The sequence below is a fragment of the Macrosteles quadrilineatus genome, unplaced genomic scaffold (genome assembly GCF_028750875.1).
Source record: "Macrosteles quadrilineatus isolate MER2022 unplaced genomic scaffold, UCM_ALF_1.0 Scaffold_2__2_contigs__length_208266976, whole genome shotgun sequence".
NCBI classification, from domain to species: domain Eukaryota; kingdom Metazoa; phylum Arthropoda; class Insecta; order Hemiptera; family Cicadellidae; genus Macrosteles; species Macrosteles quadrilineatus.
In genome coordinates, this window is record NW_026542595.1 from 105,294,590 (window position 1) to 105,556,490 (window position 261,901).

Below are 261,901 nucleotides of genomic sequence, written 5' to 3' on the forward strand. Positions count from 1 at the left end.
AATAGCCTAATTATAACAAGTCTTAAATAATAGCTAGATTGATTCATAGCTAAAATTTACGAACATGGAAACGTTCTTAGTTTGTAAAAAATAATATTTTTTCAAGTGTTGTAAAAAATACTGCATTTTTTAAGTTAGACTAAGTTTTAAGCTTAAGTTTTAAGCTACGGCAAAACTCAGTGCGAGATATAAAGATGAGTAACGTCTACAGTAAATAGAATGAAAAAGATTACGGCCTTTGCTTTGTGTCCGGCTTAGATTTGCTGATCTAATAATAGACATCTAATAAAAGAACAGTAATCAAAGGAAGCTGAGAAGTATTGTAGAATTTAATAATTATGTTGCAAAATATTCGTTCTTAAATACCCCTTAGACACGTATTCAGGGTATTCAGGAACTCCCTGGCACTCTTATGTGTATTTTCTTCCTTCATCAAGCGAAGACATTTGAAAATATGCACCCGAAACAGAAACGAGTAGTTATTTACCATGTGGTTTTTACTTTAAAGTCTTGATAAATTAAAATCCAACTTGGTCAAAAAATGAAACACAAATTGAAGATTAATTTGCCTTTACACTTCATATATCTTAAAAACATGTTTTGCCATGAAATAAAATGGCCAAAAAGGGACACAAGAAAACACAAGATCGAATGAAAATAACATAATGCATGGAGTTTATTATCTTTAGAGAATTATTTACGAGGAAAGAAATTATGTCGAGTTTACCAAAACAAAACATAAGAACCCTTAAATCATGGAATGAGTTAATACTTATAATACATTATTTCAAAGGTTGCAACACTGCAGATATTGCAAATTATTTTCTGTTTAAGTTAATTGTTACTTGAAAAATTTAATATCCATTATGCTATTCCTAAAAAATAGACTGGTCTTACAATTAAAAGATCCTGTTGCTTTAACATTGCTGAATCTTTGGTAAAAACAACTACGAGAAGAATAACCAAAGCCAAATTACGTCTTTTTCCAATAATTCCTTTCCAACAAACTGTGAGTCAGAGATCTTCCCTAGCTACATTTTAAGAATTGAAGATGCAATGTTTGTACTAGTTTCCCAGCGAGACACAAATAGTATTCCCTTATCAAAACGCGGTCAGTAATGTCAATTGCGCGTGCGCCGTAATAGGTTAGGTTTGATTACAGCGCAGCCGCGCCGCGCCGGTGAACAGTGAGACGCGCATGCTTAGTCACTACTCAGTCCCCCTCTCCCGCCAAAACAGACAGCCGCGCCTGTTATGGGCCACAAGGACGCCGCGGTGACCTGAATCGTGTCACTATGACTTAACCAGGTTAACGACCTCCAAACAGCTGTTCATCGCTGACTCTCATCGGTTACAAATAGAATACGTCCAAAGAGAACCGGGCAGCATACACATCCGAGGATTGGATACTTGATGTTCATTCTGCATCGGATGTAATTACGGTTCAGGTACATCCAATGAATTTTGCAAATCTTTTATAACTAGTGAACCTGTGCGGCTCAATGCCCCGCAAAATAGCATATGAATTTAGAAAACAAATTCATCGTGTTATATATTGACTCGACGTCGAAAATTAAATACAGTAATAATAAAGCCTTGGAAGCGAAGCAGTCCAGCCATTTTCTAGCTGTCTGTGTATCAAAATATGTCCCCACTCACTTGTTCCAGTTAAGTGAAGACTTTACATTCTAGTTGTTAACCATTCTGATCACATGAACCTTGTGCCATTAATGAGGCCCTTTTTGATGTATTAATATCCCTCATCAATAAAACCACTGCCCCCTTTTAAAAGTCTAATCTGTGTCTTGGCAATCCACTGACCTCTATATTAAAAAAAAAAAAACTCAGTTGGATTTTCTAGATGGGTGTCTCCGCCTTCGTCTGTTTTCGAGGACCCACTCTTCTTCCCCTTGGTATACTGACAATTAATTACCTGAATTTTCAAGTTCATGTATTAATTCATTGAAACTGTTAGTTTATAAAGAAAATTAGATCAAATTTACTTGGCTTGGTGCTTTCATAACTGCAAACTTAAAATACACCCACAAGTAAAAAAGAATCACGTTATCGGTAAAAAAAAACTATGTTTGTGTAATAACATTATTCACATGAAGTAGATGTGTGATTTGTCGATCAGCTGTTTAGTTTCAAATTAATTAATAATGTCAAAGATTTGTGATTTAAATACCTACATAAATTATTATAGTAATTTTTTCCAAATCATGGTAACTTATTCTCCACTAAATTTTACTATTCCCAGCATTAAAATAAAGTAGTAAGATCAATTATGGGCAAACTTTAGGTACACAATCCTTGATTGAAATGTAGGCCTAGTAGGTATACATTAAGAGTCATAATACACAGCAATTATTATGTAGTAGACTTGGACAATTTTCAAGTAACAAACATATGTTTCTGTAAATAAAAATTATCTCCCATGTTATCCTTATGGAGAAAAACGAAACTTTAAAGGGCCCCAGGGCCTCACTCTCTAGTTATTTCCCTAAAAAGAAAGTTTCTTGCACAACTTCACGTTACGCTCTTTCCAATGACACCAAAAACATGTCAATCGGTTCAGTAGTTTCGGAGAAGTAATTGTCACAAAAAACCTGCTTGCGTATTAAATAAGTATAGATATAGATGAGATAAATCTTCTTGAAAGAGATAAATATCGATTCATCGGATGTAAAAGGTAAATATTTTAAAATACAGTACTGGTCAATCTATAACATTTTGAGAACATAAGGATTCTTATCGTGACGCCTATAGCCTAAGATATGAGGGGTACGTTTTTAAAACACAGAGTGGTTACTAGCTCAGTGATTAGAACCATAGACTAAGCAACATGATTTATCCATGTTAGAACTTAGAACACGGACTAGGGATAGTTAGAGATTTTTTGACGTTGGCCCAGGAATATTTTTTCCTTGCGGATAGAAACACTGTTTCCTTCACTTTCCTCTTATTGAGTTTTGCGAGATCCGAGTTCAACAATGCGAATGCATGCGTGCACTTTGGCCTTGGTATTAGCGTCGTCGCTTTAGTTGGAGGAGGTATTTAGTACCGGTACTACAAGAGCTCTTCTAAGTCCAAGGTGTCAGAAATTGCCCTTTGTTCTAGATTTAGGGAGATACTAATAAATAAGACCTAATTTTAACAGAATTCGATTCCCTTGCGATGTTGTTTTTCATAGATCAGTAAGAAATTATTCCAATAGATTAATTTAGCAGTTAACTTTGAGATATTAAAGTAACAATAGACCGATCCTTGAATAATAATATATTTCTGAAAAATTCCTATTATTAGATGGCCCGGCATAGTTATTTTGCTCGTTTAAGAATTTTTCCGTACCATGAGCTCAGCCTCAGAAATAAGTACACCTATAAGCTTTAATTTTCTACAGTCAGTAGCAATAATAATATGTACCTGTAATAGTTTCGTAAAGCCTTATTTTAAATTTTTATCTGCAATGTTTTAATTAAATAACTTCTTGATCAGCATTGTACGTGTTATTAAATTTACGGAAAGTAAATAAAAGAAACGTCTTATAACACTTAAAACATATATTTACGCTTATACTGTTACTCACAATACGGTAAATATACAAAACAGACCATCAATGCACTTACCATCTGTTTTGTATATTTACCGTATTGTGAGTAACAGTATAAGCGTAAATATACAGGGTGAATAAAAAGTCAAGACCCCCCAACTAATATTTTTCCAAGTAAATATACAGAGATATCCTTTTGGGGGTCGTGCAATCTTAGCAGGAAGTTTCTTTTTATGATTTTGAAATTTTTGAGTGTCCCCCCAAAAGGGGGGATTTGGGGGGTAACTCAAATATTTTAAAAGTAAACCCCCTTCAAGTGACACCTCATTTTAAAGTGTTTACAAAAACTTTAAGAATGGTGAAAACTAGAGGTCGCTATCTCTTCTCTGACCAAAATGGTAGCCCGTCAAATGGCTACCATTTTGGTCAGAGAAGAGATAGCGAACTCTGGTTTTCACAATTCTTTAAGTTTTTGTAAACACTTCAAAATGAGGTGTCACTAAATGGGGGTTTACGTTTAAAATTTTTGAGTGTCCCCCCAAAAGGGGGGATTGGGTGGGCAACTAACAACTTTTTAATGTAAAACCCCATCAAGTGACACCTCATTTTTAAGTGTTTACAAAAACTTAAAGAATGGTGAAAACCAGAGTTCGCTATCTCTTCTCTATCTAAAATGGTAGCCAATATTACAATTACGAACCAATTTTACCATTGATTTTCCACAACCTTTGACGGGCTACCATTTTGGACAGAGAAGAGATAGCGACCTCTAATTTTCACCATTCATTAAGTTTTTGTAAACACTTCAAAATGAGTTGTCACTTGAAGGGGGTTTACATTTAAAATATTTGAGTTACCCCCCAAATCCCCCCTTTTGGGGGGAGACTCAAAAATTTCAAAATCATAAAATGAAACTTCCTGCCAAGATTGCACGACCCCCAAAAGGATATCTCTGTATATTTACTTGGAAAAATATTAGATGGGGGGGTCTTGACTTTTTATTCACCCTGTATGTTTTAAGTGTTTTAAGACGTTTCTTTTATTTATGTTTTAATTGTGAGAGGACGCTACACTCAAAAATAATGTTATTTCTATACCGTCAGACGAGTACCTTAAACTATACGGATAAGATTTAATCGGTTACACTTAAAATGTAAATACAAAACTGTAAAATATGCAGTGAAAAAAATGTAAAGGAAATATATGAGAGACTCTATTATCAACTGCTCAAGTTTCAAACAAACAAAAATATTACAGCAACCATATTAATCAAACTATTTTCAATTAAATTCTTTTTCAACAATTGTAAAGGAAATATGAGTTTTGAGGTAGAACAGTAGAAATGTGACAGCAGACAAATGGGCACCGGTTTTATGCTGATCTTTATCTCAATGCACAATCTGTATGCCGCTCTGGTCTGAAGCTTGCGTCCGCTCTTTGACCTTTAGCAGGACGTTGTTTATAGCCTTAGCCAACAATCCAAGTTAATGAGATAATTGCATTTCCTACAGATATCGATCCTCAACCAAATTCCATTGGGTTACATTATTAGGGCGAGTACTTGTACAGTTTGATTCGCTATATCTTAAATTAAAAATGCTAAAGTCATAAAACAATAAATTGGTCAAATATCAAAGTATTGATTTTCTTTCCTAATTTAACTAAATTGCATTAGTGTTAATGAAAATTGTAATGTTGCACACTCGACCAGTAATTAAATTATTAAAGCCTATGTAATTGAATTGGCTGAAATACGTACGAAAGTGAAATAACTAATTGTTGAAATGCTTGTTGTAAGTGCTACCAAAAATCAATTTATTCGTAATTAAATTCGGTAGCAGCACTCCTGCCCCAGTATGATCAATTCAGACTAATATTTTATCTTGCAGATTTGAAAGAGAATCTGTCAATCTAGAACGTCTAGCTAGTAGCATAGAATAGCCAAAATAAGTAGACTTCTCATACCATTGTACATTTTGAAGCTTGTTTTTCGTGTCTAGTTCATGTCCGGTAACACTGATCATTAGTGTCGACTAAATTTTGTTTCTATCATTTTAGGGTTAATTTCATGATTAAATTCTGTTTCTATTATTTTAGGGCTAGTTTAATGATTTGTGCTTTACTGTTTGGTTATATAACATTGGGACGAAATATTGTTTACAATTAGATCATTTTATTTGGTCAAACGAGGTTTTAAATTACTGAGATAACACAAAAAAGAAACAAATTGTTAACAAATTGTTAAAATCAAACACAACATCTGCAGTGCACCGGACAGAACAATAATTTGGCTTCAGCTGTTCCATAAGGATGAGTAATCTTCTAAGGGAGTATGTTTTATATAGTTTTATCTATGCTAGTTGTTAGATTAATTAGCTAAGACAGGAAGCAGATGGAAAACTTAAAATGAAAAAAATTACATAGATTATTGTCTTATTTTTTGCCCTGGAAACATCAGGGAAGTAAGAGTTTATTCATAGTTTCAAAGAATCTTTACCTCATCTATATAGTTTCATGTCTCCACTTTAAATACCAAATATACAAAGTGTTTGGCAGTATTGGAGTGTTGATAATTAATGTACGTGTATTATGACACTTAAGTAACCTAATCCTATCATTCAAGATACCTCATGCTTAGAAACTATAGAAAATCTTTAAGTATATTCCCCATAATTTAACGCAAATAACAAAGTAGGCTTGAAGTTAGGATTTACTTCATTATACAGCGTGTAATAAAGTCCGAAAACAGTAAATTCTTTTAAAAAATAATGTAGATAGATACATACAATACTTGGTACAAAGTTACAGAGCATAAAACTGTAGCTTAACACATAATCAGTGATCCAATAACTCTTCGGGGGGACGGCCCACAAGGAGTCGGAAGAAAATCTTAAATGAAAGCATAGAAAAATATGCACATCAAATAAAAAGTATTTTTTAGTAGAACACAATGCCACAAACCGCACTTCAAAAGGTTGATCCTGTGCAAAATGGCAGCCGTTCAAAGATTTCTTGAATCTGCCATTTTGAATCTTTGAACGACTGCTATTTTTTACTCAGGCGTTCTTTTGAGCTTGAATTTACGGCATTGTAATCTACTAGTGAAGACCTCTAATTTGATGTGTATATCGACCTATGCTTACGTTAACAATTTTCTTCCGATTCCTAGGGCTGTGCCCCCTGAGGAGTAAGCGTACAATAGCAATGCAAATCAAATGAATCTTTGAACAACTGCCATTCTTGGCTCGGTTGTCCGTTTGAGTTCAAATTTGCGGCATTATATTTTGCTAGTAAAGCCCTTTAATTTGATGTACATATCAACCTATGCTTCTATTTAATATTTCCTTCTGACTCTTTGCGGGACGTCCCCATAATATGACAGAACACTTATATTAAAAAAAAAGTAGATTTTTAGGCGTGGTGTTGATGTACGAAATCTTATTGATTTAACCGTTGTCGTTTAGAAAATATTTAACTGTCTTCAGACTTTATTACCACCCTGTATAGTACAAATTTTGTTTATGTGCATCATCAGCATGCTGCATTATGACAAAAATGTATTTTTATCGGCCTAAAGTTTCAACGGAGTTCCTCAACAAAACTTAAGCTCAAAACAACATTTATTAAACAATTAGGCACGGATTCTAGTACCTGCCACTACTTTGTATGCAGGAAGATGAATCTTTGCCAAAAATAATTTACAACCCGTGTGTTAAAAAACTAGAAAGTTTTTTTACTTTCGGAAATCATGTGTGAAAGCAGAAGCAATGTTTGAAAAGGAATCAGTGGAAAACTTGGTTGCAGTTATGGGAAATTCGCTAAAAGGGAACAGATGTAATTCCTCTTTACCCAAGGATTATAATTTAGATCCGATAGCTCCGTTCAAGCTTTTATGATCTACAAAAGTCGTTCAATATCAACACAATCTGTCCGAAGCAGCCTAGCACCAAGATCAATGTCAAGGTACTGGTTGTGATAACGAGACGTCAATGCTTGGCCGATATACCAACTTTGCCGCCGGTCCCGTTCCCGCTCCATCGCCGTTTTAATAATAAATGTGATGAATTATAATTATTATAATTCATTTATTTATACGTTTATATAATTACTGTCATATCCGTAGATTTATTATGATTTGTAATGATAAAAATTATTTATATAAAAAAAGTCTATATTTATTTTTATATTTTTGTATGCATCATGTAATAATAAAAAATTAAAGTTAAAAATATTCTATTATTTTAATAACTTACATATCTTTTAGAAGATTCTCTAATGCTTTTCGCAGTTTTTTTTTTACCTTAAATGCAAAGAGAAATTAGTGCTATGTGCCAAATTAAAAAAAGCTTTTTTTATTATTAGAATTTTATTGTTTGTCAAACAAAGTTAATATTTATAGGTTGAATTATCATAAATTGCTCAACAACTCCTAAATAGTTGTATTTAGGGCATGTTTGTAAATACAAAAGTTGTTTCTTGTTGTGTAAGCAACTTTTATTGTAATATAAGTAACACACTATATACTACTATTTTCGAGATATAAGCTCCCGATGAGTTAGTAGAGGCAATATGATGGTTTAACGCCACTTTAGGCACGTTTTCCCCATAAGAATAACATGGTGAGCTTTTTTTGACCACTTTTTTAAAAATCCAGCTCTCGGCCTATACAAACCTATATAAATGTTCAATACCATTGTACAACACTATTACTATTTCAAATCCATATCCATTCACATGTATATTCTCAAAATCATCAACTTGACAGTGCGAGGTTTGTACGCGAACTCGGGCGCGCTCCTGGCTCATGGCGTGCTCCTGACCTATGGTCAGGCTTCTTGCTCCTGACTCATGGTCAGTCTTCTCGTCTCTAGTGGCAAATACTGATTAAGTCTTGAGTGGGTGACCTCCCGTTGAAGTAATTTCTAATAAAAAATTTTGAAATTTATGTAAAAACTTTTTAATTTTTAGTTAAAAAATTTGAAAATTTCACAATTCCTGGTTAAAAATTTTTGAAAATTTCACAATTTCTGGTTAAAATTTTTGAAATTTTCGGAAAATCTATAAATAGAGGTGACATCAGCCCAAGTCCTCATTCCTAAACATGAAGCCGTCATGTCAACACTGCTCCGTGTTGCTCTCCACCAAAAGTAACCTGATTCGCCACTACAAGGTAATTCATCAAATGAATGTGAAACTGTGCAAGGTTTGTGATTTAATCTGTGATAATAATGTGGCTTTAAAATCACATATATTACAAAGTCACAAGACTTGTAATTTTTGTAAGAAAAATGTTGTTGGCCATTTTAGAAGACATATCAATTCTTGCAACAATTGTCCATACACAATGATAAAATTTGTTGGTGAATCAATTAGAGCTGAACTTGAAAATGCTCTCAAGTCTTTTCCTCTGCCAATAAAATGGACTTTAGTTAGGAGAATTAAATTTATAAAATATTCAATGGATAAAAATGGAAAATTAGTTAATGAAAAAGAATGTATAGCGGATTTTAGAAGTCTTACTACCTTAATTATTGAGAAAAGAGATTTAAAGCCTCAAATTAAAAATGCACTTTTAAAGATTGATGCATCCATTCACAAATATCAAGCCCAAGGCAGTGGTTGGATATATGACCATACTAAGTATTGGCAGCTGCATGTTTACAAGTATAAACCCCTAACTCCAAAGTCATATATCCCCACACCAGAGAGTATTCAATCAAAACATGCAGTTCTAAATATAAGAAATTTTGACAATAAATGTTTCCTTTGGTCGATATTAGCAGCTTTATATCCAAGGAATTGTATCAATGAAAATGCTAATAGAGTCTCTAATTATGTACCCTATGAAAGTCAGTTAAATATGACAAATATAAAATATCCCGTAAAAATATCTGATATTGATAAATTTGAAACACAAAATAATATAAGTGTTAATGTATTTGGAGTTGAAGACCAGAAATGTGTATATCCATTAAGAACAACCAAACTGAATAGTAATACCCATGTAGATTTATTATTATTACAAGAAGGTCGTAAATCACATTATTGTTTAATTCGTGATTTTGATAAGTTAATGTTCCATTGTACAAAAGATAACAATAAGAAGCATTTTTGCAAGCTGTGTTTGCAACATTTTTACACCAATGATAAATTAGAATGTCATATAACATATTGTAAGAATTTTGATGCGCAAAGAGTGGAAATGTCTAAACAAAATATATTACAATTTAAAAATTATAAATATCAAATTAAAGCTCCATATGTAATTTATGCTGATTTTGAATGCTTTATAAACTCCAATATACATATTCCATCGGGTTTTGCATTTGTCGTAGTAAAAGATTCAAAAATTATTTCTGAAGAGTTGTACAGTGGTATAAATGTTATGGATGTGTTTTTCGAAAGGCTATTTGAGACTTATGATTATATTAAAAATCAAATGGCAATATACATTCCCCTAGTAATGACTCCTGAGCAAGAGGTATCTTTCCAAAACTCAACACACTGTCACATTTGTGAAAAGCCCCTATATTTTGATAGGGTGAGAGATCATTGCCATTCCTCTGGGCAATACCGTGGAGCTGCCCACAATGATTGTAATTTAAACTATAAAGTAACAAAGAAAATCCCAATATTCTTCCATAACTTGAAAAATTACGATGGACATTTAATAATGCAACACTTGGGAAAGTTTGATAAACATAAATTAAATTGTATAGCTAAAGATATGGAAAAATATATATCATTCTCTGTTGATGATTTGATATTTTTAGATTCCTATAACTTTCTGTCCCTTCCATTATACAAATTAGCTTCCAATTTAAATACATTTAGATTCATAGACAATCCACTACTACAACGTAAAGGCGTATTTCCATATGAATATATGACGGGACCAGATAAGTTCGCAGAGTCTCTACCTCCAATTGAAAAATTTTACAGTACTTTAACTAAAGAACATATCTCTTCCAACGAATACGAACATGCTAAAAATGTCTGGACCCATTTTAATATAAATAATTTACAAGAATATCATGATTTATATCTTAAAACAGATGTATTGCTACTGGCTGATGTGTTTGAGACATTTAGAGACCTGTGTTTAAAGGATTACAAACTGGACCCCGTACATATGTATTCACTTCCTGGATTAACATGGGAGGCCTGTCTTAGAATGACTGGTATAAAATTACAACTATTTCAAGATATTGACATGCATTTGTTCATAGAAAGTGCGATTAGAGGAGGAGTCAGTATGATTTCCACACGTTACGCTAAAGCCAATAATAGATATATGGGTGAACACTATGATCCCAATCAAGAGAGTGTCTATTTAATATATTTAAACTGTAACTCACTATACTCTACAGCAATGTGCGAGCCACTGCCTGTGGATGGATTCCGTTGGACTAATGAGATAGACTACAAATACAATCAAAATGATGAGTTTGGATACATTTTAGAAGTTGATTTAAAATATGATAAAAGCTTACATGATTTACATAATGACTATCCATTAGCACCTGAGAAAATGAATGACAAATTAATACCTAATTTAAATGACAAAACTAAATATATTTTACATTATAAAGCATTACAAAAATATGAGGAATTAGGTTTGGTTGTTACAAAATACCATAGAATTTTAAAATTTAGACAATCAAAATGGCTTGCGCCCTATATTAATTTTAATATTGAAAAACGCAAACGTGCTAAAACTGATTTTGAAAAAGACTTTTACAAATTGTTAAATAATAGTCTCTTTGGTCGAACAATTATGAATCAACGAAAGTTTCGTGACATATATCTCAAGGATGAGTCACTATTAACAAAATATGTCACTAATCCAAGGTTTGATTGTAGCAAAAAGTTTGATAACAATTTACATGCTATACATTTAAATAAATTAGTTGTAAAGTTTAATAAACCTATATATTTAGGAATGACAATTTTGGATATCAGTAAAGTAATAATGTATGATTTCCACTATAATTATATGTCAAAATTTAAGAACAAAAGATTTCTTATGACAGATACGGATTCTTTAATGTATTCTATAGTTACAGAGGACTTTTACAAGGAAATAGAATGTGACTTGCACTATTTTGATACCTCTGGATATAGTAAAGACCATTTCTTATACTCTGATAAAAATAAAAAAGTCACTGGCAAGTTTAAAGACGAATTAGATGGTCATATTATGTATGAATATTGTGGTTTAAGACCAAAGTTATATTCTTATATTCCTCTAAAATGGTTATATGAAGAAGACAAGCAAGCTTTAGAGGTGAAGAAAGCTAAAGGAGCTGATGGTGCTACAGTTAAACATCTCCTTAGACATCAACATTATTTGAACTGTCTTGCAACTGGGCAAGATTACTATGAGAATGTGACAAGAATTAAATCTACAAATCATCATCTTCAAACCTTGACCATGAACAAGAAAGTACTATCCTTTGACGATGACAAGAGGTTTATTCTGGAAGATGGCATCAATACTCTTGCGCTTGGTCATTATAAAATTGATCAAACATAAATTGTATGTGTAGATATAAAATAAATGTAAATGTTAAAAAACTCCAGTCTTTTATTTATTTACCCTTACCATCCTCTTGATAGAATTGGTCAAACATAAATCTATATTTGCCATTATTCTTTGACCTTTCTTTGTCTATTACGAAAAAGCCATATTTAGTTTTATCCCAACATTGATGACAGAGATTTTTAAATTGGTTAAATGAAAAGTCATTACCAACATGATTGTTATATACATGTTTTAAATTTAAATCATCTTGTTTAAATAATATAAGGAAATTTACATTATCACGTAAATGTTTGTGTACTTTGCTGTAAGATTGACACAAGTAAAAACAGTTAATATTTTTATGTCGACCCATTGAGAAAAATTGTGTAATATTTTGACTATTTATGTCATCAAATACAACAACTGACTGTGATTTTACATCATTTGGTGTGATTTCACAGTCAGTAAACGTGTGTAATTTCACTTCATCACACAAACTAAATATTTCAATTATTTTTTTATATTTTTCTTGTTCTAAAGATTTAGATATTAAATATAAGTTTGTAAATTTTAATCCTTCCTTTCTTACAATTAAATTGTAAATTACAACCGTCTTCCCACTTCCACTTGGACCACAAATAACACATCGAATATTGGTAGGAAATAGACCCAACTTCTTTGGTATATTTTCCTTAGTATGTACTATTTTAAATTTATGTTTTTGTTGAATAAAAGACATTTTTTATATAATAAAAATGGTAAAAAATGATAATAAGAAAACATGTAAAAAGGGCAAAGGGTTATTCCTAAAGCCTTACAGGGGTCGAGGGTTATTGAATACTCTTATAAATAACCTTCCATTCCCACTTCACATACCATCATATCAGTACTGTGGACCTGGAACGAATATACGTGGGAATCTAGCCAAAAATGTACCTCCAAAAAATAAACTAGACTCTTATTGTAAAGAGCATGACATATTCTACATGAATAATCCCGATACCGCTGCTCGGAACAAAGCAGACATGAGATTAGCAGACTTAGCTTGGACTAGAGTTACGGCCAAGGACGCAAGTCTTGCTGAAAAAGCTGCTGCTTATGCCGTGACAAATTTGATGAAGGCAAAAGCAAAAATGGGAATGGGATTAAAATTTAATAAAAAAGATGGACAACTACCAGCTGTTAGAGGCCGCAAAAGACGTGCCTCACTTCAGGGGGGTGTACCTAAAAAACGAGCTAAAAAATCTAAAACCAAGAGTAAAAGAGTGCGGAATAGTTAATTTAGACAGTTCATCTGGCACACATTGGACAGCATATCGTAAAAATAAAGATATTGTAATTTATTTTGACCCATTTGGAATCCAACCTCCAAAAGAAGTAATTAAATATTTTGAGGGATATAAAATCTTCTATACAACCGATCAAATACAAGATTTAAATAGTTCTATTTGTGGAATTTTATGTTTATCATTCATAAAAAATATTTCTTTATAAAAATGGATTCATTTACCATAACATTTTCGGGTACAGAGCCAGAGCTTAAGTCAGTGTTCTTTCCTCCCATAGAATTAAATGATGATTATGTAATTGGATTAGTAGATTTTCAAAGTTATAATTCTATATTTAATTTTAAAAAACCTCTAAATACTTTAACATATTATAAAGTAGAGAAAAAAACATTACCAAAAGGAGATATCTCAGTTGATGATTTAAACCAGTTATTAGATGGTAAACTTAAAGTTATAATAGATAAAAATAGAGACGCATTAATTAATACTAAATCCAAACTTTTGTTTAAAGGGCTTATTCCAAAATTAAATCAACTTAAGGGCAACAAATTAACCATTAGAGAAGGTGATGATGTTTTCTATTATGACCACAATGCTCCAGTTACAATAGAAATTTCTGAAGGAACATATGAGGTGGTTGAGCTTGCAAAGGAAATTCAAAAGCAAATCCCAGACTTTTTCCTTACAGCTAATAATAAAACTATGAAAGTGACACTACTTTCTAGCCACGTGTTTGATTTTACAAAAACATGTTTAGGGTCTGTTTTATTGGGATTTAAAGGTGTATCTACTCCTGGTGTTCAGTTTGAATCTACAAATAAAATAAACATTAATAATGTAAATGTGATTAGAGTAAAATGTAATATTGCAAACGGGTCCTATTTAAACGGAAACAAATCACACACCATACATAGCTTTTATCCAGAAGCTCCTCCTGGCTACAAAATTATCGAAGTTCCAAGAAATATTATATATTTTCCTGTAAATAAGAGAAGTTTAGATGTTGTCAGTATTACATTTGCCGATCAACACGACAAGGCAATTGACTTTAACGGAGAAGAAACTACAATTACTTGTCATATAAAAAAGATATGAGAATTTATAAGAATTTATCTATAAGTGTACAAAATGCTAGGTTCCTAAAATCAATAGGACTAAAGTTAAAATTTTCTATTAATAAAAATGGAAGATTTTCTAGACGTTACAGGGAAATCCCAATTCGACGATAGTGTGGTTAAAATTACAAATCACTCCTATGTTCCCCACAATACTTTAGCAATAAATAATTCTGATGAAATTCGAATATGTATTAATAATCAAGATTTGCTAACTCTACCATGTAGGAGTTATCTGTATATTAAGGGAGAAATTGAAAATCATGATAAAGGTCATTTTATAAATAATGCATTTGCGTTCTTATTTGATGAAATTAGATACGAAGTTGCAGGTAAAGAAATAGACATTGTAAGAAACCCAGGAATTTCTAGTCTTATGAAAATATTGAGCTCTTACAATAAAACTACTAAATTGTCAAATGTAGCATTTGATTCTGACACGAATTTAAAAGAGTTCCATAAAGGTGGCAAGTTTAGTACTTGTTTGCCATTAGAGATGTTAATGGGTGTATTTGAGGATTTTAATAAGGTATTAGTAAATGTCAAACAAGAATTGGTGTTGAAAAGATCCAAAAATGATTTGAATTGTATATTAACAACCACTAGTGCTCCAGCCAGTGGCACTGCTGATACGATTCCCAAAATTACACTTAACTCAATTCAATGGGTAATGCCACACGTGATACCATCAGATGGAGAGAAGTTACAATTACAAAAGATGTTATTGCAAAATAAAAATTTGCAAATTGCATTTAGAAGTTTAGAGCTGCATGAACTTCCATCATATCCCAATACCACAAGACATACATGGTCAGTAAAGACATCTTCAAGTTTAGAGAAGCATAGGTATATTATATTTGGTTTCCAAACAGCTAGGGATAATAGTGCACGAAAAAGAACTGATGAATTTGATCACTGTAAATTAAAAAATCTCAAAGTATTTCTAAACTCTGAATATTATCCTTATAGTGATTTAAATCTCGACTTTGAAAATGGAGATGTCTCTAAAGCTTATGAGATGTTTATGAGGTTTAGAGAGACTTACTATAATACTATCCCAGATCCTATGATTAGTAGGGCTGAGTTTATGAAGAAATATCCACTAATTGTAATAGACTGTTCTAGACAGAACGAAACAGTGAAGGAAGGAATTGTTGATATTAAATTAGAGATTGAAACTGCAGAAAATGTGCCAGCAAATACATCTGCATATTGTTTGATAATACATGATAAAGTGTTTGAGTACAATCCTTTGTCAAATGAGATAAATAAAATGTAAATAAAAGATGAAAAACATTCAACAAGAATTAGTTGACTCTGCAAATCAAATACGAGAGAAATATAGAGCTTTAAAACGTGGCAAGTTTCTAGAGGCTGAAGAGAGGTTCCAAACATTCCAACCTTTAATAGAGCCATTACAAGAATTAAAGAAAATCACATCTATTGGCAAAACAGAGAGTCCTCGAATGGAGATACTCCCAATGACTCCATCTAGAATATCAATGATACCAAGATTACAACCATTACAACCATTACAGCAATCCACCCCACAGAAATTAGATTTTGGTCTTTTAGCATCAGACTATTTAGGAAATTACCTCAGTAAAAGTAGTATGACAGACACTACATATGGTATTAGACGAGAAGAAAATAAATTTTTTATTGGAAATAAGGAAGTTGATATTGCTAATGATGATGTTACAGTTGCAAATAAAACCTACAAGGGAACAAAAGGTTTGTGGGAATTGTTAACTTTAAAAGAACCTGAGAACTATACTCAGGCTGATTTACAAAATTATAAAGAGATTTTGGAAGCTACAAATGGACATTTAAAGAGTTACAAAGATGGTGCACCAATTTCAAGTAATAGACATACTAAATATCTTAATATAATTAAACCTCTATTTAAATCTGTTGGTGAAGGTTTGAGACAAGTGACTGGTAATAAAATAGACTATATTTATTGGGGTGATCCTAATGAGCTTGTAGATAGGTTAAGACTTCTTTGGCTAAGTCGCCAAGCCGGTAACTCAGGAGTGGATAATGAAATAGATTCCATTATTGAGGAATTGAGAGAAAGTGGAATTATTTATTAAATAAAAATATGTTTATAGATAAATTTTATCGTTTATATAATCCATATAATAAGCCTGCAGAACCCAGGGCTAGTAATGAACCTACTTTAAATTTACAAGACGATAGTTGGAATTGTTTAAACCGTAAAATTGGTAATGTTAAAGATGGGGAGTTTGTAGATGATGTATCAACTTTGGGTCAGAGATTAACTAGAAAAGGTGATGTATTTTTACAAGGTAAAACTAAATATGAGTTTTTAGAATCTAAGAATAAAAATTGGAATGCTAAAAAACAGAAAATTACTAATGTGGAAAAGGGTGAAAGTTTAGATGATGTGCCCACTTTACAACAGACTTTAATACGTAAAGAAGATGGTAAATTTGTACAAGACGATAATAATTATGAATTTTTAGAATCAGAAAATGGTGTTTGGAATGCTAAGAAACGGAAAATTACTAATGTGGAAAAGGGTGAAAGTTTAGATGATGTGCCCACTTTACAACAGACTTTAATACGAAAAGAAGATGGTAAATTTGTACAAGACGATAATAATTATGAATTTTTAGAATCAGAGAATGGTGTTTGGAATGCTAAGAAACAGAAACTTAGCAATTTGATAGAAGGTACAGATAGTAAGGATAATGTGAATGTTTCACAAGTTCCAAAAATGGAAGCAGGCTATTGGGATTTTAATAATAAAAGGTTAGTACGTGTTAAACCTGCCGTTGATGACACTGACTGTGTTACAAAAGAACAGACTATAACTTTTGATAAAAAAGAAAAATGTTGGGATGCCAAAAAACAATATATAAGAAATCTGCCAATGGGAGAATATTTAGATGATATTTGTTTAATGTCACAAGCTATGTATTATGATGGATCAAAATTTGTATATGGAGGAAGAAAATTTAATTTGATGGAATACAATCCTGATTTATTAGTTGCCGACCCCACATCTTTGAGTGGATTTAAGTATATAGATAATAGACCATATATACCAGAAAACTATGTATTTAAAAGAATGGAAGATAATCTATTGATTGGGGCTAATGGTAATATATTTACAGTACAAGGAAAGAGTGATGTTATAAAAAATGAATGAAATTGCATACGAACTTCATAAGCCTGCAAGAAAGAATTTCATTAGAAGGTCTTTTAAAGTATTAGGTATAAACGAAACTGTACAAATAGATTTAATTGATATGCAAAACTATGCTAGAGAGAATTCTGGCAATAAATATATTTTAACTTTAATAGATACATTTTCTAAAAAAGCTTATGCTGCTCCACTAAAGAATAAGACAGGGCTAGTGGTTACAGAAGCCATTAAAACCATTCTACCAAAGGGGGTTAAAAACATTCAATCTGACAATGGAAAAGAATTTTTTAATCAATATTTTAGCAAACTAATGAAACAATTAAATATTAATCACTATCACACATTTTCTACAACTAAGGCTGCAATTGTAGAGAGGTTTCAGAGAACTTTAAAGAATTGGTTATATAGGGAATTTAGTGCTCAGGGGAATTATAAATGGTTGGATTTACTTCCAAAGTTAATTCAAAAATATAATAATAAGGTGCATAGATCTATAGGAATGAAGCCTAACCAAGTGAATATTAAGAACAATAAATATGTGCATGAGAGGTTGACTTCTAAAGTAGTGCAAGTTAAAAAGCCAAGATATAAGGTAGGTGATAGTGTGAGAATTTCCAAGTATAAACATGTTTTTAGTAAAGGATATACCCCGAATTGGACAGGGGAGCTATTTACAATAGCAGAAGTAAAGAATACAAAGCCTGTGACTTATATCTTGAAAGATGAAAATGGTAATATAATCAGGGGAGGCTTCTATACAGAGGAATTGTTAAAGACCAAATATAAAGACATGTATTTGATAGAAAAGGTTATTAGGAGAAAAGGTGATTTATTATATGTCAAATGGCTTGGGTTCCCAAGTAGCCAGAATTCATGGATTTCCACTAAGGATGTCCAAGGGAGCGCGCCATGAGCCGGGAGCGCGCCCGAGTTCGCGTACAAACCTCGCACTGTCAAGTTGATGATTTTGAGAATATACATGTGAATGGATATGGATTTGAAATAGTAATAGTGTTGTACAATGGTATTGAACATTTATATAGGTTTGTATAGGCCGAGAGCTGGATTTTTAAAAAAGTGGTCAAAAAAAGCTCACCATGTTATTCTTATGGGGAAAACGTGCCTAAAGTGGCGTTAAACCATCATATTGCCTCTACTTGAGTTTCATGTAATAAATGCCACCGCCATTTTTAAAATGGCGGATTCTGAGGTTATGCCCACGTGAAAAATGATAACACGCTTAGAACCTACATGATATGGTGTTTTTCTATACATAGAATGCAACGGGAACCCCCCTAGCAAGTGGATAATAACACATATATCTATTCCGGAACCTTAAATTTATGTTTTTCAATGATGCGAACTTTTAGAATATTTATGCTGTTTATATTAATACTTAATGGTATTAACGGATATATCCAATTTTTCCAGTCCATTGCATGTAAATCAAAAACAATCATACTTGGCGGGAATGACACAAGTGTTGTGTTAATTAAGGTTATGGCTGTAATGTAATTTCTCCCGATCGGATAGTGAGTTTTATTTGGAAGAATGGATGTTAACAGTTCCATTTCATGTTTTTCAGATGCGAAATAGGAGTATTCATCTTCCACTTGTGAATCTTTCGAAGCTACTCTTGAGAGCAGTTCTATTTTATTAAATAAAAGTGGCAACATAGATTGTATGGCTAGTTCAAATGGTAGGCCTATATCTCGATCTGAAAACAAAAGAGGGAGACCTAAGGCAGCTGTAATAACAAATATAATGCTTCAAGGCTCAAATTCTATAAGTGATATAAAATGCAAATTTTGTTGCCGCGTATTTCCTAGAGAAAAATCTCTCCAATCACATCTTCGTACCCATACAGGTGGCCAAAATTCTTTTACATATCTTACAGCATTTTACCTTCTCTTTTTTTGTAGAAACGGAGTGTAATCTACACGGAATAAGTAGTTTATTTAGGCTAGTTTAAATCCCTTTAAAAGTGTCTTCAAGAATTTTAGGCTATAGGCTGAGTGCTGAGTACCCTAGGCTAGTTTAGTTTAGGTTGTAAATGTTAGACAGCCTAGGCTACTTATCTTAATATATATCAGTCAATTTGATAATGACAAAGTTCTATAGGCTGCTCAATACAAAACACAGTTGGCTTAAGTTACATAAGGCTATTTTATAAGATTTTCGTCTTCGTAGGCTAGTGGATGACCCAAGTTTAGGCTTCTGTTTTACCATATATAGTAATACATTTCAGGGTTAAAAATTGTCCATCTTCCAATTTCGTCAAAAAATTAACTTAAGTGAGTTAAGTACTTTAACTTATCAAATAAAAAGCTCAAAACAATGTGTAAAACGTAAAACACATAATGACACCATCACGAGCTTCATTATTTATTGTTATTGCACGATTTCTGTTACCATTGACATTAACTTATTATTTACTAAGCCTACTTATTTATTTAGTTATAGTTCATAGTTTGAATTAGCATGAATTGCTTACATTTTAGAACTTTCAGCCTCTGCCATCTTGAAATCTAGTTTTAGAAAAAATTGTATTCATGGAGAAACCGTTGGAATACTTAAATAAATGACAACACACTAGGCCTAGATTTAATACGCCTACTGAAAAACTGTCAATTTAAATGTCCCGTGATAGTTGGTTGTGCAATCTGAAGGATGGTACGAAGTTATGGCTTAACAGAAGGCAAAACCCGGGTCATTCACTACATTGGATGAGTCAGAGCTGGGATGGAAATCTGGTAGCTACGTAAGATAATAAGCCCGATCACGAACAACTATTTTTTTACAAATATATTGGGCTCTTAACGGACTGATAATAGGCTACACCTCAGCATAGAGATCCCGGATGTCCTCATTTCCCCAGACCCGTCCTCTATTTGGGTACTTAAAAAACATTAGTATATCCATAATAGTATCCATACATAAAAAACGTCTATCCAAAATAGCAACCTACAAATATAATAGTAAAAATAGTTCTAAAAATTTGCTATGCACACAGGAAGATACATTATATATTGCTTTAATCCAAAGAAACAAAATACAAATCTCACACCGAAACATTTTTTAAATATTTAACACTTAATCGTAGTTGTGGTAAATCTAATATATAAAATTCTCGTGTCACAGTGTTTGTCTGCAAACTCCTCCGGAACGACTTCACCGATCGTAATGAAATTTGGTGTGTAAATTCTGTAGGTATGCGAATCGGACGTAAACTATTTCCCGTTTCGAAATTCTTAAAAGGGCTCCGCCCCAGTGGCTCTGGAGTTTCCCATGTTAACCTTATGAGAAATGGAATTAATGAATCTTAACAGCTGTTTCAATTAAACAAGTTGGTTCTGTTCTATGATGTTCAATAGCATTAAAGTTACAAGGATTACCAACAGGGTGCAGCACTATTATTTCATTTACATTTATGACAACAGCTAATTTGCAACCAAAAGGTGAGTGAGCGTAGCGAACGAACTTCAACCTGGAGGCGAGTGAGCATAGCGAACGAGCTAACCTGGAGGCGAGTTAGCGTAGCGAACGAGCTCCAACCTAAAGGCAAGTGAGCGCAGCGAACGAGCTCCAACCCAAAGGTGAGTGAGCGTAGCGAACGAACTTCAACCAGGAACGAGATCATCTTGAAAATTAAACGTAACGGTACTTTCTTTCCATCGGTCTGTCTTAGGGGAAACCTATAACTTAGGCGATACGAAGTTCGCCGGGTCAGCTAGTTACATTATAAAATTTGCGGTCTAGAAAAAGGAAAATATTTGAATGAAGACAAATTAGACATCGCAGTAGAAACAAAAGTAAATCTATATAAATACAAACAATTATATTATTATTGGTGATATTATAAATACAACAAATATCTTAAATCATAATTAACATCTTTTATTCTAGTTTTGGACATTTACAAATATTCAGGATTTAATATATATTTTTTCATGCCTTCAAATAGTAAACCTAAATCCATTTCCTTATTTTTTTTCCATTTGGACCTTATTTTTACAAATTTAACTAACAAGTGTACCTGTTGCTCGAATTCGAGCAATTGCGAAGCATTACAGGCGACTCACGAAGATTATGGAAATACTCACGATCTACACAACAGTTAGATATAATCAAAATCTTTTGTAGGCCTAAATATCTTATCTTTTCTCAAAAAGCTGATCTTGTTTTTTAGTGTTTCTAAAAATTTTTCCTTCTCATAGCCGCATTAGGTTGTCTATAATAACGATTATAAATGAAAAAAAAAATATTTCTTTTCTACTACTTGGTTTTGTTCTATGACTTTTTCTATGTTTCCATTGTTTGCAAATCGGTTATTTCAATGATTGCTCAAGAAATGTAGCCTATTGTTAATTCAGTTTTATTTTTAGCCTATATCAAATTGTCCAGAATTTCTCGCTTTTTTCCATTGTCATAATAATTTCACCAACCCAAGTTTCGTCTACAGATGCAATACGCCAAAGAATATCACCTACGTACAATCTCCAACAAGTGGTAAAAAAGGCAGAAACCAAGTCATACAATAGATATAAGTTAACTCCTTAAGAAATAATTTTAAGAGTTACTGTGATATTAGGATTTTCCACTGATTTGGTAATAGAACATTATATTGCAAAACATGACACGATGCAGAATAAAATCGATTTTAAAATCAGAAAAACCCATTGCAAATACTGTACTTCATTTTGAAAAATGCAATAAATCACAATTTAAATATTAACAGCTGTTTCATTAAAAAGTAGTGAAGAATTATGCATATGGTAAACAAATTTGAAGAGGCAACTTTAAAGGCTTCTGGGGCAGAGCCCCAAGAGAATTTACCTCGTTCCTCTTCTGATGGCTCATCTATAGACCAAGACCTTTCTTTAGAGACCCCTACCAAGTTTCTACGAACAGCCGTTCTCTCAAATTAGCTGCGACAAAAACCCAGTTTTTCCTCCATAAGAATAACATGGGATGGGAATTCAAAGGCCACTGGGGCAGAGCCCCAAGGAAATTTACCACATTTCTCTTTTGATTGCTCATCTACAGACCAAGACCTTTCTTTAGACACCTCTACCGAGTTTCTACGCCCAGCCGTTCTCTCAATTTAGCTATGACAAAGAAAAACAGTTTCAAATTAATATATAGATACTATCGACAAATTGTATAGGTTCACAAGAAAGTGTTGGTTACATGAACGAGTGATCCTTGTATCACTAATTGTATGCTTAGTTAGGTCGGTTGTAGGTTGTAGTGATAAGACCATTTAAACTCAATTAGGTGGCGATAAGCAAACATGTCTAGGTAACAGAAGCTATTCCATGTCCTGAATAGGTCGTACTAATAATGTGCTACCATTCGTAAACTGTAAATTTCTCAGAAATAATATATAGGGGCCTACTTCACGAAAATTAATGCCCAATCTAATTGGATTAGATAACACAGTCAATTAACATTTTTTTTAAACATCCTATTCTTAAATATTCTGCATCTATATAACACTAACAGTCTGAATATACCAAATAATATAAAAATTTAGCAACAGCTGTTTGTTAAAAATGGTGTAATAAGATGGAAACAATTAGGAGCTAGATTTTATGGTCAAGAACATGTCTTTCGTATGGTGAAAGTTTCACATTTTCTTCTTAATAACTTCAAAATGTGATGCTTCCAATTTTGTACTTAATCGTACAATAGTGTTTGTCGATTTAAAAAATGAAAAACTTTAACTATTTCTTCTGCATTAGTTTTCAAAGTAGCCGGACTTAATTGTCTCTTGCTTGTTGTGTCGCAGTATGTCAAGCAATATAGAGCGTCTAAATACCATACAAAATCTACTGCTTAGGGCCTTTGCAACCTAAACTTCTTTACTTTTAATCACTAGCCCGAAAGTAAACATGTGTTCTATTATTTAAATGGAGCAGTTAACAAACCTTTATAAACATATGTTAAGGTTGTTGCAAGGTTGTAATAGTGACGTCATCTGATATAATCCATACAACTCTGTTATAACGTTCATGGATTTAGCAAAAACGGTACTTTGTTAGTAGACAAGTAGACACAGCTTATCAGGCTTTTTGATAACATGCTTATCTCTGTGATAAAAGCTCAGATATTTTATCTTACATGACCACCTGAATTTATACCCCTAGTAATTTAACACAATAATTCCTTCGAGTCTAGTTTAAGGGGTAAGGAAAGTACATGGTCAAATTGATTTACACGGTCATATGGCAGGAGTAATGAGTTTTATTAATTTTAAATTATTCACAACTTTACAGACAAAAAATTATTATTATAACAAAATATAATGCCACAAGCATATCTTAATGTTTACGAATGTATTCCATTGTTCCAACGAGTTATCTCCAACTCTTTAATCTCATGTTGAAACTGTTATCGTGGGAAAGAAATTATTGAGAAATTAACTTTTAAACTCTAAATCATTTACTTTCCTTCTTGGAGAGCGCTAAGGCACCCCCTTTTGCTTGGCATCTCACGCGACCGCGTACTTTCCTTACCCCTTACCAGACTTGAAGGAATCCTATTGTGTTTAGATAGCTAGGGTTATAAATTCAGTTCATGTAAAATAAAAACACGAAGGTACCGAAAATCATCTATACATCATAGCTTCACGGGTTAAACTCCCAGGTTGTAGTCGAACTTGATTTTATTGCCCCGAACCGGGACACATGATTCGGGATTTGCATATAATAAGGGATACTAGGAACGTCCAAAAGGGACAACACCAATGTGTCTAGGGATTCAAGTCGGGAAAAGAGTGCCTTCCCAAAAACAGAGGATTTCAATTATAAGATGTATAAGTGTAAATACGCCTATCAAAACGGATAGATAAGAAATAGATTATAGTAAAAAAAAACAATCTATAATTCACCTGTTGTAAATATACATTTTGGCAATGAAAAAAAATATTGTACTTTATTGGACTCTGAATCTATACTATCTCCTATCCATATGATTATATTAATAATCGCATTAAAGAAAATAACTGCTCCTGTTGACACTGTTGTGGATCACTTCATACAGGATCCTTAGTGATGTCTAGCTGAATATATTCTAAAAAAGCCATATGGGAATCTCTTATATAGAAAAGAGGTGGGGGCAACATTATCATCAGTAATTTGTGTGGACGAGATGGTGTATCCTGCTCAGGATGGAAGAGCAAACAGCAACCTGCTAAAAGACGTGTGTGCCATTTGGGCCGAAAATGGCCCCCATCAAGTGATCCCTTGGGTTAAAATTATCGGGTGGATTGCCCGACGGGTCTATTCTGCTCAATATTGGTCGACTCACGAGGCCTACTTCTACTTCGGTCAGGCGGCTGTTCTGCTGTTAAAGCATTAAAAACTGTATCACGAATACTCTACTATCCTGATAATAATAGTAAGTCAGAAAACAATAACTGTTGGGACAAAAGTTTAAGTTTAAGCAATGCCGGTGTCCTCTCCACACAAGAAGCTATGCGAACAAATAACGATGACGTGGGAATTTCATGGGATGTGTTCCTTTTATTCTCATCCGGGATATTACAGTCAACTCCCAAAGCGCACTCATGAGCGTACAGACACTAGCTGAAGAGTCCCTCTGACCTTAATAAATGCTTGAAGAAAACACCAAACGGATGGCCGATTTTTTCCCCCTACACTGCAATAAACCTCCTGCTGCTTGTACTGGGAGCAACGAACCATATCATCTCCCACGTAACACAAATCCCCACATAACGTACTTCAAATTGGTACAGCTGTTAAACTGTAACCATAACTCAATTCAAGGAATGAATAACAGTTTGTGAGAAGCGAATACTTCCGGCTAATACACATACACATCAAATGTAACAATTACTTTGGAATGTGATTCAAGAAGAACATTCAACGCATGAGCAAATTGAGATGTCCATGGGTAAAGCACTATCTTATCTTATCACTATCTTATTTTATCACTATTACTATCTTTGCCATGTAGTTATTCATCTTGGAATACCCATTAACCCTCCCCTAAAAAAATGAAATTAGGTTATTTGAAAGTTGTATATATTATGTTGTATTGAATTTATTACCTATTGGTCTGTTTGGCTATATACAGGGTTATTACAAATGATGTTCCTGATTTTGATTATAAATATTACTGGGTTAATTTGTTTCAAGACTATTTTATATGGTACCATTGGAATGAAAAACTCATAAAGTTTCATTTACATTGGTTTGGGTGCATATCAGCTGTTTGTCAAGTCAATTGTTGTAAGTGTTGTGTAATGGCTGAATTTGAAGGCAGGAAAGCTTTTTGCCAGTTGGAATATTACATTAACCAATCTGTTATTAGTGTGCAACGACACTTTAGAACCAGGTTTAACGATCATCCTCCTAGTAACCACTATTGGCAAGTGACACTTGAAATTTAAGAGAAATGGCTGCATTTGAATGTTACTTGTAGTAGGGCTGAACTTCACAATGTGCTGCCTTGAACGAGCTCGGCGGTCCGAATAATGACACACCCCTGAACTGGCATACAAGATCTCCGGACATCACCCCCTGATTTTTTTCTTGTGGGGATACATCAAAGATAAGGCGTACACACCACCATTATCAGATAACATACTTGAGATCCAGCAACGGATTACCAATGCTATCGAAACAATAGACCTAATAGAACTATATTTTATGTATGTATGAAATCATGAACATCATTTGTAATAACCCTGTATTTTACAAGGTTTGATGAGGGGAGATGGATTGACATATTGATAAAAATAAAACATATGGTAAAAAATTAAATTATTCTATTGAAACAGTGTTAGTTTTCTTAGTAACCAAACCACAGTCTAATACCAAACATTCAGTTTTAAAACGTAGGCCTAATCACATAACAAAAGATGAGCTTTTTAAAATTCAAATTATGTTTTAATCGTACTATTAATGAAATTCGAAATACTTTATTAAAATTAATAATCGATTTAAAATCAGGAAAAGCTTCTGATCCAATGCATATAACCCACTTGGTTCAAAAGCCCAGGAGGAGTCCATTCATAAACTTCGTGCAGGCTTTCCAAAACAGGCACCCGGGAGAGTTTATTCAGCAGCAACAGATGATAAAGGAAGCTGCCATAGCATGGAGATCTTTAAGGTTGAATTTCCTAATATTCACCGACAAAATAATTATACCCTGAGTAATAAGTAGGCTTACCATGTAAGTAGTTACATAGTAGTGAAAAGATAGTGAGTGGACTTCAAACTTTAATACTAATAAGGTGAATGTATAGTAAATGTATAGCTGTGTGGACAAAACGTAAAGAAATACAAGAGCCAAAAAAAATAAATAACGTGGGGCGGATCTCATCGGTACAGAACAAAATAGAAAGTTCAATGATAGAAATAGATGTATAGCTGTGTGGACAAAACGTAAAGAAATACAAGAGCCAATAAGGTATGCCATTATACATGAACTTGAAAAACCGGCTATAACAAAAAATTATACCCAATACAAAATCCATTATCAAATCAATGCTACAACAACTCTTACAAAATAATTCAATGATCACAAAAGCTTATAAAATGAACTTTGTAGTTGAAATGAAAAAGAAGATTATGACAAAAAGTAACATATTTCATCAATCAAACACATTTTATTAAATTCAAGAAATTAACAATTTAAATAATTGGTTTAACAATTCAAAACTCTAGTGTTTCGAAGACAAGATAATTTTAGTTAAAATCAAATCAATATGGTTGTACATATTTTATTTGTTTGCATATTATTTAGATTCGATTATAAATTATAGCTTTGATCAGGACCAAAGAGTCAAAATGTATATTAGTTACTTGCATAAATGGAGCTTAAAATTGGCGTAGTTATCATTAAAATCTAACAATTCGGTTTTTACGTATGCAATATATTAATGTATATGAATGTATGGAATAAAGTTAAATTTAACCCGTTATTTTCTAGTTTGTAGAGCATTGTAGAGAAGTTCTAAAACCTTGGTGAAAAACATCTCATACCAAGGATTTTCCGTAGAAGCGATTGTGTTTTCACTATGCAAGAAGTGGGCACAGAGACCACCAGCATCTCAGAACTGCTGGATGCTTAGATTTCATTTGATTTATCCCTTTCAAAACCCATTAATTTTTAATTCCAAGTTCAGCCTTCACATTACAATCTACTGAGTTGTGGTGCCACTAACCTGTCACAGACAGTTATTTACAATCATATGTTTTTGTCTTGAATATTATTTTAGTTATTTGTTTATTATATGAGTAGCCCTAGCAACCTAGGCAACTCAGTACTGTTTTAACAATCTAGTGGACGTATTTTTCTTTCTATGTACGGTAATTAAATCGATATGTTTACGCGATTTAGTGTACCCATCCTCTAGACAGTGTTAGACTTAAAGTGAACTTGTGCTTGGATTAACTGGGTGAACATTTTATAGACCAGTGTATTTAGCCTAATGGTAAGTAAAATTATTTGTATATTTCATTAAGACAAGACTTTAAGAAAAATAGTGTAGTATTGGTAATTATGTCGACCTCATATAAGTAGTATCATCAAAAATTGAATTTTTCACTGTAAATCTAAGCTAGAACGTAAATATATAAGGGACCACAGGGCTGCACTTTACTTTAGGTCCTACACTCATTCGAATGAAAATATCGATTATTTCATTCGATATATCGTTTGGTTAGTTAGGTTAGGTTAACCTTACCTAACTAACCAAACGATATAACTTATCGATATATCGATCGATATTTTCATTCGAATGAGTGTAGGACCTAATTTAAAGTGCAGCCAACCCCGTTGTTCAACCCGTAGCCTATAATTTTACGTTCTTCCTTTTACAGTTACTCGTACATTTAACTTGGTTATGAGGGATTAAAACTGTTAACAGTTACACAAACACTAAGCTGCGGGATAAAACACAAAAATAAATCTTATATGGAAAAAACTTTTTTATCTTTTTGTCGGAGTTTTAGTGATACGTGACCGCTTTCAGCATGCGCTGCAACTAATATCCGGCGGTAATATAATAATATACTGCCATATCTCAGTTAATACTCGTCCGATCTTAAAGATTAAGGTGTCGATCGATTTGTAATAAAATTGCCTTAAAAAAGTTATTCTTGTAAAATTTTTGTAAAATCAACGGTTTTCGAGTAATTTAAGAAACAGAATTTTAAACAGCCGCCATTTTGTTTTATGAATTTGAAAAATCGTCATAATTTTTTTATAGCTTTGTCTAGTTGTCATAAATGTTTGTGCAAAGTTTCAACTTCGTATGTTTAACCAATCTTCAGAAAAAAATTAATAAGTGAAAAAAACAAAATGGCGGCTATCTGAGTAAGTAAGGACTTCCGGACAATTTAAATATGATATTTAGATATGTTTCTTACCCAGGAACAATGCCCTAAAATATTGATGAAGAGTTCCGGGACACCATGTATATTGTAAAATAATTATTACTTCAATATCGATTTTCGCTATTACAATGCCAATTGTATTATCACTTCTTTTGACCAAATACTCAGTTGTAAATATACTTTACTAACGTACTCTCTTACCGCAACTTTAAAATTAATGTTTTATAATGGATTCTTAAGTTAAAGCTGAAAATTAACTTGCCAGCCTCCTCAAATATATTCGTGAAATTGTTTTGCTATAACGCAATATAGACTATTTTAATGACTGCTTTGTTACCCGTTTTGTTACAACTTAACTACTATCTACTGATGACGACTAACAGCTAGGGGGCCTGCGAGCCAAAGGCGAGTATTAGTTTATAGCTTGCATAAAGGTTTAGTAGGTAAAGGATAACTTTTAGAATGGAAACATAGACGTGAATATTGTACTGAAGTAATGTTAACCAGCCCTTATGCAAACCCATTCTGGTTGTTCATGACGAGAACCAACTCATTGTATACGCCGTTTTTTTAATACACAATTTTGTTCAGGAAAATTGCCTTTTTATCAGCAATTTCAAATTATAATTCAAAATAGGAAAACACGTAACGGATTAGTTATTAAATTTAACTAGGCCTACTCAAGCATACCCACATCTATAACGTTACAAAAAGGTGTCTTTATTTTGTAAAAGAAATAAGATAACATTTCCTTAAATGTTGTTTAATCAAACACTACATTTTCAGTGCTCCGCACAGAACTGGCAATAATTTTGCTTCAGCTGTTCCATAAGGATGAGAAATCTTCTAAGGGAGTATGTTTAATATGGTTTTATCTGTGCTAGTAGTTAGATTAATAAGCTAAGACAGAAAGCAGGTGGAAAATTCAAAATGAAAAAAGAATACTGATTATTGTTTATTTTTTTGCCCTGAAAACATCAGGGAAGTAGGAGTTTGTTCAGTTTCAAAGAATCTTTTACTCACCTCTACAGCTTCATGTCTCCACTTCAAATACCAAAGTGTTATACAAAGTGTTAAGCTTCTTGGCAGTATTAGAGTGTTGATATTTAATGTACTCAGTGTGTATTATGACACTTAAGTAACCTAACCCCTATCGTTCAAAATACCTCATGCTTAGAAACTATACCGAGATTTAAAGTATACTTCCCATAATTTAATAAAAAAATAATAAAACAATTCGCAAATAACAAAATAGGCTTGAACTTAGGATATATTTTATTATTTATTGCAAATTTTGTTTATGTGCATTATCAGTATGCTGCATTAGGACAAAAATGTATTTTTATCGGCTAAAAGTGTCAACGGAGACCCTCTACAAAACTTAAGCTCAAAACAGCATTTATTAGAAAATCAGGTTCGGATACTGGTACATGGCACGACTTTGTATCAGTACAGTTCACCTATGGAGTTTAGGAAAGATAGGAACAAGGAGAGTTAGGGACACGGAAAGTTAGGGATGTACGGCTCACTCTTTTTTTAATAGTTCGAAGTTTTCAATAAGTCGAAACCCACCATGTATACTGTATATTGTAACACTAACTTACTCTATAATATATTTTAAATGATTCCAGAGGACATTGAATGGACACCAGACCTTGAAGGTGCGATGATCCACCAACTGGTCAAAATACCAAGGGTAGACTCGATAAGATATCTTTGTAATGATCCAACTTGTGGGTGTGTGAGACTATGAATCATGTTAATAACCTATATTTTTAGTTTCTTTGATCTAGCTAGCTTAGGCTTGCAAATCTTAAATCATCTTAAGGGGAATACTTTAGTATAGAATAAATCATGTTAGGATACCGAAGGGTAAACTAGTAGGTCACCGTGTATTAAGTGAAGGGTCTAAAATGCACATTTTTAGAGAAAAGGGGAGGAGGAGGCAGTTGCCATCAACAATTCAAATTTGTCTAACACTGGAGGTACAGGAAGATGATTCTTCGATTTCTAATAGGAGGTCGCGAATAGTGGATATTTTTATGCATGCACTGTGGATGCCATACTCCCTGGTGCGGATTAACGTCCGCACTAGTGAGTACTACGACTATCCGCAGTACTATCTTGATACTTTGACCAATTTGTTAATACCACGGCAAAAATGTGGTTCGGATTCTACTATAAACTGTAGGTAACTTTGTTGCCATTAGCTGTATGGGCTATTGATTAACAGCTGTGTCTAAGGAATATGTCGACCTTAAACACTAACGAGACTACAAAATCGCACCACTCATCCTACACTCATCTCCATTCGTACTTGAAAAGTATCAAACAAGTATTTGTAAAAAGTAATTTGCAACTACGGTACCAACAGACCAAGATGTCAAGCCTAATAACGATAGCGAAAGGAATCAGGGAAACATGACTATAGTTAGTTACTTAAAACTTCTTTTACAGAACAAACTTCAAAATAAATTATTTCTTTTATTGTAGAGTTATTACTATAATTCTATTCACTACTAAAGAGGTTGAACATTTTTATTACTGCAAAATTACGTATCAAAAATGATTTGAATAAGGCCCCGGCCACACGAGGCGGTTTAACCGCGCGAAGTAAAGCCGTGCGAAGTTAAGAGGTTCGACAACACATTGAATCAAATGAGAGTGGCCACACGAGGCGAAGTTTAGCCGCATGTGCGGTTGAGCCGCAACATGTCGTCCCCCGACCGCGCGAAGTTAAGCCGCGTTGGAAGGGATGACACACGTAGTCTTATGAGAGTGGCCACACGATACGGTTCGACCGCGCGGCAGCCACGCTTATTGGAGATATTCTTTGGACATTTCCAGTACTTTTTGAGTTTGTTTTATGTGTTTGTTAGCGGTTGTGTGGTGTTCAAACAATGTTTGATGTTATTGTCGGACGTTCCCCAACACTAATTGCACTTCTCATGAGTGTATCTTCTTTAGTTATATGTGGTTGGAGCAATTCAAGTAACTTGTCAAATGATGCTACAGACATACGATAATAAAAAAAAAACTCCGAACCATGGTTTCGCATGTGCTCGTAAAAGGTTTGGAACACAAATGGTCTTTCCGTTATGAAGGTATGGACCCAATGATTTCAATGAAATGATTCAAACATTTGGTTCCAGATTACCACAAGCTTCTAATGCACAAACTAACATATGTGTTTCGTCCATGACTAAAAAGAGTGAACTTAACTATGTTTTAATAGAGTACTGATACTGGAAACACCCAACAGGAAGCGGTTCATCAGCCCCGTGTGGCCAAGCACTTCGCGCGGCTTAACTTCGCGCAAAGATATGGCCGGGGCCTATCTATAAAAAAAAATTTTAATAGCATCTGTAGTTGAAGAACATTTCTATATTTGCAAATTGGCAAGGAATGAAAAATTAAATTATCACACCATTTGCAAAAATCCATTTAAGCTCATTGAGTACTCTTCAAGAGGAAATACTCCTCCAAACAAAAATTTTCTGATTTGATTATAGTATATCCATAAAACAAGTAAACTACAACTTTATTCTCCTTAAGAATAATATTGGAATTTTTTATTTACATTTTTTTTATTACCTCTGTAGCCGTTAGGAATACAGTAACAATTCATTATAAAAAATTCTTTCTTGTTTTTAAGCTCTACAAAATGGTTTGGAAAGAAATTACTTAATTTTATCTTTTTGGGTCAAAAATTGCAAAACTCAAATGTTACCTCATAAAAGCCCCCATACACACCTGTTCCCACAGTCCGGTCTGAAAAACGTAGGTTTACATGTGTAATCTAAATTTCATTAAAATTGGATCATTTTTGCTCGAGTTATCTAGTTAAGTTGTAGTTCAGTCTTCGGATACAGATGTCGTAGTGTTGGCTTTACACCTAATGGATTCTCTTTGGAAGGTTTATATGAATTGTAGATGCGACTTGGTTCAGCAATAACTTCACGATATGAGTTCACATTATAGAAAACAGGCTTGAAAGTAATCTTTGCTCAGTTCTCCCAGCACTCCATATTTTAACTGGCTATGACTATACCAGCAAATTTGGAACAAAGCCTGCTACCAAAAAATGTAATCCAAGTACTTTGCTAATGGACATTGGAAAAGATGGGGAGGAAGAGATAGAAGAAAGTGTAAAAATCGCAGAGAAGTATCTACTTCACATTTTTATAAAGGATACTCAATGTGAAACTATGAATTATCTAAGACACTGGATGTACACTGTTACTGTAAAACTCTTGAAGAACTGCCTCCGTTGCTCGTGAAAAAATTCTGTCTAGTGGAGGTACTGGACAGCATATCTTACGTGTTTTTTATTGCACATACGTCCAAATCCATTGCTTGGAAGAACACGTTTTTCAACTCGATCCTTTGAGTTTTGGATAGAGCGATAGTGGTTACTCTTTGGTGGTTTTTGGTCAAAACTCGATTTCCAGCTTTGCCCAAGTGATCTATTAGAAGGCTGCAATTGTAAAACCTGTCCCGATCAAAGCTGCACATGTGTAAAAAAAACTGGCATACTGTGTTGCTCTTTTTGTAAATGTAGAAGTGTTCCTGTAGTTGACTGCCATAATGCACACGAGTATATTGTGAACAGTTTCATATTTCTGATGACTATAAAATAAAAGGGGATGTAATTCCTCTTTACCCAAGGACTATAATTTAGATCCAATAACTCCGTTCAAGCTTTTATGATCTACAAAAGTAGTTCAATATCAACACAATCTGTCCGAAGCAGCCTAGCACCAAGATCAAATACCGACAGTCGGTAAACTAGACACCACAGACCCATGTTCCTATGGTGAAATGTGTTTGTCTTGACCTAAGGAATAACGCTATATACAAGTGTCCAGAGAGTTACGGGACACCCTGTATATCAGTCAATTTGATAATGACAAAGTTCTATAGGCTGCTCAATACAAAACACAGTTGGCTTTATTTACATAAGGCTATTTTATAATGTTTTCGTCTTCGTAGGCTAGTGGATGACCCAAGTTTAGGCTTCTGTTTTACCGTAAATAGTAATAAAGGGTGAGCCAAAAAAACAGGGACAATTTTAAAATGTTATTACTCAGTTGATATAACAGCTGGAGGGTTCGTTTGTGTGGTAAATGAATGTTTATTTGATGCCGTTTGGTGAATCGTTACTATGGATCATCAATGGTTACCTCAACATCGTGCCTGTGATGGAGACTTTTTTCAAACGATGTATGTATCATTCCTACTCAATGTCAGTTTTGTGTTCACTTTGATGTTGGCCGTAATGGTGAAAATAACCCCAAACTGAAAAAAAAAAACTACCCAAAGATGGGTAAGCAATGTCCTGAAAACGGCCGTTGTACTCAAAATTAAACCTACGCAAATTTAAATTTAAATGCAATGTTCAGCAAATGGATGACTTAAGACGCTCGACGCTTAGGACACGAAGCACACTCGCGCGAACCATTACAATGCTTTCCGACGTTCGAACAGTACGAGGTCTCCCACTAGGTTTGATTTTGAGTGAAGAAGCCGTGTTCTGGAAATTACTTACCCAACTTTGAACAGTTTTTCGGTTTGGGCACCTTACAGCCAACGTTGGAATAAACACGAAATTGACGTTGAGTAGAAATTATAGACAAATTATTCTTCAAAAAATGTCTCTAGAACAAAGGCACGATGTTGCGGTAATCATTGATGATTCATAGTAACTATACACTAAATGGCATAATTAACATCTTTTATTCTAGTTTTGAACATTTACAAATATTCAGGATTGAATATATATATTTTTTTTATATAAGACTTTAGCAACAGCTGTTTGTTAAAAACGGCGTAATAAGATGGAAGCAATTAAGAGCTAGATTTTATGGTAAAGAACATGTATTTTCTACGGAGAAAGTTTCTCATTTTCTTCTTAATAACTTCAAATGCAATGCTTCTAATGTTTTACTTAATCGTCCAATAAAGGGTGTTGATTGTAAAATTGAAAAACGTTAACTATTTATTCTGCATTAGTTTTCAAAGTAGGCGGACTTAATTGTCACTTGCTTGTTGCGTCGCAGTTATTCAAGCAATATAGAGCGTCTAATACCTTACAAAATCTACTGCTTATGGCCTTTGCAACCTAAGCTTCTTTACTTTTAATCACTAGCCCGAAAGTAAACATGTGTTATATTATTTAAATGGAACAGTTAACAAACCTTGATAAACATATGTTAAGGTTATTGCAAGGTTGTAATAGTGATGTCATCTGATATAATCTATACAACTCTGTTATAACGTTCATGGATTTAGCAAACCCGGTACTTTGTTAGTTAAGTAGACCAAGTAGACACAGCTTATCAGGCTTTTTGATAACATACTTATCTCTGTGATAAAAGCTCAGATATTTTATCTTACGTGACCACCTGAATTTATACCCCTAGTTATCCAAACACAATGATTCCTTCGAGTCTGGTTTAAGGGGTAAGGAAAGTACATGGTCAAATTGATTTACACGGTCAAATGGCAGGAGTAATGAGTTTTATTAATTTTAAATTATTCACAACTTTACAGACAAAAAATTATTATTATAACAAAATATAATGCCACAAGCATATCTTAATGTTTACGAATGTATTCCATTGTTCTAACGAGTTATCTCCAACTATTTAATCTCATGTTGAAACTGTTATCGTGGGAAAGAAATTATTAGGATTGAGAGAGAAGAAGTAAAATCGTAATGATTCGAACTTCAACTAGAGGGTTTTTAGGCATGAGCCTTATTTTCTACTCGTGTCGTTAACCCTATCTTTACGCAACCGTTGCGTAGTCCAGTCGATATAATGAAAAATAGTGTGGGTAGCTGGAAAGTATTCCGAACTTGATGGAATTTTTACGTTGTCTGGGGGTACTCTGGGATGTATATCCTGAGTTTTCAACCTCTAGCACCCTGTGCTAACTTTAGGAGGGGCCAAAAACTTCAAAATTTTCTGTATTTTTAGCTTTTTTGTTTAAATGTTGTAAATTAAGCATATTTTTTGTACCGTTGTGCATTACAAAGTTGCAGAGCATAAAATTTGCTAAATTTTGGTTGGTAAAACAATTTTGTAAACTCAATATAGCGGAAATACGGCCGAACAAATTTTGATTATTTTTTTTATGTAAGCAAATTGTTGAAAACGGGTGGCCCTATAACTATTTATTACTATCTTTGCCATGTAGTTATTCATCTTGGAATACCCATTAACCCTCCCCTAAAAAAATGAAATTAGATTATTTGAAAGTTGTATATATATTGTATTGAATTGATTACCTATTGGTCTGTTTGGCTATATATTTTACAAGGTTTGATGATGAGGGGAGATGGATTGACATATTGATAAAAATAAAACATATGGTAAAAATATTGTATTGAATTGATTACCTATTGGTCTGTTTGGCTATACAGGGTGAGTTTTAATTGTCCCCCCCCCCAACTTTTTTCTACATTTTTTCAAATATCAATCCCAGACCACTTCCAAACATTGTTGGTTAGTAAGTACTTCATTTTGACAAGGTGGCCATTTCCGGCCGCCATCTTGGATCCGCCATATTGGATGCAAAATTTTTTTTTCAAATGTAAAGGTGGGGTTGTGACCCATTATTTCGAACTAAATTTTTACCCTGATTACAATGCCGCAAACCGTTTAAAAAAATCTTGATTCATTCTAAAGTTATGAGGGCTTTTTAAAACTTTATTTTTAGCCCATTTTAACATTGTGCATTTACAAACTAAGACCATAATCTCAAAATAGTGCTAGATAAAGATAAGTATACACTACCAGTAATTGTCGACCTATTTTCACTTGGTTATGACTGATGTATTTTTTTCGGCCGCCATCTTGGATCCGCCATTTTGAAATGTGATAAATTATTTTAAATATGAAGGGGTTGTTGTGACCCATCATTTCGAACTACTTTTTTAAGCTGAAGACAATGCCGCAATCCATTTTTTGTTATCAAGTTTTATTTATGAAATATTGAAATTTTTTTGTTAAAAATGTCAATATTTCAAAATCAAAAAATGAAAATGAAAAACGGATCATGGAATTAAGTTCAGCTTAAAAAAGTAGTTCGAAATGATGGGTCACAACCCCCCCTTCATATTTAAAATAATTTATCACATTTCAAAATGGCGGATCCAAGATGGCGGCCGAAAAAAATACATCAGTCATAACCAAGTGAAAATAGGTCGACAATTACTGGTAGTGTATACTTATCTTTATCTAGCACTATTTTGAGATTATGGTCTTAGTTTGTAAATGCACAATGTTAAAATGGGCTAAAAATAAAGTTTTAAAAAGCCCTCATAACTTTAGAATGAATCAAGATTTTTTTAAACGGTTTGCGGCATTGTAATCAGGGTAAAAATTTAGTTTGAAATAATGGGTCACAACCCCACCTTTACATTTGAAAAAAAAATTTTGCATCCAATATGGCGGATCCAAGATGGCGGCCGGAAATGGCCACCTTGTCAAAATGAAGTACTTACTACCCAACAATGTTTGGAAGTGGTCTGGGATTGATATTTGAAAAAATGTAGAAAAAAGTTGGGGGGGGGGGACAATTAAAACTCACCCTGTATATTTTACAAGGTTTGATGAGGGGAGATGGATTGACATATTGATAAAAATAAAACATATGGTAAAAAATTAAATTATTCTATTGAAACAGTGTTAGTTTCCTCAGTAACCAAACCACAGTCTAATACCAAACATTCAGTTTTAAAACTTAGGCCTAACTCAAAATGAACTTTTTAAAATTATGTTTCAATCGTACAATTAATGAAATTCGAAATACTTTTTTAAAATTAATAATCGATTTAAAATCAGGAAAAGCTTCTGATCCAATGAATATAACCCACTTGGTACCAAAGCCCAGGAAGAGTCCATTCATAAACTAAGGATGGGCGATTTTTCCCCCCTACACTGCAATAAACCACCTGCTGCTTGTACTGGGAGCAACGAACCATATCATCTCCAACGTAACACAAATCCCCACATAACGTACTTCAAATTGGTACAGCTGTTAAACTGTAACCATAATAGAGATGTGTCGTTCGGTCATGACCCGTTCAATTTGAACGGGTCAGTCAGGTGAACGAGTGATCCGGGTCACACTTATTCAAAAGACCCGTTCAATTCTGATTTCGTTCACTCCAATCAACTGACTGCTTAAATTTTATAACGAAACTCTATTATAAGAAAAATTGTGTATCTTAATATATTTACTCATAAAAAAAATAAAAACATTATTTATTGAGTTTAAAATATCAATATTGACTTAATTTAACCTAGAAAATAATACAGGATAGAAAATATGTTCTGTGTTGACTCACGTAGTTTACTTTGGTTTCGTTCGGTCTCGGTCTTTTCGTTCATTTCGTTCGCCGTTCGCCAAGATCCGATGACCGAAGAAGTCCGATTGCGTTCGGATGGTTCGGAATGGCAAGGAACCTGGCTGACTGACAGTCGACAGACCGGTTCAATTGAACGGGTCTTTTGAACGGGTCGCGGCAGTGAACGAGACCGGTTGACCCGGATCAGTAAAGTGATCCGAACGTCCCATCTCTAAACCATAACTCAATTCAAGGAATGAATAACAGTTTGTGAGAAGCGAATACTTCCGGCTAATACACATACACATCAAGAATGTGATTCAAGAAGAGCATTTAACGCATGAGCAATTTGTGATGTCAGTGGGTAAAGCACGTTGAGTAAAATAAGTAGGCAAAGGAATAACATGTGGAAATCATGGACGCGTATTATACTGAACTAATGGTTAACCAGCACTTATGCAAACCAATTCTTGTTGTTCATGACGAGAACCAACTCATTGTGTACACTGTTTTTTAATACAAATTTTTTCAGGAAAATTGACTTTTTATCAGCAATTTCGAATTATATTTCAAAGTAGGAAAACACGTAACGGATTAGTTATTCAATTTAACTACTCAAGCATACCCAAATCTATAACGTTACAAAGTGGTGTATTTTTATTATTTAAAAGAAATAAGATAACATTTCGTAAAATGTTGTAAATAGATATATCATTTTTTAAATGTATGTTTCAGGCATACTGTTGTTTAAGTGTCTGAATATGGGGTTATGCGAGTTTTCATAGTTTAGACTGAGATTAAGGAGAGAATATTGATTGGTCTCCATAGCAACACAATAAAATGTGATATTTTAAACTAATTACATTTATCTGCCTATATTGAAATATATTTATATATAATATATCAAAGATATTCTAATAAACAATTATGACAAACAATCGAGGCAAATAACAATATTTATTATAACTAAAACTTAAGTTGTATAGCTCAACAGTTCTATGTTGGTATTATGAGGGTACCACCATGATCAATACCCTTGTATTCTATCAAAACCGTCACCAACAGACGTAAATCGTCTGAAATGATAACGGAAATGTTATTTTTTAGAAGGGAATAAATAAGACGATAGAATTGTAACGGTTTGCACATTTTGTATAACAAAAATGCATTTTTCAGTGCCACCACGTGCGTTTGTTTTTCTAGCCTTAGTGTAGGCCTAATCAAAATAATGGCCTCAATACTTTTCGGTACGTAAAACTTTTACATTCGCAATTTTTTATTTATTATTGTTGCCAAAGTTTTATCACGGATTAAAAAAGTATAGATATATCTATGAATCAGCAGCAGCTGGATATTAAATGAGCCTCTTATAAGAAAGAAATATACCAATGAATTTTTTTTTTTTTATTGTAATCGGACAAATGTATTTTTATGATAATGATCAGTACCGGGAGACCAAGCCTTGGTCGAGTTAAATTCATTATCACATTATAGTAAACAGTCATCTATATATCTAATTCCGTAAGCCCAAAATTTTACAATGAAATTGTGAGCGAACGGGAGGCCGTAGAAAGCTGGGAGTGGTCTCATTTTAAAGGTCTGGGCATGAAGTTTTGGGGAAAATTATTCATTTTTCTTAATTATGCACCAAAAGGTTGTTAGGTAATAAAATAATTCACATTTAAATAGCATGGGAATCTAATTGTATGTCTCTTTATTTAGTGTAAACACAGCTGTAATTATATCAATTAAAAAGTATATAACCACACCTGAATGGGCATTATTTTGTTATTCTAAAATTTTTAGTGAAGTAGTAAACAACACAAAGTGAAAATAAGATAAGATCTTTTGAACAAACAATTTGATACTTTTAATTTTAATACTTTACAATGGATTGTTCTTTTGCACTGTAATAATGTATAATGTCGGAAGACCACCATGCAGAGGTATTGTTAATCGAAATTAGAAAAACAGGCTCCAGATTTGACACGATATTAATGGAAGAAGAATAAATGAGCATTAGTTGAACATGAAGTTATTCCTATGTATAGATTACCACTTTTAAATGACATTGCATTACACAGCATAGGACCAATGAACGATGGGTGCATTCATTGTGGTGCATTGCGAATTTTATTTGGTGAAATTGTGGCGCAAGCCCGAACCTTCATAAAAGTTGGCATTTATTTGAAAAACCCAGTGTTTACTCATTGTCAACTTTATGTTGTGTTCAGCCGGTTAAAGCGGTCAGACGATGTTAAAATAATACTAGAACCAAATAAAGACCAAGGAATGGACCAAAAAGGATACGATACAACAAATGTTGTTTTCAAAGAGATTTTGTTATAGATTTAGCATTTCACAATTGGGATGATGGCATTATCTCTATGTGTTTTTCTAAGTGAATTTGTCTATATTCAAAGAAATCTATATAGATTTTATTAATAGTAATGAAGATTAGAAAATATTCTTTAGTTGTATTATGATTAAAAAGTTTATATTACAAACACACCGCATGTCCAAACAGAGCAGACATCAAAATGCATTTATGCATGTATTCGCATGTAATAACTATTACACATATTATAACATACAAAAATGTTAAATGATAATTCAAGGAAGGGTAACCCACGAGGCTAATAATTTTTACAAAATAATTACTATGTAGGCCTATATAGGGGCTATTGCCCCTACAAGCCACTAGTTTTATATAATTTACTATAACGAAAAACATTTTTATAACAAACCAAAGCCATTTGATTACTGAAATATTAACCGATCTGTAATGTAACAGTGTTTTTTCCTTGATATTATTCAACCAACATTGTTACTTGGCAACACATAAGGCCAATGTTAAATTTCCAAATGAGTTGTGTAGCGAAGTACAATATCCTGAGGAAGTGGCTTCAATCACTTTTTTAGGACTATAAGTCCCTTTCCCAAAAACTTTTTCAAAACCATTTAGCTGGATTTCGAGATTATATTACAGGCATATTACCCAATCAGCAGAAAATTGCTTCTAATGATATTCTTATGGTGAACATTTTAGGTTACATCTATGTTTATGTTAAAACTTTGGGAATTTCACTATTTTCCCGCCGTCACGGGATCGAGACCTTTAATTTGAGCCTCTCCCCTTGTTCTACGACTTCCCAGTCGCCCACAATTTTGACGCAAATAATCAGCTTACGTAATTAATATATGGATTAGCGGTTACCAACGGGCTTGACTCCTAACAAGTTACTACATCTGAGGTATTTTTAACACTAGGTGTATCGAATGTTTCCGTTGGAAAGGAATTACGATCTTAAAGGGCAACTTATGAAATAATGGAGTTTTGCGCAAGGTTTCTCGTCATGACGAACATTTTGTATATAGTTTAAGGGGGTGTGACTTCCAGTATTCTCAAAAGTTCATGGGTACTTTGGGATTCATAAATGGATGTTTGAATGTCTAACTAATTAGAATTATATTAATAACTCTTTGTATACAAATATGTCTGGCCCAAAGGTAAAGATGTTGTTTTTTACAAGGATTATTTTTATGTGCATTTTTACAAATTTGAGATAATGTTTACAAAACAAACACAAAAAAGCAAAGTAAGCTATTTAATTTTAATTTTTAAATATAAATCGAAGTGTGCAAAGAGTAAATGCAAATAAAAATACTATCAACCTCTAAGTAATGCTTTCAGGAAAGTGAATACAGGATGTTAATTTTCAAAGGCATATACATTTTGAAGGTTTAAATGCAGGTAGGTGTTGTATGAAAGTGAAATCAAATTAATTATGCTACTATGAACTGCGCGATACCAGACAATTTTATAAAAATGAGTTTTTATAGCCATTATTGTGCATTGCATTTTGATCCGGGCAACGCCGGGTTTCGCTGCTAGTACCTAATAATTTCTTAGTTACAATTTTCCCAAATGAGGAAATGTTACTAGTGCCGTATCTTAAAATTAGTATAAATTAGTGTGTTACAAATCTGTAAATGCCTAGCAAGATAATTATTATGTATTCTTTCAATGTAATAATATGTATTCTTTCATTGTATTCTTTCATTGTAATATTCTTTCACCCCTTTATTTTGTTTACTAAGTTAAACTACGACAAAATACAATCTGTATCCACAGAAACCTGATTACTTGGCATTTCAAGGAATTTTTGAATTGCTTGGACGTGTATTAATTAATTGAGCTACAGTACCGCTAATTTCGTCAAAGAAAACCAAAAGGAATATCTTCGGTGATTTAAAACACAACAAAAGAAAACAGAGTCAAGACACTTCAAGAATATCCATAGAAGTAACAAAGGGAACCTTTTTGAGTTTTGAAGAACAGACACATAGGAAAACTTCCTGATTGAAAGATGGTTCTAAATATGGTTTTGCTATGGGCAAGGTAAGAGCTAAACAAATGTATTTACCTTATAATAAATGTATACAGTATTGAAATGTAATAGTTATTAGGAGAAACAAGTAATGCTTTTAAGCTTTTGGTTAAAGGGATTTTTAGTATTGTAGGGACAACCTTTTGATTGTTTATGTTTTGTTGCAGCGAGCACGTGGTCGGCATTGCCATTGGCCTGGCCACGGCTGTCATTGGGGGTGGGGTTTTCTACCTATGGTTTTCTACACACTTTTTACTAACCCTGTATAGTTCGTATTAGAGTATAGGAAAGATATAGTTCTTCGGAATAATTTAATTCTTAGAATAAAAGTTTATATCACGTTTCTACAGTTCCTTCATAAACCTAAGTATTCTTTATTATAAAATGTGAATTTACAGTATAAAACGTTTTTAAATATTATATCAATAACTTTTAGAATGTGTGCAAAAGAAATAGGAATAAGGTAAAGGAAACAACCGGCACATAAACCATATAAATAGGTTGTACGTGAACGCAATACAAGATTAGGATTTATTGGTTGACACACTTTGAACCTGACTTTAACCAATACAACCTAAATGTTCCTAAACCATCTTTTATGAGGTACTTAGTATGAGTACTAGGTACTTGGTATGAGTACTAGGATATAAATACTGATTTATCTTTTGACAAAAATAAATAAAATGTACAATGTTTACATATGCACACGACGTTAGCTAAGTTTATATTTCAAAACACTTTTCATGTAATAACAGCTTACTTAATTAAACGAAAAAAAAATATATTAAAACTTAAAGGCGCACACTTAAGAATCGAAATACGATCACATAATTAAAGCTTTAAATAACACATGATTTTGAGTTTTATAAGTTTTATTTTATGAAATGCCAATATTTATAATATTCATATTGTCGTTCGTATCCATTATCTAAATAAGATAACTGTATATTTCCTAAACTATTTACTTTTAACTCCCTGAATGTATATATTATATTCAAATAACTGTATAATTTATTTATACATTTTTAAATCTTGTACTGTTTATGACAAAGCTGTTAAAAAATGTATATGCATTATGTTATTGTAATGTGACAGTGATAAATCGCTAATTTGATAAAAGTTTTTTTTACAAGGTTTATTGTAATTTAAAGATCAATAAAGTAATCGAATGTTTAACTTAATTACTTTTCCGAAATTAAATAAACTGTGAGCATGTAGCTAAATACCTTTAAAATATCTAAACAACTACATTATTTTTTTAGAATCCGTACCCTTAAGCTTATTGCGAAGTTCAGATAAAGCAAATAGTCGCCCACATTAGATTTATGGCAACAGTAGTTTGGGAATGCAATATTGTTTCAGAAAAATGTTGTCCTCATTATTTCGTGATTTATTGATAAGAGCGCGAATATTGAAACTGATTTTCCACTACATGTTTTGTTAACTTAAAAGTGGAAAGCATTTGAACAATTAAGTTTACAAAACATGTATAGTGTAAATCTAGTTCCAATAAAATTATAAGCCAAATTTATTTTATTTTGCTTCAAAACAATGTAAACTGTTTTTTCACCACACTCTGATGTTATTAGCTATTTTACACAAACGTTAATTGGTAGTGGAAGTGGCTACAAGAGAATACTAAAGACATTATTATATCTCAAATCCGACAAACTCCATCTTCGGTAGGGAATACTAGTCTTGCAGGATTTGTAGAAATCCCAAGTCAAGAACTAGTGCAATTAAAAGATAGGGTAATCAAGAGAGCACGCAGATTTAACTTGCTGCACCTCGTTCTATCACCTCAACTACACAAAATATTCCTGGTATCTCCTCAGTATCTCTTTGTAGTCAAGATAGAGGCCGACCTAATATTCCAAAGAAGGCTCGCGCAAGAGCTGCGATACTTTGGGGTACCTTACTCTGGTAAGGGAGCCAACAAAATGCCATATTGAATTTTGCAGGATAACACCCCCAGCATACCCAGAGATGTCAGGAGAAGAAGGAGGAGCCTCGAACGAAAAAACAAGTCTTGAGCCAAAGTGTAATGAGAGTAAAGCCAAAGACAAATCAAAAGAGGCAGATGAGGTACCTCAAAAAGAGCTCCAGAAGAAGAAGTCAGAGCGTAGGTCAAGGTCCAAAGAGAGGTCCTTGAATAGCCTAAAAATAACTAAAACAGAGATACATCTCCTCTTGACTCAAACAAAAAGTCCAAAGAGCACACACACCATGCAGAACGGTAAACAGGTGATCTTGGAGAGGTCCAAGATCACCCCTTGCAAAAGCAGACATAGGAGAAGATCACAGAGTGGGTCAAACAAGAAGGACGAGCCTTGAAACAATTACACGAATCTTGGCTTTTGCACTCGAGGAATTACCAGCACGACTATAATCGGCCGATGAACTCTCAGCAACTAAGAATCATGCTTGATGGATTAGCAGGTAGCATACAACAAACGAGATACGCCCAGAGGGCAATATCAGACAGAATTTCTCGTCTCGATGAAAAAGTTGGCCACATCCTGGAAACTCAAGATCGGATTATCAAAGACATGAAAAAGCTAAGTCTCTCCCCAAGGGATGCCAACCAGGTTCTATATGGAACAGATAGCAGAGACAGCTTGAAATGACGAGCTAGAAACTTCGCTTCTTCATTAAATAAGAGACATTAATGATATTTATTATATTGACACACCAGACAAATTCAAAAAGAATACTCAATATTTATATAAAAAAGGGACAAAGTCTCATCCTCGGGCCTAGGTACGAGATATACTATTTTAAACACACGGTATTATCTCTTTTATATTGTATTGACGATGCTCTTAGCATGCACACATGTTTGGGGGATAGCCTAGCTAAAAACGCACGTTTATAGAAAACATTTTGCTGTGAATACACTTTTTGACCTAGGATTTTGAATTTTTCAGGGCATTTTAAGCACAAATCTGGGCATATAATCATGTAAAATATTTTTAAAAATGTTGATGAGTTCGGGAGTTATGATAAAAAAATTAAATTTTATATTTGTAAAAACCTAGGTAACCATTTTACACATTGTGCTTTTTTGTATTTAATTTACACAAATAAATTTGGTATGGTTCTTTTCCTTATGCCTAGGGCTATAGCCTGAACTAAAAATATGTTAATATAATTGAAATTGGTTAGTTGGCTTAACATTTTAGATTTAAAAAAAAATATTTTATTTTATTTTTTGATAAATTTATATATTTTATTACTTAAACCATACCTACTGCTATAGTTCTAGTTCAGGTCATAGGTACTGATGGTATAAACATCCTGTAAAAATTTGGTAATGATATCTCAACTGGCTTAGAAGATATCATGTAAATAGTAAGAAAAAAACACTAGTTTCGGAAAATCGACGGACACTTGCCACAAGTCGCGGACAAGTATTGGACTAACAATGAAAAGGCATGTGCACTGATAAATGTTTTTGGTCATATCTCAACTAAAAAAATAGATATCTTTATAATTCTGGTACCAAACTGTTCAGAAAGAACTCACAAAATAAAAAAATATATTTTAAAAAAATTTAAAAATTTGAAATTTTTTGCTAGGCTAGCCCCCTTAACGAAAATAAAAGATTTTCATTTATACATTTAAAGTTTCATAATGTGTCTTAGCTGAATGAATGTTTTAGTTTTGGTTACAGGATAACAAGTTTTTGGATATTCATTACTCTGCATTCAGCAGATAATCTTCTAGTTAAGTAATATAACTGAATAATTAATTTTAATTAATTATTTTTAGATATTCAACTACAAAAACAATACAAACCAAGTCGTATTTTAACCTCAAATCCTAAAACATAATGAAAACTTAAGTAATCATATATTACCAAGCGTATTTTACGAAGTGGCACTGACAATAACACTATATCACACTGTAACACAAATACACTTTTACGAACACAAATACACGCGAGTAACAAACTAGAAGACGCGTACAAGTTCAGACAGAACCGTCCGCGACCACGACCGGTGTGCAACTGAGTCAGCCCAGCTGTTGTAACGATGACGTCACTAACATCTGATCTTTGCATTGTTGAACAGCTGACTCCGTTCACTCTCTTCACTGGGACCCCTCTTCTTCATGTCGTTGTGCCTTCTCATTTTAAGATTTAATGTTAATTAATCGTAGTTTTAAATTAATTTGTTTTAATAAATGACTGACCATCCCTTTTATTGTAAAATCAATGTTTCGTATTTATTAATTGAGGTTTTTTAGTTAAACATTTTACTTTATTACCTCTGTTTATAAAAATATATATTATTGGATCCGTAGTAAATTAATTTAAGGGAAATGTTAAAAATATACTTGCGTTTAAAATTTATGTATCGTAATGAAATCTGCGATTTATTGAAAGATGACAACACGATTAAAAGGGACGATATAAGAATCTGTACAAACAAGTGACTTAATAGCAACTACCTGAAATCTATACAGAATAATTTAAGTTTTCAATGTTCATGCACGGAATTTCTGTTTAAATGTTTATCAATCATGCCATTAAATCAGAAACCTTATATCTAAAATAAAAAAAATAAACTTACTTCTATGTTCTTTATTAATCTGTTTTTTACTCATTGGAAACAATTAAATTTGTTAGTGAACAACCGCCTAAAATTTTGCAGGTGTTCATAATGTAATCGTTATGAATTTTTGTGGTTTTTTAGAGGGGGAAAATGACTTATTCTGCATGGTGTGTGTGCTCTTTGGACTTTTTGTTTGAGTCAAGAGGAGATGTATCTCTGTTTTAGTTATTTTTAGTTTAGTTTTAGTGGCTTGGCCAATTGTAAAACAACCGAACGGCTTAATAAATCTAGAAGAAGAAGTTAACCCCAATGGACAGCAAAGTTTCAATGTAAACGGGCTGTAGTTATTCTTTTGAATTAATTTCAAATTAGAGAATATGTATACATAATTAATACGATAAGGGGTTTTCAAGCTTTTTCAACAATCATGTCATATAAAACAGATTTTTACAACTGACGTGTCATTTGAGAGCTTAAGATCCAGCGAAGGAACGAATATTAACTAGACAGGTAATTTCCTTTGGGTCTTCCCCATAGTATTTTATTTGGTTCTCAAGATCCAGCGCTGCTGACTAACTTGCTTCATAACAGGTTTTGATTGTAATTGTATTTTAACAGCTGATCTTTCAGTTGATTATTTATCTACAGGCAGATCGCAAACAAGATACGAAACAGTTTATGAAAATGGATTATTTTCATATAAAAATAATTATTAAATCTCGAGATTTAATTAAATAGGCTACTTTCAAGAAACATTTTCACCTGATCGAGGTAGGTAAACACTCTTTATGGCGTAGATGTAAAATAAACAAATTTAAATTATAGTAAATAAGTAGTTGTATTCGCCTAAATACTGTCTTGGTGAAACATATTTTTTTTTTAGTATTCCATTATACGTTTTGGTTCAGAAACATCTTTGAGCTCTGTTTAAGTGCACAATTTTCTCACGGTCCCCTAGTTTTGTTCACAAAGCTACATAATTGTCTGTGATTAAGCTTATATTAGGCTTACGTTTGGGAAATATTTTGAATAGTAATTTTGTATCCTAATTTGTTTAACGCTTTACAAATCATTTCGGAGATTAACGTATTGTGGAAAAATGCAGCTTTTCGAATAACTGGGGGCATTGAGAAAACATTAGTTCTAATTTACGTTTGACGTAGAAATAATAGCCAAATATTGACTGTAATATCTAAGACCCACTGCATATTTGTATTTGTTACAATAGTTTGGACACTATTTACAATCCTCAAAGGTAACGTAATGTGACCTTCAGTAATGAGTTGATAGGTATCACGACAAACTGTGGAACCTATGCAGCGATCGGGGTTCGAGTCCCGGTGAAACCGCATAAATGTATCAGTAAAGTTCATTCATGTACTGTGCCAAATTAACCTTTGTTTAATGTATAAGCTTAATATACAGACAATTTATGTGGACGGCCAAACACAATATGAAGGCTTATTAGGAAATAATAATATACTTGAACTCAAATAAATGTATAGTAGATAAAATCTTTATCATAAAAGGAAACCAAATATAAAGTTGAAAAACGTTGTGCAAAAACACTGAAAAATTAATTAAAACAAACATTACTTCTTGATTTGGTCCTTGGGTCCTCGAATGTCATCTATCTTCAGCACTACAGCAGCCAACTGAGTGGCCATGACTATCTGATGTTTCTTGGACTGCAGACCTTCCACAACTCCCTGGGTGAGCATGTCGTTGTCTCCGGTAGACATGCAGTCAACGCCTAGAGTCGGCTTGTGACAAACCTTCAACTCAGAGATGACTTCTAGAGGGTAGAGACCCGCATTCTCAGCGAGAGCGTACGGAATAGAGTCCAGAGCCTCTGCGAAGGCTTGGAAGATCAACTGTTCTAGAGTCGAGAAGGAGAGACTTTGCTGTTGAAGAGCGACGGAGCAGGATATTTCAGCGGCACCGCCACCACAGACTACAGCGGAATCTTTGATGAGGTTTCGCACGACGCAAATCGCATCTTGAAGACTCCTTTTGACCTCCTCCACAATCGGTTGGTTTGTCCCACAAACTTCAATAGTGACGATTTTTGACCTCCCGTTTTGCTCGAGAGCAAAAGACTTTACATTGTCTCTTGACTCCAAAACTCTGACTTGGTCAATTTTACCCAGCTTTTCACAACTTAATTCTTCAGCTTTCGAGACCACGTGGGCACCAACCAACGCAGCGACCATTTCAATATCTGCCACATTTTCAACGACGTGGATTCCGTTTTGCAACAGCAAACTATACAGGGTTTCCTCCATTTTGTTAGAGCACAAAAGGAACTGGGTCCCAGATTTATTCACAACCTCCACAACCTGTTTAGCCCACCAGTCTTTGACAAAGTCTTTCAAATCGTTGTAACTCGTCATGTCATCAACACTTACGTGATGTCTCGTGTGCACTTTAGGAAGCTGCAAGGCCGAACCCGGAAAAACTGCAACCTTTAAATCCATCAAAGTTTCTTTTATATCTGATCTTCCTTTAATGACAACCCCCCTTATCAGTCCACTGTCTTCAACGACTCCTCCAGCATTCCCTGTTAATACGATGGAGTTTACGTTCAAAACGGGATTCAAAACCCATAGGTCACAGGTTGATTTAAAGGCGGCAACGACTATTTCGGCAAGGTGGTCTCGAGATCTGCTGGCTATTTTGGAACTCAAGGCTGTTTTGGCGGCCCTCAACAGCCAAACAGTGTCCTCTCCACTGACAGAGACTCTGAAGGAAATTTGGTCTAAGTGAGCCAACGCAGCACGCGCTGCTATCTGGTAGCCTTCAGATATCCTCGTGGGATGAACACCTTTGTCCAGAAGGTACGCCGCCTCCTGAAGTAGAGCCCCAGCAAGAACGACGACCCCCGTGGTGCCGTCCCCTACCTCACGGTCCTGAGCTTTGGCTAGAGACACCATCAACTTGGCCACCTCATTCTCTGGGTCCATAAGTTCCAGAATTGTAGCTCCGTCGTTGGTGACAACACTCTCTCCTTCCGGGGTTACCTAGAAAGGTAAGAAGAAGGCTTACGAAAAGGTAAGAAGGCTTAAGAAAAAGATAGGAAGTCTTAGAAAGAAGTTAGAAGCAAGCAGAGGGGTCAGTGGAGGTTCGTACAAGGAGAAAATAAAAACACAAATTACCTAAGGTAGCATTTCCTTAGGTAAGAAAATAAGAATATACCACTAGCTGAACTATAGAGCTAATAAGGGTCTGAAATGGAGATGTCTGCACACACTGTCCAGTTGTCAAAATAATTTCTTTTCGGGGTACGCCATGTATGACATGTACTGTGCTCCATTTCAGACCCGTATGAACGAGTTTTAAGGTCCTTCTAATGACTTTCCCTGTAGCAGCAAATTAAGTACTCAGTAAACATGATTGGGTTGGGAATAAATGTGAAATCTTTTAGGAAATATTTTGGTGGAAACCAAATCAGGAAAATAAAACTTCATTTAGTCTACAGGTTTGCTTTCGTGGTAGTTCCTTTTATCTGACCATTTGGGAAATACTAGCTGAGAAAATCTAAAATTTGTCTCCTATTGCATGTGGAAAACGTGAGGAAAGCTTAAGAGATAAATTTTCGTGTAGCAAATATTCCCCTTAAATATTTCATGGACATTACTCATAATAAAGGACTACCGGGTATATAAATCACCTCAAAATAAATTATAAAATAGAATATAATAAAAAGTTTGCTCAAACTATTCTTTGAAAAAGAGAAAAGAATAAAACGTAGGCTACATCAGATTTCAGAAAAAAAACTACTCTTGTTCGTGCTTTCAAAAGCCGTGAGCAAGTTATCCAAACCGAGTTTCACTTAGTGGCTCTATTTTAGAAAATAACTCTACAATTTGATCTATGATATTTGTCATAGTTGTGAACGGGTGATAAACAGTAAATGACCAATCCATCCAGCCTTCTCAATAGTAATATAAGCTGGAATGCGAAACTCGTTGTGGGAAGTCCCAAGTCGTTAATTTTCGATGCACGAATTCCGCTGAGTTTGGAAAACTGCCCGCTTCAGCCCGGTGGGCCAAATCCAAACAGTTAATTTAGAAATGCCTAGTTCTCCAAATTATTACAACTGCAATGTTTCATTTACAAAAAAAAATTTGTTAAATTTATTGTACAAAGAGTTTTAATAAAGAAATGCATTCTCCATATCGGCTATTATTTATAAATCATTATTTGCCTAAGAGAGTTGGAAATCAAATTAAGCAAAATAATAAGTTATGAAGGGTAGTCTATGGCTTAGTCGATAGCACAAAGGACTGCGAAAACAAGGCAGCGATTCCTTGGGTTCGTGTCCAGGTCCTACTACTTAGACCCTGGGTCATATATTTAGAGACCCAGTCACAAATTAAAGCTAGTTTAAAAAAATATTTTTTTACCTCACCAGTATTTTCGTTATTGATATAGCTGACGTGACAAAAGATGCTGTCGTCCTATCGCTTTGAAATGGTTAAAAACTCAAATTGACAACTCTACTTTGCATGTTAGACAGAAATCATAAATTTTCATCAGCACAATCTGTTGGTGACTCACTTCAACTAAGTCCGGCGGCAACTTAAACATAGAGATGACTAGTTTTATCAATAGCCAAAGATTCCAAAGACTGTCCTTTGATGCTGATGTGTGACCAGTACAGTTCCTAGATAAAAAGGACTCCCAACACTTTACTTCATTTTAAACTTCTTAATATACCTTAAAACAAGTTTAAAATGATACATTTTACGTAAATGAACTGTTAAACCCACCAAAATCTTGTCCATTCCTTTAGGTCCTAGAGAGGTCCTGAGTTTGTCAGCTACACTCCTCGCTGCCAGGATATGGGACTTAATCGCCTCCATTCCTGTAAGTCTATCCTGCTTATCCTCATCCTGCAGGATGAGAAACGGCCTCCCATACTCGTCAAAACAGAAACATCCTGGAAAATAAGCCATGAGGGTCTTCTACGTTGGATACAGAAGACAAGAACTGAATACGAGTCTAGGGCTAACATCTACTAAACGTCAACGAGGAACCTGGCTGGAGCTCTTTTTGGACGAATTTATGTCTAGAATGGTGAGTCTTGCTACCTACCGGATCAAAAACTTCGGAAAATCTAAGAGTCGTATTGTCACCCATCCTTTCTCTATGCGGAGAAAGCCCTGGATGGACATGAAAGACGACAAATCTTTACTCATCCTCAAAGCTTTGCCTATTTATTGTCCACAAAGTAGGTCCTTCATATGTGTAAGTAAAAAGGGTGTCATCTGGCTTGAAGAAAAACCATTTGCCTATAACTAATGGATCTTTTAGCATTGCAACAGTTTTTTTGTAGTGACTAGTCTATGCGGAGAAAGCCCTGGATGGACATGAAAGACGACAAATCTTTACTCATCCTCAAAGCTTTGCCTATTTATTGTCCACAAAGTAGGTCCTTCATATGTGTAAGTAAAAAGGGTGTCATCTGGCTTGAAGAAAAACCATTTGCCTATAACTAATGGATCTTTTAGCATTGCAACAGTTTTTTTGTAGTGACTAGTCCAAGGGCTAACAAAGATACGGTTGTCTCACTCGTAATTTATTGTTCACAAAAGATATACTGTAAGATTTTCGTTAATTAAAGACAAATAATCATTGTATAGTTTTGAGGGTAACAAAATGCCACGTGTTGGGTCTACATAATTCTGTAGAACGAATTTAGGCAGAACATTTTGTTTGTAAATTGTTCTAAAATTAGTTTCCATCTCCAAACCAAGGGTTGAAAAGGGCTCCAACAATTTGATACAATTTTAACAGAAGATGAAATTTAACGAAGATATTGGCTTTAGTGCCCATAATTTGCTACAAAAATTTCAAAATTCGCGTGCAAACCCTAAAATGCATATTTACCAATATTGTTCAAGGTTATATAACGAGCTTAATATACATTTAAGGTGAACTTACCAGTTTTGGCTTCCATCGTAAGCAAACACGTATAGTTTAGAACACAATGTAACAATTCCAATGTTTACTAATGGATAAATGTAAACAAAACGTTCATATCTGTAAAATGATGAATATAAAATCATCTGTTGTATAGTAGAAAATATCATCAGAAAGAAATCAAGTTCATTGATTATGAAACCATTTTCTTATTCTTCTCTCTAAAGTCTTGATACACGTTAGAGTAGTTTAACTTTCGTTAAAACTGTTCAAGTTATGTTTTGTATAATATACACGTCGGAAGAAAGCTTGGTCGTCCAACAAATAAAGTTGAAAATTACTGTTTTTTATTCCTGAGATTAAATTGATCAAATTAATCATTAATAAATGTTGATGATTGGATGTTATGATGAGGAAACGGATAAAATAAATCGTTAAATTTTCGGATATTTTAATGTTTAAGTTAAATATTAAGATTCAATATTTATTTATTAGTAGTTTTATAATTTTTTATAAAACAGTAAAAATTACGCACAAGTTATATATTCTCTAGAAAGGCTCATTATGGTTAATCCTAACCTAGTTTTTCTATTGCTTAACCTAATACCGAAACCCTACCCAGGCTGACGCTAACCGAAACCCCCGGTCTGTGAGACCCCATTTGAAAATAATGGGACCCCGCTTTCCGCTTAGAAACATACCAACCAAAACGCTGGGATTCTGAGACGGGCATTTTATGAATAGGCCTATGTAGACAACTTTCAAGGTATGGGCACCCATGTACACAAAATGAACAAACAATATATATCAACAGGAAGGGGATGAAAATGGGGGAAGGTATTGGGGCAATGAAATCCCCCAAGTAAACAGTGCTGCCAACATGCGTTTGTGAAAATTCCCGTGGGTCTGTCAGACCGGGGTTTCGGTATTAGTGTTAAGGTACCTTAGGTTTTTAAGGTTTATCTGTTTTATGAAATTGTAAGGTTAGTGTTGAATGTACGAGTAAAACAAAATTCACTCATTTGAAAAAAAAACAGTACGAACCCTTCTATTCTTCTTTGCAGGGCGAATTTCGTAAGGTACCAAGAATTGATTTTAGACATACTGTTGATCTTACAATGATGAACTCAAACCTATTTCCTGTCAAAACAATCCCAAGGAATAATGTAATCACATTTTTTTCAATAAAGGATGTACTAAAACTAAAGTTTCACTAGTTCGAATCTCACAGTTGTCAAACACAAACACATGTCATAATATGCATAATTTCAAAACTTTTCCTAATACAAACATTTTGGTGGAATATATTTTTGACCCTTTTTATTCGTTTAAAAATGGTGACTCTTTATGTGAAACTTTGGCACTATTTTAAAACTCTGTATTTTTGACAAAACCATTTTCTATCTCTATTCTGATTTTTTTTTATATTCCTTATGAGCTCAGCTTTTTATATGCGACATGACAATAATACGACAAAAACGTCAATAAAAATATATTTTTGAAAGATATTACATAGCCAAAACTTATAAACTTCAAATAGCCAAACGTATGTAAAATTTCATATCATTTTAAACATATTGGGATTCCAAGCAACTTTTAAATATAAAAAATTATTCGTATTTCTTTTAACTTCTGAGTTATCAACTGAACACAAGTTGTCCTGGTAGAAAATGCATGTTAAGTCTTAAAACTATGTCACCAGGCCCAATAAGATACGATTCTTATAATCGGCCCAATAACCTACAATTTTTAAGGTGACTACCATAACTTATACACGCAGAGGCGATAGATGATACCAGAATAGCAAACGACCAATTTCCAAAATCAATTAGCCAAAAGGCTAATTAGTATAAAAGTTAAGATAGGGTCAAAGCGTTAGCATCAGTTTTACGAGCAAGGTGGGTCGGGGCGAGATCCTAATTGTTTTGTATAATTAACTACCCAATTAACTCTAGATTACTTTAGGGAACTCTTGAGTCTTGGAATTATTAAATTTATAAAACCAAACTGAATTGTTAATTGGTACAAAAGTTTTATACATTTAAATAATACTGTAAAATCTTTAAAATTTGTTAGGTTGGTATTGATGAAAGAAAAATTATATGTTGCATAGATTAGAAAATAATGCTTGATACTAAAGCTATATTTTGTTAGTAAAATGTATGATAAGTATATTTTAAGAAACACACTTTGCTTCAAGACCTGTCCCTAAAAAAACCCACACATTGCTCGTAGTAAAAGATGAATATGTAAAACACAATACAGTATATTGAACAACCACATCGATCATAAACAAATATAAGAAGGGGGAAATGCGTTGCAACCATATTGAGGAATGTTCCTTAGCCTTTCAATGATAAATGAAATGTTACTATTATTCTTTCCATCTTTTGCTTGCTTGACAAGGACGGGACTATTATACATCGATGCAAGGATGTTTAGGCCTTCTTTCAACAAGAAGATAAGATCAGCGTTATTTCAACATGTTCTAACAGTTCAGAACATGTTCCAAAAATAATAGGGTATTCTCAGTAATCTAGCACCAGGGTACCAAATGTACCAAGTGCCAACACATCAGAAATAGTATAATATTATGTTAGGGTGTCCCAGAACTCTCTACCAATATTTTAGGGCATTGCTCCTGGGTAAGAAACATATCTAAATATCATATTTAAATTGTCCGGAAGTCCTTAGTTACTCACACAGCCGCCATTTTGTTTTTTTAAGTTATTAATTTTTTTCTAAAGAATGGTTAAACATACGAAATTGAAACTTTGCACAAACATTTATAACAACTATACAAAGCTACCGAACAATTATGACGAATTTTCTAATTCATAAATCAAAACGGCGGCCATTTTAAGTTTTGTTTCTTAAATAACTCGAAAACCGTCGATTTTACAAAAAACTTTATAGATAACTTTATTAAGGAAATTTTATAACAAATCGATTGACAACTTAATTATAAAGATTGGATGAGTATTAACTGAGATATGGTAGCTTTAGTGATACTTGACCGCTGGAGGTTAGTTGCAGCGCATGCTGAAAGCGGTCACGTATCACTAACTTAATACCGTTGTTGCTCAGAAATTCTCTGAATTCCCCACTAGCAAAATTGGGACCATTATCACTGACCAATTCTTCCGGTAGGCCAAAAGACGCAAACAGCGTACGCAGTTTTTCAATGGTTTTAAACGATGTAGTAGATTTCATGATAAACACTTCTAGCCATTTGCTAAAACTATCAACAACTATGAGCATTTGTTGTCTTGTTAGTGGGTCTTCCGCATAATCCACGTGGATGCGCTGCCACCTACTTGAAGCTCTAGGCCACTGACATAATGGCACCTTAGCCACAGCATTCCTTGTACACTGACACACATGACATGAGAGAACAGTCTCTTCAATGGTTTTATCAATCCCCGGCCACCAAACAAAGCTTCGGGCTAACATTTTCATCCTATTTATTCCGGGATGCTGATCATGCAGCAATTGGATAACGGCACTCCTCAGATTCTCTGGCACCACTACTCGACTACCCCATAAAACACACTGGTTCTCTACGGACAACTCATCCCTTCTTCGAAAATAAGCAACCAGCTCAGAATCTTGACTATCACGCCATCCATGCCAAATGAAATCTCTGACCTTTGTCAAAACAGGATCAGTATCAGTAAGTCGAGCGATATCCTTAGCAGTAATAGGATTGAGATCACTCACCAATTTGAAACAGTCGTAGGCCTCTACCAGGGAAGAAACATGAGAGATGTAGTTGGTTTTATGCACCGCGACAGTCGCGTGTCGCGTGTCGCGGCGCGACTCAAGTTCTATTGAGTTAAATGGGAGCATTTATGCACCGCGACAGCGACAAACTGCCGCGGAGCGACTCTAAATACCCGCGACAGGTTTTAGAATCGCAGCTTCAAAAAATGTGTCGCGCGCGGTTCAAGTTCTATTGGATCAAATGGACACGTTTATGCACCGCGACAGTCGCGGCGCGACAGTAGTATTTTTCATACTCCACGTGGTATATTCTCCATATACTTATATTGATTAATGTAATAACTGTATTACTGATACTTAGTAAGATTAAAAGAACCCGATACTAGGGACAACTTACTAATTAGCATGTTAACTCCGACTGCCGTTCCACTCCGCTTCGTGCCATCGTTCCTAGTCGGTGACGTCACTCAGCAGTGCAGCCAACCACACACACGAACTCAATAATCTTCTGGCAATGTAATATAGCCTTATATATTACACTCGCCCAAACTTAAAATAAAACTCTTCTCTAACGGCCTAACCTTTTTCTTCTAGGCTAAGCCAAATCAACATTTTTTTTTCTTCTTTTACAATTTTTTTTGTTTGTTTATAAGCTTCACAAAATACTTCAGTAATACTAAATAAACTTTTCTTCTTCAAATAAAATAAACATAAAATCTTCTCTCTCTAACTCGGCCTTTTAACTTAAAGGTCGCGCCGCTTCGGCTTTTGCACAGTCCTTTGAGATCTCCGAAGTGATGGCGGGCTGCACTGCTGGCTGGGCTGCACTTCGGGATGCTCGTCTGTAGTGTGCGTAGCTGGAGATTTTGGTAGGCCTACACTCCGTTGTTGTCTTGGTGATGTATTCCGAGTTTCCATGACACGAGGTGATCGCTCTGGCGGAGTTTGTATTCCCACAGTAGACTTGTGCTCAGGGGATTTGATCGGAGATTGCACTACCGGCCTATTGACTGTAACTTCCTCTTCCTCAGTCAACTTACTAGATCTCAAATGATCAGCGTGGCAGAAACGTATTTTACCTCCCAGGACGCTCACCACATAAGTAGACGGACTTTTCCGCTGCAAAATTCTCCCAGGAATCCAAGAAATGATCTCCTGCCGTACTGACTTCACAAGCACCCTTTCTCCCTCCACAAAGGATCTGAAACTTCCCCGATGGTTATCGGCTGCTTCCTTCTGCGCCTCCCTCTTCTTATCAATGGCTGACAATAAACAGGGTTTAAGCATTGTCAACTTAGTTCTCTGTTTCCATTGAAGGAACAATTCCGCAGGGGTAACACCAGTGACAGTACTGGGTGTGTTGCGAAATGCAAAGAGGAAATTATCCAATTTATGTTGTAAAGAAATGGTCTCAGAACCACTAGCCATAACCTGTCTTTTAAGGTTCTTCTTGACTTCCTGTACAAATCTTTCTGCAGCCCCATTCGAGACAGGATGGTAAGGAGGTGAGAGCGTAAACTTAATAGAATAGAATAGAATAGAAAAGTGCTTTATTAATACATATTATGTACAGTAGGCTACATGAAATGGGTACGATAAATTGATTCATGCACATACAACAATGGTCATACGACCGTCTGCTGGGTTGGCATAATGTCCTCATAATGTCCATTCAATATTAATGAAATAAAATTGTTCCACATAATCAACATACTAAGCACTCAAACAAAATAAAATAACACTTCTTAATGCAACACATATACATACATATATACACATACACATGTATGCATACATACACATATATGTATACTCTAAACATATTGTATACAAAATTTTAAAAATTAAATTCCCTAACTAACTCCCATCTACGTTTCCATGCAATTTTTAAAAAAACTTCCAAGGCCCCGCCAATCCTTCCCATTCAAATAATCCACAAACTCCTCATATTGTATTTTTTGTTTACCAAAATACAAGAGTCGCAAGTCATTGAACACCGGGCAACTAGCCACAAAGTGTAAAGCAGATTCATTCTCGTTTAAATTACACAAGGAACATGTGTGGTTTTTGTCGACAATCCACGGTTTATAGTTGAGATCTATAAGTTCTCCTCTACATTTTATTATCCAAGAAATGGTTCGGTTGTCTAAACCAGTTTCCAAGAAGCTATTGTTGCCAAGGTCAAAGTCAACGACGAGGTATTGAGAATGATAAGCTGAAGTACGCGCTCTGCCTAGACACTCAGCTCTCCAGCTATCTCTTGCTGCATTTACGACACTAACTAATTGAGACTTTAACCTACCACTCCCCGCCACCTCCATCGTATGTATATTCAGGTCTATTTGCACGCCATATTTGATTCCTAATGCTCTACACGCTCGACACCAATCTACATTTTTTCTTAACACTTCAGCTGCTAATAATCTTGGTAAACGTTCAGGTGGTAGCCCCAATATATTTATTATATAATTAAGATTCATTGAGAGAGAATAAATGTGTAATTTATCTAGACCCGTTTCCAAGTACAGTGAGTAATTTGGCGTGTTATTAGGCAACTGAAACAGTTTCCTAATAAATAACTTTTGTACAGATTCTATCTTTTCGCTCTCTAAGTATCCCCATACCTGGCCTCCATAACATAATATTGATCTTACCACAGCGTTAAAACACACAAATTTTGAGGACAGATGCACCCTGTCATTGTTTATTAATTTGTTCCAGGCGGCGTTAATGGCTAATTTTGCAGCTGAGGACTTCATCTTAAAATGTTGTTCCCAACTTAGCATTGGCGTGAACAATACCCCTAGATATTTGTAAGAGTTAACAATCTCGACCTTTTTGCCTTTATAGAACCATTTATTACTTTTTGCCAATCTACCTCCTTTGCGAAAAACCATAATTTTGGATTTATTAGTATTAACTTGAAGGTTCCATAAATTGCAATAAATTTCAAGTTTTCCAATCATTTGTTGCAGTACAACAGCCGTGGGAGCTATTAAAACTATGTCATCCGCATACATTAGGATATTTATTTTCTGACCTCCAAATAAACATCCGCCCTCTAAAAATTCTGGCAAATCATTTATAAATATTGAGAATAAAGTAGGGCTAAGATTACAACCCTGTTTTAAACCCATCTTGGACTCAAAACTACTTGTAATGCCGTTTTTACACCATACAGAAACATTGGTTTTATCGTAAAGATTTTCAAGAAGCTTGACAAATTTGGTTGAGACTCCTATACTAAATAATTTATAAATTAAGGCCTTTCTGTCTATAGTGTCGAAGGCTGCTGAAAAATCTACAAAAAAACAAAATAACTTGCCTTTTTTAATCGCACAACTTAAATTAATCATACATGATAAACTAAATATATTATCAATGGTAGAATATCCACGTCTGAACCCCCCTTGAAACTCTGTCAATATATTATTCTGAGTTAACCACACATTTAGTCTAGAATTCAGCAAACTCGTAAATATTTTACCACCACAGTCAATAAAGGAAAGTCCTCTATAATTCTCAACAGAATTTACATCTCCCTTTTTGTGCAGCGGGAATATAATTGATTTTTTAAAACTTTCCACTACCCTGCACTTATTTATTTATTTATTTATTTATTTCAACGGACATCTCCATTATACAGCATACAAACAAAACAATAGACTCAGGATGACTTAAATTGATAATAACAATTTTTGTGCTTAATATTAGAAATAAAATGAACAATATATAATGATCTAATAACAAACAACAGTAACAATGCCAAACCTAGCCAAACAAAACAAAAACTGACAAAATAACAAAGGTATACAAATAAATAATAATTTCAAACAACAACAATAAATAAAAAATATGAAACAATAACAACAAACCTACCATCAACAATAACAAATGATAAAGATAAATATATAGATTGACTAATAGAAATGTTTAAGTGAAATTTTTAACAGACAAGAGTAACAGTTTGAACAACAAAAAACAATTTTTAATTAGGACTGACTGAGACTGATGATCTTCTTTTTCAGTATATTTACGCTGTCTTGAAAAAAGTCGACATGCCTTGTCACTTTGTTGCCAGCTCCCTGGACTCGAACCATCGTGCTGTTTGCTGAGTAGCTAGTGCGGTGCTGTTGCTTGATAAACAGATCAGTCGACCTTGTGTTGGAAGGAGTCTTGAAATTGATTTGGCGGAGCATGTCAGGACAGTTGACTCTTCCGTTGATAATCTTGTGCAGCAGGACCGTGTCAGCAATGAGTCTACGTTCCTCCAGCGACTGAAGACCAAGTGCCAGGGATATAGTGTCAATGGGCACCTGAAGGTATGGGAATCCCATCTTGAAGCCCACCATTCGAACAAATCTTCGTTGAATTTTCTCCAGCTCATTTATTAATAACTTTTGATGAGGACTCCATATTGGTGAACCATATTCGAGAGTTTGCCTCACCAAGGCACAGTAAAGGGACTTTAGAGCTTCTGAACCGCTGAGCTGCTTTGAGAAACGGAAGATGAAACCGAGCGTTCTGTTTGCTCTACAGCATAAATCCAATACATGAGCTTGATAGTTCAATGAGGGCGTCAAGATGATGCCGAGGTCCTTAACTTGCTGCACTCGGTCAATATTTATGTTGCGAACTGAATAATTGTAGTTCATAGGGACTTTACAGCGATGAAAAGTAATGACCTGGCACTTCTTGATATTCAAATTCATCCTGTTGTCCTCACACCAACGATCAAGACTAGTCAGATCTCTCTGAATCCGGAGGCAGTCATCTAAAGAAGATATAGTTGAGAAAACTTGTTAAACATGTTATTATAAATACCCAATAATCTAGTGAGCAGTGAATCTGGAGCATTTTTATAAAACTCGTAGGGCACCCTATCGTGGCCCGGCGCTTTATTATCTTTTAATCTCGCGAGAACTGATTTTAACTCTAACATACTAAAATCTCTGTCCAAAACATCGTTTGTTATCATTGGTTCCGCATAACAGATCCCAGCTGATAATCGTGGCGGGTTTAATAATTTACTAAAATGGTTGATCCAATCCTGTGGTGCAATGTTACCCACGAACCTATCACTCCCGTATTTAAAACTGTTTAAAGCCGACCAAAATGTTTTCGCGTCAGTCCTGTGATTTAAACTGGCAATCGTGTTATCCAAGTGCATTTTTTGTTTATTTTTACATACAAATTTAAACATCTTACATGCTTGAATGTACTCAGATTTGTCAGCTGTCGAGTTTGTCCTACGAAATGTGTTTAACCTCTTAAATTTCCGCTTTCTCAACGCTAAACATTCGTAATCAAACCATTTTTGTTTGTGTTGTTGTTTTAAAGAACAGCTACTACTAGTCGCACTTTGCTTTGAATGGGCTGACTCCTTTATAATATGTACAATTTGATCTACATTATTTTGGTCGTCCAACGATATATGAAACCTAGCAATATTCTGAATAACCTTTTCCTGATATAAAATATTATCACGTCGAGTCCATTTTAATTTTGGGAGTAAAGGTAAAATGTTTTCATCTCTTCTCCTCACACAAATGTCGTTATCTATCGATAAGGATACTTCAATTGGCAGGTGGTCAGAGCCCGTGTGTTCAACAACTTTAAACCCCTGTATGATATCTAGACAAGATAATGAGACCGCGGCTATATCAATAACAGAGCATCCCATTACACCTATAAAAGTATATTCCCCGCCATAATCACCCTCTGACCTACCGTTCAGTATAACTAACCCTAAATTTTCACACAGATCTAAAATTCTCTTTCCTTTATTGTTAACAATTAAATCTTTGGAGTTTCGGGTTCGTCTAAATAACAATGATTCCACTTGGTTAAAACAATATTCTGGTAAAGTTTGTTCTATACCTACACGGCCATTAACATCACCGATCAAAATAAAATCTTGAAAATTATTGTTTGTCAAAAAGTTTGATAAAGCCTGAAAGTTATCATCCCATGAATTATAATTAATATATACTGGCATTAACACTATTGATCTATTACTAACTGTATTCCTTATTTGCACTAACACATAGTTATCGTATTCAATAAAATTAATTTTGTCACAAAACGGAGAACTTAAATTAATCAAAATTATTAATCCTCCCATGTATCTTCCATGGCTTGAGCTACGTTTAGCAAAACTAAAATTCTTTTTGAAATTTTTTAACTTTTGGTCTATATATGGAGCATCAACCTCAGAAATAAATGATTCTAAAATAAAAACAATATCATACAAATTAATGAACTCTATAAAACTTAAATCATTCACCTTGGACTTTAACCCGCATACATTGTAGGCCACTAATTTTAAACTACCTATCTTACTTAAAGTACTTGTTGAGTCCGTTCGACGTACTTCTGTGGCTGGATTGGCGTAGACCCCTCAACCTCGCACTGCCTGAGAGTAGCTCGCTGTCCCTGGTCCCTGATGGCTGCCGTCGCTGGTCGCTGTCGCAGCATCCCTTGGAGTCTCGCGCCAGCTCGTGGTCGACCCCTGGTCCTCGGCTGCACCCTCCATGTCCAAAGGGGGATTTGCTAGGCGATTTATGAACTCCGAGAAGTCGTGGCGAAACATGGAATTCAGCTTTGCGACTCCGTCCTGCCTCCCTGCCATTAGCCTACCCTCCTCCCACGTGAACCTACACTTGTCTATGGTTAGGTGATCATATACCAAGGGCATCCGCCGGGTCCCCGCTACCCTCTCGACCTCATTTCGCACTGACACTAAAGCTTTACGCTTTACTCGCACCTCCTTTGGGAAATCGCGGAAAACTGAATAACCCGTGTTTTTCAATTGTTTCACCCGAGTCATAATATAGTCAATGTCAGAGTCATAAGGCAAGTGAGCGATTATTGTATCTTTTAGGTTTCCTAGTGGGTGGGCCCTGTTAATACATACTTGACTGTGACCGAACGTATCACCACAGAATTTGCCTACTATATACTTAAAGTCCGTTGTTCTTTCACCCCACTTCAGTCCCTTGAATATCAGATTGTTCCTTCTTGATCGACTTTCTAAATCTAAAAGTTTATCCATAATGACTTTATTTTGTCGCTTAAGGTCCCTTATCTGTTCATTTTGTGAAACGTTTTCTTCTTCCAAATGTGACACTTTTTGTGAGAGGTTAACCAAGTCAGATTTTGTGGCCAAATTAGACAATTTAGAGTCCAGGAGATCGGACATAACATCTCTGAGAGAAGATCTTAACTGTCCATTAGTTAACTCACCAACTTTCTCGTCGTCGTTCTCCATTATTCCCATCATCAAACCTGTAGAAGATTCCTCCGGTGATGCTGGCGAGGAACGCGATCTCGGACGTTTGACAGGTCTTCCCGAAGGCGAGAAATAATTGATTATCTTATTGTCTGTCATTAACACAACACTATGTTCGCTTAAATATCACTTTTGATGCCGCAAACACGAACAAAGGACGAAAATCACCGTAATATCCACGACACGAACCCACGACAACTTGTCTGCCACTGACCACGTTGCAACTGACCACGTCGGCGATTTACCGATAACTGATTGTTTTCTTAGTTCCCAACCTAAATTATCAGTTCAAACGATACTTAACCGTTTCTTATCACATTGAAACACAACTCCAATACTAAACTCTGTTTATTACTGCAGAATTTTACAATAAATCGGGAGCTACACTGTAGGACTACTGACTCAAACGGCACCAGTAGTGCCAACCCGTAAACTTAATACCGTTGTTGCTCAGAAATTCTCTGAATTCCCCACTAGCAAAATTGGGACCATTATCACTGACCAATTCTTCCGGTAGGCCAAAAGACGCAAACAGCGTACGCAGTTTTTCAATGGTTTTAAACGATGTAGTAGATTTCATGATAAACACTTCTAGCCATTTGCTAAAACTATCAACAACTATGAGCATTTGTTGTCTTGTTAGTGGGTCTTCCGCATAATCCACGTGGATGCGCTGCCACCTACTTGAAGCTCTAGGCCACTGACATAATGGCACCTTAGCCACAGCATTCCTTGTACACTGACACACATGACATGGGAGAACAGTCTCTTCAATGGTTTTATCAATCCCCGGCCACCAAACAAAGCTTCGGGCTAACATTTTCATCCTATTTATTCCGGGATGCTGATCATGCAGCAATTGGATAACGGCACTCCTCAGTTTCTCTGGCACCACTACTCGACTACCCCATAAAACACACTGGTTCTCTACGGACAACTCATCCCTTCTTCGAAAATAAGCAACCAGCTCAGAATCTTGACTATCACGCCATCCATGCCAAATGAAATCTCTGACCTTTGTCAAAACAGGATCAGTATCAGTAAGTAGAGCGATATCCTTAGCAGTAATAGGATTGAGATCACTCACCAATTTGAAACAGTCGTAGGCCTCTACCAGGGAAGAAACATGAGAGATGTAGTTGGAATCCAGCTCCAATTGGTCGTCATCAGGTAACGGTAATCTCGAAAGAGCGTCCGCATGTGGCAAGTCCAAGCCACGGCGGTACTTTACTTCAAAACTGTAGGCGGAGAGGATCAGGGCCCATCGTTGAAGACGCGCAGCGGCGACACAGGGAACTCCCCGCTTATTTCCAAAGATTGTCACTAAAGGAGCATGGTCAGTCTGTAACACGACATTTTTCCTACCGTAAATATATTTATGGAATTTTTTTACTCCAAAAACAAGAGCCAAAGCTTCTCTATGCAACTGTGAATAATTTCTTTCACTAGCACTCAAGGATTTCGATGCGAAGGCAATAGGCCTCTCTACTCCATCAATAAGGTGCGAAAGCACGGCACCAACACCTCGTGGACTTGCGTCACAAGTCAAAACTAATGGTCTATTTACATCGTAATGAACTAAGACATCTGAAGACAATACCCATGTCTTACTTTCTTGAAAAACAGAAGAACATTGGGATGACCATACCCACGGTGCATCCTTACGAAGTAGATCGTAAAAACAGCTAAGTTTGTCTGAAAGATTGCAAATAAACTTCCCATAATAATTTATAAGGCCTACATAGGCTCTTAACTCTTCCTTTGAAGTTGGCTCGGGTGCATTCCGAATCGCCTCCAAAATACCCTCCTGCGGGCTGATCCCTTTTGACGACAAACAGTAGCCTAGGTACTGTACTGACGGCTGTAAGAATTTACATTTAGAATCATTTACCTTGACTCCATAATTCTGAAGACGTTGAAGAACACTCTCCAAGCGTGACAACGCTTCCTCTTGCGAAGATCCACCCACCAGTACGTCATCCAAATATGCCACTGACCCAGGTAGGCCACCAATAATTTTGTCCATGGCCGCTTGAAAGAGAGCCGGAGCCGAAGACAAACCATACGGCAGACGTCGCAAACGCACTAAGCCTTTGTGCGTGGTTAGAGTCAAGAGTGGTTGGGACTCCTCCGCCACAGGAAGTTGGAGATACGCTGCCTCCAAGTCCAAAACTGAAAACCAGCTACAACCTGCTAGAGTAGCAAAAATGTCCTCCGGTTGAGGCAAGGGATAGTGTTCCGACTGGATCACTTGATTAAGGGTTACTTTAAAGTCCCCGCAGAGTCGCACCCCACTTTTCTTCTGAATCACCACAATAGGAGTAGCCCACTGAGAGCTGGTAACGGGATAAGCAATACCTTCAGCGATCATCCTATCAATCTCATCTTCTACTGATTTACGCAACGCGTAAGGAACAGGGCGATATTTACAAAATTTTGGCACAGCATCCTCTTTTAACACAATACGTGCCTCAACATCCTTAATTTCACCAGGACCTCCTTTGAACACAGAGGCATACTTTTGTTTCAAACCAGAAACGACTTTAGGCTCAACGGCCTTACCTAGGGTTAGGTTAGGTTCACCACCCTTAGATTTAACACTGCCTGATAGGCTATTAACATTACACGTAAAAATAGATTTCCAGTCAAAAGCGATATGTTGTAGCCAACTACGGCCTAGAAGCATAGGCTGGTTCGTACGATCAATCTTAACGACTATCATAGGTAACTGATAAGTCTGGTCCATGTAGGTTACTTTGACTAAAGCTTGTCCAATAACATTGACTTCATTGCCTGAATATGTAAGCAACTTGATATCTACAGTACTCAATTGTACATGAGGGAAATATTTGTTAAACAATTCTTGAGGGCACACAGTTAGTGCCGAGCCAGTATCAATTTCCATTAATACGGATACATTCTCTATTTCTAGGCTTACCTTAAAGGCAGAAACATTATCACCAGAATTCATACTGTACAAAGACAAACTTTCAAACTCCACTTCATCTGAACCATCACTAGGCCTAGGCCTATTTTCCTCTTCCATCTGATGGATTTTAAATTTACCACTTTTTATGGAATTTTTCACTGGATTTTCATTTTTGAACCTGCAAACCTTACTGATATGACCCAGCTTTTTACACCCATGGCACTTGTAATTACTATACGGGCAATTATTAGCCCTATGCTTTGGATTGCCACAACGAAAACACTTATTTATCTGAGACATATCTCCCTTCACATCACTTGAATTTGATTTAGATCCCGCACTGTGAAAATTTGAACCTCGGTTGGAAACACGTGCATTCTTCTTGACCTGAAACCTGGAAATTTCCTGAACACTTGTATTCGAGAATAGACCTGTCTGTTTCTTGGCCTGTTCAAGCCTGAGTGCAAGAGCCAACGTTTTCTTCAAATCCATTTCTTCGGAAAGTAATTTTTGACGAATTGCTTCATTTTTAATTCCCGAAACTAACTTGTCTCTCAGTGCGTCCGATAAGAATGTTCCAAAATCACTAGTCGAAGCCAAATGCTTCACTGCCACTACGAACTCTGCAATACTTTCAGATTGTTTCTGGCATCGACTATAAAAAGTATAACGCTCAGCGACCACAAGGCGTTTAGGAGAATAATGATCTTCCAAGATTTTGCTCAAATTATCGTAAGATTCTTCATCAATCTTCTTAGGAGAAATAAGATCGGTGAGGACGGCTAATATTTTAGGGCCTATTACCGTAATCAAGATGGAGACCTGCTTCACGTCCTTGACCTCGTTGGCCTTGAAAAAGTGTTTCAAACGTAACAAATACGAACTAATATCTTCTTCGTACGGATTAAACTCCGATATCCGACCGATACTAGACATTTCACGCACACGCGGATTTAATTTCGTCGCCAAATGTAATAACTGTATTACTGATACTTAGTAAGATTAAAAGAACCCGATACTAGGGACAACTTACTAATTAGCATGTTAACTCCGACTGCCGTTCCACTCCGCTTCGTGCCATCGTTCCTAGTCGGTGACGTCACTCAGCAGTGCAGCCAACCACACACACGAACTCAATAATCTTCTGGCAATGTAATATAGCCTTATATATTACAATTAATGTTAATAATTAGTAGGCCCTATATAAATGAGTTCTTTACTCTTTATTTGTAATATAAATTACATCATTATATTGTGTAATGACATTTTTAAGAGGGTTGACCCAATTCCAACTGTAAATTGTATGTGTTGTTTAAATAACTGGGGTTTTGTCATTAACGTGTACAACACTACAGGGTCTATATTTAAACAACTTAATAATCACTTCTACATCAAAACACAACACACAACATTGGATTGAGAACAGACTGATTTCTTTAATTCCCCCACCACCGGATGTGAGTTTACGCGACAAAAAAGTGTCGCTGTCGCGTGACATTTTTGTCAGCCGCAAGACGTGGCGCGACTCGCGACTCGCGACTGTCGCGGTGCATAAAACCAGCCTAAAACTACCATATCTCTGTTAATACTCAAATCTTAATAATTAAGGTGTCAATCGATTTGCAATAAAGTTGCCTTAAAAAAGTTATCCTTGTAAAATGTTAGTTAAATCAACGGTTTTTGAGTTATTTAAGAAACAAAACTTAAAATGGACGCCATTTTGTTTTTAGAATTTGAAAACTCGTCATAATTTTTCGGTAGCTTTGTCTAGTTTTCATAAATGTTTGTGCAAAGTTTCAATTTCGAATGCTTAACCATTCTTTAGAAAAAATGTATAACTAAAAAAAAACAAAATGGCGGCTGTGTGAGTAACTAAGGACATCCGGACAATTTAAATATAATATTTAGGTATGTTATATTTAGGTATGTTAATTACCCAGGAACAATGCCCTAAAATATTGTTAGAGAGTTCCGGGATCCCCTGTATAATTGTCTTTTGTTCAATTGTTCATACAAAGCGCTATAGTGGTAGTTTACTTTCACAATCCGCTTAAAAATTTAATAAAGAAAAGGTTTCTCGTCGTAAGGAACACGCCTAAAAAACTTTAATTTACAAGGCAGTTAATCCAAAATAAATTAAGATTCATCCTGCATAATATTAAAGTCTTAAATTGAATCACATAAGCCGATAATTTTGTCTAAGTCAAGAAACATGCTCGTCCTAATTTAAATGGTAAATATGTTATTTAAATTAGTCGTTAATACTTTATAACTATTTGATATTCAAAAATACCCGTTATTTTATACCTATACACAAAATTTTCTAAAAAAAAACTGTTAATTCACTAGCGGTTTTAAGAAGGATATGTGGCTTTTATAGCACTTTTGGAGTTGCATAACGTTCGTTAGCGCAACTCATCTTCAGTATCAAACAAAATGCCAAAAGAATTATGTAAATTGAAAGCAGAGCCTCGATTTTTATTACATTACATTGATTGAAAGAAACTGTGCTGGGGCTACATGTGAACCAAACGAGACGCCAGATCCACGCTACACGCTGCTACCAAGGAACCCCGCTCGTCTTGAAAACATCTGTACAAGGTAGCACCACACCACACCCATTTTACCAAATAAGTTTAATTCCGCCACCAACAGAAATAATCAGAAGGTTGAATAGGGGGAAAAGTACAATCAACTATAAACAAAACAAATATAACAGCTGTCGCATCTTAAGTATTTGTAAATGTTATTTAATTCAATACTTTATTTAACGAACGCCCCCGTTAGGAGAGGAGTTTTCGAAAATAAACTTTCTGGGGAAGTTTCTCATCACGAACTGTCATCCAAGTATAATATTGGTAATGTAAGATTGTAACCTTTTTGAGGTAGGTAAATCACTCAGGTATAAGACAAAAAAAAATCTCTAACTCTAACTAAAACACGAGTTTTGTGAGTTTTGTGTTTTAATAACTCTGTTAAAAAACCTATTCCTTAAAAGTAAAGAGTTACGATTGGATTTTTTATGCTTTGGAAAGTTTTAAACCCTGTAAAAAGGCCCCCTCGTTTCATACTATTATTATAAGTAGTTTGAGTAATCATAAAAAATGTTGCATTTAAAATTTTATTTGAGGTTTTTAAATAATTATTAAATTTTAATTTTTTTAAATATTACATTTTAAATTTAAATTTTAGTTTGTATTTTAAAAGTCTAAGAAAATTCTAGATAGGGTAAACATACTACGTAAAATGCCAGATTATTTGTTTTCTAAGTGACACATTTCTAATACAAGTCTAAACTCTGTCAGATAAATGAATGAGACAGTTGAAGTTCCTCTTCTATTTGTCACTGAACAGTTAAGTGAAAATGCTAATTAATTGCCGAGACAGATTTCAAGCAATGCTTTGATTGGAGAGAAGAACAAGACTCAGTTATTTATGTGAAACAAATTTAATAATCTTAACAATACGAGATTGTTTGTTAGAAAATATAAATATGCAGCAAACAGTTATGTCCTCAAAAGATTGTACTTGTTTATCTGTATTAAATTAAAATACATATTTTTTCTAACTGTCAAGGTTATTGGATCAGCTAGAATGTGTTTAAGTACAATGCATCCATAGCAAAAATGAAAAGTGGACGGTAATAATTCATTGCGAAAACGTATATCTCACTCGACAACAAAAATAATAAGGTAAAAAGTAAGACGCAGCATCAAAACAAATCAATTTCTGTCTCATGGTTGTTTGTTGTAGGGATAGTTTTTTTCATTGAAAACACTTCTGCAAGGATTAACTAATCCTAACTACTCTAGAACCAATAATTTGTAACTCAATGCTTTGTAGATGCAGATGGTCATAGTGGTAACACATTTTTGTGTTTTTGTCAGCCAAATTTTAGGTTATGTCTACTTTGCCTCACTTTCTTGTACCGTAGTCATGGATTGCATCTCTTGAAAAATATGCATTGATAGTTTCGAGCAGCGTAGCTTAAACGGACTAAACCACATGAAAATGTCCAACCTTGGACAAAAATTAGATTATAATCTTATTAAAGTAACACTTATTTACCAATACAGTAACAGTTTTGCGATTAAAGAAAACTACTAAGACTCATCACAACGACGTAAGAGAAAACCATTCAAAGGAATCGTGTGAACTTTACTCTTAAGTGGTGTCTAGCACTAGTCGCTAGTGTCAAGCGTAAAGTCAAACACCTTTGCCATCATGTAATACAGCTCTTACGGTAGAGGAAAGTGAAAGGAATGCCCTGTGCGATTAGAATTCCACACAGTGCTCGCAACTCGGGATATTCCTTACTCGCCACAAGTATATTTCCAGCAAAAAATACTAGCCTAAAGAACGCGGTCGTCCCATAACCAAATTTCCTCCGCACCTTCTCTGGCAGTATAGAAAGTTTACATCTGTTACCTGTAAGAGTCTTGGCGGTTGTATCTGCCGGGGATGCACAAAGTATCCATTGCCTCGAAGGTGCAAGCGATCGCCGCCTCCTCCACTGTTGGTGAGTCCGTGGGGGTCTCGGAGGTGACGACCAGCACTGGCACCGCCGACATCTCCGGCACATCCATCCTAAAACACACCACAAGAGTGTCAAGTAATGTGTCTACAACAGTGGGTGTCTAGAGGAGACGACCAGCACTGGCACCACCGACATCTCCGGCTCATCTATCCTACAACACACCACAAGAGTGTCAAGTAATGTGTCTACAACCGTGGGTGTCTAGAGGAGACGACCAGCACTGACACCGCCGACATCTCCGGCACATCCATCCTACAACACACCACAAGAGTGTCAAGTAATGTGTCTACAACAGTGGGTGTCTAGAGGTGACGACCAGCACTGGAACCGCCGACATCTCCGGCACATCCATCCTACAACACACCACAAGAGTGTCAAGTAATGTGTCTACAACAGTGGATGTCTAGAGGTGACGACCAACACTGGAACCACCGACATCTCCGGCTCATCCATCCTACAACACACCACAAGAGTGTCAAGTAATGTGTCTACAACAGTGGATGTCTAGAGGTGACGACCAGCACTGACACCGCCAACATCTCCGGCACATCCATCCTACAACACACTACAAGAGTGTCAAGTAATGTGTCTACAACAGTGGGTGTCTAGAGGTGACGACCAGCATTGGCACCGCCGACATCTCCGGCACATCCATCCTACAACACACCACAAGAGTGTCAAGTAATGTGTCTACAACAGTGGATGTCTAGAGGTGACGACCAGCACTGGCACCACCGACATCTCCGGCACATCCATCCTACAACACACCACAAGAGTGTCAAGTAATGTGTCTACAACAGTGGGTGTCTAGAGGTGACGACCAGCACTGGCACCGCCAACATCTCCGGCTCATCCATCCTACAACACACTACAAGAGTGTCAAGTAATGTGTCTACAACAGTGGGTGTCTAGAGGTGACGACCAGCATTGGCACCGCCGACATCTCCGGCACATCCATCCTACAACACACCACAAGAGTGTCAAGTAATGTGTCTACAACAGTGGATGTCTAGAGGTGACGACCAGCACTGGCACCACCGACATCTACGGCACATCCATCCTACAACACACCACAAGAGTGTCAAGTAATGTGTCTACAACAGTGGGTGTCTAGAGGTGACGAACAGCATTGGCACCGCTGACATCTCCGGCACATCCATCCTACAACACACCACAAGAGTGTCAAGTAATGTGTCTACAACCGTGGGTGTCTAGAGGAGACGACCAGCACTGGCACCGCCGACATCTCCGGCACATCCATCCTACAACACACCACAAGAGTGTCAAGTTATGTGTCTACAACCGTGGGTGTCTAGAGGAGACGACCAGCACTGGCACCGCCGACATCTCCGGCACATCCATCCTACAACACACCACAAGAGTGTCAAGTAATGTGTCTACAACCGTGGGTGTCTAGAGGAGACGACCAGCACTGGAACCACCGACATCTCCATCCTACAACACACCACAAGAGTGTCAAGTAATGTGTCTACAACAGTGGATGTCTAGAGGTGACGAACAGCATTGGCACCGCCGACATCTCCGGCACATCCATCCTACAACACACCACAAGAGTGTCAAGTAATGTGTCTACAACAGTGGATGTCTAGAGGTGACGAACAGCATTGGCACCGCCGACATCTCCGGCACATCCATCCTACAACACACCACAAGAGTGTCAAGTAATGTGTCTACAACAGTGGGTGTCTAGAGGTGACGACCAGCATTGGCACCGCCGACATCTCCGGCACATCCATCCTACAATACACCACAAGAGTGTCAAGTAATGTGTCTACAACAGTGGGTGTCTAGAGGTGACGAACAGCACTGACACCGCCGACATCTCCGGCACATCCATCCTAAAACACACCACAAGAGTGTCAAGTAATGTGTCTACAACAGTGGGTGTCTAGAGGTGACGACCAGCACTGGCACCACCGACATCTCCGGCACATCCATCCTACAACACACCACAAGAGTGTCAAGTAATGTGTCTACAACAGTGGATGTCTAGAGGTGACGACCAGCATTGGCACCGCCGACATCTCCGGCACATCCATCCTACAATACACCACAAGAGTGTCAAGTAATGTGTCTACAACAGTGGGTGTCTAGAGGTGACGAACAGCACTGACACCGCCGACATCTCCGGCACATCCATCCTAAAACACACCACAAGAGTGTCAAGTAATGTGTCTACAACAGTGGGTGTCTAGAGGAGACGAACAGCACTGGAACCACCGACATCTCCGGCACGTCCATCCTACAACACACCACAAGAGTGTCAAGTGATGTGTCTACAACAGTGGGTGTCTAGAGGTGACGACCAGCACTGGCAACGCCGACATCTCCGGCACATCCATCCTACAACACACCACAAGAATGTCAAGTAATGTGTCTACAACAGTGGGAGTCTAGAGGTGACGACCAGCACTGGCACCGCCGACATCTCCGGCACATCCATCCTACAATACACCACAAGAGTGTCAAGTAATGTGTCTACAACCGTGGGTGTCTAGAGGGGACGACCAGTACTGGCACCGCCGACATCTCCGGCACATCCATCCTTTAACACACCACAAGAGTGTCAAGTAGTGTGGCTACAACAGTGGGTGTCTAGAGGTGACGACCAGCACTGGCACCGCCGACATCTCCGGCACATCCATCCTACAACACACCACAAGAGTGTCAAGTAATGTGTCTACAACAGTGGATGTCTAGAGGTGACGACCAGCACTGGCACCACCGACATCTACGGCACATCCATCCTACAACACACCACAAGAGTGTCAAGTAATGTGTCTACAACAGTGGGTGTCTAGAGGTGACGAACAGCATTGGCACCGCTGACATCTCCGGCACATCCATCCTACAACACACCACAAGAGTGTCAAGTAATGTGTCTACAACCGTGGGTGTCTAGAGGAGACGACCAGCACTGGAACCACCGACATCTCCATCCTACAACACACCACAAGAGTGTCAAGTAATGTGTCTACAACAGTGGATGTCTAGAGGTGACGAACAGCATTGGCACCGCCGACATCTCCGGCACATCCATCCTACAACACACCACAAGAGTGTCAAGTAATGTGTCTACAACAGTGGATGTCTAGAGGTGACGAACAGCATTGGCACCGCCGACATCTCCGGCACATCCATCCTACAACACACCACAAGAGTGTCAAGTAATGTGTCTACAACAGTGGGTGTCTAGAGGTGACGACCAGCATTGGCACCGCCGACATCTCCGGCACATCCATCCTACAATACACCACAAGAGTGTCAAGTAATGTGTCTACAACAGTGGGTGTCTAGAGGTGACGAACAGCACTGACACCGCCGACATCTCCGGCACATCCATCCTAAAACACACCACAAGAGTGTCAAGTAATGTGTCTACAACAGTGGGTGTCTAGAGGTGACGACCAGCACTGGCACCACCGACATCTCCGGCACATCCATCCTACAACACACCACAAGAGTGTCAAGTAATGTGTCTACAACAGTGGATGTCTAGAGGTGACGACCAGCATTGGCACCGCCGACATCTCCGGCACATCCATCCTACAATACACCACAAGAGTGTCAAGTAATGTGTCTACAACAGTGGGTGTCTAGAGGTGACGAACAGCACTGACACCGCCGACATCTCCGGCACATCCATCCTAAAACACACCACAAGAGTGTCAAGTAATGTGTCTACAACAGTGGGTGTCTAGAGGAGACGAACAGCACTGGAACCACCGACATCTCCGGCACATCCATCCTACAACACACCACAAGAGTGTCAAGTGATGTGTCTACAACAGTGGGTGTCTAGAGGTGACGACCAGCACTGGCACCGCCGACATCTCCGGCACATCCATCCTACAACACACCACAAGAATGTCAAGTAATGTGTCTACAACAGTGGGAGTCTAGAGGTGACGACCAGCACTGGCACCGCCGACATCTCCGGCACATCCATCCTACAATACACCACAAGAGTGTCAAGTAATGTGTCTACAACCGTGGGTGTCTAGAGGGGACGACCAGTACTGGCACCGCCGACATCTCCGGCACATCCATCCTTTAACACACCACAAGAGTGTCAAGTAGTGTGGCTACAACAGTGGGTGTCTAGAGGTGACGACCAGCACTGGCACCGCCGACATCTCCGGCACATCCATCCTAAAACACACCACAAGAGTGTCAAGTGATGTATCTACAACAGTGGGTGTCTAGAGGTGACGACCAGCACTGGAACCACCGACATCTCCGGCACATCCATCCTACAACACACCACAAGAGTGTCAAGTGATGTGTCTACAACAGTGGGTGTCTAGAGGTGACGACCAGCACTGGCACCGCCGACATCTCCGGCACATCCATCCTACAACACACCACAAGAATGTCAAGTAATGTGTCTACAACGGTGGGTGTCTAGAGGTGACGACCAGCACTGGCACCGCCGACATCTCCGGCACATCCATCCTACAATACACCACAAGAGTGTCAAGTAATGTGTCTACAACCGTGGGTGTCTAGAGGAGACGACCAGTACTGGCACCGCCGACATCTCCGGCACATCCATCCTTTAACACACCACAAGAGTGTCAAGTAGTGTGGCTACAACAGTGGGTGTCTAGAGGTGACGACCAGCACTGGCACCGCTGACATCTCCGGCACATCCATCCTAAAACACACCACAAGAGTGTCAAGTGATGTGTCTACAACAGTGGGTGTCTAGAGGTGACGACCAGCACTGGTACCACCGACATCTCCGGCACATCCATCCTACAACACACCACAAGAGTGTCAAGTGATGTGTCTACAACCGTGGGTGTCTAGAGGTGACGACCAGCACTGGCACCGCCGACATCTCCGGCACATCCATCCTACAACATACCACAAGAGTGTCAACAACCGTGGGTGTCTAGAGGTGACGAACAGCACTGACATCGCCGACATCTCCGGATCAACCATCCTAAAAAAAAAAAAAAAAAAAAAACTGTTAAGAGAGAAGATGATAGTGTGTTTACACCATTATGTGTCTGCCAACATCCATTCTACAAGAGATCGTGATCTCTAGTGATAATAATAAATTATCTACTTTCATATCATATGTCAGTTCTTGATCAAACTAAACAATTGACATGAAGAAGTAAAAATCGGATTGATAGGTTAGGGGGTACAAGTTACTTTTCAGTCTCCCTACGTATGTACTGTAAAAATAGGGAAGAGATTAATTGAAATTGTAAAACACACTGTACATACATACAATTACAACTATTTAGGCTTCACAATTCACTTGTCTTCCTAAGTTTTTTTTTTTTTAGTTTAAGCAGAATTATAAACTAAGAACTGTTCGCAAAGCACGATGTAGATGGTAGAGTATAAAGTAGAGCACTAAAAATAACAAGTTTACAAGTCCTTTCAACGAGCCACGTGCGAATTTGCATCTCAGTTTGGTAAATACTTTCAAACAAACTTAGCATTCTGGTCGCTCCAAACTTTACGAACTTAGACATAATGCAAACTTAAAATCATCCTGTTTGTTAAGTTACTTCAGTTCTCGTTTCGTTGGACGAGTTGATATTTGCTAAATTAGACGATGAGTTCAACACTGAATCTTAAAAATACTCTGCAAGTACACTTCAAATCTGTTTTTGTTAGATAAAACAATCTAACATAAAATCTAAGGATGTTTCATGCCCACTAGCATGTTTCAACAACTTTCATGAAACTAGAGAATGGATTGGTATATTTATATAATGGTTTTTTCTTTCCGTTCCCAAATTTATTCGGTTTAAGGGAAGGTTCCCACTTATTTTTGCTTGTATTTATAGCAGCTGATACGTTCTGACAAATCTCATCTGTTGAGCTATTGTTGATCAAGAGGAGGGTATATAATTCCCCTGAAAACGCATTAATTTTGTGAACAGAGTTTAGTATACAAATAAGCCGTTAGCAACAAACAGCAGTTGATAGTATTTTCCTGTGCGTTTATTGTTGAACGAAATAAATAGATTAGGTGGTTTCTAAGAGGATGATAATCATACAGAGTGTACCGGAACTCTCTACCAACAAATTTAGAGCATTGTTCCTGAGTAAGAAACATATCTAAATACCACATTTAAATTGTCCGGAAGTCCTTATTTACTCACACATTCGCCATTTTGTTTCTTTCACCTATTATTATTTTCTAAAGAATGCCTAAATATACGAAATTGAAAATTTGCACAGACCTTTATGATATCTAGACAAAGCTACCAAAAAACTTTTTTTTATTAATAAAAAAACAAAATGGCGGCCATTTAAAACTTTTGTTTCTTAAATAGCTCAAAAACAGTTAATTTTACCTGAATAACTTAAAGTAAATTCATTACAGACCGATTGACACCTTATTTGATAAGATGGAACGAATATAAACAAAGATATGACAGATGTAGTGATGCTTGACCGCTTCCAGCACGCGCTGCAACGAACCTCCAGCGGTGACGTATCACTAATCTGCCATATCTCAGTTAAAATTCGTTATCCCGTTTCGAAGAACTTTCAAAGTAACCATTTTTTAATCGTATTGATTCATCTTGCTTGTAAATTTAATTAGCAGTATTTATATTTCATTGCCTTCAGTATTGTATGGGAACATGCCTACAGTGATTCTAGTACAAATATTATCTTAGTGCAAAATCACTGATATTGTTCCCGATGGAACGGGGATGGCTAGCAAAAAGATTAACCTAGAAACAAAATCCTAATTTGTCAATAGCATTATTAAAACAAAAAAAACCGTAAAAATTCTACGAGTTTGCAAATATGGTCAGATTGCATGCCTTTGCCCCCTCTTAGCTCGATGCTCAAACCCAAAGCTCATAAAACTTTCAGAGTTTCTCAACTTTCCTTAAGTGGTCGTAACGTAGTAATTAATGATTTCATCAAGCTGTCTTAATGTTCTTAAATTCTTGAAACTGGTTTTAACAGTTCTACTTCTGATTTATTGCACTTCCACAGACGTTTAGTTTGTCTACTCTAAGTTAGTGAGAAGGTAAATATTTATTTGTTTTACAAAAACTACTTACATGATTATATTTTTGAATTGTTGTAATATAATAAAAAGTAAAATATGAAGAGACATAGAATCTCCATGACAAAACTAACTACGCTTTTGCTTAAGATCATGCTGAATATTAAGTGTTACCTACAAATATTTTTTTGAAGTAAAATTATTTGAACATAAGAAGATTGATAAATCTTAGAAATTAGACAATAATCACTGATATATTAAAATCGTGATGTTTAAGTTTACAAGGCCAGCTAAAATGAGACAAATCTGCTAAGGTTGGAAAAGAACTGACTTAAAAGCTCCACAAGATTGTTGAAGCCCGAATAGCGAAAATACTAAAGGACATGTTAAGGACACAAGATATTGGAAACGTGTTTCAAAAGGAAATGGAAATCGAAATCCAATTTAAGGCAAAGAGAAACACGTTCAGCCTGTCCTTATTTTAGCTGTATAAGTGTATACTTCTTTGTCTTCCGGATAAAAAATATTATATGGTATAATTGTTGTAATTTTGTAAGTGCGAAATATTTTTTCTGTTAATAACTGACTACCTCTTTACTATATTAAACTCGTGTTTACAAATACGGTATAACTACAAATGTTTTTAGGTTCATCTAAATATATAAAAGGCAAAGCCCACACTGACTGACTCACTCACTCACTCACTCATCACTAATTCTCCCACTTCCCATTTACCTAGGAGGCTGAAATTCGGTACACCGATTCTTTGGGCATTAAATAGGAAAACTAAGTAGTTTTTATTCTGATCGGGCTTTCGGGCTCCGCCCCAGTGGCTCTGGAATTTCCCATGTTAACCTTATGATTTTTTTATATTTAAAAGGAATTCTTAACAGCTGTTTCAATTAAACAAGTTGGTTCTGTTCTATGATGTTCAATAGCATTAAAGTTACAAGGATTACCAACAGGGTGCAGCACTATTATTTTTTTAAATTTATGACTACAGCCAATTTGCAACCAAAAGGTGAGTGAGCGTAGCGAACGAACTTCAACCTGGAAGCGAGTTAGCGTAGCGAACGAGCTAACCCGAAGGCAAGTGAGCGGAGCGAACGAGCTCCAACTTAAAGGTGAGTGAGCGTAGCGAACGAACTTCAACCATGACGTGATTGAGCCATGCGAACGAGCTCACTTGTGAAGTTAAACGGGGCAAAGCCCGTGGGTACAGCTAGTAAAGATATAAAACAAATGTGAGAAACACAATGTATCCGAGTTGTGTACACTACTTTACCTACGACAGTGTTTTAATTACTACTCATAACTTCTAAAAAACGTTTTATTTTCGTTTATAACCTCTCATTGCCACTAACAGTGATGCAACGAAACATTGTACCTCGCACTAATTGCACCACTATACAATAATTAAATTGGCCTGAACAGCTGATAAGTTGAAGTTCCAATAATTACAATTTTACCACTCTCTCAATCCTAGAACCTAATTGGTCCGTTAGCCGTGTTGTTATGAGTAAAACTATGCTGTTATGTGAAACTTTTCGATTCTAAGAATGCGATCAAGTTGACTAAGATCAGTGAAGCGTTGCCAAATCAAGCAAAACCTAAACGTAAAGAGGGCAACGTTATGACGTAAGTTCTAAAATTATTTGAAAAGTCTTACCAGCAAGTATATTCCTTAATGATGCTATTGTAATAGTTACTACAGTATATTATACTTATACTAGGATAAAATAAATATTATATGACACTGTTAGAGAACTATTTTTAATAAACCTGGTAGTTGGTTTACACAACAACTTAAACAAACAAATATTGCAATAATCAGAATTACATATGTATATCTGTTACATGACTGAGTAAACATATTTTGGTACTTTCCTGTTAAAGGGAACATTCATTATTATCGATGATTTTTTTCTCGATATATCGATATTAACAAATTGAAACATATCAGCTGACAACTACGATAAATATTGTTCAGTATCAACAAACAATAATGAAATTAAACTGTTCTAAAAAATAACCTAACATAACTAACCAAACTTGCTGTGTAACATTCCATGTTTAACTTGCCTTTTCTGTTATCAAAAGTAATTTTTAAATAGTACAGGAAGTTTGGTTGGTTATGTTAGGTTAGGTTAGAACAGTTTCATTTCTTAATCCATATAATAGACTATTTTAGCCTAAACAAGATCAGTTGTCAATATGTAATGGATCGGTAAACAAAAATATCGATATATCGAAAAAATCATCGGTAATAATGAATGTTCCCTTTAACAGGAAAGTACCCATATTTTTACCTCAATACTTCTCCTTAAAAAACTGACAATTTACTCAAACAAGAAAACTGCTGCTCATGTGTCCTGGTGAAATTCCATTCCAATCAGTTTCATTAAGTACTCAAATCATTGTCTAGCCAATTGATTTTTTAAAATGTCTGTTGAAACTCTGAAACTCAGAAGAAACTTATTTCTTGAAAAATATCTTTAGTTAGCCTAATTGGTAGGAAGAATGTCGTTGTTCAGTTCTATTACCGTATATTTGTCTTCACCCTGTTTACAATTAATTACAACAGCTGATGATTTTTAAATCATTCATTATATTGTACAAATAAACATTGCATCCATTCTGTTCTTTTTGTTAACACTGCTAACTAATTTATCTCTCTAAATTTTAAATTAATACACACAAACATTCCACAGTAATATCTAACTTCAATTGGCACTCACGTGGTTAGAGTCGTCCTTGTTTTAAATATTCTTAATATACAGTATATTTTCTGCATCAATTTTACAATATTTACCATCATTGACAATGTACTACATAAACAAAAGTTAGTTCAAATAAAGAAAAAATTAAGTCAATCACTTTCCAATGTCACACTGGCTATTATTAATATAATCAAGCAACCATAAAATTAATGAAAAGGAAACTGCCCATTATAACCTTACTCTTTCTGTATTGATAGGAGAGCACAAGCCTAGCGGTCAAAGTTTAGTGTTTGGTCGAGAGCTACAGATTTTTGCTTATTATATCATACAACTGCATCGACATAGTAATTATGACATAAAAAATGGCATATATTGAAAGAGCAAACTCAGATGCCAAAAGTCATCTTTTAAAATATGGTTGGAATACAATATATAGTGCATTCCTTTGAAACATGTAGTGTTAAAATTGAAAATGCTGATGGAAGATCAGAGCCCCCGATATATATTACCATTCATAAATTATAAGGTAAATTAGAAGGTTAAGAGCCTTTGAAAAAGGCACGTGATATCAAAGCAATAGAACCCTAAAAATAAGAGATTTATGGAAAACTTTTATTTTTTGTCTCAGAATTTTCTACAACTCCAATAGATATTCGAGGTGTAGTTTTCTTAAAACTTCAAATCATTCCGAGTACTCCATCTCTTCAATCTTCATCGCCTCTTCACAAGATTCTTGAGTTGTATAACACAGACCAGGGAGCCCGATCCAACTAACCAGACAACTGTATCTCAAAGTACTATTAAATGTAGTATTTCTTTTCAAAATCCACGTTACTTTGTACCATCTTCAGAATGGCAGATTGGAAAGAGAAAATGCAATGAAAAAATTGAACCTTGAAAATATAGTTTAAACTAGCTGTACCCACGGGCTTTGCCCCGTTTAACTTCACAAGTGAGCTCGTTCGCATGGCTCAATCACGTCCTGGTTGAAGTTTGTTCGCTACGCTCACTCAACTTTAGGTTGGAGCTCGTTCGCTACGCTAACTCGCTTCCAGGTTGAAGTTCGTTCGCTACGCTCACTCACCTTTTGGTTTCAAATTGGCTGTTGTCATAAATAAAAAAAAAAAAAAAAATAGTGCTGCACCCTGTTGGTAATCCTTGTAACTTTAATGCTATTGCACATCATATAACAGAACCAACTTGTTTAATTGAAACAGCTGTTAAGATTCATTAATTCCATTCAAATATGAGTACTCATAAGGTTAACATGGGAAACTCCAGAGCCACTGGGGCGGAGCCCGAGAGTCCGATCAGAATAAAAACAACTTAGTTTTCCTATTTAATGCCTAAAGAATCAGTGTACCAAATTTCAGCCTCCTAGGTAAATGGGAAGTGGGAGAATTAGTGATGAGTGAGTGAGTGAGCCAGTCAGTGAGGGCTTTTCCTTTTATATATTTAGATGCCAAAAATGTTTCATAACTTTGAAACATGTGCTAAGTTTGAAAATGGTAGTGGGATAAGAAAATGATTAGAGGGATATTGTCTCTCTACTTTGAAATTCGAATCAAATCAGAAATGGCCCTACTCGGTATTCAGGCAGTATAATGCAGGAACATTGGACGAAAAAAATTAAGCAAAAGAACCACCAAAATATCTTAGTAAAATCAGAAGCAATTATATCAATTATGTAAGATGAGGACGCCACTAGTATTTTAACCCAAATATGAGTGAAGGATGCTGCGATCTTGCAGTCTTGTTAGTGACCAAGGCACTAATGTTCCTTAGACACAGTTGGTTAATTAATAGCGCATACAGCCAATGGAAACTAAGAGACCTCTAGTGTATAGTGGAATCAAAAGAACGTGCTTAAAATTAAGTGTCTCCGAATAAGGGATAAGAAATAAATTAGGTATGTTGATTGCAGATCGCATGTTTATTTATTTCACAACTAACAATTAAAATTTTACTAAATAAATTTTAATATAATGCTATTTAAAAAGGGATACATGTATTATTTTGACACCTAAGAGATCATATGCCCAAGGTGGCAATATCGGAACTTTGAGATTGTTAGATACATAATTGATTAAACATGACACAATAACAGAAACAATCGATTTCCACAGTTGTAAAGATAATTTGTAAAACTGTAATGGATTCACGAATAAAAACTCGTTTTTTTATCTTATAAGTACAAGTTACCAAAACTTACCTAACAAACTTAACATAATTTGGTCGTTATTTACAAAATACACATTTTTATTTAACTTTGCTCGAAGGACCTTCCTCTTTGTTTATACAGAAGGATATTGATTGCTGTGTCCAAGCTATTAAGGACAGAAAGTCTGTTAGAAACGTGCTGTGATTGAGTTGATCAGGGTTGTGTCCAACAGTTATGTTTTTATAGTGCGAACCGCCTTTAACTCTAGAGTCCAATAGTTGCCGTTATACATGGTTGATGATTCTATTTTTCTTCATTAAATCTTGTTCTGAATAAAATTTATTCTTGCTGAAGGCCTGATCATTTACCTGCATTCATGAATTGTGTGGTGGCGAAGTTGGTAAAAAACTTAATTAATACAAGTTGGGAAATCTGAACTTGGGAAAACTTGTTTTCATATTTTTACTCAAACATTGTACATATAACAGCCAATAGGTTCTAGGATGTAGGAGGGACACGTCAAAAATTAATTATTTGACAAAATCCACAGAAAAGAGTATATGTATCAAAATAAAATCATAAATATATTCATCACAACACTAAATTAAGCAAAGGCAACTAAGAAAACCCTCTGAAAAACAAAAACCGAAACATGTTTTTTATCACAAGTAAAGCAAACAACCGCTGTTTTGTGTTGTTTGGTTGGAATCCTGATGTTCGCCAAAGTATAAACCGTACGACAAAGTATAAATATGCAGCAATTAGCAGTTTTCTGTACTATAAACAAAAAAAACTAATACCACAATGTATCATAATATATCATTATGTACAATAATGTGTTATAAATAATGTATAACTTACTAATATTATAAATGTGAAAGTTTGAGTATTTGTTTGTTTGAAGTCCAATCACGCATTAACTACTGATTAGATTGGGTTTAAATTTGGTATGATGATAGCTCAAATTCCCAATTAACATATGGTCGTATTCTTATCTCATAAATCCAGTCGGGCTCTGCCCCAGTGGCTCTAGACTTTCCCGTGTTAACCTTAAGAGTATTCATATTTAAAAGGAATTAAAGAATTTTGTCAGCTTTTTTAACTAGAAAATTTGGTCCTATGATATTCAATAACATTAACAAGTTATAAGGTTGACCAACTATGCACTATTTGGGGATGCGGAATACTATCCCCCGGAAAACTACCCCCCCAGGTGAAACGTGACGTCACAAAATCTGCTAACTAACCAATATGGAAGCCGTGTCCGCGACTGGAATACTACCCCCCCCCCTAGACAATTCATGCTATGTAATTTTAATTTTAATTCGAGTAATTCCGTTGGATGATAGAAAATGCGTGTGGTGAATATAAAACAGATTTTCGAAATGTTACAGCAAGTTTGGTTGGTTAGGTTAGGTTAGATTAGAACTGTTTGACAACTAAATTTGAGTGTCCGTGACTGGAAAACTACCCCCCCGGTCTCTGACGTCAATATGACGTAGGAACCTGCTTGGGGGGGTAGTTTTCCGGGGGGCAGTCTTCCGGCGACCCCACTATTTTTTACGGGTGCAGCACTATTTTTTTTTTCATTTATGACAACAGCTAATTTGGACCAAGCAGCAAAAAAAGTTATGAAAACTTGACTTCTTCTATTGTTTAGGTGCAGTGGTAGAAAATTATGGCTAAAGTAGATGTGCTATACTACAGTATACCATAAATTAAAATAACCAATTTTGTCATCATTCTGTATTCGAAAATAGCCAAATTTGGTCCTATGATATTCAATAACATTAACAAGCTATAAGGTTTACCAACTATGCACTATTTTTTACAGGTGCAGCACTATTTTTTTTTTTCATTTATGACAACAGCTAATTTGGACCAAGCAGCAAAAAAAGTTATGAAAACTTGACTTCTTCTATTGTTTAGGTGCAGTGGTAGAAAATTATGGCTATAGTAGATGTGCTATACTACAGTATACCATAAATTAAAATAACCAATTTTGTCATCATTCTGTATTCGAAAATAGCCCATTTCCATACAGCTGAGATCTTCGAAAAACTTCAATTTCCATACACCAAAAACAGATAGTGATCAGCTGACTTTTCCTCACATAAACATTTTTTGCTACACAAACAATACTTTACCTGACATCAAAAAACTTACAATCAGCTGAATTTTACACTAAATTAATTGTACAGCCGTATTGTGTTTAGATTAGAAAAAAATGAATAGATTACAAAATATCAGATAATTTGTTAACTTTGATGCAGTTTTTTTTTTAAAGTGATAAAACTAACGTTCAATACTTGTCAAGAAAGTCCCATTTCGGGGCGAGATAGTGTTTTACATGAGAGTCGAAAGTAGTGAAATATATTACTCTTAAACCATATCCTCACCCATTGCAAACGCAAAGCACGAGTATAACTGCAATAAGCATTTTATACTTGTATGCCAACTCCATTCGAAGAACACCCGTTCTTACCCTGCTAGTATTGTAAAATTTTTAAAAGAAACTGTATATTTGCATTAATCAAAAAGATTTTATATTTCCAACCCAATAAAAAAATAATAAAAAACACTAAAATAACACGAGTTGTGCTGATGAGTTTCATTCGATTTCAACCATCAGTTAAATTCATTGCTGGACTGATTATTTTACTGATAATTGTAGTAAACCAAGATGCAAGATAAATTATTTAACTACATTTCTAATCTCAAAGAAGTCACCTTAAACGCTCCGACATTCTTTCGTAAAATAATTAACCCTCAAGATTTTCACAAAATTATAACTAAAATACATAAATAATAATTAATCAGTAAATCATAGTGTGTTAAGAATAACGTAAAACATCGTTCAAAAAAGTAAAGAAAAATCTTGAAAGTAATTAGAAAATTGACTTTGATTTTAGTAAGTAAGTAGTGTTAATTGATCGATTAACATAACAACCTAGTCAATTTACCTTATAGGGTTTGGGACAAAGCTTGAAAGCCAATTTGAAACAACAACGTAACATCAGAAGTTGAGGTCCAGGCAAATGTCCTGAGGGTTCCTTGCATTGATGATATTGCAAATGAGAATCCTACCCTTTGTCCGTTTGCTACCTTTGAATTTCATCCACCGTTGGGATTACAATATCCGTGTTCAATTTAACGACCTAATAAATAATGTATAACTTTATTATTGGTTATTACATTCTTATCACATAATTTGTTTGGAAACTGTTCTGCAAATGACGCAGGAATTGTGTTAAATTGAACACATCCAAATCTTATATACACATCCAAAATTAAAAATATTATGTAATATAATTATACCTTTAAATTATTATTATTTTATTGTTTGTCTCAGGATGTATCAATAGATCTTGATGGGCCAAGAAAAAAAGAAGTTGTACCCAAAAGAAGATTGAATATACTGTACATATAACAATTACGATTGGCTCGAAGACCAGACGTCTAATAAAACACAATTCCTGCGTCATTTGCAGAACAGTTTCCAAACAAATTATGTGATAAGAATGTAATAACCAATAATAAAGTTATACATTATATATTAGGTCGTTAAATTGAACACGAATATTGTAATCCCAACGGTGGATGTAATTCAAAGGTAGCAAACGGACAAAGGGTAGGATTCTCATTTGCAATATCATCAATGCAAGGAACCCTCAGGACATTTGCCTGGACCTCAACTTCTGATGTTACGTTGTTGTTTCAAATTGGCTTTCAAGCTTTGTTCCAAACCCTATAAGGTAAATTGACTAATTTGTTAATGTAAATCGATCAATGCAAATACTTAGTTGCTAAGTTTAAAGTCAATAAATTTTCTTATTACGTATAAGATTTTTCTTTACTTTTTTGAACGATTTTTTACGTTATTCTTAACACACTCTATGATACACTGATATAATTATTATTTATGTGTTTTAGTTATAATTTTGTGAAAATCTTGAGAGTTAATTATTTTACGAAAGAATGTCGGAGCGTTTAAGGTGACTTCTTTGAGATTAGAAATTCAGTTGAATAATATATCTTGCATCTTGGTTTACTAATATTATCAGTAAAAAAAATCAGTTCAGCAATCAATTAAACTGGTGTTTAAAATCAAAAAAATTCAACAGCGCAAAACGTGTTATTTTAGTGTTTTTTTTATTGGATTAGAAAATAAAAAAAATTTGATTAATGCAAATATAAAGTATCTTTTCAAAACTATACAATACTAGCAGAATACCCGTTCTTCGAATGGAGTTGGCATATAAGTATGAAATGCTTATTGCCGTAATACTCGTGCTTTGCGTTTGCAATGGGAGAGGAAATGGTTTAAGGATTATATTTCACTACTTTCGACTCTCATGTAAAACAATATCTCGCCCCGAAATAGGACTTTCGTGACAAGTATTGAACGACAGTTTTATCAGGATGAAGAAATCAACTTCATCTTACTTAAAGAATTATCAGATATTTCGTAATCTATTCATTTTTCTAACCTAAACACAATACGGCAGTTCATTAAATTTTAGTGTAAAATTCAGCTGATTGTAACTTTGTTGATCTCAGGTAAAGTATTGTTTGTGTAGCGAAAGTTCTAATCTAAACACAATACGGCAGTTCATTAAATTTTAGTGTAAAATTCAGCTGATTGTAACTTTGTTGATGTCAGGTAAAGTATTGTTTGTCTAGCGAAAGTAGTGTTTATGTGAGGAAAAGTCACCTGATTACTATTTATTTTTTGGTATAGAAATTGAAGATGTTCGAAGATCTCATCTGTATGGAAATGGGCTATTTTCGAATACAGAACGATAAAAAAATTTGGTTATTTTAATTTACGGTATACTATAGTATAGCACATCTACCATAACCACAATGTTCTACTACTGCACCTAAACAATAGAAAAAGTAAATTTTAGTTTAACACAGCTTCTTGTTGATGCTTGGTTCAAATCAGCTGTTGTCATAAATGAAAAAAAAGGTAATAGTGCTGCACCATGTTGGTAAACCTTACCAACTTTTGTAGTTTAAACAGCTGACAAAATTCTTTAATTCCTTTTAAATATGCGTAGATTTTCCCCTCGATGCAAACGACACGAGCTGAGAAAAAAAGGTTTAAAAACATGCTTGCCTTTTAATGTATGGAGAAAAAAAATCTATATCAGAAAAAAATCTTTATTAATATATTTTTTTAAATCATACTCTTTATAAGATCTAGTAATCTAGTGTATGGTTTCACCATCAGAGTTGTCAACAGTCCCAACTCTAAGATCGATAGGGTTTGGATGCTGCTGAAACCTAGTGCCTCATAGCTGAACTAAGATAACGATGAGAATACGCAGACCTACATTGGAACAGACAACAAAGAACATTGCGTAACTTTTGATGGTTATTTTGGAAAGCGAAGAGTTTTGAGGAGAGGTAATGGTGATCATAGATTGATGAGATTGTGGTTTTATATTAAAGCTGTTCATAAAGCTGTTTGCATAGCAGCTATTGTAAAAATCAAACAATTATTAGTGCTGCAACCTGTTGGTAAACCTTGTAACCTTTAAATGCTATTGATTATCACAAAATCAAAATGTTTAGTTGAAACCGCTGTTAATATTCAATTCCATTTAAATATTGGAGTTCTCATAAGGTTAACATGGGAAACTCCAGAACTAATGGGGCGGAGCCCTTTTGTCTTTTTGCATCATACTTCACAAAAACCATCCTTGAATAATTCTTAATAATGCCTGACAGTTTTATTGCAATCTGTTGAGTGATTTCAGAGTCAATTGAGTACATAGATCCATACTTCCTCTTTTATTGATTTAGATAGTACGATTTCTAAATGAAATCTTTGACAGAAGTTATTTTATTCTGTTGTGATTTTGTCTTGGGACAAGGAACATGAGGCATTATTTCAGCCGCAGGTAATAAAATAATTTTAAAACTACAAACTTGTTCCCAAAGCAAGTCACTAACCTGACTAAATTTTAGAACTAACACATAAACGGAAATAATATAAGTGTATAATATAATTGCGCTTGTACATCCTTACATTTGTCGAGTACAACTAAAAACTAGATAAATAAAGTAGTAATCTTGTAGGAAAACTATATTATTCACAGATACATAAAACCACTTGCTAGACATGTTTTATAACTGTTAAAATTGTAAACTAAGTTAGGTGCAGATTTCTTCTTGATATAGGGTTTAGTAGCTTATGCGATGGAAAATAATATAATAATAATATATAATAATAACACGACATAAAATAAATATATAACTGAGCAAAAAATGACGATAGGGAAGTGCAATAAGCAATGAGAAGGTTAGAAAAGTATTCTCTGGGTAAAAAACAGGACAAAATATAAATAATCCCTACCCACAAATTTTTGTGGTTTAATTGACACTTGTTACTTGTTGCTCAAATTCGAGCAATTGAGAAGTTTTACAGGCATTATTTTAAAACTAATGGCAGTATAGACAACCTAATGTGTTTTTTTTAGTTCATGTACTGTTTGGAAATAATAACAATTTTATTATTTATTATTGGTTTCATTGTATACTATTGGGAATATTAATATTTATTCACGTGTAGGAAGTCAATTACTATCAATGTATGGAGAACCTCGACGAACTAATAATGATCAAAAGTCATACCATAATCAGCTCAGAGTGAGGTTCCCCAACCGCTAGAATGTTTGGATTTTTATAGGTATGATGTACTGTATACATAAATTAATATCACTTGTCTGTGAATTTCTCTACCTTCGCTGTTCTTTGTTACATAAGTCGGACTTAATTCACATTTCTGAAGTCGAAATGTTGATAGACTTTGAGAGTTTTTTTACAAACAAACTGCTGTAACACACAACACGTTTATGGTTTTTGAACCACGGATGTGTAAAAATAATATGTTTTCCACCGGGCTGTAAAAAAGGGTGTTATTGCTGAACGGTTTTTGAATACTTACAATTATTGCAAAATTTACAAAATTAATCAGCAGGTCATTGTTTGTGTGCATTGCTCATATTGTTGGTAAGTGTTTTATATCATTCCTTGTCTTTTAAGGATAATATAGAATTGTTGCAGTTATTTTCTATTAAAGCCAGTAAACTAATGGTACTGCCAGTTTTGTAATGAGTTATTATTATTGCAGACGGGCTGAAAGTCATTGAAAATTCTTACGCCCAGCAATACCCAACTTATCGCAATGGAGTGGCTATGAATGCAGTTCAAACTGCCTCGTACCTGACCAACAATAGTAGAGTACGGAATGCTACCACATTGTTGGAAACAGGCAGGTATACTGTAAGAGTATTCCTTATCAGAGCTGTCCATGCAGTTCCGACTGCCTACAACCCGACCAACAATAGAAGAGAACGAAATGCTACCACATTGTTGGAAACAGGCAGGTATACTGTAAGAGTATTCCTTATCAGAGCTGTCCATGCAGTTCCGACTGCCTACTACCCGACCAACAATAGAAGAGAACGAAATGCTACCACATTGTTGGAAACAGGCAGGTATACTGTAAGGGTATTCCGTATCAGAGCTGTCCATGCAGTTCCGACTGCCTAGTACCTGACCAACCATTGTAAAGAACGAAATGCTACCACATTGTGGGAAACAGGCAGGTATGCTGTAAGGGTATTCCTTATCAGAGCTGTCCATGCAGTTCCGACTGCCTAGTACCTGACCAACAATAGAAGAGAACGAAATGGTACCACATTGTTGGAAACAGGCAGGTATACTGTAAGGGTATTCCTTATCAGAGCTGTCCATGCAGTTCCGACTGCCTAGTACCTGACCAACAATAGTAAGGAACGAAATGCTACCACATTGTGGGAAACAGGCAGGTATGCTGTAAGGGTATTACTTATCAGAGCTGTCCATGTAGTTCCGACTGCCTCGTACCTGACCAACAATGGTAGAGAGCAAAATTCATCACTGATACCATGGTTGATACTTGTCACAAACTAGAACCTAGGAGAAGTGGAAGTATTCAATCAGTGTTAATTGTCAAGTTTGTGCGTCGGATTGATAAGGAGGAACTTTTAAGAAAAAGGCGTGTGAAAAGAACACTCTCAACCAGACACATGGGTAGGACGGATGATTTGCCGATCTATATCAATGAATCATTGTCACCAGCCCGGCGGAGGTTGCACACCTTGGCGAGAACGTACGAGGCATGTTTTTTAAGTAAGTACCGTTTTTAAACTTCTCCGTTCCAGCGCTGCGATTGGCATTTTGGACATTTGCACTGTATATGTGCATCTATTGGCAAGCCCTAGCCGGAAATTCGACAACAATCGGCCGTGTTTACATCCGGTATCGAGCATTCAAAATGGTGCCGCCAATTGAGACTCCCGCCGACTGTGAAGTGCGCGCTGTAATTAGATTTTTATGTTCTAAAGGTGTGAAAGCCATTGCAGTAGCTCTTAAAATTTTACTATAGACATTTGCATGGACTTTAAATATTAGGCCTAATCAGGATCTTCTTTGCAATTACTCTTATTCCTATAGGTGTTTCCATTTCCTTAACAGAACTCTCTCACAACTCTCGAACACCCAACTGAGATATTAAACTCGCATTTCAGATAATTCCCACTGGCAATATCTCACTCAAAAAAATAGTAACAGGAAACAGCCAACTTAATGGTATACTGAAGCAAAAACGCTATTTTGTAGCTTTGTATGAACTGTTATATGAACGAGTGAAATAATGCATGGAAAAAGCTTTGGGTACTTTGGTATTATACGGACGCCACCCAAATATTGCGCGCTGTGGCGGTTATCGTTCGATTCATAACAAAATGAGGAAAGTCCTACTGTACAAACATATTTATGATAACCCAACCTAACCTAACCGCCGCAGTGTGCTGTAAAATTAGTGGCCTCTGTATAATACGAAAGTACCTACCAAGCTTTGACACCTCAATCGTAAAAATCGATAAAGTAGGACCGCTGGAAAAGGGATGTTACAGGTAAACCCATATTGTTCCCTGTATTAAGTTTATAGATTATTCAAAACAATTGTATGATTTTTTTAGTTTGGTTTCTATACTACTTGGCAGTTAGCGGCATTAGTGAATTTCCCATAAGTTATATAGGGAATTCCAATGCTGGTCACGCTGGGTGCTTTAGAACAACGTGTCGATGACAGCAGCCACGGCAACTGAGGTGGCGTTCCATTGCCGTAGGTGGTGATCGAGCGCCTAGCTATTGGGTTACAATCTTGTAGCCCCTTCCCCCTGGAAGAGTTGTTGTAGAAGTCCTGACACCCGTTAACCCTAATGTTATTGAAATGGATTTAATTGAAAATCAAATCATGCAAATGGAAATTCGGTTAGTTTCCAAGTTTGCTGTGGCGGGGGTATTTTTAATTTCTCTGAATCAAATTCTTGTACCTTAAACTATTATTTTTCATTAATTGTTTATGTATTTTGTTAAGTTTGCATTAACTACAGATGTATATATTTTTTAGTTGGGAATATGGAGAACGTGCTGAGACTTATCGACTTGTCAAGCAAACCAAATGTTCACCTTAAGATAGATAGATATCGAATGCTTCTGATTGATTACCCGCAAATTAATGCGAGGTATCTGCTCGGCCTCTTAAGTAAGTACATTTTTTACAACAATTTAATACTACTGAATTTAGGTACTGAATCATTAGGTACCTTTATAATTAACTACATTCTGTTTAGTGTACATCCAAGTTTGCTGTGGCGGGGGTATTTTTAATTTCTCTGAATCAAATTCTTGTACCTTAAACTATTATTTGTCATTAATTGTTTATGTATTTTGTTAAGTTTGCATTAACTACAGATGTATATATTTTTTAGTTGGGAATATGGAGAACCTGATAAGGCTGCTGGACTTATCGAGCAAACAGAGTGTTCATTTAAAGATAACTCGATATAGAATGCTGCTACCGGTAGTAAATTATCCGCAGATTAATGCGAGATATCTACTCGGTTTGTTAAGTAAGTAAATCTTTTACAACAATTTAATACTACTGAATTTAGGTACTGAATCATTAGGTACCTTTATAATTAACTACATTCTGTTTAGTGTACATCCAAGTTTGCTGTGGCGGGGGTATTTTTAATTTCTCTGAATCAAATTCTTGTACCTTAAACTATTATTTGTCATTAATTGTTTATGTATTTTGTTAAGTTTGCATTAACTACAGATGTATATGTTTTTCAGTTGGGAATATGGAGAACCAAATGCTGATAAGGCTGCTTGACTTAGGATGCAAACAGCATGTTCACATGAAAATTACGAAATACCGATTGTTAGTTGAAAACTATCCAGAAATAAATGCTAGATATCTTCTGGGGTTAATAAGTAGGTGAATTTTTTACAACAATTTAATACTACTGAATTTGGGTACTGAATCATTAGGTACCTTTATAATTAACTACATTCTGTTTAGTGCCTAATTAGCCAGACATTGTTTTTGTAGATATTAACTATTTCTCTTTTTGCTTGACCTAGGTACAAAACCACTGCAGATCAGTGCTTGATACGGTATGATTTTATAGATAGGTTCAAGTGGAGGGAATACATTTATTTCCCTCTAGAGTCTAGGCCTAACCGTCTACATTTTGTGGATGTAGTAGGCCCATAATAGTAAATATAACACATATACACAAAATGTAATTATAAATAATAAATGTAATTATAAATATGTGAAAAAAATTCTTGTATTGTACCTTAAATTATTATCTATATATTTAATACACAGTTGTAACACTGTTTTCTCAGTAACTACTGGACCGATCTACAAGATTTATGTCTCAAATTAAAGGGGATAGTGTGTAGATTTGCCGAACTTCCTTAGAATTTACGTTTTTTCTAAGGGCTACGACCTACAGCCCTTTAAAGGTCGAGTCAATACAATTCTTATTGAAGAATATAATACACAGTTTATAAATTATTCGTCAGCTGTTTAATGTTTGTCAGACATTTGTTATTATTTTTATAACCTCACTTTCAGTATGCAATTATTAAACTTGGAGTTTCTGTTTATAAACACACGATTTTAATCAAGGAAAGTGTATTTTTTAACTTATTTTTGAAATGTTTTAGTTTTCCTGCAAAGTGATCTGAAGGAAAGTGGTAATTGAGTTTAAGTTTGAGTATTGAATGTGAAACCCATAGTAGGGAACAGAAACTTGTTCTCCTAGCCTTCAAAAGCTCTTAAACTCACTCTTAAGTTTGCATAAACTACTTTTTTGTCATTGACAGATGGAGGAGGAATTGAACCGGACACTCAAACTGAGAATCAGGCCAAAAGACTTTGAAAAGATTGAAATGTTAAAATTGCTCAAAGAACGATGCCCAGATATTGATGTTAAAGACCTTTTTGGAAATTTAAGTAAGTAACATTTTTCAAATGTAGAATAACCTAAACAATTTAATACTAAATTACTTAGATACTATTAGAAAGTCCTATTAAAACTCTACAACATTTTGGAACTATTTTGTGTATCACAATGTCATGAGGGTAAATTTTTTTTAAATCATTAGGTACCTTTTTAATTAACTACATTCTGTTTAGTGCCTAATTAGCCAGACATTATTTTTGTAGATATTAAATATTTCTCTTTTTGCTTGACCTAGGTACAAAACCACTGCTGATCAGTGCTTGATACGGTATGATTTTATAGATAGGTTCAAGTGGAGGGAATACATTTATTTCCCTTTAGAGTCTAGGCCTAACCGTCTACATTTTGTGGATGTAGTAGGCCCATAATAGTAAATATAACACATATACATAAAATGTAATTATAAATAATAAATGTAATTATAAATATGTGAAAAAAAATTCTTGTATTGTACCTTCAATTATTATTTGTTATTAATTGTTTATGTATTTTGTTAAGTTTGCGTTAACTACAGATGTATATATTTTTTAGATAATGGACAACAATTTATTAGCTCTTATTGACGCTACGATTACTCCTGGCGTTAAGGAGAAGATAACTAGAATAGAAATGACGCCAAGCCAAATGCAATCCAGGTAGCAGAACTGTGGGTGGAGAAAGCATTTTTGTAAAGAATGTAGGTATTTCTTACAATAACTTTATATAAGAGGAATCAAGAAAGGAGACGAGATGCAGGGGGCTTGGCTGAGATCTGCATAAAATGCCGACAATTAATAAAAGACAACAGGAATAGAGTACTTAGTGGTAACAATGCCTGTAACGCCTGCTATGTTTACTTCATGACATATAAGAGACCAAGACCTAAAAGCCTGCACTAAACTGCTGACTGTGAACTGTTTTGTAATTTAATAAGCATTATTAATAAGAACACGTGAAAATCTGTAGGACATTGTATGTCTCATGGTTGCCAAAAATTAACATTGTGTACCATGTACCATTATGTTACAGAGATGAAAAAGATTGACCAGTGGATGTCAGTGTATTTGCCTTCTAGGGATATCGCTGCTACATATCCCTAGATTTCGACAGAAGTCCTGGGAAAATAGAAATCTTGCCAGGCACTGGGGTTTTTGTAGATATGGAGGCTTGGATCAGTGCCAAGGCACACAGTCCAGGTAATTATTACTAAATGGGTTTACCTTTTGTTATACGCAACTACTTGCGAATAATTTAAGTCTTTTGGGCCTTACAGCAAAATTTTTACATAGGTACTTAGTCCAGTCAGTAGGTAGTTTTAGATGGAAAAAGGTCGGAAGTTAATGAAACTTGGGGATGTTGTTCAGGGATGACAAATCAACATTTTCCCAAGTTTTGGACCTCGAGGACCCTGCGGAAAAAAGATGGTGGGGGAAAAACCTCAAAACTTTTGACAATTTTTTGTTTTTTTTTCTCAACTTTTTCCCTTACTTCCTACCGAAAAAGCATACATTACACTTTTGTAGAGCGTTAAATTTTCTACAATTCTACAGTTCAAACATGCTTGTACGATAATTTGTTACCGAGCAATAGTATTTTTATTTTAATATATTTAAAAAAATACACCAAAATATGCAAAAAGGCAGATTTTCTACTTATTTTTTTCTGTTGCACGTAAATTATTACTAAATTTTGTAGTAATTATCCTTATCGTTCAAGGTTATAAGCGCCATATCCGGATACTCCTATACCTCACCCACCCCGCACTCAGCTGATCAAGGTGGCTTTCTACACCCTGGTTTCACACTACCACAATATTACATTATCTTCTATGTATTATAGGATATTTCACAATTAATTACAATTCATTAATATGTTGTTAAACACTATCATCAAAACATCCATCAGCCTGCAAAGTTCCTTTTCTGTCTTCACTAATCTTTGCTCACTAATTAGTAATTTTGCCTTATATACTCTGTCTTGTTGCCGCACTGTGTTGCTTACAGTTATATATTGGTTTTAGTCTCGTTTGGTTGGTATAGTCTACCATATATGCTCCTCACGCGGGCTATGAAGAGCTTTGGAGGACTCACTCGTGGACGCGGAGTAAGCGATTCTGTGCTTTCTAGATGTGCATTAGGCACGCTGTGTCTTTAAAGCATTTGTGAGCAAGTAGGATTGTTCGCTGATTTTCGCTCAGAGACATCATCTGAGCAACATTTAGACACGAGACCAACCCGTGTAGTGAGAGACAACATGGCCATTGATAGACTTCTCGCACGGTTCACTGAACATCCCCAATTCCCAGGAGATAGTTTCATTGAGCACAGGAATCATTAGTCATGTTGACGTTAACTGCCACTTCGCACGAGAGATAAGCATATCATGCATGAAGAAAATAATGAATGAAAATGTTGAAGAATTGAAACTCAAACGGAAGATGCAGGAAAGTTATAACATACGTACGTGGACGATGTATAAAAACAAAAAGAGCATGCAATGCCTGTTATGTATACAAAATGATGTATAAGGTAAGTAACCTAGAAATGTGTATTTAGTCATTTAAGGCCGGCGATCATGAGACTCATAATAGCCCAGGCAAATTAGACATATGCTCCCCAAAAAATCGTCTAAAGCTGGAAAGTGTTTTAATACCTTTTGGGGGTCCCAAATAAGACTCCTGTGAGTTTGCGACGGATTCTGACGTCTGCTTAAGTTTTGGGAGTCGAAAAACTATGAAAAATTCGCACTTTTTTCAATTTTTCGCTTATAACTCCTAAATGACGAATCCTAAGGAAAATGTTATTCAAAGGTGTCTTTTAGTGCACTAAACTCCGCGTCGATTGATGTTAAATACGTCAAAATCGGCCGAGCCGTTTAGCCGCTGAAGCTTTTCAAAGTTGGGATATTTTCATCAACATGGCCAAAAGGTTGATTATTTGACCAGTTTTCGGCTTACAACTCCTAAACGACGCTATACAAAAAAGAACCTGTAGGTAGTTTGGAAAACACAAAATTCGGCGTAGAATTATGATTATGAATGACTAGATAGTGGTTTATTTCATGGTTATCATCCAGAGGTTTATCCAAGAATGTGTGAAGGGAAGGGTAGCAAGACCCCCTAGCAATTTTAAATCTAATATTGTTATCTGGGGTTACAAAAATTCTAGGATTCGTCCTAAGCTCCCATTTATACGATCCCATCTCTAGACACTCCCAAATGATGTTAAGCGATTCTAATGTATAATAAGAAATTACAACGAGAAAGATTTTATTAAATATAGCTAACATTTTATGTTTAACCTTAATAAACGAAAGATGATAATGGGACAGATGTACATAGTTTTACTATGTATATAGCCTATAAAAAAAAGATTGGGATTTTTCGTAGATTTCTACTTCTCATCATTGGAATCTTAAGAATAAGGATTCATTCTTTGCTCTTATTGGTCTTGCCACAAATGGTGACATTCGGTACCATCTTTTTAGTCAGATATCGAATTGAGATAATCGTACCCCTTGCAAGTCTTTCAGACAGTAGTGCATTATATCCCTGCATTTCATAAGGAGTGAGATAATGTAAAACTTTTTTAACATGTACACGATAGTCGAGATAGGTAGACGGAGTTGAGAAGTTCTTGTCGAAACGATGCAGGGGCGTCAGTTTGGGGGGGGGCAGGGGGGGCATTTGCCCCCCCCCTGGATCCTGGGCTAGAGAAAAAAATATATTGTATTAGCCAATATACAAATATTTTCTCCTGTCAAATCCTAAAAAAACAAAGCAGACAAAAATCTGTATATTCTTGTACAGTAATTTGAAACAAAAAATATTATTGTTTTATTGTCTTAGATAGCACATTTTGACTTTACATAAATTAGTAGTTTTGTTCTTCATTTACTTTTTCTGTTTGGTGTTGTACGATAAACCACTTACTTCTAGTTTATATAGATACATAAAAATTCAGATTTTTTAGAAGCATTGCTTTGTCATTTACTTTTATGAATTATTTAAGCATTAAAATTATACATGTGTATACATTTTACGTAATTTATTTTGAACATTGTAGACTACCAATTTAATATAGTTAAATAGAACCTTTTGTACTTTTGTGTCAAATTATTTTATTGGTAATAAAATTTGATTTGCTTTTAAGTTCTTAAATACTTGTATTTTATTTAAAAGCCAAAATAAACTGTTATAAACTATAGGCGATGAACAACCGTATTCCTTGCTAAATGTTGTACAAGAGAAATTGGTCATGAATCTAATAACAAAAATAACATTAATACATCATGGAACTATTGATCTCGTTTCTTAGATGACTAACTTACCGACATAAAATTATTGTGTTTCTGTCTGTTGTCAATAATTCTTAGTTTCATTAACTTTCTGCCTAAATTTAAATAAATTTTACTCATAATTTTTTTTATTTGAAGTGCTTTTGGTTTCCCCCACCCCCCATACCCCCCGGTGTTTGCCCCCCCAAGGATTTGGTGAAATGACGCCACTAAAACGGTGGATTAGGTGGGAGTTAAACCATTGGCGTTAATTTTCCATACCTATCTCTCTGAATTAAAGTATACTTTTAAACGAGCTCTTAAGGGTGGATGAGCAGCCCCTTTTGTTAGAATCAAAGTCAAAACTAGTTGAGTGTCTTCTAGAAGAGGCCAACCCTCACTTGATTTGGATATTTTCTGCTCCCAACCATGTATAGGGCCAACCTGCTTCTGCGACTTCGCCAATCGTGGTAACCCGTCAGAACACAGTGAGATCCACATTGATTGGAGTAAATAGCATGAGTAATTTTAGGCTACATGAATAGTTAGATTTTCGACTCTTCTACATCACGCTTTCTTCATCAAACTGCGCTAGTGGGTACGGACCTATTTTTAATCCAAAGTATGATTCAAATTGAGGCTTGGATTTAATGTGGAATATCACGTGCTGACTGAGGGGGCAGATTCTTCTTTAATCTTTGCTGTTGCCATCACAGCTCGCAATTAAGGTCACCACTTCCTTTTATTCTGCACAGTTTACGGTCATTATAGGCTTGCCTATTTACGATTTTCTTGCATGGATAACTGCTGAGCTGATTGACAAGAGCGAACTATTTTCAGTAAATGGGCCGTGACACTGGAACCATTTGATGAATTTCTTTTTGTTCCCACCGTATCCGTGGAGTTTATATTGTCAACTTGCTGATAATATGTTGAAGAGGTGTTCCCACAATATCCCTTAATTTGATGAGTAGCATTCACTGCGATGGGCCTGCCAGGGAACCATCGGGCTAGATTCACATCATTGATTCCCCTATCTCGGAAAAGCTCTCCACAGTAAGATGTTGCTCTCATGAGCACTTACTTGTTCATAGGCCATGCTGCATGATCCATGACGCCACACTAGTGGATAGATTCACTGCCATATCCCCTATGGTTTTGGTAATTAGGCTGGTTGTTTGCCAGATTTCAATTGTAAGATTTTAAACTTCGGAAACTTGACAAGCATCTGATCTAGTGTTAACAATCAATAATGGTTAAATGGCGAAGCCGATCTTAATGGATTGGAAAAAATTCTACGCAGACGTTTATGCTCTTCAAACACCTTATTAGATAAACCTCTGGATGACAATCATGGAATAAACCACTATCTAATAATTCATAATCCATTTAAGGACAGGATCCAATGTTGTTACCAATTTTAGTAAAATTTCCCAACTTTAACTTTAATACTTTTTTCAATGAAATGGCGACCATACAAAGTAGGTAACTATCAATTGCCGTTATTGATTAATAAAAAAAAACATTATACGCAGAATTTTGTGTTTTCCAAACTACCTACAGGTGCTTTTTTGTATAGCGTCGTTTAGGAGTTGTAAGCCGAAAACTGGTCAAATAATCAACCTTTTGGCCATGTTGATGAAAATATCCCATCTTTGAAAAGCTACAGCGGCTAAACGGCTCGGCCGATTTTGACGTATTTAACATCAATCGACGCGAAATTTAGTGCACTAAAAGACACCTTTGAACAACATCTTCCTTAGGATTCGTTATTTAGGAGTTATAAGCGAAAAACTGAAAAAAGTGCGAAATTTTCATAGTTTTTCGACTCCCAAAACTTAAGCAGACGTCAGAATCCGTCGCAAACTCACAGGAGTCTTATTTGGGACCCCCAAAAGGTATTAAAACACTTTCCAGCTTTAGACGATTTTTCGGGCAGCACACCCTATTTTTGATCTAATTTGCCTGGACTATAAGTAAGGAAGGAGAATCAAATATAGCAAATCATCAAATAGTTTAAAGTAAACCTGCACAAAATTGGGACTAGCGACCAAAGATAATTTTCCTATCGACCTAGACCTAATTGACCTATAGACCTATCGATGCTAATCCCTATTCAATATGTACATCTGCCACCAAACTCCAGCTGCAGTACCAGCTACCTAGCTCCCGCCCGCCTCGTAGTGACTAGTGAGCGATAGTGTTTGTGAGTGAGAAAAAGCCGTGGTGCAATCTGTTGAGATGGATAATCAATGGAACCACTCAGCTTGAAGTCGACAACAGCAATATATCGATGATGGTCGACACACATTAACATCGACGTATAGAGTGGAAGCAGGGAAACGCTCCAGATTTGCCGACACGAAAATATCGTACCCTCTTGAACCAACTTGTTTAATTGAAACAGCTGTTAAGATTCAATAATTTCATTTCTCATAAGGTTAACATGGGAAACTCCAGAGCCACTGGGGCGGAGCCCGAAAGGATTTTTGAAATAAGAATATGCCTATATGTTAATCGGGAATGTGAGCTATCATCATGCCAAATTTCAGCCCAATCCGACCAGTATTTTTCGCGTTCACTTGTCAAAAACATACATCCATACATCCATCCATACATCCAAACTTTCTCATTTATAATATTAGTAGGATTAGGGGAAGAAAATACAGGTATTTACTCAGGGGAGGTACAGAAGAGGCTACGATGACAGCTGTGGACTTCTTATTAGCTGAAGGAACGCCATTACCGAAACAATACGGTCAGTGGCCATTGGCCTCGGTGGTCTAGTGGTCAGCGTGCCGGGCTGATATGCTGAAGGTCCCGGGTTCGAATCCCGCTGGTAGCACTAACTTTTTGTCCAAGATATTTTCATTATCAGCAAGTTTGGTTGGTTTGGTTCGGTTATGACATAATTTTATTATAAGTCATTATAAAATTTTAATTTAGCAATTTCTAGTTTTATTTAATAAACAGAATTATTTTTTCATTACTAAACATTTGTTATATTATTTAATTTTCAGCAAGTTTGGTTAGTTCGGTTAGGTTATGATAGTTTAATTTTATATTTTAAAAATTATAAAATTGAATTTGAGGCATTTATAATTTTATTTTATGAACAGAACGATTTTTGCGATTCAAAGTGCTCTCTACTACAGCGCTGTTCACGGAGGAATTTTGAACTAATGCCTCATTCGTACCTCCCCTAAGTCAGACCCGAAAATACAAAATCAAAATTTGACAGTTACGCCTTTCTGAGTGCAGAAATGTTCGCATTAAAGTGTGAAAAATATTGATATAATAAATTAAGTTAAAACAAACCATTCTACTGTATAATCCCGTTGAATAATGTGAAATGTAGGTGTGAAGCTAATCCCCAACATTATGAAGCAGTAGTAGTTAAATCGAGGTGCAAAGTTAATAGCGAGAACCAAATTCGCACACTGCGATATCAACAATACGAGCTTTGTTATCGATAGTGCATGCTGCATTACCGATGTCTGGATTTGTAGCAGTCCGATGTATACGTTTCATAATGTGGTATCAAGAAAAAATAAACCAGTAAAATAATCTGGAAATTGGATACTCATTTATTATTTTTCTATGATTATAATAACTGTGATTTCAACCCAATAAAGTAAAAAAATGATATTAAATTTACTTTGGTTTTCAGTAAATGAAGTTTTTTAGTAAGGAGAAAGCTGTTCTCACCAGATTTACCTATCCTTTCATGTTCTCTAGATAGATATAAAACAAAGCTCATGGTTGCTCGACTCACCAAGTCTCAACATCATTGACACATGGTTATAATTAATTTGTGATTGACGGGAATTGAATTACTCAGATCAAAAGTTCCTCTCTTTACCCAATATAAAAAAGAAAGTGTTTAAAGTTAAAAATGTAAGCTTTTACACGCAGCTAAATTACCATAAGTATAGTACATGGCGTATTCCCCCCCTTCCCATTATAACTGTTGTAGATTGAGAACATAGACTAAAACTGGAAAATTCAACAAAACATAACCTTTGCTAAAAAAACAACTGGTCGATGTAGACGAAAAGTCTATGATTGTATTAAGAGTTTTTCACCAAGTATAATATTGAATGGTGATAAAAGAATAAAAGACGGCTTCTTAACGAAGTTAGATAAACTTACCGATGGCGTAGGGGAAATCAACGTTTTTATCGTTCTCTTATTACAGGTTATTTGGAAAAAGAGTTAAGTAATTCAGTCATTTACATTTGATATCAGTTAAATGTATTTTTATCAAAACTGGATTCAATTAACAGCAAATATTAAACAATAACTTTTGTAACTAATTTTTTGTATCAATTTGTGGTTTCCTTTCGTTCTTCATCACTGATGATAACCTTTGGAAATTCAACTATGTATTTTGTATGAAGTAAGTATAATATTGGTACTTTATGAGAGATATTTTTAGATTGCACGTGTTATTTCAAATAAAAACAACTCGTTTTAAATAAAATTACAGAAGAGAAATAGTATTAGGTCAATTTACCATTTTACTCATTATATAGAGTGATTGGTAGTCTGTGTGACAAAATACTTTGTGTAAGTACAAAGTAAATGAAGTGTGGTGATGCATATAAGAAGTTCAAAGTCTAAAAATTATCTTCACAAAGAATTATTTCAAGTTTAAAAAAATAACCATGGTTTTAAACTTACAGCAATTTCTAAATTAGCTGTAAATCAATTTGAGTAGATTATGTAATTTTCGTGTTCTACATTGAAATTATCAAAGACCTTAATTTCTTTGGATCTTTTTACTCTTGATCCTTTAACATTTTCTATTATTCTTATTCAAAATTCAATGTAAAACACAAAAATAACATATTCTACTAAAATATATTTAAAGGTAATTAAAAATTACTGTATTAAACATTTTTTGACTTGGAACCTCTTATATGCATCATCACACTTCATTTACTTTGTACCTACACCAAAAAAAATTTTGACACCTTTACTTCCAATCACCCTGTACAATGATTAATTTGCGTTAAACAAAAGGTAATACTAATTTATATATCTTTAAACTCGAAATGAATTGTAATTTAATCTAGTAATGTTTCTTGATTTTAACAGTCACTTACGCGCGGGTCTGAACCAACAATATTGGAATATTATTTTGTTACATGAATTAATACTAAATACAACGGATTATCTACTAAATATTCACCGTAGATTGGAATAATGTACGTGTTAAACGCAAACGTTCACAATAAGCCTCGTCCCTCAGGGAATATTACTGGCAACACAGTGACTGTAATTAGGGGAAACCCATACTAATCTAGTTAACTCAACCGTAAACTATAACAATTATTAAAAAACCAACAATAATTGACTGGTGAACTCAGAATTTCAGAGGATGTACTGTTTTGAATTTAAAATATTTTTTTAATAAGAAAAAAATATTAATTATAAAGGTAATTTTGTAGCCGTTTTTCGGGGGTAAACTTACTACTACTGATTGAGTGACGGTGGTGTAAAACTAAATTAAGAGTGCTGATTCTGCTACCAAGTTAATTAATGAAAGACGTGTTGGGGACCAGAGGACGGAGATCTTTTACCCAGACCGGAAGCCTGCATAGCCAGCTTTGATTTATGCTAATACAACTAATTTACTAAAAACTATCCTTCCAAAACTTGTGACCTAGAAAACTACTGTTAATGAAGATTGGCTGGTGATTGAACTACTTAAATAAGAAATACCTAACAATTTATTGAAAAGAACTATGGACACTTCGGGGGAAGCGTGCTGCTCTAATCCTGTTACAAATGGTTCGAAGCTGAAGGCTTCGAACCGTTTGCTAACTAGCCTGACATATTGCTTAGCCGCTAACTTATCTAATTATTGTAAACATAGCCATTAGTAGGAATTCTAGACGAGCAGTTCCTTCTTAGACAGTTCTAGTTGCAGACCGGGGTCAAAGTGGGAAGAAGGTTGGGAAAGGTCGGTGGAGGAAGCCGTTCGCTTGCTCGCGGTGGGCTGACGAGTTCGCCATGCAGCCCTGCCACACGAAGCGCTGACACTATAAGAAATATAGCGTGCCGCTATGCGTCACAATTTGGGGTGGTACAATCAAGAAATCGATTGTTATAATTGGCCGTTAATTTGAATTTTAATTAAATGCTTGTAGCACACATGTGGTTTTTTGTGGGTTTTAATGTTTTCTCACATTTGACAAGTATTCAGGCATTGAACCCGATTTTCTTAAACAGTTTCGTATCTTGTCACCATTACTGAAGGTCATCATTAGGTAAATAAATGTTCAAATTTTAAACAGTTGGTTTGCTGCACTGGTCTAATGAAAGCGATCTCTAAAAATGAAAGGTTTGGGGGCGAAGCCCTAAAGAAAATAATTTTTTTCCTACAGTCACCCGACAAAGTTGGCTTCCTTGTACTGTTTATAGTACAGAAAGCTGCTAATTGCTGCATATTTATACTTTGCCGTACGGTTTATACTTTGCCGTACGGTTTATACTTTACCGCAAATCAGGATTCCAACGAAACAACACAAAACAGCGTGGTTCTATTATGCACGTAATCCGTGTACGCTTGAAAATAGGTTGGCAACACTTAAAGATAATAATACTATGAGCAGCTGATTGACTGTTATAACTACGATTTAACCTGTCATTTCGTGTTTATAGTTTCGGTATTTCTGAACTTTCTGGACTTTTCTTTTAAACGTTTTTAAAACATTCCTACGATCTTATTAAACAAGAGAATACCTTTAAAGCATTTTTTTAGTCGTGGAAACCACTTCAATTTACAAAAACATATGGAACTATATTCTTAAAACGCGGAGCACATTTCTTGCCGAGGAAAAATAGCGGAGTGATACGGACCGCGGGTACTACATTCTCTAGGGCACCAAATGTGTTGCCAGCTGAACCTAAAAACGTGTTGTATAGTGTTTGAAAGACTAATTATTTAAATGCTTTATAGTGACTGAATGGAAAAATATAATGTGTAACACGAGTGAAAAAGGCCTTTGCTGCACTCGAGATCATTCCGCACTCGCCTGCGGCTCGTGCGTAAACATTGCTCTCGTGTGCAGCAAAGTGCCACTTTCACCACTAGTTACACAAATAACTATTACCTACCGCATCCCTTCACTAGATAACAAATAAGCGTTAAAATGACACCTCAACCGAGAAAATCGGTTAAGCAGGACGGGTGAAAAAGGGATGGTCTATTATTTGAAAAATCCATAATGTATTAAGTATATAGATGAGCGATATAGTTTACTTTATCCTCTATGTAAGATCGGCATACCAATGATGGTCATGTATTTAACTAACCACATTACTCATTTCTGCACCTACCTCGTTGGAAATAATGGATAAAAGCAACTTTAGTTTAGCCTATTTGAAGTTTTACATCCCTATTGGTTTTTTTTTGTCCTCGGACGCTAGGCACGAGCCCGAAATAGTTTTTCACATTACCTCAGGCTAGACCTAGGAGTTGTGGCATTATCACATGGATAAAATCCATTAGTGATTTGGCAGGATTTGAACCCAGACCTCTGGAACCGAAGTCCAGCGCTCTAACCACTAGACCAGCTCGCTCCCCCAAAACATATTGGTAACACAATGAAATGCACTTAACAACAGGTTTTCAAAATCAACTAGAAAAAATATCGAAACAATCATATAGAATATTAATTATAAAAGACTATTCACTTCCATAAGGCGTACTTAATTTATTGCAGATAATTGTTTATTCGACAATTATTCTAAATTATAAAAAAATACAAACAATCAGAGGTCGTTAACCGAAACATGTTCGTTAAATATCTCATTTGCTGCATATTACAGCTCATAATCGCCTGTTATAATAGCTATTACAAGGGGTTAATATGTTTGAATTTAGCTTATAACCGCTGATTCAGCAGTTTAAATGAAAACAAACAATATGACGATGTTATTATTAACAATAATCTTTTTTGGAATCGTATTTTTCAGGTTATGAGTAATTTCTTTCATTAGTCAGATACCCAACTTTTTTAATTTCAAGAGATATTTCTCTGACCTAATCTCTGACCTATCAATAATATAACCAAAGTGTGCATATAACAAGTCTGCATCTGTTAATCAGGTAGGGAACAGAGATGTTGTAAATAGGTATGATAAAATGAAAAATACAAAAATGCTTTGAAACTAGAGTGAAGTTTAAAAACGAGGATCTTATTCCGCTACTCATCAAAGTCACTCTAAAATGTTAAAAGCCATGTACATCTAAAACATGTGTTTGCGGCTTTTAAAACACAATTTTTGACACCTTTTGACAAGGGTAGTCGAAAACAAACTGATAATGATTTTAATTTTGTATATACTCCAAAAATCCTCCTTGAAGATTTGTTAAAAGTAGTGGTGAACCCAGAAAGAGAAGCCACTTTAGGCACGTTTTCCCCATAAGAATAACATGGTGAGCTTTTTTTGACCACTTTTTTAAAAATCCAGCTCTCGGCCTATACAAGCCTATATAAATGTTCAATACCATTGTACAACTCCATTACTATTTCAAATCCACATCCATTCGCATGTATATTCACAAAATCATCAACTTGACAGTGCGAGGTTTGCACGCGAACTCGGGCGCGCTCCCGACTCATGGCGCGCTCCCTTGGACATCCTTAGTGGAAATCCATGAGTTCTGGCTACTTGGGAATCCAAGCCATTTGACATACAATAAATCACCCTTCCTCCTAATTACTTTTTCTATCAAATACATGTCTTTATATTTGGTCTTTAACAACTCCTCTGTATAGAAGCCTCCCCTGATTATATTGCCATTTTCATCTTTCAAGATATAGGTCACAGGCTTTGTATTTTTAACTTCTGCTATTGTAAATAGTTCCCCTGTCCAATTCGGAGTATAACCTTTACTAAAAACATGTTTATACTTGGAAATCCTCACACTATCACCTACCTTATATCTTGGCTTTTTAACTTGCACTACTTTAGAAGTCAACCTCTCATGCACGTATTTACTGTTCGAAATACTCACTTGGTTAGGCTTCATTCCTATAGATCTATGCACCTTATTATTATATTTTCGAATTAACTTTGGAAGTAAATCCAACCATTTATAACTCCCCTGAGCACTAAATTCCCTATATAACCAATTCTTTAAAGTTCTTTGAAACCTCTCCACAATTGCAGCCTTAGTTGTAGAAAACGTGTGATAGTGATTAATATTTAATTTTTTCATTAGTTTGCTAAAATATTGATTAAAAAATTCTTTTCCATTGTCAGATTGAATGTTTTTAACCCCCTTTGGTAGAATGGTTTTAATGGCTTCTGTAACCACCAAACCTGTCTTATTCTTTAGTGGAGCAGCATAAGCTTTTTTAGAAAATGTATCTATTAAAGTTAAAATATATTTATTGCCAGAATTCTCTCTAGCATAGTTTTGCATATCAATTAAATCTATTTGTACAGTTTCGTTTATACCTAATACTTTAAAAGACCTTCTAATGAAATTCTTTCTTGCAGGCTTATGAAGTTCGTATGCAATTTCATTCATTTTTTATAACATCACTCTTTCCTTGTACTGTAAATATATTACCATTAGCCCCAATCAATAGATTATCTTCCATTCTTTTAAATACATAGTTTTCTGGTATATATGGTCTATTATCTATATACTTAAATCCGCTCAAAGATGTAGGGTCGGCAACTAATAAATCAGGATTGTATTCCATCAAATTAAATTTTCTTCCTGCATATACAAATTTTGATCCATCATAATACATAGCTTGTGACATTAAACAAATATCATCTAAATATTCCCCCATTGGTAGATTTCTTATATATTGTTTTTTGGCATCCCAACATTTTTCTTTATTATCAAAAGTTATAGTCTGTTCTTTTGTAACACAGTCAGTGTCATCAATGGCAGGTTTAACACATACTAACCTTTTATTATTAAAATCCCAATAGCCTACTTCCATTTTTGGAACTTGTGAAACATTCACAGCATCTTTACTATCTGTATTTTCCATCAAATCGCTAAGTTTCTGTTTCTTAGCATTCCAAACACCATTCTCTGATTCTAAAAATTCATAATTATTATCATCTTGTACAAATTTACCATCTTCTTTTCGTATTAAAGTCTGTTGTAAAGTGGGCACATCATTTAAACTTTCACCCTTTTCCACATTAGTAATTTTCCGTTTCTTAGCATTCCAAACACCATTTTCTGATTCTAAAAATTCATAATTATTATTGTCTTGTACAAATTTACCATCTTCTTTTCGTATTAAAGTCTGTTGTAAAGTGGGCACATCATCTAAACTTTCACCCTTTTCCACATTAGTAATTTTCTGTTTTTTAGCATTCCACTTTTTATTCTTAGATTCTAAAAACTCATATTTAGTTTTACCTTGTAAAAAGACATCACCTTTTCTAGTTAATGTCTGACCCAAAGTTGATACATCATCTACAAACTCTCCATCTTTAACATTACCAATTTTACGGTTTAAACAATTCCAACTATCGTCTTGTAAATTCAAAGTAGGTTCACTACTAGCCCTGGGTTCTGCAGGCTTATTATATGGATTATATAAACGATAAAATTTATCTATAAACATATTTTTATTTAATAAATAATACCACTTTCTCTCAATTCCTCAATAATGGAATCTATTTCATTATCCACTCCTGAGTTACCGGCTTGGCGACTTAGCCAAAGAAGTCTTAACCTATCTACAAGCTCATTAGGATCATCCCAATAAATATAGTCTATTTCATTACCAGTCACTTGTCTCAAACCTTCACCAACAGATTTAAATAGAGGTTTAATTATATTAAGATATTTAGTATGTCTATTACTTGAAATTGGTGCACCATCTTTGTAACTCTTTAAATGTCCATTTGTAGCTTCCAAAATTTCTTTATAATTTTGCAAATCAGCCGGAGTATAATCCTCAGGTTCTTTTAAAGTTAACAACTGCCACAAGCCTTTTGTCCCCTTGTAAGTTTTATTTGCAACTGTAACATCATCATTGGCAATATCAACTTCCTTATTTCCAATAAAAAATTTATTTGCTTCTCGTCTAATACCATATGTAGTGTCTGTCATACTACTTTTACTGAGGTAATTTCCTAAATAGTCTGATGCTAAAAGACCAAAATCTAATTTCTGTGGAGTGGATTGCTGTATTGGTTGTAATCTTGGTATCATTGATATTCTAGATGGAGTCATTGGGAGTATCTCCATTTGAGGCTTCTCTGTTTTACCAATAGATGTGATTTTCTTTAATTCTTGTAATGGCTCTATTAAAGGTTGGAATGTTTGGAACCTCTCTTCAGCCTCTAGAAACTTGCCACGTTTTAAAGCTCTATATTTCTCTCGTATTTGATTTGCAGAGTCAACCAATTCTTGTTGAATGTTTTTCATCTTTTATTTACATTTTATTTATCTCATTTGACAAAGGATTGTACTCAAACACTTTATCATGTATTATCAAACAATATGCAGATGTATTTGCTGGTACATTTTCTGCAGTTTCAATCTCTAATTTAATATCAACAATTCCTTCCTTCACTGTTTCGTTCTGTCTAGAACAGTCTATTACAATTAGTGGATATTTCTTCATAAACTCAACCCTACTAATCATAGGATCTGGGATAGTATTATAGTAAGTCTCTCTAAACCTCATAAACATCTCATAAGCTTTAGAGACATCTCCATTTTCAAAGTCGAGATTTAAATCACTATAAGGATAATATTCAGAGTTTAGAAATACTTTGAGATTTTTTAATTTACAGTGATCAAATTCGTCAGTTCTTTTTCGTGCACTATTATCCCTAGCTGTTTGGAAACCAAATATAATATACCTAGGCTTCTCTAAACTTGATGATGTCTTTACTGACCATGTATGTCTTGTAGTATTGGGATATGATGGAAGTTCATGCAGCTCTAAACTTCTAAATGCAATTTGCAAATTTTTATTTTGCAATAACATCTTTTGTAATTGTAACTTCTCCCCATCTGATGGTATTACATGTGGCATAACCCATTGAATTGAGTTAAGTGTAATTTTGGGAATCATATCAGCAGTGCCACTGGCTGGAGCACTAGTGGTTGTTAATATACAATTCAAATCATTTTTGGATCTTTTCAATACCAATTCTTGTTTGACATTTACTAATACCTTATTAAAATCCTCAAACACACCCATTAATAACTCTAATGGTAAACATGTACTAAACTTGCCACCTTTATGGAACTCTTTTAAATTCGTGTCAGAATCAAATGCTACATTTGTCAATTTAGTTGTTTTATTGTAAGAGCTCAATATTTTCATAAGACTAGAAATTCCTGGGTTTCTTACAATGTCTATTTCTTTACCTGCAACTTCGTATCTAATTTCATCAAATAAGAATGCAAATGCATTATTTATAAAATGACCTTTATCATGATTTTCAATTTCTCCCTTAATATACAGATAACTCCTACATGGGAGAGTTAGCAAATCTTGATTATTAATACATATTCGAATTTCATCAGAATTATTTATTGCTAAAGTGTTGTGGGGAACATAGGAGTGATTTGTAATTTTAACCACACTATCGTCGAATTGGGATTTCCCTGTAACGTCTAGAAAATCTTCCATTTTTATTAATAGAAAATTTTAACTTTAGTCCTATTGATTTTAGGAACCTAGCATTTTGTACACTTATAGATAAATTCTTATAAATTCTCATATCTTTTTTATATGACAAGTAATTGTAGTTTCTTCTCCGTTAAAGTCAATTGCCTTGTCGTGTTGATCGGCAAATGTAATACTGACAACATCTAAACTTCTCTTATTTACAGGAAAATATATAATATTTCTTGGAACTTCAATAATTTTGTAGCCAGGAGGAGCTTCTGGATAAAAGCTATGTATGGTGTGTGATTTGTTGCCATTTAAATAGGACCCGTTTGCAATATTACATTTTACTCTAATCACATTTACATTATTAATGTTTATTTTATTTGTAGATTCAAACTGAACACCAGGAGTAGAAACACCTTTAAATCCTAATAAAATAGACCCTAAACATGGTTTTGTAAAATCAAACACGTGGCTAGAAAGTAATGTCGCTTTCATAGTTTTATTATTAGCTGTAAGGAAAAAGTCTGGGATTTGCTTTTGAATTTCCTTTGCAAGCTCAACCACCTCATATGTTCCTTCAGAAATTTCTATTGTAACTGGAGCATTGTGGTCATAATAGAAAACATCATCACCTTCTCTAATGGTTAATTTGTTGCCTTTAAGTTGGTTTAATTTTGGAATAAGCCCTTTGAATAAAAGTTTGGATTTAGTATTAATTAATGCTTCTCCATTTTTATCTACTATAACTTTAAGTTTTCCATTTAATAACTGGTTTAAATCATCAACTGAGATCTCTCCTTTTGGTAATGTCATTTTCTCTACTTTGTAATATGTTAAAGTATTTAGTGGTTTTTTAACATTAAATATGGAATTATAACTTTGAAAATCTACTAATCCAATTAAATAATCATCATTTAATTCTATGGGAGGAAAGAACACTGACTTTAGCTCTGGCTCTGTACCCGAAAATGTTATAGTAAATGAATCCATTTTTATAAAGAAATATTTTTTATGAATGATAAACATAAAATTCCACAAATAGAACTATTTAAATCTTGTATTTGATCGGTTGTATAGTAGATTTTATATCCCTCAAAATATTTAATTACTTCTTTTGGAGGTTGGATTCCAAATGGGTCAAAATAAATTACAATATCTTTATTTTTACGATATGCTGTCCAATGTGTGCCAGATGAGCTATCTAAATTAACTATTCCGCACTCTTTTACTCTTGGTGTTAGATTTTTTAGCTCGCTTTTTAGGTACACTCCCCTGAAGTGAGGCACGTCTTTTGCGGCCTCTAACAGCTGGTAGTTGTCCATCTTTTTTATTAAATTTTAATCCCATTCCCATTTTTGCTTTTGCCTTCATCAAATTTGTCACGGCATACGCAGCAGCTTTTTCAGCGAGATTTGCATCATTGGCCGTAACTCTAGTCCAAGCTAAGTCTGCTAATCTCATGTCTGCTTTGTTCCGAGCAGCGGTATCGGGATTATTCATGTAGAATATGTCATGCTCTTTACAATAAGAGTCTAGTTTATTTTTTGGAGGTACATTTTTAGCTAAATTCTCACGTACATTCGTTCCAGGTCCACAGTACCGATATGATGGTATGTGAAGTGGGAATGGAAGGTTATTTATAAGAGTATTCAATAACCCTTGACCCCTGTAAGGCTTTAGGAATAAACCTTTGCCCTTTTTACATGTTTTCTTATTATCATTTTTTACCATTTTTATTATATAAAAAATGTCTTTTATTCAACAAAAACATAAATTTAAAATAGTACATACTAAGGAAAATATACCAAAGAAGTTGGGTCTATTTCCTACCAATATTCGATGTGTTATTTGCGGTCCAAGTGGAAGTGGGAAGACGGTTGTAATTTATAACTTAATTGTAAGAAAGGAAGGATTAAAATTTACAAACTTATATTTAATATCTAAATCATTAGAACAAGAAAAATATAAAAAAATAATTGAAATATTTAGTTTGTGTGATGAAGTGAAATTACACACGTTTACTGACTGTGAAATCACACCAAATGATGTAAAATCACAGTCAGTTGTTGTATTTGATGACATAAATAGTCCAAATATTACACAATTTTTCTCAATGGGTCGACATAAAAATATTAACTGTTTTTACTTGTGTCAATCTTACAGCAAAGTACACAAACATTTACGTGATAATGTAAATTTCCTAATATTATTCAAACAAGATGATTTAAATTTAAAACATGTATATCACAATCATGTTGGTAATGACTTTTCATTTGACCAATTTAAAAATCTCTGTCACCAATGTTGGGATAAAACTAAATATGGCTTTTTCGTAATAGACAAAGAAAGGTCAAAGAATAATGGCAAATATAGATTTATGTTTGACCAATTCTATCAAGAGGATGGTAAGGGTAAATAAATGAAAGACTGGAGTTTTTTTAACATTTGTATTTATTTTGCAACATTAAATATATCTACATACATTTGAACATAACTATGTTTGATCAATTTTATAATGACCAAGCGCAAGAGTATTGATGCCATCTTCCAGAATAAACCTCTTGTCATCGTCAAAGGATAGTACTTTCTTGTTCATGGTCAAGGTTTGAAGATGATGATTTGTAGATTTAATTCTTGTCACATTCTCATAGTAATCTTGCCCAGTTGCAAGACAGTTCAAATAATGTTGATGTCTAAGGAGATGTTTAACTGTAGCACCATCAGCTCCTTTAGCTTTCTTCACCTCTAAAGCTTGCTTGTCTTCTTCATATAACCATTTTAGAGGAATATAAGAATATAACTTTGGTCTTAAACCACAATATTCATACATAATATGACCATCTAATTCGTCTTTAAACTTGCCAGTGACTTTTTTATTTTTATCAGAGTATAAGAAATGGTCTTTACTATATCCAGAGGTATCAAAATAGTGCAAATCACATTCTATTTCCTTGTAAAAGTCCTCTGTAACTATAGAATACATTAAAGAATCTGTATCTGTCATAAGAAATCTTTTATTCTTAAATTTTGACATATAATTATAGTGGAAATCATACATTATTACTTTACTGATATCCAAAATTGTCATTCCTAAATATATAGGTTTATTAAACTTTACAACTAATTTATTTAAATGTATAGCATGTAAATTGTTATCGAACTTTTTGCTACAGTCAAACCTTGGATTAGTGACATATTTTGTTAATAGTGACTCATCCTTGAGATATATGTCACGAAACTTTCGTTGATTCATAATTGTTCGACCAAAGAGACTATTATTTAACAATTTGTAAAAGTCTTTTTCGAAATCATTTTTAGCCCATTTTCGTTTTTCAATATTAAAATTAATATAGGGCGCAAGCCATTTAGACTGTCTAAATTTTAAAATTCTGTGGTATTTTGTAACAATCAAACCCAATTCCTCATATTTTTGTAATGCTTTGTAATGTAAAATATATTTAGTTTTGTCATTTAAATTAGGTATTAATTTGCCATTCATTTTCTCTGGTGCTAATGGATAGTCATTATGTAAATCATGTAAGCTTTTATCATATTTTAAATCAACTTCTAAAATGTATCCAAACTCATCATTTTGATTATATTTGTAGTCTATCTCATTTGTCCAACGAAATCCATCCACGGGCAGTGGCTCACACATTGCTGTAGAGTATAGCGAGTTACAGTCTAAATATATTAAATACACACTCTCTTGATTGGGGTCATAGTGTTCACCCATATATCTATTATTGGCTTTAGCGTAACGTGTGGAAATCATACTGACTCCTCCTCTAATCGCACTTTCTATGAACAAATGCATGTCAATATCTTGAAATAGTTGTAATTTTATACCAGTCATTCTAAGACAGGCCTCCCATGTTAATCCAGGAAGTGAATACATATGTACGGGGTCCAGTTTGTAATCCTTTAAACACAGGTCTCTAAATGTCTCAAACACATCAGCCAGTAGCAATACATCTGTTTTAAGATATAAATCATGATATTCTTGTAAATTATTTATATTAAAATGGGTCCAGACATTTTTAGCATGTTCGTATTCGTTGATAGAGATATGTTCTTTAGTTAGAGTGCTATAGAATGATTCAATTGGGGGTAGAGACTCTGCAAACTTATCTGGTCCCGTCATATATTCATAGGGAAATACGCCTTTACGTTGTAGTAGTGGATTGTCTATGAATCTAAATGTATTTAAATTGGAAGCTAATTTGTATAATGGAAGGGACAGAAAGTTATAGGAATCCAAAAATACTAAATCATCAACTGAGAACGAAATGTACTTTTCCATATCCTTGGCTATGCAATTTAATTTACGATTAAACTTTCCCAAGTGTTGCATTATTAAATGACCATCATAATTTTTTAAGTTATGGAAGAATACTGGGATTTTCTTTGTTACTTTATAGTTTAAATTACAATCATTGTGGGCAGCTCCACGGTAGTGACCATTTGAATGACAATGATCTCTCACCCTATCAAAATATAGGGGCTTTTCACAAATATGACAATGCGTTGAGTTTTGGAAAGATGCCTCTTGTTCAGGAGTCATTACAAGAGGAATATATATCGCCATTTGACTTTTAATGAAGTCATAAGTCTCAAACAACCTCTTGAAAAACACATCCATAACATTTTCGCCACTATATAACTCTTCAGAAATAATCTTAGAATCTCTCACTACAACAAATGCAAATCCAGATGGAGTATGGTTGTTAGAGTTTATAAAGCATTCAAAATCTGCATAAATCACAAATGGGGCTTTAAGTTGATATTTATAATTTTTAAATTGTAATGTATCTTGTTTAGACATTTCCACTCTTTGCGCATCAAAGTTCTTACAATATGTTGCGTGACGTTCTAATATATCATTAGTATAAAAATGTTGTAAACACAACTTGCAAAAATACTTCTTATTGTTATCTTTTGTAGACCGCAGCATTAACTTATTAAAATCACGAATTAAACAGTAATGTGATTTACGACCTTCTTGTAATAATAATAAATCTATATGAGTATTACTGTTTAGTTTGGTTGTTCTTAATGGATATATACATTTCTGGTCTTCAACTCCAAATACATTAACACTTATATTATTTTGTCTTTCAAATTTATCTATATCAGATATTTTCACAGGATACTTTATGTTTGTCATATTTAACTGACCTTCGTATGGTACATAATTAGAGACTCTATTTGCATGTTCATTAATACAATTCATTGGATGTAAAGCTGCTAATACCGACCAAAGAAAACATTTATTATCATCATTTTTTATATTTAAAACTGCATGTTTCGATTTAATACTCTCTGGTGTGGGAATATATGACTTTGGAGTTAAGGGCTTATATTTGTAAACGTGCAACTGCCAATACTTAGTATGGTCATATATCCATCCACTGCCTTGGGCTTGGTATTTGTGTATGGAAGCATCAATCTTTAAAAGTGCATTTTCAATTTGAGGCTTTAAATCTCTTTTCTCAATAGTTAAGGTAGTAAGGCTTCTAAAATCTGCAATACATTCTTTTTCATTAACTAATTGTCCACTTTGATCCATTGAATATTTTATAAATTTAATTCTCCTTACTAAAGTCCATTTTATTGGCAGAGGACAAGACTGAAGAGTATTTTTAAGTTCAGTTCTAATCGATTCACCAACAAATTCAATCATTGTATATGGACAATTATTGCAAGAATTGACATGTCTTTTAAAATGACCAACCACATTTTTCTTACAAAAATTACAATTCTTATGACTTTGTAATATATGCGATTTTAGAACCACATTATCATCACAGATTAAATCACATACCTTGCACAGTTTCACCTTCATTTGATGTACTAGCTTGTAGTGGCGGACCAAATTGCTCTTCTTGGACAGCGAGGCGGAGCAGTGTTGACAGGTCGGCATCACGCACGAGAATGAAATATCACCCGGATGCCACTTCTATATATAGGCTCGTCCCCGGTGACGTCACACGCCTGGGGATTCCCCAGTCGCATGACCGCTTCACTTGGCCCTTGTGACAGTGCCCATAAAACTATCTAAAAACGCTTATATCTCGAAAACGGCTTGAGATACGGCAAAACGGTTGAAATTCTGGCAAACGTAGTGGGTGTCAACTTTTGATTATAAACAATATTACAACATAAAAAAATCAAAAAGTAAGAAAAAAATTTAACATTATTTTATATGGGTAGGAATAAAATTTACCATGAAAAATCGTCTAAGTCCGTAAAAACTATCTAAAAACGCTTATATCTCGAAAACGGCTTGAGATACGGCAAAACGGTTGAAATTCTGGCAAACGTAGTGGGTGTCAACTTTTGATTATAAACAATATTACAACATAAAAAAATCAAAAAGTAAGAAAAAAATTTAACATTATTTTATATGGGTAGGAATAAAATTTACCATGAAAAATCGTCTAAGTCCGTAAAAACTATCTAAAAACGCTTATATCTCGAAAACGGCTTGAGATACGGCAAAACGGTTGAAATTCTGGCAAACGTAGTGGGTGTCAACTTTTGATTATAAACAATATTACAACATAAAAAAATCAAAAAGTAAGAAAAAAATTTAACATTATTTTATATGGGTAGGAATAAAATTTACCATGAAAAATCGTCTAAGTCCGTAAAAACTATCTAAAAACGCTTATATCTCGAAAACGGCTTGAGATACGGCAAAACGGTTGAAATTCTGGCAAACGTAGTGGGTGTCAACTTTTGATTATAAACAATATTACAACATAAAAAAATCAAAAAGTAAGAAAAAAATTTAACATTATTTTATATGGGTAGGAATAAAATTTACCATGAAAAATCGTCTAAGTCCGTAAAAACTATCTAAAAACGCTTATATCTCGAAAACGGCTTGAGATACGGCAAAACGGTTGAAATTCTGGCAAACGTAGTGGGTGTCAACTTTTGATTATAAACAATATTACAACATAAAAAAATCAAAAAGTAAGAAAAAAATTTAACATTATTTTATATGGGTAGCATGCATTTTATATGTGGGAGCGCGCCCGAGTTCGCGTGCAAACCTCGCACTGTCAAGTTGATGATTTTGTGAATATACATGCGAATGGATGTGGATTTGAAATAGTAATGGAGTTGTACAATGGTATTGAACATTTATATAGGCTTGTATAGGCCGAGAGCTGGATTTTTAAAAAAGTGGTCAAAAAAAGCTCACCATGTTATTCTTATGGGGAAAACGTGCCTAAAGTGGCTTCTCTTTCTGGGTTCACCACTACTGTTAAACTAAGTATTAGATTAAATCGTTCACTGAGCAAGACTTGACGTTTCTCATTTAAGCAGAGAAATATTTGCACAACAAGATTTGTATGTGTTATTAAATTTAATGTGGAATTAAATTTACATTCAAAAGAGAATTGTAAACTTATTTAGATGTTTATACATTCACTGGCAGATTTTAAAACATGTTAGATAAACATACAGCCATAAAATAATAAAATCGTCCTAGGATTAGTAGCAATATATATTTTAGGCAATACATAACTAGTTTGACATCCTGTCTATATGGGCCAGCGGTAGATAACTGTTTAGATAAATAACGACGGAAAATATTTTAAAAGCTGCTGGAGTTTTTAGGTAAACAATCCTGTTTTCTCTCTTAGTTTCTTACTGTAGTTCGTATGTTAGGAGAGGTTCTATAGTTGCTACAGTAACTAGAGGACACAATGGAAATTCAAAATTGTCAGTAGCACATTCTATCGATTTCTAAATTCAACTACTATTATTTCATTTGTAAAATTGGCTACAGCTTTAACATAAGAATATAATGTCAATTGCTACTCAAGGGGTTAACAAGAAACTATATCCAATAGGTTTAAAAAAAACGGATTGACATTACCTACTTCAGCTTCCTGATTTCGTTGCAATGCTCAGCCCCAAATAAAAACCACATATTTGTGTGTTTTTAGCGAATAGTGAAGTAGTACAGGTAAAACTCACCTAAGAAAGCATAAAAATTAGTCCATTCATGAAACTTGCAGGAAACGTAGTAATTACCATTAGGTTTTGAAATCTGAAGAGTCCCTAGTGATTGTGGGGGTGGAAGTACCATTTTATGGGGGTTAAAGTTTATGGGGGTAGTGATTTTGAGAAAATTTTTATTTATGGGATCCAAGCAAGTGAGGTGTCGTTTTCTTTGTTTCTTAGGATGCAGAATTGAAAAAGAACATAATAAAAGCAGTACAACCAACAGTTTATTAGAAAAAGACTATTTTTTTAATGAAAAACTATATATGACAAATTATTAAGGTAAAATAATTCAGTTAATATCAATTATTACAAAACTGATCATGAGTCTGTGTCACATGTTAAAGTTGTGAGGAAAATTAACCAAGAAACTGGTAGTTTCGCCTCTTTAACCACCACGTGTCATATTGTTCATCAGCTACTGATGCATCATCACCATCCATGGAATGGTCAGGGTCTCTAACTCGTTCTTCTCCATCGTCGTCTTGACTTGACACCGACAGCTAAGTGAGTATGGGTAGCAGAAAAATATTTCCGTTCTGGCGGTGATCCTGCGACTTAGGGTGAAGATAAGACCAAGAATGTAAAACCGCTAGGACCCCAATTTTTAAGGACCTTGGTCGCCCGTAATGACGTCATCAATATGGCGCTCGTAAGAGGGTCCCCCGCTGGGTCTCTATGAATTGGTTATACTGTAATACCAAAACGCCTAAACCGATTTTAATGAAATTTGGCTTACAAGTGCTTGAATACGATATACAATCCCAGTTTGTCAATGGTCTAGTTTGATTGGGTAATTTCAAAATGGCGGCCGTTAATCACTAAAATAATTAAAAATTGTTTAGTGTTTTGTTTTATCAACTCTCTCCAGAAATCTGCAGCAATCTTTCATTTTCCTTGCAATCATAGGTCGTGATGCCGTCTCTGTATTTCCTGGAATAGGCAAAATACCCCTACTGCAGTGAACCTGCAGATTAAATGAGTTTCCATTTGCCTGATTTGATTTTCAATTAAATATATTTTAATTGAATTTAATTAGTACCTAGGTTTGCTGCTACGGAGAGGATAATAAAGTGTGTTTTTTTATTACAATATTAATAGCCAAGACCAAAATAAATAAATTTGCCAAGTTTTATCAAAATATATCCTCAAACAAGCAAACTACAACAGTTTACTTATTCTCCATAAGAATAAAATGAGAATGATAAATTTAAAATTTTTGAATTTTCTCGGTAGGTAACCAATATTCGTACAAAAACACTTCAATAAACAAAATTATTGTTTTTTAAGGTATTAAAATCATCATGTTAACCAAAATTGTTCAGAGAGAAATTGGAAAATTTTATGTGTAGAGGGTTAATTATGACAAAACCCAATTTTGACCCCATAAATCCCCCCAATAACCCCGTTCCCATGGTCTGATCATGCTGGATTGCGAACTCGTTAAAATCAATCTAAAGATTTTTTGTACTTTTCTATATGACATAACATCAAACTTTAACAGCGTTAATGACTGTAGACGTGTACTTTTTAAAGAACGATAGCACGACAACTCATGCAAAAATGACCCAATGTTGACGAAATTTGGTAAAAACGTGTAAACCTACGTTTACTCGAACGAGTTTGTGAACCAGCATGATCGAACCATAAGAACAGGGCTTTTCTGGGGGATTTATGGGGTAAAAATTGGGGTTTCTCATGTTTGCCCCTCTAAACGTAAAATTTTCGAATTTCTCTCTAAGCCATTTTGAATAGCCTACCATGATTGGATATTTTGCTAGTTTATGGTTATATTTTGATATAATTTGGACAATTTATTTATTTAAACCTATTCATATTTTAATTAAAAACACACTTTATTAACCTCCCCGTAGCAGCAAACCTAGTTAACACTAATTAAACTTTAGGTTATTGAAATAGATTTAATTGAAAATCAAATCAGGCAAATGGAAACTCACTGAATCTGCAGGTTTGCTGTGGTGGGGGTATTTTGCCTATTCCATAAAATGCAGAAACGGCATCACAACCTGTCATTGCATTACACATCGATGGTCATTGCAAGGAAAATGAAAGATTGCTGCAGATTTCTGGAGAGAGTTGATAAAACAAATTACTAAACAATTTTTAATTATTTTAGTGATTAACGGCCGCCATTTTGAAATGGCCTAATCAAACTCGACCATTGACAAACTGGGATTAGATATTGTATTCAAGCACTTGTATGCCAAATTTCATTATAATCGGTTCAGGCATTTATTAATTCATAGCGACCCAGCATCCTCTTAGAAGCGCCATATTGATGACGTCATTACGGGCGACCAAGGTCCTAAAAAATTGGGGTCCGAGCGGTTTTACGTTCTTGATCTTATATATTATCTTCACCCTAAGTTGCAGGATCACCGCCAGAACTGAAATATTTTTGCTACCCATACTTAGCCGCCAGTGTTAAGTCAAGACAACGATGGAGAAGAACGAGTTAGATACCCTGACCATTCCATGGATGGTGATGATGCATCAGTAGCTGATGAACAATATGACACGTGGTGGTTAAAGAGGCGAAACTACCAGTTTCTTACCTAATTTTCCTTACAAATTTAACATTTGACACAGACTCATAGTCAATTTTGTAATACAGTAATTGATATTAACTGGATTATTTTACGTTAATTAATTTGTCATATTTAGTTTTTCATTAATAAATTAGTCTTTTTCTAACAAACCGTCGGTTGTATTGCTTTTATTTTCTTCTTTTTCGAGAATTTCTTCTGCATCCTAAGAAACATAGAAAACGACACCTCACTTGCTTGGATCCCATAAATAAAAATTTTCTCAAAATCACTAGCCCCATAAACTTTAACCCCCATAAAATGGTACTTGCACCCCCACAATCACTAGGGACTCTTCAGACTTCAAAACCTAATGGTAATTACTACGTTTCCTGCAAGTTTCATGAATGGACTAATTTTTATGTTTTCTACTGGTTTGTTAGTATAATTTTACCTGTACTAAAGTAGCTATTACCGTAGGACCTATTTATACCAGTTTATAATATTAGTAGAAAATCTCATTATATGTTAAGCTAATGCATCTTTTGACAACGCTCTCTGTGAGAAATTGACTACAAAGGTTAAATTAAATGCTTTTAGCTACGCTGACGCCTACGCTAAGTTCGTTTACTTTGAAACGTTTTCAAAACATTATGATATATAATTGTTTTGGTAATAGCTTTTTAAAAGCCTTTTTGATAGTTTACGCTAAAATAAAACAACTAACACCACTTTTAAGATATATTTAAACTCACACTGTACTACTTACGAGATAGCATACAGACATACAAGTTGGTTTGGTGTAAATGTTTTCTATTTTTCACTTGAAACATTTCCAAATTTAATAGGGACGTAAGAATCATTAAACTATCTTCTCTCATTAACACTACGGGATACCAGCATTTCCGAATGATAATTTCTGTAAGCGCCACTATATCCTAACTCTTATTCCTCTAATAAAAACTTCAATAGCCCATTCGTTCACTTGATAAGTTTTTTTTCAAGGTAGGTACGTGCATTGTGGATAGGTATTATCTAAACTAGCTGTTACCCACGGGCTTCACCCCGTTTGAATCCATAAGTATTAATAAAACTATTGATGAGTTAACTTAAGCTGAAATATACGAAACAGTAATACAAACAAATAAGTACAGCTGAGGTATAAATAACATAATGTATATGGAAAGTTCCCTTTAAAGAGGAATTACGACCTTAAAGAGCAATTTATGAAATAATCAATAGTTTTGCGCAAGGTTTCTCGTCATGACGAACATTTTAAGTATATAGTTTATGGGGGTTGTTTTCTCAACAGTTCATGGGTAGGTTGGGATTTATACAATGGATTTATGTATATGGATAGATGGAACTGTGAAAACGTACTATTAGTATACAAATTCGGGCCAGTGAAACCATTCGTTCGTGTCAATGATTCATACAGTTTCTGTTCTTATATTCGCGTTCTGTTATAATTTTCGTGAAAACTATTGACGTAGCGGGGCCCCCAGCGAGCCAAAGGCGAGTTATAAATTTATACTTGTAATCGTTTTAAAATACAACTGTTTGCCAGCGTAAACTTTGTCACCATTATTCCAACAAATATTGAAAATCTCGTTTTATAGTTAGTTTAAAAGGTGCCAAGTAGATCTTGTCTGTAAAAATTTTCAATTTATGATTTAAGAAACTCATTAATAATTTTATAATTTTATGTTAGTAAATGTGGTTCAATCATCTAATCTGGCTATTTATATAATTCACTAATACATTATACCTTATTTAAAAGCTTAACACTCAAATTGAAAAAAAGTATCATGGTAGAAAAGAAGATTTCCTTGTTATATCGCAAAACCGTTACGGAACATAATTAGTACGTAATATTGATATTAATCAGAAATGTAAACCATAATCCTTATTAATATTACTCCACTATTTATAATTTAATATTTCTAAAAAAGAAAGCCAATAAAGTGTTTTTACAGTGCAAACTGTAAATTAAATAATCATTCCGAAGCTAATTATTATATAACAACCTCACAGTAATTACATACTAACTGGGTTTAATGTATCTCCATTTTTTATTTATTTATTTATTTTTTATTAATTAGAATAATGAATGGAGTTTTTACAGTTATCATAATAATGATTGAGACACACTATACACATTATCACAAATATATAAAATTCCCCCACTTAAATCTAGATTATAGAAACGGAAGGCTCATCATTAAATACGATTCGTCAGATAAAACTAAGGATTATAATATCATTTTAAACCCATCGTCAATATACAGGGTGTCCCGGAACTCTCTACCAATATTTTAGGGCATTGTTCCTGGGTAAGAAACATATCTAAATATCATATTTAAATTGTCCGGAAGTCCTTATTGACTCAGATAGCCGCCATTTTGTTTTTTTTTTTCACTTATTAATTTTTTTCTGAAGATTGGTTAAACATACGAAGTTGAAACTTTGCACAAACATTTATGACAACTTGACAAAGCTACAAAAAAATTATGACGATTTTTCAAATTCATAAAACAAAATGGCGGCTGTTTAAAATTTTGTTTCTTAAATTACTCGAAAACCGTTGATGTTACAAAAAAAAAGCGGTTACGTATCACTAAAACTGCCATATCTCAGTTAATACTCGTCCGGTCTTAAAGATTAAGGTGTCGATCGATTTGCAATAAAATTTCCTTAAAAAAGTTATTCTTGTAAAATTTTTGTAACATCAACGGTTTTCGAGTAATTTAAGAAACAAAATTTTAAACAGCCGCCATTTTGTTTTATGAATTTGAAAAATCGTCATAATTTTTTTGTAGCTTTGTCTAGTTGTCATAAATGTTTGTGCAAAGTTTCAACTTCGTATGTTTAACCAATTTTCAGAAAAAAATTAATAAGTGAAAAAACAAAATGGCGGCTGTGTGAGTAACTAAGGACATCCGGACAATTTAAATATGATATTTAGATATGTTTCTTACCCAGGAACAATGCCCTAAAATATTGGTAGAGAGTTCCGGGACACCCTGTAGAAGGCAGGTTCGTGGTGAAAGATGTTTTGAAGGGATTTTCTAAGGCTCATCCTAACGCCTTTACATTTCCGATTTATCATATAAAACATAATTTTAAGGTGTGACGTAAACATGGTGTGTGTGAACATATTTCGATTCAAAAACTAGTTTTAATTTAAACTAATAATCCATAGGAATGCTCCTTTAAAAAGTTGAATTGACAAATATTTTTATTCCTTGTGACTCCGACTCCATTGAGAAGATTACATTTTTAACGTTTTATACTCTGGCCTTGTAGCTAACACATTTGAATGGATAACATGACCTTGTAGAGCGGTATCAATAGAGTAACATATATTTGTTATTTAAATAACAAAACTAAAATAAAAACCATTATGGAGTTAAATTTTGAGGGTGAGCAAACTTAAAAATTGTATGATAGTGATGTGAATGGGTTAAAGAATCGTACAATATTAGTCAAATGAACTATATGTAACATGGAAGTTTAACATTTTTATATAAAAACTACCACATGTTAATCAAACGGACCCAATTCTTTTCTTACGCTCATTATTCTATACTAACTTGTATAGAAAAGTCACTTTTGCCTATAGTGATGAAATATACTATTTTCTAACACAAGTGGTAATGATTGGCACCGAAGTCTTTCAAAACCTAAAAATACAACTTTGTACACATCAAATAAATCTTCCACCAATCAAATCAATTGACAAATGCAACACATGTAATTAAAAAAAGCTTGTACAGGTTTCATAAATTATTTTCCGGATAGTTAGTTAATAGACTCGTGGTGGCGAGTCCTAATTGAAAGGGATTTAATATTTCGTAGCTCGAGTGCAACGGAAATAGAATGGGATGAGAGGGAGGGGTAAACTAATAAAAATGCAATTCTCGCCGCGTGGACGAGGTTTAATGTTGTGCGGCAACAGCTATACAGTATAGGGAAAACACAAAGGATTTTTTGTGATGCACTGAAAAGCTGTTAAAGTACTCTTAAAACTACAATATGGTACAAAATTAATAACGGATACATAATATATTTTAAGTGTAAACATAATACATCTAACGTCTGGGTCAAGTTCTCCCATGTCAATATAATTACAGCCAAGCAAAGTCTATCAATTATATAAAATAAAGATTAAATATTGGATTTGTATTTAATTCCAACAATTAATACAGTAATATATTTCATCACTAAAGCGTAATGTGACTCCTTTCGACCCAAGTGGAAAATGAGCGAGGGTTGAAAAGACACAAAGATCGAGGGATGAAAAGACACTTTTTACGATCAACTATATTTTTCGTCGTATCATTTAAAATTATTCAACGAACTAACTTAAAAACTAAAACACTTTATATGTAAAAATAATCTTTCAAAAATACTTCCAACTATAGCGAAATGGTTGTATAAATTAATAAATTATTATAGGTATATAATAATATGGGGTTACTATATTAATAACTACATAATAGCATTAATACTACAGCTAAATAAATATATAAGGAGATAAAGTTTGTCATGTTGTATTAATCATCCTTTAAACTGCTTCTTACTTTTTCCGTTTCACAAACATGAAAATCCACTTCGTTTAAATTGGTTCTGATAGAAATGCATTAGTGGGAACTACTATAATATAGATTCTCATAAGTCTTATATACCCTCTAAATGAATTACTTGCCATTTTAATTGAAAAGGATATAAAAAGATAACTGTTTTATGATTACTAAAATGAATTATTTATTTATTTCGGTACAGAGAATTAGTACAATGGTACGAAAACAAGTTATGAAATATAATCTCCAAATGGGCTAATGCCTGTGGTTGGGGATTGAGTCCATCTTCCGCACAGTAAGAACGATAAATGTAGACTACACTTAAGAAAGAAATTAAATATATTCTACACGCAGACATTTTATATGAGAAGAAATAAAAAAGAAAAAAGTATATCTTACGAAATAAATATATACAAAACGATGTTTGACATTATTTAGCTAATCATAACAAACACCACTATCTGTTCTAATCGCTTTCCATGCATAGATAAGAATGAGGATTGAAAGGGGATTAAAAATAAATTGCATAACTAGTTTACAATAATTTGTAAGATTGTGGCTTTTATTTAAGATAGTTCTCCGATTCAGACATTATTTTCATGTGTGGTTTATCATTTTCCTTTCCTAGCTATATGAACCTAAGCCGTTAGCTTCTAAGCCAGCGGTCATACATAGGTTAGTATTGTTTTTGATTCTAATAAAGAAAAAGGCTAAAACAAAGTGATACACCCACGTCACTTTAATCACTTCACTGAATTGTTTGTAAACTATATGTTTAGATTATTTGTACATGGCATATAACATAGATAATGTGTTTTTGTACCACTCAAAGCCACAAGTCTAAATTAGATAAACTTTAACAGGACGATATTTGCAATACCAGCGAAATCAAAAGTAAAATCTTATTTTATATTTTAACATAGAGCTTTATAGTCGTTGTGAGGAACATTTTGATAGGAAAACTGATTGGTCTCAAATGTCTCAAAGTGATAACTACATATTTTACAAATTATTTTTTTACGTTGCTCGGGCATTATTAATACTACGAAACTTCACAATTAATTTCACCAGTGATCTTTATTTCCTTCCAATTTAAGGTAGAGTAAAACTAATAAGTGTTACACACATTATTTTCTTGTACTGTAATGTAAAAAGCAGGGACATACGGTGATTGATATAAGTGTGCCAGCTGTTTTATTCAAAAGTTATAAGAGACGGAAGAAAATATTAAATTGTAAGTAACTTGATTGTTTATTTAAAAAATTTTGAGCAAGTTGAAAAAATAGTTTTTGCACATTTTTTTATATGGCCGCCAACTTTGATTTTTCTAATGTAAGACCATAATTTTGTTTTATAATATAAAAGTAAATCCAATTTGAAAATAATTATTATTCTTGACATTTTCCCTCTAAACCTACCCGTTTATGAGTTACATAAAATACACAGTTTTCCTATTTTCATATGTGCTTCCATCTTGGAAAATGGTGGCCATTTTTGAAACAATGGAATCGATATTTTGTACGTATTTTATGGTCTTTTTAGAATGGAGATGCAATTTTAAGACTTTTTTATACCTAGCATTATCTTTCTAAACTTACTCGTTTATGAGCTACATGACACAGAATGTACACCGCAAGTAATTTTGTCTTACTTGTAACACGCTGTAACTCCTAAACAAGTAGCTTAGGAGGGAAAATGCCAAATATATAAACGTTTTTAAATGGCATTTACTTTCCAAAGAAATCCAAATAGAAAATTCCAAATAAAATATAGGGCCATCTATAATAAAAATCCAAGTTTATGGCCATATTGGCAAAATGGTAGCTAATATTCTTTTTCATTGACCAACATTTTTAAAATACAAATCCAAGGCAGTCAAAGATTAACATTTTTTATATCTCTTATAAAACTTTCGAATAAAAAAGCTGGTACACTTATATCATTCACCCTGAATAGTTTGTATACTATTGCCACGGAGTCCCATTAATATTTATCTCCAAACGTTTCCCTCTCCCCATGTTATGCACCTCAAGTACTGTTAACACGGAGTTAACCACCTTATTGTTTATAATAATAGATAAAGAATTGTTACTACGAGATTTTCTATTGCCAGTGGATTGACTGTATCAGTTTTCCTAAAGTAGCTTCAAAAGCAACGTTTTCAATTCTGACAAATCAAATAATGTTTTATTTAAAAGAAAATTGTAATTAGCATTCAATACTGTATATACATAGAAATACTAATCATATTGGAATCTGTATATGCATCTTAAAATAAACAGTTGGATAAGAAAAAAATATATAACTGATTATTCTAATAGTACCGGGGGACTGAGCCATGGCTCGGCATAGTTATTTTCGATCGTAAAAGCAATATAAAGGAAACTCATGAACTTCAATTTATTGTGATGGAAATTTTCCTGAATACAGTTGTCCTAACTATGTAAACTAAAAAAAAAGTGCATACGAATTGTAAAAACTACCCTTAAATAAGAGTGAAAAATTGAGTTGACGCCAGTGCACTCAAACGTCACCAACACGAAACACTCATGGACACTTGCTATATTTTCCCCTACATCGAGTAATATTCTGTGTAATATTTTCGTAATAGTTACAACTGATATTTTCCCCTTTCTAGCCTACTGTATTATGTAGTTAGCTAGTACTGTGGATGTCTTGTTATAAACACATGTTACATTATAACACAAGTCTTATGTTTACTTTTTTCTTTTTATTTTGCTCAACCACTTAGCAACCCAACATTTTTAATTTTAAAATGAGTTGTATAGTGAAATACGAATTTTCCAGAGGTCCTGCGGTTCTCGTCACCAATCACGATTTTAGAACTAGAAGTCCCTAATTCCAAAATTTAGCCAAAATGCTTCCGCTGGATTTCGAGATATACAGGGTGAGTTCCTACTGAGCGTGTTAACTTCGCCAGTAAGTTCTACCCACTAAAAGGAACAAAAAAGTTCCTATAAACCTATGTCCGATTTTTTACCGTTTGGCTGTAATAAGGAGTTTTGTGTTTTTCTTTTTTTATTAGACTTTGACCCACAATTTATGCAATAAAAACAAAACCAATTACTTTAGAGAGTTAAAGTTAAAATCATTGGAAAGACTGTTAAATTTTCTATAAATCATTGGTTTCATGCAACAATTATACCATTACATAGTCAGCTTCATATCCAAAATAAAGTAAAAATTAAATTAAATTAATTAATTACGTAAACCTTTATGATCCCGCTTTAATACATAAACCCACATCTATGCAATGTTGAAATGCATAAAAAACTTGGCCATTTAATAATCTTTCAAATGATATACTATTCAATACTATTATTGATAGAAACCAATGATAAATTACTAATAAACTGCAATAAAACAAGGTCCACAGATTTTGTTTTTGCTGAGTTTATACTGTTAATAATATTTACTGTATACTCCATATTGTATTTCATTGACCAATCTGATAAAATCTTTACTTTAAGGGATTTAAACTTATGCTGTATAATTAGTTGTTCCTTGTACTAGCTTTAAGTCAGCAGTTATTGATTTGTCATCTAATGTATAGCTAGATAGCTCAGCTGTTTGAACATACATTGTTGAGTAATTTGTTGTTTTCATTTTGTGTTTTCAAGTCAATTAAGAGTTTTTCAACATTTATTGAACTATGGAACCTTTTACCAATCAAGAGTGCTGATATACACTTTGTATATGGTTACTGTTCCGGCAATGCAGCGGAAAGCCGTCGTAAGTATAGTAGACGTTTTCCTAAAATACGATTACCTAATGCAAGTACTTTTATTCGTGTTCATCGATGTTTGACTAAAAGGGGGATCTTTCCCAGCAAATTTACATTGACTAACAGTAACAAAAACAGTAATAAAACAATATATATATAACATGCTAGTTTTTATACATTTTTAATGTAATTAAATTTTTTTATCTTTCTTTTTTACATACTTTTAATAACAACACTGTATCTAGTAAACATTTAGATTTTGAATACAGTACTGTTATTTTAGGAGTACGGTATTAAATTAGGGTATAGGGGTTTTGTTAGGGTTTTATTAACCTTACATCAATCGAGACTAGTTTTTTTATAGATAATGACCATTAATATTGAAATATTTTATGTATTGTTTTATTTATTTTCATTACAAAATGGAATTTTAAACTATTCAATTACAGCAATTAGTTTATGAATAATTAGATTAATAACAAATAAATTTAACAAAAATTAATTTCAACTACTTGTATTGTTTTTGAATTCGTATGAGCAATTTTAGAAAATTTGATATCTGTAAATGCTTTAGTAAGAACGCTGCTAAAGCTAAATCTGAAGACCATGTTTTATTTCAGTTTATTAGTAATTTCTCATTGGTTTCTATCAATAATAGTATTGAATAGCATATCATTTGAAAGATTATTAAATGGCCAAGTTTATTATGCATTTAAACATTGCATAGATGTAGGTTTATATTAAAGTGGGGCCATAAAAGTTTACGTAATTAATTAATTTAATGTAATTTTTACTTTATTTTGGATATGAAGCGGACTATTTAATGGTATAATTGTTGCATAAAACCTTTGGTTTATAGCAGAATTTAATAGTCTTTCCAATGATTTTAACTATAACTCTGTAAAGTAATTGGTTTTGTTTTTATTGTATAAATTGTGGGACAAAGTCTAATGAAAAAAGAAAAACACAAAACTCCCTATTACAGCCAAACGGTAAAAAATCGGACATAGGTTTATAGGAACTTTTGTTCCTTTTAGTGATTAGAACCTACTGGCGAAGTTAACACGCTCAGTAGAAACTCACCCTGTATATTACAGACAAACAGACATAGCTCGTATTAGAATATACTATTAGAATACTCAATTCTTATTGTTGAGTAATCAATAAAAAATAAAAACAAATAACAATAAACAAAATAAAATATTAATGAAAACTAGAATAAAATTCTGTGTTTTTTTTACAATAAAAAAAATATTTTTACTCTAGCTGCTCTATTAATGTACGTGTTTATAGTAAGAAGCATGTAATTGTAAAACATTTCCTGAGGATGAGGTATCTGCACACTTACCAGTCAGAATACTCCAGTGATCTAATTAATTAGATTAATTATTAGATCTAATTATTAATTAGATTGATCAAATTAATTACCTGTGGTCAGACCTCGTTCCGAAACACGAGATAACCAACGACAAAAAAATTAAAAATATGCAATAAAAAAGGATGTTGTACACAGGGCTCTTATGAATATTCAAATCATAAAAAGGGAGCTGATTTCAACTGCGTTGGTATGAAAACGTTTTGTGTGTGACTCGCCCGAGCATCAGCCTGAATAATGAAGCTTTTTATCACAGGCTTAAATCCATGCTTTTTAAGTTGGATTTTTTTCAAGTGCTCCATTTACCTTAATCAAACCCCCTTCCCCTCAATTTTCGTTTGGTAAAACATATTTTAACGCAGCATATGTTTGAATTACAATTTCAGGAACTCATGACTTCCTCAAATATAAGAATTCATTAAACAGACCTAATTTCAGATAAACATATAATTTTCCTATTTTAAGAAAATGAAAATGTTATCGTATATTTAAAAATATAAACGTAGAGTGGACGTTATCTACAATACAATTTCAGTAAGTTTACCCTAATTTGAAACAGTTTAAACGAAGCACATCAATCTATTACTATTACTTGTTATTAGGCACCTTTTAAAAAAAAAAATAATATTTAGTTTACTCTAGCATTTCAAAATATTATATCAACAGCTTCAGACTTTATCAAAACATATAAATTCTGCTTGTATGCCTAGTATCCAAAGTAAGTTATATTCTACACTATTTACAATATTATACATTTTTGTGTAAATAATTCATTAATATTCCCTATAGTATTTACACATTTAAAAAAACCATGCAAGTGTAGAAGGTACAAGAGATCTTTTTACATTCAGATTTTCAATACAAAAGACGGACCTAAAAGCTGAGGACAAAAGCTGAATTTTTCAGGCTGTTGAACATCTGAGCTGTTAACATGAATTTCCACATCAACACCCAGTGAAATTATCACGAGTTGTTGATATATCTATTCATGGCCAGTCCAAGTGGACACTACAATCGCAAAGTATTTCTGTTATGTTGTTAGAACTAGCACAGAAAACATACTAGGTACTAGTTAGGGTAATTTAAAACCAAGTTTGCAGTCTCGTAAACCATGTGCTTCCTGCGTAGTAAGTAAAACACTCCTTTTGTAGTAAATGTTATTGGCTTTTATTTCATGACAAAGCTAAGTCTGCACCTCAAACACTTTTCTGATAACCATGCAAATAATAATTTTTGAGTAAATAGATTTTTTTTATTTAACCAGTTGAAATAATTTTCTCTTAAAACATGAATGTTAAGTAAACCCACTATCAAGGTATGTGTAATCACCAAGCAGGAATTGGAAAAGTACATCAAATTCAAATTGGCCCTTTAACCGATGTCTTTGTATAATAAAGGTCTGATATGTTAAAGGGGCCCGATCTTCATTGCATGCCGCTTTCGCCCCACTCCCGAAAAACTTCCCTGCATCCCTATTGATGACACTACAGTTGTGGTAGTGGATGGCGGATGTCTAATTCATTAAAGTTATATGGCATGGAAATTAGTCAATCCAGTTCATTACCTATACAATCAACCATTTTGGGAGAAGCACGGCGGTGGTTTTTGATGGAGCCCTCAGGAGCAACAAAAAGGCAGAACAAAAGCGTCGATATGGTACACTGTCCTGCAATGAGGATGTGTTTGACACTTCCACGGTCATCAAATTTCCTCAGGAGAAACTTTTGGCAAATGACTCCAACAGACGTCGTCTCATTGGCCAACTGTGCTTTGCTTTCAGAAGCGAAAATAGTGCAAGACTATGCAGACTGTTACATTATTAAAACCGCTTTTGGTAAAAGCCCTTCCCACGTAAATGTGTTGATTATTGGATGGGGATGTCGATCTTCTAGTCCTCCTTTGTGGTTTGGGCAAATATTTAAAGAAAGCTTACTTTAAGAAAGCTGGTAGAGGTTAGTCTACGATGACTTTGGCCATGGAAACATGGAACAAACTGATGGAATCGATTTGTTTATCCACACATTCAGTATATGCGATACGCTCTTTTCTGACAGGGGAGAACCAATCTCCTGGATATTTTACAGAATAAAAGAGACATTTTTTAACCTTTCAAAAGTGTTCCACCTCTCAGATTCCAATCACGACACGATATAAGAAGCTGGAGAAAACTGCCCATTTGCTTTGTACGGCGGCAACACATTCCACGATAAATTAGAAAACCTTTGGTTCCGCTTGTTTGTAAAGGCAGCTGACAGAGCTAAGGTAAACATTAATTACCCTTATTAAGAAGGTAAACATTTTTATGCACTTATATTTTCATAGGAGGTACCAACTCTTGACAAAAAAAGGCCTCATAGCAAAAATAAGGAGTCGGAGAGAAAGGGTAAGGAAATCAAAAGACCCCGAGTAGAAAAACCAGGAGCAGGACAGCAAGGATAAGACTCAAACAAGAAAACCAGGAGCAGAAGGATAAGGACAAGGATAAGGAAATCGAAATACTCAGACAAGAAAACCAGGAGCTGAAGGATAGACTCGTACAAGGTACTACTTTAATTAACACATAACAATTGAGGTTTTTGCGTGTTTGTGTTTCTGTGTGAGCGTGTCTGTTTTTACAGTTCACACCCAGCCAAATGCAAACCAGGTAGCAGATCTGTGGGAGGAGAAAGCATTTTTGTTAACAATGTAGGCATTTCTTACAATAACTTTATATACTGTATAATAAGCCTAATCAAAAAGAACACGTGAAAATGTGTAGGACATTGTATGTCTCATGGTTGCCAAAAATTAAAATTGTGTATCATGTACCATTATGTTACAGAGATACCGTTCTTGATGAAAAAGATTGACCAGTGGATGTCAGTGCATTTGCCTTCTGGGAATATCACTGCCTACATATCCCTAGATTTCGACAGAAGTCCTACGAGAATCGAAATCTTGCCAGGCACTGGGGTTTTTGTAGATATGGAGACTTGGATCAGTGCCAAGGCACACAGTCCAGGTGATTACTAGGTGTACAATGCAGTTGTCTGCTTGCAATATTGAGCGGAGCCAGCATATTCAATATCAATGATTTTTTTGCATTTTAAATAGAAAGCCTATTTGCAGAGGTATCCAAAGTCAATCATAAGTCAGGATTAAGTGAATGAATCGTCTACTTGCAGGAACCGTATTCTATGTTTCATCTGGTTCTCATAAATTAAATGTCTACTTGCAGTATCCAATGCCAATGATATATTTGGTTCGCATAAATGGAATGCCTATTTACAGATTCTAAAGTCAATAGTACGTATGGTTCACGTAGACGGATTGTTTACTTGTAGTATCCAAACCCAATGGTACATGTAAATGAATAGTCTACTTGCAGTATCCTCAATAAATCAATGTAGTCCAGTCATTGAGTAGTGGAGGTTCAACAAAATTAATTCAAAAGGTTTTTCAACGGATTTCATTAGTTTTATACCTCCACACAACACAAAAAAAAGTCTACCAAAATCTGACTTGGGGAAGTAACTGAATTATGGTATTTAAATTAAAATAATAATTGCTCCGTGAAAAAAAAAACAGATAAAAATATTTTAGCTATATATAGGGTGTAGTACATCGTTTTTAATGTTTTGAAGGGTGTGGAAACTAAAAATGCAACTTAAAATGTGATTTGACGTCATTTGACACCACAAAATTGCCGCCAAAATATTTTCCAAGGAAGAAAAACTAAAATAAAACTCACATTTAGATATAGGGTGCAGTATATCGAATTTAATGTTCACAAGGGTGGCAAAACCAATTATACAACTTAATATATGATTGTATCTAATTTAAAAGCATAAGATGGAAGTCACCAAAATACGCCCCATGAAGGAAAGTTGAAAAACTTACCTTTAGAAATAAATAACTTCTTGATCAGCATTGTACGTGTTATAGTCCAAGAATTTTAGGAATAATAAAGCCATTCGACCTAACAAATTCGGACTAAGTGGAAACTTTGCACAGTTGTTTAGTAAGCCTAAATAAATAAAATTTCAAAAGTCCCCATAAATCCCTGCTGTGCTTCAGCCGCCATCTTGGAAAATGGCGGCCAGTTTTCACTTTTTTGACAATATTTCACAAACTATTGGTATTAGAGAATTTTTGTAAATACAAAAGTTAAAGAACGTCTAAAAATACATCTTTTTTATATTACAAGGTTTGCTCTATATCTAATGTTTATTGAGATAAATAATAAAAGTTAGTATTAAATAAAAAATTCCCATGTTATTCTTATGGAGGAAAATAAAATTGTTGCAGTTTGCTTATTTATGGATATAATTTTATCAAACTTGGCAAATTTATTTATTATATAATAAGCTATTAATATTTAACATAAATATACACTTTAGTACCCTCCCTATAGCAGTAAACCTAGTACTCGTTAAATTTAAAGTTATTTAAATAGGGAATCTATCTTAAATTTTTAGGATATATTTTAGTAATGATCCAGTCCGGCAAATGGAAATTTATTTTTTTTAACAATAGTTTTCCCTTATTAATATTAGTAAGTTTAAAGCTCACTCACTATATTTTCACTACTATGTAACTACTTACATGGTAGGCCTACTTATTACTCCCGGTATAATTATGTTGACGGTTAATATTAGGAAATTCAGCCTTAAAATCCGGACTTAATGTGGCTGAGGCACAGCCGGTATTTTCAACTAGTCTCACTGTACTTAACTGTGCAAAATTTCAATTTAGTCCGGATTTTAAGGTTCAATTTCCTAATATTTACCGACAAAAAATATACCGGGAGTAATAACGTAGGTACCACTTAAGTTTTTAGTAGTTACATGATAGTGACAAAAAAGTAAGTGGGCTTTAAATCGTAATACCAATAAGAAAAATGATTAACATTGTTAATATGATTGAAAAATGAATATCCATTTGCTAAAACTATATCCTAAAAATGTAAGATAGATTCCCTATTTAAATAACTTTAAATTTAACGAGTAATAGGTTTACTGCTATAGGGAGGGTACTAAAGTGTATATTTATGTTAAATATTAATAGCTTAGTATAAAATAAATAAATTTGCCAAGTTTGATAAAAATATATCCATAAATAAGCAAACTGCAACAAATTTATTTTCTTCCATAAGAATAACATGGGAATTTTTTATTTAATACTAACTTTTATTATTTATCTCAATAACCATTAGAGATAGAGCAAACCTTGTAATATAAAAAGATGCATCTTTAGACGTTCTTTAACTTTTGTGTTTACAAAAATTCTCTAATACCAATAGTTTGTGAAATAATATTGTCAAAAAAGTGAAAATTGGCCACCATTTTCCAAGATGGCGGCTGAAGCACAGCAGGGATTTATGGGGACTTTTGAAATTTTATTTATTTAGGCTTACTAAACAACTGTGCAAAGTTTCCACTTAGTCTTAATTTGTTAGGTAGATTTTCCTAATATTCTTCCACTATTATTAAATTTACGGAAAATAAATTACAGAAACGTCTCTTGAAATAGCCTATCTTTGGAACTAGGTTTTAGTTTTCAATCTTAACTTTTATAAAATACCAGTAAACTAATATGCAACTTAAAATGAGATTTTACATTATGAGACGGTAAGACGGGGTACCGGGGCACATGAATTATTTTTACATAGGATACTGTATTAAAATAATGGTATAATAGTGTAGAAATAATTCGATTTCAATGAACACACTTTTTAATATAAATACAGCCGAGAATTCATACTGCTAATAAAATACTGTTAAAACTGACTAAAGTGTTAAACAATAGTCCCACATATCTATCATTTGTCACCTTTTTAGAGATTGTTACTATGAAAGAAATTACTCTGTTACTTATTTTCATTGAAATCAAGGGTTTGCCCATTTGTGCATGTGACCCCTTTACACTGACCACATGTCAATGCAGTGAATTCCTTGAGATCATGGTATTTGTTCATAACGGATAGTTTTCCTATTCCATAGGACCTCTATTTGGTACTACATCCGCAACGAGCGTGTATGAAGAGTATGAGCGTCTAAGGTTTAGGACCAAGTACCCTTTTTCCCTTTTCAAACGTGTGTTCATTGAATTTGATTTATTAATATTTTAAAATACCATTATTATTCCCTATGTAAAAATAATCCATGTGCCCCGGTATCACATCTTACGCCACCGTCTCATGATGTAAAATCTTATTTTAAGTTGCATATTTAGTTTACTAGCATTTGTAAAAGCTAAAATCGCCTTACTACAACTTGTAAAGGCAAGTTTTTTTTAACTTTTCTCCCCATGGGGCGTATTTTTGTGATTTCTTCTTATGACCTTATATTTTATACAATCATATTTTAAGTTGCATTTTTGGTTTTGCCACCCTTGTAAACATTGAATTCAATATACTACACCCTATATCTAAAAGTAAGTTTTATTTTAGTTTTTTCCCCATGAATCTATTTTGGCGGCCATTTTGTGGTGTCAATTGACGTCAAATCACATTTTAAGTTGCATATTTAGTTTCCCCACCCTTCAAAACATTAAAAACGATATACTACAACCTATATATAGCAACAATATTTTTATCTATTTTTTTTTCATGGAGAAATTATTATTTTAATTTAAATACCATAATTCAGGTACTTCCCCAAGTCAGATTTTGGTAGACTTTTTTTTGTGTTGTGTGGAGGTATAAAACTAATGAAATCCGTTGAAAAACCTTTTGAATCAATTTTGTTGAACCTCCGCTATATATTTCTCTTTAATTACCGGACTAAATGGTCCATTTATTTTGTTCACATAAATAAAATGCCTAATTGCAGTATCCGAAGTCAATGGTAGGCTTAGGCCTACTTCTGCTTCACTTATATGGGATGTCTATGTGCAGTATTCAAAGTCAATGATACGTCGGGTTCAAGTCAACGAATTGTGTTATATTTGGTTCACATTAGTGGAATTCCTATTTGTAGACTGCAAATAGGAATTGAACATGTTCCAATCAGATAGATATTCAAAGTCTACATTAATTGCACGTCTTGCTCACATAAAATGCTGTAAGTTATTTACAGATTCCAAACGCAATATGGTGCATCAGCCTAATTCCGGCAACCCTTATTATTGGTTTAAGTCCTGTGGTCCGAATATTACCATTTCAGATTTATACCTTCCCATATGGTTGGTTACATGACTGTGCCAAATTTCCTGCAGATCGCTTAAGCCTGTCAGGTGGAGCCTGACCTGTATTTGTAAAACAAAGGCAGTGAGTGTAGTATAAGAGCTTCGCTTCACTCCGCTCAATAATTTCGATACTGCAAATGAATCATGGTAGGCCTAAGCAATACCTGTATTATTAAAAGGCAATAACGATTATTATTATATTATTATTACCCATTGTATGTAGAATTTGCTTTTCTTTATTTTTTTTTCAATGTCTTCTTTCTTCATTATTAAAAAAAGAATCATTTATTTGTACATAAGACTTATTTGCATTGAACATTCATAAAACTCACCAATTCAATTACCTCAATAACTGTTTACCAGTATTATTGTTGTGAGGGATTGGGGTTATATTAGCCTCACTTAGTATAGGCCTATAACTTAGGTCTAGTTTTATTTTAGCAGTTAAAAGTAAGAAATTGTCGTCAACCACTTTCAAAATTTCCCTATTGTGCAATACAATTTATCAATACAACTATTTTATTGTCTAAGTTACACCATTTAGTCTTAAACCTTACCTGTAAACCACGTGGTTGTGATTTCATTTCGTAAAACGATTTTGTATTTTTAGCTACAAGAACATTTTTTACAAAGTTTCTTGCAAATCAAGGGCGGTGTGATTTTTGTTGGTATAATTATGTTGTAGTGTTTTTTTAATGACCTCGTTTTATCTTCTCCTTCTCCAAGCAACATAAACTTAGGCCTAATTAGTTAACTATTCATTGTTGTTAAAAAGAACAGAACCATTTTACAATTAAATATAAACGGCATGGAGTTTAATCACTCAATATAGAACTGATTGTTAATCATTTCGTATTACATACAATATACTATAATATGCTCTTTAGTATTATCCAATTTTTTCTTTTGTACTGTATTTATCATGTGGTAGATTTGTTGACTAATGTTGAGGCTCTTGTTTACTTTTTAGTGATTACTCGCAAATAATGACATGGCGACCAATTAACCCATAAGGCCCATGTTAAATTTCCAAAAGTTTGCATTCATGTAGGGAAAAGTCCTATGGTCCGATTTGTACCGTTTCAGATTTATACCTTCCCATGGTTGGTTACTATGACTGTGTTAAATTTCATGCAGATCGCTTCAGCCGTTCAGGAGGAGTATTTGTAATAAAAAAGCAGGAGTGTAGTATAAGAATAGGTTTACCTTTTGTTATACGCAACTACTTGCGAATAATTTAAGTCTTTTGCGCCTTAAAGCACAATTTTACATAGGTATTATGGAATCTCAATAAAAAATTAGCTTCTGCAATTCAGTCATATTTTACTTATCAAATTATTTTCTTGTGTTTATTGATTATTTACATGTTAACGATGTAAACATCATAAAGCACATTGTTTAAGCGAATTTTTCATATAGGGAATAAGATATTAGGTATATAATTGTAAGTATAGATTTTATATTGAAAGAATTTTAATCACCCTAACTAGTCCTAACAACATATTAAAAATACAGAAATACATAATGCTTTGCGATTTTAGGCTCTTTTTATGTAAAATTTTACTGGCCTAATGGTACTTGCATGTTTTTGATTAAGCTTCTTATCTTTAATATTAATTTCAAATAATTTTACCAATTATCGGGAAAATTATGTTAGATAATTTTACTAGTACAGTGATAGTTTTTCCATATTGGTTGAGTGTATAAATGCAGGGCGACTTTAGAATGGAGTGAGATAAATTGTGCTGCCAAAACCTTCTGTTTCTTTAGCTTGGACGATTTATTATAAGTCCAATAATGAAACACAGCTGTGTCGAGTTTCGAACCTTTTCTAAGCCTACTGACTTCTCTCAGGATAATATTGAACCGGTGATCTTCTAGCTGGCAGGTGAGCAAGAAAATATCATACTCAGCCAGTGTACCTTAATTGAACCATAATTACCAACATACATTAATTACCATTACCTTAATTGAATTGTAGAAAATGATCGGGCATTGCGTGGAAGGGATATAATTTTAAGAGTATATGTAGTTTTGGTATTCTAAAATGGAAGATTATTGATTGATTGGATCTAAGTAGGATTATTGGTAAAACTTAGATGATTTTCATACGCGTCTCATACAATTTCCATGTTGTATAAAAAATCGTTTTCAGTTGTATTACAATATCTGTTTAAGTATCTTACTCTCATCTAAAATCATTATGGGTTTTAGTTCAGTAAAATTTGAATATGTTAGTTTGGAAGGTTTCAATATTAGCAGTTAATAGTGTAATCAAGGCTGTCTTTGTTTGCTTTCTGGTCTAGGTAAAAGTTCTCTATCCTCTAGTCTTCAGCTAGGTTTCCAATTGAATAATCACAGCCAATTTGGGTAGCAGCAAACATAGGTTAGGGCTCAGACAGATTAGGGTCCGATTATCAGGCTCTGGTCGAAGTTCATACAATTCAGTCACAGACCTAGTGTCAGCACCTAATCCCAACATACAATAGTATGCCATATATACTGTATATTCCACCACAACAAACTAACGGTAACACCCATCTCAACATAATTTAAAACATCAAATTTATTAGCAGATCAATTTTACCCTACGTATGGTAGCAGAGCGTGGTTAATATACACGTCCCTCTTGGTTATGGGCCCAGTTCGCTTCCAAAGTCCTAATAAAGAAGTTATTACACGCAGTCAGTACGTTAGGTTCACAACACATTCTTCTTAACTCGGTCTGCTCTTTCAATGAGGTTTGCAACGACAGAAATAGTGAACTTGTTGGAGAGAAGGAATATATTGTCTCATTCAGTTGTATTTTGACCATAGTCTGGTGATAGTTTCTTGTCACAGGAAGGAACAACAGCATATTGTGCTCTGACTCTTTTCCGGTATTGCTAGGTAGATACTTCATTAGGGTTTGCTTTAGCTTTGAAGGGTATAGAAGCGTGGGCAGCATCCTGAGAACTATCTTTTTCCTTTCCTTACTGACATGATCTGTGCCAGCTTTCCTTCATTTCCCCCGGATGCAATTAAGATCATTTAATTATGTTTAAAGGTCGAAAATTTCTACATTTTCCTTTCCCAAATTGGCAGAATTACAAGAACCTTCAATCTTGGTCAATTGTGAGAATATCTTCTCGATCTCCTTTGATTTTCTCTCCTGTTGTTAGGTATTACTGTCAATCAAATCAATGTTGACTATGATTCTTCCCCTTCTATGGTCTTCTATGAGTCTTTCTACTCTCCCAATCTGCAGTTTTCCCAGCAATTTATCAAACTGAAAACTTAAAACCAAATCATAAACTCACTTGCATCCGAGGGAAATGAAGGAAAACTGGCACAGATCATGTCAGTTAGGAAAGGGAAAAATAGTTCTCAGGATACTGCCCACGCTTATATACCCTTCCAAGCTAATGCAAACCCTAATGAAGTATCTACCTAGCAATACCGGAAAAGAGTCAGAGCACAATATGCTGCTATTCCTTCCTGCGATAAGAAATTATCTCCAGACTATGGTCGAAGGTACGACTGAATAGGACAATATATTCCTTCTCTCCAACAAGATTACCATCTCTGTCGTTGAAAACCTTATTGAAAGAGCAGACCAAGTTAAGAATGAGTGTTGTGAACCTAACGTACTGACAGAGTGGAACAACTTCCTTATTAGGACTTTGGAAGCGAGCTGGTCCCATAACCAAGAGGTCCGTGGATATTAACCACGCTATACGACCATATGTAGGGTAAAATTGATTTGCTAACATATGTGACGTTTTAAATTATGATGAGATGGGTGTTATCGTTAGTGTATTGTGGTGCAATATACAGTATTTATGGCTTACTGGTGTATGTTGGGATTAGGTGCTAAGACTAGCTTTGTGGTTTAATTGTATAATGTTAACCAGAGCCCTTTAAATCGGACCCTAGTCTGTCTGAGCTCTAACCTACGTTTGCTGCTACCCAAATTGATTGTGATAATTTAATTGGAAACTTAGCTGAGTTCCGCAGGACGGAGAACTTTTAACCAGGCCAGATAGAAAGCCAAGACAGCCTTGGATATACTTATTAATTAGATGCTAATACTGAAATCTTCCAAACCAAGATATACAAATCTGAATGAACTAAAATAGATAGCGATTTGAGATTGTATCCATGTATTTTCATGTCCGGTAAAAAATGCAATTGTGGATATTTTATGTAGGCTATATTTAAATTTAAGAGTACATTAATTTACTCTTTAATATACTAAAGAACCAGCCGTAATGTTAGTAGTTTTAAAAGTAAAATATTTGTCATAGCAAATATTTAACGTTCTCTTCAAATACTTAAAATAAACATACGAAGGTCTTCGTCCTGTTTATGGAAGTCTAAATGAGGCATGTTGTATAAACGAATCGTATTGTGATGAATTAAAATTTTTATTTATTAATATCATTTTCTTTGATTTTATCTATGATCCACATCTTTTTGATGTAAGATACAAATATAAAACACTAAATTAAAGATCCCAAATTACTAATTTAATAGTAAAATTGTACTTCTCTAATTATAAAGAATTTATCCTAGGCGGACAAATACCATTTATAAGTCTGTATGAGTAGAGCTAACTATCTGCATTTACAACATCGATCGATATTTGTCCCAGTTTCAACCTAAGTTTGCTATATTTTAAGTTTCAGTCCTTGTAATAAACTTACCCCTCGTTCATGAACTTAAACTACCAAACCATTAAGAGGCTTTTGATCACCTACAGAAATATATTACTACTTAAAAGATTTGTAAGTTAGCTATAAGAAACCTAGGCGAGTTTAAAACATGTGTGGACTCAAAGAAAGGTTTTGTTCAAAAACACATTTATACCAAACTAGTTAAGATCCAAAATAAGCATATTTCATGAACAGGATATGAACAATGAATGGCCATACATTGGGCTTTTGTGTTCCAATGATGAGTGTTATAAATCAATTGGCTCAACTTTTCATTGTACATCAAACAGACGGATTTTGTCGAAATACATACAAATGTATAACAAAAACAGTTTAACCATTCCCAACTCAAAATTAATAAATTTAACATGTTAAGTTAAAAACAATACAAATCAATGATGTCGATGTGTAGATTAAAAATAAATTGGTGATTTGGCACTATTTGAACCCGGGACCTCAACGACCGAAGTCCAGCAATCTACAACTAAACCAGGTTGCCTCCCCGAGGTTCTTTAACCTAGGTGCAATTAAAAACTGTCCTAAAATAACAATGGTCCGTGGCTCTATACACATCCACGGACGCACGCTCGCACACACACACATCACTTAGAAGACGGGGAGATTCAAAAGGATATTTCCACCTAAAATTCAAAAATTAAAACAAAAACAATGCTTAGTTAAATGCAAATGTATTAGCGATATCATAAACAGTGCTAGTAATGTAATAATAAAATGTGTTTGTGTAGCAATAAGGTTAAATATAATTGAGTGGAGCGAGCGAAGCTCTTATACGTCGACTCATATGCATTTCATAATTCGGAAGTAGAGGGGGAATAGGGTTTTAACAGGTGGATTGGAGGACGAGGACTGTAAAAATGTTTGAATGTAAAAAACAGATAAAAAATAAATAGTTTGTGGAATTTTTAGTTATACTATGTCATTTGTTAAGCTCGGCTATTTCCCACCAACCCTTATTTAGACATGTCCCATTTAAAGTATACAGTGTGGTAGAAAAGTCCCGGAACGGTTAAATATTTAAAAAAAATAATGCAGATAGAGCTAAAATACTTGGTACAAAGTTACAGGGCATAAAACTCTATTTTAACACATATTCAGTGATTCAATAACTCTTCAGGGGGACGGCCCACACACAAGTAGTCAGAAGAAAATCTTTAATGGAAGCATAGGTCAATATGCATCAAATTAAAGGTCTTTTAGTAGAATACAATGCCACAAACCGCCCTTCAAAAGGTTGATCCTGCGGAAAATGACAGTTGTTTAAAGATTCATTTAATTTACATTGCTATTATACGCTTTCTCCTCGGGGGGCACATCCCTAGGAATCGGAAGAAAAATGTTAACGTAAGAATAGGTCGATATGCACATCAAATTAAAGGTCTTAACTTTTAGATTACGATGCCGTAAATTCAAGCTCAAAAGAATGCCTGAGTAAAAAATGGCAGTCGTTCAAAAATTCAAAATATTGGATTCAAGAAATTTTTCAACATCTGCCACTAACCAACAACTGACACGAAAAACACGTAGAGATCGTAACTTTAAGAAAAAAGAAAGTCCAATCCAAATAGGATTTTGAGAAACTTAAATGTGTGTATTCAAATTTGGTAGCAAAAATAAGAGCGAGAACCAACTCATTATACATCATTACTGACTTATGCTTTACCTAAATTGGGCATTTTTATTTTATTTTATTTTTTGGGGGGTTGAAAGTTTTAAATGGTCACTTAAGGGAGTTTTTCTTCAAAGAAAATAGCTTTAAAAATACAAGTATATGAAAAAAAGAAAAGTTTATTTTTTTTTGTAAAGGGGTTCGATTTTGGAAAGACTCCAAAGAGGGTTTTGTAGAAAATGTAATTTCTGACCATGAAAATTCTTTCAAATCTCTTACCATTTTTTAGTTGTGACCGTTTGAATAAGCGTATTTTGTAATTTTCAGATGTCACCCATTTTGGATTTTTGAGGGGGTTAAAATCCGAAAATTGTGGTTCTACAAGTTATTGCGACAATCCAAGGCTAATGCCTATATCCTTGCCAAATTGCAAGTCTATATCACGTTTCTTAATGGTTAAGAAACGAACATCGAAGTCGACCACTTTCAAGCTTATTCCCCATAAGGATAACATGGGAAACTGTTATATCCTTGTAAAAGTGGTAAAACCTTTCAATTTTTGACATTAAACTTAAGTTTTGTGGGTCAAGGAGTAAAGTTACGAAACAAACATGCAATAAGTTAAATTTAAAGCAAACTAAGGAGAATACAAATTATTAACTATATAAAAAAATACTTAGGTATATAAAAGTAGCGAAAAAGATTAAGAATTTTAAAGAAATGTATCAATTTTTTTTAAGTAGGTAATTTTTTGAAGGCGAAGGAGTGTGATTTTTGAAAAAACGCCTAAGGGTGTTTTGTAGAAAATATAATTCCTGACTATGAAAATTCTTTCAAATCTTTTCTAGCTCTTACCATTTTCGAGCTATAGCCGTTTATAAAAAACGTGTTTGTGGTTTTTAGATGTCCTCCATTTTGGATTTTTGAGGGGGGTTTTAATATTTTAAAATGGAACTTTTTGAAATTTTCCAGATAATTGAAGGTGACGTTCCTCGTCCATTTTAAATTCCAAGTCTCTAGACGATTTCTCAATGGTTAAAACACCAATCCCAAAATCACCATTTTTCAATGTTATTTCCCATAAGAATTTTGGGTGAAAATTCTAAAATAAAGGAGGGTTAAAATTTAAAAAATGCGTCTTTTTGGAATTTTTCCGGTGGTTTGGGCCCAAGACCTACAATCGTGCAAATTTTAACTCCCTAGCACCTCTAGAAGTGCTCAATCATTTTTATCGCCCGTGAGTCAGTTATAAATGCGAGTGTATAATATTTAGAAATAGCCAGGAGTAAAAGCTGAGTGTTTGAATCATGAAGAAACAACTATTGAGAAAGATCGCAAATTGAGGAATAACGAAATAAACATCTTGATTAAGAACTTGGACGAAGTTTAAAAAAATGACCAACAACAACAACAGACGACAGACAAAAGACCACTTGTTATGACAACAATCACATGGCAAGAAAAATATGTCAGGCATGGATTGGAGGTCCTAGACCACCACCCCAGCTAATATGAAGGGACTTTAAACATTTTCGAATAAAATAAACACTGATACACCAGTAATTAAAGTTTTTTTTTATTGTGCATAGTATTTTGAAGGGCAACTAGAAATAAATAAATTTTAAACCAAACATCTGTTCATTATTGTATAGATGAAGTATGTTATAAACATTGGGAAAAAACTTGACAAAAATCGCACAAAAATTTGTTTATTTGGACGTCCGCCATTTTATTTACAAAGTAGAGAGGCCATATTTTAATGACTAAATACACCTTCGCCAATCCATTGAATAAATTCAAATGATTTGAATCTTAGTTACTCTAGTTTTTCAGGAGAAGCCCGCGTAAAATTCCTTCTTGGCCGTGACAGACAGAAATTGATATGAGACTTGTGATGGCTTTTTTTAATATAAAACATGTAAAAACAAAACCATAAAAATTTAATTCTGAGCAATGTAAAGAAAAAAAATCTACCTACTTTTATTTATATAAATGTTCACATTCGTTGGGATTAATTGTCCGATCAATAAAATCCTTAATGTATTAAAGTCTTGTTCAATCATTTAACTCAATAGTAATTAGTGAATATCTAATTGCTGGCTAGTTGAATGTGTAATAAATATCCTAATACGTTTTTTCCTAGAGGTCTTAGACATAAGAGAATGTTCTTTTGTGTTTATCGTATACTTATCATTACATAGAGTTGAACTGTTATGCAGTTCAAAGATGATCGAATCAACGAGAATACATCAAAACTATGTCAAGAGAGAACAAGAGGAGGAAAGTGTCGTTCATCTTTGGACTCCTGTAAATATTAATATCCTCAGAAGAAGAGGATGACAACAAAACCATTGTCAAGAGAAAACAAGAGGAGGAAGGTGTCGTTCATCTTTGGACTCCGCAGTGTCCACATCCACTGAGACAAGTGTGATATTAATATCCTCAGAAGAAAAGGATGACACTAAAACCATCGTCAAGAGAGAACAAGAGGAGGAAAGTGTCGTTCATCCTTGGACTCCGTAGTGCCCACATCCACTGAGACAAGAGTGATATTAATATCCTCAGAAGAAAAGGATGACACTAAAACCATCGTCAAGAGAGAACAAGAGGAAGAAAGTGTCGTTCATCTTTGGACTCCGTAGTGTCCACATCCACTGAGACAAGTGTGATATTGATATCCTCAGAAGAAGAGGATGACAACAAAGCCATTGTCAAGAGAGAACAAGAGGAGGAAGGTGTCGTTCATCTTTGGACTCCGCAGTGTCCACATCCACTGAGACAAGTGTGATATTAATATCCTCAGACGAAAAAGGATGACACTAAAACCATCGTCAAGAGAGAACAAGAGGAGGAAGGTGTCGTTCATCTTTGGACTCCGCAGTGTCCACATCCACTGAGACAAGTGTGATATTAATATCCTCAGAAGAAAAGGATGACACTAAAACCATCGTCAAGAGAGAACAAGAGGAGGAAAGTGTCGTTCATCTTGGACTCCGTAGTGTCCACATCCACTGAGACAAGTGTGATATTAATATCCTCAGATGAAGAGGATGACAACAAACCATTGTCAAGAGAGAACAAGAGGAGGAAAGTGTCGTTCATCTTTGGACTCCGCAGTGTCCACATCCACTGAGACAAGTGTGATATTAATATCCTCAGAAGAAAAGGATGACATCAAAACCATCGTCAAGAGAGAACAAGAGGAAGAAAGTCGTTCTCATATCTTCCGAAGAGGGGAGATAACACAACAATCACCGATAAATAGAACACAAAATTAACAAACCCTAAATCTGAGACAGACGTACAACAACTCCAACACCATCTCCTAAGGTGGAAGAAACACACGACGGTACTAATGAAGAGCTGCAGGCGACGATCCAATAACTTGCTGATTTACGATCACAGCTGGAGCTCTCTAAAACATAAAATCAGAAGTTGAAGGAAGAGCAAAAATGATCTCGAATCATTATGTCGGCAGACAAACCTGTTGATTCTTCTTCTTGAGAAGCACATTTCCACAATTGAATGTAAGGATCTTCAATCCACTTTTAATTGTTAGAAATTGTCAAGTATAGCTATTATTGCATTTGTTTGGTGTTTTCAGACAGAAATCAACCACTTGTAGTACCTTCTAGTACGCCCTAGTTACGCCAGTATTTCATTAAATTGAGATCAAAACAATTTATTATTTTATTAGAAATTGCAGTAGTATTAACAAGTTCATTATATTTTATTAATGAAAGAGAGTTATGTATTGATTTGAAGGGTTGGACAATATATTATTTTGGGCTATTTCGTCTTATATCACATCTAATACCAGCTTAATAGGATTTATTCAAAGATTAAAGTATACTACCCAATTGGCAATCATGGTAGGGATATACAAATGCGCCACTCAGTAAATTTCTTGTTGTGCCTCTTACCAATGATTAAATATATAATTTTGTTTTTGTCATTTCAAAACTGTCAACAATATTTTACCTCGGTACAAACGTTATGCTCAGTTCTTTTAGCTAATTATTTCCTATTAGCCTGTATAAAGATAATAGTAACAGATGATCTTTGTCGAAGAATTCATAATATTGTAAAAAATAAACATTCTTCCTTTACGCTTCTTCTTGTTAATATGTCTTATTCATTTTCTCTCTTAATTTATCATTCATTAATCATTTTTATATCATTTTTAATGATCCTTCGATCCGAGCGATTGAGCGATAAAGTGATTTGGAATTACACTCATCCACTAGAACTCTTCAAATATTAATATTTTCTTATTTTACAAATTGTTTTCTATGCCTCTGAACTCTAACCCATTTGAAGTCTTGTTTCCACATTGGAACTCTTTACCCACTCTTTAACACTTTATGACATTTGACGTTTATCTTCCTATCATTCATTGTAAAGTCACCTCCAAACAGTGAATTTAAAATATAGACGTACACACGATTAATACATTTAAATAAAACTCGCCTCAACAAATTAAGCAATACTGTAGATCAACTTGTTGAACAAGACAGTTGCATAACACAAGACCTTAGAAATAGGACTTTGATGCTTATTTTCTGCACATTGTAAGTACATCCAACGAAGAATATTGGATCAATGAAACTTTAGCTCAAGATGAAGATCAAATCAATGAACTATTCATTCACATTACCATCTACATTGAAGCACTGCTTACTGAAATTGGTTTTAACCCTGATTTGGCTAAGGTTAATTGCAGTACAGCTTAATCTAAGGTACATTCACATTAGAACTTTCTAAATTTGATGGAGACCTAACTACTTGGACATCATTAATAAATATGACTCCACTATCCATACCAATGACTTTTTATCTAGTGTCAAGAAATTTCAATACCTTTTGAATGTATTAGACAAAGAGCCACTAAATTTGATTCGAAGTCCCCAAATTACTGACTGGACTCAATTATTCAGTAGCATACAACAAATTGTTAAGAGACAGATATCACAATGACAGACGTCTACACCTTTTACATCTAAACCAACTGTTTGATCTGTTTAACATTTCTAGCTCAAACATCACTGGTGTGATTGATTTTGTCAATCGTTTTAATGAAAACATTAAAGCTATTGAACTATTATGTCCAAGACTCTAATACATCAAAGTAGATCATGGCTTTTCTTATTAATGAATGTACTTTTGATGATTCTATGCTTTCCCAAAACATGAGCTGTAGTGGAAAAAATAACATAAAAATATTTCTTTAACACTAACAAAAAGTTCGCACTTTGCTGAATAATAATAATAATATCTTAACTGTCATAAAAGTACATTCTTTAACAACTAGCAAAGCTAGAACAGAATAGATGACATTGTCAATGCATTAAAGTTATCATAATAAAGTAGCTGAACACTCTACAGTTGAAAATTAATAACAAGTGGTGCTTGTAGCATCTTTTAAAAAACAAATACAATGTGTACAGTTTTTAAGTTTAGTGTTTTAAGTTAAGTTTTAGTGCAGCAATGCAAAGACTCAAAGAAAATGCGGAAACAAATCGTGAGGGAGATGTAATGAGACCAATAACTCGTTCAATCATTGCTTTGAGTCTATCTTAGAACTGTCTTTACATTTATTATTTTGAGGTGATAAATTCTTAAACTCTACAGATTTACTTGTTAAAATCCAAAAAAATATTCCCCATTATAAGCCCGTTGAAACACAATATACTGTTATAAGGTTGCTGACGAATGAGATTTATAGTTTAAAACTCTATCAATTAATAAAACTGTAATCAAAGCATCAATATTATTGTATTTTTTACAGCACTCTTATCTGTTAATTGAATTAAGCTTTTGAAAATAGTTAAAAAAATCTTTCTTTGATCTTATTAACAATGAAAATGTTTTAAATTTATATTAGAAAATTGAAATATTTCTGTTATAACAATAATATTTTAGATAATGAAGTTTTCTCCACGTTAGTTTGATTGTTTTCAATTATTCCTTGCATATACACTTGTGTTTCAAACAGTTTCTGGTCCATATTTAAGTATTTTATTAATATTAAAAAAAGTATTTCAAAATATGATACTTTAATATTATTTTTAAATAAATATTACATCAGATTTTGGAATAAATTGTTTGGCCTTACCAAGAAAGACTAGTTTTGTAACCAACATTACATTATAATTGTTAATATTTCAAATTACTGTATTAAAAAATAAAAAAAGAGTTAAGTTCATTCAGGTTTTAATAGAAGTTAAGTAATAATAATTAATTACTAAGCCTGTCACAATAATAACTAACCAATAATTCCCACGGCTCAATAATATTCTTGATTTGCATATTTAATACAAACAAAACCAACCCGATAAACACATTTTGTGTACCGTTTGGAATTTTATTGCAAAACTGAAATTCAATTTAATCGAACAACCTGGTGGAAAAAGCCCGGTAAATAATCTCATTTGGGAAGACTGATGGAAGCTGATGTCTAAGCCTTAGCTGATTGATTTAGCCGCACTGATTTGTGTTGATTTTGTTTTGCATCTTAAAATAGGGAGTTTTCTTCAGCAAATATCAGTGTGGTAAAAATATACAACAGTATATGATTTGAAATTTATTTTCAGTTTTTCTTAACAAAGATATAAGATAATTTTGATAATTTTTGGAGGTTGTACAAACTTTAGATATTAGTTTTTGGTAGGGATATAAGTAAATGTTGTATTGTTAAGTAATACAATTTTATGTTAGAGGGAGATAGGTATAGTCTAGTATAGAGCGAGGGACTTCAGCCAAGAGTTTCCTAGTTCAAATCCTAACAATTTATGATGACTTAAGATTGTTTGCCACCTTAAATTCTAGACCTATTCATCCAAAAATGGGAATATAATTATACTTAGACAAGAGAAAATATGTCAGTATTGGATAAACAGCCTCACTAAAATCATGCTTAACTTATCACAAAGATCGGGTCGTAAAATTCTGTAAATAATGTTCCGATAGATTCAACAAAATAACCAGTTAAGCTTTCAAAAGATCTTTGTTTTAGTAATCCCATTTTTTAAATATTACCAACTGTCATTAATAACTTTGGAGGATCAAAAATGAATAATATCAAACTTTACCCCACACAACTTCGTTCTCATCGTCCGATCATGGTTTGCGAACTAGTCGAATAAATGTAGGTTTGTACCAAAAGTAATCGAAATTGGATAATTTTTTGTATTTCCTCGTGCTAACATAGTCACAAATAATATACAGTATATGTATATAAGAGAATTTCAACGGATGGTGTTATTAGCCTCCGGAGACATGGAAACTCAAAATTCAATCGGTCCCTGGTCTAGGTCTTACTGTGAGATCTACAGCAGTTGCTTATTAGAGAAATTCACTTAACTCTACAAAAACTATTAGTTACGAACCTATCATGCGTAATTATTACACAATATCCATAAAAAGGTACAACTACATACAGTTCTAAATAGAACCGCTGCTATTACATGTTATATGTTGTTTACATGTTATCGTGCAGGCACGTGGGGAAATTACAGGGCAATGTTATAACAAGGTTATATTACATGATAAGAAGGGCGGGGAGGTCTCTTGACATCAATTCGTTACAACTATCATGAGTTACATTGAGGTGGTGTGCGTTTCAAAAATAGAAAATATGTGATAGGTGATTTAACCACCGCAGCCACAGCAAACCTGCAGACTAAACGAATTTCCATTTTCCTTTTTGGGAGTTTTTAGCGAATTTCCCTATAGGGAAGTAGCTATTACCGTAGGTCTCATGGTAAGACTTAGGCCCGGGACCGATCTACTTTTTCATTTTAATGTCCCCAGAGGCCAAAAACACCATTCGTTCAAATTTTTATATATGTATATATATATATATATATAGGTATATATATATATAGATTTATATATATATGTGTCCGTGAACACGATAACTTGAGTAATTTTTATCCGATTTTGATGAAATTTGGTTTGAAGGTGTAAGGCGGGATAAACTTGAATGAGTTCGCGATCCAGCTAGATCGGACCATGGGAACAGGGTTTTATGGGGGGTTTTATTGGGTAAAAATTGGTTTTTCTCACTTTTTACCCTCAAAACACAAAATTTCCCAATTTTTCTCTAAACCTTCTTAAAGAGCTTAAAAAAACAAACAATTCAGTATATCAAAGTGTTTTTGTACGGTTATTGGTTACGGAGAAAACTAAAAAAATTGTAAATTTAAAATTCCCATGTTATTCTTATGGAGAATATTGTAAAATGTTGTAGTTTGCTTGTTTATGGATATATTTTGATCAAACTTGGCCAATTTATTTATTTTATAGTAAGCTATCAATATTTTACTAAAAACACACTACTTTATTAGTTTCCTTGTAGCAGCAAACCTAGGTACTCGTTAAACCTAATGTTATTTAAATAGATCAATTGAAAATCAATTCGGCCAAATGGAAATTCGCTTAGACGGCAGGTTTGCTGCGGCGGGGGTATTTTTTTTATATATATGCCCTTAAACATGTGTAATTTACTACCTGTTTAAATAACACTATTATTAACGAGTACTAAGGTTTGCTGTTACAACGAGGTAATGTAACGTTATTTTAGTCAAATTTGTATCGTATGAAAGGAATAGGGTTGCCATATTTGATAAAAATATATCCAGAAACGAGCAGATTATAACGGTTTACTTACACTTCAACAGCAGTTAACGGTTTAATTAACTAAATAATTTGATTTTTTAAGCTCCCAAATATGATTGGGAAGGAATTCGAGAAATTCTATGAGTTACGGGTTAAAATATGGTTTTAACAATGTGTTATCGACAGTTTACTCCTTTATTTAACCTAACCACGTTTTAAACACCTTACTCATAGTTTTTTGAACGAACGGCGGTGTGAGCTATACATTTAAGATATAAATTATAAAATAACCTATTTTTTAATTGTTTTTTTACAAGAGCGATACTTTGGTTAGATATTGGTCTTAGGTGTCACCACTAAGGTAAAGTTCACAGTCAACTGCTTAAAAGGGTTCAAAAGTTATTGTTACGTTTGTAAAAATCACATACGGACAGAAAACCAGGCATTGTAGACCCAAGTGTATTCGACGTTTTTGTTGTTGTTTTGCCTGGAACTGAAGTAGCCAACTGTACAGACACAGCATTAACGGGAGTCTTTAAATTTTAATGAAACCGTGTGGAATGAAAGTGATTAAATGGAACTGTTATCACACGCATAGAGGTTTAAATGTATAATATTGTTGCTATCCGTTACATATTAGCTGTTAAGTCATGTACGATAAAACTTTAAAAGTATATACATCGAACAAAAACACATAAGTATGCAAAATAAAATAAAATATGTCAAGTGATTTTTATATTCATAAAATTACAGGATTGCATATCTTCTATAACTTTTGAGGAAAAATATTTTACATTAAAAATAATTTTAGTTCACACAAATCTATACTAACTTACTGAAATATGAGAACAAAATACAATAATTCCCCAATTGCATGAAATGTTATGCAACATTCATATACTAAAAGAAAATCGAAATAGCTTAGCATGCAAAATCGTGATTTAAGCTAAGGCTGAATTCATCTGCAAAAAACATGAATGTGAGGTTATTAATATAAAATAAACATATATTTGCTATCCAATGGATTAAAAGGGGATGTATCTCAAAGAATTAATCCTCGAAATTTGTTACTTTCAAAAACCAAAACATTTCCGCCTTACGTAAGGAAACCCCAATCAGGATAATTAATGCAAAATTTTTAGATTGTAATATCCAACAATACCAAATTCTAAACGAAAATCTAAACACAAAGCGATAGATAAACATGTCCAAATATCATCTAAAAAAATTAAACTCAACAAGAATCAGAGGCATTAAAACTTGAGCATTAAATCCATTCAGCATTTATCCGGTAAACCTGTTGTCCATTGTGTATTGTGTTGTATTGTCTATTGTTGTATTGTGTATTGTATGGTGTATTGTGTGACCAGTAAATAATGAACCAAATCTTGAGCGATTTGTTTCCAGAACTTAGGTCATGAAAAACTAATTTTTCTAAGTTTTGAGTTGTGATTAATTTAATAAAGCTTGGTTAGACTTCGAATTGTTCAATGAAAATACTTATTGTAAAGTTTAAAATCTTTATTTAAAAGAATAGTAAAGTGACTTTTTTGTTGCTTAAAACTTAGAGAATCCTGATTAGTGTAGGGTGGTTATCCCACCCACCTTCAAATCTGAAGTTTGCTGGTTCCATCCCGTATCAAAACAACAATTTAATTGAGGATAGATTAGTTTATCGATGTTGCTATTTAACATTAGACAGTGAAATTATCATAGTTTAAGGCCTTCCGCTTATGAAGAAAAACGTTTTGAAAGTTGGACATAAATTTAATTTTACTTAAATGAATTTCTCAAGATTTAACACAAAATCTACGCTTAATCTTTTCTTCTTTTATATGCCTCCAAATATCGTAACATACTTTTAAAACACACTGGATTAATTTAACCTTAATCCAGAAGAAAGACTAATTTTGAACTGATAAAATGGGAATGTTTAAAATATGGAAATACATGTATCTAAGTACAATTGATATATGTTAGAGGTCTCTCATGTTTATAGCTTACTATATGTGTTACTGAATTTCAATTTTATATTTTCCATTTGTCTTTTTTATTGGATCCTTAAGCAATCTAGGACAAATTTGACCACAATAGTTCCAGCAACCTCTGTCTCATGGGAAAAAATCTGTGACAAAGTCGTGTAATACAACTTGCCGCTTGTGAACAAATACAATGGACTTGACGGAATCTCAACTCATTGTCTGTCATTCGCAGCCTCACTGGCTACGGAGCTACACTGTCGAAACTTAAAAGTTTGTACAAAGTTTCTGTGGACTTTTTCTGTTATATGCTCATCACTGTGTTTTTCAAAACATTATACTTATTTGAAAAATCTTTCTAAGACTATGATAGGTTAATTTGGGTTGGTTTAAGTTATGTTTGGACAAATTGTAGTACATAGGTTAGGACAATTGTGTATTTTTACCTACCTATTAATCAATTAATGATAGTTTAAAAAACAAACATTTATATTGACTCTGAAAAACTGAAATTTGACATTTTTACTCATTGAGTTTATAGTTTTGACGATGTAAGTTCCTTTTTAATTATGTTTATTACTTCTTGAATTAAATGATTTAAGAATTTGACAGAAATTTGGATTTAATAGAGATGATATAATATGTGTGTGTAATCAATAGAAGTCAAGAATCAAAATTAATTAAGTAACTTTGGAAAAGTTAAAGAACAAACAAAAAACTCATTTACACTATTCAAAACAAACCATTGGTTTTTAAATAGTTTTTCGGTGCACACAACACAGATTTTATAAATACAATTTGTCAAAGATTGAATTATGAATACATGAGTCTATAGTGTTTTCCCGTTTTGTTAGAACAATTAATTAGGATAGAGGGCGTAGTTTTAGTTGAAACCGCGGTCTGAATCCATTTTAAATCTAAAAGGGAACGGTGGTCCTTAATGAATAAAATCTGTGTTAATTAAAGAAAGCTACACTAGCATTCGTTATATTTTACGAGAGAGTAAAAGGTTTTAATAAACCTTTAAGTAAAAAAAACTGATAATCTAATTGGGTAAAGCGGTAAAGTGTGTGTGTGTTTTTTTTTTATTATAGAACTTGTTCTATTAGCGTTTGTTACTATATTTGCAGACAACCAAATAATGTATATAATAATTCTAGACTCCGGACGATTCTTATCCATAACATAATGCCAAGCACGAATCACCAAAAAAGAATTTAATACAAATAATAAGCCTAATAACTAAAAATTTCTTTTAAGAATTGTATAAGATAAAAGTACGACGTTCCCTTCTTTGGCGCGAAAAGATAACACCTAAACCTGCAATAACACTGATGTGAACCTTAATTACAATCTTGCTGTAATAAGAGCTCACGAGGCTTCTGTCTACGTCTCTAAATTGTCTTGATGATGAAACGTGTAATGGTAGGAAGTTAATTAAACAATTGCCTTTTTATTGTTATATGTTCTTTATTAGTTTGCATATGTAAAATAACGAAATATCAACCGATTTTGTAGGAAATGCCTTAAGAATAGTTTAGATGAATACTGACGACTCGAATTGTATTAAAAGTATTAAATATAGATGGAACTTTTAAATTGTAGTATAGATAAATTCAATGAAGATATAAAACACAAAACATGTAACATTTACAGACTTACATCATTATTTAAATCTTTAGTTTTACGTTTTAACTACAAATCAGAAAAAATACACAAAGTTCTCGCTTTATTTAATATTGGTGTTTTTTATTTCATTTTTGTAAGGTGGAATATAATGTAATTGGGAGGGAAAATTTATATCAAACAATTAATTTATGTATAAATATTTTATTCCTGGTATTTTTCAATAAAACACCATAGTATAACCGAGAAAGGTGAAATTAGATTTTAATGCTGTTTATTCCTACTATTTTGAAAAAAGTTACAAACAATAAAAGATTGTTACTGCAATAAAAAATTGTACAAAATAGAACACTAAAATTGCATTATCGTCTGTAACACAATTCTAGACTCAGTCTACATCATATCACTACTGTCTGCCTTAAGTCAACAACTCTGAACACATGACAGTCACACAATAATTGCATTACCGTATATAACACAATTCTAGCCTCAGTCTTCATCATATCACTACTGTCTGCCTTTAGTCCGCAACTCTGAACACATGACATTCACAAAATAATTGGTTTATTATCTGTATCACAATTCCAGCTTCAGTCTACATCATATCACTACTGTCTGTCTTTAGTCAGCAAAACTGAACACACAACAGTCACACAATAATTGTATTATCGTCATATAACATTATAAAATTATACAGTGTGTAAATTAAGTATGGAAACAAATCTGTATTTTTAAAACCGAAATAGATAGAAATATTCTATTTGTGGCAATAATATAGGGTGTCCCAATAAGAACGCCGGATTTGAAATGTTAACAAACCATATATTTTCATGCTAAATTTAAAATATGAAACATGAATCTTAAAGCATAGTATCTCCGATTGGTAATTGAGTATTATGTTTTGTAAGTGTCAACCTGCCAAATACTGACAGGCCCGACATCTCTTGACAAAGTTTTCCATCACTTTTTCATACACTTCCTGTTGAATTCCATTAATGGCACGAATCATTTCCTCCTTCAAGTCTTGGATTGGTTGAGGATTATTGGCGAAAACAAGCGACTTTAAATATCCCCAGAATAGAACTGAGCCAATTTATTCAAACTTAGAAATCAATCTTCGGACAGATGGATCATTTGGTGCATTGTCCCAGCCGTAAATAGTGCGCAGCTTCCGTGCTTGTAGTGCACTTTAACTATGACCACGCGTTGTTCCGTCGTGTAGCGATTCATGACTACAAATGGGACCTAATACTGATAACATTGCTGATAATTTGGGAATTTCTATTGAAATACAGATAAGAATAAGACGCTCCTCAAATCCGGCGTTCTTACTGGGACACCCTTTAGTTAACAAAGATTCCGCAATTTTTCACATGAAAAATATTTTTTTACCCCCCTAACAGGGTAGGTGGGGGAGGGCTGGAACTGCACTCACGGTCAGTCCCTGGTCCTAATCCAACTACGGAACTGCACTCACGGTCACTTTGAGCCTTTCTGGGGTTACCGGAACTGCACTCACGGTCAGTTTTTAAATAGCCTATATCACATTGTGCAACACCATTATTGAATTGATTAAAACTTATTAAATTAGTTGAAATATATTGAAAAATGTTGATTAAATTAATCTAAACGTCAAAAAATAAACTTACTACTGACATTGTAAACAATACACATATATGTGCACAGAAAATTCTAGCATAGTATTTACGATAACATGATAGGCTATATTCTTATTATAACGAAGCTTCTTTTGTAAAGGTTAGGTTAGGTTAGGTTATTTATTGTTATATTTATTGTTGTATTTATTGGGACAGACACTAAAACGTGTATTAAATAAAGTATTGGATAAACAGAGGACGGAATAAACAGATGACTAAGGGGCTAGCGAAGCGTTCAGCCGTGAAAGACCGATTTTTGACCATGAGTGCAGTTCCATATGGCTTAGGCGGGCTACCCTTCCAACCCTTGTAAATTCCTTTGACCGTGAGTGCAGTTCGTTGTCAGCCGTAGGTGGTAGGGGGTGACTTATTTTTTTCAAATAGCAACCCCTATTGAGTGACCCCTCATTTTGAAGAGTTTGTCAAAAGAAACACAATGACGCAAATCCGAGGTGAATATCTCACTCCTAGCCCAAATGGCGGATATTCCAAAATTTGATTTATTGTACGTGAAAAGCACCAATTTCACAAATAATGGAAAGAAATCTGTATTTTTAAAACCGAAATAGATAGAAATATTCTGTTTGTGGAATTGATTGTTGACATAGGTTCCGCAATTTTTTTAATCAACAATATTTTTTCAACCCCTTTAACAGGGTAGGGGGTGGGAGTGACTTATTTTTTTCAACAACAACCCCTATTGAGTGACCCCTCATTTTGAAGGGTTTGTTAAAAGAAAAAGAATGACGCAAACCCGAGGTACATATTTCACCCCTAGCCTAAATGGTGGGTAATGAAAAATTTAATTTTTGTAAAAAAAGCCCATTTTGGAATATCCGCCATGTTAGCTAGGAGTGAGATATTCACCTCGGATTTGCGTCATTGTGTTTCTTTTGACAAACCCTTCAAAATGAGGGGTCACTCCATAGGGGTTGCTATTTGAAAAAAATAAGTCACCCCCTACCACCTACCCTGTTAGGGGGGTAAAAAAATATTTTTCATGTGAAAAATTGCGGAATCTTTGTTAACTATTATTGCCACAAATAGAATATTTCTATCTATTTCGGTTTTAAAAATACAGATTTGTTTCCATACTTAATTTACACACTTACTAGTTACTAGCCTCAAAATAACTTATATTTCGCTCCTTAAAATTCAAGGTGTATTCTTTAAGCGGATAAATAACAAAAATAGCAAATCAGTTTCATACTTTAAACACCCTATATGATGGCTACATTGAGTCTATATGGACAGTTTATTTAGATCATGTCGACCAAATCCGCTGTCTGCGTCATATGTGTCAATAGAATATATATGAATTCGCTTTTGTTTTATTCCTGGTCAGTTGTAGAATATGTTTTCTAATAAGGTATCTAATAATTTCTAGTTATACAGGGTGACACAAAGGAACCGGACGCTTTTTAAACATCTGTTCCATTGTTGTTGCACGTGGTAGGAAGATTGAAGTTATGTCATTACCTTCAGTGAGGCTTGCCATTTTTGTTGAAATGGCTCAGTGGACCCTAGACCATCGCGTTTTCGCATACAATACTTTAGTCCGAAATGGTGAATCCGTCGTCAAATCCAGCGGGAATTTAGTCGACATTTTAATATTGAACGCCATAGAACGGTTCCAAACCGAAATACGCTATTAAGATGGGTTTCAGGGTTCCGAACAACTGGGAATATAACAATAAAGCAACCACCAGGCCTTGTTAGAACTTCGAGAACACCCGAAAACATCGCCAGAGTGAGAGCAGTATTGAATGAATGTTTCCTAACAAGGTGATTTCTCGCTTTGGTGACATGCCGTGGCCGCCAAGATCACATGGCTTGTCCACTAGTGATTATATCCTTTGGGGATTTCTTAAGGACCGTGTTCATGCTCATAAACCACGCACTCTAGAGGATTTGAAGTTTGCAATCACAGAAGATATCAATGGCATTGAACCTCCTGACCCGAGTTTCAGAGGATTTTCTGACCAGAATGAACATTTGTAGATAAGTACATGGCCGCCGTACGCATGACGTCATTTTCAAAAAATGACGGTATGTAACAAATGGCAAATGTTTTCCTCACTATGTACAGTATTAAAACCAGTTTATTCCTTTTAACTTCTGTGTACTACTTATTTAAAAAACGTCCGGTTCCTTTGTGTCACCCTGTACATGGATGTATATCGTTATATGCATTTTTTTCCTTCCTATTGCATTTCCCTAATTATAAGTTGAATACTTTTTAATGCAACTGTATAGTTGTACTTGTTATTTTAAAAATTTTCTTTTGCATAGTGAATCATATACAATATAAACACATAAAAATATCTAGTAATATTGTTTTAACTTAATTTCTTTAAATAATTCACGGATTCAAATAGAAAATCCATCTTATATTGATGAGTTTACACATTTCAAATATACGAGTATATCCACGTACATACTATAAAAGGTAGCTAATTATTACTATATTAAAACAAAATACGTTGCTTTGTTCGAAAAAATTCACTTTTAGGAATTTTGATTCATTTATTCATTGTGCCACTGTATAAAGTACAGGGTGTTTAAAAAAACTGTACAACTTGAAACAACCATAAAACCTTTATCTTTCCACTTAAACCTATGAAATAACAATCAATGGTTAGAAAATCGTTTCAAGTTGTGGTACATAATAGTTTACCTAACTTCAACGCGTTTTCCATTATTTGCACTCAAATAATAGTGTTTAAAACTAAAACACTTAATGGTGGACCATATCGAATAGCTTGAAGCTAAAACTACAAGCATTTATGGAAGATGTTATGAACCTTAAAGATATATAGCTCTCAATGTGTTAGGCCTATAATCACCATTTCGGCCTTAAATTGCGGATAATTTAATGTAGTTTTTAAGTAATTATGGTTGTTTTGATGAAAAATAATGATAATGTTATGATTTAGTGTTAACGTCAGCCAAACATTTAAAAAAGGTACAACATTTGGTAATTTTAGTTATAATTTGCTGAGTCATATCTTGAAAACTATTAGGCCTGTAATAACCATTTTGGTCTTCGATAGAAACTTTAATGTACTGTAAAAATGATTATTGTTGTTTTTTTTTTTAGTAATGCTTCATGGTCAAAATCAGACAAACGTAAAAATAGTGCGAAAGTCCACCCATGTTTAAGCTACTTGGAGTTGATCCGGAAATTCGCCGAGGTCAAAAATTTTGAATTAGCATCTCGGTACTATTATAAACAACATACAAAAATAAACCTACTACCCCATTTCATGTAAAGTAGACCGTGATTTTCATAACAAGGTTACTGGGTTAGTTAACCAAGCAACAATAAAAACCAATCAGCTGATAAAACTGCTACTGATTAGCAACTCAGCCTTTTTAGCTACTCTTTCATATTGGGGTGTTTTTATAAAGCTGTTATGCCGCTTGGAAAAAGAATGGGAGAACTTCAAATACTTTTTATAAACACCCTATTTCTTTATTAATATTTTTACGTGCTGGCGATATTATTCGACAATAATACGATTAGACGAACTCTTTTTGATGCAAGGTTTAAAAATATTGATACATTTTGAAAAGACACCGGTTACCAGCAGGTGGTATTTATAGTAGTGACTTATTTAACCAATCACTATGTATTTTTCGTATCATAAGACATATAGTAGAGGTTTGGCTTAATATGGTATTATGAACGTTATAATATCCATGTTTTATGACGATTATAACAAAACCTTTAAGGTTAATCTAATATAGCTTTCGTTGTATCGGCAAAACTCAGGTTCTACTAAATTTCTGTGAATAAACGAACTACGCCAACTGACGAACTCTGAGATAAAATAGGGACTGCTCTTCTTTCCAGTGAATATTTTGATTATATTTAACTGAGGTTCGGTTTCACTGTTTGACGTCAAAGAAAAACTGTCACTTTCAGAAATGGATTTTAAATAAACACGTTTCTTTTATCTTACGGTTGAATGAATTGTTCTGTGGAAAATATTGTTTTGTGTCTATTCATGGGTATTTTTTCAACCAAAAAACAACTCTTCCAGTAACATCCGCCCAGTCTTAAAATATTAATTCTGTATCATAAATTAGTTACACTAAATCGATTAATTTTTTAGACACACAATTACCACACCATTAATCCACAATGGACAAGGAGAGCAAACAAAGCAAACTGTTGAAAACCATAACTTCCACAATGATACAGATTTTATCGTAGGGAATTTTAAACTGGGACCTATAAGAATATTTTGAAAGTGTTCTTTTATAAAAATGTCGACGTCGAAAAAGAAAAAAAAGTATGTTGGTTGTAATTCAGCGATACAAGAAGTGAATGTAGATCCATTTATCTTTGTCATCAACTTGCTCAAAGTATCTTTCAGCTCGAGAGTTACAAATTGAACTTTACCTTTCGATCTGCCACTCTTTTATTCTGCTAGATCCAAGAACAACATTACTTTTAGAGAGCTGTCTTTTTATTTATGAGAGTTGTGCATTTCATTATGAATTCGTCTGGGAAAAATCCATGAAACTTACATATTTATTTATAGTTTGACAGCAATATGGCCTTTCCACGTTTTAAAAGCTTGCCGCCGAAGCTCAATTGATACTCATAAAATTATAAATCACCTTTTAACGTTTCTTTTGGGGAATCAATACAAACTTGAGTCAACTACTTAAAAAAAATAATTAACCTCTAAATGTAATTTTGAGGGAGCGAGAAGGTATGGGTAAAAGATGAATATTAGTTGATTCTTAGTTTAATAAATTTGTTTGGAGTTCAATGGATATGAAACAGCCGAGTTCATTTTATATAAAAAAATATCGAAAAGCTACATATTTTTCTTTACACATTCGGATTTTAAGGTGAGTTCTACAACCTTAAATTTCCCAACGACAATTTTATAAGGCTAAAAATGTCATACCAGAAATAATAAAAGTGTGCTGTTCACTACTACAAATGCACTTTGTGCGGAAAAATTATCAAGCTGAAATGTGACAGAAAATAGATACCGAATGAAAATGCAGACGGGGCAGATTATTTAGTGTGCCCCGTCTGCAACACAAACTTCAGAAAAAAATTAAAGTAAGTAACCTAGAAACATAGTTACAACTAAGTATAGGGGGAAGGCAAGTTTGAAATACCCTTGTTAGCAGCAAACCTGCAGACTAAGCGGATTTCTAGTTACCTGGTTGTACTTTCACTCAAATATTCCCTTGAAATAGAGTTAATGTATACTTAAATAACAGGAATTTCATTAATTTTACTTAGCTTTGCTGCTACAGGGAAGATAATAAAGAGTGTTTTTATTAAAATGTTGATAGCTTGTTATAAAATAAACAAATTTGCCAAATTTGATAAAAATATATCCTAAAATCAACCAACTGCAAAAGTTTATTTATTCTCTAAAAGAATATTTTTATTGTGTGCAACAGCACTTCAATATACTAAATTATGAATTTTATAAGCTTTACAAAATCGTGTTTACATAAATAGTTTAGTCTGGTTGGTAAAAAAAAAATAAAAAAATAAATAAATAAAATAAATCTTTACCCCATAATACCCCACTCTCATACTCGAAACAAAAAAAAAGTTCAGTAACAATTCACACTTTGGCTCACACTGTACAATCGTTGCAATGTCAAATGTGAACTTTTACGATCGACTAATCGTCGTTTACGACGGCTCGTAAGCCGCAACTGTCTTTTACGATGCCAAACGGAATTTTTGTGCCAGAATTAAACGTTTTACACTATCACTTTGTGTCTATTTGTATCCTTTAGCAAGGTATTTAGCCTGTTATGTGTAATTATATGGTATATGGTGAGGTAATTATATGTTGTTTCTAAGGTAAATTTGCTATTTTTTTACAAATTTACTAGACGTATCGAATATGTTACAAAGTTGAAACTAAAAAGTTATAACTAATACTATTGACTATTGGATGGCCAAAGCTAATTCGTATATAGAAACTGCTCCCAAATCTCATTTTATTCTGATTAATTCGAAAATAATCGGGAAAAATAGACGTTAAAAATAGCGTTACAGGTTTTTTAGCTTGATTAAAAATAGTGCATAGCGATTTATAGCTTAAACGTCAGTTGAAACAAAGGGTTATAAATTAAAATTAATTTAACTTATAATTCTCCACAGTCTTATTTGCTTTTACTCAATTTAATGTTATTGACTTATATAGCAAAAAAAATCCTAAATTTTATTAAAATGGTTTCGCAAATAAAATAATTTTATAAAAAACTTTCCATTTCGATGATACATTTTGTATAGGGTGATTTTTTTATTGGTGCGGTTTTTAAAACTAAATAAAAAAATGAAAAACAACCTGCATTGACATAAAAATGCATTTATTTGAACTACAGTGTCATGACATTAACGTTTAAAAATGATTTCTGGCATATGGGCTCCATTCCGTTCGCGTAGAAAGCCCAATCGAGAAGTCCAATTTTCGAATACTCTTTCCAGCAGCTGTGGTTGAATTCCGCCAATAGCTCGACGAATGTTAGCTTCCAAGTCATTTAAAGTTTGTGGCTTGTCAGCGTATACTTGAGACTTAACATAAAAATTATCCCCACAGAAAGAAGTCTGTTGGCGTGATATCACACGACCGTGGGGGCCAGTTGACACTACCTCAAAATGAGATGATAAGTTCACCAAATGTTTCTGCAAAGAGGCCAATTGTGTCGTTTGCCATGTGGCACGTCGCACCGTCTTGTTGGAACCAGACATTTTCTAAATCCACTTCAAGTTCGTTTAGCTGATGAACGAAAAAGTCCCGTAACATTGTCCGATAGCGTTGAAACTTTAAATGACTTGGAAGCTAACATTCGTCGAGTTATTGGCGGAATTCAACCACAGCTGCTGGAAAGAGTATTCGAAAATTGGACTTCTCGATTGGGCTTTCTACGCGAACGGAATGGAGCCCATATGCCAGAAATCATTTTTAAACGTTAATGTCATGACACTGTAGTTCAAATAAATTCATTTTTATGTCAATACAGGTATTTTTTAATTTTTTTTATTTAGTTTTAAAAACCGCACCAATAAAAAAATCACCCTTTACTAAGTTTAAAAGCGAAATAACAATTTATGGAATGATTTACTAATACTAAAGAGTATTAAATTATTTTCGTTATGTTTTCGTTGATGCTTACAAAAATAACTTGAGAACATTGACAAACTTCATGGACCACTAATTTAACAATAATTTTTAGATGATGTTGACTTTTCTATAATGTTATATCGTGGTTCACTTTACGAGACAATTAACTCTAGGGGCAAAGTTACAAGTTGAGGCTATAAATTAAAATTATGGGCCATCTACGTAGAATAAGTGGGCTATAAACGAGATGACAAATTGGGGTTGAGAAATTATTCACTAGGATTGTAGCTAACACACTTACTGGAATTACTAAGAAATACAACAGTGAAACATAGTGATAATCACTTGCTTTGTCTGCTTTTTAGTTATTAGACTAGATTATGCAAACTGTAGGATTGAAATAAATAAGATTATTTCCCTCTAACCCACCTATCTCGAAACTGAAGGTTAAATTTAAAGTTTTGTAATTTTCTCCGTAACATTTAGGTGCTCAAGAATGCATAATGTCCTAAATTATTTGTTTTTTTTTAGCACGAACGTACCTCTTTATGGAGCAGGCCAATAACATTCAAAGCGCTGGCCAGTGCCATGAGAAGTGGGATGGAAGCAACCAGTGAAGATGAGGATGTCATAAAAGTTCCTTACGACCTCACCCTTATCCTGGAAGTTGCCATGAGGTACGAATGTCCTGTGACCCATACTTTGTTTTCATGAGCGAGATCAACGCAGCCAATGAGTAACAAGCTTTGGGGATCAGCAAGTTCCTCAAACATTGAAATTATTCAACGTTACCAATCAAAATGATTACGTAAAATTGTCAACGCACCTTGGTTTGTTACCAACAGAACACTTCATAATGATCTTCAAATTCGAACTGTCAAAGAAGAAATTACAAAATCTAGTGAAAAATACATTATAAAATTGGAAAATAATTCCAATCATCTTGCACTTAATTTATTGGACAATCACAACACCATTTACAGACTGAAGCGACATACGATATTGGACCTCCCATTCGGATTCGGCTAAGTGTTATCGAAATTCTCTTTGTTAGCTAGTGTTGAAAGTGGTCAATCACTAGCTCATGTTCTTCAAGTTAATGTTGTATTATTATTTATATCATTTGCTTATTGTTCAATTTGAACAGATTGTAAACTAAATAAAGTTAAAAAAAGTTACAAAACTGTCAAGAAAGAAATAGTGAATCTTTATGTTTTGGGGGTAAAAAATGGGAAAACCTTATTTTTACTCCTTAAAACAGGTATTTTTGGCCTCCGAAAAAAAAAAAATTCAAAATTTTTAGAAATAAAAAAGTGTTTTTGTCTTTTATCAAAACAAAAAAGTAAATCGGTCCCAGGCTAGGTCTTACCATGATACCTACGGTAACAGTGTAATAGCTTATTCCCTATTTAGGCAATTCCCTAACATCCTAAACTACTTACTAAGTTTATATTAACGTTTGTCAATCAAAACCAGCTTCTGGTACTACAAACATGTAGCGAATCAACTAAAATTATGTGCAGTTATATTACAATAATATTTATTATATTTACAATGCTAACAATGATTCATCTGAATACTACAGCCTAATTCGGCTTTTTTTTGTTCAAGCAATTATTGTTCGGGATTACACGGTACTTTAACCAAATTTCGTTACGAACCACAATAAATAAATAGTTTCATTGAACCAAGCTGAAAGCTTAGATTAAACTAAAATTATATTAAAATATTTACTTATGACTAAGAGGACTCATTACTTCCTAGCAATGAGTGTGCCACATTTTAATTTATGTAGTTTTTTATATATTTTTAATACGAATGATTGTTGATAGTGCTTGGAGCAGTTAAAACAGCAAAACATTTATATTAGTAAATTTTTTGTACACAAAAAAACTGAACAAATAAGTATTATTAAAACTAATCTTCCGACAAATTGTCTTTTGTTTTTTTTTTATGGTGAATCTTTTTATTTTTTCATATTATTTAATTATTTTCCGTATTATTTCTATCAACCATATTTTATTTCCTGTCTCATTTACATTGGCTGTAATTGAAAGCGATTATGAAATTTATTTTATATAAGTTATCGGTTTAAAATTCAAGTAATTTTGGCTTGTACGAAGCTTTATTGGAACATAATTATTGTAAAAATGTATTTTAAACTAATAAAACAAAATTCAGAAGGGTATTTACAACTTTGTGTAAGAATGTAGCTTTCGTTAAAGCTGTTGTATTTTCTGTAACGATTGTGTGCGGCTGACACAGCTGGGAGTGAAGTTACTGAAAATGCCGTTTACGAAGAAATATTGAACATCCAACATCATTTTAAATGACAACGGAACAGATCTGTGAAAAATAATTTGATTTTGTTCAAACACGTCTTTATGCACCGCCCGTTAATTTTAACGAATTTGTAAGCCATCAATGAATAAATGAAAGATGCATTAGTTTTATCTTTAGTCCAATTCATCAAAAAATATTAATTTATTGTTGATTATTTTAATAGTTTAGATGAAGTTTTCAAATAAATTGTCTTTAAAAGTTATTATAATCAAAAAATATTTATACGAGTACAGTAAAATTGTTCAATTATATCATTATTTTACTTTATATTACAATACTTAGTATTATTGTAATCAAATCAAAATTTGTTTGAACAAACTAAAAAATAAATTTACATGAAAAAATATGTACGCAAGTATTATTTTTTACTTTTAATAGTTTTCGTTAATGGGTATTATTTTTGGCGTGCATCTTTTAAGGATCAAATGACAAATTGTTTCTTATTGCTAGAGGTAGTATATGGATCGGGAAACTGGAATTTCTTGGCAAGTATTCTTATTTTTTATTTTAACTTTTATTTCCTTATGGTATTGTGTTGTAGCTTAAAATTTAAATATTGTAGTTAAAGAAACCCAGAAAAACCTTCAAGAACTCCCATTTTGATAAAATCAGACAGTTAACAGTCAATCAAATTCCAAATCCTGTGTCTTGAAAAATCTGTCTTAAATGTATGTAAAATCAAATTATATTTACACAAGCCTATGAATATGAACAAAAGTTTTTGATAGATTCTTATAAATAGAAGTTTGAAATTGGACTTAGTTCTGAAACAAATACTTCTACAAAATATATTAATTTTAGGATGCACAGTTGTTCTTAATTTACGACCTTAATATTTCTTCAAACTATTAAAGTATCCTTAAGTTTCGCTTCTTAGCATGAACTAGTAGCAGTTGTTCTCAGACACAATTTATCACCTATCTAATAATGAAGTTCACATTTTCTTTGATCCACGGTCGAAGAACTGCTTCTTTTTCTAATCTTGATTTTCAATCTTATTTTTTACATACAGTATTAATTACTAAGCCTTGTTTCGAAAAGGCATTTACATGTGTTTTTATGCAACACTATTACATGCTGTACGTTACTCAGAAGAAGAAGAAACCAACATGACTTTAACAACAAAGGCATTCACACAACCATATAGAGTTACTATGTCGGTTGAGTCTAATTTACAGAAACTAACGTATCCTGTTTCAATTGTCACGTTAAATTGCCTTTGTTATTGCCTTTTCGTCTTGCTTTTGCGTTTTATATTCAACGGGGTAACTAGTATGGGTTTTGCAATGTTGTAAATCAATAATAGTTAAAATAACATTTACCTGAAGAAAACACGTTACATATATATTTTAATGTATCTTAACATAATTAATCATTGACAAAGTAAGATCGAAAAGCCATTTTCCTATTAAATAATATGTACCTTATATTTTTTTAATTTTAAAACTTAAGAGAAAAAATATGATTATTTTACTTACTGGATCTATTTATGATGATTGAATACAGAGTCAAAGGTAGCTACAACTTAAACGATGGCTATAATTAGATACCCTCAATCCACTATTCATTCTAATAATATATGAATACATGCATTTTCTATTTGGACCGATACAAATTGGGAGTAATGATTAAAGTCATGGCCCTTTCAATAGATGTAAAACGTTGGACAACGCATTTTTCAACGGTTTAATTATATTAATTGAGTTATTATCATTGATGTAAAAGTAAAATAACTGTCAAACTATCCAGCTTAACTAAGCCATTAAAATTTTAACTTTAAAATTTTAAAATCATTCTTGTACCATGCCAGCTCGCCCCTTAGCTAGGTATGACCATATACAATAATGAGTACTATTGAGACAGGCAAAAATATGCTTAAACAATTCCTACAACCTTTAAAAAATAAAACACATTACTGTAATCAAATTGAAAGTAAATTACATAATTTTTAGTAATATCAAAATAGCCCACCATTTAACTAAGGACAGAAGTTCCAGCGTACCCTGTATATTGAATAGTTACATAGACTGGAACTAGAAGCCCACCTAGGTACAAGGACATGTCTCTTTGTTTGAAGCAATTCCGACACGCTTTGTACCTTTGTGTTGGTCGCCGTGCTTCTCTCTAAACAAGTCCACCTTCCACCAGGTCTTATGGGAAATAACCATCGTACTAAGGGGAATGTGTAAAATGAACCAAACAATGAATTGTGTTGTTTCTCGTTAAAAGGTTTTTTTATCAAATTTAATAAATATTTACCCTTTCGATGCTAGAATATTTTTTGGAAATTTTCCGAAAAATGCTAGAGTTATTTACTTATTTTGTCCGAAAAGTTCTAGGCTTGCCAAGGGGGCGTAGTGTAGTGTGCGAAAGAAAATCGGTAAATAGTTATTTGTGCAACTAGTGAGCAATTGCACTTTGCACATTATATTTTTCCTACAATTACCAAAAACAAATAAATTGGTAAAGAGACGTAACATATTTTTACACAGAAGTGAACTTTTGATATGATATTTAATGTGAAAGTAGTATTACAGTACAACAGCTGACCAGCTGATTTACAGCCAGGGCTGCCAAGGAATTTCGCGCGCATACGACCTTGTCTGCATGTTAGTCGCTCACTATTCGTGCTTCTCAAATCAGTGAGAGAATATGTACATTGTTAGGTTACTGTAGGAAATAGTTATTTGTGTCACTAAAGTGCAAAGAGAAATGTTTAGGAGAGGTGAGTCGGTTCAAGTACAATGATGAACTCTACTAAAAAGATTGTATTGGCATCACCAAATTTGACATAGCCGCCTTAATATTTACTAACGATCGCGCTACCGACTAAGCCATCATACCATCAACGACAATTTTATAATCTATAAATTTGGGCAGTTATACTTTTACATAACTGATAATAGCTCAATTAATTTAAATGAAAACATAAAGGTTTTAACGTTCTGTATTTAGTTTACGATTTAATAATTGATAATCAATGAATTTTGATGTAAACATTGAACTTAAGAATTAATATTCTCATGCACAACGTATAGTTTGACTTTTTTCTTTATTCATGTTCAGAAAAAAAAACTCCTTTGCAAATGAGACTATGGAATCTCTTTAAATTAAGGTCAAATAATGAGATTAATTATGAGATTTATTAAGATTAAAGAGACTTGTATTATGAATGAAATGATTTAATGAACTGAATTAAATGTAAACATAAACAAATATCAAACACAGCTGATGCTAATAATGATAGGAATTAATAGCCTATAAGAAATAACAAACATATGAGAAATAACACGTTTAATTACCGTGCAAAATCACGTTGTTTAAGAAGACTGTTTATAGTTTTGTTATTGTTAGTTAAGCTAAAGCGAAATTATACTTGACATTGACAGGAATTCAAATAACTTCTGCTGCAACTAACTTTACTACTGCAGCATCAGCTAAGTTTAATTAGATTTCCAGCTGTGTGCTTTTAGAACCTGACGGAGTTTATCATTTAACAAATTGATTAGTTTTATGTTGTATCAAATAGCTACTTTGAAACCCCAGACAAGGCTGCTACAGGACCAGGCCCTCTTCAGCCTTTGAAAAATCATTTGTGTGAAGTGCCGGGGATCGAACCCGTCACTCCCGCACCGAAGTTCGGAACGCCACCATCAGGTTATTAGTCCAGCACCATCACCACCTTAGTGCTGACTTGCCATTAGGCTAGCAACACACCCTATTTTATTTTATTTTTTTTGATCATTTTAGTTCAATACAATATTCAGTACAATATTTTGTTGTGTAATTGTGCAAAACCCCTAGGAGACCAAGAGTACGATGACCAAGGCAGAAGCAACACCCCTAGGAGACCAAGAGTACGATGACGGAGCCAGAAACAACACCCCTAGGAGACTAAGAGTACGATGACCAAGCCAGAAGCAGCACCCCTAGGAGACCAAGATTAAGATGACGGATCCAGAAGCAACAACGGAGCCAGAAGCAACACCCCTAGGAGACCAAGAGTACGATGACCAAGCCAGAAGCAGCACCCCTAGGAGACCAAGAGTACGATGACCAAGCCAGAAGCAGCACCCCTAGGAGACAAAGAGTAAGATGACGGATCCAGAAGCAACACCCCTAGGAGACCAAGAGTACGATGACGGAGCCAGAAGCAACACCCCTAGGAGACCAAGAGTACGATGACCAAGCCGGAAGCAACACCCCTAGGAGACCAAGAGTACGATGACCAAGCCGGAAGCAACACCCCTAGGAGACCAAGAGTACGATGACCAAGCCGGAAGCAACACCCCTAGGAGACCAAGAGTACGATGACCAAGCCGGAAGCAACACCCCTAGGAGACCAAGAGTACGATGACCAAGCCAGAAGCAACACCCCTAGGAGACCAAGAGTACGATGACCAAGCCAGAAGCAACACCCCTAGGAGACCAAGAGTACAGTTCGGCCAAAACTTCTGTGCGCGTGAACGGGTCGCTACTAGCCGAACTAAAACATACGGGTACCGGCTATTGGCAGTGCTGGGGGTAGGGGTGAGTGAGTAGCAAGACACAAATGTTTTCACAAAAGTACCCCCGCCAACCCCCTTGCCTAGACCCAACCAGATCTGGTCGCGCGCACAGAAACTTTGGCCGAACTGTACGATGACAGAGCCAGAAGCAACACCCCTGTATTTTATTCAGCGAACGTAATGTTATTGAAGATCAAAGTTGTAAGAATTGCTCTTGATTTTGAACATATGATTACTTTAACTGTGTTTTTTTTTTTACTTATGATTCTACGTATTTTCACGCATCGCATTTATTCCTACGAGAACCAACAAAGCGGAATTATCATAAATCAAAATTTGGCTTCTCCTATCACAAGATTAGGATGATAAACACATATGGCAGTAAATCACGAAGAGAAATGAAAGAGCCGTTAAAGCTGTCGTAAACGATAGAAGCTGTGGAGAGCAACGACTCGTAAACGATCAAACGACGCTCATAAACTAGCATCAGACACCGCAACTGCTGCTGGTCGATTGCTTCCAATGGAATAATATGTCTATTGTGAAATGACTGAGTATTGGTATACAAAATGTTTTTCCAATGAGCCACATAATATCAAAAACTTCATATAATAAATAATTGTATGATGTACAAAATGTGCATTCAGTTATTAAAATAAATTTTATATCGACACTTGCCGTATCATTTATTTAGAACACTTAGAATATTTTGGATTTTATAGTCTGCAACTAGAAGTTGGAATGGTAATTTTCCTGTTAGGGAACGGGAAGGTTGATCGAAGCGAAATGACAACGATGGTTTAGTTGGCCACCAGGCTTATATAACTGTGTTAGAAATATTCCTTATTCACAAGATGGTTATGAAAGCTTACATAAAACATTTAAGGTAAGTATTTTTTTTTTACTAAGTGAAACCCCCTTTAATGCTGCTATTAAAATTATTATGTTACAATTCTAATAATATAAACCAAATTCTGCTGGAAATATTATACGTGACTGTTTTAAACATTTAAAACAACGTGTGGTTTATATTTTATAGAAGTTTCAACAATGTGTATATCATAAATTTCAATGGGGCCCCACCCCTTTTGATTAGGTAAAAAAATAAACGGCTTTTAAGTGCCGAGAAACATACAATAGTCACAATTAAGTACTTAAATATTAAAAAAATGCGATTATATAAAATTCTCTTGAATAAAAGTAATTAATAATAAATAAAACGTGTTTCTTTTTAACCAATCGTACAATCTTGTACGACCTACGTTAAATGGCTCGCTGTTCATGCCAAAAGTTTTAATTTCAGAGATTAATTGCTAAAGTTGACTGATGGCAGGATTGGTTGATCAAATGTTTGATAAAATCACTTACAGTTCCAGCTAATAATGTCGTGATATTATCACTAAATGTCCATATTTATTATTTACTTAAGTCGTATTACTGCAAACCAGCAAGTAGTGTATATTTATTTTATTTATATGTATATCCTCTAAAACGGCAAAAGGACCAACATCCAAATATGTTTTATTCACCATCAACAGTTTACTAAATTTTAAATATATACTAATATATGAACTTATATTGTAAATTTATATTGTGATGGATTTGAAAATATTAAAATCTTTAAACATATAAAAAAGCTTAAACATCCAAATCAACACTGTGGGTATAATAACCAGAACCCATAGTTTATATGAACATATACTGCATTCCTACATTATAATAGTATGAAACTTGCATATCATTATACAAATTGTTTATATTTTAAATACCTAACAAAGTTTACTTCCTTGCACTGATAGAACGTAAAGTAGCTGATTGCTGCATTTATTTACTTTTGCCACACTCATTTTTTCCTCATTCCACCCAAACAACACAAAACATATTACCTTTTTAGCCGCGTAATACGTGTACGCTTGAAAATAAGATAGCAACACTTAGAGATACTACAACTACTGGTGCAGCTACTATTAGTTGGTGCAGCTTTTCTTATTCAGTTCAGCGCTTGGATCCAACCTGGCATAAAAACGTGGTGTATAGTGTTTGAAATAATGAGTATTATTTATATGCATTATAGTTTCTGTAAAAAAAAAAATAATGTGTAACGCGAGGGCAATGTGCTATTGCTGCACTCGAGAAATATCGTTGAATCCTGAAGGGTCTTTTTTTCTTTTAGAGATGGAAGATTGGGCGGGAGCAGTAACAACACTCATTGCGTGGCGAATGCGGCCTGCACGCTGAAAGAATGATAATTATTTATATGCATTATAGTTACTGTAAGAAAAATATAATGTGTTACGCGACGGCAATGCTGCACTCGAGAAACTTTCACACGTGTAAACATTTCTCTCTAGTGCAGCAAAGGCCACTTCGCAACCTAGTTACATAAATAAATATTGTCCGATATTCCATAACTTCTTGCAAGGTCCTCAGTAAACAAGTGCCTATTGACAATGGTGTACACATAGGGGATTTCATGTACAAATTACGAGGATCTATCTCGTCGGTGGCATGAGTACTGGAAACCATTCCAGAAGATCTGCCTAGCCAGCGCGCAGGCCGCATTCGCCACGCAATGAGTTGTTACTGCCCCCGTCCAATCTTCCATCTCTAAAAGAAAGAAAGACCCTTTAGGATTCAATGATATTTCTCGTGTGCAGCAATAGCACATTGCCCTCGCGTTACACATTTTTTTTACAGAAACTATAATGCATATAAATAATAATCATTATTTCAAACAGTATACACCACGTTTTTATGTTAGGTTGGATCCAAGTGCTGAACTGAATAAGAAAAGCTGCATCAGCTAATAGTAGCTGCACCAGTAGTTGTAGTATCTCTTAAGTGTTACTATCTTATTTTCAAGCGTACACGTATTATGTGGCTAAAAAGGTAATACGTTTTGTGTTGTTTGGGTGGAATGAGAAAAAAATGACTGTGGTAAAACTAAGTAAATGCAGCAATCAGCTGCTTTGCGTTCTATCAGTGCAAGGAAGTCCACTTTGTTAGGTATTTAAAATATAAACAATTTGTATAATGATATGCAAGTTTCATACTATTATAATGTAGGAATGCAGTATATGTTCATATAAACTATGGGTTCTGGTTATTATACCCACAGGGTTGATTTGGATGTTTAACCTTTTTTTTATATGTTTTAAGATTTTAATATTTTCAAATCCATCACAATATAAATTTACAATATAAGTTCATGAATTAGTATATGTTTAAAATTTAGTAAACAGTTGATGGTGAATAAGACCTATTTGAATGTTGGTCCTTTTGTCGTTTTAGAGGATATACATATAAACAAAATAAATATACACTACTTCTTCGTTTGCAGTAATACGACGTGGAAAATAAATATTGACATTTTAGTGATAATAGTACGACATTATTAACTGGAACTGTAAGTGAATTTATGCCATTTAACGTAGATCGTACAAGATTGTACGAATAGTTAAAAAAATACGGTACACGAAAAAACTAGGTCAAATATCGAAGGAATATAGCATGGGCGAGAGACAATCAAGCAAAAGAAATTAGAAAATTGTCATGTGTAGTCAAATCAAGTAACAATAATCAGAGCGAGAACCAAATCTGGTTACTGCATTACCGCCTTACAAACTGCTTTACCGACCACACGATTGAGAGGGTAAACATGATATTTGTATACATTTTCTGGTGAATTGGGATGCAAACATTCTACCAAGTCGAAGTTTTCATTCATATTAGAGAAGTGGAAAAGTATTTTTTAGTTAAAACACGTCAAAAATCAAATAAATCTTGAAAATTTAAGATTTATAAGTAAGTCATTTTTTGGGTGGTGAAGGAGTGCAATTTTCGCAAAACGCTTAAATTAGTTAGAAAATTTAATTCTTGACTATGAAAACTCTTTCATATCTTTGCTAGCTCTTACCGTTTTTTAGTTATAGCCGTTAAAAAACGTGTTTGAACCTCGTTAAAGTGGTAAAATATTTTGACATTAAACTTTAATTTTAGCGGTAAAGGAAAACCAGTCCAAATTAATAATTTGAAACAAATATTTCAAGTATTCCAACTCCATAAACAAATGTACGACTTTTAGCGAATTTCCCTATAGGGATGTAGCTTTTACCGTAGGTGACACGGCAAGACTTAAACCCGGGACCGATATTTTTTTTCATTTTGATGTGACTAGAGGCCAAAAACACTACTCCTTCGAAACTTTATTGTCCATGAACGCCGTAACACGAGTAATTTTGGTAATTGATTAAATTTGGCTTGGAGGTGTAGAGAGGGATAAACTCGAATGGGCTCGCAAACCGGCATGATCGACCTGTTTTTTTTTACCCATTTGACTTTGAAAGCATACGATTTGCGATTTATTTCTAAGCCATTTTGTAGGGTTAAAAATAATTTAGTACATTAACGCGTATTTGTATGCCTAACGGTTACATATAGAATAAAAACTTTTTTATTCTATTTGTAACATAGAATAAAAAAGTTTAAATTTAAAAATTCACATGTTGTTCTTATGGAGAAAATTAAAACTGTCGTAGTTTACTTGTTTATGAATATTATCAAGTTTGGCAGATTTTATTATTTCATCCTTTGCCATAAACGTTTGGTCTAAAACAAATTGTACCACTCGTTAAATATAATGTTATTTAAATGGGGAATAAATATGTATTATTTATGGGAATATTTTAGTAAAAATTAAATGAGACAAGTTGAAATTCATTTAGTCTGCTGGTTTGCTGCGACAGGGGTATTTAGTTGTAATATTTTTAGCAAGAGAGTAAATAGCTAGAAATGTAACTGCCGTCAGATCCCAGCCAACACATAACTGACAGGTCTTCTCTGTCGTATATTTCAATTTTCACTCTTCTCAAAACACCTGGAAAGATTAAAAGCTTTCCCTGTTCAAGTGCTTACAAATAGAAAAAGAGTAAATATTAGTATTTAATTTTACATTGTATTTTTATCAAGTGGATTTACTGGTATTTCTCAATGGATTGTGAATCCAAAATATGTGTTATAAAGCCACTGAAAAAAAAACTGTATGATTATTGGAATATAATCAAATATTTATAATCAAATATTTTTGTATTAAACTACATCACCATAAAATGAATAAATTGAAAACGCGTAAATTGTCTTTTGGTTTTTTTTTTAATCTGAGTAGCACTTAAAGACTGTAGTTCTATTTTTTCCAAGCGTTTCGGTAAATACCTCGACGAAACCTCGACGAAAATAATTAGTGGGCTCTGCATTACATCTGGGCTCTGCATTTTTGGGATCACATTTTCAAAATTATTAACCATACGTTTAAAATGGTTTATACAATAATTGTATTTCACACAACCCTACCATTAAAATAATAAACCTTGACACTACTGTACGTTCTTGATTTAAATAATCTTATCACTTTTGAACATCAATTAATTGACTAATAAAACAATTGTGCTACGTATCTGCGAGGTCGGTAAGATAACACGTTATTAATTTCACACCACTGACACTGATAGCGCTATATTACCGTTTTGCCCTCCCACTGCTCTTTGGTGCTTGATAAGCACACAGGCTTTCTGTACATTGATTTAATGCCAGCTTTTCAGTATGTGGAATATATGTTAGAATTTCGTGCTCCAAAAATAGTTCGACATGCCTAATTTATCGTTTGAAACAAGTTGAAATTCCATTTAAGGTTGTATACAATCATTATACTTTAATACTTTAACTAAAATGGTGACTGTACGAAGTTAATTTAAGCCGAATGAATAAAGATAAGCGTAGGATGAGTGGCGCGATCTTGTAGTCTTGTTACTAAGGCCGACATGTTCCTTAAAACAAAACTGTTAATAAATATCCCATACAGCCAATGGTAACTAAGGGACCTACAGTTTATATTGGAATCCGAACCAAATTTGTGCCTTGTAATTTACGAATTGGTATAATTATCAGGATAGTACTGCTGATAGTCGTAGTAATCACTAGTGCGGAGGTTAATCCACACCAGGGACTATCGAAAAATGTAGCCATGTGGGCTTTCAAAGTTCTGAGGTGAGAGTATCGAAAGTAAATATTGATTGGCCTCCTTGACGACATTGAAAAAACTCACAACGTTTACATCCGCATTGGGACATTGTGTAAACAAGCAGAGCTGTCAAATTCACTTTATTTCACAATTCCACACAGCTGTTTTAAATAAACTAAATTGGTACAACCAAGTTGAATGTGTATCCATAAAATACTGGTGAAAAAAAAGTTTTAAATGAGATCAAACTCTTTATAACTTACTTTAAAAAAAGATTTCAAACTATGAAAATATATTTATAGTTCTTGAGTTTATATAAAGTGAATATTTTATGCCTACCTAGCAGACTCACCATATACTTTTCCAGAGAGAAATCCTGTAATGTACTATCAGAAAATAGATAAAAAAATATTCCCGGTATGTGGGACTCACAGCCACTTAAAATCCAGCCTTTGGCAGGTTATCACATCGAAAATACGCTAAGGCGTGAAATTCGAAGTAGAGCTTCATGTATTGATGCTCAATGTGTAGTACATACCATTTGTCTCCTAAGAAAAAAATCAAATGAAAATGCAAACTTAGTGACTCATAGTTCTTTGTTGAGTTTCGTATCTACCAAAATATAAATTACGCATTTTAAACAAAAGTAACTAACTAGGATTGCCAACAAACTTAATGAAATTAAAACTTAGTAATGAAAAATTACTTAGGTTAACCGCCCATGCCACGCCCATCCAGTTAGTAATATATTCTTCAACCACGATCTTTAGTTGGAATCAGTATTTAATTAAATGGGATACGGCAAGGATGCATGCTATCACTAACAATAAATTATGATTACAGTACTCAATAGTGACGTAATCTGAAACAAATCATTGGACTAACAATTAATGCTGAAATCTAACAAAAGGCCGGCGTAAGATACAAGACGACCACTTAAACATTTGTCTTTGAAAAACTTTCAAAATGCCAATGGCATAGACGAACACAAAAAAACATGGTTTTGTGCAAGATACGTAATTGAACACAAATAATATGTCATTTCGTAGTTGTGAACCGTTTTGATTAACTTCTATACTACGTTTAATTTCATATAACTACTGTTTCGATTGTAGGGCTTATATAGTATGAAATTGGCTCAAAAGATAATTATTGGTTGTTTGTAATTATTTACTTAAATTAAAAAAAAATTATTGTGTGTTTATATACGCCATTAGCATTTTTACGTTTTCAAGGGAACGGTCCAAACCCTGGTCGTTACTAACGTCGAATTTGTATATAGCATCTTTAATCAATGGCCCAATGACAAATGATATCCATTATATTGGTTTTGAGGTTAAAGACATCATAAATGTTAGTGTTTAAAGCAAGTTACAGTAAAAAAAATCATAAAGAACAGAGAGCATAAAAAAAATATTATTGAACATTATAAAAATGTTAATTATATGTACAGTACAATATTTATCCGCGATTCCAAATAAAATTATTATGAATAACCTGTTACGAAAAAATACCAGATAAAGAATTTCCCCAAGCAAAACGAGTAGCTTAAGAGTACCAGCGATATTTCAATCAATGAACGGAGCGTGCTAAAACCCGATGATAACAACTTGCTTGTCATTCTTTATCTCAAACATGTGACTTGATACTAAGTCTTATGTAAGCTTTGTTACAAAGAATTAGCGACAAGAAAATAATGTTTCATAAAAAACAATGTAATTCAAGTTTTAATTAAAATGTAGTAAGCCTAGTTAATTTCTTTTTTTTCCAATCCGATACCAATTTTCATGACTTTGTGGGTCTCACTGTCCCTAATTAAAATAAAAGTAATTATAGCACAATTTCCCTCTAGTTATTAACATCCAAAACTTAATCATTATTATACCTATTACAAACTTGTTACTTGTTATTGTTACTGATATAATCGAATTCTCTATGTACTGTAATATTATTGATATGGTTGTGTATACCGTTCTCTACAGCTATAATAGCCTGTGTCTTTCTCCCTACGGGATCACTGTTAATATATTTATTAAAACTATACAAATTAAGAAATTATTTACAATTTTTAAATGGATACAATTTTAGATTTTTTTATGGATGTAAACGAGGCAAAGCATTGGTTTGCATACTTTAAGTAGACTTAACCTTTTGCCAATATAATAACTTAATTATATCGTATTTTATATTGTTTAAGGTTACGTGCGCTGATGTGTCTATTAAATATTGTTTTCTTATATTCAGACCTGGTGAATTTTTCAATGCGTGATTTAACCTCTCAAGATTATAACAAAGCTCAATTTTCTTTAGGTAAACTATATTTTTTTTTAAATATTTTTTTTTATTTGTTGGACCAGTATTTAGATTTGGTTTATTGCAAATTAACAGTTATCAAAACACATTTAACATTTAATTGGATGGCAGCATCACTAATAACGTTTAAGTGATCCATAAGTACTTCAGCAAGAGACGCCAAATATTTTATACGTTATCATTAAATATACGTACTACGTAGCAACAGATTATAAAGTAAATTCCCTAAAGTATTAGATACACAAAACATTTTGTACGTTATCAAGATGTTAATAACAAAATGTTTCTCGCTCTGAGAGAAATGAATAGCTGCAGGTACAACCGCTGTCTGTGTCGAGTTAACGGAAAACTGACAGCTCTTCTCTCTCTTGCATAGTTCATTTTCTTCCTCACTAAACACCTGGAAAGACTAACAGCTTCGTTTGTAGTAGCGAAAACCACTGATAACTAAGGAAAAAATTAATTTCATAAACGATTTTAAAACAGTTCTTGACATACATATCAATATAGATTAACTATACAAAATACGGTGCACCCTAGTTATAGTATACCCTAGTGGACAAGGAAAACGTTCTCTTAATGGAGAGTTCATAAAAGTTCATGCAAATCTTTGAAAACCTACTGTACAACATTTTAAATTGTGTCGTTAACATATTCATTTCGAAAGTTTTTAGTTGGTACCAAAAAAACTATTTAATACATTAGAGTACAGTAGTGTTTAGTCAATTGATAAAAAAATATATTTTAAGTTTAAAAAAATCACATACAATTCAGGGTGAAAGAATGGTTATACTTTTCAAATCCAATCATGAATTTTAATTTAAAAGTAGTTTGAATCCTAGACGATTCTAATGGTTATTCCAACGATTAAAATATGTATTTCAACCCAAATATTGTAAAATATGGTTGTATTAGGTTTTGTAGTCTTTACTACACACAGCTCAGTGGTATCACCAATTTATAACAGATACTTCTTTGACATTCCAAAAGAGATAGTAAGTTTTTTAATAAAACTGAATATTTTGTTTTACCAGCAATTTTTGTTAATGGTTTGCTTTTGGTTTCCTTTGCTATTTCTGTAAGATTTGTATATTTTCCTACTTCATGTAAAGTATATGCCTAAGAATAATAATGATTTTCAATTTAATTAAAAGTCTAATAATCAAGTCAGCTAGATGCTATTTCAAACCAAAAGAAGCTACCACGAATTTGACTGGCCTTAATAATACAAATAACAAAAACATATAATTTTGACGTTTTGGATCATTCGCTAACAAAATACATACTTTTGGACAAGTGACGTAATTATTGTTTATGTGATCCATACTGTTTCTGTTCTTATATCCATAAAAGCTACGCATTTTTTTAGGATCTAACAATTTATTACATATTAAATAATATACATGCACAATCACGTATTGTATTACCAATTTGTATATGTCTAGCTCGACTATCTTGGATCTTAATTACAGAGCTGAGCAATAAACGCTGACGTCACAGGCAGTAATATACATCCTTGGTAATATTGTCCATCTGCACCCTATCTGTGATTGTACACTGTAACTAGAGTATGTTTAGGCTGTAACTAGGCTACATGGCAAACTAATCACACGATAACAATTATTACAAGAATATTATTATATTACAAGGATTTGGACCGTCGCCTTTCAAAAACGTAATCCTACTAATATTATAAATGAGAAAGTTTGGATGTATGGATGTTTGTGACAAGTGAACGCGAAAAATACTTGTCGGATTGGGCTGAAATTTGGTGTGATGATAGCTCACATTCCCGATTAACATATAGACGCATTCTTATCTCAAACGTCCTTTGGGCTCCGCCCCAGTGGCTCTGGAGTTTCCCATGTTAACCTTATGAGTAATCGTATTTAAAAGGAATAAAATAATTTTGTCAGCTGTTTCAACTACACAAGTTGGTTCTATGATATTGAATAGCATTAAAAAGTTACAAGGTACCAACAGGGTGCAGTACTATTATTTTTTTACATTTATGACAACATCTATTATATCCTATAAAGACCATTAAGGTTACATTTTGTTTTTAAAGGCTTATGTGTAACTATTTTATCAAAAGATGTAAAGATCAAAATGTTTCTATTTCGTGTTCTCTTCCCGTTGCAATGCACGGGTACAACAGCTAGTAATACAATAATCGTAGAAAACACAAATAAATTACATTGTGATCTCTCATGATCTCTAATACAAGGCTAGGCGAGTTTAAATATCTAATGAAAGAAGACTCTTTTCAAAATGTTACTATTATTTGAGTAAGTAGGAAGACGAAGTTAAACACTATGCCACCCAGAGAATTGTTGGAGCCAATGACACTTATTGGAGTTTCCAATGTGGAGCTGACAGTAGATTGTTTGCCAGTACATCTTGAAGGTAAAAAATTTATATTTTCGACCTACGGAATTTTAAACGCAACTGACAAACCAACTTCAATGCTTATCACGTTCTTCGACAGACCACTTGATCCCATCTTCGACGATGTCACATATCAATTTTATGAAAAGTTTGTGCTACAGACACGGCGGCCTATGTACACCAACGGTTTATAATCATCCGATATCAATACTCGTCAGCATAGTGAGAAGGTGTGTAGTCTGTTTCATCTAATCGTAATCAGTACTATATCCAGATTATTTTGATGGTGTTACCATGCCGTGGATATAGTGACATCTTGTTCACCAGAGGGCCCGAGTGCAACTCATTCCAGCAGGTTGAGCGCAAGCTCGGATTGATAGAAAGTGAGGCTGCATACAGCTGTGCACTTCGAGAAGCCTAATCGTCCATGGTTGCTTCGAGACTTCGGTCTTTTTTCTTGCTTCTGTGCAATATGGGTGCTCCTGCAGCTATATTATGAGACGCCTTTAGTAGCTCACTGTGTGAATATTACCTCGAGCTAACAACATCGAATTCTGCGATAGCTAAAGCTCTCATCAACATAGATTAAGCCCTACGACGGCAGGGTTCATGCTTGATTGTTCATGGAATACCCGATGTGCAGGACCATACCATTGAGTATAGACATAACCAAGTTAGGTTTATACTCAATGACCATACTGAGTTGAGTCGTGAATCGCTCATTTACGATGTAAACCAACAACGGGATTATGTTGACCTCTGGGAGTATCAGAGGACCAGAAACGTGTCTATGATTACGTCCACAGTTTGATGAGTAACAGTTCAACCAGTGATATCAGTATGATTTTCATGGATGGAGGTAGTTATGGCAAGACCTCACTACTAAACGTCATTCTCACCTACGTTGGAAGCATTCATGTAGCACTCGCAGTGGCTAGCTCCGGGATGGAGGCTCAAAACATGGCGACGGATTAACTCATCAAAGTATGTTCAAATCACCACTAGACCTGGGAGATGGATTTGGATTCTGGAATATTACCAATGGAGCCCAAAGAGCTTAACTCATAAAAGTTTCACATTTTATTGTATTTGACGAAGCTCCAATGGTCAATAGGTTCCCCTAAAATGAATTACAAGCGGGGTTTTCATATATACATCCAAAAATAATGGTTTAAAAAAGTGTTTATATACATTTTCCTTTACAAAATTTTTGTTTCAATCAAATCCTATCAAACCTACAAACAATGACAGAGAAAGTGTTCTCCTGCCGGCTCCCGCGACGGTAAAAATTAACTGTTCACCACAGGCCTGTGTTCCGTCCACGAGAACCTTATATTTTAATCAATGTACGTGTGTGTTTATGTCCGTGTCCGTGTTTGTGTAAATATGACGACGTCCAAGCGACCGACTATGACAAGATTCTTCTCGACTTGCTAAACTACGTGACCATGACGCAACTAGCGTCGAAACCATGGTTGTAGATATTACAACTTTTTATTGAACTGGGACAAAAGTAAAGGTAACTAAACCACTATTATTTTATAATGACAGAGAAGTATATATTTCTGACCAGGAAAATAAAAAATACTTTTTTGTCATACTGCAGCAAAAACAGCCGTTTTTAATGCATGTGTTGGGGGTCTAGAGAAGCATTTTTACTCTCTTGGGACTACAAATCATTTTTAGCCCCTAGGAAGTAAAAATAAGCTGTTGTTAACCGTTGTAAATTTCGATTGTGTTGATCGTATGGATCGAAATTATTTATCGATTGATTTATTAGGTAAGTTTTTACCAATTTTTTTTGTCAAACGCTCGACAAATTGATGGACGAAATGATTGAATCACATACTAAACAGCTGCTTATTTGCATTAGCAAAACTGAAAACAAGCTTGAAGTAATTTTAAGAGGTTATCTTTACATAAAGTTATTTCGTTTTCTAGCTTAGTTTGTTGATTAATGATGCGATATGACGAAAATATAGTTCACCACACGGGCAAAATGTGTCTTTTAACCCTCGCTCATTTTCTGACCTCGTCTTGACCTCGGGCCAAATAGAGACACTTTAGGCCCTAGTGATGAAATATACTATTATGAAGTCACTATTTTAACAGTATTTGTTACCTAAGTAGGCCCTAAGCTTTCAAAATCTTAGAAATAAAACATAATTCACCAAGTTCAATCGATGGACAATCCTTTAAATTGGTATATATTTAAAGAGAACGTCCTGAAAAAATCTAAATTTAAGAACCAAGATAATATTTGGTGTGCTTAATTTAAAAGCAAACCAAATCACATTTTATTTCTCATATGAGAGCAAAGCTGTATAGAGGAAATAGCTCGTAAAATATGTAATATCGCAAGTAAACCGGCCCAATAATAAAATATGTGTATTGCTAAAAGAAAATACGTTGTATTGAGGAAATCCATTACATGGAAATGGAGTTTATTTATTCATTCACGTTATAAATTTGCATCCCTTTAAATTTGGTTGGAACATATACGCCGTTCCATACGCATTCCAATATATGTTACTGCAAAAATAAATCGTCACAAAGATACTGCTTTTATGGATCTTAACACACCTAGTAACTTCGAAAAACGTTGTTCCGATAAGCTTAATTCCAATAGTTTAGTTAAAAATAGTGCCTTCGGAGTTATGCTTTTTCGATGTAATGCCTGGATCTCCAACGAGAAGAAATCCTGTGACATCCTCCAAAGAATCCTGTGTTGTAAGGGTAAAACTGACTAAACGAACTGGTTCATGATATTTGACAAAAGCCATAAATGAATTCAAATCAGTGTTGGTAAATGAATCAGCGTTGGTTTGGATGCATTAAGCGTTTAAAATTAGATTACCTGCCCGGGATTACAACACTAGAAATTCTTTCCAACATTTTTGGAACAATAAAACGCAGTAGGGCTATATTGGTATGGTAATTTCTAACAAGAGTAAAAACACACAATTTGAGAATATTAATAATCTCTCATCTCTTCAATTCAATATTATTTGGCCTTAAAATCTATGTTAGTATCTACAGTTATTAACGTATTCTTAAAATTCGTTTACTTTCGTATTGTTGATACTCTACTGTGTGTAAATGGTAATATTTTCGTGTAATGATGAAATCGGAAATAAACATAACTTACAAGATTGTTGTAAAAAAATGTGTAAAATTTTTACATCGAAGTAGGAAAAAATAAACATATTTTTCCTACGGTCACCTGACAAAGTATTCTTCATTGCTACACTCTTTTGCCAACCAAACAACACAAAACGGCGTGCTTTTGTTAGGCTCGTAATACGTGTACGCTTGAAAATAGGATGGCAACACTTGACACTTAAATATACTACGACTACAATCAGCTGGTCCAGAGCGTTTCCCAATTTAGTTCAACGCTTGGATTTAACCTAACCTAAAAACGTGTTGTACAGTGCTTGAAATAATAACTTTGTATATATTTTATAGTAACTGTAGGAAAAATATAATGTGTAACGCGAGTGCAAAGTGCCACTTCGCACACTAGTTACACAAATAACTATAGATATCAGGGTAATTTAAAAACTATTAACTTTAGTAAGGTATTAAAAAGCTTTCCCAAAAGACTTTTTTATGGTCTCAGTTAAGTTATTTATCGACAACTTTATCAACTGACTGCGACAAACAAGAGGTTCAAGGGAGATTTATTTAAAGGAATTCAAGTTAAAGGGTTTAACTTTCTTATGTGATGTTTCTTTAGGTCGACTTGTTTCTTTGAGACTGAAATCGTATGCAAATCTGAAGTTTTCTAAATTACAGTTTTCTACTTTTCAACTTTAATTCGATGTATTCGAACAGATGTTCTCCATAAAATGGCTACAGTACATAATTTTATATAATTTTATTTTACTTTTTCCGTTGAGGTTCAACTAATACTAAGAATAAAATAAAAAATAATTTTTGTAGAACATTCAAATTTGTATATCAACTAGTTCTATCAGTTTGTGGAAAACACATCCCTACGTTTTTGGTGGTTGTAATTAACAAGACCATAATTTTGGCAGTCTCCATACAAGAAATAATGTCATTGTAACATAAACAATATAAAAAAAGACAAAAAAGTGTTTCACAGTAAAATTTTCGCCACTTATGTTTTAACAATCAATGTTTTTAAAATATAAACTGTATTATATCTATACATTTCTGTTGATGTATTTTTAGTACATTATTTTCTTTGTATTTTAGGGTTCCCTGTTTTGTGGACTGTTTTATTGTAACGACAGCGTCAGTCGATTAGATTAGACGCAAAATTTAACAAGATAGATTCAGAAACAATATTCTTTTCTTAACCTTTCAAACTTTTAATACTTTGAGCTGTCCCGAGCTGTAATTATCCACATGTAGTAAATTTTTGTTTACCTATTTTATTTTACAATTAGTTTACACAATTCTTATAATTTAATCCGTCAAATTTTGTTTAATTTTCTTTAAATTCTGTTTTTACATGTGCACCACAGGTGTAAAGCCCAATGTTATGCATTAAGTGAATTACATATGACAGGTGTCGGGCGCCATATTGAATATTAATTGGTATATGCCTTATGTCAATCGATGCACCTACAATTGGTTAACTGATACCAGAGAATTATGACCATAATGAAACATATGTTTATAGTTTGATATACACATTCTTTGATATTTCATGATCATATATATATGATATAGTATTTAGATAATAGGCAAGCATGTTCCTTTAAAACCTTTTTTCTCAGCTCGTGTGCATCACAGGGAAAATATACGTATACTGTTAGAAAGATGTTTTCATATAGGTGTGCAGAATCCCATTATGAATTAAAATAGGCCAAAAATAAAGCACAAATAATTTTAAATTTTAACAAATTAACATCGGACTTTTGGGTTGCCATGCTGGTGACGAAATAACAACGAAATATAAACAGAAAATCAAAACAAATTGAAGAAATCATTTTACACTTCATGCAGTATGAATGATATTTTTTTAATATTAGAAACCACTTTGATATTGACAAAGCTTACATGCGCTAGTCTTTACGTTTCTATATAACTGTTTTATATTGTATGATAAAAGACGATGGATTCAACACATAATTTTATATATTAAACAATTAGTAGCACCGAAAATTTCAAAATGGAAATTAAAATAAATATCATACAAACAAAGAAGAGGAAAGAAAAAACTGGAAATTAAAAACATACATATTATATACTATTTTTAAAACAACCAAATCTAAGATGCACATTGGAGCAATAAGTTATATTTTGTGTCCAGTCTCTTCAAATTTATGTAGGGTTTGAAAAATAGCAACACTTTTAAGTATCTTTCTTTATATTTAATGATGGTTACATTATTTTTAAACACACCATCTAAAAACGGTTCCTATATACCGTAATAGATAGCCTAAGGATTTTCAACCTTTACCCTTCTTAATTGAATTAATGTTAACAACGTAGTCAAATTAAATTATTTTGAATTCAAAACAATCATAAATTAATATGGAAATATTATAAAAGTAGATAAAATGAACCACACTAATTTCTTCCACGTATTCTTCCATTTACGAGGACTGGTACAGTCGCTAGTTAATTAATTTTAAATTAAACCGTATACCAATAAACTAGATAATTGAAATCAAAGGTATAATCAACGCTACAATATTATCATCGAATATAACACGCTTGGCACCATACGTTGATTACAGTTTGATGAAGGCCTACATAAATTACTACTTTGTTCTATTGCGAATCAGTATTTACTAAGAATTAACATCGATAAGCTTAGGCTAACTGGATATTAGTAGGTTAAATTGATCAACGGTTTAAATAAATACTCCAACCAATCGTAGAATAGTGCAAATTTATCGATAAGCGATTCAATTCGTTAAAAGTAATCCGTATAAAAGTTTGGTAATGGCGGGATTTTTTATTTTCAAAATGGAAAAACCCTGTTCAATTTAAAACTTTGTTTCGTTCGATATATAATGTAGTAATGATAAATGGGCCCCTTTATTGTTTATACTCATTATTTCTTTATTTCAATGCTTTAGATTAAAAAAAAAAATGCTGTTAACGTCAAAAAACTTGACAGTGTCAAACGGAGCGTTGCTTTTTCATAATTAAAAAAAGGTTTTCTTAGTTGAATTTAAATGTAATAGTAACTATCCATTTAATGTTAATCTAAAGTGCAGTATTTGTTTTATTTAACTCTATGTTGTACCTTAAGAAATTTATATTTATGGATGTAGACCTAAAATACACTTATACAAAAATGTTTCTAGGCGAAAATATTATTGTATAAATTATTATTATATATTAATAGGCAAGATTTCTTTAAAACCTATTTTCTCTGCTCGTGTGCATTGCAGCATAAATCTACGCATACTGTTAGAAAGATAATATCCTGTAGATATGCAGAATCCTTTCAAAAATTATAATAGGCAAAACAAATTAACATGGGCCTGATGGGTTTGCCATGCTGGTAACGAAAAAACAATGAAATATAAACCGAAAACAAAAACAAATGGAAGAAATTCCAATCACATGTTTTATTTACAGTGTGGGATGAAAATAGAGAAGTCTGTACATTACACATTTTTGGTCGATTTTTTGACCGCTGGACAACCTCTAGTTATTAGCGGTCAAAAAATCGACCAAAAATGTGTAATGTACAGACTTCTCTATTTTCATCCCACACTGTAAATAAAACATGTGATTGGAATTTCTTCCATTTGTTTTTGTTTTCGGTTTCTATTTCATTGTTTTTTCGTTACCAGCATGGCAAACCCATCAGGCCCATGTTAATTTGTTTTGCCTATTATAATTTTTGAAAGGATTCTGCATATCTACAGGATATTATCATTCTAACAGTATGCGTAGATTTTCGTGATGGGGGTGATTGGGTGATTATTATTTAGGTGGGCCTATTGGGTGATTGGAGCGTGCAATCTAAATCGATACCACTTACCACCTTCTATATGTATATACCATCTTGTGGGTTAACACTAGTGTAATTAGACTTGTTCTTATTTGCTTCCCATACATTTTATTTGACACATTCTTACTAATCTTACTAGAGTTCCCTAAACAAATCATGTAACTTTGGAACAATAAAAATGTAATATAATTATTTTTAACTTTATTATGTTCACCCCTTCCATCACTAACATAACTTAAAGCCTTTTCATTTTTTAAATTCATTACAATTCCAAATTTCCGTAAAACCAAATGTAACCAAATCAAAACCTTTATGCTTGGAAAGGTTTAAAGTTGAAATAACATTGAACTTAGCAAGAGTGCAATACACCTCGGTGCATGTAATAGGAACCATGTGTTGCTTATTTTCTGGAGAGGAAAATAGCAGGAAGAAATTTAGGTCATCGACTTGAAGTGTCTATCTTACATTACCCACGATGTAACCTGTAAACGAAGATGAGTTTAGAAAATGTTGCGTAGCAAGACTGTAATTTTTGTTAGTAATTGTATTTGAGAAAATAAAAAGATATACCCCTAATAACACTTGTAATAATATATTTTCACTTATACTGTTTATTCCTAAGACGGTAAATACATATAAAAGATGGTTAGTGATGATCGATTTCGATTGGACACTCCAATCATCATCAGACCCAAGAGGTAAATGGTAAATGACTAATAATGAATTATCAAGAAGTTATTCAGCCAAGCTGGTCAAGAAAAGTTAGCATCAAGGTCATTTGCCTATTGGGTCTGATGATGATTGGAGTGTCCAATCGAAATCGGTCATCACTTACCATCTTTTATATGTATTTACCGTCTTGTGAGTAAACAGTATAAGTGAAAATATATAATTACAAGTGTTATTAGATGATTATCTTATTTTTAGGTAATTCAATAACACGTACGATGCTGATCAAGAAGTTATTAATTGTATTTGGCGAGTAAGATTTCAATCTGAATAGATCGTTTAAAACTTAACCACTATAGAATACATTTTGCAGTAACCAACAAAAGGTTCAAAATAAAATTTATGTTATCATCTTAACTGATGGGCTAAGTAATTTTTTCATTAAAATTTGACAGCAAAAACTTAAAAGTATAATAATCTAGGTAACGTTTGGAAAATAAATCAGATTATGGAATTGAATAGGGTCTAAGCTTTAGTAAGTATTAAATTACTTTATACTTGGATTATTTTTTATACTATTTTTATAAGTTAATGTGTTATAAATTGTAATAGCTTTAACTTGTGGTATTATATGTGTTTGTAGGTTTCAAGATTTTCTTTATGTGACCATATAACACAGAGAACAATAATGTGATTTAATAACATTTATATTTCATTCTAACATATCATATCTTTCGAAAATAAATTTCATAAAAGAAATGCACTTTGCTTTTATATCGTGGTCATTTACATAGCGTGGGAAATTTGAAGATGATAAATTATTAAATTTTTATATAAAGCTGTACGTTTGCTAATTGTTTAGTAGTTAAATAAAAATATTAAATTCAGTACTTTTTGGCAAACAATCTGAATCATTTGTAAAACATTTTAAAAGCCAAATACTTCCTTTCAAATAAACATTTTTAAATTGTTCGACTATCGTAAGGTGTCCATGTACTCATTTTATCCAATGTGTAGGACATGCGGATTTTCAAAAGCTGTGGTTTATTTTCAAACATAGAGACTGAAAGCACATCTGCTTTAATAAACATCAAAAGACTACACGAGGTCCAGATCAGCTTTTAGGGAACAGCAGTATAACCCGTGTTTCGGTAAAAACAATGACATTTTAGGATTAATACTGAATAATATGTAAGAAATTGTAAAAACAAGTTTAAATTTTTATGATAATTGCTAGTATATTTGGTAATAACACTATGTTTGTGCAACAAGTATTCTTTAGAAAGTTGTATTTTCATAAAAGTTCGGAATTTATTATCTGAAAATATTTTAAATAAAAAAAATGATAAAATAAATTTCAAAAATGTTTCGTGTGGTCATAATTTTTTAATTCTGTATAAGGTGAGGAAATAACATATATCCATCAAGAATTTGTTTAACAAAAAATAATTAATTCAGTGGTTAGAAAGCTATAGCGGAGTAAATTTCATAGTTCATTTATTTATAACATTTTATATGATTCAAAATGATATAATGAACGTTGTTGTTTTTTTATCAGGGAAAAGTTAAAAAAATACCTCTACGCAACAGTTTGGGACTTAATACTGGTTTTAATGAACGTAGATAACTGAAAACGTTGGAGCTGGCATCTATCAAGTGAATATTTTAGATATCTATTTCAAATAAGATAATTCCTAGTTATCTTTAAAAGAGTAGCAAATGGTAGGTTCTCAGAAAATATTTTTAATGTACGTTTTGTAGCGTTTGCCATAAGCAGAAATCAGCCCCTTGGTAATTAGGAACAAGAGAGTAATGTGGTTTCTTAGATCTGCTGTATAAATAGTTACACATCCATTTTTAAGTCAAGAACCAAAACTTATACGCACTAAATTTCAAAAATGTTTCGTGTGGTCATAATTTTTTAATTCTGTATAAGGTGAGGAAATAACATATATCCATATATCCTTAGTATATCCTTCCTTAGTATATCCTTAGTATATCCTTAGTATATCCTCCATATATCTAGTATAACCTATAGTGAACATATATCCTTAACATATATCCTTAGTTCAACGAAATTATCCTTATTATAAGCAGAAATCAGCTCCTAGTTTATTAGGAACAAGAGAGTAATGTAGTTTCTTAGAACTCCTGTATTAAATACTTACGCATCCATTATTAAGTCAAGCACCAAAATTTAGTCACACCACTTAGTTCAATGAAATTATCCGGTTGAGTAGTATTTGCGCCGAGTAGTATTTGCGCCGCGAAGCACCAGCGCCGCGCCAGCTAATTAAATGAGGGTTAGCAGTTTTGACAGGTTAACAAAGGCGGAACCAATCAACTGCACTAATAGGATTATTGAGGACTTATGTTCCTACAACATTTTACTTTCAGCGTAAAGTGGATGCATGCAGTCACCTCGTGACCCATGTTGGTTACACATAATTTTAAATCGAATAGGCCTAACTGCAAAATTGATGACACCAACAAAATCTGCAAATATCGTTCACTGGTTGACAACAATACACAGTACACTCCGCCGTTTCAGTATAAGGGCTACCTAAAACCAATTAATTACCAATAACTCAAAAGGGAGGAAATTACGAAAAAAATAGTTTGTTTCTGTACCAGGTTTGGTAGTAATACATTGCGCTTCGTGAAGCCTGGGAGTTGAGACAGGCCTTATATCAATTTAAGTTTATCTTAAGTCTAGAAATACAAGTACATATTAAGTTTACAAAATAACTCTCTAAAACGTGTAGTGGCAATACCACAAAGATATCCCACTTTAGGTTTTTCCCCCATAAAAATAACATGGGGATCATTTTTAGCCACTAATTCCAAAAATCCTGATCTTTGCCTACATATCCCTACATATAATCCTCATATACTATATTCGAAATCAAGCTAAAAAAGCTAATTCTTTCATTTATTGACCCATTAAATGTAAAGGAGGTATAATATAGTAATATGACCTCACTTTAGGCACTTTTTCTCCATAAGAATAACATGGGTGAGTTTTTTAGCCATTTACTAAAACCCCTGCTTTCAGCTTATACAAGCCCATGCAAATGTTCAATAGTACAACTCAATGAACATTACAAATCCCCATCCATCCCACGAATATTTTAAAAATCATCAACTTGACAGTGCGAGGTTTGCACGTGAACTCGGGCGCGCTCCCGGCCTATGCTTATCGCTTCTCGTGCGATTTTGATTAAATTTGGCATGAAGGTTGAATACTCCTTGATTAAGTTTACGAACCACCGATATCGGAATGAAACCTGTTGTTATTTACCTACACATAGGTATAATATAAATAAATTAACGATACTTACGTGTTACGTCTTATGTACTATAATGTTAAATTCGCAAAAAATGGATGTTTCTAGCGAATTCCCTATAGGGAAGTAGCTATTACCGTAGGTGGCACCGTCAGGCCCGTGACCAATTTACTTTTTCATTTTGTATATACGTCCGTGAACGCGATAGTAATTTTAGTTTGCTTGTTTATGGATATATTTTGATCAAACTTGGCAAATTTATTTATTTTATACTAAGCTATCCACATTTTACTAAAACTCCACTGTAATAGTTTCTTTGTAGCAGGTAACCTAGGTACTTGTTAAACCTAATTTTATTTATATACATTCAATTGAAAATCAATTCAGACAAATGGAAATTCGCTTAGTCGGCACGTTTGCTGCGGCGGGGGTATTGTCTGTTTAGTTTAGCTAAGTGTTAACACACAATGGAACTGTGTACCTGATACCATAAGGTTTCTTGTGAAATCACTTTTCACCCGTTTTGATTAACCAATGTTTTCAATGTAGGTGTCCTTGTACATCTTATTATATAGCAGAGGGACGAATGGTAGCTAAAAGTGTCATTTTGGGCTTGCCCCATAGAACTACAACAAGTTTATAGTTCTATGGCTTGCCCCCCTCCCCCTAAGTTTTTGATTTATTTACATGGTTAACTTTTTAGAACCTGTAATTATGACAAACCTTTTTATAATGGTGTTTTATGTATGAACCCGTGATCCTTCACTTCGATGTATAACCTGTAGATAGCAAACAAAAGACGAAACCATATGGGTCTAAACTATATAACGTTTTAATCACCAGTAGTAAAAAGCCTTTTTAGTCCCCAGAGAGTACAAGTCAACTGTTGTGAACAGTTGTAAATGTCGATTGTAAGCAATTGCATGGTTCGAAATTATTTATCGATTCATTTATTCGGTTAGAGGTTTCAGAAAGGTTTTATTGTAGCTCATTTTTGCATTCTTATCAATTGTACGACATATCGATGATATAATGTACAGTAGGTCAATTGTAGTAGACGAAATGATTGAAAACCGAGCCCTTCTTTGTGGATTCTACGATGTTCATTCTGCTAAATTCTACTCGAAACTGACAATGACAACACCATTGAGTGACCAAAGGTAACATAAGGGAGTGGGTTACTACGAAAGGTATGGGGATATATACCCCTAGCAAATCCCCCTAATACCAATATGCCGAGCTGTTTGCATTCCACATAGCACCGCAGACTATCCTGGTGCAACTATTTTCTAAAAACTTCATAGGAAAACAAAAGTCCCCCTTTCTCCTAAATTAGTAATGTGATAAGTAGAAATGTCTACTGGTTATAATAATTATAGTTCAGGAAAAATATCTATACTAACTCAATACTGCATGTGGTGGTATACAAGTGTTTAATCATATGTGCAATAGTGCACTACTAGTACAAGAAAATTAGGAGTATGGAAAACGACACTATTTACAAGCAACTCAGTCAAGTAATGTGTAAGTAATTATGACCCTCGTCACTTCTGCATCATTGAACTAATCTAACTCCGCGGCGCTGGAAGCACGATTTAATCCACGGCGCAAATGCTACTCGGCGCAACTGCTACTACACGAAATTATCCTACTCCTTATTCAGGTAAAGGGTTAAAACCCATGTGGTATATGTATAGCTTCTACGTAGCGCTGATGCAAGTTAAAAATAATGTATTCATATTATTAGAAAGTCATTATATCCAAAGAAGCCTAACAACATACTTAAAGTGTAGCAATAAAATAAATTACTTGATATTGATTTCACATAAAATATATTTTTCATCTCGAATTCCAAAATTTTGTCAAGCCTCTTTTGTTGCAGCTCCTCATACAGATTTCACAGAAGAAATAAGCAAAATTCTACAAAATATTCACTACCTTTGGTTACAAAACGTACACCTCTCATAATAACTATACACAATTTCCTCAATGTGAATAAAAAAAAAAAAAACTAGGGGAAACCCGTCGAAATCGACGGTTACTTTCAAGGCTTACGTTAATTCATCTAACTGCGATGAATTTGGTGAAATATACATATTTTGAGCATTTAACATTGTTCAAAGAGTAATAAGTGTAAAAAAATAACAATATTGCGTTAGTTGCCAAATTTGGTTGTTCATTCAATGATTAAAATATTTCCTATCCTGTACGTCATCGGAGTTATTATTAGTATGTTATATGGTATCTCTTCCTTTGGTAGAACCTTTAAATGGTATTTAAATCGTATTGGTGGATCTTGTAGTTAAACACTTCCGCGACTTCATCAGTGTTTGAGAAAAAATATATGTTTGTTGAGGTGACACTTTCTAACTTCAAAGGGAGTTATATCCGTTACAGTGTAAGTTTGATTTTCCTTCGTCACGTCGCGTCAGTTCATATCGTACTTCTGTGCCAATGAACGAACCCTCTAGCATAGTTTTGAGAAATTGACTATGGGGTTACTGATAAAGCTGGAATTCCTTGACATGGGGGATGTCAGTTAGTTGTCTCGGCCTTATCAATAATATAAAGTTGTCAATATAATCTCTCTACGGAATGTTAGGTGTAGTGGAATACATTAAGTAAAGTTGGCTTTTATTCTTGAACTGTTAGGGGCCTCCTAGTTCATATGATCTTGGCGGCTTCATTGGCAATAAATAATGCAAATGACATAGCAATGGAACATTTCCAAAAAGCAAAAATACTGTAAAATGGCTGTTACGTATATATTGACGTTTACATATTGTTAATCAACGTATATGATAAATACTTTAATCCTTTAATACGTTTTTATGGCGACCATTCATAGTAGGTAAGCCAAGTATGAATGGAGATGAGTGTAGGATGAGTGGCACGATCTTGAAGTCTTGTTAGTGACTAAGGCCGACATTCCTTGGATACAGCTGTTAATTAATAGCCCATACAGCGAATGGCAACCAAGGGACCTACAGTTTATAGTTGAATTGGAACCAAATTTTTTTGCATTGGTATTTATGAATTGGTATAATTATCAGGATAGCACTGCGGGTAGTCGTAGTACTCACTCGTGCGGACGTTAATCCACACCAGGGAGTATCGCATCCACAGTGCATTCCTATAAATATCCACAATTCGTAACCTCCTAGTAGCTGGATTACAGGACGACGCCACCCGTCCCAGTCAAAGGATTATGTGATCTAGTTTAAAAGGAATATGACCTTTCTGTCATGACAGTAGCTGCTTAAATTGTATTTTCTCTTTGTACCATATTTTACAGCCAAAATGTCGTGTTATTTTCAATAATGTTACAAATTCAGTGCGCCAAAGTCCGTAATATAGGCAGGTGCAAATAATTTGTCAAGATAGGTACCATTTTAGGCAATGTTTCTAAGTTTGGATTTTATTAGACACAATAAGAGCAGATATTTTTCTACATAAATATTTGATATTTTGTAGAATAATAGGTCTATGATAAAATGTATGGCGAAAAAGGCACACACCAACCCGTACAATATATATAAGATAGTTCAATAAGAAATAATTTAAGAATTGCTGTGATAAAAGGATTTTCCACTGATTTTGTAATGGAACGGTTTATTGCAAAACATGGCACGATAAAGAAGAAAATCAATTTTAAAATCAGAAAATAACATTGCAAATACTTATTTGGTAGAATTCAACTCCCAATAAATATGTGTTGTTTGAAATACAATTTAAAAATGAACAGCTGTTTCATTAAAAAGTATTATTCTCATGGCCAAAATGTAAACAACTCTGTGGTGGGATCTTTTAAGGCTTCTGGGGCAGAGTCCTAAGGGATTTTGCTTAGTTTTTCTTTTGATAACTCATCTACAGACCAAGACCTTTCTTTGGACACCTCTACCAAGTTTCTACGCCCAACCGTTCTCTCAAATTAGTGGGGACAAAGTTTCCAATCAAATATTTAGATTCCCCCATGTTAATCTTATGGGAGAAACTCCAACTTTAATGGCCTGTGGGGCAAAGCCCGAGGATTTTTACTACATGAATTGGTGAAAGGGGGCGTCTACACAAAAAATACTTTATTTTGACACGTCGTTTGTAAAAATCCGTCCATTATTAACGGAGGAGTAGTGTTTTCTAGAAATCGCCTTTACGTATTATATATAAGGATACAACAAATTGGTTTAAAACAGCTGATTTAAAGTAATATGACTACTCAATGCGAATACTTGAGTGAAGGATAACATGACAAATTAGGTAGCCAGTGGGGCGGAGCCCAAAGAATCGACTTTGATTTTAGGTTACTATTTTAGACTAATAGAATTAATTTGGAATAATAAAAAACTAACCCCATAAGCTAAGCGTGGTTCGGCAGGTAATTTGTTGAAGGAAATAGAAGTTTACTGTCCACCCTGATGTGATGTTTCACGAGCGAGTTTTATCGTTCACGAGACATTTCCCTCTGTGCTTTTCTCGTTTACGATGGCCCAAAATACAGCTTTTCACTCGTATTCCCCTTTATGTTTGTCATTTTATAATATTTTGCCCACGTTTTACCGTTCTGGCCATGAATACAAATGTATTGTCTTGTTTTTATGTATTTTCTTCATTTAGTCAAACATGAGATCATGAGTTGTCTTTTAAGATTCTAATGGAATTCGACAATTTATAATGAGTTAATTTATGGAATTAAGACACATTTTGAAGTTCATACTACGACACTGCACTTTTTCCAATTTTATTTGAGATACATTAATTGTATTTGATGTTAGTCAAATTTTTTTTAAAAGCATCAAATAAAGTTGGGAACAGTCAGTTGTATTTAAGAAGGCATCAAATTAATTTAAAAGCATTGAATTCTATTTGAGACATGTATTGAAGAATATGTGATTTTATAATAAGAAATTAAAAATTAGCTGATTTTTATAAAAACATTTTTTTTTAATACGATTATTGATTGTCAACTTCTCAAATTAAAAGTCCTCATTCTAAAATTAAATTAACGATTTCTCAATTCTATGTAATACTTTCTCAAATACAATAGACTATACTCAACTACATTTGTTTTTTACCAAATTTTAACTGACTAATCTAATTTCCATTGATATTTTCTCAAATACAATTAATAACTTCTCAAATAAATTATTAAAAGGTGTATGTATACGATTGAATCTTGAATCAACTAGATGTTCAACCCAACTTTTTTCACAACTACATTTATTTCAAGAGTAACACAATCATATTGAGAGGAACACAATCATACAAGTTTTAGAAATTAAATTGAATTAAATTTGACATCTTTAATTTAAACTATAAACCTGATTTGTACATTTGGATGCTTGAAATTCTGCTATAACACATTTACCCAAACTTCACATTTGGGGATCATTGTGGATTTGTGGATTTTCATAGGGATGCACTGTGGATGCGATGCTCCCTGGTGTGAATTAACGTCCGCACTAGTGAGTACTACGACTATCCGCAGTACTTTCCTAATAATTAGACCAATTCGTTAATTACGAGGAAAAGATGTGGTTCGGATTCTACAATAAACTGTTGGTCCCTTCAGTAGCTGTATGGGCAATTAATTAACAGTTGTGTCTAAGGAATTTTGCGGCCTTAGTCACTAACGAGACTACAAGATCACACCACTCATCCTACACTCACCCTTCACTCATATTTGGGTTAAAATACGCGCATAGTGGCGTCCCCATCTTAAATAATTTATATAATTGATAATTGATTTGATAATTGATTAAGAAAATGTATTGAAGAACGCCATTGTACGTCACCAAATTCATTAATACCTAACTAAATCATACCACTTTATTCAAATTTTGTTTTCTATCCGTGGTGCAGGCAAAGTTAATAACTTTATTGAAACGCAAACACAGTTAACATCGTTTTTCTTTAATGTTTCTATGGAAACCAATCAATATCTATTAAGACAAGTTTAACGTCGAACATTTTAGCTCCGCCCGATGGTATTTTAAGTGAATACTGTATTTATTTTCTCAGTTAAACCGTATTTTGGACAAACTCACGACCCTCTTTACTGTAAAGGTTCAACCCATTCTGTTAAGTAAATTCTGCTTTAAAACAAAACCAAAAGACGCAGGGCAAATCACCTATATTCATATTTCATTTCATATACATATTGTGGAAGTTGTAAATAACACTATAAAGTGGAAAGTGGTAAATATTAAGTAGAAGGTTGAGATGGCTGGGCCACATCCAACAGGGTTAAGAAAGAGATGGTAAGGGAGGTGCCATACAAGTGTACATAAAAGTGCATTCGTCCAGAGTACATAAAAGCACACTGGAGGACAGGAGACAATTGGGAAGACCAAGTATTCGATGGGTTGACGAGGTTACAAAGGACCTAAGAAGAATGGGAGCAGACCTAGAGTCCAGAAGATAGAGGAGAGGATTCTGGAGGCACATGGTTGGCAAAGCCAAAGACCACTTAGGTTTTCAATGACCACAGGAGTAAGTAAAAGTAAGTAAATTTTATAAATGTTTAACATTATTTTAATCTACTGTGGAAAACAGTCACCATTAAACTTTTCACCCAACATATAACCTTGAAAATAAATTTCAATGGTGGGATACAATGCAACATATATTTTTTGTTATAAGGCATTAAATTAATACCCCCGCCGCAGCAACCCTACAGACTAAGCGAATTTCCATTTGCTTGATTGGATTTACACACAAAATGTCTCCTTAAAAATATCACATTTATTCCCTAATTTAATAACATTAATTTCGAGTACTTAGGTTTTCTGCAACAGGGAGGGTAAAAATGTATTTTTTTTTTTTTTTTTTTTTTTGTAAAATATTAATAGTTTAGAATGAAATGAATGCATTTTCCCAATTTGATCAAAATATGTTCATAAACAAGCAAACTACAACAGTTTACTTATTCTCCATAAGAATAACATGAGAATTTTAAATTTACAGTTTTTTGGAATTTTCTCCGTAACCATTAGGCGCATAATAACGCTTCAATATACTAAGTTATTTGTTTTGTTTAAGCTCTACAAAATAGTTTAGAAAGAAATTGCAAAATTTTAAGTTTTTTGGGTCGAAAATGGGAAAACCCAATTTTTACCCAATAAAAACCCCATAAACACCTGTTACCATAGTCCGATCATGCTGGTTCGCAAACTCGTTAGAATAAACGTAAGTTTACACGTTTGTACCAAATTTCATCAAAATCGGATGAGTTTTGCTCGAGCTACCGCGCTAACGGACACATATATAAATATATAGCCTATGTATGAATTTGAACGGGTGGTGTTTTTGGCCTCTAGGGACCTCAAAACGAAAAAGTAAATCGGTCCCGGGTCCAGGTCTTACCATGACGGTAATAGCTTATTCCCTATATGGAAAATTCGCTAAAAATAATAAATTACAATGGCGTGGTTGCGGTGATTCAATACAAAAATTTATGGAACAAATTCAATTTTTATCCTCAACAAAGTATTCCAATAAACTTTTAATCCTCCTGCCTCTGAAACGGATTACACAGATCGTGTTTTAAATTAACTTATTTGTTCTTTCTGAGGGGGAAACAAAGTGATTTCAAAGTATGCCTATTTATATTTTGTAGTCACATTTAATGAACGGAAAAAATCATTTTTACACCATACAAATTTCTACCGTCAAAGTTCTGAAGGCGTCGAAAAACAGATAAAATACATGAATTATGCTTTGTGCATTTCATCCCTGTCAAAATTATTTCATATACAATATGTTTGGATGGATATAATTGAACTAGAAGGAACTAAAGTTAAAAATAAAATTAAGGTAAGAATTTGAAAAAGTTCAGTATTTTCTGTATTTACGGTTCTTATCGGAATTATAACACAAATCTGTGCAACCATGACAAGACCTCAAAGGACCATAACACTAATAAAAAAAAAAAAAAAAAAAATTTAACTATACTGTAAGTATGAATACAAAACGCTAAATGAAGTGGTTAAAATATTTGTCAAAATAAAATTAATGCTACTATTTAACAAAAGGTTAGAGAGTGACAAGACTTGAGTTTACACTGCATTTTTATATGCCATTTCGTAAAAAAAAAAAAAAAAAAAAAAACACCTACAGTAGTTATAAATCCATTTGCGATTTGTGGTATTTGAACCCAGAAACTCGGGAACCGAAGCCCCGCGTTATACTACTAGAAACTACTGCTAGTTCCCCTAATTTAAGAGCAAATATATATATATATAAACAACCTATTTGAGGCAAATGTTGTTTTTATAAAAGTTGAGCATTTTTAAGACATTAAAAGCTGAATAAACCCCACCCTACTTTCATTGATCAATTGTTTTGCTATTTATGAACCCAATAACATCGACAAATTCTGATGGATTCATCTATATTTGCTGCTCAAACATAACCTTTTGATCAAAGGAATGATTATGATAGTTTTCATCTAAGATTTATTTCAATTATACATGAGTTAAGCTCAGTATGAACATGATTTGGATAGTTTTTAACTTGAAGTTGCTAAATAATACGCTTGTATTGTTAAACGTCACTCGTAACGTCTTGAATCTCCAAGTAGTGAAATTTTTATATTTTTAGGAAGCGTATTTCATGTACTTTTTACTTTGAATATGAATGAAGTATGTACAAGTAAATACAATCACTGAAAATTTCATAAGTTCTCTTATTATGCAGATTTGTTCTAACTTACTACTTTCATACTTTTATTAACTAATTGTAGCAGAAAATCTGCTGATAAGCCAATGCTGCTTCAGTACTTTCATGATGTAAAAAGACTAATTACATTTTCATTTTTCCTTAAAATTTAATTTGATTAGGAGATATAGCCTCTGGACCGTTATTGCAAATTGTTAAACTATAGAACTACTTTACGATCCAATTGGTTTAGGTACTTTGTAGACCTAGGTTTATACGTCGTAATGCTATCATCAGTTTGTTCCTACTAGGTTAAGCTAAACTGTTATTTTCCCATCTCTTACTTGAAAGCCAGTTGAAAAAAATTGCACACACTTTGGACAACTACGAATATATCACTCAGATAAAAACATTTAGATGCATAGCCACAATCGTGAGTCAAAAGTAAACTAATTGGATTTTAAGGCAAGTCTAGATTTTAACAATTTGATTTGATTCGATAAGTTAACGACGTTTGCGAAGACGTCTCTGCGACACTTACCGTAAACGTGGCAACGGACCCGCGAAGTCGTATATTGGGCGCCAAAATAGCTCGGGGTCGCTCTCGAAAATAGTTTTTATGTACAACTTTTGGGAGGAGATCCACGGAAATCACCGATGTCGCCAACTGTAGTGTCCACACAACCACTACTGTCCGCTGACCGAACTGTTGGCGTCGGAGCATCATTAAACGTCTGTATCTAAGCAAAAATCTATTTCGTCTTTGGTTCGTTGAGTGGACACTTTTTTTTGGGCATTTCCATTTCGTCTTTGGTTTGTTGAGTGGACACGTTTTTTTTGGGCATTGCCATTTCGTCTTTGGTTTGTTGAGTGGACACGTTTTTTTTGGGGGCATTGCCATTTCGTCTTTGGTTTGTTGAATGGACACGTTTTTTTTTGGGCATTGCCATTTCGTCTTTGGTTTGTTGAGTGGACACGTTTTTTTTGGCATTTCGTCTTTGGTTTGTGGAGTGAGCACGTTTTTTTTTGGCATTTCGTCTTTGGTTTGTGGAGTGAGCACGTTTTTTTTTTGGCATTTCGTCTTTGGTTTGTGGAGTGAGCACGTTTTTTTTTTGCATTGCCATTTCGTCTTTGGTTTGTTGAGTGGACACATTTTTTTATTGTTTTTAGACATTTTCTATATCAAAGTGAACACTGGCACTTCCTCCTCTGTTTTTGAGCGAACACTTGACTTTGGCACATAATTCCCACATCTTCTGTTCGTTGATCGGACTTTTGTGTTTGAGCTAAGTAATATTTTTATAAGGAAAACATCTTTTGAGCATTATATTTCCAAATTCTCTTCTTCATTCAACCGAACGTTTGGCCTGTAAACTTTATTCTACTGAGTAACTTTAATCTTCTGTTCGTTGCACTTATCATTAGGTCTTCAACATAATTTTTACACACCTTATTTTATTTGTTGAACAAACACTTTCAACAAAGCGTCTTTCGAGCAGCGTTTTACATCCCCTTTTGTCCCGTAGTCTATACAATCGATACCGTTTTAAAACATCCTTTAATCATCGATATATTTAAAATAAAATGTTGTATTTCCAGTGTCAGTATAATTAATTAACGTTAAACATGCATTATGTACAAGTAGATTATAAGCTGTATTTATAAGTTTAATACCAAAAAAATCGAGTAAAAATTAATTTGTTAACAATCCAGCAGTTTCTTCGATGTTTTTTATGGAATGTAGAAACCCTTAATTTTTTAAATGAACAACGCGATCCAACAAAAACAGAAAGTGAAAGGTTCTGGGGTGATGCTAACACCCGTTAAACTGTTATCCGTTATCACAGCGCAACAGATGATAAGGCGGAAGTAACTCAAGGTCACCGTTTGACAGTTTCCGGTGCGTAACTATGCCACCCAATACTCTGTGTAATGTAGGCTTACTGCGATTATAGTCTGTATAATGGGACCTGTCTCCTGACCTTTCGTATACCTAAAAACCTTGCATTAAACCATTAGCCAGGCCCTATGCAGCCATAGATTCAGGAGACTGTAATGTAGGCTTACTGAAACTATAGTTTGTATGCTGGAACCTGTCTACTGACCGTTCGCATACCTAAAACTTTTGCCTTAAACCATTAGATAGGCCCAATGGAGCCAGAGGTTCAGAAGATAGGTTCCATCGTACAGACTATATAGTCGATATAACTCCAAACTATTTAAACGCTGAATGTAAGGTTAACTTTGGAACTGAAATACTGTTACTTTTCTACCTGTGTTTTTGTCTCGGTCAAAGAGTTAAGTTAATTTTTTCTCATAATTGTTGCCAAATAGTTCATCTAAAAACGTATTGTGACCTACTATTAAGGTTTTTCTCCTAAAGATAAACTGGACGAGATTTACCACACAATATTATAATTTTATATTAATATTAATTAATTATATTAATTTTATATTATAATTTTTAATAATATTATAATAATTGCAATTTGTCCTATTTTAAAACATATCAAACGTCTTTGGCTTGGAAAAAATACTTTAAACGAAACAGAATATGAGTGTTTTTTAAATGGGTGGAATTGGCGAGCTTTAGCCCAGTATTTAAGTAGGGCATGGAAATATAGGTGGGACATAATTAACGAATTCAATTTATAGCTAAAATTTCTTTCTTTCTTTATTTCTCTTCAATTATAATTAAAATCATGAGACTCGCTTGGAACCACATTTTTAAACGAATTAATGTTGCTTTTATTTCATGTTTTTTACGAGCTGTATTACATAAATTTAAAAATAATTATAAATGTACTTTTTTATATAAGTATACCTAGTTAAATAGTTACATGTTACAGTTTTAAAATATGTTATTTTACAGCAAGGTGCCAACCAAACAGACGGTTTAAATAAACCATTGTTTTGTGTGTTTTGTTTTTTATTGTTTAAAATGCAAATAAGTTGTGAAGAATAAAGCACTTTTTTCTTTCTTTCTTTACCACACAATAGCCTCTCTATTTCTCTGACATCATCCATGTGACTTCTTCGTATAAGGTACGTAGAGAACATAGTCAATTATATCAGTTATTTAAGATGGGGACGCCACTATGTGCGTATTTTAACCCACATCTGTTAATTAACACCCCTGCTAATGGCAAATAAGGGACCTACAGTTTATAGTGGAATCCGAACCACATTTTTACTTTGGTATTAACGAATTGGTCTATCAGGATAGTAATGCGGATAGTCGTACTCACTAGTGCGGACGTTAATCCACACCAGGGAGTATCGCATACACAGTGCATGGTTATAAATATCCACAATTCATGACCTCCTAGTAGCTGGATTACAGGACGACTCCACTATCCCGGTCTGCCGGTCAAAACTATCTCAGTTAAGCACTAAAGGCTCGTTTCACATCTACCCGGCTTCTACCCGGCATGCCGTTAACCCGACTTCTAGCCGGCACCGGCACGAGTGCACCTTTCACATTACGCCGACACCGGCACTCCGGCAGTTGTACTCCAGCTTGTGAAACTTGTGTGTCGTAGGGATGGAAATAGAACGAAATAAGAATCGTTTTTTGGAAATAGAGCAATTGTAATGTTACTTTGAAATAACCTTTATTGCAACTGTATTTATATTTGGATTTTTTTTAAAATTAATTCTGTTTGAATTTGAGTGAAATGCAAATCAATGTTATGTAATAAAATAAAAAAATGAAAATGAAAATTGAGTAAAAATTCAGTTGAATTCAAATAATTCTGCTCTTGAACTAAATTGATAAGTAGTTCATGGTCTATTTCCGACATGACCAAAACTTTAAGAACAAATACCCAAAATTAATACAAATTAACAACAAACAACTGAACTAAAAGTACTTTTGGTGCACCCGACAGACGGCAGGTGCCGGTTGTATGTGAACAGTCACATTTGGCCGCTATACCCACTACTCCAGCCGGCCCGTTTAACCGACACCGGCAGCCGGCCTTCGCCGAGGGGGCACCCGGCATCCCTCGACTAGTACCCGGCAGCCGGGCAAGTGATTAACCGGTCACGACACATGCCGTGCATGTGTGAACGGTGCCATATACTTCTTTACCCCATTGCCGGTTAAACGACACCCGGCACCCGGCAGCCGGGTAGATGTGAAACAGGCCTAACGAGACAGAGTTATCCCACGAGCCTTACACGAGATTTCCAACAAAAATCTAAAACCAATATCACACTTATTTTAAAATAGAAAAACTATTTAGTTGGAATCTTGGAGAAAGTCTAAAACTATAGCTTAATTCTTCAACTAAATGGTGTTTTCTTCCGACAGACAAAATCCTTTTTTACCTATAAGAATTAATCACAAGGGGTGATGACGAAAACAAGGAAGCCAGGATGTTTGCTAACCTCATCTACTGTATCTGCTAATCAAAAGTTTAACTTACCACAAAAACTATTTAGATGAACAACAATTATTATGATTACAGTAAAACTAAACTTTATCATGTAGACTAACCAACACAAGTACAACGTAAATTTAAAAATAACTAAATAGCAACGATAATATTTTACTAATCTTAACTAATCTTAGACACCATGTATATAGCGGAATTATTCAAAGTAGAAATAATAGTGGGAATCAATTCTTTATGTATCAATAAAAATAAAATTTACCCTATTAATTGATGGATAAATAATCTGATTTACCATCTTGGCATGCAAAGTTGGACTTCTTTTCTTAAAAGACTCATTGTTGAGTTTATAAAAGAAAGCGATCCGCATATACTAATACAAAACTGAAATACGCTAGCAGAGCTAAAGAATATGGAGATTATACAGTACTTTTATAATTATGAGATCTAATTCTATTCGGTCAGAGAAGATAGGTATCCAGAAGAGGCATTATGTATCATTAAAATCAAAGATAATTGATCATTGACAGCCTGTCATTAAGTAGGTGTGTTTAGTTTTAATTCAACGATTTTCAATGTTTGCTGTTAGCATAAAAAATTCTCATTTTGCGTGGTTGGCAAATCTGTTTTCACCTGTTGACGAAGTAGCCGGCGTCGGTAGCTACTAAGCGGAAGAGTAAAAAATATGGCGTTCGCGGTGTAACGTTTAGACGCGACGGTCGGTCCTGGTTCGGTAATTTTACTGATTTTTTGCCCTCTTTGTCTCAATATGATGTAATATTCTTTTCCTAATTACCTCTTAATTTCCTTCGAGGCTATTCTTCCCCTCTTTGAAGTGCTCTAGTGTTAAATTATTTCTCCTCTGTGATGCCGGCCGGCTGATCTTCGCTCTTCGTTCCATGGACATTCGACGCCAACTCACAATTCGACCTACAACCAAGGGTGAGCACTAGACATTAATAGCCTCTCCTTCATTAATTATTCATAAAAACCCTCCATTTGTATAAACCCTCTGTATCCTCCTTTCCAATAATTTAATTTGTTGATTCGTGTAATTCGTGTTTGTGTTATAGTCGTATTTTGTATTTAATTATCTTTCGGTCCTTCGAGTTTTTTATTGTATTAACTAATTAATAATTAATTTTTAATTTCCAAGCTCCGAATTAAAGAAGGTGACTTTGGTAACATTCATCAATGCCAGGTTAATATTGTCAATCTATCAAATTGGAAACACTTCTCGTTTAATTTGTCACGACGAACTATATTACGTCCGTGCAAGAGTTATTGGAATTTAAACCAGCTACATAAGGCAGTTGTAAGTACTGTACTAATAAACAATTTTTTTTTTTAACTGTACATAATATAAAAATATCAGGGTTTTATAACAATTCGTATTTTTTTATTATCCACACGTTAATAGTCATTAAATTGTTTTTAACCTAAGCGAATGTATCATATTGTATCATATGTATCATATTGTCATAGTGTATCAAGCATTCGTAATTTCTTGACCATCCCAATTTATTAATGATTTTGGGACACCTTTAACGATTGTTGTTTAACTCCTTGGTTTTAATCTCAAATAACTTGCAATAGTTTGCTAACAGTTTGTTATATTAAGGGAAATTGTTTTTTAAATTGTCTGGGTAGCCGAGTGGTTATAGTGTTCACCTTCAAGTAAGAAGTTCGCTGGTTCGATTCCAAGTGAGATCGTTTCCAGACCCAGATGCCATTTGACATTGGGCTATGAATGATGCTGTCTAACAAAAAGGGTTTTAGATAGTAACAAGAATAGGGGTTAGGCCGTTCCTTTCAAAACGTATAAAATGCATTGGTGTAGGAAACACACAAAACATACGAAAAATATGATAACAAATACATAAGATATTTCATTATTGATTAAATTATGAGGGCCTTTTACAGAAGAGGCCGCCACAATTTAAACCGTGGAAAACCTACAGATTAAGGTTAAGTGATTTTTAGAGTTTTTGTCATTATTTCTTTTAAGTAAATAAGAAAAATAAATTAGTAATTCATAAAGTAATTCTATAAAAAAAAAACCTCTCCTAAACTGTGGTTACTCCATAGTTTAAAGAGTAGTAACCCTCTTCTGAAAAAGACCCAATTATGACAAGTGTCAGATTAAAATATGTAAATCACAACTACGTCAGCTGAATTACTTCAACTGTACATTCGAATCAATCAAACTTGTGGAATTGCCAAATTACTGCGGTCTTAAACATTGATTCGACTCATGTAAAACACACCAAAGTGGCAAGAAAACAAGTGTAGTCATAAGCGTGACGCGTGACGGAAAGGTCGGGCAGCGATGACTTAACAATGACACAGTTGGCGTGGCCTGGCCTTGGACTTCCATCAATAGTTACTGTACATGAGTTCAGTGACTGTACACAAGATATTGTACAGTGCACGATCCCAGGCACTGGAAACTGGGTGAGCAAAGCATTGTACACTATGCAAGTACATGTACAGAGACACAACTGTACAAAGAAACTACTATTGTACACAATGTATCAGAGAGCACTGTACACAAGGGACTACTTGTAAGTGTACAGAAGAATTGTACACTATGCAAGTACATGTACAGAGACACAACTGTACAAAGAAACTACTATTGTACACAATGTATCAGAGAGCACTGTACATGAGGGACTACTTGTAAGTGTACAGAAGCATTGTACACTATGCAAGTACATGTAAAGAGACACAACTGTTCAAAGAAACTACTATTGTACACAATGTATCAGAGAGCACTATGCAAGTACATGTACAGAGACACAACTGTACAAAGAAACTACTATTGTACACAATGTATCGGAGAGCACTGTACACGAGGGACTACTTGTAAGTGTACAGAAGAATTGTACACTATACAAGTACATGTAAAGAGACACAACTGTACACAGGACCTACTACTGTACATAAAACCGTGTGAAGTGATGTAGCACTGCACACACTGGTAAATAGGCTAGGAGGAGTACAGGAGCATTGTGCACTATGCAAGTATATGTACAGAGACACAACTGTACAAAGAAACTACTATTGTACACAATGTATCGGAGAGCACTGTACACAAGGGACTTCTTGTAAGTGTACAGAAGCATTGTACACTATGCAAGTACATGTAAAGAGACACAACTGTACACAGGACCTACTACTGTACATAAAACCGTGTGAAGTGATGTAGCACTGCACACACTGGTAAATAGGCTAGGAGGAGTACAGGAGCATTGTGCACTATGCAAGTACATGTACAGAGACACAACTGTACAAAGAAACTACTATTGTACACAATGTATCGGAGAGCACTGTACACGAGGGACTACTTGCAAGTGTACAGAAGCATTGTACACTATGCAAGTAGATGTACAGAGACACAACTGTTCAAAGAAACTACTATTGTACACAATGTATCAGAGAGCACTGTACGTGAGGGACTACTTGTAAGTGTACAGAAGAATTGTACACTATGCAAGTACATGTACAGAGACACAACTGTACAAATAAACTACTATTGTACACAATGTATCGGAGAGCACTGTACGTGAGGGACTATTTGCAAGTGTACAGAAGCATTGTACACTATGCAAGTACATGTGAGACACAACTGTTCAAAGAAACTACTATTGAACACAATGTATCAGAGAGCACTGTACGTGAGGGACTATTTGCAAGTGTACAGAAGCATTGTACACTATGCAAGTACATGTACAGAGACACAACTGTACAAATAAACTACTATTAAACACAATGTATCAGAGAGCACTGTACGTGAGGGACTATTTGCAAGTGTACAGAAGCATTGTACACTATGCAAGTACATGTACAGAGACACAACTGTACAAATAAACTACTATTGTACACAATGTATCGGAGAGCACTGTACACGAGGGACTATTTGCAAGTGTACAGAAGCATTGTACACTATGCAAGTACATGTACAGAGACACAACTGTACAAATAAACTACTATTGTACACAATGTATCGGAGAGCACTGTACACGAGGGACTATTTGCAAGTGTACAGAAGCATTGTACACTATGCAAGTACATGTACAGAGACACAACTGTACAAATAAACTACTATTGTACACAATGTATCGGAGAGCACTGTACACGAGGGACTACTTGTAAGTGAACAGAAGCATTTTACAGTATATGCATGGAGACACAGTATATGTATGGTACAAGGGACCTACTACTGTACATAAAACCATGTAACGTGCTATAGCACTGTACACATTGTGAACTAAGCTAGTAGAAGTGCTAAAGCATTGTACACTGTATGCAAGTTTTGTAGAGACACAACTGTACAAAGTAACTACTACACTACTGTACATAAAACCGTGTGACGTGCTGTAGCAATGTACACATTGTGACTAAGCTAGAACGTGTACAGAAGAATTGTACACTATTTAAGTATGAACAGAGACACAACTGTACAAAGTTACTAACACTCTACATAAAACCATGTAACGTGCTATGCCACTGTACACATTGTGAACTAAGCTAGTAGAAGTGCTAAAGCATTGTACACTATGCAAGTATGTGTACAGAACTGTACAAAGAACCGGACACTGTACACAAAGCCACGTGACGTGTTTCAGCACTGTACACAAGATTGTGTACCTTTCCCTAATTGCTCTTTGTCTATTGTCCCACGGCCTCTACAAGTGGCAGAAATAAACTGTTTACTTTCAACTTTTCGTTCTCCATGCTGGAAGTAAGTCTTAAATATTCAACAAAGCTTAATACCAAAGAGACGTTTGATTTTAAACAAGTAAAATATCAAGGTAGAAATGCAAATATTAGATTTAATCTATTAAAAATATTAGTTAATAAAAATATATCGTAAACGAATCATTTAAATTAGTTATTAATGTGATGTATTTTCTAATTATTTGGATCCCATTCATAAATGATTAATGTCTATACAATTAAAACATGTTCAGACTATCTGAAGAATTAAAAGTGAATTCCAATAGTGCAAATGCAAATATTTAATTTAAAGTCATAACAATTATTTATTTATTACAAGTTGTTGGTTCACCAAATTTAACGGATGTTTTGTTGTATTTTTTATTATGGTACCAAACTCAATTTATCTATGCTTTACTCTATGATTATAGCACCAGACAACAAGCAAAATTTCATAAACGTTTGGTTAAGTTTAAAGAAAAATATTCATTTGTACAAATAAAATCAAAATAAATTAAACTAAACATAATCTCCAGTTGATCTAAAAGAAGATATGTTTTAATTCTGTAATATACACAGATTTTTCTAAGTCAAAATGGAAGTTAAAGTTATTGTAAATTGTTGTATATTTTATATCATAAATGATCGTGTAAATAAATATAACATAATTTCAATAACAGTTCGCCCTATAAGTGACCCAAACCATTAATTTTATCAGAATAAAATATACGCTAGTTTAGTTCCATATTAATAAGATATAAATCATGTTATTTGAATGTAGATAATAAAGGGTGGACCAAAAAAACAGGGACAATTTTAAAATGTTATTACTCAGTTGTTATAAAGGCTGGAGAGTTCATTGATGCGACAAAAGAAAGTTTATTTGATGCCATTTAGTGTATAGTTACTATGGATCATCAATGGTTACCGGAACATCGTGCCTTTGTCATAGAAACTTTTTTGAAGAATAATTTGACTTTCATTTCTGCTCAACGACAATTTCGTTTTCACTTCAACATTGGCCGTAATGGTGCGACCCTAAAGCGAAAAACTATTTAAAGTTGGGTAAATAATTTCCAGAACACGTCTTCTGCACTCAAAGTCAAACCTAGTAAGATACCTCGGACTGTTCGAACGCCGGAAAACATTGAAATGGTTCACGCGAGTGTCCTGCGTCGAGCGTCCAAAGCCAACCGTGTGCAAAACATTGCATTGAAATTTAAATTTGCATAGGTTTAATTTTGAGTACAAAAGCCGTGTTTAGGACATTGTTTACCCATCTTTGAGTAGTTTATTCGGTTTGGGGTTGCACCATTACGGCCAAAGTTTAAGTGAACACGAAATTGACGTTGAGTAGAAATGAAAGTCAAATTACTCTTCAAAACATTCTCTATGACAAAGGCACGATGTTGCGGTAACCATTGATGATCCATAGTAACCATACACTAAATGGCATCAAATAAACTTTCTTTTGCCGCATCAATGAACTTTCCAGCCTTTATAACAGCTGAGTAATAACATTTTAAAATTGTCCCTGTTTTTTTGGTCCACCCTTTAAAAGTAACTCTTATGCATTCAAATATATTTTCACATCGTTGCAAAAATGTAGTCCCAGAGCATAAATTGACTTGACCACGAAATTTAAAATGTAACCAATTTATAAGCTTTTAGCTAAACAAACCTCAATCAATGTCGGGCAGAAAATTGAATTGAGAGTTGTGAAAACTTCATTACACCCTACTGACAACGTGATGGGGAACTTCCCTTGCTACGGCAAGGCTTTAATATTCGGTATATTATTGGAAAAACTGGATTAAATATTATTTATAAGGATTTATAAACCAATTAATATAATTAAAACAATAATTTAATACATTAATTCTTGTGTTCCTATGCTTTGCATTTTTTTAAGCTTAATTGTACGAAAGTACAATAAGTGTAGGGTGGTCGCGAATAAGCGTTAAACTTTTTATTGGGTATAAGAGGAGCATAAATGGAACTCGTAAACGTGGTTTAAAAAAATATATCTCTTACACACCCCCAGAGATGAGTTGTTTTAAGTTTTTTGAAAAAAATTGACACAATTGCAAAAATGTTGCATTTTTCGGGTTATTTTAAAACTTTTATCAACATTTAACAGTACCATCGCGTTCTCCACAAACTTTGTATAAAAATACATGTACTTGAACTTGCCTAAATCAGCATAGCTACTTATTAAATTGAATAGAAATAAAAATTTGCGTTTTTCAAAAAAATATTAAAACATAAGTAAACATAAAACTTTTTTTAAAAAAAGGTTTTAAGGAGCAGCAAATACTTTAAAAAACTTGCCCATAATCTAAGCTTTCAAACAATACCACAAAACGTAATATTTGATTCAGATAAATGTCTGCTATTCAAGTTTGAATGGCGTAAAACACAATTTATCCAAAACATTTTTCACTACTGTCGCGTCGTAATAATGTTTTTTAGATTATTTAAAATAGCACCATCTAAAAGGATTTTGAATTCAACTGTTTAGCAATACTTTTAAAACTGGATCAATTAACTCAGCTATAAGGCCAATCTTATACCAATTCAAGTAAGATACGTATGATATGAAATTAAAAATTAATAACAATTCATTTCGTAGTAGAATAATTTGTTTGGCTCATCTTATGCAATGGCTCATCTTGCCCTTGCTCTTCTGCACTTCTGCTGCTCCAATGATCCTCTTCAAAAGTTCTTACCCCAATCTTCTAAATCCCCAAACAAACAAAAAATCCATAGGGATAAGATCCGGAGATCTGGCATGCCAAGAAACAGTGCCTCCACGTCCGATCCAAGTGGGAAGTTGAAGTAAAGCCATTCTCTCACTTGATTTGTGAAGTGAGGCGGATTGTTTATTTTAATCCATTATTTTATCTTTTTATTTTTTCATATTTTATGGCCAACTTTTATTTTTTAATTAAAATTTTATCAACTGTCTGTACAAGCTATCCAAAATGTAGAACATTTTCATTACCTGAAACTAAATAATTTGTCTCATGTGTTCAATTTAATCCTCAACTACTGTAATATTTCCACTTTACCATATTTTAAGGCTATTTTATTTATTAAGTTGATGTATATCGAATATCTGTATCTTGTTTTTTAAGGTTTAATAGGGCACAGCCTTGTCGTTTTAGTGAAGTGTGCAGTAGTGTAAATAAGAGAAAGTGACTAAGTATTTTTTAGTTTCATATCATGGCTATACTGTAAATAATAAAACAAATTTCTCTACTACGAAATGGATTATGTTATTAATTTTATATGTTATTAATTTTCATATCATACATATCTTACTAGAATTTGTATAAGATTGGCCTTATAACTGAGTTAATTGATCCAGTTTTAAAAGTATTGCCAAAAAGTTGAATTCAAAATCCTTTTAGATGGTGCTATTTTAAATAATCTAAAAAACATTATTACGACGCGACAGTAGTGAAAAATGTTTTGGATAAATTGTGTTTTACGCCATTCTAACTTGAATAGCGGTTATTTATCTGAATCAAATATTACGTTTTATGGTATTTTTTGAAAGCTTAGATTATGGGCAAGTTTTTTAAAGTATTTGCTGCTCTTTAAAACCTTTTTTTAAAAAAGTTTTATGTTTACTTATGTTTTAATATTTTTTTTGAAAAACGCAAATTTTTATTTCTATTCAATTTAATAAGTAGCTATGCAGATTTAGGCAAGTTGAAATACATGTATTTTTATACAAAATTTTGTGGAGAACGCGATGGTACTGTTAAATGTTGATAAAAGTTTTAAAATAACCCGAAAAATGCAACATTTTTGCAATTATGTCAATTTTTTTCAAAAAACTTAAAACAACTCATCTCTGGGTGTGTGTAAGAGATATATTTTTTTAAACCACGTTTACGAGTTCCATTTATGCTCCTCTTATACCCAATAAAAAGTTTAACGCTTATTCGCGACCACCCTGTATAGTAGTGATACGTAAAGTTTATCAGGAATTACTTTCCAACAAATTTCTTTGTATAAGTTATTTATCTGTATGTGTGTGTTAATATTTATTTATAGGAAGTAAATTGTATTTATGGGTAATAACAAAAGAAATGATGAAATGAAAAAATATTATAACTGTTTTAATGAGAGAATAATGTACAATGAGAATATAAACAGTATCAATAATAAAACGTCTGGTAATTTATTATATTAACATATTATTGGAAATAGTTTAAAAAAGGTAGGGCTTATTAGTGATTATAAGTACTGAAAAGTGTGTATTTTATCATTGTATGTCTATTTTATACCATATTTAAAAATAAAAATAACTATAAATGGGCGTAACGTTAAAATAAAGGAATAAATATTAGAAATATCCAACAGAATATTTATTATGGTTCAGTACTACATTTCAAAACAAAACTACATACAGTACCAGTATAATTTGAAACTTTAAAAAAATTAGGACCAAAAAATACAATCTTAATTTTTTACTCTACACACTCTTTTATTAAATAAATACTGGTATATTATTGTTTATTAAAACATTATTTACTAGCTAAATGAAATTTCGTTTCGAATTTGCTTGATTAAAAATTAGCACAAATGAGAAGGAGTGTGAAGGTGAGGTAAAAAATTAAACAAACCATAAAGTAGAGATACAATAGTTCAATACAATAATTTTACGATTTAATTCTTACTATAATTTTATTTGTTACAATAGTTCTGTTGAATCTATCATAAGCTATTTTGCACTATCATTTTCTCAGTGGTTTAACTTACGTTTAGAACAAGGTTTGTTCCCTGCTTTCCTCATTAAATAAGAAAAATGAAATAAAAGTAAAAAACAACAACAACAAATAAAAACATGACTGGGACCATAAAGGGACTTGGGAAAAGCCTGGAAATTCCAAGCTAACATCTTCAGCAAAATAATTCAAAGGTGTTTGAATTCGTGACGAAAAATCTCTTTAGAATATCGTAAGTAGCTAATTAATAAGCCATTTTATTTTAATTTGGCTGCAAAATGACTTCGTTGTACAATATAAAGGGTGTCCCAGTAAGAACGCCGGATTTGAGGAGCGTCTTATCCTTATCTGTATTTCAATAGGAATTCCCAAATTATCAGCGATGTTATCAGTATCAGGTCCCATTTGTAGTCATGAATCGCTACACGACGGAACAACGTGTGGTCATAGTTAAAGTGCACTACAAGCACGGAAGCTGCGCGCTATTTACGGCCGGGACAGTGCTCCAAATGATCCATCTGTCCGAAGATTGATTTATAAGTTCGAATAAATTGGCTCAGTTCTATTTTGGGGATATTTATAGTCGCTTGTTTTCGCCAATAATCCTCAAACAATCCAAGACTTAAAGGAGGAAATGATTCGTGCCATTAATGGGATTCAACAGGAAGTGTGTGAAAAAGTGATGGAAAACTTTGTCAAGAGATGTCGGGCCTGTCAGTATTCAGCAGGTTGGCACTTACAAGACATAATACTCAATTACTAATCGGAGATACTATGCTTTAAGATTCATGTTTCATATTGAAAAATTTAGTGAGAAAATATATGGTTTGTTAACATTTCAAATCCGGCGTTCTTATTGGGACACCCTTTATTATATCGATGTATAAACTGTGATCATTTGATTTATTTATTTTATTTTTACCAATAGTCAATAATGTTTTTTTCTTAATAAAAAAATATAATTAAAAAAGTAATAAATAATCAAAAAAACTTAAGCTTCGGGTAACTAAGACTTAAACACCAACTAACTAAAAAAATATACTAAAATGTTAGACTCTGTCCATTATTTTACGAGGGGAAATTTATACATAATGCGAATACATTAAATCCTTAGTTGATGGATAATAGACAGTAATGTGACTTTATAACGAACATTGATAACGTTATCAATCAACCAACATTTGACTTTTTGGCTGGGTTAATTTATCATTACGATCTATTGGTGTTCATGACCATTCATCAAGATTTCATTTACTTCTCTCACTTTACCCGTTCTGCGTATTACTTATGTTGTTTTTCAAATTATCTGCTTAAACGCCCATCGTATTCCATAAATAATTCTTTTAGTCTTAGCTTGTGTCATTGATTTTTATTTTTATTTCTTTTGAGTAGAAAATGTTCTAGGTCCTGAGAAACACCATATGTTCAGTGTTTTATTGCTTACACCTTCATCACAATTTTGCCACTATTACTAGTATAAATTTTATATAATTTATCGTAGTAATTTTTTTTAATTCATTTTATTATTTTATTATTTCAAGATTTCTGTTGTCCCTTAATACTTGTTTCACTTTGTTTAGTTTGTTAGTTTTAATTAAATATTTACAATGTTCGGGCTTGCCATCTTGTGAATCTAGCTTATTAAACAACTGTATATATAATTAGGAATCAGTTGGAATGAATCAATAAATAAATGACGGTTTACTAGTAATGTCAATTCAACCAGATGATGACTATTGCATTGAGTGTTTGACGAAAATAAAGATTTTTGATTTTTGCCGATCCAGCAAAAAATACTAAAAACCTTTTTATGGTAAAATTCAAACAAAACGTCTAGTTAAAATTGTATAGGTAGGTAACTAAGTGGTAAAAGTACTCATACATCAAATTTAAAGATTGCTGGATCCATCCTAAGCGATGTATTTTAAATCCTAAAGGGTCTACTTAGGGCTGATATTGCTTTTTAATACACCATATGATAGTTATTTTTATAAGGTACTTTAACTTTGCCTATTTATAAGTGATGTAAATCGTATAGCGAAAGTAACACATTTTAAAACAATTAGGACGTAAAGTACTGTAAATTTTCATACTTTAGCACCTTTTTTTAACTACTTTATAGCAAAAGATGCAAATTAATGATTAAAACCTAGCATTCGGTAAATAGTAGACAAAATAAATTATGATCAATTGAACAGCATTAGAAAAAAAGTGTTTTTATGTCATTGGTTTTTTTTTATCGAAAAAAATGTCTGTTCCTAAATATAAATAATACTAATAATTTTTTTAACAAGTATAGCAAAAAAGAATAACAAAATGTGTAGAAAAAAATAAATTAAAAACAATGCCATGTATACATTTTTATTTGTTTTGAATTAATTATATATATATATTTTTTAATTTGTTTTATTGTATTTATTCATAAACAGAAATTCCTTTTCACGACGAAAAATTAAAAAAGTACAGTAGGTATTCATCAACTAGTTAGTGAAAACAATTAACTAACAGTTGAAAATGTAAACAATTAAGTCATAAAGATGAAAAAACAGAAACATGCAACAACAAAAATAACCAACAACAATAAATAAGCAATACTCTGGTAAATGATAAAAACCACGAAAACCAAAACATACAATAATTAGCAATTAACTATGGATTATTATTTATGTCACATTGAGCACACTATAATAATTCAATAAAATTTTAGTTTTTATATTTTATTTATATGCAGGTTGATATGACAAATATATAAACAAAAACATTTATATTATAAACGTTAAAGCTATTTTTTTTACTTTCCTGCAGAAAGTATATCTTTTATATATCTAAAGAAGTAATTAATAAGTAATGTTGGTGATGGTCAGCCTCCTCTCGATAAGACACAGCTTATGAGAAACCTTTTTACTTTCACATTTTAAGAAACATCCTCTCAACACCAGAAAGACAATAAGGACATGAGCAAGCCTGGGTTTTTTAGATTCAAGGTAGTCATATTAATCATACTGGTACTTGATCTTTTGTAGTTTGTAGGCTTGCCAAAAATACAAAATATTGGCAAACATTCTCTGAATCAGCTGTTTTCACTATTTTTCAACAATGCTTCATAGTCATTATTGTTGTAGTTTTCAACAAAAATAATTTTTTGTAAAAAATATTGTTAAAAAACTGTAAAAATTGCTTTTAGGTATTTATGAAGTTATTTATTGTTTTTATATTTTAAGTGTTTCTCCATCGTAAAACAAATAAAATAGAAACAAGATTCAAATATTTGTGAAGATATATAATTAGGGCTACGCTTAAAATAACTTTTGTTACACTCATATAAAGTATAATTGTTTTAAGCATACACAATTTGTTGTCATGAAATTTTTAAGAATGGTTTGAGCTTCTACACAACAAATTCATTTAAAAGCTAATAAAGTATAAACACGAAATGACAGGTTAATGTGTTATACGTTATGATATAATATTTGTTTAGTTGAGAACATAATTATAGCATTTATTACACAGTTTTTTTAATTGTCATCTTTTTCTTAATTTTAAATTGTTTTGATAATGTAAACTACTTACCTGCACCAAACAACAAATATTTTAATTATTCAATATCTTTTTACAGCACTTGTTGAAACACAATTCTATTGTTGATTATAAACTAAAATGTTATATTTAAAAACCATTTTTCCTAGAAAACTAAGGATGAATGATGAGTAAAAACTAATTTTAATTTAATTGTCAAATTAATATCAGACCGACATTAGATAAAAAAAGCGAAACAAATTAAAACTCTCATATTTCCATTGTTGCTCAGACGTAAATCAACAATAACAACTTTTAGGTTAGGAACGATTACAACTGTACACTTCTCGATTAATGAATGACAACTATTTGTATTATCGTATTACTTACTGAATTCTATATCCTTCATGTAATCCAAAACGATCACATCACAAAACACTTACCAAAACACTTATCACAATCACAAAAAACACAGACACTCATCACAAATATTCGCTTGGAACCAGACAGACACGACGCGAAGCAACAACTGGTCGACAGCTGTTCTTAGGTTGGCAGCATTGATAGCTATCGCACTGACACCTAGCGACAATATTGTGAAATAGATCGGTCGTGGATAAATATAGAACTTGGTCTCACGCAGAGAGGTCATTATAACTGGTTATTTATACATAAATTATTGCAAAAGATGATCCGTAGTTTTTTTACTGTTCATCTTTTTGGAGGTTTCGTATTTTGTTTTGTTTTGTAAAGCACAATTAAAAATGTTTAGGTGAATTTATCCCTTTTAAACACATAATTGTATTTTAATTACAGTAGTTTATATTCAATAACACGCACACGTCGCTGGATAAGTAAACTTCATACGTTGCTTGATAAGGCTACGTAATGTTGCTTGATAAGTAAACGTCATGCGTTGCTTGATAAGGCTACGTAATGTTGCTTGATAAGGCTACGTAATGTTGCTTGATAAGTAAACGTCATACGTTGCTTGATAAGCTACGTCATGTTGCTTGATAAGCTAGGTAATGTTGCTTGATAAGTAAACGTTATACGTTGCTTGATAAGCTACGCCATGTCGCTTGATAAGCTACGTCATGTTGCTTGATAGGCTACGCCATGTCGCTTGATAAGCTACGCCGTGTCGCTTGATAAGTAAAAGTATTGTTGCTTGATAAGCTACGTCATGTTACTTGATAAGCTACGTCATGTCGCTTGATAAGCTACGTCATGTTGCTTGATAAGCTACGTAATGATGCTTGATAAGCTACGTAATGTTGCTTGATAAGCTACGTAATGTTGCTTGGTAAGTAAACGTAATGTTGCTTGATAAGCTACGTAATGTTGCTTGATAAGCTACTTCATGTTGCTTAAAAAGTAAACGTAATGTTGCTTGATAAACTACATCATGTTGCTTGATAAGCTACGTCATGTTTATCGATAAGCTACGTAATGTTGCTTGTAAACTACGTAATGATGCTTGATAAGCTACGTAATGTTGCTTGTAAACTACGTAATGATGCTTGATAAGCTACGTAATGTTGCTTGATAAGCTATGTCATGTTGCTTGATAAGCTACGTTATGTTGCTTGATAAGTAAACGTCATACGTTGCTTGATAAGCGTACGTAATGCTGCTTGATAAGCTACGCCATGTTGCTTGATAAGCTACGTAATGTTGCTTGATAAGCTACGTAATGTTGCTTGATAAGCTACGTCATGTTGCTTGATAAGCTACGTAATGATGCTTGATAAGCTACTTAATGTTGCTTGATAAGCTATGTCATGTTGCTTGATAAGCTACGTCATGTTGCTTGATAAGTAAACGTCATACGTTGCTGTTATGTTGATGTTATTAGGTCCAGGATAACTTCTTGAATATTAAAATGGTATAATATTACCTGTTTCCGTCTGTGATCCTACATTTGTAGTACAGAGCAACCGGTTTCAAGGTTATAACCTCATCTTCAGGCTCTTGTTGTCACTCTTGCGAGATCGTCGTTTTAATTGAGTTGTCAATTGACATAACCTAGCCAGTCATGACAAAACGTTTGCTCGTGCCACGTTGTGTGTGGAACTAGTTCCCGAATTTATGTTAATCGTCTTCGTCTGTCAATGTCTCGTGTTTATTTATTTAAATGTTAGTGTTTTTGTGTGTTTGTAAAACTCGACGATCTCGCTAGAGTGACAACAAGAGCCTGAAGATGAGGTTATAACCTTGAAACTGGTTGCTCTGTACAACAAATATAGGATCACAGACGGAAACAGGTAATATATACCATTTTAATATACAGTACAATAATTTTATTCTACTACTTATTAGAAATACCCTTCTTCCAAATGCTTAAATCCAAATGTTTAAACATTAATTTATGTTGATTGTTACAAAAGGTGTGAAAATATTGCATATATCATACTTTTAGATTGCACATTTCACAATACCATCGTAAGTTACCCTTTTTTTTACCAACAAATTGAGCATATTTCTTTTTGAATCTGGTAATGTTGGCGTAGCAATATACTAAATAACAATAGCACTACATTTTGTCAAACCAATGCGGAACTAATGTGAGTGCTAATTAAAAATAGCCCTAGTGATGAAATATACTATTGTATTGTTACTAGATACCTAATCCATCTATATATCAATAGGCAAGCTTGTTTCTTTAAAACCTTTTTTCTCGCAGCTCGTGTGTATCTCAATGAATATCTATGCATACTGATAGAGATATGTTTTCCTACAGAAGTGCAGAATCCCTCTATAAATTAAAATAGGCTAAAAAATAAGCACAAAAAATGAATTCAAAATTTGTACAAATTAACGTGAGCATTATGGGTTGCTATGCTGTTGACTAAATAACAACGAAATATAAACAGAAAATCAAAACAAATGGAAGAAATTCCAATCACATGATTTATTTACAGCTTGGGGTGAAAATAGAGAAGTTTGTACAATACATATTTTTGGTCGAGTAGTACTTATTTGATACGCAAGCAGGTTTTTTGAGACAATTACTCCTCCGAGACTACGGAACCGATTGACATGTTTTTGGAGCCATTGGAAAGAGCGTAACGTGAAGTTGTGCAGGAAACTTTCTTTTTAGGGAAATAATTAGAGAGTAAGGTCCTGGGGCCCTTTAAAGTTTTGTAACACTGTTATGAAACTCCAGCTGTTGTAAGAAATTAAAAAAGTAAATATTAATAATTGGTCTCGATGGAACCATGAGAAAATTCACAATGTTTACCTTTAAGTTGACATTTCAATGTAAACAACCAGAACTGTCAAATGTTTATTTCACAACTTCAGACAGCTGATCAAAACAAGTTAAAAAATAGTTATTTGTGTAACTAGTGGTGAAAGTGGCACTTTGCTGCACACGAGAGCAATGTTTACGCACGAGCCGCAGGCGAGTGCGGAATGATCTCGAGTGCAGCAAAGGCCTTTTTCACTCGTGTTACACATTATATTTTTCCTACAGTCACTATAAAACATAAATAATTAGTCTTTCAAACACTATACAACACGTTTTTAGGTTCAGCTAGCAACACAATTACACAAATGGTGCCCTGGAGAAAGTAGTACCCGTGGTCCGTATCACTCCGCTATTTTTCCTCGGCAAGAAATGTGCTCCGTCTTTTGAGAATATAGTTCCGTATGTTTTTGTAATTTGAAGTGGTTTCCGCGCCTAAAAAAAAAATGCTTTAAAGGTATTTTCTTGTTTATTAAGACCGTAGGAATGTTTTAAAAACGTTTAAAAGAAAAGTCCAGAAAGTTCAGAAATACCAAAACTATAAACACGAAATGACAGGTTAAATCGTAGTTATTAGTCAATCAGCTGTTCATAGTATTATTCTCTTTAAGTGTTGCCAACCTATTTCCAAGCGTACACGGATTACGTGCATAATAAAACCACGCTGTTTTGTGTTGTTTGGTTGGAATCCTGATGTGCGGCAAAGTATAAACCGTGCGGCAAAGTATAAACCGTACGGCAAAGTATAAATATGCAGCAATTAGCAGCTTTCTGTACTATAAACAGTACAGGGAAGCCAACTTTGTCGGGTGACTGTAGGAAAAATATTTTACACGACTATGTAGTAGGGTTTATTTATTCTAAAACTATGACATTGATTACGGAAAAAAATATTCTATAACCGTAAGTTGTAGGAAATAAACTTGAAATACTATTAAAATCGTGTTTTCCCTACTATTACTATAACTACAAGAATAAATATTTTACTGATGTAGTACTGCAATATTTAAATAATCTGAAAAAAAAAACTGTTTACAAAATTCTCACATCCAGATCAATAGCAAATTTAAGAAGATCAGCTGTCTGTAAAAAGACAAAAGCAAAATAGATTAGCTACTGATTCCAACAGTAAGTTATGAAAATAATGTTATTGATATATCTTCATGTAAACAGTTGGACTAAAATGCAGGTTATAATTTGTGTATAAATTTAGTGGCTTTTTGTTTATAAATCCGAACTACTTAATAAGTGTTTGGATTATGTGGTATAGTATATCTTCCCGTTGCGAAGCACGGATACATCAGCTAGGGTTAAATGATTTCGCAATTTTATTTAATACTACAATATTTATAGTATTTTGTTCACAATTATAACAGACATCAGAGTGCCTACTAGATATGAATGCAGTTTCTAGACTTACAAGTATAAACACTATCGTCTCTCACTTGAAGGCACTCGTCTAATACGTTTAATTGCTGTAAACTATGTGTTTTTTTTTATTGAAACATCTCGTACTTTCTATAGTTATATACTGTTTTGGTATTCAGGATACTTGAATAACTATAGGGTGTTTAATTAACGCTACCAAAATTACAAGTACCTAGAGACCCTGTTTCGAAAGGGACAAAAGTAGCTTATAGGTTGGTATCCCTGTTTTCTTCACTTCATTGTCGATCAGCTGATATACATTGTTGCATTGCTATCATCAAGGTCAAGTTTAATTGGGAATATATTGAGAACAAATCTCGACATTGTGTTTTGCTAAGTATGAATGGAGGATAACGATTTTTCTTTTCTACAGATCTAGATTCCTTTACTAATTTGAAAAGTGTGATTGAAAAGTCCCGGAACGGCAAACATATTTTTTACAATTATATATAAAGTAATGAGATTTGGTATATCAATAATAGCCATAAATGTATAATCTTTTAAGCTATTTTTACTTTGTCATCCCTTAAAGGAGACGGCCCACAATGAATATTTCTCGAATCTGCCTTTTTGAATCTTCAAACAATACTTTACACAGCTGTTCTTTGGACTCAAAATTTGCGGCATGTATTCTACTAATAATCCTTTAGTTTGACGTGCATATCGACCTATGCTTACGTTTAGATTTTCTTCCAAATTCTTGTCGCCCCTTTGAGGAGGTAGTAATAGCAATGCAAATTCAATAAATCTTTAAACAGTTGCGATTTTTTTACTCAGTTCTTTTAAATCTGGGTTTGCAACGGGACCTGTTCTGATATTTAAGAACTTTTTCTGACTCCTCGTGGGCCATACCCCTTAAGACATAAAAATGTAATAATAGCTTAAAAGAGTAAACATTCATAGCTAGTATTGATACACCAAGTCTCATTACTTTATCTGTAACGGTAAAAAAATATTAACCCGTTCCGGGACTTTTCCAACCACACTGTATACTGGAATCACACCTGGAAACTTAATGTTGACACTTCCTTGGCATAAAACCTACGATTTACTATCTTCTACAATTCATACACAAAACGTATATCATACGTATATCTAAAAAAATGTGTATAATTTCCTACAGCAAGTTCCCTCCCAACAGCACAGTTTGGTTTTGCTAAACCAGCAGTTTTTTGCTGGCCTTGGTCTAAATAGAGTCCAGACAGAAATCAATACCAACACCTGTAAAACATAGCGTGAATGAGCTTGACTAATGATACATAATAAAAGACACTCACGCGAACCGTGAAAAAGGTTCTTTGTTTTACACTGTTTCGTGCTCTATGGTAGTTTCGATGGTTTCTTCTTATTAAGGGTATGAGTTTAATGACGTTTGCATTACAATAATTTACTCATTTTAAACCTTAATAAAATTTAGAGTATTTTTATGGGTTTTTGTTTATAAGTTTTCTAAATTTAGGTTATCCGGTTAATGGGATGATAAATATTACACAGTTTGATCAATTCTGTGTTTAAATACAATAATTTTGGTAATATAGGTGAATTCGTATTCTTTTTTTGTACTATCCTGCAAGTTGAAATATTTTTTCAATAAGTTATAAGTAAGTACTCTTACAAACTAATAGAGTATTGAAACAAGTAGGCTGAGTTATGTTAAAATGGTTTATTTTCAATACTAATTGCATTTTAACAATCAATTAATTTATGGAAGAAAATATAAATATAAGAATTAAAGTCAACCACCATCGAAAGTTTTAACAATTTTAAGAACTATAACTACACTTCAAACAGCTGTTCTTTAAATTATTCTGAATCATTAACACAATAAATGTCACGTTTTCATTAAAGGTCTATTTAGTGTAATTGTTTAAAATAGTACATACTACTTCAAAATACTAATATCAGCCCAAAATACTATTTTCAACTAATATTTGACCAAAGATATGTTTTACTGACTATGTTCGAAAATGAAGGGAAGAGTTTTTACTCATTTACTGAAATACGTATTACCAAAATACTTTGCTAATTGTTCCCAAAATTAAAAATTAATACTTGTAATTCAGTGACTATTAAGTTAATTAATTTAATTTTCATAAATAAAAAAATAAATAAAGTAATTTACATTTTCAAATAGTCGACATATGTGTACTGTAGTATACTTTAGTAATTATTCCTTATGATAAATAAAACAAATAAATAATGATAGCAAAAAAATATTGTATTCTTTTAAATTAAATATGTTCGGGGTTCCAGATCTACAAATATTTAACATATTTATACAATTTATTTATTAGCAGCTTCATAATTCAATCGTACCCATGGAACATTTATAATGAAAACATTTTGTAACTTAAATTTTAACTTTGAACATTTAAATTGTACTAACTACTTTTATGTTTTGAATTGAATGTTACGTAGACATATCTCAAATAGTATAAAGCGATATCACATACAAACCAAACACCAATAAAAAAAATAAATTATGTCATTATGGGTAAATTATGTCGTTACCATAATATATTTAGTCCAGAATAAGATTTTTGAGTTTTTTATGTGATGTTCCTTTGAAATAATAAACCTATGTAAGCAGTAAAAAATTAAGAAGTCATAGTGAATTAAACACGTCTGTACGGAAATAAGTTAGTAAGAATGTCAATAAACTGATCAAGGGAGAATCGAGAAAGAGGTCAGTATTCGGACAATGTTAAGGTCAGTCAAGGCCATACCCATTCTCTTGTTTACCACTTATTTCACAACAAATAAACAAATTTCTCTATGTTACCGCTAAAATGTTTTTATTCAAAACATTTCTTAATTCATGCTATTGGCGAAATATATCTTATACGCTAATACATCTAAAGCTTGTATATATCCTGTTACAATTATTTAAGAGTTACTGTCGGTTTCCACTTGATTGAAAATATAATTTATGCCAGCCTATGTCCAAAGATAATTTGTTTTACGTTGAAAGTTGTAATTTATATTTTAATGTTTATAAAATAAGTCTTACGACGAGAAACAAAACCGTACAACCTCTAATTTTGTAAAAATTTCAGTTGTTAAGTTATTGCAGCTTTTGCAATTTCAGCTATACAATACCATAGTCACTCCCACCACTTATACCACTTACTATAAGGGGGGAAGTGTGTATCACATTATTACAGTTTATTATCTCTGAGTATAACCGACTGCGAAGCGCGAAACTAAAATCAATTATTTAAAACCACTGTAAAATATCTCTTTCAGTATTTTCTATAATTACATCAATCGGATAGCAATTATCTTTGTGAGTGGTTTAATATGTAAGTTTGATAGTATAGTTGACTTAATCTTCGTTTCAGCCAAAAACGTGGTGATAAATGATGAGATTTCCATTTGACAAACGTGACATAACATCTAGACAAGTGTTCCATACGTGTCGGAGTATCCGGATAAGGCACACTTTAGATAAGGCACTCAGATAGGAAATACCTAACTTTATCTATCAAAACGGTATACATAACAGCAATGCTAAAATTATCGTATCGTACCAGTTCTTTATCCATGTATAAAGCCCAAAGTACCCATGCACTTTTGAGCAAACTACAAGTCACAACCCCATAAACCATATACTTGAAATGTTAGTCATGACGAGAAACCTTGCGCAAAACTATCCATTATTTCTTAAATTGCCCTTTAAGTTTGCAATTCCTTTCCTAAGGGAACTTTCCATATACATAATGTTAAAAGTAACCCCAGCTGTACTTATTTGTTTGTTATTCTTTCAATTTATTACCTGAAATGTGATTATTTGTTTGTATTACTGTATCATGTTTTGTTTATTTCAGCTTAACTTAACCAAATAGTTTTATTAATGATTATGAAATCAAACGTGGAGAGGCCCGTAGGTAACAGCTAATTTAGTTTAAAAACCAAAATCGAAGCAAGAATCCATAAATCATCATCGGAAAAAATAAAAATTACTAAGAGTTGAGCCAAGTTATAATAAAGTATTTCATACTTAAACTATACGTTTTCGGTTGAAATATAATGTTATTCTTATAAGACAAAATATGAAAAATAAGTATATGCCTTCTTTGTGTATAAGTGTACAATATTTGAGCTCCTAATTCTTATTACGAAACTGAGATTATAGAAATAAATTCCTACAGTTATATCCAAAGCTCACGGGGTCCCATTCTTACACTTAATAAATATTTCTACAAAAGTGTAAAATATTATATGCAATTATTAACAATTGCTTGCTGCAGCTAAAGCTAATTGTAAAATGCTTTATCTGGTGTCCAGAGTCCAATAGTCATTGATATGAACATTTTTGGACGGTTCGCCGATTAACCGATATGTAGAGCAGACCTACATATTATTGATATGGGGTTATTGACTTTTTTGAACCCTGTTAACATTTTGGATTGTTTAAGATTTTTGAGGAATATTAGGCATAAAACATAGACTTAAGGGTATAAACATATAATTATAAACTTTGTATCACATTGGATATGTTACAACTTAGTAAATATGACATGTAACTTGGTGTATCGTAAACATCGACAATCTAAACAAAGAATTAATCAAATAGCCATGGAGTATTTTTTGCTCGCTTGTTCCAGTTGTTTAGTATTTTTATTTAATTTATTCCGGAAAAGCCATTAACAATAATAACGTTGAGTTATGATTAATAAATAATTGTAAGATTATGTAGTACTTCAAGACAATAAGATGGATGACTTACAAACTATACAAAAAACCAACAATACAAATAATGAACAATAATATGGATTTTTAGTGGCAATACATCAAAGTAGAGTGATTATAAATAACAATAAAAATGAAAATAACATGAATATATTCATCATAATGTACAATGTATAACTGTATGAGATGTATAAAATATATTTCAGTGTAGAATTAAACGTGAAAGATATTGTGTTTAAGTTTTCTTGGTATGCTATATTAATACAAAACAAATTTGCCTCAAAATTTGCATTATGCAGTGCACATTTAGAGGTAAACTTAATTTTTTTCAGAATTAAAACATTTTAAATTTTTATTTAACTTAAAATTTAGAAAAAAAGACTCATTATTGCAATCATCTGTATCTGTCTAAGTGCAAATTTTCCAAATAATGCTTACTTGAGATTAAAAAGAATTTAAAAATTAATTATTTATGCTTTTAGAAGTATTTGACAAAACTCCGCCTTAAAGTAGAACAGTAACTCATTTGTTCACACATAATCAAATTAATGCTTTATTGTTTATTGTTTTGAATTCAAATTATGTTTGCAGTCCCATGGAAAGTTGAGTTCTTCTGATGTCTGGTTCTAACTGTAAATTTACTTGTTGATTCTTCAAGACAACATAACATAACGCCAAAGTCTTTTAAAGTGTAGTTCTGTCTTTAAATGCACTTGGTAATTCTTCTAGTTCGACTCTAAGTAGTGTGAAAATACTGCAATTAATTTCCAGTTGCAACTTAAAATCAGCCAATCGTTCCGTGAATCACTTCATACTTGATTCTTTCGTTCAAAAGCCAAACGAAATTTTTCAAACGCATCTTTTACTTGCTTTTCATACACTACTTCATCAAAATGATCATCAACTATGTAACCGAATTGACTTCCCGCTGGACATGTGTCAATTAAGAGCTTTACACAGCATACACGTAAGTCATCTCAGGGATCATCTCATAACTCCAAGGTTTCATAACTCCAAGTGATCATAACTCCAAAGTTTCATAAGTCCAAGAGATCATAACTCCAAATTATATTTAATCCAAAGTTTCAAAACTACAAGTACCCGAAAAGCGATAATTTCATTACTCCAAGAAAAATATAAGTGCAAGTGATCATAACTCCAAAGTTTCATAAGTCCAAGATATCATAACTCCAAAGTTTCATAAGTCCAAGTAAAAATTAAACCAGAGTGTCATAACTCCAAAAGTTGAGTGGAGTCTCATATCTCCAAGTGGAATGTGTAGTACAGTCAGCGCCACAAGTTCCTGCGCTGTCCGCTCCGCTGTAATACTGTCAGCAGCCTTTGCCGCATCATTGTATCCATATACCTACCGTCGCCTGTCAAACGATTATGTAATTTTGTTATATACTTACAGATTAATTAATTGCTATACTTCTTACTTCTATGCTAAAGGTACTTTAACCTTTAACTACTCGCGCGGGTTTTACGTACATCTTACGTTTTAGCAAATTTCCCATATATATATATATATATATATGTCCGTCAGCACGATAACTCGAGCAAAAATGATCCGATTTTGATGAAATTTGGTACAAACGTGTAAACGTATGTTTATTCGAACGAGTTCGCGATCCAGCATGATCGGACCATGGGAACGGGGGTTTACGGGGGGTTTTATGGGGTAAAAATAGGTTTTTCCTATTTTTGACCCAAAAAACATAAAATTTAGCAATTTCTTTCCAAACCATTTTGTAGAGCTTAAAAAAACAAATAATTTAGTATATTGAAGCGTTATTATGCGCCTAATGGCTACGGAGAAAATTCCAAAAAATAAATTTAAATTTCCCATGTTATTCTTATGAAGAATAATTAAACTGTTGTAGTTTGCTTGTATGTGAACATATTTTGATCAAATTTGGAAAATGTTTTTATTTCTTACTAACTATTCACATTTTACAAAAAAAAAAAAAAAAACAAACATTTTTACCCTCCCTGATGCAGCAAACCTAAGTACTTGTTAAACTAATTCTATTTAAATCAAGAATAAATGTTTTTTAAGTAGACATTTCAGTGTAAATCCAATCAGTCAAATGGAAATTCGCTTAGTCTGCAGGTTTGCTGCGGCGGGAGTATTACGTACATCTTGTGCGTTTTAACGTATGTACTTGCGTGGGGTGTTTTTGACACCCCGTTATTACATATTTGTTATAATTGTATTAACACTAATAATTGGTAAATAACATTTTTTGTTGTTATTTAAGTTTATTAAAACGTTTTTATTAGCTCGCTTTCTTGTCCGGTACAAATTTTGCAATCAATTTTATACTAACTTCCCGATGAGCTAGAGACTTGAAACTTGAAACATAGCCCACAAATGGAAGACAATGCAATATAATATCACTTAATTTTCATATTTCCCTTGGGCTACGCCCCATGGGCTTGTTTTTATTTTACTGTATACTGTTTCCAATATGAAAGAGTTATTTATTTTAAGTTATACAATGTAAATAATATATTTCTTTTACCAACTGCAGTTTGTGTGTGTATTTGGTCAAGTTTTGCATATAAACCATTTGTTGTATTAAAAAATATGTATTTTGTCATTGAACTGTTTGATATTGAATAACTAGCATATGTACTACCCGGAAAATATATAATTTTTAAAAGATTATATTATGTCTGTGAATGATAAAGGCATTATTTTTCCCTAAGATGTACTACTAAAAAAACAGTTTTTAGGGGGGGGGATCGTAATACACACAAGTTTTGTGCAAACAAATTTATTTATATGTCAAAAACACTTGTTTGTTATCGAAATAAATGTAAATAAAAAACGTCCTTTCATTACTTTTAGAGTCTTTCGCAAAAAGAACAACATTACCTTATACAGGAACTTGTACTTTTTACGAAACGTTAACACTCACGTGGGGAGTTGAAAACACCCTATACTTTGTAATACACATGTACAGTATTACCAAGTGAACACTAGAGATCGCATGGGGACTTTGGATGAGAAACGTTCCTGTGTTTCACAGTTTTAACTTTACATTTCAGGTAATTTACACTAAGTGTACAATGCAGTTGTCTGCTTGCAACATTGAGCAGATAGCAGACATAATAATCAAATAATTTCTAAAGTCAATGTTACATATGTTTCTCGTAAATGAAATGTATACTTGTAGTATCCAATCTCATTAGTATATATTTTGTTTCAAATGAATGCAATGTCTAATTTCGTTATTCAAAGTCAATTACAAGTCTGGTTCAATTAAATGTATTGTCTAATGAAATGAAATGAAATGAAATGAAATGAAAATGTGCTTTATTGTACAATTTAGAACATAAATACATTTTTTCACAGACACATAAAAACAATGGTTAATAACCGTCTGTTTTGTTGGCACTAGAGTTGTTCCATTACTTAAGATTAGAATAGTAGGCCTATTGAGCACTAAAAAGATTTATTAATATTTCTGAAATAAAGACATAAGAGAAAAGATATAAGAGAGAACAAAATATTATTACATAAGTGATAAAAAACAAAAACATACTGATCCTAACTTATCTGTAGACGAGTTTCATATACAATTATTTAGATTCAAAAGTTAAATTCTGTCACTATCTCCCATCTATACTTCCAAGCATTTTCTAGATAACTAGCTAAAGCTCGCCAATTCCTCCCATTTATAAATTGATGATATTCTATTTCGTTTAAAAAAAGTTTTCCCAGCCACAAATGTCTTATGTGTTTTAAAATCGGACAAAGTGCAATAAAATGATAGACTGTTTCATTTTCATTTAGGTTACATAAAGAACATCTATAATTTTGATTGAGCCAAGGCTTGTAGTTCAGGTTGATAAGCTCTAATCTTGCTTTAAGAATCCACGAAATGGTACGAGTATTGTTGAGTTTGAGGGGACTCTTATCTCCAAGTTCAAGGTCGAGCGTGAGTAACTGGCTGTGATGGACGGAGGTGCGCGCTCGACCAACACACTCCCCCCTCCACCTACAACGTAGCCCCTCCGCTACCGACCACAACTGTTCGCTAAGCTCCGCTAAATCATCATTTTTAAAATTAATATTTATATTAAATTGTTGTCCCAGAAGCTTCCATTCTTTACTCCAAAATACATTCCTTGAAATAATTTGTTTAGCTAAAATTTTGGGCAATCTCCCTGCTGGTAACGTTAAACATTTCAATAAATAATTTAGATTTACATTCAAAGTATAAAAGTATAACTTTTCACAGCATGTTTCCAAATATAATGCATAATTTGGTGTGTTAAAAGGTAAAGAGAATAATTTTTTGAGAAATATTTTTTGAACAGATTCTATTTGATCGCTTTCTATACATCCCCACACCTGAGCTCCGTAGCAGATTGTAGCTCGCACTACCGCTTCGAAACAACACATTTTAGAACATAGCGGTACTTTTGGGTTTTTAAATAAAGCACTCCAGACTGAATTAACAGCAAATTGACCTATTCTGGCTTTTTCTTTGAAATGATTACTCCATGAAAGGGAACTTGTGAACGTGATTCCTAAATATTTGTACTCATTTACCACCTCAATAATTTTACCCATATACCACCATTTGTCGCTCGTCTTCAATTTCCCACCATTTCTAAAAACAATAATCTTTGATTTATTTAAATTTACAGTTAAATTCCATGTCCCACAGTAGGTTTCTAAATTTTTTATCATGTGCTGCAGCCCGGTACTAGTTGGAGACAGAAGAATAATGTCATCAGCGTAAAGCAACATATTTATTTTCGATCCACCAAAATGGCATCCACCTCCTACCGCCTCCGGCAGGTCATTGATAAATAAACTGAATAAAGTCGGTGAGAGATTGCAGCCTTGCCTCAGACCTGTGTTAGTTTCGAAACTGTCAGTTACGCCTCCTTCACACCACACACTCGAACTGGTGTTGTTGTAGTAGTTTTTTAATACATTCAGCATGCGCGTCGATAATCCCAAACTTGACAGTTTAAAAAACATTGATTTTCGATCGATTGTATCAAAAGCCGCACTAAAGTCAACAAAAAACGCATAAAGTTTCCCCCCTTTTTGTGATAGACGTAACTTAACCATACAAGCAAGATTAAAAATGTTATCAATGGTGGAGTAACCTTTCCTAAAACCCGCTTGGAATTCCGTTAATATTTCATTTTCTTGAACCCACGTTTGTATTCTACTGTTTATGAGACTTGTGAAAATTTTGGCCACGCTATCAATAAAAGATAATCCACGGTAGTTTTCAACTAAATCGAGGTCTCCTTTTTTGTGTAGAGGGAAAATAATTGAGGTTTTGAAAGATTTTGGAACAATTTCACTTTTTAAAATTTTGTTGTAGATTATTAATAAAATAAACAAAAAATTTTCGGGTGCATTTTTGAAAAATTCATAAGGAATTCTATCTGACCCCGGGGCCTTATCACACTTTAATGTTTTCAAAATATTCTTCAGTTCAGCAAGAGTGAAGTCACTATCTAATCGGCAGTTATCTATAAGCGGTTCCGCATAGCTGATCGCACCTGCTCTGATTGGGGGATTCAATAAATTCCTAAAATGTGTTATCCATCTTTCAGGCGATATTTCTCCCACAACATTACTACCTTTCTTTTTTAATGTGTTTATGGACCGCCAAAAAGATTTACTGTCACATTTCATATTACTTAAATCAAATATAACTTTATCATAATAAGACCTTTTCTTTATAACACACAATGTCTTATAAATATTTGACTGTTTTATATAATCGAGTTTGACTATCTTTGAATTTGTTTTCCTATATAGGTTAAGAAGCCTAAACATTCTTTTTCTTTCAGCTAAGCATTTGTAGTCAAACCATGGCTGCTTATTTCCTACTTTATTTTTTCCTACGACATTGTTTTGTTTGTGTTCAGACGACCTTAAGATACACTCCATTAACTCATTCACATTGTCCTGGTTGTTATTTGAGATTTTAACTTGCACTAATTTCAGCTTAATACGTTCATTGTAATTTAAACAATCATTGGTGGACCATTTTAATTTAGGTAATAAAGGTAATAGCTTCCCCTCATTCTGTCCCTCTGCACCTGGGCTCACAGCAATTAAACTAACTTCACAAGGGAGATGGTCAGACCCCGGGTATGGCACAACTTTAAAATCACTAACCATGGATAGACAGTTTACAGATACCAATGCATAATCAATAACTGAAGAACCCACTGACCCTATAAACGTGTACTCCCCGTCCTTATCACTTCTGGATCTCCCATTCAAAATAATAAATCCCATGTTGTTCATAACATCTAGAATCTTACGCCCTCTCACATTAACTGTCTTATCTTTTGATCTTCTACCATCTTCAAGGTTTGTTGTTATATGCCCTATCTCTCCACCTGAATATCCCTGTTCTTCCCCAGTTCTCCCGTTTAAATCCCCTAACAGAACCCAATTATCCATTTCATTATTACTAATTAAATTAACTAATTCCTCAAAATCTCGCTCCCAGTGGTTATAATTTAAATATAATGGCAGGAAACAAATTGAATTTTGTGCATTAATGAAACTCGCCTTTACAATATTATAATTATGGACCTTATCAACTTCTAAACAATCAATAAATTTTGACTTTTTATTGATAGCAATGATTTCCCCTCCACTATATCTCCCCACCCTTCCTTCTCTCACTGCTAACTTGAAAAACAAACTAAAATTTGACAATTTATCCGAAACTATATTAATATCAGCTTCTGAAATAAAAGTTTCTAACATAAAAACTAAATCATAACTTCTTAAAAATTCTAAAAAATAATTATCATTGAGCTTGTTTTTAAGTCCACAAACATTATACACACAAGCCCTGAAAAGTCCCTGTGGAATACCTTTTCCCGTTGGATGATAGTCTTGACTCGGCTGGTCGTCCTGGGAAGGATTGGCGTCGCCCTCTCACGCCGCGTCTTGGAGTGAGGATGTCATGGACCCATCTGTGTGATGCGGACCCGTGGATGCTGCGCTTCCGGACGTCCCGTCTTCTACCACCTGCTTAGCTGCCTGTGCATAAGTCTGTGTTGGAGTAGGTGTCTGCGTTTGAGATGGTGCTTCCTTATCAGACTTCCGCTGTGCCAGTTTAGTGAGAAAGTCAGAGAAATCGTGACGAAACAGCTTTTGAAGGGCCATCCCTCCGTTTATTGGCCCGTTTCTCAAACACCCTTCTTCCCATGTGAATCGGTGTCCTTTCACATCGAGATGATCGTGGAATAAAGGCATCTTAAGCTTACCCGCCACTCTTTCAATTTCACTTCGCACTGCTACCAAATGGGATCGTCTGTCTCTAATTTCCCTCGGAAAATCCCGATGAATTATATATCCCGTTCCTCTTAACTTTGTAGTCTGGCCGAGAATGTAGGTTATATCCGTATCTTCTGGTATATGGGCAATGATTGACTTCCCGTCTCTACCCAGGGGATGGGCTCTATTAACCCACACTTTGTCTATTCCTAACACATCCTTGCAGAAGTTTCTTACCACCTCCCTAAAGTCAGCATTTTTCCCATACCACGTCAAACCCTTAAAAATGAGGTTGTTTCTTCTTGATCGGGACTCAAGGTCAATTAACCTTTCACAGTTACTTTTCTCCTGCTTCCTTAGGCTAACAACTTCTTCCCTTAAGATCTCATTTTCGGTGACTAATTCCTGTATTTTTACGTTAATGTTACATACATCATCCTTTGTGGCTAACCTTTGAAGCTTCTCATCCAACTTACTTTCTAACAGTTTGCTCATACCTTCCATTAGTTGTGCTAGGCTCATCTCCCCTACTTTTTCGTCACCCATTGCTGAGTTAACCTCGTCGTCCGGACTGTCTGGTGAGATATGTAGTCGGTTGCGCTTACTTCTCGGTTTGGCTGGTGTGAAGTAGTCCCCAATTTTTGAATTTGGCATAAGGAACTTATAAACACAGTCACTGAAACTTCACTACCTCACGGTAACTCGCGTCACCAACTTGCGTTACACTGACGGACGCCTGTTCGCTCCGGACGGTGACGACCACGTTGTCACGGCGCGATCCCGTACTCGACTATTTCACCGTAACGGCAAGCCCTCTGATAACATAAAGTTACGAAATAGTGTCCTCGTAGTTAGCCCTAAGCCCTTATCAACACTCAGATAATCACCACTCGCTATTTACTTTGCTAAATGACTCTTAAATACGGAGCTGATATAAGACTCTACTAACTGCCACTACGTCAGTAGTGCCAACCCCTAAATGTATTGTCTACCTCAAAGTATATATGTGTCATCTGGTTCTGATAAATTAAATGTCTATTTGCAGTAGCAGTATCCTAAATCAATAGTACACCAGCTTCACAAAAATGAGAAAATTACTTGCAGTATCCAATGTCAATGGTCCATTTGGTTCACATAACTGAGATGCCTATTTGCAGCATTCAAAGTCAATGATACGTCGGGTTCACTTAAACGAATTGTTTACTTGAAGTATACAAACTCAATGGTACATATCCTTCACATAAATAAATTGTCTACTTGCAGGATCCAAAGAAATGGTTAATTTGATTCCCATAAACGGAGTGCCGATTCGCAGTATATTAAGTCAATGTTACGTCTGGTTCACGTCAATGGAATGTCTACTTGCAGCATCTAAACTCAGTGGTATCTTCGGTTCATATTAATGGAAGTCCTAATTATTGCAGTACCTATTCAAAGTCTGCATTATTTAATTGTAAGTCTAGTTCACTGAAATGGAAAGCCTACTTGGAATTTCAAGTTAAATGGAAATATAACTCAATGGTAGGCTTATATTTGGTTCAAATGTAATGGATATTTAGATTATTTAAAGTCAAAGGTGTTTCAGCCTTATTCCGGTGACCATAATTATTGGTTATTATTATTGGTTGTTTGCCTGATTGGATTTACACTAAAATGCCTCATTAAAAAAATCACATTTATTCCCTATTCAAATACTGTAGAGTTAATTTAGCGAGTACTTAGGTTTGCTGCAACAGGGAGGGGAAACAGTGTTTTTTTTGTAAAGTGTTAATAGTTTAGTAAGAAATTAATGTATTTTCCAAATCTGGTCAATATTTGTTAATAAACAATCAAACTACAAAACTTAAATTATTCTCCATAACAATGACATTAGAATTTTCTCCGTAACCTGTAAACCCGATTTCCATCAAAATTATTGTGTTTGTGGCCCTTATAATTCTAAACTAAATAATGCAACCCCCAGTACTGTAACGATTATGGTTAAAAATGTATTGCCATTTTGTGATTTTTCCTACTAAATTATCATAGTTAAAACTCCCACTGCTTACCTACTACTGCTTTTTACTACACTGCTTTTTACATGATACTAGTTGTTGACAAGCTTTTGGAATAATGTATGTGCCAGATTGCTGATTCTGTTTATTTTATAGAGAATGGTTTAAAAAAATTATCATCATTAGAGCTTACAAGAGATATTGGCCTTTCTTACTTAGATTTACTTTTTTTAAACGGACTGTTCAGAAGACGGGGCACGGAAGCCACGTCATGTTGGTAACATTGACAATTCGAAGTAAGCGGCAGGCAGGTTGCCAGTATGGATACTAAAAAAGTCCCACACGCCCCTGCTCGCCCCTCCACGCAACTCTCCAGCAATTCCAGAACATGAAAGGATCCATAATGTCATATGGGTTCAAGTTATGACCAAATGTTACAGGACCACTTTTGTTAGCTGTATTGTTCTACACCTTTTAATTTGTCTAAATCTTCTCTAGAGTCATTATTAAAAGAATCAATAAATATTTTCGTAATGAGCGACATTTTCTGCCTGTAGGCTACACGAAACGTGATACGTATATCTATACAGAGTGATCAACTCAAGGAGGCCACCATTGGGATATCGGAAACGGTAAGAATGAGAGAAAACTTTAAATGGGGGACATTCCTTTATTTTTTGTGGCAGTTAAAAATATGATTTTGTATTTTCAAAATTCAGCCGCCATTTTCCAAAATGGCGGCCAACTTTGAAATTTCTTATAGAACACCCTATATTTCATCATGTTTTCGGATAGAACATGCAATTTAAAAACTTTTTTATTCTTTACATTTTTTCGATAAACCCACTCGTTTAGGAGTTACAGCCTAATTATTTATGCTGCAATTCAAAGAAAAGCGTCCTACAAAAATTAAATCTTTAAAAAATAAATCATTGAAAGGACCCATTTGCAAATTATTGAAACATTAAAAGTCATAGAACGTCCCCTAGTAGAAGAAATAGAGATAATATTTTTTTAAAGAATTAACTATCGTCATTAGCCTGTATAATGAAGAACACCTGCAAGATTCAGATTCCTACAAACTATGAACGAGGATGTTAGCCGAAATGCTACAATTTTTAGTAGGAAACATGGACTTAACTTTGTGATCATTGCAGAGGAAATCCCTCTAAAGCCAAATAAATCTGGTACGTCAATGACATTAATCTATGTTTTCATACAAGTCAAGCAATTTTAATAATAGCCTATGAAAATATCCAAGAGCCCCTTACTAACATTTTACTGAAGGCATTTAATTATTATTCATGTAATGCTAAGGGAAACAAAAATCAACTGAACAACAGAAGGTCTTTAACTCTGTATTTTCTCAGGTAAATATAATTAACGTTATTGCAACTAAACAAAAAATACACTAATTGGACAAATAAAATTGTGACGGACAACAGCAAGTCCTTAAGGTGATAAAAACAGATTCTATCCTTATTAAAGAATAACTGAAATTTGTAAACTTACAGCTGGCGACAAAGGTGGTAGCACGCATAGGTTTATCAATAACGAAGATAAACATGGACAACCTTATGCGGCTATAAGTCAGGAAATGTTTGTAGAAAACATTAAAAAGCAACACCAGAAATTATGAAATTATGAAATATGATATAGTATATTACGTTACTAGTCCTGAAAATAAGTGTTTACCGGACGAGTGTGGTCGTTCCCGTGCGAGACGAAGTCGAGTACGGGATTACCATACGAGTCCGGTACACACATTTTGGACGAGTTACGTACGATAGTTTACGCCATACTACTAAATCCGTACAAATCCTTATATATTTCCACCAACTAAAGGACTAAAAATCACTAGTCATAACCTCTAAGAGAGGTTATGTTTTTGTTTATAACCACTCACTGCCACCTAAATACAGTATAATCAGCTGATTGGTGTCCGGCAAAACTCATTGCAGGTTGCAGCACAGTAGTACGCAATGAAACCCCATTTGAATAAGCTGGCGGCAAACAGCTGTTTTCTGGACTAAATCCTTGCATGGGAAGTTTGTCAAAATAATGTAGTGTGGCGTAAAAATATTTACAGGAAATGTTGATTACTGTTATGTACATCGTGAGTATCTCCATATGATACACACCGGTAGGCTTTGAGTTGACTCTTTTAAACTCATTGTAAATATTACTGTTATTGTTTTTGAAATAACTTCTGTAATACCGGTACTTTGCAATTGCTTGAATTCGAGCAAAATGTACACTAGTTAGAATTGGTAACAGATTCCTTACTCTCATAAACATATGTTTTGACGCCACAAACAAATTAATTCTACATATTATTTAACTATCATCCAGTTATTAGCGCTTGCAACATAAATGGCTCCATAATATCATATTTTAATTTCTCTAAAAAATGTAAAAAAAGGAACGGATGGTGTTTTTGGCCTCTAGGGATCTCAAAACGAAAATTAATTCTGTCCGGGGTCCAGGTCTTACATGAGTACTTCAGTAATAGCTTATTCCCTATATGGGAAATTAGCTAAAAACACACAACTGATATTGCTTACATATGTTGTGTATATACAATTAAAGTGACTCTCAAGAACCATAGAGTTTGGATGAAGAATTATGTGTTCCAACTAGGGAAACAAAGAGGTGTGTGGTCTCTGTTAAACCATAGATAAAATGTCTACTTCTTTTAATCTATGGTTAAACATTGCATTTGCCCGTCCACATAAGACTACAGATCTGTGCGTGTAACGTATCAAGCAAAGCAAGGGATGAGCCAGTACTACAGTACGAAGGTGAACAGTACTGATAAAATGTTTGCGGCAGTGAACAGAATCCCACAAATTTTACTATATACTTTCGATTATTATTACTATTATCTCTCTTGTGAGGTTTACAAAAATAAATTTCACTGGCTATTAGAATAGCCTACATTAAATTATGTTTCTTAAATAAGATCCTTCTTGTGTCTGCTTATTTATTCTCCTTATTGGTATGACAAGTATTAGCTATATCTATATATTAATAGGCAAATATGTTTCTTTAAGGCCCTTTTCTCAGCTCGTGTGCATCGCAAGGAAAATCTACGTATACTGTTAGAAACATATTTTCCTGTAGATAACCAGAACAACTTAATAAATTAAAAAAATGATGAAAAATAAGTACGAAAATGAATTTAACATAAACAAAAAACTAACATTTGGATTATGAGTTAAAATTCTGGTGACGCAATAACAACGATAAATATACAGAAAATCAAAACAAATTGAAGACTGGTACACAATCATCACATGTTTGATTTTCAGCGTTGGATGAATATAGATAAGTTCATATTTTATTTTGATTGTGGTCGAGTTTTGACCACTGGACGACATCAATTCTTATATTAAAGTACTTAACTCATTAAGGTACTTAAATAATACCTAAATGATAAATACCTTCGATTTAACTCAAATAAAACAATCTGGTATTAAGTACCTATAGATGTATTTACTCAAAAACATATTTCTATGATAATTTAGTCTCGAAATCCAAATGTTTAGACCTATCTATAGATTATATCCGCTTGTTTGGATCATACAAATCTAGATAGTATTTTTTAAATTTTAAATATGGTATTTTTTTTTATTAAACTCATTATGCACTACAGACATTTTGCGTAAAATTTACTTTGCTAACATACACTCTCATATTTGTTACGGAATAAAGATTTATGAGGGAACAAGTAATTGTAACTATAATCAAATTTTATATTTGCTACAAGATGAAACCTTAACCTGGATTAATCCTGTGTAAATTTTTTCCGAAAAATAGGAGATGAAAAATAGTGGAAAAAAGGCACTACGACTTATTTGCGTTGTGCACCACGAATATTATGTAGAAAAAATTTCGAAATTTCGTACATGCAGCTGAAGAAGTTAAGACTAAATATTTTTCATAGTTTAGAAATTTTAAAACGTGAACTAATACTGTATTTCCTTAATATTGTTGTTGGAAGACGGCAATTGCTAAAATACCGTGCGCGTAAACTAATTCATTCATACCTCGTGGTGGTCATCTAAGTTGATTATTGGACAAACTAAAAGTCTTACGAAAAAATGTTTGGAACAAAAATTGAAGAACATCTTATCATCTATACTTTTCTCGCTGAAAGTTTTCATCTGACCAAAAAATAAAAAAAATCCTCGCTCACTTACTTTTTCATGTTTACATTGAACAACCTTTTCATATTTTTCATTATTAAAAATTAATCATCTGCACGAACTAAATTTTATTTATATAGTATTAAACATCAGTTTACGCAGAATTTAAATATGTAAATTTCATCCTCTCACTATTTGTATTACAATTTAGACGAACGTGCAAAGCGACAGGGAACGCACCACTTCGAATAGTCTCGCCAACATCGGAAACTCTCTTCCAGCATGTGTGTGTGTAATGGGTGCGTGTGTGTGCGTACGTTATCGTTTCCTGCACGGACTGTACCCATTGTCACTTGGAGTTATGAAACTTGGTGTTATGAACCCTTGGAGTTATGAAAATTGGACTTGTGGTCCTTGCAAATCTGTACGTTTGGAGTTATGAAATTTTGTATTTTAATTTACTTGGTTTTATTTTAACTTGGACTTATGAATCTTGGAGCTATGAACGCTTGGAGTTATGAAACTTGGTCTTATGATATTTTGGTTTTAATTTACTTGGACATAATTTTACTTGGAGTTATGAAATGTTGTATTTAAAAGTACTTGGAGTTATGAAAACTTGGAGTTATGAACCTCACCCCTTTTCATACACTACTTCATCAAAATGATCATCAACTATGTAACCGAATTGACTTCCCGCTGGACATGTGTCAATTAAGAGCTTTACACAGCATACACGTAGTCGCTCACACCACATTTTGACAATCAAGCCCTTCTTCTCCAAATATTGTTTGCATATGATTGGATCGGATTTGAAGTATTTTGAAGGTTTTGTTTTTTGATGATCGGCAGAGTTTTCACTTGTTTGGGTATTACCGACATTTTCATTTCTGAGGTCTTTCAAAACTACAGCCATCAACACCTCACAAACACATTCACTTGATAAAATGTTATATTCCTTGCCCTCTCTCCCTGGTATGTGGTGTTCAGTTGTACCATCTGCTTTGTATAGCTGTACTGCTCCAGCGTTCAAAGAATGCTTTTCCCCATAAGGTCTTATCTAATTTTCCTCATTGTATCTGGCATGATACCAACTATGTCGCTAAATGAATGTTACTTACTGGGACCAGCTTCAGGATTAGTGTTAGTTTTTGTTTGTTGATTGTTTGATTGTTGTTCGTATTTTTGATAAGCTTTGACAAACCTTTCAAACGCATCACGTACTGCATCGGTTTTATCTTCATCTTCTGGATTATAATCTTCAACTATGTAGCCATACTGACTACCCTCAGGATATATATCATTAATGAAAGTAGAACAGTCTCCCCCTATACGCTCCTTCCAATCACATGGCGGTCGCTCAGACCACATTTTGACTATCAATTCTTTGCTTTCTAAATATTGCTTGTACATATTAGCTTTGTTTATCAAATTGTTAAACACTTTGTAGTCATGATCATGGGGACTTTTGTCATTGTAGTCACTAGGCTTTGGAGGGATACCTAATTTCTCAGAATTAGCTTTATTTCGATCAGCTTCAATTAGATCATCCAGCACTTTTCTCATCAAGATTTTCTCGGTATGGCCAAAGGTAGTTTTATAAACATCAACTTTGGCCAGATTCTTTATTAGAGAATTAAGTTCATTTTTAAAAGAAATTCCGTCTGCATGGCCAAAAGTAGTTTTTTCATTGCCCTCAGTATCAACTAGTTGCGTTCTTAGATAGTCCAGTGCCTCTCTAATCGAAATTATCTCCATATGATTTCTTCCATCGTTCAGTCCCTGCGAAATTATCTCATTAATAAGATTTCTTAGATCGTTCAGTGCCTCTCTAAGCGAAATTATCTCGGTATGGCCAAATGTAATTTTTTCAGTAGAATTTTTTAACGAATTTATTTTGGCACGGAGATTTTTATGTTTTTCAGCATCAGTGAAAATCGTTTTCGCAACAGCTGTATATTCCTTTTCCCCTTTGCCTGGTATAGAGTACTTTGTAACTCTATCTCTTTTATACAACTGTAATGCTCCAGCATTTTTTTTATATTTCCCCATCCTTTTGCTGGTGCCTATTTTATTTTCAGCTGTATATCTGCTATGGTAAAATGATTTTGCCAAATCAGAGTTGTTGGGTCCAGCCATCCCTTCTGGCTTATTCACTCGTTTATTTCCATATTTATCTGTATACTCCTCATAGAAAATAAACTCGGGCGGATAGTATTCAATATTGATTGAAGCAGGTCCCTTTTCCTCAGTGACAAGTCTTTCCGTTCCAAGTTTTGATTTTTTACCATCACTTAGTGTTGGTTTATCAGCAGGTCTTTTGGACATTTTTAAGTCTTCTCCATCTCCAGTCAGATTAATTAATTTTTGTACACAATAATTATATAATTTTCAGTTTTCTTAGACCTCCTTTGAGCTTACAATTCTTCCGAAACGACTGCAGGTTGATTTTTAGTAAACTGGCGCCATTGATCCTGAAACAACAACAAACCTTTTTTACTTCCGCTAAATGAATTCACCTTATTAAACTTTCGCTACCTTCATGCTGTAAATACTTCGTTATGTGTTAGCACTTTAATGACACTTAAAGTGCTAACATATAAAAAAGTATTGCTAACACATAAATCTTTACAAACTGTTTGAGTCCTAACCGAAGCCAGGGTGACTGACTGAATACAACTGTACATTGTCGAATTCGAAGGATGTGTCCATTCAATGTAAAAAATTGTATCAATTTTACTTTAGGGATCAAACAACTCTCGTGCTAACAAAGAATTGAGAGTAAGCTTCCTTCCTCTATATATCCGTTGCCAATGTCCATCATTACCTCGATATATGCTAACCAGGCAGCGATTATTGGTGACGGTAATTTTTAACATCTGTCTGCAAAGAATTTTGTTGTTATATGACCGCTAGTTAAAAAAGTTCTATTGTTTATTTTTTTGAGAGTTGGTATTTTGTTTGCGTTTGGATACATTTTAACCAGGTTTGGTCTTGGTAATGTTTTCCTCAGCATTGGATTAGGTTAAAGTTATGGCTTAGTGAAATTTTCGTCACACACAGAATGTTTAAAAGGGCTAGCCTCAGCTGGGTTTGAAAAAGATGACAACAGATTTAATAAGGTTAACGCAAGAAATCAAATTGATAATACGAGTGTGTCTTGTAGCCAAAATCGTGTTTTTAACCGTCAGAAATTCTCAAACAACGACTCATCTAGGTCTAATACTATATCCGATCAGATTCCCCAATCATATATATAGTGATGCTTAAGCAATCATATATACAGGTTTATCGATATAAGTGTGCCAGCTGTTTTACTCGAAATTTGTAAGATATATCGAAAAATTTCAATTGTAACTGGCTTGGATTTTTTATTTTAAAAACTTTTGGTCGGGTTGAAAAAATAATAAGCCGCCATATTTCCATTATGGCCGCCAACTTTGATTTTTCTTACGTAAGACATTATATTTTATGCATTGTTTAAAAATTAAATGCTATTTAAAAACGTTTTTATTCCTGGCATTTTTTCTCTATAGCTACTCATTTAGGAGTTACAACAAAGAAAAAAATTACTTGCAGTGTACACTGTACAATCTGCGCCATTTACCTCCTAATTGAGCAGGTTAAGAGATTAAATAAGTCCTAAAATTGCATCTACATTCAATAAACCCCATAAAATAAATAGTTCTCTTTTTTGAAACCTTCTGTTATTTTTGGGTAATGGCTGCCATTTTTTAAATAATAGAATCAATATCTTTATCTAATAGTCATTTTAGGATTAGAAGCAATTTTAAACCTTGTTTACTCTTAGCATTTTCCCTCTAAACCTACTCGTATAGGACATGCAAGACGCAAAATGTACACCACAAGTCATTTTGTTTTAGTTTTAACACGCTGTAACTCATAAATGAGTAGCTTAAAAGAAAAATGCCAGGAATAAAAACGTTTTTAAATGACATTTACTTTCTAAAAACTCATAAAATATAGGGTCTTTCATATAAAAATCTAAGTAAGCGGCCATGTTGGAATAATTGAGGCTAAAATTATTTTTGAACTTGACCAATTTTTTTAAATAAAAAAATCCAAGGCAGTAATATTATACAGTTTTTCAATATCTCTTATAACTTTCGAATAAAACAGCTGGCACACTTATTTCAATCACCCTGTATAATAATGCTAGGCTATTTATTATTTGAACTTTTCGAAATAGGTATTGTTTAACAGAATCATTCTAAAATATAAATATAAGAAAGTCTTTTATTTCTTTCATAAAATCAATCACTTTTCAGTAGCTTAAGTTATAATATTTTAAATAGCCACAAATTTGAAACTAACACTTCAAATTGTATCAAATTTTCAGCCATTATAAATATAAAATATACACTGTAGAATAGATAATACTCCATATAGAGTATATAGAGAAAGTATTGTTTTCGTCAAAAGATTTTTCTTTGTTTTTGAATAACTTCTTGATCAGCATTGTACGTGTTATTAAATTTACTGAAAGTAAATAAGAGATATGTATAATAACACTTGTAACGCATATAGTTAGCTATGAATTAACAGTATGAACCTAAATATATGTTGGTATGTTAGTACCAATCCATGGTATCTACCGGTGTTTTTTTCATTTTGTGATTTTTATGGTGATTTTTTGATAAAACCGATAAAATAACGGAAAATAGAATTTTCAAAAAACGGCCCGAACAATTTGAATCAAAATGCAGTATGTGGTAGTCCAATGAACTCTAAACAAAGCATTAACAACAACGTTACTGTTAATATTACGGTTCAAAAGTTATTGTTATTATCTAAAATGCATGTTTTCTAAGGAAATTCCACCCTAACTGCTGTGTTTGACCTCTTAAACAGAGTTGTAAGAGATTTTAATTACAATACTATCCAGCACGAATATTTTTTGACCTGAGAAAGGCGTTTGATACAGTCAATCATGACATACTATGGCACATGGATAAAGTAAGAATCAGAGGAGTAGCCTTGAGTTGGATTGCTTACTGCGTGGCAGAACACAGGTAGTAGATTCGGGTTCATTTGCCCCTGTTCCTCTGTTAAGACCATCATTTTGAGGAGTGCCCCAAGGCTCTTTGTTAGGACCCACACTATTTCTCATGTTTTAACATCCTAATCATGCACATCAACCGCTACAGCAACACTATTTGCTGATGATGACTCACTATCAATTTCCGGTCGCGATATCAAGAGGTTGCAACTCACGACCTTTTGTGAACCCATTAATTTAATTGAGTGATTTGATAACAATTATCTTTTCGTCAACACCAAAAAACACTGCTCATGCACTTTTTCTATCTCAAAAAGATGCTTTAATGGTTTCAGTCTAATTTTAAATGGCACAACAGATTACCCAACTGACAAAGTTTCTGGGACTGGCCCTAGATGAAAATTTCGATTTCTAAAATCACGTTAAACAGGTTTCAAAGAAATTAAGTACTGGCATTTTTGTAATGGTTAGTTTAAATAAATCTGCTAATAATGAGGTTTTTATATCAGCATATTACGGACTTATCTATTGCCATTTAGCGTATGTTATACCTGGTGTTATGAAAATACTAAGCAAAAATTATTTTTATTTTTTTTTAAAAGGGAAGTTAAAGAAATTCCTTTGCCTAAACGCCTGTTGAACAGTTTCTTCAAGAATCTTAAATTTTGACTCTTCCATCGATCTAGATTCTTGAAATCTGAGGGTTTTGAAAGGTTGAATTTTGAAAGGCGAGCCTTGGTAACACAAAATCTTTTACTATTCACCGAAACAGAAACCCCCGTATTCGCCCATATTCACTCAAAAGCTCTCATAATTACCAATCCCTAAACATATTACATCTTTTTTTTAACACACTTTACTACGGAATTATATAACCGTAATATACTAAATCACAATATTATAACCTCACTATTTCTTTGAAATTGGTAGTAGATTCGGTGACCACTCAATTGTGAAACTCACCGGTGACCACAGATTTTGACCACTCAAAATTTAAACTATGCATAAAACAACGTTATTAAAATATCGTGTTACATCATACAGGAGATATTAAAACACAGGGCCTTGACCATGACGTGTAAATAGTAGAAGTTTGAAGATATAAACTTTAATCAGTTAGTAGAAATAAATTTTTAAATATCTTTCTCTTTGCCTCTTAAAAACCAGAAGGAAATAGTCAAGTAGCATGGTTTCTAATTATTTGATGTTTGACTTAGCTAATGCAATGTATTGTCAAATTACCTTATAAATAGTTTTATTTGATTGTAAATTTCCAATTTTACCCATAAAATACCATATTTTCTCCCACCGTTTGATAAGGGTTGTTGGCAAGCTAGTGGGAGAAAGTATGTGTCAGATTGCTGATGCCGTTTATTAATGATTATTTGTCACACATAGTTAGTTGCTATTTCAAATGGTATAACAAAATACATAAAATTATCTTTATTAGGCTACTATTAAAGGTTTGAATGGAGAAAAAAGTTGATGACAGATGTCTCGCTATCGAAGCGTTTATATGATAAATGTTAAAATTTATTTTAGTTTCCTAAATTATTACATTTCCTCATGAGAAGCGCAGGAAATTTCACTAGTTAATATTCACCTCACAAAAACTTTAACCTACAAATGTCCTACTAATATTGTAAACAACCTGAAATTTTTGAAGTAAAATCTGATTTTCACCATCCTAATTCTGTTTTATTTCTGCAAAGTGTTGCGCAATAATCATAAAGAGAAATGTACAACGATGAGCGTTGATTGTATGATTACTAAAACATTTGGTCACATCAAACTTGCATATCAACTTACAGTTCTAACGTGGCTATTTTATATTTGTCTCATAAAACCCTCAACATACAATCCCCGACTCAAATTGTAAATAATTTGACATTTTTGGAGCTAAAACTGGTTTTACACAAAGTTTACATGTATGCCACACATTATTGTGCACTAGTGGCAAATAGAAGATGTATAACCAATTTTATTATATATAGTTGGCAAAATAATTTAGTGTCATATAAAATTCGATTGAAAAACAAATTAAGACATTATAACTTATGTGAAATGTGTACCTTGTTCGTTTTGGAGTTCCTAACAGTTGCAGACTAGAAGTTTGATGCCCTACTGACTCAATAACGGCCGAATCACAGTTGCTGATAGCGAGACCTTGAAGTGCCTACTTGTGAAATAATCTCATTCGCCTATTGGATCTGATGATGTTTGGAGTGACCAATCAAAATCGATCACCACTTACCATCTTGTATATAGATTTACCGTCTTGTTTAGAACAGTAAAAGTTTAAACGGAACTCTTTTGTAAAATACATAATCTGTTACAATCCTTGAAACGTGCTCCAATAATTTATATCCTACCAAAATTTGTGTTGTATTATTTTCTGTAAAAGTTGACTACAAACATAATATGCTAAAAATTTGCTAGACGTGAGCAAGTCACGTAAAATGAAAGATTGTCTTTGTCAGTTGAGATTGATTGTGGCTATTTTGTATTGCAAATCGAATTCCTTAATGTTTTTCGTTTACCTTTAATATCAGTTTTGTCAAAGCTATACTGTTAAGCCTTCCAATTTATGTTCAAGGAGCAAAGGATACACTTCCTTTTATATATATATTTATACTGCTTATATTTATATACATGCTGCTTACATAGTAAGTTTCAACAAGTATTTTAACTTGTATTTTAAATAAAATGGACAATAACCAAAACATTACCGATTTATGTATTAAAAAAAAGATAATAACAAGTGTCAACCGAGTTCATGTCTTTCACACTCTTCAAATATAACTCAAGTAATCAACCAAGTATGGGAAATCATTAACAAATGCTCTATTAGGAAAACACCACAAGGTTAACATTTTTTAAATGGTTAATTGGTTAGGTATAGAAGTAGGAGATAAACAAATTGTAGCAATTTTGATATATATAATCATGGAAATACAGTATACTAAAATTACAATTCAAACTTAATACAGATAAAACAATACATATATTAGCGTGCAAATTTAATGACTAAATTTTAAAATAGCTTAAGAACATAATCTTTAGAATATTTGTATTGAAGTACTAATGATTTCTGACAAATTGAATAGTACGAAAATGGGTATTACTTATAAAATAGCTATTTCCTGTTCAATTTAAATAATTCTATCTAGCCAAGGAAGGAAAAACATTGACAAAGCTCTTAGACAAACAAGCAAACTTAAGCAAACCTTTAAACGGGTACTCAATCTGTAATATACAGACTTCAATTGCCTCACAATCTAATAATGTATTTAAAATTATATATAATCTACGTACTACCTTAGCTTTGTATTGACTAAGGGGAATCAGTAATTCCAATCTCATATTGAAATTATAGATAATATAATAATAAGACTAAGTTCAATTGAACAATTTTGTTTTTTTAACGTTCAGCCAACGTCACTTTGTGACTTCAAAGTCCGTAATTTTATTTGAATTAATCTAAAAATTGTTATTGCTCCGAGTTTAATAGAAATTTATTTATTTTTACGTGATAATCATTAACTTAACACTGACTAAAGCAAACCTTGAAAATAACTTTGTAAATGGTTTTTCTAATACAAAATTAAATCATGCATGAAAAGGTAAAACGAACTTTAATGATGATAAAAAATTAAAAAATCATTTCACAAGTACGATATTTCAACCACAGTCCATAATTACCACAAAATCTAACGTAAGTCATTTTCTTCATTACATTTTAAACAAATAACCATACGTTTACTTGAATTCACTAACATTAATACAAATTAATTAATTGATTGATTGAGCAAATATTATGAAAACACAAAATCTAAGTCATTATCTTTTTTACATTTGATATAAGGGCCATATCATATTAGATTTAATCAATACCAGTTTTTCCCTTAAAATCCAATTTAGTAAAAAAATTAAAGGACAATATTTTTAGTCGAAACTGCTATTTTTCTAAAATCCGATATTTGTAATTTTATGAGGTTTTTATGGGTAAATAGCATAAGTTGCAATAGCTTTAGAACCGCAATTTTTACGGTAGTGGGATTTGTACCATTTAGTTCAGAATTTAAAGGACTGAAATCCATTTTCGAGAAAACCCGACGTTCCCGTTATTTTATAGGTTTAATAGGGGGAGAAAGTAAAAGAATTATAATTAAAATAAGCTGTTTCTGTCTACGTGCAAATTTTCAAAATAATGCTTTGTTCATATTAAAAAGAATTAAAAACAATTTATTTTTTATTTTTTTTCCCTTTAGAGGTATTTGACTGAGCCCTGGGTTTAAGTAGTGCGGCATCTCAAATTTTAGTTTAACACATAATCAAATAATTCAATTATTGTTTGAAATTCTAATAAATAAAAATCTTCTTTTTGAATCTTCTAGTGATAATCAAAGTCAATCGTTCTGCGAATCACTTCATGCTTAATCCAAAGATTTGCAATTTTGTTCAAAAGCTAAACGAAATTCATCAAAAGCATATTTTACTTGTTTGTCATATCCTGCTGGATCAAAATGCTCATCAACTATGTAACCGAATTGACTTCCCGCTGGACAAATGTCAATTAAGAATTTAACACACCACACGCGTAATCGTTCGTACCACATCTTGACGATCAAGTTATTCTTCTCCAAATATTGTCTGCACATGATAGGATCAGGTTTGAAGTGTTTTGAAGGTTTTGTTATTTGAATATCGGTAGAGTTTTCACTTGTTTGGGTATTACCGACATTTTCATTTCTGAGGTCTTTCAAAACTATAGCCATCAACTCCTCACAAACACATTCACTTGATAAAATGTTATATTCCTTGCCCTCTCTCCCTGGTATGTGGTGTTCAGTTGTACCATCAGCTTTGTACAGCTGTACTGCTCCAGCGTTCAAAGAAAAGTTTTCCCCATGAGGTCTTATACGATTTTCCTCATTATATCTGCTGTGATAAAACGATGTCACTAAATGAATGTTGCTAGGACCAGCCATTTCTTCAGGTTTATTCAGGGAAGAGAAAATGGTGTTTGGTAGATAGTACTGAAACTTTACATTTGTTTGTGAGTGTATTAGATAGGCGATGAATAACCTTTCAAACGCATGGCGTACTAGTTCGATTTTATCCGATTCGTTTGGATTGTAATCTTTAACTATGTAGCCATACTGACTGCCCGCAGGACATATATTTTGAATAAAAGTAGAACAATCTTCCCCTATACCATCCTTTCCTTCACATGGCGGTCGCTCAGACCACATCTTGACTATCAATTCTTTGCTTTCTAAATATTTTTTGTATTCATTGGCTTTCTCTGTCATATTTTCTAAAACTTGGTAATCGTCATTGTAGGCTTTCTTGTAGTCACTAGGCCGTGGAGGGATACCTAATCTCTTACACTCATCTTCAATTAGAACATCCAGCACTTTTCTCATCAAGATCCTCTCAGTATGACCCAGTGTACATTTTCCATACGCTACTGTACGTGAAATAGTATTGTATTCCTTTCCCTCTTTGCCTGGTATGGTGTACTTTGTTCTTCCATCTTTTTTATACAACTGCAATGCTCCAGCATTTCTGGAATAATTATTCATTTCATTGTATGTTCCTTGGATATTTTCTCTTGTATATCTGCAATGGTAAAATGACATTATTAAATCAATGTTGTCGGTTCCAGCCATCCCTTCTGGCTTATTTTCTCGTGTCTCACCATCTTTAATGTACTCATCACAGAAAATCTTCTCGGGTGAATAGTATTCAATCTTAATGGGAACAGGTTCTTTTTTCTCGATGTTATTGCTCGCCTCATTTTCTGATTCAAGTCTTAATTTTTCTTCATGTTGCATTGGATCATCAGAAGATCTTCTGGACGGCATTTTAAGTGCTGCTACTCCAGTAGGATAAGCTCTTGAGGCCAATAATTATATAATTATAATTTGCTGATTTCTATGAACTCCTCAGGAAGACATCAGCTTAAAATTCTTCCAAAACGACAGCAGGTTGAGCCATAGTTAACTGGCACCATTGACCCTGAAACAATAAAAACGTATATAGTCCTAATATTCGCAAAATGAATTTACCTTTAAGTTTCACTACTTGCATGAGGTAAATACGTCATAATTTGTCAGCAATCCACTCACACTAAAAACCATTTGCAAAATACAAAGAACATTGGAGCCCTAATTCAAGTTATTTCTTTAGCCATCAAACTACTCTCGTGTAGACAAAATATTGTTGGTAAGCTTCCTTCCTCTCTAGAACTTCCGTTGCCTAATAACACTAGACCGCGATTATTGGGGACAGCATCTTTAAACGACTGTCCGCAACTGAAAATAATTTGTATTGTTCAACGACCACAATTTTCATAAGTTCTCTTGTTTTTAGAGAATTTCTTATATAGGGAATAAGCTATTTCCGTAGTACTCATGGTAAGACCTGGACCCAGGACCGATTTCCTTTTCGTTTTGAAGTCTCTAGAATCCAAAAACACCATCCATTCAAATTCATGTATATGTCCGTTAGCATGATAACGCGAGCAAAATGATCCGATTTTGATGAAATTTTGTAAAAACGTGTAAACCTATATTTATTCGAACGAGTTCGCGAACCAGCATTATTAGACTATGGGAACGAGGGTTAATGGGGGGTTTTATGGGGCAAAAATAGGGTATTCCCATTTTGAAACCCTAAAAAGACAAAATTTCACATTTCTTTCCAAACCATTTTGTAGAGCTTAAAAAACAAATTATTTAGTATATTGAAGCGTTAAAAATTGTAAATTACAAATTCCCATGTTATTTTTTATGGAGAATAAGTCAACTGTTGTATTTTGCTTGTTTATTAACATGTTTTGATCAAATTTGGAAAATACATTAATTTCTTACTAAACTATAGTATTAACATTTTACAACAAAAAAAAAAACCTTTTTTACCCTCCCAGTTGCAGCAAACCTAAGTACTCGTTAAACTAGTTCTGTTTAAATAGGGAATTTTTAGGAGACATTTTAGTGTTAATCCAATCAGGCAAATGGAGATTCGCTAAGTCTGCAGGTTTGCTGCTGCTTGTTTTTATTTTATTTTATTTATTTGATGTTGGGATTTTCTTTTTAAGAAATATTTTGGTCAGGTTTGATCTTGGTAATGTAATCAGCATTGGATTAGGTTTAAGTTATGGCTTATAGTGATATTGTCGTCATACATGTTTAAATGGACTACCTAAGGTTATGTGTGAGCCGTAGCCAAACCCTGGGACTCCTATCCCATTCATGAGTTAACATAAATCTGGTGCATCGAATGCTGGTCATTAATTTCTTGTTTCACCACTGATATAATTAATTCTTAATAACTCACTTTTACTAAAAGGCGGAATAAAATTTGAAATTATGCCTCTTATAGTGGAAAAGTTTGACATAATTTAACACTTACAGTGGCCCAACAGCAACGAGGTTATAGTCTGCAAAAGTACAATTCGTCGTTTCTATGAGTATATAACATCAATAGAAAATCAGATGATATTCTAAAATAGGTTAAAATAAAAAGAAACTAGTTATCCACGAGAAATCGTAGGATCGATTGACGATAGGTCAGTAACCTTGTCAATTGATAAAGGTACTCGAACGATGCAATCTTAGGATGAGGAAATTTAGCTAAATGATAAGATAGCAAAGGCGTTGGTTAATTTCTATCAATCTATTTACAAACCCAACGACCTTGTACGCCAGGTGCTCTGCTCGACATGGCGAATGTCAATTCATTGATAATTTCTGAGATTGGTGAAATAAAGGTTTTAAAATGCTTTGAAAAGAACTAAAATCAAAAAGATCATTAGGTGCTGATGATGTTTTTCCTTATTTTTCAAAGGACTGTGCTGATATTTTAGTCAATACACTTCAATTCATTTTCATCTTTGAAAAAAAAAAATTGTTTTCTAGACATTTGGAAGATAGTAAAAGTAGTCGCAATTAAAAAAGGTGTTCAAAATGATAAAAAATCATCGACCTATTTCAGTTAGCCACGGTCTTTGAGTACATACTATACTGTACATCATATTGTTCGGTCACGTATAAAATATTATCATTCATTATCAACATAGTTCTTCCTGGTAGATTAATTAATAAGAATTTGATAAAATGTTTACATTACGTTATAAATTCTATTTAACAAAACATTCACGTTGATTTTGTGTACAGAGAATTCAAAAAAGTATTTGATAGAGTTAATCATTTCTGGTGGCCTCCTCAGGTGTACCCCAAGGACATTTAGAGCCTTTATTTTTTATTCTTTATCTTACTTATATTATAAATCTAAAAGTTTGTGTGTTTTTCTGTGTGTTGCTCAATCACGCATAAACTACTGGACGGATTGGCCTGAAATTTGGCATGATGATAACTCACATTCCCAATTAATATTTAGGCATATTCTTATATCTCAAAAATAATTTCGGGCTCCGCCCCTGTGGCTCTGTAGTTCCCCGTGTTAACCTTATGTGTATTCATATTTAAAGGGGATTAAAGTATTTAGTCAGCTGTTTGAACTGTACAAGTTGGTTCTATAATATGCAATAGCATTAAAAGTTACAAGGCTTCCCAACAGGGTGCAGCACTATTATTAATTTGTTTTTTTTATATATGGCAACAGCTAATTTGAACTAAGCAGCAACAAAAAGCAGTGATACACAATGAGAACTGTTAAAGTAGGATTGTTTACAGTAAGGTTTGAGTTTTTAATTTAATGAATAATTTGTGATATCATGCGAATATTTGATAATTTATGTTTTTCTATTGTTAATTTGCAGTGGTAGAACATTATGGCAATGGTAGATGTGTTATACTATATCGTACCATAAATTTATGAACCAAATTTTATCAAACTGTGTCCTCCCCCATTGCAAACGCAAAATTTGAGTATAACTGCAATAAGCGTTTTATACTTAAATGCCAACCCCGTACGAAGGACGGGTGCTCTGCTAGTAAATTATACAACCCAAAACATAGTCGTATTTTAATTTTCGCCTACGATTTGAAAATTTAAAAAAAGTCGACACCATCTTGGGTTTTTAACAGCTAAAATCTAATATTGATGAACTAATTGATTTTAGTAAAGACAATATATCATGTATAATTAAATGGTTATTATGACTCACAAAAGTAAAACTAGCCAAACTATCGTGAACTTTCCTTATACAATGGATGGTGTTATCAAATGTAGAAAGTCAGTGTTAAAGATCTTGGTGTTGTTTTCAAAAGTTAATTTATATTTGCCATGCGTTAACCACTAGTAAGGCAGCCTATTCGGTTTTAGGTTTCATTCATAGATATTACGTCCTTCTAAAAAAACTTGAATTCAATAAAATAACTATTTTTTTTATTATTTGGCTCATGTTTAGAATATGCATAAGTTGTATGGTATCCTCATCAGCTTTATATTGAAAATATGGTTGAAGTGATTCAAAAAAGATGTTGAAGGTTGTATTTTAAAACATTTGGTCATTATACATTCAATGTTCTATACAACCAGCTCTTAAACATATTTGATATAACTAGGCTGGGTCACAAAGGAAGTTGGCCGCCTTATCTTATCTCCATAAACTGGTGAACCGAGTTCTGGTTGATTGAGACTCGCTGGGACAACTCAATTTTAATTTTCCACACCACAACTCACGCAGTACTCTTGTTTGTACCACTATCCATGCTGTTAATGTAATAGCACACTTATATTACTCTCGTACCAATCTTGGTTTCAATTCCCCACTCAATCTTATATCTTGTTTTTGCTATATCGGTACTAAATCCGGTTGATATTAAATATGTTAAATGTATTTGAGTGAAACGAACTAAAAGTCGTAATTTTTCAGGTATTTATTATTTGAGCTCGATATTGATTTCGTTTGATAGAAAAATTCTAAAATCTTATTATATAAAATTATTAACATTCTTTCACAAGATCAACCATAATCAATTATAAGTAACTTAAGTTATAACATTTATAATGACCACCATTTTTTAATAAAAACATTTATACTTTCTTTCAATATGAAGAATGTTTTGTTTTTGTATTAACTGTTTTTGTAACGACTTTAAGTTTTTGATGGATGTCTGTGTGTGTATGTGTGGATGTGTACAGAGCTACAGGCAGACATGTATTTCGACTTGATGAAATTTGTTATGTGGGTATCAGTCTATGGTATCTCCAGGTTTTATTTAGTTTCTTATAGTGATTTTCCATAAAATAAGGAAAGTATAATTTTTCCAAAAACGGCCCAAAAGGATTTGATAAAAAAGTGTATGTTGTAGTTCTTTTAACTCTAAGCAAAACTGAAAACCCCCTATTTCAGTAAAAATCACAGTTTAAGAATAACATTTCCGATGTTACCAATATAATACCATATTTTCTCCCACCACTTACCTATGTAGGGTTGTTGGCAAGCCAATGGGAAAAGTGTGTCAGATAGCTGATGCCGTTTACTAATGATTAATTTTACGCAAATGGTTTATGGCTATTTCAAATCGTATAACAAAATCCATAAAAATCTCTTTATTAGTCTACTTTTAAATGTTTGAAATTGATTTTAGTTTTATTTTTACCCGTAAAATCTATTCCTAAGTTTTTTGCATTTCCTTACCGGATATCGTGTAAACTTTTACTAGCTATAAATCGCCTTACAAGAACTTAAGCTACAAGTAACCTGACATTTTGAAGCTAAAACTGGTTCAGCCATCCCAATCCTGTTATTTCTGCATAGTGTAAAAGGAGATTAAGCAACAATGGACGTGTGGTCGTATGGTAAATAAAAATTTTGATAACATACAACTTGCAAATCAACCCACAATTTTAATGTGCTTTATATTTGTTTTAAAAGACGCTCAACCCACAATCTAGAACTAAAATTGTAAACAATTTGATATTTTCGAGCTAAAACTGGTTTTACGCCCATTTGCATGTACGCAAAAGAGTAAATATTAGAATATTTTTAAAAAATGTAGTCACATAAAACATATGTTATTGGACATATGGTTCTATTGGTCAAACATATGAGATCTTGTCATGCAACATGCAATAAAATACAATGACAAAAAACAATACATGCAAATGTAAAACACTGTTACAAGCATTATGGAAACTAGCCTAGGCAAAGGAATACATAAATAAAGAAGTAATAATAATGAACAAGTACAAGGGTGTTATGTAAAAATTAAAATAAAGCTACGAGCAATACATAAAATACATTACAGTTGGCCTGAGCAAGCATGAACAACATGCAAAGGAGTGATACACCTCTCAAAAATTGAACAGTAAAAGCTATCACAGGAACAAAGGTGTTATTAAAACCTAATATAAAGACTAATTTATAGACTCAAATATATCAAATTATAGAACACTAGATCGCCACAGAAATAAATGAATAAATAAATAAGCATGGTAAAAGGAGTTTAGTCTAATCTAACATAAACAGCATGCTACTATCAGCTTCATAAAACTCATCAATACTGTAAAAAGAATTCTCAACCAACCAAAGACTCAGTATTTTCTTATCTCATTATTTTTCTGCGAAGCAAAAAGACAAATTAAGATATTACAGTTTGTGGAAACAATGTACCTTGTTCGTTTTGGAGCTCCTAATAGTTGCAGACATGAACTTCGATGTCCTACTGACTAAATGATGGATGACTGGAACCTCAGTGGCAGATAGCGAGTCCTTGAAGTGCTAAGTTGTGAAATAATCTGTTAGTCCTTGAACCATGCTCGACTATTGTATAGCCTATTAAAAATTATGTGACATTCATTTTCTACTAGCTGCTGCACCCGTGCTTCGCAACGGGAAGAAAGATTAGTATATTTTCCAGCAACGCTGTTTGCAAAGCCTTCCTTGCCAATTTTAACATTTCAAACAATATTATAACTACTAAGTATTTCAAACTATTATATTTATTTTATGTAAATTAGAATTTAATCAAACATTTTCGATCATCATTTTTTACCCCAATATTGGCTATTTATAAACGAGTAATTTTAGCACTGAATTTAAGTGTAAATAATCTTCTTACATTGTTAAAAAATACTAGCAGCTATACCCGTGCCTTACAACGGGATCAATGTGCAAAAGAGACAATGTTGGTTCTTTGAAAATGCCTTAAAAATTAGAACTCTTCAAAATAAGGGGTTACTCAATAGGGGTTGTTATCACAAAATAAATCACCCACATCCCCTACCCTGTTAAAGGGGTTAAAAATATTGTTGATTTAAAAAATTGCTGAGCCAATGTTAACAACCAATTTCAAAAACAGATTATTTCTAATTTTACGATTTTAAAAATACAGATTTGTTTCCATATTTGTGAAAATTGTGCTTTTTCACATTCAGTAAATAAAATTTTGGAATTCCTGTTATTTCGGCTAGGGGTGAGATATCCACCTTGAGTTTGCGTCATTGTGTTTCTTTTGAAAAATCCTTCAAAATGAGGGATCACTCCATAGGGGTTGCTTTTTGAACAAAATAAGTCATCCCCTACCCTGTTAGGGGGTTAAAAAATATTTTTAATGTAAAAAATACGGAACCTTTGTTAACAGTCAACGCCACAAACAGAATATTTCTATCTATTTCGGTTTAAAAAATACAGATTTGTTTCAAGACTTAATTTACACGAGGACAATAGTAAGTAATTTTTGTTCTGTTTTGTTATGGTTAAATATTGATATTGCATTGTCACCTTGTGAGCGTGTTAATCAATTATATTCAATGTGGTATCAATTATGATCAAATGAAATAAATAGCTTCTCCCCGAACCACATAATCCATTGGAACGGCTTTAAATAGTTTAAATGTTTTTGTTCTTTTTTTTGTAAAAGAAAAGTGAAGGTTTAAGTTCGAATTTCAGTAATACTATACATAATGTCAAAGCTCTGTCTAATATACAAACATTTTAGTGCAATCAGAATTTGATTATTTT

General features: G+C 33.6%; 3 protein-coding genes across 5 annotated transcripts; all 3 read right to left on the reverse strand.

Moving 5' to 3' along the window:
• Positions 1-48,880: 48,880 nt before the first annotated feature.
• On the reverse strand, positions 48,881-221,651 carry LOC128985494 (T-complex protein 1 subunit epsilon-like). Of its 2 annotated transcripts, XM_054405038.1 has the most exons (4): positions 221,538-221,651; positions 71,624-71,782; positions 52,100-52,269; positions 48,881-50,347 (listed from the first exon to the last, which is right to left on the reverse strand). In XM_054405038.1, exons 1-4 carry the CDS (start codon positions 221,554-221,556, stop codon positions 48,920-48,922), a joined length of 1,776 nt encoding a protein of 591 aa, XP_054261013.1. In that variant the 5' UTR covers positions 221,557-221,651; the 3' UTR covers positions 48,881-48,919. The 2 variants fall into 2 exon arrangements, with proteins under 2 accessions (XP_054261013.1, XP_054261014.1); XM_054405039.1 differs by lacking the exons at positions 71,624-71,782; positions 221,538-221,651 and adding an exon at positions 53,274-53,346.
• Positions 221,652-243,805: 22,154 nt separating this feature from the next.
• On the reverse strand, positions 243,806-251,100 carry LOC128986266 (uncharacterized). 2 transcript variants are annotated; one of them, XM_054406532.1, is made up of 2 exons: positions 251,034-251,100; positions 243,806-246,415 (listed from the first exon to the last, which is right to left on the reverse strand). In XM_054406532.1, exon 2 carries the CDS (start codon positions 246,267-246,269, stop codon positions 245,055-245,057), a length of 1,215 nt encoding a protein of 404 aa, XP_054262507.1. In that variant the 5' UTR covers positions 246,270-246,415; positions 251,034-251,100; the 3' UTR covers positions 243,806-245,054. The 2 variants fall into 2 exon arrangements, with proteins under 2 accessions (XP_054262507.1, XP_054262508.1); XM_054406533.1 differs by lacking the exon at positions 251,034-251,100 and adding an exon at positions 248,958-248,988.
• Positions 251,101-251,978: 878 nt separating this feature from the next.
• On the reverse strand, positions 251,979-260,597 carry LOC128986630 (uncharacterized). Its single transcript, XM_054407091.1, has 2 exons — positions 260,552-260,597; positions 251,979-254,985 (listed from the first exon to the last, which is right to left on the reverse strand). Exon 2 carries the CDS (start codon positions 254,829-254,831, stop codon positions 253,398-253,400), a length of 1,434 nt encoding a protein of 477 aa, XP_054263066.1. The 5' UTR covers positions 254,832-254,985; positions 260,552-260,597; the 3' UTR covers positions 251,979-253,397.
• Positions 260,598-261,901: the final 1,304 nt, after the last annotated feature.

Bases quoted from the DNA above. Each gene is read 5' to 3' on its own strand.
- LOC128985494 (XM_054405038.1), bottom strand. The intron at 52,270-71,623 runs GTAACAGATGTA...CTTATTTTCCAG, and splicing joins AACCGCCAAGACTCTTACAG to GATGTTTCTGTTTTGACGAG. The intron at 50,348-52,099 runs GTGGGTTTAACA...TTACCTTTCTAG, and splicing joins AAGGAATGGACAAGATTTTG to GTAACCCCGGAAGGAGAGAG.
- LOC128986266 (XM_054406532.1), bottom strand. From the start codon at position 246,269: ATGTCCAAAAGACCTGCTGATAAACCAACACTAAGTGATGGTAAAAAA.
- LOC128986630 (XM_054407091.1), bottom strand. From the start codon at position 254,831: ATGCCGTCCAGAAGATCTTCTGATGATCCAATGCAACATGAAGAAAAA.